At 45.5% G+C, this 288358-nt stretch overlaps 11 protein-coding genes and 2 non-coding genes across 16 annotated transcripts in view; 6 read left to right on the forward strand and 7 right to left on the reverse strand.

Annotated features, from left to right (window-relative positions):
- Window positions 1-666: 666 nt before the first annotated feature.
- LOC129388056 (kelch-like protein 35) lies at window positions 667-24878 on the forward strand. Its single transcript, XM_055078064.2, has 5 exons — window positions 667-752; window positions 9067-9159; window positions 10094-10303; window positions 17273-17511; window positions 23510-24878. The coding sequence occupies exons 1-5, from the start codon at window positions 739-741 to the stop codon at window positions 23725-23727; spliced, it is 774 nt and encodes a 257-aa protein (XP_054934039.1). The 5' UTR covers window positions 667-738; the 3' UTR covers window positions 23728-24878.
- A 3813-nt stretch (window positions 24879-28691) lies between these two features.
- Window positions 28692-84075, reverse strand: Unc-76 (fasciculation and elongation protein Unc-76). Of its 2 annotated transcripts, none has more exons than XM_055078066.2 (10): window positions 83917-84075; window positions 75504-75565; window positions 73422-73835; window positions 49786-49894; window positions 48211-48339; window positions 45515-45620; window positions 43623-43861; window positions 43260-43335; window positions 38180-38245; window positions 28692-36021 (listed from the first exon to the last, which is right to left on the reverse strand). In XM_055078066.2, the coding sequence occupies exons 3-10, from the start codon at window positions 73769-73771 to the stop codon at window positions 36005-36007; spliced, it is 1092 nt and encodes a 363-aa protein (XP_054934041.1). In that variant the 5' UTR covers window positions 73772-73835; window positions 75504-75565; window positions 83917-84075; the 3' UTR covers window positions 28692-36004. The 2 variants fall into 2 exon arrangements, with proteins under 2 accessions (XP_054934041.1, XP_050048559.1); XM_050192602.3 differs by having other exon boundaries at window positions 48181-48339; window positions 83917-84073.
- Window positions 84076-86735: 2660 nt separating this feature from the next.
- TRNAT-AGU (transfer RNA threonine (anticodon AGU)) lies at window positions 86736-86809 on the reverse strand. The gene has a single exon. It is a non-coding gene; the product is annotated as a tRNA-Thr (tRNA).
- Window positions 86810-88630: 1821 nt separating this feature from the next.
- TRNAT-AGU (transfer RNA threonine (anticodon AGU)) lies at window positions 88631-88704 on the reverse strand. Its single transcript has one exon. It is a non-coding gene; the product is annotated as a tRNA-Thr (tRNA).
- Window positions 88705-90485: 1781 nt separating this feature from the next.
- On the forward strand, window positions 90486-93977 carry Naa80 (N-alpha-acetyltransferase 80). Its single transcript, XM_050192605.3, has 5 exons — window positions 90486-90715; window positions 91555-91700; window positions 92159-92234; window positions 92578-92668; window positions 93666-93977. Exons 1-5 carry the CDS (start codon window positions 90624-90626, stop codon window positions 93888-93890), a joined length of 630 nt encoding a protein of 209 aa, XP_050048562.1. The 5' UTR covers window positions 90486-90623; the 3' UTR covers window positions 93891-93977.
- Window positions 93978-99271: 5294 nt separating this feature from the next.
- Window positions 99272-104180, reverse strand: LOC126545006 (putative glutathione-specific gamma-glutamylcyclotransferase 2). The gene is made up of 4 exons (XM_050192607.3): window positions 103867-104180; window positions 103582-103623; window positions 103360-103455; window positions 99272-100766 (listed from the first exon to the last, which is right to left on the reverse strand). Exons 1-4 carry the CDS (start codon window positions 103999-104001, stop codon window positions 100398-100400), a joined length of 642 nt encoding a protein of 213 aa, XP_050048564.1. The 5' UTR covers window positions 104002-104180; the 3' UTR covers window positions 99272-100397.
- Window positions 104181-104370: 190 nt separating this feature from the next.
- LOC126545004 (transcription elongation factor, mitochondrial-like) lies at window positions 104371-117974 on the forward strand. The gene is made up of 6 exons (XM_050192603.3): window positions 104371-104411; window positions 109452-109549; window positions 113620-113940; window positions 114462-114608; window positions 115627-115785; window positions 117605-117974. Exons 2-6 carry the CDS (start codon window positions 109460-109462, stop codon window positions 117827-117829), a joined length of 942 nt encoding a protein of 313 aa, XP_050048560.1. The 5' UTR covers window positions 104371-104411; window positions 109452-109459; the 3' UTR covers window positions 117830-117974.
- Window positions 117975-122428: 4454 nt separating this feature from the next.
- Window positions 122429-129687, reverse strand: LOC126545007 (U11/U12 small nuclear ribonucleoprotein 25 kDa protein-like). Of its 3 annotated transcripts, XM_072285031.1 has the most exons (5): window positions 129596-129687; window positions 128106-128321; window positions 126713-126911; window positions 123111-123189; window positions 122500-122664 (listed from the first exon to the last, which is right to left on the reverse strand). In XM_072285031.1, exons 2-5 carry the CDS (start codon window positions 128246-128248, stop codon window positions 122657-122659), a joined length of 429 nt encoding a protein of 142 aa, XP_072141132.1. In that variant the 5' UTR covers window positions 128249-128321; window positions 129596-129687; the 3' UTR covers window positions 122500-122656. The 3 variants fall into 3 exon arrangements, with proteins under 3 accessions (XP_050048565.1, XP_054934045.1, XP_072141132.1); XM_050192608.3 differs by lacking the exon at window positions 123111-123189 and having other exon boundaries at window positions 122429-122664; XM_055078070.2 differs by lacking the exons at window positions 123111-123189; window positions 129596-129687 and adding an exon at window positions 128881-129015 and having other exon boundaries at window positions 122429-122664.
- A 2149-nt stretch (window positions 129688-131836) lies between these two features.
- On the reverse strand, window positions 131837-134694 carry LOC126545001 (uncharacterized). Its single transcript, XM_050192599.3, has one exon. It carries the CDS (start codon window positions 134204-134206, stop codon window positions 131999-132001), a length of 2208 nt encoding a protein of 735 aa, XP_050048556.1. The 5' UTR covers window positions 134207-134694; the 3' UTR covers window positions 131837-131998.
- A 34095-nt stretch (window positions 134695-168789) lies between these two features.
- LOC126543687 (uncharacterized) lies at window positions 168790-175823 on the reverse strand. The gene is made up of 4 exons (XM_050190794.2): window positions 174182-175823; window positions 172879-172947; window positions 171381-171470; window positions 168790-168852 (listed from the first exon to the last, which is right to left on the reverse strand). Exons 1-4 carry the CDS (start codon window positions 175283-175285, stop codon window positions 168790-168792), a joined length of 1326 nt encoding a protein of 441 aa, XP_050046751.2. The 5' UTR covers window positions 175286-175823.
- A 23413-nt stretch (window positions 175824-199236) lies between these two features.
- On the forward strand, window positions 199237-208720 carry LOC126543688 (lipase member M-like). Its single transcript, XM_055078151.2, has 4 exons — window positions 199237-199350; window positions 201853-202072; window positions 204771-204885; window positions 208537-208720. Exons 1-4 carry the CDS (start codon window positions 199237-199239, stop codon window positions 208718-208720), a joined length of 633 nt encoding a protein of 210 aa, XP_054934126.2.
- A 15716-nt stretch (window positions 208721-224436) lies between these two features.
- Window positions 224437-263725, forward strand: LOC126543689 (lipase member M-like). Its single transcript, XM_050190796.1, has 7 exons — window positions 224437-224550; window positions 236409-236628; window positions 237364-237478; window positions 238727-238894; window positions 252470-252599; window positions 260427-260495; window positions 263471-263725. Exons 1-7 carry the CDS (start codon window positions 224437-224439, stop codon window positions 263723-263725), a joined length of 1071 nt encoding a protein of 356 aa, XP_050046753.1.
- A 13472-nt stretch (window positions 263726-277197) lies between these two features.
- Window positions 277198-288358, forward strand: part of LOC126543690 (lipase member M-like) — an 18977-nt gene continuing 7816 nt past the window's right edge. Inside the window, exons 1-4 of the mRNA XM_072284739.1 lie at window positions 277198-277311; window positions 282797-283016; window positions 283760-283874; window positions 285124-285274. Of these exons, the coding sequence (XP_072140840.1) occupies window positions 277198-277311; window positions 282797-283016; window positions 283760-283874; window positions 285124-285274 (600 nt within the window). The remainder of the gene's footprint in view (window positions 277312-282796; window positions 283017-283759; window positions 283875-285123; window positions 285275-288358) is intronic.

Consider the following 288358-nt stretch of genomic DNA (forward strand, 5'->3'; position numbering starts at 1 on the left):
GGCTGGAATTCATCCGAAACTACGCCCACGACGACGTTTCTCATCACCAGAGTGTTCTGCGATGCTAAACCGTCCGATTTGATTTTATATCTTCTTCTGGCCCTCCGTCAGTGGCTGGCATGACGCCAAGCCTTCGTTATAGCCTGTATTGGAGTCACTGCGATAGTGATTAGAAATGAATAGAATCCACAGAAAATTATCATTGAAAAGAACCCATGCTATAAAATAAAGTGGCAAATTGTGCGAATAGTAATTCAGTGCTTTCACCTTGGCGATTGTACAATATATTGCTGTTAATTTCAATGTTTTGCATATATTCAGTTATGTAAGTATGTATTTATAAGTGTGTACTTGTGAATGTGTGTGGGTGCACATGTATGTATATTTATGTATTTGTATGACTATTCATATCAGTTTGCAGATATGGGAATGTTTCATGAATCAGTACTGTGGACAACACTTTTTGGCTTGTCACTATTGCCGGCTACTGGACCCTTGGCCTCCGTCAAGCTGCATGCTTAGTTTTCTTGCAAAAGGGGGCCTTCAGCACGGCTTTCGTATGCATTGTGAATGAAATGGAAATTTGAATCTACGTTATATATGACCTCACTCAAATGTACGTTACCGCTGGCGCTTTGTTACACTTCCTATTGCACCGCAGGTGGTCTGGACCTCCGCCAGGCCGCGCTCAGGGTGAGGCAGCCATCGAAGTGCTGCTTCGCTCTGGATCTGTCCACCATGCAGTGGAGAAGGTGAGGATGACGAAAAGCTCAGCACGTGACTTAAGCGTCAATATTCAGCTAGAGAAGCACGCGTTTTTGAAGAAGCTGGAGCCGATTATGTAACAATGTTTACTGCTTCGTACCTCGTCCTTTTTTTTTTTTTCCTTCATCAATGGCGGGCAGGAACTCACGACTTTGTGATCACCGGCATCTGCCACGCATACGTAATACAGTCCCAGCGTGGTATCACAGGGAACTCAGTTTCGCGGGAATCCGCCAGATGGTGGACAGAGAAAATTGGCATGCATCCAAAAGTTGCTCCACTTTGCGGATTTGCACAGAACCTAGTTGGCCGATCCTTGGCCGGATCGATGAGGCCACGACTGGTTATTGAAGGAGCGCTTCCTGGAGTAGATTATCTTGCCCTACCAAATCATAGCCGAATTATGAGAGTCACAAATTGACACCTCGTGAGACCGTATCAATGCTTACTAACGGTGTAAATGTGCTCCAAATGCCCTTAATTATTGTGTTGTTTAAAGGGACACTAAAGCGAAACACTAAATCAGTTTAGACTAATGAAGCATTGTTTGAGAACCCTGCAGGCAGTCATTTAAAAAAATTGTTTGATTATTAGATGAGAAAATGAAGGTCCAAGTATCAGTATTTAAAATTCGCGCCGAAACCCCCGCGCCGGTACGTCAGCGTCACGTCAGGGATTCCAAAGTACGTTTTCGCATTTGGGCCGCGTTGGCTGAATAAAGGTTCCCGAAACTTGCCATGTTTAATATTTGGCCCCTTTAGAACACAATGCAGTCAATCTGTACCGCTATATATAGTTAGTAGGCCCTAGAAGATGCCATGAAAATCCATGACGTCACAGTCCCCAGGTGCGGGAACATCAGTAGGCGTCGCCACCCGTATTTCGTTCTTGCGCTTTTTCTGGCTTACCAAACGTCTTATCGTTGTAAGAGTGGTGTTTTTGTTGTTGTAGAGCGGTAATTTACTGATGCAGGAGAAATCATTTTTCACATTAGTGTCGCTTTAAACTTGATAGAAACCTTTCAAATGTAAGCAAGAAATGCTGCCATAATTCGGGTACATTCATGTTACACATGGAACCTGTACTTGCGGTTTCGCAAACACTAGGTGGGGTTGCAACTTCGCTGTACCTTTAAAAAAAAACAACGCTGACATATAATTTTTGCTGCACAATGTTGTGCGATGAATTGAACAATTAATAATAAAAAAGAAATATTTAATGGCGCACTAAACTTCGCCTCATACCTTACAGTGCTCTAAACACTGCAAAGAACAAGCAATCCGGTGTCTCACTGCAAACAAACGAAGAGGCTCCGAAAGCCCCAAGTTGCTTTCGAAAGTACCAGCGTCGCTCCTCACCAATGTCGCTCTCCAGCCCAATACAAAAACACTGAAATAAAATGCTGAAAGCTTTATCCACGAATCCGCGCACAGGCGGACGGGAAGCGCGTGAGATGCCTTCAATGTCTGAGAGGGCGTCAAACATCCACTTGAGAAGGCACTGTGCAGCAGCCGTTCGTACCTTTTTCGTTTAAATTTCCTGTTGCTTCCTAAGCTAGTAATCGCTTTCAAAGAGGCATAAAACACTGCACGGCAGTCCTAAAGCAAACAGAAAAAAACACGCGTCTCTCTTATTCATTTAAGCCTCTACTGTACCAGCGAAGTCAAGTCATTCAGGTTTAATTGTCTGCAATAGCTATCGCGACGCACGGTGTTCGCTTCATCCTGCTCCGAGTGGCGCGACCGGAGTCGGCCTTCCCGTCTTTCAAAATTTGATGCGGCAGAAGTCGTCAGCGGGTTCTTTTCCCACCCCCCATCACTACGAGCTGCATTGCTTAAACTTTCATATGGCAGGGTGGACGTTGTTGGCGCATCCCGTTGTGCCGCTTTATGCCGGTCTAACTCGCTCGGGGATACAGTTATACCAGCTAACTGAGCTGTCCACTTTACGAAGTCAAGGACTTGAGCTGCGTTTTTTTTATTTCTGTTATCTTGCTTTACACTCTCAAGGAAAAACACTCTCACTTTACACTTGTTGCCGCTTCATGCTGTGCTAACTCGCTCTAGGCAACAGTTATGCCAGCTAACTAAACTGTCCATTTCACCAAGTCAAGGACTTAACCTGCGGCTGTTCTTTTTTCTCTTACCTTGCTTTATACTCTCAAGGAAAAACTGCGCGCTTACATGCTAAGACAAATGAACAAATTCTGCTTAAGTGAACAAGGAAGAGGCATCTTTCACGCAAGACAAAAGTGCCGCTTCCTTTAACTGTCGTACAATGCTACAAATGGGTCCATTTAGGTTAGAGCGACTGGAGGAAGTCGAGCATGCTGGCAAGGGTTCGTTAGATTGTCACGATATAAGCGCGCTTCAACATTTGTAGACGGTATAATTCTGTTCAGACATAAGAACGGAGAAGTGCGCCTTATGGTATAGAGGCGTGGAACATCATTAACAGCAGCAAGAACGCACGTGCGTAAATGCCAACCCTCGTTTATGTGCTTAAATAGGTATGCCTGAACGTTTTTCGCGAGTTCCCGCACGTGTCTACGTTTGAGGACTTGGCTCTGCCTTGTTTTGAACATACTGAAATAACTGCAGTTTACAGTTATTTTGATGCGAAAGCATCATATGACCCAATGAGCGAAAAAGCCGGCGTCTAGCTGTAGCGGCGAAACGGCGCCTAAATTCTCATTGGCTGCGACACGACCTCACGTGTGCTTATCGATGGAGCATTGCGGAGGAGCAGACTGGGCGAAAGGGTACGCCTGCTGCCTTGGTAATCGCTATAAATGAATTAACGTATAAAAATATCCGAGAACACCTAAGCAATCCTTATGAGTTGTGAATTCGAAAGCATTAATGTCTAATTGAACACCGCTGAGTGGTCCTTCAAGTTACGAACTGCTCGTGGGCAAGCGAGCGCGTTGAGATGTGTGGCCAACGCCTACCAGATAGCACAAGGATACCTGCCGTGGTTGCTTAGTGGCAGTGGTGTTGGGCTGCTAAGCGTGAGGTCGCGGGATCCAATCCCGGCCACGGCGGCCGCATTTTAAAGTGGAAGAACTGCGAAAATACTCGTGTACTTAGATTTAGGTGCACAATAATTAAAGGGAGGCTGAAGAGTCTGTCGAATTCAATAAGACGCTCACATACGGATGCGGGAACCTTATAAAACATGCAGGTAAAATTTCCGGAGGGGTTTTTCACTTAGGAGCGACGTAATCGTCGGTTAAAATTGCGCTGTCGCTCCGCCCCCCGTCGAGCGCCGCGCGCTGCTGCTGACGCTGACGATGCGAGCGGAGACCGGAAACCGCGGCTTAGCGACGTCAACAATGGTGTTACGCTCCTTCGCATTCTCCGCGACCGTGCCTGACCATGCTTGTTTCTGCGTGCGTGCCGTCATAATATGCTTCGCTCGACCCTACATTCCTTTGTTTGTGTGTGTGTAGAGTGGTAGTTGACGTGCGCAGCATCAATTGAAGTGGTGGGCCGATCATGCCGGCATTCTGTGCAGCCTACGGTTGCACGAACAACAGCGGCCGCCGACGACGTTCCGATGTTCCATTACTTCCCCTAAGACAAGGAGCTTTCAGCTAAGTGGAAGGCTGTTGTGAATCGAAAGAATTTCAAGCGCTCAAGAACAACAGTTCTGTGCTCTAACCACTTACGTGACGACGATTACTACCAGAGTTGATTAATAATGCGTGAAGGAGTGAGAGTACGACTTGCTGCTAGCAGGCTTCCTAGAGGCAGCGCGAAAAGGTCGGGGCAATGAACCCATAAAGACGGGACGGGTGCGGGCGGACGGATAGCAACTGGTCTTGGAAGACCTTGTGAATACACGACCTCGCCCAAACCTGGATTTTGATTTACTGCTAGCTCCTTCGTGTTAGCACGCTGAACGGAAGGTGCATTTTCATCTCCCACCCTTGACGAAGGTTTCCTCGCAAACCACCGTTAATTTTCTATTCGCACGTGTGTTGTGAAACAGCCTACATGCAGCTACCATAACACAGTGTAAGTGTAAAGCCGGCGCACACCAGGACGCTGCGCTCCCCCTCGCGCACAGAGAGAACCAGCGGTCCCAGGTAGCCGACGGAATTCGCCGTCTTTACGACTCCGGTTACGAGCAGCGTGCGGATGACGCGCTGATGAAGGTCACTGCACGTGCTACACGAGCCGAAAAACTTTTTCCCGCATGTAAACGGTCTGTGTAGATTGCCAACAGCTTTGCAGCAGCGCACAAGTGCCGACAATCGCATCCCCGCTTACGTTCCACGAGGAGGCATGCAGGAACATAGCAGTACAGTTGTTTGACCCGAAACTAACTCACTGGATCGCTGAATGCAGCTTTGCAAAAAACATACCAAAGAACATTTCTAACACGAGGATATGCTAACACTTCACTTTCGTTCGCGTCGAAATCACTGCTTGCTACCAGCATCTTTCGCTTCTTCGAGAGGCCGGCTACTCGCAATCGGCTCGTACATGTAGGGAGCAACGCCGAACTCCTCAGAGAAACGCAAGCTCTCGAAATTTACCATTACCATCTCAGCAAAACAGCGCCAAACCACCTTGCTTCATGTGTAGCCGCAGCGGTCGGTCCGGACGAAGACCGTTCTTGACGTCAGGAGACGCCCGACCAATCACAGGCGGAAACGAGGCGCGCGAGCGGCCCCGAGTCTGCTGCTGCACTTTTCGTCGAAATAAAATCTGTTTGCGCTTTCTTTCGCTCAATTTCGATGCGATATTCGATTTCGAGGGGTTGAAAACCATTACGTACAGCTCTTCACTTATTTTTTCTGGAAAAGACTTCAGCTTCCCTTTAAGGAATCCCAGGCGGTCCAGATTATTCCGGAGCCCTCCACTGCGGCGTGTCTCATAATCAGATTGTCGTTCTGGCAAGTGAAACCCCATAATTTCATTTTTAGTAACACAAGCCAGGAGTACTTCGATCCGTGACGTCATTTTAGCTTGCCTGACTACCACAGAATCTAATGGAGACACTCCCGACTAAGCCGCGGCAATTTTGACTTCACCACTTTCATCACGCTGGGAATTTCGGCAATGGGAATTTCGGTCCAAGTAGCATGATGTTATAAAGCAAAGTGCACAGACCTGCTATCTAAGTTTTGAAGAACCAAGTTGCGCATTCAAAAAAGAGAACCACAGGAAAAGGCGACGGCTTCGCCTTTTACTGTGGTTGTCTTTTTTGAAACTTGGTTCTTCAAAGCAAAGCACCAACTAGCCCAGAAAGGAGTTCTTCTAAACTGCCTGCTATCCAAGAGGCGCTGTTTTAAGCCATTGGGTAGGATACTCGGCTTCTGAACGGGGGGCCGTGGGTTCGAAATTCCCTACCACCAACGTTTCTACAGTGAAGCTGTTAAAAGCTAGTTCCCCCAGGATCGTGTACGTGTATAGGCACAAAGCTCCCCATGGGCCGATCCCGAAGATAGTGCAATGCCGGGCCGACCCGCGGCGGTGGTGCAGTTCGCCATTAAGGGGCCCATGTACAGAGCTTCGCTAGTCATCTTTCTTCACGGAGTGGAAGGGCACTGAGTTCTTTTCAAATTTATTCTTTCTTTTATATATTAATTTCTTTATAGCGATTACCGAGGCGAATTTAGAACACTGGCGAGAGCTTGCGCGGACAAGGAACGCGCGGAGAAGGCAGGCTTCCGAGAGAGAGGGTAACAGCTGCTCTTACGCAACATGTGCTGCCGCGCCAGGTGCTGCGTGAGGGGAGAGGGCATCGCCGCGACGCCACGTCACGCTTGCTCTCGGAAGCCGGCGTTATCCACGCGTTCCTTGCCCGCACAAGCTCTCGCCTGCGTTGTAACTTCCCCTTGGTAATCGCTATAAAGACATTAATCTACAAAAAACAGGATATGTCCGAAAGGAAAAGAGTTGGCGGTAAGAAGTTTCGAACCTACGACCCCACACTCAGAAGCCGAGTCTCTCACCCACTGGGCTAAACCAGCGTTTGGCCAAGCGTCTCCACGCGCTCGCCTGCCCGCGAGGAGTTCATAACTCAAAGGACCGCTCAGTGGCGCTCAATTGGACATTAATGTTTTCCCCTTCACAACTCATAAGGACTACGTGCTCAGGTGTCCTCGAATTATTTGTCTTCGTTTTCCACTAGTACTCGACTTTTCAGTTGACCGTTGGCTTTTATGTTGCACTTGTCTCCTTTGGGCCCTTCAACGCCGATGCAAATGTGCTGATGCAAGGGGGGGGGTCTCACGAAACCAAGTAGCAGGCCGCGTTCGACGCCGAACGCCATTATAGCTCCGGAAAGCACGCGCTGCCACGCGAGAGCTTTTTTAACGCATATTTTTTAATGCTAACGGAACTTTCAATTGTCCGTGACATAGAGCACAAGTCTATTTACTGAGCTCAGAGGGTGGGGGGGAGGTTAGTCTGTTTGTGTCCACCTAGTGGACATGTCCATTTCGTCTGCAGCTGAAGTGCAGATTGGCTGGCGCCCGTCTCATACTCACGCATACCCCAGCCCAGCCAATCTGAACTGCAGAAGCAGACGAAGTGGACATGTCTACTTGATGGACACTTACAGAATACCGCCCCTGGATTACTCGACGAGGTGGGCATTACTTCAAGACGTATAATAGAATGATTAGCAATTCTTTACCGATAAGCTTTTACAGCGATCGAAGCTGTATATCGCTAGCCGATTAATCCGCCCGTCTGTCGCCTGTACGCTGATAACTCCTCCGGCGCAACCCCATGCGCACGCGCGACAAAAATGAGATAGGCGCGCGATTGGCTGCGCCAGTAGTGACGTCGTTACTCTCCATCGCAGCCGAACGCGCGCGCAGCAGTTACTCTCCGGCTCTGAAATGGGTAGGCCACGCGTCATACGCACTCCTGCGGAGCAGGCAGCTTTCAATGAGTAACGCCGCGAGCATAACCTGGAACGAGATCGTCTAGGCCGTGCCGGTGATGCAGCCCGGGCACAGGAACAGGCTCGTGCAGCCGAGCGCAAGCAGCAGCTGCGTACGAGGATCTGGCAGCCTCCCAAACCGTCGTTTAATTAACCGTCGGGATTAACCAAGTGATAAAAACCGGGGCTGCACGATTCAGCTTCGCTGGTTAAATCATCTATACGGAGTGCTTGGGCGGTGATTTTTTTTCTTATCCGTTTTAAGGCTCTGATGGGGGCTAAATGCCTATAAGTATACTTTAAGGCCCATGAGCGTGCTTTGTTCTGAAGTAAATAATTTACACGATCATCACATAACTGTATCGCAAGACTTAATTCTCCTGGCTTTCTAAGTGAACATTTAACTTTAACTAAATGTAACCCAACAGGCTTAGTTATATATACAGATTGTCCCACATAACTTGAGCCAAAGAATGAAAGGCACTCAGTACGCGAGTTGAATCAAATGCATAATGTTGGCAGTGGCCTAGAGTTACTGAGGCTATTTTTTTATTTCCCCCTTAACTAACAGATTAGTTATGTTTAATTAAACAACCTTTTATGTATTGGCTGCCGACCCCAAGTGCGATACGCAAAGTTGTAGAGCACCTTGATAAACCTCGCAATATATATATATATATATATATATATATAGCTTGAGAGCAGCACAATAACAGTGCGCAAGCGCCCCGTCACATGCTATTTTTTCATATTTCGCGGTCTTTCTTTGCAACGGGGACAAAAGGACCACCTGAGATATATCGTGTCAGAATATTGAGAGGTCTCTCCAGGTGCTCTACAACTTTGCGTATCACACTTGGTGTCTGCAGCCAATACTTAAAAAGTTGATTAATTAAACCTAACTAATCCATTAGGTAAAGGAAAAATAAAAAAATAGCCTGAGTAACTCTAGGCCAGTGCCAACATTATGAATTCGGTTCAACTCGCGTATGGAGTGCCTTTCATGTTTAAAACTTTGGCTCAAGTTATGTGGGGCAACCTGTACAGCAGGCAATGGTCTCAGTGCCTGCATTCGCAAATAAAAAGAAATAGTACATCTAGGTATGCGTCATGTAATTCAATGTAATACTAAGCCTCATACTTTTATGGTGCAAAATAATACTTAAATATTACACGGAATGCGTTACAGATATCGGCCTATATATGCAGCGGCGCAGGCAAGAGGTCAATTTTCTGACAAACGAGGAGTTGTGTAATAAAGAGGGAAAAGAATAAGAGAAAGCAGAGCGTATGGAGAGAAAAAAAAGTAAGGAGGGATTGTTTAACTACATTGTTTAGGGCACATATTGCAATTTACGAAGTGGTCGTCAATCAATGAAACCTCGTGGTTATGCACAGACTGGCTGACATGTCCCACGGCCGGCTGTTCCACGTCCTGGTAGAGTACCAGGGTAAAATATACGCCATCGGTGGGTTAGGCGACCGCAACAGGTGAGTTCACGTCACCCCATAAGGCTAATCACGTGACCTATGAGGTAGATAGCCTCACAAGGTCCATGTAAGCCTTAACTTAACGACAACCTCACAAAGTGAAGTGTTGGTAGAGGCGGCAGTGGCACACATTCTTTACAAGCAGGAATGAAAATTAGTTGCCAGATCAGCATCGCGTTGTTGTGGTTAGTTCTACTTCGTGGCACGTCAGTTCGTCGCGCTAAAGGTCAAATATGTGCCATTTGTTCACATCGTCTAACCTTTCTGTATTATTGCAAATAGTTTCTTATTCTGCGTTCTCGTACGCAAGCAGAATGAGCCATAAGCAATAAAATAAATGTGCTTGGTGGTATATTCATTCCAAAAACACCATCCGTAAATGAATTCAGTTGCGTCCTTGTGCTTCAACGGCAGGTTGGAATTATCTTATTTTCTTAGAATAGGAAAATAGACAGACGTGTATGTACATACATGTTATCAAAAGAGGCTGACGTGTACACACATAGATGTTTCGTTTTCTGCACTTGTGCGCAAGTTCCTGTCTGATCTTTTCCAACACCCACATTTTGGTCAAGTTCTTTTTTTTTGTGTGAAATTACTTTTCAACTGATGTTAGAATTTTTCGTTTCTGTAGCGCTCACAAGGCGTTATCTTTTCTGTATATATAGAATAAGCTTGTGCTTTGTTTCTTTTACAATATACTAACATCGCGCTTTGTTTGAAAATGAACAGACAGACAGACAGAGATTATATGTCGAGATGTCATGACGCAGAAAGTGTACGCATGAGGGTGGAACGTCGCGACCCTTTGGCACTCTCTACAGTTCGCTAGGTCGTCTGCTACGCTGCTACTTATTGCGCGGCCCGATGGACAGAAATATAGATGACCAAAAATTAACACGACATAAGCCAGTCATTCTGAAATAAACCGCAGAGCGCTGTCGTCTGCCGAGTGCTACGATCCGTCTGGTGGCCGGTGGAGGACGTTGAGCGGACGGCTGTGCTGCTCTCGCATGGCATCAGCCTCCGTGATCCTGGGGTCATGTCGCCTGGTGCTTGCGGGTGGCGCCATGCATCCTGTCAGGGACGACGGAAGCGCGTACCTCGTCGACGACGTGGTCGCGCTGAAGTTGCCGCAACTCACGTAAGAGCCGCCTAAGGAATATTTTCAGCACGCACCAGTCGCCGACATAAGTTTACAGGACACGGGAGTCGCGAAAAACCTGATTTCCCGCGAAACCTCTGCACATCGTCTCAAATTCAAGGTTTCGTTGGGTAGTAATAGGTTGCGTCCAAATTCATGGCCCCAGTGACGGCTGCCTCAGGGTAACAGAAACTGATCTCGAAGGCCGTGCTTTTGCTAACAGCATGCGCCTGAAGCAATTGCAGCGCCGGAAACACGTCATAGACGATATATTTTGAACGTAATCTGTTATCTTAGCAGTCTACATAACAAAGCACTAAATTCGAAGCGCTATGGTGTGAGAGAATACTGATATAACCTATCTGAATTCATTTGTCTGCGTTTATAGAAAGCTCTTATATCTTTATAGAAAGATCGTATATCTTATATCGAAACTCTAAGAAAGGCACGCCACGGAGTGCACCTTTAATAATTTACTTTAATAACTTTTTACGAGCGTGTTTCGGTTTCTGTTCCCATGAGGGTGTATGAGTTGTGATGTCAGAACATAGAAGGTAGTCATGTGGGAACAGACCATCGCGACGTTTTGGCACACGCTCCAGCCAACTCGGTCGTCTGCTATGCTGCTACGTATTGCGTGGACCGACGTAGCAACATTACGGACTCCCGAGTGAGCAGAAGCAAGTACTGGAACGTTGTAATGTGTTGCTACCACGTGACCACTTTTTGTGTCATGACGTCACGACATTGCACCCTTTGAAAACAAAAACAAAACTGGCTTGCAGAAAGCTATTGTCAATTAGGGCGTTCTGAGGCTTGGCAGCGTTTCTTCTATAGGTCCAGCACATGTATTTAAAGCAAGAAAATAAAAACCTAGAAATACCGCATCATACTCAAAACATGGCGCTTCTATTGATACTGAGAGTTGGCCCCTGTGCACGCATTTCCGAGACCACAGCAGGCAACGCTGTGGCGGACCAACGTGATACTGTGTGCATCGCAAAGTTTTTTGTGAAGATGGAGCTGTCCACTACGAGGTTTTGATGGAGAGAAGATTAAAATCAAGATAGGCAAAATGACTCCAGTATATGTGGTAAAACCTCATTGGCTCAATCCGGCTAAATAACTATTTGTCGCCGTCTCGTTTCAAAGGCGATGCCAATAGACATCATCATCGAGTTCACTGCCGCCATAGTAAAGTTCAGAGCCAGAGAAATCGTTGAGGAATCTAACAGTGTAGTAATTCATTAGAAATTTTTGTCAGTGACATAACGTGTGCATTCCGCTTACATTTTATAGCGATTACAAGTATATAGACACTCCAGGCTCATCTTTGTCGTCGGCGTCGCCTAGATGTTCCGTATAAAGTCCAAGGGCGATAACATCGTCGCCGCGTGCCGTATGCTCTATGAGCAAGTGAAAGCGCGCGAAGCGAGCCGACGATCGCAGCTCAATCTGGCGCCCACGAGGGAGGAAAGCTCAAAGGAAGCGCACCGTCTTCCGTCACGCGAAAGGCCGTGGGGGGATGAGAGGGAGGGGGCGGCGTCGTTCTCCGGCAGCAACTGCGTATTTCGCGACCGCGCGCCCCTTTCGCGGCGAACCGACGATCGCGGCTCAATCTGGCGCCCACAAGGGAGGAAAGCTCAGAGGAAGCGCACCGTCTTCCGTCACGCGAAAGGCCGTGGGGGGATGAGAGGGAGGGGGCGGCGTCGTTCTCCGGCAGCAACTGCGTATTTCGCGACCGCGCGCCCCTTTCGCGGCGAACCGACGATCGCGGCTCAATCTGGCGCCCACAAGGGAGGAAAGCTCAGAGGAAGCGCACCGTCTTCCGTCACGCGAAAGGCCGTGGGGGGATGAGAGGGAGGGGGCGGCGTCGTTCTCCGGCAGCAACTGCGTATTTCGCGACCGCGCGCCCCTTTCGCGGCGAACCGACGATCGCGGCTCAATCTGGCGCCCACAAGGGAGGAAAGCTCAGAGGAAGCGCACCGTCTTCCGTCACGCGAAAGGCCGTGGGGGGATGAGAGGGAGGGGGCGGCGTCGTTCTCCGGCAGCAACTGCGTATTTCGCGACCGCGCGCCCCTTTCGCGGCGAACCGACGATCGCGGCTCAATCTGGCGCCCACAAGGGAGGAAAGCTCAGAGGAAGCGCACCGTCTTCCGTCACGCGAAAGGCCGTAGGGGGATGAGAGGGAGGGGGCGGCGTCGTTCTCCGGCAGCAACTGCGTATTTCGCGACCGCGCGCCCCTTTCGCGGCGAACCGACGATCGCGGCTCAATCTCGCGCGCGCAACGGACAGCAGTGAGGAGGCAGGGCCGGAGGGAGGGGTACTTTTCGTACTTCACATGGCCGCGCGCGTCCTATTTTGAAAGCGATGTGCCGACAGCTCATACCTTTGTGCGGGCTGTGTTCTCGACGCTGAGTTTGCCGTGAAGCCATAGACAGCACGAAGGTCACTTCGCTCGCTGCTGCTGCCGCGCTTCCTCACGCCAGCGTTTTGACAGCGAGTGTTCGCGGTCAACGAATGGGATGTGTTCCTGCTTGCCTGTGCGTGTTGATACCACGCTGGTTAATTTACTAGTTAGTAAGCGAATGTTTCCAAGTTTATACGGCCGATAAAACTACTATCTTTACTTCGTATGTCTGTCTATAATTTGCTATCGCAATCGATGCTTCGCCTTTCGGGCGAAACTACGGCGTTTTGACCCACAACTTTGTTTCCAGATAATTCATTCTATTTCAATGATATGGTGGTACTATACACGTTATACCCTACTTGGTGTCTTTCAATTTTTCAGCGTATATACGTGCATGGGAAAAACTGTGAAGGTGACACCACACCAAGCACAAACGAACAGCAAAATATATCGTGAGTTTCGTGCAGCGACAAACAAACAACAAAATCGTAAAAGCAATATTTTGTGGCCCATTTGTGCTTTAAAAGAGGAACACTTAATAGCGTGCAGTCTAATTAGAGAATGGTTGAAGTCTGGGCCAGTTGGTACATACTTGAAGGAAAAAAACCAGTCAAACCAGTCAGCAGTAGACGATGTATTGACTGCTTTTAAAGCTTCTTCACGCACTCTTAATTTCACTCATGAACTTTCATCAAATCATTCCATCAGGTTCCTAGAACTGCAACTAACATTCTTTGATGACGGGCATTTGTGCTGGATGTTTTCACCTAGGGGCAAGAAAGCTCTTTTACCATTTGGATCTGCACATTCAAAGATTGTAAATAGAGGGATTGCAATGAATTGTTTCCGCAATGCACTCGAAAGAAGCTGTCACCACGCTATTAAAAGTAGCTTTGACGCACAATTCCAACGTTTAGAAGCCGCAGGGTTCCCTCCGCTCCTTTTGAAAGCGGTGGCTGAATCGCTGCTTCAGAGGCTAAAGAAGGAACGTACGAAACTGGTAGATGGTGGGGCAACTGAACGTAGGAAACTATGCCATATGTGCCATATGCCATATGTGTTATGTTATGCCATATGTGCATAAAGTGAGCCACAACATCAAGAATGTTGCCGCCAAGCAGGGAGTAAGTGTTGTGTTTTCTGCCCCTTGTAAGCTTTCGGGTCTGTGCTCGCGCATTTCTCGAGGCAGGGCTAGGAAGCACGTTTGTACAGTGCAGCATGAAAACCGTTTTACGGCATGCGCTTCAGGGGTTGTCTGTAGGTTCCCTCTCACATGCGAAAGATTTTACATAGGCCAAACTAGTCGATTTATTAATGACCGCCTGCGTGAGCACCACTCCTGCCTGGGGTCAGATAACGGTGCAAACTTGCCTCGCCATTGCAATGAATGTGGTTGTTACCCTTTGTTCAGCAATGTAACGATTCTTGGTAGGGGCAAGGGCAAAGAAGAGCGAGAAATCCTGGAAGCGTACTACATCAGTTTATTAGGTGATGACTGCGTTAGTACAACCTCGGTGCGCTTACTTGAAAAAGAATTTGCATTTCTAGGTCGGTCACGATAGAAGCGATTCTTGTCTTTTCATGCTCTGTGATTAGCGATGATGCGGGTGCGCATGCTCTGCTGGCCTTGCTGGGACTACACCGATTCTAATAAAGCTCAGTTGATAGTCCAGTCGTTGTGGTGTGAACCTCTCCTCTTGTCCTTTGTGTTTTTTACTGGTTTTTTCCTTCAGTTAATTAGAGAAACTTGCTAACATTATAAGTACTAGTTCATGAACATCGTCTTTTATCACTTGTGAAAACAGCTGTTCATTATTCGAAAAGGATTCGATATTAGATCCGATTCAATTTTGGAAATATTCTGTTCGTGTTCCATTCGGTCTCTAAAATTACTGTATGCACGCCCTTATATTGCAGGTTCACACTTGTGTGAGCTGGCACGGATCCGTGGTGAAATTAGGGTAATTCGAAAAAAAATAAACGACGAAAAAAAAGTCGCCGTAAGCGCTTACCCGCACTAAAAGGTAATTTTAACAAAAGAAGTATTTATGAACGAGAGATACTAACTTCGCAGTTGCCAAATTACATGAAAATCACATGCACTGGTTAAAGGCTGCAAAACAACCAAAAATAGTGCGAATTAATAAATCAAGATTCATTGCACCTGATTCCGGTAAAATCCAAACGGATGTCCTGGTACCTGTACTTGGAGTTGTATTACACTGGCCCTTAGTGTGTAGTCGTGCGAAAGAGAAAAATAAACTAAGACCATCCACTTACAGCACCAGTCAGAGGGAAAGCTCTTTAAGCGTTGTGTCCTGCGAGAGCTCAGTGGTAATAATTGAGCGACTTCCGGGGTCGCCAACGGATTCCGGATGGACCGGATTAGCGAGGTTGCAGCTGAGGCTTCACACGGCTGCACGAGTGAAGTTTCAGTCGAGTCCCCGAACACTTCCTATCCACAGCCTTAGGAGGCAGCGTTTTCATTAGCCAGTGACAGCCATTCGTCTGCGACCAGCAGGGTGGAAATTGTAATTAATTTATACGCATTTCCGCGATACAATCAAAACGGCAGTATGCGCCGCCTAGAATAAACATGATATGCCAGGTGTTGTTGTCAGGCGAACGCGTTGCCGGTCGTACTGAGGGCGTTCTATAATTGCTAAACGCTAAAAGAATTGCTAAAAAGTAATTTTTTCAAGCTTCATAATTATAGTCAGTCGATTTCGATCGATTTCGATTTATAGTACCAGTATTCGCGCAGGACAGTTCAAGGAAAGGAATTGTGCTATTTGTCACAGGCAACATGAAAAACATTTCGTTCGTTTAAAGAAAAAGGCTGAAAGAAATGAAACACCTCACAAATCAAAATGCATCACCAAAGCGTCGAGGTGGTAGCGGAAGGGACTACAATTCGGAGACGTTCTTCTTTTGGCGTGACGCGAGAAATGAAGTCGAAAAAATATCTCCACTCCTACCCTTTACTGTACAACCTCTGAATTGGCAGGCTAGCTGTCTCGCGTCCTATGGCAACCCGTAAAATAGTCCTTACGGCAGCGACGACGACTGCAATTTCTTCATCTGAATGCGCACAGCCATGCGAGCTTCTTCCCGTGCTCACACTCGTTGGTACCTTTGCGCACCGACCATTCTTTTCTCAGTCAGAAATGGTGGCACCCCGATACGTTTTCATCGACTGACAACGCATGACTAGAGCGTGCTGGATAGCACGACGTCAAAATCAGGGCTATATATATATATATATATATATATATATATATATACATATATATATATATATATATATCAATCGAGAGTCCCGTCCGGATTAAGGAGCTCAGGTTTAGCATGTCGCGAAATCGCAACGACGAACTAGAAGAGATCAGGCCAGAAGGCAACAACAGACAACAAGCTAGAAGGACCACACAGGACATGTAGAAAGCTAATATCGCATTAACCACTGAAATTATGTTGCACTTAGCTGCTGACGCAGTGTTTCCTTCGGCGATGTATACGTTAACACGCAGCCTTGTTTTTTGCTTGTTTGTTGTTGTTTTTCCATAGAAAAGTATTATCATGCATGTAACATGAGAACATCTCTAACGTCAGCCAAAGCGTCACAAGATGTTGCTACGAGCGCTGTCGCCGACGTCTCCGGAAAATCGGTATACCGTGAAGGTCAGTCGTAATAGTTCTGCGGAAACCCACAAGGTGGAGAGAAGTAATTAAGGGAAAATGAGGCATCCACCCGATCGTAGCAACTGCTGCAAAGGAAACCCATGCGGGTTCCCTGTAAGAAAAGCCTAGCAGTTGAAGAAAAATTCGTTAATACGTCTACGGACCAGCTAAACTTATCTACTTACAAAATCCGGTATATCAGCTCTAGTTACATTACGCACGCTGCACATAAAAAGCTTGCTGTATACAGTTAACTCTGGCGCAAGGGTCTATGGGAGCCACAGACTTGATGGTTCATCCAGCATGAAAAATAATGGGTTAATAAATGGATTTGACTATATTTCCTCCTTACGAGTTCAGTAGTTACTGTGGCATTGCAGATCAATCGTTTTCAACAGCATATTTTGTAGCAAATGCAATAATTCGCAATGTTTATGCATGTGAGGAGAGACTTCTTGCCTTGCCACGAGCGAGAAGATGATTCAAGAGGCGCAATTTTTTATTAGTTGATAGCCGCATGAAGAACAGAGACAGTGAAGTCGGAAGAAATAAGGAAAAAAATATTTGTGGCGATGCTTTGCCATAGTGGCGAAGCATATAGGATATCGTTTATTATATTTAATTCAAATGCAGAAATTAAAAGAAAAAGAGGGGGGAAATGTAGTTGCTGTTCAGAAAACGGCGATTGGTTGGAAATTTAGAAAGATAAAGCGCGGAATAAGTAACGGCCACGAGAATGTATTGAGCAAGAAGAACGAAAATCAGACAAATCCGTCTACTGCCCCACCCTTCCAGTAGTAGCTTAACGTTCGCAGCGCCCTAGTTCCCCCTAGTTATTCTTGTATGAAACAATGCGCTGCGTGGCCTGAATCACGCAGGCCCGAACACCTCGTCAGCGACCAACGCTTACCGAGGCTCCCATCGGCTCGGCTGTCCTCCTCCATGACGGTGCTGGCCAACGGCAGTCTGCTCGTCGTAGGGGGCGCCACGTACGGCTCCACGGGCTTTCGCAGCCTCGACGACGTGCTCCTGCTCAAGCATCCTGGCGCCGACGTCACGTGGACCAAGCTGTGCCCGACGCCATTCCGGGTTCACTCGGCACTGTTAGTTGCCATCGGTTAGTACAGGACGCAAATAAGTGTCTAAATGGTGCTACAGTCTTTACGTACGTTCATAACACCCTTATAGCACCTCCTTTCCTCGCTTATGGGGGTTCGAAAAAGCGGCGCTTTCTTATTACCTATCGTAGAGTGTGAGTGCGCAAACAGGGTGTGAATATACAGCAGCGCGTTTATGCTCGGCAAACGTGAAATACGACATTTCAGCCAATTAGCAGAATGTGCTACACTGTGAAATACCCAAGTTTATAACCTTGTAAAATCCACACACGCACTGTGCAGGCGTATTGGCACATAGTTCAAAATCAGATGCATACAGATCATTTCGCTGTGCTGAAACGCACGAAGAGAATGCAGCAGCTTGTCGAATCGAACGTGACTAATTTGTCGTCGCGACAGTGCGGTGAGCAAAGAAGTTCGCTACTGGGTGTATGTCTCGCATTTCGTATTTGTCGAAGGAGGTCTATTCTGAAATGCATCCCAACTCCCCACATTCGACGATATATACACTTGCCCACAGAAAACGGAATAATTTTGAAGGTAATAAGAGTGACGAAAAAAAGAACATAAAACAATGAAGCACAGACTGACAATTTAGAGGTTTTGTTGCGGAAACAGCAATAATAAAGAAGGAAAACAGTAAACGTTACGCGACTACAAGAATGATTGTCGCACTATAAAACATATACATTTGCGAGCACCCATCTTCAGCTTTAACCAAAAAAAAAAAAGAAATTGGTCGACCTGTGCATAATGCAATCGGCGCGCAAAACTCTGCACATGTTTTATCATTGTTTTTGCAACTTCATATTGCTCTATTCCCAATAAACCGTCCAATTTCTTAGTCAGCCCCATTGTAGTGTGTTCTCTTTTCTTCTCTAGTCGTTTTTTTTTTTTGTTTAAAAAGCAAATCTTCAAAAGAAGTGTAGTCGCGACAAAAGGATTATTTCAGCGATAGCTGTATATGAAATTTTACTAAAACGTCAAAGAGCAAGTGTCTGCAAGGAGCGGAAAGAAAATTTCCAGTCGCGACCTTTACCACCATTAACTTACTCTTTCTATGATTTCTAGTAAGGTACAGCCGCTGCCACGTCTGTGTAGAGCGCGCGAGCAGACGGCCTTGCTCTGCGGGGCGACACCGTGCGGCAGTTGAGGGATCTGACGCACTGTGCCCAGGAGCATGCGCGGCCTAATAGACATGCAGGTCGGCGCACGCTGCTTTAAACCATAAATTTTGTTGGTAAGCGCACGTGTTTTGCCGGTTGTGCGCACTACCCGAGGGCGCCATGTTACTACGCGCGTTGACAAGGGAATTGCGCACGTGAGTGATAGCTTGTGCGATTCTGTCAGGGCACTTGATATGAAAAACTGTCTTCACCTATCCCAGATAATGTTATCGGCCAATGAAATGACAACATCGCATGCGTGCTGCCTATATTAGACATAGAAGTCAAACCTTATCGCAGAATTTATTCGCAATGGCTCCCCGACTCACAGCGGATGAGCGACACGCAATATCTATTATGGGGCGCACAATGTCCCAAAGAGCGACAGAGTCGGGCGCATGTTATCAGCTGAAACGCGTAATCTTTTGGCATGGCGATACTGAGAGCGCCCTGAGGAAGCGTACATATTCGGTTAAACAACTGCCCGTTTCAACGTTGCCACTCGTGCAATACAGTTCTGCATGTATATTAGGCCGCGCATGCTCCTGGGCACGGTGCGTCAGATCCCGCAACTGCCGCACGGTGTCGCCCCGCAGAGCAAGGCCGTCTGTTCGCGCGCTCTACACAGACGTGGCCGCGGCTGTACGTGTTACGCAAGAGAGGACAAGAAGCATTATCAGAAAAATAACAACGATCACGGGCAGTTGTGTGATTCTTGAGAAACGCCGGCAGTGCACAAAGGTAACAAAATAGCAATAACATCGGTGTAGAAAGCACGGAAATAACCTGCCGGCAACGCTTGTGATTTTCTGCAGAACGGATAACACGAGTACAGCGCTCACACTGTCTGTATATTTTTTTTTGTCTGTCTGTCTGCAATGTACAGAGCTTTGCCGGCGTAGTAACACAGCACCCTTTCTGACTCACCTGCACATGCATGCATTTTCTCTCTTTACCATGTGCCCTAAAGCGCACAAATATGACGTCTTACTTTGCGGCTTTACGCGACATCGTTTTCTACTTGAATTTTACGACGAAGCCGCAGCGAGGGTACGTCGGTGTGACGTCACGGTCTTTCTCCGCCCATGAACGACGAAGACACGCGAAAATACTTTGAAATTCGTGACGCAGCTCTGACGACGTACCGGCGCTTTGCTGTGCGTGCGACATTCAAATTTGGCTCTCATTTTCTCCGGCGGCAGAGAAGTTTCCCGCCACATAACTGAAAACAGCGTCTCGAGGACCAAAAGCGACTTGTAGCGCGTGAATCGGCGATTGGCTGACGGGTAAAGAGGGACGCCCAATAAGTTGCGTCTCGAGCGGCGAGTGCCAACGCAGGCGACGGAAGGGACCGAGAGTTCGGGAACGAGCAGGAGCTGGCGGGAGCTAGATTCACTGGAAGCGGGAGCGGCCAAGTGGCGACGACTCGCGGCGACCGAGGAAATCGCAACAGCGGCGGCGGCGCTGTCGTCGTCTTCACCAGAAGCGGTGGAAGCACGGCGAGCGCGCCCGACGTTCCTTTGGTCGTCGACGGCATTCGCGACAAAATTCATCAGCAACATGTTTGCCTACTCTTGTGACGTGTGCGAACCATTGCTGCCGAAATTGTTTTAGGTGTGACACACCAGTGAGACAAACAAATGGCTAAAATTCCGCTAAATATTGATACAAAGTCGCTAAATTTTCGCTAGAACTTTTGAGTAAATTTTAGGTGGCGTAGGCGCTTTGGAACTTTGTAATATAAGTTAACATGGCGTACGTCTATGGTCCGTGCCGGGTGAGGAATAAACAATGAGTTTGCCAGCAGTGTGCAGGGGGCTCTTACCTTGCTGGTATGCTTGAATAACAACGGACGACGACAGCGGAAATTGGGCGTTTGCACTCAGATTTTCAGTTTAAAAGTTCAGCACGAATCAAAGGAACACGGGTAATCTGATCTTTCTACTAAGAAAAGGCACAATTAAGATCCACATTATACCTGCAAAATGCGCAACATTTATGCCCTGCCAGCGAACGCACGCATTCGCAGAGTTACCGCTAAGCCTAGAAAAGGAAGGTACGTACGCGAACGTGAACTGCCACCCCGCGTGGCACCACGCTTTTGTTCGGCGTGGAGGGCGCCGAGATTACCCGCAACACCTATTCTCGTTTCAAGATTGCACCCGACGTCAACGCAAAAAAAGGGCCGCGCAGCCATCACGCCATGCATTCACATGCTTAATATGACACCTATGTCAACATTTATAGGAAAATTGACCTGTGTTTATGACTATACGCAAATGAGTGGTTCTTTTATTTTCGGCAACAGATTGTCTGTGTATCGGGCGTCTAGAATTTCGCGATAATCGACAATACACGGTTAACATTAAATGCAAATAAAATATTGACATTCTCAGTTTTTACGTGCCAGAGTTAACCCCGTATTGGCGCACTTCATATTGGGGAACTAAATTTGGATCAATTTTCACCCACCTGGCGTTCTTCAATATGCATGCACCTGAATCTAACTGCGCGAGCGTTTTTTTTTTTTTCTTTTCCTCCCCACCGCACGTTGAATGACTCACCTGGAATTGTCGAATCGAAACCGCATTGACGATTGCTCAGGGCTGCATTCTAAATCCGTTGCAATTAATGGTAGACGACATGTAGGACCGGTTCCGAAACATGCACCCCAAAAGTACGGCGGCGTTTATGAATGTTCCAAGTATCATCTTCTTAAATCCCTTTGGTTCAGCAGAGCTGTGCTGTCCGTAATTAAGGTATTTCTGGAACAGTTAGCATAGCTCCGAAAACATACCGTACACATACACTGCGCCTACTTTCAACGATCTCGATTTATTGCCAGGATCGCAATATATAAGTACCGCTGAAAGAAAAAAAGAACGTACGAGAGATAAGGAGCACGATTGCCATGAAAGTGCAAAAAAGGGGGTTCTCATTTTCGCTGCTACACACAGATACGGACAAAGCCTCGTAGATATGGCGCAAAGTGACGTCATCACAGTTGCATCCTTAGGACACCGGACAAAGCCGCCGAAGGCAATAGGCCGAGACAAGGAATTTCGCGCCGCCAGAGTATATGTATATGGCCGGAGCGCAGAGTGCTCATATGGAAGAGGCAACCAACCAGAACTTTTCCGCGGCGGGAATGATAAAAGACACTCGCGACAAATCGCGCAACGGCCACGCTTGCGCATGTCTTTATCGCCGCAGCAAGCACGTGAGAGATATGCTCGCAGCTGATGTCACTGCTGGGATCACTGCGGCACGATGCCGAAAAAAATACGATGTCGTTCTTCGCGGCGTTCGCCACGTCAATGAAACGGCCGCTGCCCATTGGTTCCCCGTGGCGGTGAGCGGCATGCCGCAAAAGTACCTCCGAGAGGCATTGTATGCCGGGCTTTAAAGGGCCCCTCACCAGGTCTGGCCATTTTGAGCTGACAAGCGCAGAGCATACACTGCGCGATAACGATCGTATCTGCAAAGCATTACAACGCTACGCGCCGGGGAAAGATTCTGAAATTTCAAACCGAACGCTGTTTTTCCTTCTCGCGGCCGCCGCGCTCCAAGCCGGAGGATGACGTACTCGCGGCCTTGCGCCGACGTACTCGAGTCCGCAGTGTGACGTCGCTCGTGGTGACACGTTATTTCGAGAATTATTCAAGACATCTGTTATCTGTGTGGTCTGTTGCTTGAATCGACGAATTGAAGTTTAAAGAATAATAAAACACACAAACGGAATGTCTGCGTGTTTTTTTGCTTTACTTCGTACCGAAACAAGAGAGATGTACTTCCGCTTCGTCTGATTATTCCCATGGTCGTGCGGTCACGTGCGCAGGTACCAAAACTATGCCATTTTCTACTGTGTTACAGCGCGTGATCATGCTCTGCGATCCGCTTGTTCTGCCTCAGTATTCGTGTAGCACTGACTTATACTGCTAGTCAGGTGTCCGTGCACAGCGTGCAAAATCGTGCGCGGCGCGAAACGATAACAGCTCGCGCGCAATGCCGCCAGCGGAAGTGCGCATCACCAGAAAAAAGAAGCGAAGAGAAAAAAGAAGTGAATGCGATATCCGTGACGAATGTGTCGCGCGATCCTCGAAGTCCGCCACGGGAGAACGCAGGGAAGTAATTTCGCTTGCGAAGGCTAGACGGGCGAGTGGAGAGGGAGTCTTGTTATGCAGTGGAGCCCGCCTGCTGAAATCATGGGTTCGCAGCGCTGAAAGATTTATTAATGTCTATAATATCTATTAAATATCTATTAATGAGCAGACTTGAAAATTTTCTGCGGCAGAACGCTTCCTAGAGGACACGTAACAACTTCAAGCGTATAACCAAAATTTGCTATGGGGCCTGGTGAGGGGCCCTTTAATTGTACCCACATCACTCCACGGCATGTAAAAGCGTTGCCGCATGCCAGTTCTCGTGGCGCTTTCTGCCGCCTGCGTCCTCCCGACAGTACCACTTGCAACATCAGGAGCATACTGTCGAACGCCTTTATAACGAAGTGTTTATGCCTCCGCAATAATTCATTGCACAGATCACTTCCTTGTATTAGTCGCACAACGCGCAGTATAACCGTAACAGAACTATTCCTTCGTTATATCGGTCATTTCGTTGTAGAGGCGCTCGACGGTAAATATAGCGATGACGATATTTGTACGCACTCGCCAGAGAAATGCAACAATCACAGCTGCATCGTCGGCCCTCGTTCGCACAAACAAAACCTCAGCAGAACAGGAAAAAAGACAATCGAGTTACACCACGTTGCTGGTTTGCGGCTTCGACGTGAGGCTGGAACATCTGGAACATGATGCACCCTCCCTTGCAGGCACGGACGCGTATGCCATAGGCGGCTGTACGGACCACCAGGAAGGTGCCGGCACCCACGCGGACATGCTGGTCATGCGAGCAGGCTGCGCAGGGCACCAACACGAAGACCACGAGCTGTGCTGGGAGCCCTGGGGCACGCTGCCCGGCCGGTTGGTCGGCTTGGAAGCCGTGCTCTTCCGCGCCGAGGACGCCCGGCCCAGCGACCCGAGCGCCTGACGGCGGCCGGGAAGCGCGTTACGGGGGCGATGGCGTAATATTGCGCGCGCACGGCGCGAGATTCGTTCTTCGTATAGAAAAGGAAATATACGCATACATTTCAAGTTTCAGATGAGTCGGAGCGCTGTCTTACGTTTTCCAACGAAGCACTGGGGGCTCCTCTATACGCGAAAAGCATGAGTGTGCCGACGTTGGCCTTTGTAGACAAGAACATCATCATGGTATACTACTAAATTTGAGCGAACGTTTACATAACCAATGATGTATGCAAAATTGCGTTCAGCAATGGGCAACGTTCTCGCTATTTTCTACACGTCGTTGACCTTGAAAAATACATTTGTACAAGCTAGATGACGTGTGTTTATGACTTGCACATGCCAGGAAAACTAATTGCGAACGAAGTGCACTTTGGCATGAAGAATAAGGGTTAAGTACCTAATGTATTGACATGTGAATTATCGTTAAAGTATAGGTCTTAAAGGGACATTAAGGGCAAAATGAAGTAAAGCTAAATTATAGTGCTCGAGGATATCTAAGGCGTGAATATTATCGCAAACAGCCGTAAATGCAGGACATGGTTAGCGACTCGCCCGGGACATTCAAGTACTAGCCCAATAACGAAGGCGATCCTCATTGTGATTGTCACTAGTGCTCATATACGTTTCGCTGTAAGTTTTCGAGGTTGGACAGGGCCACTGAAAAACCGCTGTCGGCTTGCTGGCGTTCTTTCAGAACTGGCTGCTGGCGTTGCGGGTGTCCTTTTGAGGTGGCGCATGCAGTTGTCAAGCGTTATCCAAAGGGACATAATTTTGAGCTCGGTTTCATGATTACTGGGCGCTGTGCAACGGTGAACTGTCGTTGCGGGCTGACTTGGCTGCTGAGCCCGAGGATGGGTTCTATCCCAGCCGCGGCGGTCGCGTTTCGATGGAGGCGAAGCGCAAGGTACCTGTACTGTGCGACGTCAGTGCACGTTAAAGAGGCCCAGGCGGTAGAAATCATTCCAGAGCCCTCCACTGACCCGTCCCTCATAACCAATGTGTTGCCTTCGCCACTTATCCAATGCCCCCAAGATGTCACGAGCTGTGTTTGACGATTTGAGGGGGCTGTGCAATTATTTTATGCCCAAATAAACTGTCCTAGTACAGCCTTGAGCAGAATCATCCTAATACCTGTGTAATCATCTTAATTGCGCAGGTCGAACTTGTGGTGCACTCGTGTAGTACAGAACAGCCGATTGGTTTCGGTAGCCATGAACATTAAATGGTGAATGATTCGTTTCAAATGGCTCGTGTGCATGTCTGATTCATGCACTAGCCAATCATTGCCTTATATTAAGCTCACAAATGATGTTACTTCAGCTGGCAACAGGCACGTACCCAGGATGTTTTTTTTTTGGGGGGGGGGGGGGGGGAAGCAACCCTAGGCAACATTTCTATGCAAATGAGGGGGGGGTACCTTTACTAGCACAAATGTGAATAATGTCCACGATTCGCCATAAAGACGCGTAAACCCGCGAAAGTGAATCGAAATAAAGTGCACCTAGCTCACAGGTACGCCTGTGAGCTACACCTCTCCTTTACTTGGCAAACAAGGAACCACATCAAATGGACTCGCTCGTGACAGAAGCGCGGGAAGAACACTGTCAAGAACAAGTAAACAAGCGAAAGTGTCAAATAAAGATTTCTAGCAGCGTATTTTGAATTAGTTCTACATATATTTGCGGAAAAATCCCAGTTCTTTTGGGTCCCTCGTTTACTGCTCTACCAATTTAAGTGACAAAACCGACTTGTGTTGTTATCCGGGAAGTTTCGTAACGATGCGTGGTCACCAGTCCCTTACAATCGTGTAGAGCACAGAACGCTGTCCTAAACGTACTTCGCCCACCGCGGATGGTTAGAAAAACACCCAAATTAGTACAGCAGAGAAGTGGCTACGTCAGACGGCTTCACTGATAACTGTAGAAGCGTCATTCAGAACAAACGCAATTATTCTTCACTTTCAGCCGCGTTTTCTGTACTTCCTTTATAAAAAAATGTTGATCCATAAATATTTTCACAACAACGGTTAAATTTGCTAATTTTCGCTTTTCCTTCCTGTTTGGCTGTTGCCTTGGCTCTTTCCCTTAGTAGATCGCTTAATTTCTTAACTCCGTGCGACTCTTGTTTGCAGCTGCCAATGTTGCACGAAAAGTGCTGTACAATTAGGGAAAAGCCAGGCGAGGTAACGGGTGACAGACATTCTGCTTATGGATTTAACTGTTATTGCAGGGTCTGATGAGGACGCTGTTTCGCATTATATTATTTTCCACCTTATTTAATCCATATTGCGGGTATATGGTTCCGAGGATCTGCCAGCGTTGCGGCGAGCCGTCACTCGAGGAAATAATGAAGCGAAAGGAAAAGTTAAACGCAACTGGCGTTGTCTCCGGCCGCAACTACCATGCTGCACGCCTCCAAAAGCAGTCACTACCTATTATAGTGCTTTCAAATGCTGTCAAGTAGATAACCAAGGCGCGAAAAACCTCCCCACTTAATCAGAACCGCAGCGCAGCTAGGTGGGACATTAAACTTTCCTTTTCAGTTCGCTTCAGCGCTTCCGAAGCAGTCGACACGGCCGCTGTGTCCACGTGAAACCTCATGCCACGTCACGCCGACAGTGGCGCCAGCTTTTCCAGTGGTGGAGCTCGCCCCCAAAACATGCGCGCTGTACCGCCACACACTTCATAAATGTGAAACAGGGCGATTTAGTTGTTGCCACTGAATGAAACGGAGAACTTCTTTGTAATCTCATGTATCTGAAGTCATACCAAAGGTTTAAGCAGGACTCATGCAGGTATTGTACTGGCAGGACAGAATCTTTATGGCACTCGTAATGAAAAGAGCATTGTATTGCATTACAACACGAAAGAAGATGCTACTTGTCCAGCTCTATTTGATTTTTAGAAAAAAATTCATTGACGTTACTCTTGGCAATGATGCGGGTGGTCGAAAGGTTTCGTTTTTTTCCACTCTGTGCCTACCGCGTTTTCGCGTTTCAGTAATTTTGTGATCACGTAGTGCTGCGTTGTTTATGCTGGCTCGCGAAACGCACACAAACTGCAAGTAGCAGAGAATGCCACGTCCATGTGATGTAACGGGATTCCCGATAGGACCGTGTACGCCTCTTCACCAACAGCAGCCGCAGCGGCAAATCCAACGCTCAAGTCTTGCGTTGGATTGCGCAGAAAACCACAGTGCCATCTGTAGGGTACTGTTTTACTAAAAAGGCGGCAATGGCGTATGCAACGTCACCACTCTCCCCCCCCGTGGTGGGCCATTTGAATTGCGCTAGAAGTATGCAGACTCTTCAGACACAGTTTTCTCGTGAACCGAGTCTTTTCTTGGCCCGAAGCATGCGCTGCAAGGTTTTGGGAATGGTAACTTAACAGTCCACGTCGACTGTAACAATAGCTCAAATGTAAATAACAGATCCAACGGTACAGTCGAACTTGGTTATAACGAACAGGCTTATGTCTACGCGATAAAGACAGTTCAATGGATCAGGTATTCTGATGCATGGGCAAACTCGCCAATATCAAATCCAAATAAGCTTTTGTGATGTATTTGATGCATATGCATTTGTTATATATAGTGGAGAAAGAAAGCAACCAAGAAACCCATTTAATTGATAACGAGACTATACATAATTTTTTGCTGTGCCTTGCACAGTTTCTTAGAGTCATTTAGCATGGCGCACAAGCGTAAATGGACGGCCGGAGTGCTACATATCCAATGTCCCATTTGTTATACAGAGTTCTCTTACATGAGCACCGGACATAATAATAATAATAATATTTGGGGTTTTACGTGCCAAAACCACTTTCTGATTATGAGGCACGCCGTAGTGGAGGACTCCGAAAATTTTGACCACCTGGGGTTCTTTAACGTGCACCTAAATCTAAGCACACGGGTGTTTTCGCATTTCGCCCCCATCGAAATGCGGCCGCCGTGGCCGGGATTCGATCCCGCGACCTCGTGCTCAGCAGCCCAACACCATAGCCACTGAGCAACCACGGCGGGTGAGCACCAGACAGTATGTTTCGAGTGTTCAATATGAAGAATAATTCTCTTTACCCAGGTTTGTTATATTCAGACTAGACTCTGGTCAGTTTTGCTCTGTAGCCATAAGCACAAAATTAAATTATCAGAATACATGCTTATGGCTGCCAAGCCTTTGGTGCTACTTGGGCAACTTTCGAACAGGTGTCGCCAGACTACAGTAGTTGAGACTTCGGGTCACGGCAGAACATGTTTCACACATTTAGTGATATTACAATGGCTCACTGCGTGATGAAAGCCTCTCGTAAGGATCTCCAATTGCTTGCGTCTTCCACCAGCAGAGTCCAAGCCTGCAAATATCCTCATTCCATCATGCTCCCTTGTTCTCTGTACTCTTGCACTTCCCATTCTCTGAACTCATAATAGGCCAGCAGTTTTCTGCCCACTGCATTACATGGCTTGTCCAACTCTATTTCTTTCCCATAACCAACTAAAATATGGGTTACTGCTGCTTAATGTCTAGTATACACCACTCCCTGTCCATCTCTTAACCTTCAACTTGTATAACTTCTAATCTATCGCACATTTCATGGCTCTTAACAACTTCTCGAGCTTGTTTGTTAACCTCCAAGTTTCTGCTTCATACGCTAGTAATGGTAGAATATAGTAATTGTACACTAGGATAGCTAAGCTGCTGGTAATGACTTGGTAATGCACAACATATGCGCTACAACCCATTTTTATTATTCTGCAAGTTTTCTTCTCATAATCGGGATGTTGCGCAACTAATTGGTCTCAATAAACATACTCTTGCAGATTGTACAAGCTGACTGCATCTCACAAATTTCGATTGGCCTTAGTACTCCGCATCTTTATACGCATCTATACTGCAAATGAAAGGATAAAAAGTGAGACAATGCACATAACTCAAGATAGAGTTGATCTTTTATTTATCTCTCAACACAAGAAACCACCTGCTCACACAAATACCTCCAAGGGCATCCAAGTCTTTTCCTAGTTCTCTAACTGTATGCGTAAGGTGGAAAAAAAATTCTCAGCATGACTCAATCACTTACTGCACTCGCTCTCAATGAACCACAGCCACCGCAGTTCGTGCAGCAGTGTAGGGCAATATATCGAGCAAGAGAACACGGCACCATAAACACTATGTAAGTCACCAAAGTCCACAACTCCATGTTTAGCAACAGTGTGCAATCAATGATGGCACAACACAGAGCTACTCTGCAGTGCTGGAGCAGTGCAATTGGAACGAGCTGCAGGAACAAACCATGCATGGTTCATGTACTTCATACACTGTTACAAGTTTGTGACCCTCAAGTGAGCTTTCAGTATATCGCCGACACGACCCAGCAGACGTGATATTCACAAGGAACAAAAGAAAGAAGATTGGACTACTACTTCGCAAAGTCGAGTGCACTTCACAGTGGGTGCTGTACACACAGTTTCAAGTGGTGCTAAGAAGGAAGAGGATTTGCAGAGCAATAAATAATGTACAAGTCATCTCAGCACACAAAGATGTGCCGTCCAAGTTTCCCCTTCGCTTCTACACACAGTGCTGCCTAACTGTACAGCTTCCAGACCGTATCAAGTCTCGCAAAACATTCTATTACATTGATGTCAAAGTGTTTGACACACAAGAACCCAAACGATATTTTGGACACACACAAGGGCAGTCCTCTCTCCCAATCAAGGTAGGGTGAATTGGAACACCTGTACATTAAAAAATAAGAGCAAATGTTTGATAAACTAGCACTAGTGTAAACTGCTAATTTCTAGTGTTGCCCCTTTATACCCAAATGGACTAGCTGGCTTGAGTCAACCACATGACACAGTTTCATGGTAATCAATGAGGGGGTTCAAAGCATCAGCAAAGAGGGAACACATACACCTACGACTACGTTTGGTTTCATTGCTGCCTATGAAGGTTTCTGTGGTGATCTGCACACCACATCATTTAAATGTCAGCCTCTTTCTCTGTCTGCTGCAAACGGTGCTTGAGGATTGCACAAGCTAGCGCACGTCCAACGACTAACGGTTTGGGAGCTGAAATAATCCTGTCACAGAACAGGAGTGCACTCATAGCTGTTCACACTCTCTCACTCACGCAACGAATATTCATGACAAAGACTATTTTGGCAGCTGCACCAGAAACATACGGAAATAACTGAAAGAAACCTGAGTCTAGCACACCATTAAGTGCATCAAAAGACTGCAAAAAAAGGGCACGGCATTCAGGCAACTGCAAGAGGTTAGAGAATACTTGTGACCTGCCAGTCATAAACGATGTGAAAAGTGATATAATTTGGCAACCAAATGATGAAGCAAACAATTTAGCCCTTGAGCCTATTATGAAGCAGTTTTTGACACTGAAAAGCAAATATTATCATGAATCATCAACAATGAGCCCACTCATTGTGTTGCTCTGTTGCCTCTGTATGCAGATGCATCTCAGCACTGTATTCTCTGTATTCAGTGTAGGAGTGAAACGCTTAAGTTTGTCATGAACCCAACACCGCAGATCACCAAATATGAATGAGAATTGAGTTTCCACACACGTCTAGATATCTTGCACACTAAAATTATGCCATACAAGTTCCATTAGTCAGAGAAGTTGGACTGGATGTAAAGACATGGGAAGTACAACATACAACACTGTACGCCATATAGCATTTGCATCTCATCCAAACTTTCGTTATAGTGTGTCAATATAAAAAAAAACTTTCTCTATTGCAAGCTTTTATCAAGTGTGTAGCAAGAACTCAACTAGAACGATGCATGTTTTATCATTTGATACAATTGCTCAATAAAGATATAAAAGCCAGATCTAATAAAACAGGCTCTGCCAATTTTGCTTTTAAATTGCCAGAGCAAATTTTCCTTACCGTGATTCGTCAAACACTAAGCTGTACCCAGAAACAAAATGAGCACAGCAAATGTACCGTACATGTTTCCTTTCACAGATCATGGAACTGCAATGCCAGAAGACAAATAAGCACACACATTTATCTCAATATGCACATTGCTAGACGCTTATAAGTGGTGAGAGTAGCGTTATGTACAAAAAATAGATATGTCACAAAACAACAGATACTTTTATGACATGCATGCGCAGTGCTGAGAACACCACATCACCTTGTGGACTTGGAGGAAGATCATGCCAACATCAACACCACACTTCAAAAGGTTTCGAAGAATAGGTACATTGCTAAGCAGACACTCTACAAGCGGTGAAAAAAATGAACACTGATGGTACAACGAATCTATGGTTGCTAACAAAAAAGAAAACTTTCAGTCAAGGTGAACTGCTGAACAATGGCAGAATATGCTCAAGAAATTCCCTAAGTGATTGCACATGGTACATGCTGTACAAGCTCATGTGCCGCGCGTTATAATCGCGTCACCAGCTGAGCCAAAGCTTCACAAAAGGCGCCTTCGCCAACATGATCGCAAAGCTGCAACAGCAGGAGCGACTTGCTTGAATCGTGAGAAAGTAGTTCAGCGACTTGTGCCTCTGCAGCCGACTCGGATTCGCAAAACAATTGTTTCTATCACTCTAGCAGGCAAAGCACACAGGAACCTTCAGTCAGTATGAATACAAAGGGTGCCAAGATCTTGGGTTCACTAACTAAGAAACTATGGTTAATCATTAAGGGTGTGCTGACAGTCCTGCGCTGCAAGGTTTACCTGCAGCAAGAACTAATTGCAGTGGTTGTTTTAAACACTGTCTCAAAAAAATAGTGCATTTTACAGAAAAAAAAATCCACTAAATCTTCAGTGACAAGCCAAAAATAAAGAGCCTGTACAAACACTAATCTGTGAACATGACGTTTAATTGCGCATGTGAAGTGTATCTGAATTTATGGAATTTCAGCGCATACGTCTTGCATGAAAATAAAGTAATATGCACAATTAATAGCATGTTGTATCGTGACCCAATTGCTGCAATGTGCTCAAAAGGCACATCACACCAGTAGTCTATCAACTTGAGCTTGGCGCCTTCCGCATTCAACCTGTAATCGTATATTTTTTTTCTCTTTCTTTCATTCGCATGAACTTTGGCATGCCTTGTTTATCTGGTAAGCACAGTTCTGGGAGTGAACACTTGACAATGAATAGCAGAACACAAGAACATCGCAACATCCCCTCCCTGCTCCAATTCACTCGCGTCATGAGACATGTTTGAATATACGGCCTTTACAAGAAAGACGCTTGAGGGGGGGGGGGGGGGTTCGCCATGCACTGCGGGCGAGATTAGAAAGATGGTCGCTATCCACTTCGCCTAAGTTGGCTTCCTGAAGAAGCTTTCTATGCAGAACATCGCCAGTAAAGTCAAAAAGTACAACTCTGTTTGTACCACTTCTACAAGACATCCACAGGCTGTGTTATCATAAGCAAATTATTGTAAACGCTTAAAGAGTCTCGTATGACTTAAGCTTTTCGTCAAGAAACTTCATGTTCTGAGTTTTTTTCCCTCAAGTCAGTGTCATTTCTTTTACAGTTTGGGCCCTTCTGTATAAAAAAATTGCACACATTAATTCGAGTGGTAAACTTTATTGAAGCTTTAAGATTCTTAAGTAAATGAAGCATTTGTTTGTCTCTTGAAAATAAGTTTGGCCTTGGATTTACTGGAAAAGAAAAAAGACTTCAGTTTACATACACAAAACAATTTTGTTCTTGCCTCGTAACAAGCAGACATTTCTGGCAAACATAAGTTTCAAACAGATGCAGTGAGTACATAACTGACAAAAAATTGCTCAAGAAACAAGAACATCCGACAATTTAAACACTCCACATTTAAATTTTCCCATGAAGCATGCAAAGATCTGTATGACAAGAAAGTGCAAATACAGATTTGTGCAAAAGCTTGCTTCTTTAAAGGGCTACATTATGGTTGAGAGGCTCAAAATGCAAGACTTGAATGTTGCTATCACACATCGACCAAAATCTAGTCAAGCATTTCTAATGAGAACACACTCCAAAAGTCTTCCAAGCAGAAATTTTGCTTTTACAAAGCATGGTCCATTTAGTAGACGCATACAGGTGGAGAGAGCTTTAAGTTATCTACGAGGTCATTAATGGCGCCTATTTCGCACATACCACGTGGCTATGACCTTATGTACAAGGTTTGAAGCCTACATTGCAATTGAAGGGCATTAATTGCTGAAAAGTGCAACAATGTCTAGACAATCTCAGATACACAAGCCACCTTTCTGACACAGAAGTGAGGCTGGCTGCCTTCCCGTAATTTTAACTGCACCCCAACTGAAGGTTACAACTGCCCTCGGCCTAAAAAGTAAATCTAAAGATTCTTGAGATTTTGTACCCTGTGACGAGTTTTGAAACCAGTGCACTGCGCTAGCTTTAAACTCAGGTGGCTACAGCTGCACGATTCCACTGAGTTTGTACCCTGAAAGTACAATAGCTGAAAATCAAACATCTAAGCTGTGCACGAGGTATCACCAACTTCGGATCAAACTAGACACGAAATATTTTATCCGACATGGGGGTTGTTAATCTTAGCTCAATGTAGCTACCAAAAGACCATGCTGTTGGAGGCTGTGTTCTTCCAATGCACGAAACCCATGCAAGAACTGCAGCCATTGGCTGTAATCAGCATGGATGTACACATTGTCAAGCTCTACAAATGGGTCCATTTGCTTCCTCAAGCAGTTTGTTTGCTCAGTGCCCCATGCCAAAAGAAAAAGGCGAAATCATTCATGTAGAAGATGAAGATTTATAACAAGTTTGTATAACGAGTTGTTTCACTACCCTCACAAAAATCAGGTGTGAATCTTTCGTAGCCTATTATGACGTCAAAACAAACGTGACACGGGGTAAAGCCGAGAAAACAGGTCACAAAAAGAATCAAGTTGTGCATGTGCACAAAACATCAGTAGAAAAAAGACCCTGGTTAAAAACATACAACACCAACTGAACAAAACAGCTGAGTTCACACTGTGCAACGATCACTTCTGGCAGTGCTTTTGTGTACTGCAACATTCAGCATACATATTCGGTGCACTGGTCAACACTCCAAAGACGTCGCCATGTTTACGTTGCCACGTGTCCTCCCGTCATATGCAACGAAGACGTAATGCACAAAACGCATAAAATTCAGATCTCGGCCTCAATAGAGTGCCAGAGTGATTGTGTAGGGGCACACCAGCGAGTGGTGAAACATTACGTCATCGTGGCCCAATGCTGTAGCACGTATAGGACAAGACTCAATGGAGAACACGTAATGGAGACAACAAAAGCACAAGAAATGAATGTGCAGTCGTTTGCGCATGCACTCTTAATTGAAGTCTCGCGTTATGTTGCACTGATTAGCTCAAAATCCCACCTAACGCAGGGTTCAGAGAAAAGTCATTTGGCAACAGAAAAAGATTCCTCAGTTCTCAGGCCCCTGTTAATGCAGTGAGCTCCTTCACAAGAAAGTGGCATGAGCTGACGATGATGCTCCCAGGAATGATCGTTCCACAATGTGGCTCCTGTATTTGTACACTTTAAATAAACTATATAATAAACATCATATAGCTGTCTCTCCACAATATCCACAACATAAAAAAAAGTGCAAGCTCTAAAACAAGCTCAAGCATGAAAGACACTTGAAAGCAAGTGCAAACCTAAGTCCAATGGCTCGAGTGACTATGGCATGGGTCAGAGCTGCTGTGCCACTGTGCCAAGCATTTATCTGGCACTCACAAAATGCAACCACGATTAAAGAGCCACACAGGTCAGCGATGCAGAAGATTGTTGCTGCCTTGCTCAAGTCTGAAATAACTCTCCAATAAGTAAGAGTGGCAGCAGTGATGTTCTCCAATGACTGTCTGGAGACCCTGTGCCATGGAGCCTTAGCAAAATGCAGCTTCGAGCATGACAGATGAGGAGGCATTTCTGTCAAGCCTAGGTACGGCACCTAAAATGTAATAAGGAACATATCTACATGTGCAAGTCTTAGGATTTCTGTTTAGCAGATGTGACTTTACCTGAATCCAAGTGAAAGGGTGCACAATTTCATCTGCTACAGGCAATTTTCTAAAATGACTTTTCAAACAAAGGAAATTAACATTGAAGTCTGGGCTGCCAACTAATTGCGGGAATAACCACTGGCTATGTTCAGCACAAGGGTATGTACGAGGGCGAACCAGAAGGTCTTTGCCCCTATTTTTTATACCTAAATTATGGCTGTGAATGCGAAGTCCACATATAAAATTCTTAGCGGTGGTCTTTTTTTGGACCAGCCCGGCATTATCTGCCAGTAGCTCTGCGACACGGTGCTGCTGTCAGTTGTTGAAGATGGCGGTTGTGCTACACACGTCCACGGCGTAAGAGCAATGATGTGTGATCTATGGAGCAAGGGACGAATGCCCATAGAAATCCACAGGGAAATGCAGCCCACGTACAGGGAAAGGTGTCCCGTTTAGAGAAGTGGGAGGTGGTGGTGTTGTGAGTTTGCAAAATGGCCGTGAAGACTGGCATGACAATGAGCATTCGGGGAGGCTCTGTGCATCACTGACTGATGACAACGTGGCACAGGGGCAATTCAAATTAAGTGCTTGAATGAGACAAATGTCTGAACCAGTGTGGGGACTATGCGGAAGATAGTGCGAGGTTACGTAGCATAGCAGGTATATTTGTAATTACCTGTATGTACCTTATTTTGGCTAATAAAAAATAGGGGCAAAGACTTTCTGATTCGCCCTTGTACCTTATCTCCTCTTAAAATCACAATCACTGACATAAGTGCAGCACTGCCAATTAAAAAAATTAAGCCTTTAATGAATTGGTGGTTTCTATTACTTTCATATAAAAAGACTCACAGAGACTATGAGACACTGATTTTAACATTTCAATGATTTGTCATCTCTATAAGTTTGACAGTTATGGAAAGCAAAGGGTCTCCAAAAAGTCTCACATTCAAGTTTTCATGAAGCAGTAATAAAAAAAAGATCTTTCTGACGAGCGAGCCCAGCACACCTCTCATAATAAATAAGTCTCACACGAGACAAAGCGAGAACAAATAGAACAATGGCGTAACCCTAGCAACCAGTTTTCCCAAGGTTCTGTGGCGCAAGCAATTCGCAGACTTCAGCCTCCGGCCAGCCTTGGACGCCAGCCTTGCGATGCATGGGTCGAGAGCCGAGGGCTGAGGTCGGCACCAGAGCAGGCCGCAAAAATGATCCGGGGCAAGAGTTGCTTCTCGGCAACTCCTCGCTTTACGTTGGACATAAAACTGCAAAATGTAATGTAAGACATGCAGTAAACCCTGCCACTGTACTCGGCTTCAAAATAAGCTCACTCAGCAATCGCAACTAGTGACACCCTTTAATTGGCGACAATGACCGACATAAACAGTTTCTTGCATCGCAGGCAATGTTACGAAGGCTAGAGACAAAGCATACCATATGATGGATAATGCAACTAGATAATGAAATGATAAACACATCACGTCATGGCAGCACAAGCCCAAGCAAAGATAATTGTAATAGCGCAAATGATAAGGTGCTGTGCCACTAACCTTTCCACACAGCATGCCATGTTTTGTACACCCCGTGCACATGCGTTGGATATGAAGAAATGACTGATGCACTCATGCTGTAATTGTGAGTGCATCTTGCCCACAATCTTGCCAGCTAATGAGCATTTTGACTCCTCCCACATCTTTCAGAAAGAATTCACAACATTTTTCCTGCTTTTTTTTTTAAGGTGCCTCATTCCATGCACATCTTGACTCAATTAAAGAAATACATAACTTGTATGGGTAATCATTTTATGCATATTCACCAAGAACTTAAGCATGTCAGCTTATTCCAGAAATGAGACTTGTCTAACTTGGCCTTCAAGACAGATGTAAGTTTTAAATTTCATTTTCTGGAGACATGATAATGGACAGATGTAACATGCAAAATGATGTGGAGGCACGATAATGGACAGATGTATTAAGCCAAATAAAGTGTATGCACACCGAAACTCGTTCCATAAAACAGACTTTCCTTTAAAAACATATCAGTTTTAAGCATAGCTTTCTGGACACATGACAACAGACAGATGTAGCACACAAAATGGAGTGTGTAAGCACAAAAACTCTATTGTGTAGGACTGAAATGAGCAAATGAGAATGGTTCACTTTTGGCAGACAACGTAAAAGAAAGTGTGCCTTGGAAAGCGTGCCTTGTCTCTAGTAATAGTCTTGGTAGGATACCGTAAAAACCGGACTATAGGTCGGACCGGAATATAGGTCGATCCCCCAACTTAGGAATTCTAAATATGAAAAAAATCTTTTTCAATGGCAAAAGTATCGAAAGACACCCTTACCTTGAAAAAAATGTGACTCATGCACAATAGTGACAGTATTTATTTAAATGCTGCTCGCATGTGCACTTGGCCAATTTTTAACAGTATCACACGACCATCGACCTGCGTGCTTGTCGGCACCTTATTAACGGCGCTGAGCAGCAAAACAAACGATACGCGCAGGTGTACACGTGCACTTACTTTCGCTATTTCACCGCTTTGTGCCATGATGATAAGGTGCTGACAAACACGTGGGTCGATGGTCGCGCAATACTGTTAAAAATTGGCCGGGTGTAGTGTACACAGAAGGGCACAAAGTGCACAAGCGCTACTCCGAATCAGAGCAATGCCTTTGATCAGAGTCATCCGAACTAGAGTCGGATGACGAGTGCTTCTCGCTGCCCAGTCCAGAGGCGTGCGCGATCTCTACCGCTTTAAAACGTATGCATTCGGCAGTCACAGGCAGCGATCTTACACGCAGCTCTCGGACGAACTCCACAACCTTGTCTTGCAGTTCTGCGGTCCGCCCAGGGAATGACGTTTTCTGTCGGTTTGCTGCCTCTGCCTCCGCCAGTACCGAATGCTCTTTTCGGATACTCCAAATTCGTGCTGTGCCGCGAGGTTGCCGTGGGCTTCCGCGCACTCAATTGCCTTTTTCTTGAGAAACGGTGAATTGCCGTCGGCTTCCGCTCATTTTGAAACAAAATGTGAAAAAGCATTAACCAATATAACTTTGTGACAATGTAAACGCAAATTGGCGGTGCCACAATGTCACCACGCCACGCTACTGCTGATGGCGATGGCCAAGGCGGCTCTTTACTTCATCCGCCCATTGTTGCAAGACTTCCATAGTTTTTCCGCCAATGTCCGGTATATAAGACGAGGGTTGACTTCTCGCAATGGTTTTTTGAAAAAAAGTTCGACTTATATTCCGGTTTTTACGGTAAGCACAGCATGGGCCTGATAGCTGAAGGTCTATAATGTATGGACAACTTAATTTAAACACACTGCTGAACAGCTACTACCCATGGCTGTGACAACACAAACTTGGGTGGTCAGCTTTAGTAATGCTCTTATCGATATGGTTGGCCACCTACCTTTCAGAATGTAATCTGTCAAGAGTGTCGGCACTGTGGGGCTGTCATCATTGATGGCATGGAGAACTGCAGTTGAAAGTGTAAAAAAGCAAGCGAGTCACTATTCCGAAGAAAGTTACTGATGTCATTCTTGCAGCCAAAAACTCTGTTCAATGAGTTTGATCAAAGAAGAGATGCCAATGAAAAATACTGCAATATCATAAAATAATAGGGGTGCGCAAATAGTAGATTTGGAATTGAATATCCAATCAAATGAAGGAAACAAAGCCAAATATTGAATAAAATGTTGAACACAAAAAGAAAATTTCACAAGATTGAATGCTTACAAATTTTGGGCGAAAAATATGATGCACACATTTGGGTGTCTCCTAGCATTGCATAATAAGAATGCATAGAGCTATCAATAACAAAAGTGCAGAGAAACCAAGAAACCAAGATAGTATGGTCTACTCTTACTAAAGGGAACACCAAATTAGTATGCCAGTACTGAATACAGGTCAGTTCTAGTGCATATATGAAGGTCTGAAAAATACTTTTTATAAATAAAATTTCTGCTGAACAAAGTCAAGTGCTTTTTTTCTCTATGAAACTAATGAATTAGTGACACTCTGTTGCACTGAATACCAATGAGGTTTCTCAATTTAGTAGTGGACCTGTTTGTACTAGTGAACCAATCATTTATTTACTTTGGAGAAAGTTTTGCTTTCCAGTTTTTCTCCAAATCACAGATGGGTCATCCCAACTTTATGGCAGGTGGGTTATTGTGAGGCCAATCTGCATGACAGATGAAAAGACTGTGCATCACGTGACTCGATCACTGCTCCGCGTGTAGCCTTTGCCGACAGTTAAGAGCACACGCCGCCCACGCCATTTCATTCTTAGGCTCGGAGTGATTTGCCACATGTCAAAGATTCTGATATCTGCAAGTAAGCTCGTGCGATGCTTGCTCACCCCACCCCCTCACATTTTTCCTCTTCATCCACCATCTGCGCAAATGCATGTAACTGGCCATGACACTTTCGCACCCACCGTTGTTAAGCCAAAGCGTGTCTGGTGACGGGTAGCTCGAAGGTACAAAAAAGAAGAAGAAAAAAAGATATGCGTTTACAAACGGCGTCGGGAATGAGAGGCCACTGTACTGTATGAGTGCCGCAACAATGGCAGCCGTGGACAACTTTGTTGCCATACCGTGCACTCGCTTTCATTTGCGAGGCAGTTTGTCGGCTTTCCGAATGTGACACGGCTGCTGCAAATAGATCCGCATAAATTCGGCACCAAACTGTAACTTCAACCAGTGATGCCCGTTGATGTTGATTAGGCCTAATGGTGTAGGCAGTGTGGCCACGACGAAAATTCGCCGAAAGCCACCGCGAGACCCCCTACGTCTGGGCCTGCACATGCGCAATACCGTGGCACCTAATTCTTGCATACACAAGCCACTTGCGTGTGCTAATCTAAATCTCTCTAAAGCTTGCTGCCATTATATTTATACAGGTGGCTCATCATGCGATCGCTCACGTGGTCATACGTGCGGGTTAGATTGACGACTGTTGAAGCAGCATGAAGACCGCCACTGCATATCCAGCACAATTGATGTGCCTATCGGCAGCTAATCGACTCGATCGACTTAACGAAATATGCGCCACTTTTGCTGCCATTCACATTTTTGTTTCAATGCATAAGCATTCTTTTGCAAGCTCCCCAGCCCTGTCAAAGTGTAATGCCTTGTACCTGCACAAAAATGCGTAATTTCCAAAAACATATAATTGTTATGACAGTGTAAATGTAGATGATTGATAACCTTTAAGCAAGAAGAAACCATTAAAAGCAAAAAGGAAAAATTGAGAATACCCATAGAGATACATAGGGCTCTTTAGAAAATGCATGGGGAATATTATAATAGGGGTGGGCCAACTGAAATTCGGGGATGGGCCAACTTGAAATTTGTGGGTGGGCCAACTTGAAATTTGGACATGGGCCAAATTAAATGTGGGGGTGGGCCAACTTGAAATTTGAACATAGGTCAATTGAAATTTGGGGAGTTGTCCAAGTTGAAATCTGGGGTTGGGAGTGGGTCAACTGGGCTTGAAATCTGGGGGTGGGCCAAATAAAATTTGGGGGTGGCGCAGCTGAAGTTTGGGAGTGGGCCAACTTAAATTTCGGGGAGGGCCAACATGCAATTTGGACGTGGACTGTGAAATTTGGAAATGAGTCAACTTGAAGTTTTGGGGTGGGTCAACTTCAAATCTGGGGGTGGGCCAACTTGAAATTTGGGAGTGAGCCAACTTAAATTTGGGGGGGGGGGGGGGGGACAACTTGAGATTTTTGGGTGGCCCAATGTCCAAATGAATGCTGCTGAGCATCCTTCGACTAATGAATGCCTCGCAGGCAAGTGAGCACATTCAGACTGTTGGTGCGTTTTCATTGGACCTTACCGAGGCGAAGTCAGAACGAAGGCAAGAGCGTGCGTGGCGAAGGAACGCAGGCATAACAGAGAAGCGGTTGTTTATAAAGAAGGGAAAGGTCGGCACTGTCTTCTGCAGCCCTTGAGGGAGCACAGCTCAGCATCGATAGGCTTGCAAGAGCAACAACGAGGATGACATGACATCACGGTGATGCAGTCTCCCTTCACACAATGCCTCACACGCTACTGTGGCAGCTGGTGTTCCCTTCCGACTGCTCTGCTCCACTGAGGCGCGCTCGTGCCCAGTTTTCCGACTCAATTGGTATGATTGCATTGAAACAGCCAGACGCCGACAATTCTGACAAAATCTTACAATTGTCTACTAAATTCTTAGCATTCTTTGCCACTGGAAAGGCCATGCGCATAAGCTAGGAAAAGCAAGTAAGCAAAATTAAGCATAAACGAAGCCACAGTCGAGACAAACAATGCTTATGCATTAGTAGGCAATTCTCACAATTTCTGTAGCTTTTCGTTGTTTTGTCTGCATCACATTATCATTTCGATCGGTCCTGTCAAACAAACCTTGTACCAACACAGGCGGCGCTGTTCTGTGCTATGTGTACGATCCGTGCCTCAGGCCAACGTCAGGGAGCGCTCGCAGTGATGAAGCCGGCTACCGCATCAGACAGGGTAGCCCGTCTGCGGCACGCTCAGCGCTCCCTTTCGCGTGGCAAATGAAGTGAAACGCCCACTTGGGTGGCATCACGCACGAGGGGCTCCGCAGCACACACAACATGTAGCACTACGCCGTGCCTCTACCTCGAATATATCAAATATATCGAAAAATCAAACAGTAGAGATTCAATTCATGAATCAAATTATTCGAACATTCGCTATTCGATTCTGTTACATTTTATTTTCGCATACCCCTATTAAATAACACAAATCTCCATGCACACTCTGTGGGGTCATGAGAGCAGTATTCAGGAATGTCTGGATGCATGCGTGTGAGCCAGGGAAGCTTAATGACGGCGATACCACATTGGTAAAACATGATATCAGCGAGAGGATTGTCTGACAATTTCAAAACCAGAAAAAGAAAGGCATAACAGAGACAGTGCATGAACACTGGTTCACAAAGGGCTAGTTCGTGTTTCACCATTACTGTTGCTGTGCTGCTTTAGTTTTGGACTTGGACAACAGAAAAACAAGATGCAAACACTTATGCATGTACACACAGGTACATACAGTAATGCTTCACTGTTAAAGGGAATGCCTAATTAGTAATTAAATGAACACAGATTTAACATATATCAACTTTGCAGGAAAAAGACGCTTGATGGCATACTTTAGACAGACCTCAAACAGCAAAAAAATAATACTGCTGAGGCCCTTAAGCCAAAATTGAGCTGTAATCGGTCCCAAAATATGAACTTCATGTTCCCTTTAAACACACGCCTCAGCTCGGGACTAAACCCAATTTCTTGACTTAAACGTACAAAAAAAAATGCACAAACGTTTTCATGAGACCACTGCTGGACTGTTTTTAAGGAAATTTGTCGCATTTGTGCGAGAAAGCTAAGTTCTAGCAACTGTAGGAAACAGAATTTTGATTTACGACATCACACTTCGTATATATATATATATATATATATGTATTATATATATACTGCCGAAAATCAGTATGTTTCAGGAAAAAATTGAAGGACATGTTTACAAACCTATAACTCAGCATCAAAAATGAATATTGCAGTTCTGTAAACTATATCTGTTAAAGCATCTCAAGCAGACACATTTGATATACGAGTTTACACCTTATGTGAAACTGTTACAATGTTTATGAAGGTACAAAAAAAGTGCCACTCACTAATTACTGGTATACATTTCGGAGTGGTGTAGAGCATGTAAGTCTTGCCCACTTTATACATCTCAATAGGTGCACAGCTCACAGAATTTGTGATACCATTTATTGCCAAGTAACACAGTTGTAAATTTGATGCTTCCGTTTTTTTTACACTATACTATGATTTCCACCAATTCTTAAAGAATTTCACGTCCCTAGTGAAAAACCTGCTCTGTACAGTCAGTAGATATAAATTTTTTTTTTATGCAACAAACCTCATCACATTCGGCACAGTGGATGCCAAGGAAAATGATTTCTCCATTTCCATGCACAGTGGACTCTCTTTAAATGGAACCTCAAGGGACCAGGGAAAGTGGTTCCGTTTATCAAGACTTCCATTTACTGAGAGACAATGCTGAGTACAATTGCATGAATACAAAACCAGCCAACCATAAGGATGGTATTCCATTTAAGAGGCAGTTACGTTTAAGCGATGTCTGCTTACCGAGATTCCACTGTATTTGGATAGGCGCTCTGGAGGTAAGGTTATAACCTCCAAACGTTATACCATGCAGTACATACGTTTCTGCATGCATGTTCCTAGGTTCCCGAGTCCTGCGCAATGAACTTTGAAAGCTTCGCAATTGAAATGAATATACGAAGAAAGAAACAAAATTATGCGACACGAAACATGTGAAGAAGTGAGATAGGCGAAGCAAGGCAGCTTCATTAAAATTACACATTTCGTGAACATAATCTTAGGTTGTAATATTGCAATAACTTGTTTATGCAGTCGCTCGTGTGGCAGATATGAACATTGGTGTGATACTCACTTTTGATGAGGATCTGTAGGGAGGCATTGTTTGGAGGGCCCTTGTCAACATTGTAAGGGATCACCGTGGTGAGATACTGCGCAGTGAAGAAGGAGAGGGTCAGAAATTCAATTCCGTAAGCCTGAGGGTGCACAACGGGATTGTTAATCACAAAAGCAATGCAGATATGAAAAATAAATCGTAATCTGAACATGAGTGGATTTAACCGTTTGACTGCCAATGGTTTCTTTTCAACTGCACCTTAGCCCCTGCTTTTATTTTTTCCCTGTGTTGGTTCAGTGGACATTTATGTCATACAAGTGGATATTTCACCGTTGTACTCATCACTTTCTCCAAATGCAAGGAGATAGGCACAGTACGCACCTTGGGTTCGGGCACACCATGGCTGACCGGGCGCCCCTTGCGCCGGTCGATCTGAAAGTGCCGACGCTTGGTCTGCACGCTGAGCAGCAGAGAGATGAAGGTGTTCTTGAGTTCCTTCTCGAACTCGAGCTCGTCCCGCAGCGCCAGCTCCTGGATGAGTGTCTCCGAGTGCTCGCGGATCAGCCGCTCCAGCTCCACCAGCACCTCGTTCAGCTCAGCCGTCGAGAGCGTCTTGAGCCCTGCACAGCGCCAACAAAAATGACATCCAACGCGTCGGCACTGCTCCCATGGAAAGCTTTGCTTCACAGATCAGTTCTGTGAAAATCTGAAATATGGAAGAAGTTTCAAGAAAGGTGAAAACTGTCATCGACCAAATATTAGCACAAACAAAACCCATATGGCTTTCAGAAGAAGAAGGCGTTGCAGCCTAACATTTTGTCCAGTTATGGGGATCAAACGTACAACCAACACATTTCTGAGACGGTTTCTCTACCATCTGAGCTGACTTGAAGGCTAGCAAATTGTAGAGCGAGACTAAATCGACAACTCAGAGTGAAAATTTATGCGAAAGTGGTTTGCTGAATTCAGTGTCTCTGTGCTTCCATCTGTAAATTGATTCGGCTTCACTCTGCAATTTGCTAGCATCCTGGTTAGCTCAAATGGTAGGATGAACTCCTTAAGAAAGGCGTTGGTGTCAGGTCCAGGCCCTGGAACAGGACAAATTTCTTTTTCAAATGGAAAGCTTTCTTTCTCAGGAACCACACAATTTCCTTTGAAGCTTCATAGTAGCACTGAGTGGATGACAACTGGTACTTTAGGCAGACTTTACTGCTTAGGCTGAAAATTGTTGCGTGTCCTGTCAGTCACTCAGCTTCATGCATGCCTGTCTTCTGCTAGGACAATGTAGTCGGGATCATCAACATCATGTCTGCTGCAGAAAAAATTATTTAATTCTGTGGTTTTAAGTGCCAAAACTGCAATATGATTATGAGGCATGCTGTAGCGGGGCCCTCCAGCTTAATTTCGACCATGTGGGGTTCTTTATAGTGCACCTAATGCACAATACATGGGTGTTTTTTCATTTCGCCCCCACTGAAATGTGGCCACCGTGGAAGGGATTTGATACCACAACCTCGGGATAAGCAGCGCAACACCAAAGCTACTATGCTGCCACGGCGGGTGCAGAAAGAAACAATAAAGTGACAGTGATCACGTGAGGAGCATGTGCAATTCAGCGGCTACAAAGTCCGCAAAAGGCACCTTGTGTGATGCAACCAATACTCAAAAGAAAGAATGGAATAGGCTACATGATATATGTAGACTTCATTCAAAGAAAACAAGGTACAAAGGTTGTACTATAAGCAAGCAGCACAAATGCACAAGGGACAGACTGCTCTGCATCACTGTAGGAAGTGCGTATGAGTGCAGCATGTGTCATGCCATGACCAGGGATCATCTTTGAGTGTTTGTCATTGACATACTAGTTTATTCGGAAGTACCTTGGCTAATTTCATGCATTAGGTGTGAATTCCGAGGAATTGGTGTCAAGCTTATTGCTCCTGATTTCATTTCCTGTGCTGCCTTTTCCAGCTTGCAAAGCACTGCTCAAAAACTACTCCAGAAGGCCACGTCATTTCAACGTTCATTTCAACTATGCCAGTGTTTGACAGCTTTGTCAGCAAACTATCATCTCTATAAACTTCCTTAAAAATTTTTTTAGGACCTTCACGATTAAATAATTATGTCTACAAAATGAACATAAGGATCTGACAACAATCAGAAAGGAATCATCTTTTAATTTCCTTCGTGCTTATTTCAAGAGCAAAAGTGTGATAAATGGACGCTTTCTTTTTAGGGTTCCATTTATTACACAAAACAGAATGCAAACTCACTTTCCCCATAGACGAGTGACGAGATAGCGTGTTTGGTCATGGCATCGTTGGCTGTCTTCTCCGGGGAGCCGTCAGGCGATGGAACCCCTTCTGAAGGGCCATTTTCCTGCAGGGGGAAAACAAAAAACAAACACAGGGAGCTTCAGTAGGAGAAAATATTTACCTTGGCCACTGATGACTGAGCTGGCAGACTTTGTTTCTGATGATTATTTTGGGATCGTTTCTTGGCATACACAGCGCAAACATAGTGGGGTATACAAAGTCATCAACTATTTCACAACCTTCCTTAGCTTTTTCTTTTTCTCTTTCTTTCTTTTTGAAGTGTCAGCGTAAAGTTCAGCCTCAGGCCCAACTCCAGTTGTATGTACAAAACCCACGTACAAGGAGTAAGTTCGCTCATCAGGCCGCCAATGAAAGAATTTGAATAAAGCTAGTGTCATTTAAAAGATTTGTGCCACATTCCAGTGATAGACTTAAATGTAACAGCAAGCAGGCATGATAAAATACGAAGCTGGGGACCGAAACTACCTCATCTCACGGGACAGATTCAGCATCACATGAACAAAAATGGGAAATCATATCTTTTGCTCGGTTTGTATTTTGTGAAACCCTCTTCACATTGTGTCCCAGCTCATTCCAGTGTAAGACTCTACTATACAGCCTCAAAATATAGCCAGGCAAGAAGCACAGAATGTTCTACCCAACAAGCCACCACTTTGAAGCAGGCATACATAAAATAATTCAATATTAAGCCATATAATCACTGAAAAATCGGAAAAGAGACACACTACCAATACTCTTTACGTTCTATGGCACTTGATTAACAATAAATGGCAGTGACAGCTTCACAACTTTTTTGTACTCTCAATAATGTCTTCCGAGTAATAGTGATAGTAATATCAACTATTACTTTGGACCAGAACACTTTCATCATCATCATCGTCATCATCATCATCATCAGCCTGGCTACACCCACTGCAGGGCAAAGGGCTCTCCCATACTTCTCCAACTACCCCAGTCATGTGCTAATTGTGGCCTTGTTGTCCCTGCAAACTTCTTAATCTCATCCGCCCACCTAACTTGCTGCTGCCCCCTGCTACACTTCCCTTCTCTTGGAATACAGTCCGTAACCCTTAATGGACCATCGGCAATCTTCCCTCCTCATTACATGCCCTGCCCATGCCCATTTCTTTTTCTTGATTTCAACTAAGATGTCATTAACTCGCGTTTGTTCCCTCACCCAATCTGGTCTCTTCTTATCTCTTAATGCTATACCCATCATTCTTCTTTCCATAGCTTGTTGCATAGTCCTTAATTTTAACTGACCACTTTGGGCAAGCACATAGATGGTGCTTTCAAAACAAGTGCAACATAGTGGCACATCCAGTCTAAAAATATCCAAAAACAAATGGAATGTCCTTCTCCAAAGCATCTAGCCTCTGAAAATGTGGCTAATTTCAATTAAATACACACTCTGTATGTAATTACACATTCATGTGCGTCCAGAGAGATGAGTGAATTTGTTAGATATTCAGAATGAAAGGTGAAAAAATAGTCCTCATCATAGCAGAGTGATTGACATGATTTAACATACCGAATAATAGCATAGCTGTTGGACCTGCCATGTCACGTAAAATCCTACTTCATGCGAATAAAGCTCAGACTTCAAATGCAACACAAGGAATATGAGAGAAACACTAGTAGTGGAGTGCTCCTGATTAATTTTGACCATCGATAGTTCTTTAATGTGCACCAAAAAAGCACTGCACACAATCATTTCGTCTTCTACCTCTATTGAAATGTGGCTGCCATGAAATCAAATATGCAACCTAACCCCTCTGACAAAATTTGCATAATTGAATGGATGTTACAGTGAAAATTCTCTGAAAGCTTCCTAAGAAAGACTCAATTTCATGCATTACAGATGCATAAGTATGCAGAGAGACGTCTGAATTCAGCTGATTTTAATTCAGTTTTATTTCCTTTTGTAGAAAAGAGGAGCCAGAGGCAAAAGCTGAGGAATCAACTTGAAAACGTGTTCTGACTTCCTACAACAACATCTTAAACATATTAAAAATCAGTCATCGTAGTCATCAATGCCATTACTTTGCAGTAAAGAATAATGGTGACAGCTTATGGGTTACTATTATGGCACTTCTGACAAAAGTTTATTGATTGATAGACTTTAACCCCGTAATGTCCAATATTAAGGTATCATGTATGGTATGCTGTTTTGATGCTTCGAAAATTCAAATATGCTGGGGCGAGTTTTCACTTGCACATAGTTCAGCAAATTACTACACTAATTAAGCATTGACTCACATAAAATTTCACTGCTCTTTTTTACAAGTGTACTCTTGATAGTCAGTAATTAAGGCATACAAGTAAATCTAATTTTTCTTGATGTGGAACAGGGTTTGGTCATTACAGGGTTTAACGTCTCTAGGTACAAAGGATTTGTGAACGCAAATCCTTTCATTGGCAGTGAGGGAAATAAGGATGCCAGGATTGACAGATGTTGAGAGAGAGAGAGTGACGACCGAGTGTACTGAGAGATTAGTGCGGTGGTCATCAGTTTAACGAGTTCTGTTCATCTATAGCTTTTTGCTTTTTTTCATAAAAAGAGATGTTCTGTCAAGTGTTCACACCATTGATTCCCTCCCTACCTGCATGATCTCGTCAATCTCCTCAAGCACCTGCTCGGCTGTGAAGATAGGCTCCTGCTGTAGACTGGAGAGGATGAGTGCGTGAAGGTCCAGGTCCTTGGCCAGTTCTTCTTCGTCATCCGAGCCATTGTCAAGTCCCCCATCCAGACGCTCTGATTTCTACAACACACAACCAGGTCGCGATTTTTCACAGAGAACCATTTGCCACTCCATCACGAGTCACCATTAATATGGGAGCCATTTTAGCGGTAATATTTCTTCACTAAGCCAATGTGTTGCCGAGCCTAAGTCAGGTTATGTTTGTTTACACAGAACCATTTACTTCTTGGTTGCTATACAACAAAAATTCAAGGGCTCTTTTAACAATTTTTCTTTGCTAAGCCTAAGTGTTAGCGCCTAAAGAACCACCTGCACAACTCATTTGCTTCCTGAACATCTCGAATGCACATCATTTTTGCATTGTCAGCAATAGTGCCTCCTGTTAATACATGTTTAATTGATTATATATTCGCCCATTGCCTAATCATTTGCATCTAAAGAAACACATGCACAACCCAAATACTCTGTGAACGTCTTGTCAACACAACACTATTTGCCTTGTCATCAAGAGTACTTCTTGTTAATACGACTTGGGTCAGTTAGTAGTACATATTTTGGCAAAGAAACAGTGCTTTGGAACGGGACAAGAGGCAACTGACCAGCACTCATGTCTGTCGTCTCCTCTTGTCTCATTCAAAAGAGCCGTTTCTTTTCCACAAAATCTTTTTATTACATTGCAGTTCATTTTACATTGCTGTTAGTACTTGTTACTACATAAAATGTCTTTCTTGTTGTTGCTGCCATGTTTCATTTCAACTCAGCATGCTGACTTGGAAGTTTCAAAGAATTTTGGCTTTGAGATACCAGATTTTTTACAAATGCTGGTTAGCTGCCCTGATCATGTCCAAGTGATAAACAGTGTAGATCCCATAGCTTCACTAAGAAATATAGACTGAATAGGTTGTGCACAAACTAACAGAAGTAGAATGCCTACAGCACAAAGGGCGGGCGGGCTCAGTGGGACTGAAAGCAAGTGTCCAGTCAAACACAAAAAATGGTGGCAGGGAGTTGATCACGAATACGTTGATCATGAAGACTCTTTTCACTAAAAAGCCATTCACCTGTAAACCACGAAGGCTCCATGAACGTATAGTCTAAAGAAAGCCATTTGCTCTGTCATCAAGAGTACCATATTTTCCTGGCCATAGCCAGCAGAAAAGAATATATAAAGAAAAAGTTTGTTGATCGTCTGCAGCCAGTATTCAATAAGTTCCATCATATAAGTTGCACCAGTATAAAGACATTTTTGCCATGTGGTTTAGTGCTGTAAAATGTTGCAGGCACAGTCAAGCCTTATTTTCTTTTTCTTAGGTGTGCTTTAAAAAAATTAAATGATGCACAGTCTATGTCCAGATTAGTACACTTGAACTTGAACTTTATTTCCATCATCGATGGAGGAGGAGAGACACACCACTTGAAATAAATTTTTAGAGATGTACATGGACAGCAGTCCAGGAAATATGGCATTTGCTTTGCTGATGCAATGAAAGACATTAAGTGTCTCACCGCTCGTTCATTGAGGTTGAGCGCTGGCAGCTGCAGTTTCCTGGCGTAAGACTTGGACCAGTCGATAGGCAGGATGTTGCCAAAGTTGCCAGTGATCGTCCACCAAGTCCTGGTAAGGAAAGAAAGAGGCAATGAAACTGACTGACCCAAACAGTGACAATCTTATATCCCTTATATGTAAACATGTGCACAAGCGTTAATGCCTAAATTGCCCTAAATAACTGCAGGCTACAGGCATGGAACAAGGCAGCTATTTGCCTGGCATCAATTTTATTTAAAGGGCTCCGGAAAACATTAAGGTCACCGTATTCGCTCTTGATCTATTCAAAGCATGTCAAAGAAGTAAGAGCAAAAAGAATTATGATAATGACAGTAAAGCAAAGTCATCAGTCAAGGGAAGTCAAAATGGAAGAGAAATGCGACTCAAATTTTCAGGGCTTCTAAATGTCACACTTCACTCTTCCATGATGTAGAACTGCAGTAGCCGATAGCAGCAGGGCATTAGTGTTACGTATCAAAAGTTGGTGCACCATAGTTGGCAAGCCTGCTCAGTACGTTGATGGCATAATTTCTATGGTGACAAGAACTTCTGCAGAACACAAGTTGGCACGCTATGTGCTTGGCATGTTGATGGCATCATTTCTGTGGTTACATCACCTTTGACATGTCTGTCATTACACTTCGGTGATAATTAATATGGCTGTAGAACCTAATGTTGTAGTTTTGTCACAGTGCTTGCAATATCATGCGTACATATATCACACATTATATTTTTAATATCAATGTCACATCCAATGCACAAAGTGCACACGGCAAATTTTGACAATGCCATCAGCAATCCCAACAAGATTTCTCAGATGTTGTAGGGCAATGTGCTGAAACATTTGGCCTACTTGTGTTACATACATATACTCAAGGCTTGTTTGCTGCAAGATCTGGCAGTGCTGATTGAAGCTTACAATCCATTTTGCTTAGCAATATGTTAGATGTTTAATATTGTATTAGTTACAACCGTGCAATGCATAAAGCAAATAACCAGTGGCCTATTACAGTAATAAAATGGATACCAAGGGATGAGAAATGCAGTTAAGGTCTACAAAGAACTAGCTAGCGGTGCGATGAGATTAGGAAATCTGCAGGCATAGGGTTATTTGAGATTGCTGGCAAAGGACATTCATCCGGCAATGGACATAAATTAGGATGATAATGATGATTATGATATAGTTACCAGGCTATTTTATACAAATTAAACATAACAAGGTTGTGTCATGCTAGAATGGGAAAAATAAATCCAGCCTAACAATAAACCAGCCTTTAGACCACAGGGTAAAATTGGGAAGGCAATCCCGTCTCTGCTTCTGCAAAGCCGACACTTGATTTCGCAAAGATTGTTTGCATGAGACTCGACTTCTAAGCAACACTGCCTTTGTAATTTTTCTACATGAAGCAGAGAGCTAACGTATACTGATGTCAAGAAAAGAGGTAGACATGTTTGACTGACTGCAGCATGGAAAAGCCAGCTGCTCAGGTAAGAAAGCTTCTGAAGACGATGAAAAGAACTCACTGCACGGGGGAGATAAAGTGTAAAATGACAGCCAAAGTAATCATGGTTACGCTGAAAGCAACCTCAAATCAGCACCTTGTTTATACGAGTGCAATGCCACAAAAGCTTTATTGACTGGACATTGTGGGGCCTCATAAAGCCACAAATATCGCTGCTATAGACCTGATCAATGAGGAAGTACGTTTTTCTTTCCGACTATTATTCTGCAGACAACGGCTGGAATTGATTGAAAAAAAAAATAAACAGGGCTAATGGAAGAATGGCACGTATTAATACAATCGCTTCCGCAAGGGGGCGGAACGATCGTTAGGGGGTGCCGCGGCAGTGATCGACTCGCACTCCCGCCGCCGTACCGCAAAACATGAGTATATCAGCGGACAGAGCACAAAGCAGAAAGGAAAAGCGGAGAGCGCACCGCGAACAAAAAAAAACAACAACACAAGCTTCGAAACCGCGCGCGCGGAGCGCGTCTTATTGATTGACCCGACGAACGCGGTCCATAAACAGGGCCGACACCCGACCCGACGCCAATGTATCAGGCCAGACGGCGCCACTGTCCGATGTCGTTACTGTCGCCTACCCTCTCTCCATCTGTCGTCTGGACAGCGCTTCGTGGATTGGGAAGCGGAAAAGTGCACCCCGTCACGCTAATTGCGTGCAGTAGCATATGCAAGCTACAAATGATGCCACCAGTCACTGGGAACAGTACGTGTACGATCACCATCATATACTTAGCCGAACCCCGAGTTTAAGCACCTCTCTGCTAGATCGCTGCATCTGATGTTCGCGCTTTACGTTCCGTGTTTTAAAGGGGCCCTTTACCGCTTTTTATCGAAGTGAAGGAAAGCATTTGATGTGAAAATAGGCTATTTCAGAAATACATTGCAGCAAAAAAGTACTTCAATGCGTTCAGCAGTAGCGGAGTCACTGGCAACACGGCATCCGCGGTGCATCCGCTCATTTTTCAATGCCTTGCATTGAGAAGGCTACGGCGGCGTGGGGCCAGCCCCCACGCTAACTTCTAAATGTCACCGTGGCGCGCATTTCAAATTTCATTTTGGATATCAACGTAGACAACACACGACTACCGAATTTGGTGCCTACGACGCGCTAAACGTAAGCCAAACGCGGTTGTCCTCAGCGAGACACAGTGCGCTTATAACCAGTGGACTCGTGGCGGCACCCCGCGGCGGCCACGGTGCTATCTACGCTACGTAACAGACCGCAGTTACCAATAGCAACCGCGTATGGGAAATCCGCTTTACTACGAAATAAAGTGTCCAGAAGAGTCTGAGGAGCAGGCTTCAGTTGAAAAGAGAGCGCTTGCGAGAACGGTGGCTTTGCGCTCCGCTTGCAAGCTCCACGCACCGCGTGCGACCGCGAAACTTGGCTGCGATGTTCACAGAAGCGTATGCTACCCACAGACTATGTTATATCACCAAGCCTGAGGGGTGGTTCAGGGCCCCTTTAGAGCATGGCCGGACTAGAGTGTACAGGCGCGCACTTCAGAAGAGCGAATGGGAATAAATTTGACGGCGACTGCCCACCTTCGCTCAAATTAAGTAAACGGAGCACGTACGACACTGGCCCGGAAAACTGAATTTTGTAGCCGTTGTCTTTCCACGTCGCCTTTTCGCGAATACATAGCTAAGTGCACAGAACACATGAGCTTGTTTATAACACAGGGGGGCTTGCTTGACGCTTTCTGGCCAGAATTGATCCTTGCAGCATCAAACCTACACGTACATACATCATCAACACAGGAGGGATTGCACCATAGTGACTCGCAAAAAAAAAAAGGAAAAAAAAAGACCACCCGGCTGCAAAGGGAACGGGACAATAGTCACAACGAATACGGTTAACTCTGTTTCTTATTGACCAAGTTCTTCATAACTGGATAAATTCTGCTCACATTATCCACGCGCAATCCACCGCGGTGGCTTAGCGGCTATGGTGTTGCGCTGCTATGCACGAGGTCGCGGGATTAAACCCCGGCCGCGGCGGCCGCATTTCGATGAGGGCGAAATGCAATAACGCCCGTGTCCCGTGCATTGGGGACACGTTAATATTCCTTGGTAGTCAAAAATGTTTCCTGGAAGTCAAAAATTAATCCGGAGTCCCCCACTACTACGGCGTGCCTCATAACCAAACTGTGCTTTTGGCTCGTAAAACCCCATAATTTAGTTCAATTATCCGCGCGCATCAATCAGTAGGGGGGCCACCTATTTTAGTCTACGCTCCAAAACTGCCACATTGAAAAAAGAACAAGTTCAATAACACCACATGAACATAAAGATCATATTAACCTTTTATAAAACACCACATGTTCCCATAATATCGTGTGCAATCGCGATGCGTTTACAAGCCCGATATGATACATATGAGAACAGACGGGTTTTTATACGAGATCCCCACATGTTCATGTGGGATTAGTAGATACGAGGCATATGGGTTTTTCTCAAGTCCTCGCGACGTCACACGCAGATGTTAAATGTCACGTGATAAACTAATTAACGGGAATACGAAACATGAAAAGGCTTCGCCAATGAGTTTCTGGAAGGATCACTTCGTAGACGTCTCTTTCTCTCTCTTTTCATTTATGTTATTAGTATTGTTGGTATATATATAAATATTCCAGTAAAATCCAGGCCTTCTAAAACCTACAGAAATAGTGGCAACCGACTAAGCCGCCGCATCAGTGGCAGCAGTAGCAGCACAACGTATCAGAGAAGGCATGCATATTCTTCAAACACTGATTTTTAAAAAAAAGTTATACGATAACAACTACGCCGCTAATAGCTTGCAAAGTCGAGTAGCACCACACTGTTATCAGTTCGTCACAGCCACCCTGAAACACAAAGTTATCTCGTATGCGAAATAAACCGAAAACGTGCGGCTTTTGCTTTGCCTTCTCCCTCTTGAATGAGATATGCAGTTGCATACAACTACGACTACGTGTAGAAGTGACGCAAGAAAGGGAAACGTTGCACGCCATTTATGGTCATCTACGACACGGCTGGTAAGACTTGCTCATAACTATCTAATAAAGGAAGGAAAAAGAGAACAGGGAAAAAAAGAAACAGTGCGGCACCACACGAATTCTCAATTAACACAGCGGAAGTTCACGGCGCCGTCGTCGGACCCCGTCCGCCTAAGCGGAGAGTGACGTCACCCTGCGTTCAATTAGGAAACGCGCATTAACCGTTCGTTGGAGCAATTACGCACTGTCATTCGGTCGAATGGGTACAAGCCTAAACACGACTATAAGCGCACGATTCGGTGCAAAATATTCTTGAGTTGGCGACATTGGTCTTGCTCTGTGCAGAAACGTCACGTATGCCGTTCTCTTTACAGTGTTCATGTTCAATGTGGCTTGTCGCACTTATCGTAAAGTCTTTTCGTGTTTTTTGCTTCGAAAGTGCGCGCCTTTGGCTATGACACGTGGCCCTCGGTGGCTGTCTAGATCAGCGCAGACGATGCGCTCCTGTTCTTGAACGGCGCTTTTAAATGTGTATACCCCGATTTCCCTATTAAAATACTCTCTAGACAAGCCGCTAAACCGATTTGAATAACAGTTGTCACATTTAAGACATAAAACCGAACTTCTGATTCAAGGCTTCCATCTAGCTTTATAGAAAAATTGACGAAGATCACTCGGAAGAAATAGAAGCATAGCGATTAAAAATCCTCAAATCTGTACGAAAAGCAAGACATAGCAAGTACACACATGCAATAAGCATATGTGTACCATAGCATGGCTTTGGCTGTCTGCCAGACGCTGTTGTACAAACCGTATGAGGCTTGGGCATGCCTGAACCATGTTTTACATGAACAAAAGATGCTGAATACATTGTATCTGTTGTGTGTTCCGTCATCCTGCAATACTTTTTTTCCTGCTTCTCCCCTTTTTCTTTGTATTCTCTCCGTGCACACATTTTATGCTCTGTTAAAATCTGCACTCGCGAAATTATTGATTTTTTTATGTGGGCGCGTGTCTATGTGTGTGAGCTTGCATTGTTCTTCCTGTGCATTGTTTTGCCGAGTGCGCCATCACCAAGACCCTCGAGGTTGTTCATGGGCACTTTAATAAACAGCTGATTGATGAATTGATTATTATTATTATTATCGTAGAAGCTGTGAATCTGTCCTGTAGCGACTTTTCCTTGTTAAGCCAGATAAATATCATCCCCGCTTCACATTTCATTACAATTCGCGATACCTAGTAGCAGGAGATTGAAAGATACAGCAAAACCTCGGTCTTTTAATTTCTCAAGCGGAGTTTACGTGGGTCTTTACTTAATCTTAATAATGCGGACAGGTATTCATTAGTAGAGCTAAGGTATGCTAACCCTTTAATTGGCAGCTGAACAATATTGCTGACCTTACAGAAATATCTGCGAACACTATACAAAACCAAATATTAGTCTGTGCCTGTCAATTTACCTTAATCTATGTACCTGCTCAACAGTGGTAGTCACAAAAATGACGGCCGTTAGCAGCAGCAGATGTTTTGGTGACAAAACTCGAAGACCTCGTCGTTATCGTTTTAGCTGTCATGGTGGTCATATGATCGCTAATGTGATTTTTTTCTTTTAAGAAGGCTATTATTTTTTTCTCCGTTGAAGTGCATCTCAAGAACATACATTTACCTTGTCAAAGCAAGTACCAAACACAAGTTTTGTACCATACATTTGCCTCTACCCAGCTGGTCAACAATATTTTCGACCCCCTGTATTTCATTTTTCAGAGTAACCCTTTCATATTTCATTTGCTATGTACCTGAACAATATCAAGAATAAAGCAATAAAGAAGTTCTAGGTCAGGTCGTTCTTATCTTGCCAGTTAAATGGTTAATCACTAGGTCACGGCATTCACGAATATTATTCATGATGGAACGAACACTAAAAGGTGTATTTTTAACTTCTTTGTATTTGTATAAAACTTGTATTTTTAATTCTTCTTTAAAGAACACATTCCCAAACGCTTGGAAAACAGCACAAGTCGTTCCCGTTTTTAAGTCAGGGGTAAAAACTGCTGCGAGTAACTACATGCATATTTCTCTCATATGCGCAGCATCTAAATTTTCGAGTCAACTCTGCACTCAATAATTCCATCCTCTATTGAAAACACTATCATTCCTCAGCAGTATGGATTCATACCGGGACGCTCCACAACTACAACCTTGTTAGCTTCATGATGCATGCACCTCAAGCAGTGCATAAGGACAGCTGGATGTCATTTATTTTGACTTCAGTAAGGCATATTATGTCGTATGCCACAAAATACTCCTTCAAAATTTGGCAAAACTTGATCTGCACCACCCTGTTACAGTGCTGATAAGAAGCTACCTACGTGATCGGTAGTGTTACGTTAGCGTAAATGGTCAGTCGTCAGAACTTTATGCGGTTACAAGTGGAATTCCTCAAAGGTCTGTCCTAAGCCCTCTTCTTTCCTCGCCGTTTATTAACGACGTTTCGGCAGTAATTCAAAACTCAATTTTGTTATATGCTGATGACGCGAAACTTTTCAAAGCGGTAAAAAATGTTAATGATTGCGCCGCTCTTCAGAAGGGCAGTGCAAATTTTGCGTCATGGTGCACTGAAAACAAGCTAGTCATAAATGTATCAAAAACGACAGTTTTAAGCTTCACGCGGAAGTATAACAGGACTTTATTTCCCTATGGCATTGAAGACGTTCTCCTGCGAACACCTCAGGGAACGAAGGACCTTAAAGTGCACTTCGATAGTTCATTTCAGTTTTTCGCCCCACGCTCAACAGACGACGCAGCATGCACATCGAACGCTCGGCACAGTATGTCGGGTGACGAGAGACTTCAAGCAATCAGGACCATTTGTAACTTTAGGTAAGAGCGTATGCCTTCCAGTTCTTGAGTACGCCTCCGTGGTTTGGGGCGGCACTTGTAGGTCAAATTGTGAACTTCTCGAAAATGTGCAAAAAAAGTTCACACCTATATTTAAACATCGAATCTGTCAAAAGCCTTCTATCTCCATAGAGCTAACACAGACGCTCAGATTGCCTACCCTCACCTGTAGACGCAACAAATCGGATGTTCTTTTTCTGCACAGATTAAAAAAATTACAGGGTCTCTTAAGATCTTTCAAGAGGTGAACGGCGAAAGCCGCCGTTAGACATGTTGGTCATATCACAGTCATTAGTAGTCATTACAAGTAATTTCAGTGATTATTAGTCATTACTAGTCATTACTAAGCCTTTTTAGTCATTTCTAATGAATTGTGGTTGTTACAAGTGGACATTAGACATATTAGTCACTTCGTAGTCATTACTAGTCATTACAAGTCATTTCAGTCATTATTAGTCATTACTGCTCACTAGAAGCATTTTAGTCATATGCGTCAATCAATGTGGTCAATCAATTATGGTCATTAACAGCCGTCGTTAGACATATTGGTCATATCAGTCATCAGAAGTCATTACAAGTCATTTCTAATCAATTGTCATTACAATTCATCGTAAGAAATATAGGTAATTACGAAGTCATTACAAGTCATCACTGGTCATTTCTAATCAATTATTGTTACAAATTTTCGTTAGACATATTGGTAATGTTATAGTCGTTATTAGTCATTACTGCTCACTAGTAAGCATTCTCAGTCATTTGTAATCAATTGTGGTCATTACAAGCTGTCGTTAGACATATTGGTCATTTCGTAGTCATTAGAAGTCATTTTAGTCATTACTACTCATGACTAGACATTTCTAATCATTTCTAATCAATTTTGGTCATTACAAGCCGCCGTTAGACGTATTGGTCATTTCGGAGTCATTAGAAGTCATTAGTAGCCATAATTAGTTATTACTAGTCATTATTAACCTCTACCAATATCTATTACAACATTATCGTTCACTGTCACTATGAATAATTTTTCATTCTTTAATCCGTGTTCATATGGCGTGATGACGCTTCGGCGGACACCCGGCGGTCAGGCTTGCTGACACAAACTTCACCATTAGCCTAGAAAGGCTTTCGCCTTAATACATGACAAATTCCGATGCTGGCACTTGCTTTCTAATGTGCGCTTTTACATTCCACAGAAGGGCACAAGGAAACCAGCTTCAGATTTTTGTGACCCTCTATCTAGAGTGCAGGCGACATATAACGCCCATTCGGAGTGCCTGGATATCTTCATGCCTCATTTCAATATTTTCCTGAAAGGTATTGCAGAGGAATTTCAATAACTGAACAAAAGCTCCTATCTGTTGTGTGTTGCGTAATTCTGTAATCATTCGTTCTGTTTCTTTACTTTGGTTTTGTATTCTCTTCGTGTACACATTTCATGCTCTGTTAAAATCTACATTTGCGAAATTATTCTTTCTTTTTTATACGTGCGCGCGTGTGTATGTGCGTATGTGGGCTTGCATTGTTCTTCCTCTGCATTGTACTGCCGAGTGTGCCAGCACCAAGACCCTCGAGGTTGTTTCTGGGCACTTTAATAAACGCCTTTGATTGATTCATTCATTATTCGAGTACATGTTACAGCAACTCAAGCAGACAAAGGTATTACATTTGCATGTGCATGGGTTAAATAGGTGGGTGTTTCCTGAAAATCAAGTTGTTGAAGTTATCGCATTGTGATGTCGTCTCCCTTCTGTCCTTGTTCACGGGCGCTAAATATGCTTTCCAAGTATTATATTTATTTCGCACGTGAAATTTTTGGCGCTATGTTTACGAAGGTTTTGCAGAATCTTACTCACAAATTAGTAGTATATTTCAAAGCCGTGTATAACGTCCGCTTTGTCTGCTTTAGATGTCTCAATATGTGCTCTTTACGGAATTACGATATCGTCTTTCGTTGCCGAGTTAGAGTTGTAAACTCGATGGTTTCGTTTTTGCTTACATTTTTATGCGATTTTCAACAACCTTTATACCAAAAAGCGAAATTCACAGGCTTAACGAAGAAGTGTGCTTCAAACAGTCGGTAGAGTTTAACTTATTCTTTTAAACGGAACAAGCCGTGTCGAATTCGGTGCCGTGGGCGTCCAGGAAAACCGGTTTACCCGTTCCCATGCCTTCAGAGAGGAGCTCCTCAGCTAAACTTCGAAAAAATTAAATTCTCTTGCTGTCCACGACCCTAATTACGCGCCCGTAGACGAAAGCGACGGCGAACGTCCGAAACATCTCTAGTTCCAATACGACGGAGCAATTAGACACGCAAAACGAAAATACACTCGACGCACCGGTCTTTCCTCATAGAGAGAATGTCCTCAAGGCAAGTTCAGAATGTGAACAGCAATATAACATTTTTACTAATCATCGGACAGACCAGTGCGGCGGGCTTCGGACGTGCAGTGCAACCGATATCGCAAATAACAAAACACGACGCAACCACATCGCCCTGAGGGGGATTCGAACTTGTAATCTCGCAGTCCGCGATACGACGCATTAAACGACTGCGCCACCGTCACACAACCGCGCAAAGCCCGCACAAGGAGGTTTTAAGTTACATTCTCGCTTGTGTCGTCCAATATGTCCAGAATTGCCTTTCACGTGTGACGGATCCCGGTAACTGGGGGCGTGCAAGCACGTATTATAAAAACCACGCTGGTGATAGGCACCTTAGTCAGTTCCCGCCAAAATCTCGTTTGGCGCGAGATTCAAATCCAAACTTGGCAGCCGCGTTTTCGGTGTACGCTCAAGCAACACCGTCGCCCTGTACGACTACATGCACTTACACAAAATGAATTATACGCGCCACCTGGTTGACGCTTTTGAGGCGCTATTTATTTAATCAATTAGCTACTCAATTAATTATTGAATTCAATGAGCACACAGGCTGGATTGTCAGCGGTGCTGAAAGCAGCGACTGCAGCTTGGCTGGGCGTAGACGACTGTTACGGGTATTTACGGCATCAGCGGTGCACAGAACAGCAGCGGAACACGGTTTCACGTGACTGTGTTTAACTCAGAGCAATTAACAAACCATCAATACTGCAATAGTAATATTTACATATTATTTCGATGACTACACAAGTGTCCCTCAAACTACAATCAAACAGCTTTCGAATCATCATTACACTAATTACAGAGAGCATTATTGTCCCCTCGTCCCCCTAAATGCGTACAACTCCCGCCGAAATTCCCTTTTGGCGCGTAATTTGAATTCCAACTCGGCCGCAGCCTTGTTGACGCTGTTTTCGCTATTCTAGCGTGCGTGCGTGCGCGCGTGTGTGTGTGTGTGTGTCGCGCGACTAATTCCCCGGCATTTTTTCGTATTTTGCGGGCTTTCTTTCAGGCTTTCCTTTCAAGTAGCACGTATTGAGCAACAGAAAGCTCGCTCATGAATTTTTCAGCATGGTCTACAATTTTCCGATTGACACTCTTGCCCTGAATATATGAGCAGTTGTATTATTACCAACAATTATGTAATTAGGTGAGATACAAGAAATAGCCCGACATGCTCCAATCGACGGCAAACATTACCTAGGTTGTCCAGTTAAGTGGTATTTGCACATATCCCTTTTTTTTCATTTGGCACAAGTTATATGGGACACATGGCATACCAAACTATAACATCACCTATCCGGAGAACTACTAGTGTTGGTAGTTAAGCGCTGACCGTGTACAACAGCGATGCTTAGCTTCGATGATCTGGCGAGAATTGGTGCATTCAGCATTACATTAGTGTTGGCCTGAACGCCAGAAAAAAAGAAAGAAAGCGAATACCGACTGACCAATGGCACTGCAGACGACGTGCCCCCATCACAGCGGCGCCTTGAAGAAGCCCCACTGCACTACTACAAATATAGTTTTCTTTTATTTATGTTCTCTCCTCTCTCTCTCTCTTTACTTTGAATGACCTCCATGGACGCATCAGCGTAGCGGGCATGCCTTTCAGCACTGAAGGCCAACGCTGCCATCTATCACAGCCAAGGGATCCGCGAAGCAAGCTAGTGAGCCGCTATTGCGCCGTCTGCTTCCATGCAGACGCTTGCTTGCTTATTCATCGTTTCGTGCTCTCGTTTCCCGCTCCTGCTTCTGGCGACTCGTGACGTAAGCGACCCAGACCTCCGCGTTCCAAAATAGTTCCCTCTTGCCTCCACTCGGCCAACGCCTCAAATCGCATGGTGGTAAAATGCGCGCAGCGCTGTGAAAGGCCAGAGCCTGTATGTCAACCATCAAGGGAAGCGAGCGCGCAGACTGCGTTCCTCCGAAGCAATGTCGTCTGCTATGAGAGCGACAGGCAGCACTGTAACATTCCAGTCAACTGATTCGCGGCGATGTGTCCACTGCTGTGTACGTTGGTGTGCTTTTCCACAGCAATGTCGCCTTCTAGCAGAGTGGCGGACTAAACTGCAAGTTGCACGACAGCTGCTTTGTTGCAACGTACATGTGTATTACAGCGATGGGTAGCGAGCTTTGATACAGTACTACTCGCATACCCAGACTTTAAAAATATGATTAAATTATGGGGTGTTACGTGCCAAGACTATCGGGCACGCCGTAGTGGGGGTTGAACTCCGGATTGAAAACCTGGGGTTCTATAACGTGCACCAAATGCACAGTACACGGGCGTTTTCGCATTTTGCCGCCATCAAAATGCGGTCGCCGCGGCAGGGATTTCATCCCGCGCCCTCGGGCTTAGTAGTTATGTCCCTACTCTGCGACAGCTACAGCCCGGATAGAATTTTCCAGAACGTCCAGGAGTTTCAAGGGGGACGAGAAGCTTGGAGTGTCCGCGTCCTCGGTCTGGAGTTTGTGCGACGTACAGGCGCGCGCTGCTGCGCAGCCTTCCTCCGTGGCCTCTTTTTTTTTTTTTTTTTCACCATGGATCGATGCAACAGCCGTGACGTCATTGCCAGCGGATGGGATGCTGCTACGCTACGCTTCTGCAATACAGCTACTGCTTTTCCTTCATCCGCCGTCGTCTGTTTCCTCGATCCATCCCGCGCCTATTCGGAGCAGACCGACTCATCCGTCGGTCGCCTCATTCTGTTCTCTGCCGGTTCGCAGAACGAAAAGCTCTTTCTGCAGTTCGCGGAATAAATGCGCAGTGGCTCTTACGCGGCGGTAACACGACACCTCGCTGTCGCCGTCTGCGTGGTCGTGGCCGGGGGCACGTTTTTCTCAGCCAGCAGGTTTCGTGCGCACTTCGCGGTCCTGCGTGTCGTCTGCGCCGCTATTGTGCAGCAGACGAACGGTAATGTGACAGGGATCCTTTGTCTGCGTTCCATACGTATAGTCACAGGAGAATGATGTTCCTGACGTCACCCAACCGCTCAAAAAATCGTCTGCCAGAACCGTAGCTACAAGGATATATTGAGGGGGGGAGCCCGGTCAGCACAGCCCTTTCAAAGTGAAACCGCCTAGAGGCAGTCTGTTTACTGATTGCGCACGTTTCTCTGCCGACAGGCCTCGTCTGCTCCACAGACACGGGACGATCCAGATGACCTGTGTCGTCTGCACCGCTATTGTGTCGCAGACGAACGAGCGGGGATCGTAAGGAGCGTTCCATACGACTGCTCTCCTTGGTGACACCCAACGCATCGTATACGCAGTTAACAATTCATGCCGATAAACCACTACAGGTGTCTTACGTGCCTTATAACTGCAGCCATTTCATAGTATGAGCACAACACCAACTTCCTCCGCTAGTTCTTTCCGAGTTGTCTTACTTACAGACGGCAATTTACTGCATCTAGGTTACGCAGCGGCAAGTAGAGCGCCTTCTGCGAATCGTCTGCAAGACGTCTGGTCCAACAAAAGCGAGTTAACAACGTAAGTTGCAATAAACTGGTGTATCGAATCAGGCGATGAACACCTGATTCAGTTTAACCATTGGATTAACTTCTTTGAAGGCTTTTTCGCGAAGCTAACAGGGACAGTATCAAATCGCTCATTTAAAAGCTATACAACGCAATCTACAAAGCTACCCGACACTTTTCTGGTCGCGCACAAGAAAGCGATATTTACAAATGGACGACGGGGTTATCACGGCTTGCGATAACATTTTTAACAGTATGTCTACGGTGACAACTCAAGCAGAATTAATTAGTTAATCTTGCGTTGATGATGAAGAACATTAGCGCAACAAAGTGACAACGAACACAGGAAGGAGCGCTTGTTTTTGTCTTCCCTTCGTGTGTGCGTTGTCTATTTGTTGCACCAATTTTTCTCATCAGCAACTGTGACAACTCCTCAGGGAAAACAACCTCAAGAATCGAAGTACCAGAAGCACTTCCATGTATGTTTGAAACAGTTCGAAAGAAACAGATGCTATATAAAGGCAGAAATAGCAGACGACTACTACGCTGTTTTCCCCTTTAAACAAACATCTTCGCAATGCAACTTTTGTAAACTTGGCTACGTTTATTATTAATGATTCACGCTGTAAGCATTCATTCTTATTCCCATACGGAATGTGTTGGCAATGCTACCACACCTTCATGACGTCACACTGTTCTGTTGCACACAAAAATGTGCAGCCACCTACAGGAGACCTTCGTCTTGCCATTAAGTACATGGTATACTGAGACGCGACTCGTGAACTTTCCCAGCCAACGACGTCTGGAAAGCGTCCCCGCTAACAGAAGGCATTGTGCAAACAGACGGAAGGATGACTATTACAGCACGCTTCGCTGGCCACCGAGGCTAACGGGCCGCCCTTTGTCGCGGCAAGCGCTTTGCATGCTCAAGTGCGGCGGACACTCTTCAAGGTTTCACTTCCGTCCTTTGTCTCAGAAGAGAGCACCTATATTTTGCTCTCAACGTGCGCGTTCGTGCAGAAGCGCGAAGTAGCAAGGCCAACCACGCTTAGCTGAAACACGTGATTACATTAAGATTCAAGTGCTGATACGAGCTTAAACACGCGGAACGAAACCATGTAGACGAACATTTCATTTACAAGAATCTATTAACAGCCATGTTGGTCTCTTCTTTTTCTATGACGCCGATATGTCAATTTCTGTTGCCGTGTTTCTCTCACGCCCGATGATTACTGTTATATTCCGCAGTAGTTGCGTTAAATGTGTCATTTTTGCATGTCGTGCCTGTGTGAAATCTACTTGGCGGCTTCTTTGGGCGGTCGGCCTTGCCGCTGGACTGGGGAGGCCTCCTTCCGCTTCTTTTATTCTCCTTACCCCACCCATGTGCAGTGCTGTTGCGATGCCCTCACAGCGAGATTACGGCGCTGTACTCTTCAAATTCCGTCCTTTAAAGGTCACATACCAAATAGACTTGTATTTTGTGTGAATGCTAACCCCTAAAATGCCATGAACAGGTGCGGTACGTAACACTTGCAAATAGGCAAATATAAGAAATGTCGAAATCATACGGACTGAATAATGCAACTACGCACAGACCCCCCCCCCCCCTCCGCTCCCACTCCCTCTCCGTAAAAAAAGAAATAATAATCGGACGATCCTGTAAATCGGTGTGGGGAACGATTCACTCCCATGGCTGCCATATTCTAAAATCCTCTGGAATTATCTCACCTGAAGGAAAAAAGAAACGTAAAGGAAATTCCAGAGGAGGAACGACGGAAACTTAAAGCGGAAAATTCAGATAGACAGTCACCTTATTGTGGAAGTAAATTTGCACAGCCGAGAGGCAGAGGCTTCTTTGTTGGCATGTCTCAAAGGCCGCCCTACTTCCAAGCACAAGACTATCATGCTTAAAAGAACAATGCAGAAGGAGCTTTCGCGAACAGAAGAAACAAGACAAAAACAGAAGTTTCGCCTGCGGCTCATTCTCGTTAGCAGGCACAAGAGCCGAAGTGAACCAGAACATTCCGGCCGCGCTGGCTCCCATACGAGGATATTTCGAAGTATTTCTTCACGAAGGCAAGCTCTGCATGTCGACGCTAAGAAAAATTGCGGCAAGCGCTTCTCCTGAGAAAATAAAGTAGAGAAAAGTCGTCTGCTCTATAGCTGGTCCTGTAAGCAGACGACACGAATGGCGGCCGTCGGCGCTGGCAGCCTGCCCGGAGTCTGCGGATCCCCGGAAGGAAGCAGGCGACAAGCTACTATCCCACCCGGGAAAAACGGTGCAGCAAGCAGAGCTTTTACAAGCCAGGGCTGGGACCAGCTAATCTGGCACCCGTATTTACACAAAACTGTAGCCGCATTTAAAAACTTCAGTCTCTGGCGCTTAGTCATTATTATCTGACACACGAGCGCACGGATACAGGTCTTTAGAGAATAGTTCTCAATTTCCAAAGAACTCCGCGAATTCGGCCCTGGCTGCTGGCTTTTTAGAAGCGCTGCACCGTTTCCGCAAGACGGACGACCCCCTACGCCTTGTCGTCTGCTCGCTCCAATGCGCGCGCCTACGACAACCAAGGTCGTTTGCACAAAGGCGCAACGAACGATCTAACAAGCCGAGGCGAAACAAGAATTCAAGAGCGAAACACACACACACACACACAGAGAGAGAGAGACGCCAAGCGATCCGCCGGCGCACACGCTAAGGGGAAAGTACGTGCAGAGGCATCAAAATGCCTGCAGCGTCTGCTGGCTTTGATTAAAGCTTCTTTAGCGGCTTTGGCCTCGATATACAAAACAGCCAGCAGATTCGATAAGGTGCCCGCTCGCTCCAAACTGCCGCGCGCAAGATGCCGATCAAAAAGGCCTCTCATGCGGTTCCGGAGGTGGCTTTGATACCATGGCAGCGCTTTAATCAACATATATGCGCATTCAGCCAAAAAATAAAGCGCGACCTCTGCGCATTCAATAGCTGAAACGTTGATCAGTCATTCACATGCTGTAGCAGTTTGCCGACCGACCGGCCAACGTTTATATTTAATGATGCCCCAGAATAGCAGTGGTCACATACAGTGTTGATCACCTTTTGTATTTTGTTTCGCTGACTGTACCGCTAATGCAGTTTTGTCTGAAAGAATTAACGATGACATCCTTAATGCATAGAGTGACAGTAACATGCTCAGTAAAGGTATCATGAGATCTGACGAGACAATCTCATCGACAAAGCTGATGCTATAACTTCACATGGGGCACCACAATACAGCACAAAAATATGTGCCCACTTATAGCAGATCCTGCTGGTAAATTCACAGTGGCAACCTCTATACACTCTGATATGAAGCACAAAAAGAGCATGCCTAAAGAGACACTAAAGTGAAAAATGATTTCTTCTGCATCAGTAAATTACCGTTCTACAACACCAAAAACACCACTCTTACAACGATAAGACATTTGGTAAGCCAAAAAAAGGCGCAAGAACGAAATACGGGTGGCGACACCTACTTAAGTTCCTGCATCTGGTGGCTGCGACGTCTTGGATTTTGATGGCATCTTCTGGGGCCTACTAAATTATATAGCAGTACAGATTGACTACATTGTGTTCTAAGGGAACCAAATATTAAACATGGCAAGTTTCGGGAACCTTTACTCAGGCAACGTGGCCCAAATGCGAAAACATACTTTGGAATCCCTGACGTCACACTGACGTCGCAGCGTCAGGGTTTCGGCGCGAAATTAAAATACTGATACTTGGACCTTCATTTTCTCATCTAATAATCAAACAATTTTTTTTAAATGACTGCCTGCAGGGTTCTCAAACAATGCTTCATTAATCTAAACTGATTTATTGTTTCACTTTAGTGTCCCTTTAAGTGATTTATTCATCATGTGAAATGGCGTTAATAAACAATTAAAGAATTTTAGCTTGTCCAAATACACACAGCCTTTATGCGATACCAAAGATGTAGACTTGAGCAGCTGCACTAGTAGCAACATCTTATGACACTGAGCTCAACAGGAGTGTACAAAACTATTATTTTAACGGCAAGTAATGCGCTAGTCATTTATTGGTGTAAAGGTGCTTGCAACAAAACAATGATAAACATTTGGTAGCTTTTTTTTATTGTTCTTTGACAAGAACAGCATGAAACAAAGAAGTGTTTCCGATGCTTTTGGCTGAACAGCCACAAGGTGACGCTATCAGCACAGTTGCTGCCGTCCACACCTCCACTATTATGGTATGCTGTAAACTGTCGGCGGACACCCTACAGCCTCTCCGATTCTTCTCACACCAAACTCACCAAAGAAACTAACCAAAAAACGAATTCTCATGCACAAAACAAGACTTATAGAAGGAGGCTTCTAACAAACCAGTAAAATTCATTACAAGATGCACAACCTAGTACAATGAACCCTCTTTATAATGAAATCATTAGGATAAGACATGGTTTTCTCTATAACTGACATTTTCTTAAAGGCAGAGGTGCTTTAATGGAGCAGTAGTAAAACGGCATGTGCATTCCAGCAGCACAGGAGCTTGTAGAATGTTTGTCAAAACAAAGCAGCACTCAAAGGAAACTCTGCCATGTGGCAGTACCTTCTTTGGACTAAGTGCATCACATGATGATAGTAAACAGGCAAGGTAGCTGTACACAGGCACCAATACAATTTTGCTACTAACATGTCACCACATTTCCTGGCAGAGTTTCCTTAGTGGTGCTTTTTGCTTCTCCAGCTTAATACAAAGAAAAGCAAAGGTTTATCATATATGCTGAACGAATCAGTCCCTACATTTCCTGTTTCATATTAAGTGGAGTTCGACACACCACTACATTTGGAATAATCTGGGACAAAATGCATGAACTGCAGTCCGAACAACAAAAAAATTTGGAATTAAGTAATATTTTCATATTAAGTAATTTCATCATGACGAGGGTTTACTGCACTCTGCTCAGCCAAGCGATACAAAAGTCTTTTGATTAGTAGCAAACTTATACCCGTGTCACACGGGCGTTTGGAAGGCCTTCCAACCGATAGTCAGTTGACTCAAAGGTCAAGTTCGAGCTGCTACACGGGCGGTTTCGAAGGCCGCCGAGTCAATAGTCTATCGACTCAACGGAGCACCCTACAACTCTATCGAAATCTCAATGGCCTTTGAGCAACGGAAGCGGAAACAGCGCGAACATGCCCGCGCGTTCACAATGTGCTCGTACTCACGGTTAGAAAGAACAAATGAAACCAAATGCTCTAAAAATACTATATATGAGTGTTATTCATTATTCAATAAAGTGTTTTTGCCACTTGACATGTGCGAACACACACCAAAACGGCAGCCGCATCGAGAGGCGCAAACGTTGCCGCAGTTTTGCTACTCAACAACTTAAAAACTAAACATATATGTATGGCAATGTATAAACAAATTTTTTTAATGTAAAAACAAACATAAAAGAAATTATAGTGTTTTTAAATGGTTTTAATGTTGTTTAACTTTTCGTGATATGAAAACGAAAATAAAGATCCGCAGCGCCACACAATTTTGCGAGAAACGCCTGAACCACTCAACGGCCTTTCAAAAGTGCCGTGTAGCAGCGCGACAACTGCTTTGAGTCGATAGAGTTGTGGCGTTTCAAAGGCCGTTGACTGGAAGGCCTTCCAAATGTGCCCGTGTGACACAGGTATTATTCAAGGTGAAAGTGGCATGCTAGAGAGATGCAACAGGGGCAAACTGCGAGGAAATGGCAACATTTTATTACTAGCACCAGCTCTTCAAAGCAGACAAAACGTCAAAAGCTGCAACAAGCAACAAAGCCAACATGAAACAAAATAATGTAAACTATTACTTGCCAGAAAGAACAGGGAAAATGTTGCAAGCAATAATTCATGCACATTTCTAAATCAATTACACCCGTGCCACACGGGTACAAATAAAATGACAGTAAATGCACAATGCATTAAAGTTTGACGCTATTTATGTGGTGTCGCACAGAGACGCTTAATGGTGTTAAAACACTAACTTGCAATGTAGTGTGTTCTCATAGCTAATTAGGCAGTAGAATGCATAAGCTCAATCCAATGTTAGCTGCTATGCCTGCATGTAAAAAACATGTTCCTGAAGTAAACTGAAATAATTCTACATAAAATATACTTAATAACCTTGTACCATTTCTTTTTGATGGCTAACCATTTCTTTTTGATGGCGAAATCCATTTTTTTTTTCAATAATATGACCATTGAAAAACAAGCTTACTGCATCACTGCTGCTATCAATGTGATATTTCAAGTCATTAAAAATGTGCCCTTGCAGCAGCAACTTTGGGTGCAATGGCATTAAAAACCTTAAGCCTTGGACAATTGGCTTCAACCATGTGGCATGGGTATTAGCTTCCAACATAAATGTAAAATTAGAATAGTACGTGCAATCGACGATGTGAACCTAAGAACAAAAATTGTAATTGCGTGCAAGTCACAGACAGAAGAAACTAGACTGGACACATTGAAACAGAAAACAATATTAATGTATGGGGGGACAAATGTGAAAAAGAAGCTCACAGGGTACATTGCTGCAAGACAGAAACAAACAAGTTAATGTTTCAGATATATAGCATCGACATCAAGGCACCAAAGCAGGCTAAAAGTAAGAGGCAAAAAAATTTCAAATAAAAATCCAGCATTCCAAATGGCTTGTCAATGCATATGGAAACACTAAAGGGCAACTCTGAATAAAACAAAGATATATGTAATAATACACCAACACAATAACAATCAAGGAAGAATGCATCAGGCAAAGAGGTATGTTTGCGCACTTCAATATGGCAATTACACGTCAAACATTCTGTCTCAAAGCTGCAATTTCACTTACACTACAGTGCAATCTAAATGTCACAAATCATTGTGACCAGAGAAATTTCTCGCTTGACGCTGCCACTTTAAATCGATACAATTTATATGGTTAATCATTAAAACAAAGTCACAAAACACCTATTTTACAGAGGTGAAAACTAAGCATGATAAAAAGTACAATTCCCACAACCTAAAATTCACTGAGCTCACAAATTTAATTTTTATGAACAAGCCCTGTGCAAATATATGACAATTAATTGCTGCGTTCCCTAAGGTAACGATGGTTTTCCTGAGGTTTTGACAGAGGCATAGTTATGAAAACCATAACACTTGCTTTCTGCATGTTTCAAGTGCTATGTATGGCATAGAACCAGCAATGATACACCAATTCTAAAGGTAGCGTCGACATTGACTATATATAGAACGCCTCATAGATTCACAAAGCTTCCATAACAAAATGACACAAGTGAAACACATTTATCCTCCGAGTTTTGATAAGTTTGGCGCAAATATGTATCACACTGCACAAGATGTAGCAGTAAATCAAAAGACTCTTCAAAAGTTTAATTCGCAGAGAGGTGCCCCCAAGTAGCTGCCAACTAAATGCATGACTAAGACTGAAAAAAAAAAAGAAAAACTCAAAGCCTTTATAGCCTCCACAATTCTAATACACTACAGTGACCATCACAATAGCTGATCTTTTTTTCTTTCTACCAGTCATGACAGCCCTCATAAAACAGCACCAGGAGTTGCTGCATTAAAAAGCATGTTACCAACCTCAAATCCCACCCTTATATCGGCTTCTAAAAGCAATTCTTCAAGGCACATGCCACTTTCCGTATAATGTGCTATTGTACACAAAAATTATGCAAATAACCTTTCCTTCAGTACAATATTCTTTTTTGCATTACACATGCCTGTTTTGCAAATGTTACTATAGTGAACCAATGGTTTGACATCGAAAGTTGTAAATGCTGCAACTGACACATCACAAACGTCTGGCTTGACAAACAAGAACTGAAGTTACACACATTAAGCGAGTACTATATTCTCTGATTTGCTTAGGAGTTAAAGTGAGCATGTCATTATAATGGCATATCCCACTGAGCCCATCTACTTGTCAGGTTTTAAGAGTAGCATACATACATTCTATGTGCTTCCAGTACACCATTCAAACTGAAGCCACCAAAGTTATCGAGACACAATAGCTGCCGCCCATTGTTAAAAACATTGTTAAAAAGAATCGAGACACTTTCCAAACCAGATAATGATAGTTTCAGTTTTGCTTATGTTACTTCTTTCATAGATAAGATTATGTTCACTAATACCACAGTACTTGACAAGTAGACATGATGAAGTATTCTTGCACAAGCTTCATTTCTCAGTAAAATTCTTCAATGCTGTAACATCTCTGGGTGTACTTGGTAGCTCATTTACTGATTAAGGTAAGTATGAGATAACGCTCATTAGCTATTATTTTCTCTTTCCTAGAATGACAGCATCACCTTGAGTCAACTTTGATGTTCAAAACAATCCTGACATGCTAGTATGGTTTGAAGCAGAGAATAAACTACGAGTTCACACATCAAACATTTGCTGAGAACGACACAGGCTTGTCATAAATGTTCCTTCTTTATTAGCCTTCTGGGGCATAAGTAGTGCCAAATCATGCACAATTACGTTGTTGAAACATATACCACTACCCAATTTGCCAAAGTGATCTGTCTGGTGGCTCTAGTACAACCACAGTACACTATTTAAGAGATCAAAGCCAGCCGTAAGCACACTCTAGTGCAAGATTGGATTGATATTTCGGATTTGCGGGATTTTGCTCAACTCAAATGTTCTAGATGTCCCAAAACACAATTCTATATTCCTTTAATAACACAACACCTAAGGATCAGAATTTACAAAAGGAAATGCAGAGGAAACAGGAGTAACTACTTTGTTTTTTTCGCTCGGTTCCAATACGTTCCAATGATCTCCGATAACACCGGCAACACGATTCAATGAGGAAATGCCCGCTTATACGATCCGTGAGAGACCCGACACGACCGAGGCAGCGGGAGGTGCTATATTAAGCGGGGCCCTCCCGTCGGTGCTCTCGCCTATACAAACGCGACCCCATCGTGGCCTAGATTTACAAAACGGTAGTACCACCCCGACACTCTACACCCGACGTGCACCCCCCCCCCCCCCTCATACACATACCATCCCCGCTCTCGCCTATCAGAGAGCGAGAAGAACTGCTACAGATAAAGACAACTAAAATTAAGCAAGTAGTTTCGATACAAGTCGAGCACGCCGCGAGCACGTGAGGCACGAAATCGCCTCTGCGCGACCTGTGCTTCACCTATCCTCCTCACCAAATCCACGAACCCCAGTCATCTATAGATTACAACCTTCGATGAAGCATACGGGACCAGGCAAAAAAATACGCGGTGGGCAGGTGAAGGAACTTAAAAAGCCAGCAGACGAAAAAAAGTGTAGCAGACGTCGTGGGTCATGTGATGAACCGGCTAGCATACGAAACGTTTTGCAGACGTCGTGGCTTATGTGATGAAGCGGATAGCAGACAAAACGTTTTGCGGACGTCCTGTGTATGTGATGAAGCGGCTAGCAGCTGCTACAGCAGGTGATACGAAAACGTTAGCATGCGATAAGCAAGCAGCACAACCTGAAAGACCCATTAGCACGAGAAAAGAAACCTCGAGCAGCGAGCATACGAAGCGGATAAAACAAACCAAACAAAAAAATCCGCGGAAGGGAGAAGATAAGATACAATGCTTTCGGATAACAAGTACACAGGTATCTCGCGTTTCACCGGTGAAGAAACGGGTCATAATCTCGCCAAGAAATACTGGTATAATTACGTAAACATGCCGTTAAAGAATTTGTCTTTTAGATCCGGAGTGTATCACGATGGCAGAACGTTGATACGCCTTCGTTCCACCGTCCTCTGACATTTTCTTATTCTTTAAAGGTGTTTGTTTTCCAGAATAGTTATATTTACACAACGCCAAAGAGTAAGAAACGAGCCTGTTTGTGACAAAGAAAGAAACTCTTATGTATACTGCAACTGCATAAAAGACCCACGTGTTCTGCTCTTGACGTAAATCACGGCGGCAAAACGGTAGTTCACATTATGGTGCTGCACCACACGCGTACGGGAAGCATGCGTTTTCCCTTTAAGTGAAGTCTGTTAAAGGAAATAAACGAAAATAATGGCATACGGAGAATTTTTTTTTAGGCCAAGAGCGACAAAAGAACATGCGAAGCGCGTTTTCCTTTAAAGCAAAGCAGCTAGGACATGCGTACGACTGAACTGCGTCGGGCGCTTGCGCTCGCTTGGGAAATACAGCTGATTTCGGAGAGCATCCAGCGGAGTGGGAGTTGCTCCCACGGCAACATCCTCCGTACGTCACGCTCAACCCCGCTCCGTCAATTCAAGCAAGCCATCAAAGAAACGAATGAGAATGCCGCCGCTCCTACTTACTGACACTCGTTCAAAATCTCCTCCTGCGTTCGGATTTGCACGGGCGCTAGCTTCTCCACGTTCTCGTCATAGTCGCAGAAGCACTTTGTGATCTTGTCGTCGAAGGTGTTCACCAGATCCTCAAGCGAGTTGGAGAACGTCTCGCTGAAGTTGCAGTCCGCGAAGGAGTTGTCGTTGGCTGCGACACCGTTGTTGCCGCCGCTGCTGCAGTCGGTGGTCGGCGTCGACTTCGTGGACGCGTTCGAGTTCTCCACGTCCTCGGAGCTCTGGAAGTCGCTGAAGTCGGACCATTCTTCGGTCCGCGCCAGCGGTGCCTCCACCTTCAGTTCCGCCATCTTGACATCTCTCATGGCGCCGCTCTCGTCTCGTCTCGCCGGCGACGGCGCCTCGCGAGATGCTGCAGCAGACGACGCTCTGAAAAGGAGAGGGCAGGGGGAGGAGGGGGCAGAAAGCGCAGCAGCGCTACTTCACTTTCAGTTTCGGTTACGAACGGAGTTCTGGCGCATTTTCCCGATAGCAATGCGCTTAGAAGCGAAGCGTTTCCTTGTTCTCACTGATTCTGCGGCTGTTGCCAGAGGCGATAGAGAGAAAAATTAGGCATCGAGCTACCATCTAAAAGGCATCAGTACTGATGTAGTTCTGCGTTTTAATTAAAATTATTCTGCTTATCTAACTTTCTAAGGTCGAAAAGAAACCTGGGAAAGCTTTAGCTCGGTGCCTCCTATGTGAGTGCATGGGAAAGGAAAATTCGTTTTTCTCAGCGACCACTTCACCGAATTTGATTAGACTTTTGCAGTAAAAAGAAGAAGTCAAGATCTAGTGACTGCAACAAGCTGATTTTTTTTATTTTGACTGTCAATGTGTTTATAAATAATTGTTGGAAATAACTCATTTTAAGAAACGAGACCATCACGTTTACAACTCTTAACTCCACAATGAAAAATGATATTCGAATTCTGTGAATTGCACCTAATTGTACATTTAAAGCGGACAAAATTTATGTATTATGCGTGGCTCTCAAGTACAGCACTATTATGTGAATAGGACCTATTCAAAACCGTCGTAATCATAGCAACAAAATCACTTAATATAAAAATTAATTTATTAAATGTGTCTGCTTTTATTGTTGTAAGGGATGCAATTTACAAAGCTGCGATATCCGTTTTTGGTGCAGAGTTACGGAATGGTAAACTTCGTGCTTCGGTTTTCTTAAACATAATTTTCTACTGTCCTTGTAAAAAAGATTCAGGCCCTATATAAAAAATTTTCTTCCAACAGTTACTATAATTTAGCTTTCTATCTCAAATGGCACAAATTTCATTAATATCGGCTCAAGGGTTATCTCAGAAAAAGCATTTCTGTATTTTTCATGTATCTGAATGTGCAATCAGTGCAAATCCTCCTACCTTCTGTTTAGCAGCAAGTATTCTAGGACTTTCTCTGGGTAAAAAGAAAACAAAACATAGTTTGATGTTTTCAGGAATGGGCAAACAAAAAGGACAAACAAGGAAGTAAGCTTTTGTACAATACTTGTTTACAACGCCCAATGTTCGTATGGCTGAAAACATGAGCTAGCCGATCCTTGGCTCAGAAAACCGTAATACAAGGCCACCTTTTTCGTAACCGCAGCACCAATGACAGCTCAAAGTTGCGGTTGTCGCGGTATTTTTGCGAATTTGGGCAGTTTCTTTTTCCTTTTCATAAAGGCTACAACAATTAAATCAAAGTTCATATATTATCAACAACCAGAACTAAGTGGTTTGCAGTGGATTGTGACGTCACATGACGTCACAGGAAACTGATTTGGCAATTAGAAGGCGGCGTCACAACCCGCCTTTCGCTTTGGCTCCGTTTTATGCCAGTTGAATTCAGTTGAGTATATCTGCGACTGCCAGGGGTACAGGCTATTCGTGCTACTTCTGTTTCGGTTGTTATTCTTTCTTACCAATCTGTCTTTTTTCCTAGCGTCGCTTAAAGAAAAACAAGGACCAGATAAGTAACAATTCCAGTTTTCTTCGTTATATCCTAATCTTCGTTATAGCAAATGCGGAGAGGAAGTCAGGGAGACCACATTTGTCTCACCTCTTAGCGGTTCCTTTCCTTGACAGCGCCGTGGCCTCGCACCAGCGCCTGGACTTGTCTACCTGAAGAATTAGAATAAGAGAGAAGAGCAAGGAACGGTCACGCATCGTTGAATAAGATCAGACTAATCAAATGCGACCACAGCCCGGGAACGACGAGAGCTGATGACATCACATCTCTGCCACGAAATAGTTCAGATGTCGCCCTACCTCCGAACCTCCAAAGCAAGCACTGTCTTTGGGAACCAACGATCAAACGATGCACCCTACAATCGACTTCCGGACCAGAGATATTACTCACCCGTCCAGGCATTTTCGCTGGAACATTTGCAGGTGATAGCTCGAAGCAGGAGTGTCTCCTTCTTCCTCAACTCTCAGTGATAGTCGGCTCAGTCACAGACGATCCAGATTTACGACAAAACGCAAGCCGTTTGTAACAAACAGACCTTTGAGACAACAGCAACCTTCGCCGGACCCGCGCAAGAGTGGCGAATCGGTCTGGTCCAGCAGACGGATTTGACTGAAGCGATGGAAGGCCAACCGAAGTCAAAGTCAAGAACGGTCTCTCGAACCCTGTCCAAGGACGGCCTGCGCTGGGCTATGCAGTCTCGAGCAGCGGTCTATGTGCCCGTCCTCTGTGTGGTCAGCGGTGTTCTGCGCCTCTTTCAGTCCCAGGTGTGACCCTTTAAGAGGACGGTTGCGGCGCCGGCAAGAGGTCAGCCGCCAAGGTCAAGCGCGACAAATCGGATATCGTGCCGCGATGTGATGTGGTCGTGACAAAGAGAGTGAATCCGGGACCTTTTTCCGTTCTTTTCTCTCTGTATTTTTTTTCTTTTCTTGTACTTCTGCTTTTGGTGGGCCGGACTAGATGCGCGCAGTTGTCGACTTTTATTGTTGCATGGTATTGTTTGTTCGAAGGGATTGCGTTGTGCGGTGTATAACAACGGTCTCCCCTTTATCGGCCGTATCAAAAGCGTACGCGCATGCGTGCATCTTGATGGACAGGTCAAAGAAAGAAAGGAAGCCTTCAGTTCTGCGTCCGTGTAGAGTACGCAAACTCGCTCATTCTCGCATTAGCGACGTGTTGGATGCAGGAACTGACCCGGTTATTTCACATTATATATATATAACGCACGGAAGCGATACGATCGAAAGAGCGCCCGCTGAACAACGTCAAGGTGGGGTTTGCTAGGTCACGTGGCTTTATTGTGATGAGCGGAGCTCATGACGTTTTCAGTGCACTTCGACTCTATCCCCAGCTGACAGAGGTAGTGTTTTGCAAATGCTATAGACCGTTTTTTCGTAGGCGCCGCCATATTGTGAACGCAGTGGCGCCGCCTATGAGCAGCGCCATACTGGCTTGGGTGAAAGCGGTCTTTTGCATGGCAGGTATACGCTCGGCGGCAGGTTCTGGCGTTTGTTTTCGCGGTCGTGCGGTCTGTTTAGTATGACGTGCGTCTTCTACGTGGTAAACGGTTCTGTGAGGCGTGCTAAAGTGGTTAAAGGCGTCATGGCCGGAATTTCTGCTGGCGTTGAGGTGTACGGAACACGCAGCGCGATGGTGTGCTCGCATATTTGAGCCTACAATCAGCCTCGGAGATCAATTGTGTATTTCTAAATGTTCCAATCACTAATGTGACCTTATTGCAGTATTATCCTCTATTTCTAAGCTGCGGTTTAGGAGCCATAAAACATACGCGACGATCGTAACAGCATGGGTACTGTTCTGCTACGATAGGAGCTGTGCTGTTTGACAAGCGTTCAAACTGTTCACTGCAGGTTACATTGCGTGACTACTTGGTTGGATGGATGAGGTTTCCACCCATTAATAAAATAGTTTTGGCTAGTAATAGCAGCATACCTTACAGTCTGAATTAAGCTTGTCCAGCAAAGCGACCGTTTACGAACTGCGCGAGCGTCCTAAGCAGTAGTAGGTGCTGGATTACAGATATCTTTGTTCTGTATAGCGCATGGTCCAAGCATGCGGCATCAGCGGTTATATATTTACAAACGTTGTGCGGCGTTAGCCCGTTTTCTCTTGCTTTTTAGAGAAAGAGGATGATAACCGAATTTTTTTTTTCGGTTGTGTTCGTTCAGTTCTCTACTACGCACTCACACGTATTACGGAAATTTTGCGCTCAAAAATAGCCATGGCATTCTTTTTATGCGAACTCTCTCATATATTATGGCTGTATACAGGCCAAAAAGGCAATGCCGAAGCACACAGCTTATATGTGTATCGTGCTGGCTCACCAACCGCAGTGGTCGCTGTGTTGAGCAGCGCCATGGGCCTCATGCAGCAAGGCTAGCGTAGACATATGGTAATTTCAAGCATACTAGACTTGAAATGCGTGAGAACGATGCCAGTGTATCAAAAATATTTGATAGCGCCTGCCGCTCAGATGTTTCGTGGTTGCCTTAGGTTGGCCGTGCACGAGCATGCGCTCTTATGTTTTATGTTTTACTGCCTACGCCAATCCATCAGACAGTGAGCTGATTTACCATTTAATGTTGGTAATACAGAGACGCCGGTTTTCTTTGTTGAATTAAAATCGATATAAGCAAAATAGTAAACAACACATACACGCACCGCGACTGATAATGCTCGTACACCGCGGCTGATTATGCGTGTCACATTTTTGCGCCCCCAAGACATATTTCTGCCTACAGTAGTTACCGATGCACCGAAAGGCTTCCCTGACGACCTTGTATCAACGAACATGGCGTAAATTTCACAAAGTAAGATCTAAAACATCTGGAAATCGTTCCGCAGCACGCGACAGCAATACTTTCAAGCAGCGCCGCGCCGGATCGCCCAAGCCAGAGAGGAGGAAAGGCTCTCCGCGCGCCCTTTCCTCCTCGCCCGATGAAACGGTCTATATCGTGCTGCGTTTAGATATACCGTATTAATAAAGCGAAAGAGAAAACAATTGAGAAACAGATTTATTCGAAATGGCTTTTTTTTTCCAGGCATGAAAGAACACTGCCACTATAAGTCCAGTGGCATATTTGCTGTCCTTTTGATGCTGAGTTTTCGATACATACTTGTTACACTACTCCGTAATTATGCACTTGTTTCGTTACTTGCGGTCGATAACTTCAATTAACTAATAAAAAAGGGAAAATGAGACATCCACCCAGTCGAAGTCGGGTTTCCGCAGAACTATTACGTCAAATTCTTGCCTTTGCTTCGAGTTGTTGACAAATTCGACTTCGCCCTGCCATCTGCTAGCCGCCTGGTTAGCTCAGACGGTAGAGCGGCTACCCCGGAAAGGCAATGGTCCCGGGTTCGAGTCCCGGAACAGGACGAATTTCAACTGCGAGGCTTTTCTTTCGAGGAATCCGTATGCGTTTCCTTTGTAGCAATTGCTACGATTGGGTGGATACCTCATTTTTCCTTTATTAATTACTTCCGTCCACCTTGCGGGTTACCGCAGAACTATTATGTCAAACATCAATTGTACATTTTATCAACCTTACCCCCTCACGAAAACACATTGCGATGCCATCATTCAGAGCTGATGTACACATGATAAATAGATAACCCCTTGGCACACATTTGGAGCTAGTTTGTTTTCGGATACGGCACTCCAGATCACGTTGAAGCGTCCCTTGTGCGTTTTTATGCGCATACATCTACAGAGACAGCGTGGTCCAACTTGGCTGCTTTGCGGCTAGCATTGCATACAGGGCTCATATCTTGAGTTAGGCCACGAGAAACGTCACAGGTGGGTTCAAGTTAATCACGGCGCCGGCTTGCACGGTGGGTTGTTTCCCGTTTTAGTGTGTAGTTCTAAAGCAAAACAGAACAAGAAAACAAGACTTACGTAAATCCGAGCAGCTCGCACATCAAGGACAGCAAAGCTGTAAAAGGACTGCTCTTCGGAGGTCCTGTAGGGTCTAACAATACTAAATCTACTTCAGCCTTTGCAAACGGATCCTTTTTTAAGTTTCCCAGAATTAAAAAAAAATCGCCTGTTGCAGATAACATAATTCTAGTTCCATGGCTAGAATATTCAGATAAGTGGACATTAGTTGCACAAGAAATCGGAACGCATGTTCAACTAATTAAACATGTACTGATTAACTTAATTACGTTACGGTACATATTGAACTTTAGGAATTGTAGCTGGTACGTTTGCAAGGCATATCAACTTGGAATGAATTTCCAGACTAATACCAGTTTTGAGATATGAGCCATTGAACCCACCGTAATAATCCACTTTCCCGCTTATTTTTTTCTTTGTAACTAAACGATCTTTTATGCATTGAAGTAGAAAAACAACTGGAACACCCATGTCCTTCGCATGCTAAGCACGAGGTCGCGGGATAGAATCCCAGCCACGGCGGCCGCATTTCGATGGGGACGAATTGCGAAAAACACCCGTGTGTACTTAGATTTAGGTGCCTCTTAAAGAAACCCAGGTGGTCCAAATCATTGCGGAGTCCACAACTACGCCGTGCCTCAGAATCAGATCGTGGTTTTGCCCCGTAATACCCCATAAGCAGTGGCGTAGCAACAGGGGGGGCCGGGGGGCCGTGGGCCCCGGGTGCAAGGGGCTAATGGGGGGGGGGGTCATATACGTCTGAAGACACCCCTCTCTCCGCCGGCTACACACGGGGGGGGTGACAGAAGACCTAGCTACGCCACTGCCCATAAGTTCTTTATCTTTCGTCCCACACTTTGGGAAAGAATATCTTGAAACTGCTATCATCCTGTAGATTCATTTCAAGTGGATACGTCTTGCAGACTGATCGGCTACAATTCGTAAATTGCAATATATGCCGTAAAGTAATTAATTAAGAAGTGAATCCTTTATGTTTGTTAATTAGTTGAATATGTTTCGATTTCTCTTGCTAGCAATGTCGGCCTCTTCTAATAATCCTACTCAAGAACAAAACTGACGCTATTTGCCCCAGACGATTTCTTTTTTCAAAAATTCCGGAAAAGCTAAAGATTAACACTCCGTATATCTGGAATCCGCCGTCTCCGCAACCTGCTCCGCTCTACACCCAATGATCCCGTGCACCTCTTAGCGCCATACGCCTCCTTTGCACGAAAAGAATTGTGGAACTCGCATATATACCATAAAGTTTCCTACAAAAATTACTGGGGGAATCCTGGCGCTCAGCGCCAGGGGCACGACCCCCCTCCCCCCCCGTTATTTCTGTGTACCAGGGAAACCTGGCATTAAACGACGCGCGAAAACACCCGTTTCTGTCCCACCCCCCGCCCTCCAGTCGAGTGCGTAGGGTTTGTAGGACGCTCTAGTAGTGTTTGAACACTCCTGAAACAGTTGCACCCTTTGGAGCGCACATATTTCCCGCAACCATTGTCGTCATCTGCCTTCCTTCTTATTCATTTATTGAAAACGCTGCGCTCGCTACTTTCCTGTCAAGAATGCCATGTCACGCTGATAGCACGCCTGCTGCTCGATCGTGACTTGGAAGTACCGGGCTTGCAGCGTTAAAGAAAGGAAATGCGATCAAGGCGGATGACGATTATTGCTGTGTGGCAAATATACACCCCAAAGGGTGCAACTGTTTTTAGAGTGTAAAAATTACACCCTTTGGGTTGTATCTTGCCACACAACAATAAACGTCATCTGTCTTGTCCGCATTTCCTTTCTTTAACGCTGGGAGCCCGGTACTTCCCACTAACGAACGGCATGCGCGTTATCAGCATGACATAGCATTCCCGACAGGAAAGTAGCGGGCGCGGCGTTTTCAGGAAAGGAAACGCAAGCAAGGCAGATGTACACTCCGAAAGGTGTACCTTTGTCTAAAAGGTGTAATGGGAGATACGAAACAGAGTCAAATAAGAGACGTACACAAGCATTACTCCAGCAAATTTAAAGCAGCTTCGAGCCCCACCTGCCCTTTGGATGTGCCAGCGATTTGGTGCCGCTTATTCATTGTTCCTTGAACCGCCAGTCCTTTCCACCAGGCTTGTAACTCGGCCGGGGCGGGCCTTGTTTATTCGCCCGTAAGCACTCACGTTTTCGCTCTTTGTCGCGCTCGCAGAACGTAATCACGCGCGCGTGCCTGGATTCAAAGGCTGCACACCACACCTTCGTGCGCAGATGATATACGCTGCTGGCTTTATGCGCGGACGCAGTTCTTTCTTCCAGCAGCACAAAAGAAGCCTTTGTTCGAGGGTGCTTGTGTAAGCCGTGATCGTCGCGACCTCCACGGAATCGCTCGCGCTTCTCGTGAACGCGCGCGCAGCGCGTGGTTTTACGTGTACGCGCGTTTTTGTCAACACGTGTCTGCCGCAGTCTTCTTCGTTAGGGAGCTGATGGAGATGCTGAAAGTATACGATGATGTGCGATACTATTACCATATATGAGGGTTATATATGCACTATATAAGGGCTTTCTACACTACCTACACGAGTGTAGGTGTAGTGTAGGAAGTCGCTATGTTCTTTTTTTTACTTAGTAGAAAAGTGTAGCTCCGCTCACCTACACCAAGCCATTTTTTGCATATCTGTAGTGCTGCATGAAAAGTGCACTTTCTACACTGGTTTCGGTGAGTATAGACAGCAGACGACAAACAAGCATGGCTGGCGTTGCAAACACGTGGCGCCATTTTGTCTACGAATGTCAGCGCTGATGTAGCGACGATAGTGAATATTCGCTGCAAGGACGGTAGGGAAGTGCTGGCGTGACCACGTGTCACAGAGGAAGGTGAGCTAATCTTCCAAGAAGATAAAATTATCTTACTTACGGATGGTGTGGGCTGTTTCAGACTCCGCGATATTATATTATATACGCCTTGGGGAGTCGTCCTCGTGCCGTAGCATTCGCAATGTGTTTAGCTGTGGTTTGTCTAGATTTGTTTATCAAAGGAAACTCGTACATTGGCGTTTAGTTTCAGGCAAGAGCATATACACAGCCTATAATAGCGAAGTCAGGCGAACTGCGAAGACGGCGCGCTGTCGGCTCTGATTGGCTACAGCCCAGCGAGCCAAGTGCAGCACATGACGTCATAGCCTCTGCAAGGCACTATACACTCGTCTGTACGAAGTTAAGGTATTAAAAAATAGCCCTATAGGCTATTACCAAATGACTTCACCAGGTTCGTTATCTCTATCAAAGCCGCATTGTATCACGTGGTCGAGCATTCAGTGCCTGCTATGCAGTAGAGAGTCTGGTCCGATTTCTTTGCTGTTACGCAGCAGCTCGACTGAGTGAATTAGTGAGTGCGCCCATCTTCAATTATTGCGTGAGTGACTGCATGTTTTTACTCAGCACACACACACTGAGCTTATACGCATGTGCGCGTGTGTGGCTGTTGGTGCATTGCAATCACTAAATTAGTGTCCGTGAATGTATCAAGTTTGCTGGTGATTAAGTTTCTTAGAGTGGATTTTAAAGCAGTTTGCTGTAGCTGGTGTTCTGAAACTCTGTCTTCGTTTTTGCTGTTTCAACAAAAGGAGGTCATACAGCCTAATAAATACAATGACAAATAAAGAAGTGACATACCGCCTAGCGACTGCATGCTCTTCGACACGTTCAAAATTATTATGAAGCACAACATCGGATGGCTAGGACTAAATCGCCGATGAGCACTTAAAACGCCCAAGAGGGCCAGTCGCATTACCATGATACCAACGTTACAGTGTAGCCGTTTTAAGCAATAATTCAAAACTGCATACAACCAAAAAAAGAATTTTAAGTGGCGAATACAGAAATCGCGGCGAGCATTCGTTTCAGTCGCCAAAGGAAATATTGGTTTCCGACAGAACACTTTCACAAAGACATAAGGCCGGTTCAAGGCTGATCGCTCATTAGCGTTGCGCAGCAATGGATTCGCATACATGCGTCGATCCATTCCGACATCCGGTATGCACTTAGGCAAATGCACGTTCAATGCATCTCGCCCATTAATTATGCTATAGACCCGTGTCGAGCCATAAGTAGTCGTAGCGGTTACAAACAAAACTGTCCTTACGAACAGCAGCACCAAGCTGCGAGGACGACAATGACCGCACCCATGATATCATTACTCTTTCAGAAGCGGCACTGGAAACGTCGGCTGAATACTAAACTGCGCTGCTGTACGTCAGGTTTGCATAGCTAACTGCGACGTTGTTTATCGACGAAAGTGCGTGAATAGAGTACGTGCTCCGTCTGCGACGTGCTTCATGTAGCAGACGGACCATCGCAGCGAGCGTTTACTTTCAAGGTCATTTGCCTCCGGCGCCGTTCAGAAGCTGTCGTCTGCTATGAGAGGCAAACAAGACAACCGTTAGGCCTAACTCGGTGGCTCAACCCGGAGTCCTCGCATCGACACCGAAGCGTAGCGCAGCGCCTAGCGGTTTCTGCGAGTGCTGTTCCGAGGCCCGCGGAGTGCTCTAATGCGAGAGGAAGGTTCTCCGGATATTCTTTCACCGAGTTCGCGCACCTTACCTCGAATGTTTCCGGCGGGGTCCGGGTGGGGCGGAGGCGCACTCAGGCCTCCCGGTCTGAACCCCGGCTCCTCCTCGTCGACGCTTGCACCGCCGACAAACGGTCGGAGCAGGTGCCCGCGGGCGCCGCACTGTCGGGTCCGCGGCCTCTCGTTCTCCGGGTTACCGAGTCAGCGCCATTATCGAACCGTGAAGCGATCGATATGCGCGCGGCGTCCGAGACTGCCGACGCCGTCTGGCGCATTCACTCCGACAATCACGGAGGCTATACTCTGCCCCACAAGAATTATCTTCATCTGCATTGGGTTTCCTTTCTTGAAAACTTGGCGCTCGCTACTTTCATCTCGAGAATGCTATGTCGAGCGCTGATAACGCGCATGCCGTTCGTGACCTGTGGAAGTACCGGGCACGCACCGTTAACGGAATAAATGCGGGCAACACACATGGCGATTATTCACTCTTAAAAATGTTTACACCCTTTTGGGCTTATTTTGTCCCACGACAATACACTCTTAAACAAGTGTACACCATTTGGGGTGTTTATTTGCCACACAGCAATAATCGTCATCTGTCCTTTGCGTTCCCTTTCTTAAAAAATCAGCGCTCGCTACTTTCCTGTCGAGAATGGTGTGTCACGCTGATAACGCGCAAGCCGTTCGTGCCTTGGAAGTACCGGGCTCACAGCATTAAAGAAAGCAAATACGGGCAAGACAGATGATTAGCGTTGTGAGGCAAGATAAACCCCAAAGGGTGCAAACTTTTTTTTAAGAATGAAGAGGGCTCATCGGCTCCCCCATAGATGTCACCAATCTTGCGTACACTTCCACCATTTATTTAACACCCTGCGTTAGTTATTCATTTCTGCCACTCATGGGAACACTGTGTAAATTTGATACACGCATGCTGTCAATGTCGAATTATTAGGAGCGCAGTGTTAAAGAATAAATATGCACGCAAGATAGATTAAGGTTATTGTTAGGGGCTAAGATAAGCACTCAGAGCTTAGGCACTATTTAAAAAATCGGGATAAATATTGCGTAGTTCAGTGTGCACCACTCTGTGCGTGGTCCAGGGTGACAGTGTCTGGAGTTCCAGTGTCTCGAGGTCATTGACATCAATCCTTGCTGCGTAGTGGGCCTCTTTTCTCACCACCTCGCAAGTCACCGAACGTCAGGGGAAAACACTCACGCTCGTTGGGGCACATGGCCCATTCGCGGTATGCTTCGGCAGGCGTGCAGTCAAGAGGCTTCAAAGCAACTTCAAACTTGACTTCAAAGCAACGGCACTGCTTCAGCGAAACGAATGGCGGAAGTCCCGCCTCAGAGCCTTCCACGCCGTATACGCACTCATCGTAAACCATGGCTCCTCCGCGGGCTGTAACTCCCCGCAGCGGGGCTTGGTGACGGGCCGCGTGTCTCCTTTGACAACCGCCGCTCCTCTGTGTAGCCGCCCGCACAAACAACGCTGAAACTCCGCTATAGCCCCAACAGACTTCCTTTGCTTTTCATATACACCTTAAAGCTAGCTAGTATGCATAAATGTAAACACTGTATAGTTTCTGTGTGTATAACCTCTGCTTTCACCGGAGTGCATATATATATATATATATATATATATATAGTTGTTGTAGACTACACTGGGAACTGTACATCGTACTAGTTGCCTCATTATTTCTCATTTATTGTTTTTGAAGAGCATTATCATAAAACTGACCATTGTATATATACATATATGTATATATAGCATAAGGTTTCACGCCAGACCCGAAGGTATAACATTCAAATTAAAAAGAAAAAAAAAGAGGAACGTTATGGCATGTTTTTGCTGACGTTTCGGCTGGAGGACCGGTCGACACTCCCTAGGGAACCCCCTATGTGTGTGTGTGCGTGTGTGTGAGTGTAATTAATCGTCGGCTTTCGTAACTAAGTGTGGACAGACTAGCTCTCACGAAACACTTTCTTACAAAAATGAGAAGAGAGGAGTTGACCAAGGGCCCCGATTTTAATTAGCCATATCATCAAAAGCCAACAAACAAGCAGGCCAAGGAAAACATAGGGGAAATTACTTCTACTTACTAATTGAATTAAAGAAATGACAAAAAATGGCAATGAAAGTGGATGAAAAATCAACTCGCCGCAGGTGGGGAACGATCCAACGTCTTCGCATTAGCATATCGCACGCGTAATGCCAAGACGTGGGATTGTCCCGCACCTGCGGCATTCCATGAAAAAAAAATATTTTAGCGCAGAAAATTATTAATAACACATTTTTTTTCAAAACGACAACAGAGGCGCGAACTATAACAACTAAGTTTATTTTCCGGTATCGACATATGCACGTGCAAAATGTTATAACAGAATTATTGAACGCGGACTCTTCCAAAGATAAGTCCCCGGTAAGGTATTCCTCCGAAACTCTATTTTCGTTAATTTCGCAGAAGGCGGTTGATTGACAGGAGAGAAAATGCGACTCTTTGATTTGCACGCCGAAACCACAGCGCCGTTATTCGTCACCGTGACGTCACGGATGTGAAAATATGATCTCGTACCAGAGCTATTCCGATTAAAAAAATTATCGAAACCCGCTGGATCGAGCCCAGTCGAGTTTGCGACGTAGCCATCCCTAGCTTCTTTATACTACAGTTCCGAGCAGACGCTTTCAAAATCCTTGACGTCACACGCCTGGTGGTGCGTCATCGCCACGCGCCGTTCGTTATCGCAGCCCTTTCTTATCTTGCCTTTTCTCGTAGTAAGGGCATATTTTTGTGCGTGTTTGTCTCAGCTTCAGTTGTTTTCAGTGTCGCTTTAAAAAGAAAGCAAAAGGCACCGGTGGGATTCGAACCCACGATCTCCTGTTTACTAGACAGGCGCTTTAACCAACTAAGCCACGGCGCCACGTGTTTCGCCGTTTTATCATTGCCCCGGAAACAACGCGTGAAGAAGGGACCGGTTCTTGAACACTCGATCTGCTTTCACACGCGCGCGCGCACACACACACACACACACACACACACACACACACACACACACACACACACGCGCACACACACACACACACACACACACGCGCGCGCGCGCGCGCGCGCACACACACACACACACACACACACACACACACACACACACAAAAGAGCCAAAACAAAACGAAAAATCAGTGGTGATTTAGCAGTAAATGAGAGAAAAATGCGGTTGCATTAGGTCGCTTCTCTTTGAGTTCCCGGATCCGTGGTTTAGACCGCGTCCAACACATTGCAAAGTGTTCAGCAGACCTCGAGCTCATTCGACCCGTGTCCTGCCTCTTCGAGGAGAGAAGTGCCGACCACGTAGATTGACAGAACTGATGTAATAAGTTGTTTACCGTGGCTTAGAGATAATCAGAGTACTATGTTTTGTATTTCGCATAATCACATATCTGCACAAATGCCGTTATCAGATCAAAACTGTCAATGGTAAATTTATAGACCCATTTATATTTAAAAATTGCCGAGCCATCTCAACACGTGCGCTATATAATTTTTCCCCCAAGCATTAAAGAAAGCCCGCAAAGCACGAAAAAGTGCCACTAATGGCGTTGCAATTTTTGAGTGATATTGGGGGATTCTTTAATTCAGGCTTGGAAAACACGTGTTGCACGTGTTGAGAAACAGAAAGGTGGGTCAGGAATCTTTACTTTTATCGAGTTGTGCATACACATTTGGTTGCATGCGGAATGTCTTGATCAACGGGGTTCAACGAGTAGAAGGGGGACCAAGCAACATTTTCTTCTTACTCACAATCATATGAAGTCTACAGATGATTGGTCGATTATCAACGTACAGTTACCAATTAATTATTCCTCAGCCTGGAGCCAATCTTTCCACAAGAGGACTTGTAAAAGAAACACTAAATGCGTCTAAAGTGATGACGCATTTTTTTTTTCAAAACTCTTATCGTTAATTTCGCGGCAACAGGTTGATTACTAAAAAAAAAATTAAGGTCAAACTTTTTATTTTAAAAAAAATCGCGCTGAAACCTCAGCACCAGTACATCAGCATGACGTCACGTGTTTCAAATGACTTTTTTTTACAGAAGTTCTCGGAACTTGCTAACTTGCATCTTTGGCTCTTTGAGAATGCAACGTAGCACATACCCTTACCAATAAAAAAAATGACCAGGCGCTAGCAGAAGCCGTGAAAATGCATGACGTCACGACGAGATAGCACGTGAACTTCTAGGCGTCGTTTGTTAATACAGCTGATATAACTTTTCTATTTAGTGTAACTCCAGACGGAGGCTTCTGTGAATCATTTATGTTGCTGTTAACCTGCAGAGGGGCCAAACGTTTCGCCGAAGCTTCGGGACGCGTGTTCAGCGGATGCTTTCGGAACATCCCCCCCCCCCCCCACCGGCTTTGTTTCTGGAAAGAATGTGCAACTCAGAAACAACGCGAGGACGTGAATTTGAGCATCTACGCACAGCCATCTCGGGTGCACCAGGTACAAGAAGGTTTGACTCGTAAGCGGGCAACGTGACTTGCGACTACGTGACTTGTACATGCCAACAGAAGAATGTTCGACCGTTGCCATCGCAAATGCCATCCATCGCAAATGCATCCAGAGAATGGCTCTAATTTTTGAAAATGCAAATGAAGTTCAAATGCGACAAAAAAATAACACCGTGAGAGTAAGGGAGGAAAGTGAGCAATAATAAAATAAGAAGGTCACAAAGATCGGCAAAAGGCACCGGTGGGATTCGAACCCACGATCTCCTGTTTACTAGACAGGCGCTTTAACCAACTAAGCCACGGCGCCGACGAATGCGGCCGTGCGAGAGTGGCAAGAGCATCGTGGAGAGGGCGAGTAATGTCTGAAGCAAAGATTCCTTCCGCTCGATTCCATTCCATTCTGATCAGCTTCACGGCCGGTCAATCCCACAGATAATGTAGGCGGAGCGCCGCTAGGACCACTGAGGAAACACGAAGAGGCGTATGCCATATTGGAAGAGAATTGTCACATTACCCTAGCCTAGCTGTTGGAGGGATATCAGCGGTAGCGAAAACGAAAACAGCAAACGCAGAGTGCGCGGCAAAGCATCCGTATCGTGTGTCCTAGAAACGACGATTACCAGACACGCGCGGCCGCTGTACGCTTGCAGCGCGCAATTACATCATTACTTTCTTGTTTGGGGGCGCCGCACTTTCAGCTTCTGGCCGTCGGTGCGAAAGCCGTAGAATACACGAAGGAGATCGAGCTGTCGAGCCTTGGGGGTTGGCCATTACATAGAGCGATTAACGTGTACGATATATGGTACTTTAGCATCACATTACACTCACATCAACGAAGGAAGGGGACTCCTTCCTCTATGCTCACATCACGTGAGAACTTGTGAAGTTTTGGAGCTTGACTGAGTGAATTTAGAATGTTGAAGCGGCTTCGACATTTCGGAGATATCATCGCGCACAGAAAAAAAAAAAGGAGGAGTAAAATTGCTTCGCACTTTGTGCGACGCATAAGTGTGGTAGCAATAGGCGAAATAGGCGTCCAAGCGACTTTTGGTGGTGCTCGTCGCACTGCATTCCTTCGTGTTACCATGGTGTTACGTTATTGCGAGCGTGATGCAGGAACATGTACGAATATTAGAGAGTTTTAGAATAGGGGCCCCAAACGTTTTGGGGCCCCAAAGAAATAGCGTCGAAGCCACTGCGCATGCGCGAGACGCAAACTGCGTTTGGGTTTTGCGTTGGGAACGCTATTTCACCGATTTAGCGGGAGCTCAAATAGCGTTCCCAAAAGCTTTGCGTCAACAAACATGGCGGCACCCATCGAAGCGACGGCTCTAACCTAGCACCAAACTGGGTTCGATTCGCGGTAATGCGTGAAGTTCGCAAGCTAGGAGAAGTGACTGCAGTTATCGCTTTCTCTCAACTAGCGTGTGTTATCAAGATTGATTCATTAGACGCCGCTGATTCCGAATTCGAGTGTGGATTTTATGGCTCGTAGGCCTAACACGGCTAAGCTTGGCTGGTGAAGGCACGTAAAGGTGGTTTTGTTGCTGCAAACTAAGCACAACTAATTGTTTGCTGCTTGAAGAATAACCTCTAAATTGTAATTAAACGCGAATACACGCAAGTCAAAATCACTATTCATATCATAAGATGGTATATTTTATTTTATTATTTTTAATCGTTTTTTTTAGACGCCGTAGTGGCGCTGTCAGCGCAAGACGCTATCTGCAAACGCAAAGCCCTATTCTAAAACTCTTCACTCCTGCGTGCCCCAATGCTAACACCCGCAAAGCTCTTTGGGGCCCCAAAATATTGGGGCCCCTATTCTAAAACTCCTTATTATCACAGAAAGGAACACCTATGCAAGCATAGAGTATGCAAGATATTCCTACAGTGTGGTTGCGACAGCAATGCCATCTTTCGAACCATGCAGAAAGTTCAGAGCAGCTCAAACACTCACCAGTAATAATTAGAGCTAGAAAATATCTTCTGACCTGTAATTTAACATTACGTTAAACTATTTATTGAAAGAAAGTAGGGCTTTTGTTATTTTTGACGAAAACTATTATCACGTTTGAAGCCAGTGTGAATCAAGCCAAGCCCAGAACGAAACGTAACCCGCGTCGTCTGTTTATGTCGCTGTTTCAGAAGTCGTATTGGTTTACCGACCGATCCGAGTTTGTCGACGCGATGTTATTTAGTTTGTGAGTTCGTTATGAAGGCACAATGGAACTTGTTGAGCTTCACAATCATCCTGAATACATAAACGCCTGCTGCAACATCTTGAACAACGAATGGAAACGCAGTCACGCAGCTCGGTACGTAGATCCCAACCTACGGTAAAGAAAAGTATTTTCCACGACATGATCGGTCCTCATTGAAGCCAGTAAACTGACTGAGAGTTTCTCGCCTTGTCGGTACTGTGACAAAACACTGCATGTTTATGTTTTGTGAAAGTAAACGTTTTCCGTTAATGCAATGCTGTAATGAACGACAGGAGTCTCATGGCACTGCATACCGTTCTACCGTTACCGCCTACTTCCCAGCTACGCACACACAGCCAACCGCACACATGCACATTCGCCGGCTAGCGGTCGGCATCAGTGGGGCGGTTATACTATGCTAAAAGCTATGCTATTTAACTTCTATTAGATGCAGCGAGTTATGCCCGACAAAGCTGAATTCCGGCAACGTTTGCTGCATATAATATGGTCACAAAAGCACTAGTTTATATTTTGTGCACTTGACGCAATAGTCGATTATATATGTGCACATATATTAACGTAGAAGCTTGTTTCAAATCGTCGCTTACTTATTTGGCAACATTTCTAATAAGCTAGCTCTGCTGCTGTTTGTCAAAGCCACATTAGTATAGCGTTCTGCAATATTAAAGAAATTGAGTTAGCAGCAACGAGCAATTAAGCTTGAAATGTTTATCGCCAAACCATACAGTTTCGTTTTGGAAGAATGGCTATATGTTCACTTAGCACCTTAGATTGTTCGAAAAATAATGCATCAGGAGTTCTCGGGTAGTGTCGCCAAGCAAAGATCAAATTAAAGCCCACTTAAACAATGGAGATAAGCCGCATCTATAGTAGGTTAAACTGTGAAGAAAACTAAGTACGATAAAATGCTGTGATTGGCTGTATTTATGCAGGTACCACAGCCTCAGCAAGTCCAGCAGCAATTTACCCGTCTCGCTGGCATTGGTCAGATGCCAAGAGGGCTTGGACGGTCAAGTGGTTGGCCATGCCAAGCTCTGCCGTGTGCTGCACGATGATAAAGCGTGCTTTGTCGAGTCTGGTGAGCGATTTGTTGCTGAATGCTGACGATAGCAAATTGGATCCTGCAGAATACGTATATAAGCCTCATGCTGCACAGAAATGGCACGTGCGTGTGACTCGCAGTCAACACTCATTATACAGCTCTATTCATTTATTCCCATTATTGTTGCTTCTATAGAGTTTTGCCATTTCAAGTGTTAGGTTATATCTCATATAAGAAAAAAAGCCTCTTGCTACTTGGAAACGTCACATATATACGTTGCTCAAGTTACACTGAACACCTAAAACATCACTTTATTCAAATTATCACATTGTTCGAATTTTTTCATTGCAAGTGGCATGTGTCTTACACATTTATTCTCCTAGGAGAAACAAAAAGTGCACGATGCACTGGCTAAAACATATCAACTCAAGCTGCAACTTTAAAACATTCTGTTATAATAATGACAATTGGTAATAAAAAATCTTTCTCTTCAGTTATAGTTATCCCTGAGGAGAGAGGAAAAGGTTTCGGAAAGCTAGTCATGAAGCTGACTGAAGAGTATGCTCGCAAGTAAGTGTTTCAGCTTTCACATGCGCTTACTGATTACCCGTTATGGTCATTAATTACCTGTCATGGTTACTAATTACCCATCTGGCTATGGTGTTCTGCTGCGAACGAGGTCAAGGGTTCAATTCCTGACCACTGCGGCTGCATTTGAATGGAGATAAAATGCAAAACACTCACGTTATTTTATTAAAGTGGAAGTAAAATAATTGAAGTTATCAAAATTGATCTGGAATGCTTCACTACAGCGCCTCTCATAGCCTCAGAGTTGCTTTGGGATATTAAACCCCTCAAAACAATCAATCAGTCACTCAATCTGCATACTGATTGTCTTGCACTTCTCTTTAAGGAAAGGCTTTACAAGATGCTACCTGTCGACACACGACAAGGAACAGTTCTACGCGGCCATTGGATACACAATCTGCGCTCCTGTTTGTGGGGTGAGGCCTTTTAGACATCAAGCCTGTTACGTCTTGCAGCTGTTGCGAGCCAATGCATTTGTTCTGTTGATATTAAAAATACCAGTTTAACAAAACTAGTCAGTGGGCTAGTTGATTATATCTGATGGTTAATGTATTCCTATAACAAAGGGGTGTTTCTTATTTACATGACCATGCTTGACCCATTCTTACCTGAAGCACCGAGTCTATGTAAATTATGTAACTAGAAGTGCTGGCTCTCTTAAGTCCCAAGTTAGTTTTGGCTTTTGTCTTTGCTTTCTTGCATCAGATGTTCCTTGCAAAGCATCACTATTCTTACGGGCATCATATGACCAGAAAGAGTTGATGCAATTCCAGTGTAATCGCAACCTCAGTACGTAAGGCCTTCTTCAGTGAAATCTAGCTAATTAACAGCAGTATCTAACTGCAGGTAAACAGTGAAACAAATTAAAAGAAAAGGGTTACAGGGGATGACCACTGTTGTAACTATGACAGTGCTCATGACACAGGATGACTACTATCAATACTGTGACAGTCGCACAGCCGCTACAGTTGTGCCATATGACATGACTGTGACAGGGTAGTGCTCGTGACACTTGTGACACAGGTTGAGCACTGTCGCCAACTATGGCCAACTATGACTAACTATGAGTGTGGCACTATATGACGGTGCTCATTATCTGCAATATATTGATCTTAGTCTGTTACTTATTACACTGATCAGCCACAATAAACGGACTACAACTTCCCCCACTCAGCTTCTCAGTTCTACCACGATAGGTTAATTGTAACCAACATATTTTCAGTTCATCGATCCTTTGTGGCTTAAACCTTGAAAGTTATCGAACCGAAGCCTTCTTCAATTCTGCTATGTGCCTTTGTTGATTAACAGTGGGATGGAGCTGTGTGCATTAAAAATTTGTTAGTAGTTTCATTGAAGTCAGCCAGTATGCTAAAAATAAATGTAAACCTTCTGATTTTCCTTTTCACTTCTCAGATTTCAGGCACAATGGACCACATGGACAGGTTTCTCAGGCTTTTCGACAGCAAACCAAATGAATCGCTTACTGAAGACAAACTGTGCAATGATGGGCATTCACAAAAAGTTGTCAGCTCAGTGCAGGAAAACCAGCCACCACCTCCTCCGCCTCCCCCTTTTCCACATTCATCGCCGCTGCAAATTACGGCAGCTAAGCAGGTGTGGATGACAAAACAACTCTGAAGTGCTTTAGTGGAGCACTTGGAATTTGTTATATCAAAGTGCTCTCAATCAATTTTGTTACAATAAATTATTAAATTAACACAAAAATCAAGTGTGGTGTCTTTTACAAGAAAGAATGTGCAAACAGGTTTAAACAACACTGTTTGGCTAGAGTATCTGTCGCATGCTTGATGTTTGCAATCTTGGGGTTTACGCAGATTCATGGTTGGATTTTCAGCTTCACGCGTCTTCTATTGTCAGCCATGCCATGAAGCATTAGGCTTAATGTCATGACATAAAAAAAGTTTTGCTACCCTAAATGTTAAAAAACACTCTTTTGAACACTAATTAGACTACAACTGAAATTTACATCTACTGTCATGAATTCTATTAGCATCCACTAAGTAACTTAATGGAAGTCGTCCAATGTCAATTCCTTCGCATTTACTTGGACAAACATATTTATCTATGCCGATGCTATGATAACGCAAGTTTGTTAAGTATGCATTTTTTGCATGACAGAAGACTTGTGCATGATTGTTGAAGTTCTTATGACAAGTCACACGTAGGCTGATTGACTGCTCCGAGTGGCAAGCATCGCTACAGTTTTGGGTTCCATCACTGTAACCCCGCAGCTGTTCCGACATCTTTCAACCTATGCCTACCTTGCCCCACGAAATAACTGCAAGTGTACGATGCCACTTCATCTGACATCAATACTTTCAATTGAGCATTTCTGTAATGTCGGTAGACAAAGTACTGTTAAATTTGTTTAATTTCTTACTTGAAATGATGCTCTGTGCATTTACTCTAGTATGTTTATACTCCTTGCGCACACTAGTGCATAACTGCCAAGGCCCTCCAGCTGTTGGCAGGTACTGATATAAGCAATAATACCTGCCAACCTGAAAACTTTAAAATTTGAAAAAATTCCTGACACAATGGGGTGGGGGATAGCTTGCATTATCCTAAAGCTTGCCTTGAGTGCGCATCTTTTCTTTGTGGGATACATATACACTTTTTAACCATGTATAATGCCCAATGTAACGGGTATTTCACTCAACTTGACCCAAACTCTAAACATAAAGTAGTGCACCATAAGAGGACGAGACCCACCGTGGTGGTGTAGTGGCTTTGGCCTTGTGCTGCTAAGCATGAAGGTGCAGCGACAAATCCTGGATGCCGCACTTCGATGGGGATGAAACAGAAAAACACCCATGCACCGTGCATTCAGTGCACATTAAATAACCCTTGGTGGTCAAAATTAATCGGCAATCCCCCACTACGGGGTGCCTCATAATCACATATTGGTTTTGGCAAGTAAAAACACAGAATTTTATTTAATAGAAGAAAGACCAATGCACACTTTCCGCAGTCGTCTCGAGTTACAATATTCTTTAGAAGTGCAGTCAGCTAATTGAGTACGTTTAATTATGCAAAATTTTAAATATTTGTTTTAGGACATACGTTTGAGTGTAAAAGTTGTAGAGCATGCTTAAAAACACACAATGAATTTATTTCCGTGATGTTATCTCTAACATAGCTTTTTTTTCGGCCTCTGAAGAAAGCCCGTGAAATAGGAGAAAAAAAAAAACGAAACTTATGAAAACATGTCGCTGCGCGCTCGTACAAATGTATTGTAGTGCCCTCAACTGTGGATCTGAAGAACAGGGCCTGCATGCCCATCATAAAAATAAAAGGCCATCGAGAGCATTTGCATCCATGTTCAACGCTGGCTTATTTTTATTTAGGGACAAGGTAGATTTAGATTCTCATAATGAAGGTGCTAACACACACTGGACTCTGTGCTAGATTGCTCTTTCATGTTTTGTGATGGGCCTATGGTCCTTGCTTCTTCACAACACGGCTGGGAGCATTGCCATCCAGACATGCAAGAGTGTAACAATGTGAATGTTTTTATATCTCCCGGGCCGTTTTCAGTGTCTGGAAAAGAGGTATGTAAAAGGTAACGTCATGGAAACAACTTCATAGGGTCTTTTTAACCATTTGAAGCCCAAACCCGAACTATACTTGTCCTGCCAATTTGTACGAATATTGCCAAGGACTAGTTCTACTTGACCGCACCATGGTTTCCACTGCTTTAATCGCTGTGAATGATTCACGCGCATCTGCTCATTCGAACCGCCTACTGCTGAATTTGAGTACCTGTGCATATTGCATTCTAAATTTGTTTTGCTGTCATGTGTTGGGAGAATATTATTAAGGAAGTGTATGTACTGCAAGAAAAACTGGCTTTGTGAAAACAGTTTGCTAGTCAATGTCTTCATTGAGTACAAGGAATGGAGCATATATTTAACATTTTTTTAAATGAGCGTGCTGCGTGCAAGCCCTCTGGGAAGTAGAGGGTTAAACACTTTTACCATCAAAGCTGCGCCCTAAAATGAATGCAGTCGACTCTCATTAAAAGGGACCCTGATAATCTGACAAAAAACATCCGTATTATCCGAAGTCCATGATATCCGATGCGCCTCACTTCCGAAACTTTCGTCGGGATGCCCAACAACTTTATTGCAAAGAGTGAGTGAACGTGCAAAGTAAAAAAAAAAAAAAAAAAAAACAAATAAGTCGCACTTTCGCCCGAAAGCCGGAGCGCTGATTGCGATAGTAGAAATTAATGCAAGTGCGGCAGCAGCAGCCATCGAATTGGACTTCGTGCTTTATCTCGCTTCAACGCGAACTAAATGTTGAAAGCACAGCGCATGCGAAGCTGCCGGCAATGGACGCACTTTGTCTCCATCGCAGATCGCTTTCAAGATACGGCACCTGTGCCGTAAGCAGCATCCGCCAGAGTACAATCCTCTCTTTCGCCTCCCCCCTCCCCTCCCGTGCCTTGCACGCAAAAGAGACTGCGCGTTTCCGCTCTACCTTCCTCCCTTGGAAGTCAGTTGTCAGCCCGTGTCGAAACGATAAAAGTATGTTTTATATGTTCGATCATTAAAAAAAATTGCTGCTAATTTCGTCCACTGTAGCCAATAGTCCGTTGTAGTTCGGTCCGGCTGCTATGAGCGAACTTCGTCGTATTAATAGGTAGAACAAATTAAGGATGAAATGTGGTCTGTTATATCCGAAAGTCTGTTAAAAGCGGGTCCATTGTAACGAGCGTGAACTGTATATGAAGTGTTGCTTAATTAAACATAACTATCATAATTAGCTAACTGATTGCAACCAAGGATAGTGTGAAAACCTTAAGATGACTTCAAATCATATGCTGTTGGTCTCGTTCGTCTAAGGTGCATCACTATTTTAAAAATTTAATTTCAATTAAATGAAAATGGTGTTCTATGGTTTCATGCCACAAAATGCCAATCAAAGAATGGGAAACTTAACATAAAGTCCATGTTTGCTTTTTGATTTTCTGCACAGATGTTTCAGTTCTGGATAACTTAAAAACTAATTACAAAGTAATATACTAATTAAGCTTTATCTCAAATAACATTTAATAGGTATTTTGTACAAATGTACCCTCCACAGCCAGAAATAAAGGCCGACAAGTTCCAATTTTCATTGATGTGGTTCTGTTAGGGCATTACAGGGCTAACAATAAATTGCCTTTAGATGCCACAGACAAACTTTAGAACAGCAGTGACTGACAAGCAACACTGTTTTACAGCGAAGTTGTGTATGGCTAGGGTTCCATGCGTTTTTGTTCTTCGTGAACAAAGACTATCTTCAACAATGGCTCATACCCCCACAAGCATTCATGCTCCAGTAAGCAAGCAAAATATGCAATGGCTCATAGCCCTGTAAGGCAGAGGCTACACGCACTTGGCAAAATGAAGTGAAGAGTGATTAAATTCTTTTTAATCACGCATGGAACATACAGAACAGCATGTCAAAAACTGTCATCGTCAATGGTACCTACCCCCGTAAGCAAGCAGAAAAAGCAATGACTCGTAGTCCCGTAAGGATCGTGGCTACTCACTTTGCGTGCATTAGCTGCGATGACAATACTCCTATTGTCGTTGGCATTTTCAATGTGGATGCGTCGGTACCGAAAAGAGAGCAGTTGACACGTTCTGTGTTGCAGACATATCCCTTGCGATGCCACACCGATCTGGCCCAACCGAACACCCAGCAGCATATGTACATAGATTTGACATTATCAAAGAATGGGATTGCAGTTGCGAGCTAAATAACGACCATGAATCAAAACAATGAGTTTGTACCTTTGTTCAAAATTATGCGTCACCTCCGCGTTGTGTGCTAAACAGCTTTGCTGGTCAACCACTTCACAGAGTGGAATGGCTCACGATTAGTTATGTCACATCGAGTTTTTGAGTGATTCTGCTGATGCCAACTTGACATGCTTCAAGAACTTGTCCGAATGAACTAGCTCGAAACACATACTACCCGACCCCACTGTTATATGGTGCCTTGTGCCTTCACAAGAGGGCAGCACAGATGCCATTGTAATTTCCTTTTGCAAGCATATTTTGTGACCTTGAGCTACCCAACCTTTCAGCAGCTTTAAACTTTCAGGTGAGCAGTACAAAATGTTTTTGCAAAAATTGATGACATATGAAAAATTGTTGAGCGAACTCTGACTCAAACATCAAGAAATATTCAGGTGAGTTTGCACATATATGCATTTGCATTTGTGGCACCAGTGAAGTCTTGTGATAAAGGGAATCACAAGCGCCTGCGTTGGATAACATGCACAAGATCAAGCATGGTGAGAGGAGGTCATGAAGGAATTGGCAAAAATAAAATCGGGAGCTTTGTCTGTATACTGCATGCAATCTTAAAAAGATTGAACAGCTTTTCCATATGCACTGGGGATACTGGAAGTGCTAGGAATCAAATTCATGGCCCCATGCTGTGCAGAGTGCCAATGGAAATATGAGAAGTGACCAAGCTGCTAGGCATTCATGTTGTAGTTTGTGCAGCGCTTGTAGAAGAATTACGTGCAGTGCACAAGACATGTGTTCCAATTTACAATAAAGGAATACGCAGTACAGCACAAAGCCTGTTTTGTTTTTTTTTACTAGCTTGACCTTGGCCTTCTGCCAGTGCTGCACAGACAAGTAGAGATCTTGCAGAGCACACTTTGCCAATGCCAAAGCGTGCAGATGACAGTGGTTTTTCACATTCAACAGGCAAGTCGCGGAAGTGCTGATGCTGCAATTTTTTGCTTAGTGATATGGACTACAGTAAGCAATCTTGGTGCAAAATATCAGCATCACTAGCCCAGCATTATACAGAGAACGTTAGAAATAAAGCTGTGCTAAATACACAAAGATAAGTATACATGCTCCTGCTGTGTGCATCATAGCAGCCACTTCTGCACACACTGCAAGCTTGTGCATCCAATCAGTGACATTACAATGTCGCCAGTTTTGCTTGGTACTAAACTCTGGAAAAAGACTACCACACTGCAAAGAAAAGCTTGTTACTTTTCTTTTATTGTACATTTGTGGATTCCACACAGCAACTCTGTAACAGGCACATGCATGCATGGCACCTCAAAGAACAAGGTGCAATGAAAAATTTGATGATTCACTCTCCATCTTCATGTTTGCTGTGAATACTTGCCACTCAATTTTTGTTTCTTTGGCCGAGAACCCAAAACTACACACAAAACAGGCATACTGTCATCACGACAAAAATAATGCCCAACTAGGACCTTGACTACGAAAGTGGATTCCATCACATTACACTGACAGATGTGTGCACAAAAGTATCTTGAACTTGAGTCCAAAACATACAGGCTGAAGCTACACTAATAAATTCACTAGTGGTAACCAAGCCCCTGTCAGTTTTAAGTAGTTGCACCGATATTTACCAAATTCTATTGCATACACTGACAGGATGGATGCTGAACTATAAACCTGAAAGACGAATGCCGTTGCTATGCTCACCGCTTTCCTAGCGAAATCTGAGCTTGAGCCAGCATTATGTACAGATGCATAGAGGTTCACCAATACAATGAGCAGTCTAATTCCTGTGGCAGTCCTGCTGCAATTTTCTCTAAATTAATCAGTGTGCCCTTCCTGAATACCCAAATATGTAGAAAGCTTTGTAAGCAAATTCTATCACATGCACCGACGGATGCGTGTGCAAAAAGATATTGAATTTTAAAGCAACCAATGTGGGCTCACACTATGCTAATTGCTTCACGAGTGGAAACCGACCCGGTGCAAGCATTAATATTTCAAGGAAAATTATTTTTAACGGCCGTCGTTATAGTAATACAAGCCACAGAGTGCACAGATCAAAGTAGTAGCACAGATTTTCATCAAAACAATTTGCTGAGCAATTTTGTGCCAGTCTTGCAGAAATTTTCTTGGAACCTTGTGGCACACTTTACTCTTCTTGAATGTAAGTACTACAGCCTTTTACAGACAAGCACTTGTCCAACAGATAATCACGAGAGAGCTGCCAGGGTTTAGCACCAACTCAGTCTTTTTTGACCAATGCCCTTGCTTAAGACAAAGTCAATACTTTTGATAAATGAGTTCACATTCTTCAGTGGGTGACCCCCTTCCCCCCTCTCACTCAACACAGGCGTCAGGCAACCTCTGCGCGCCGGCTGTCTTCATGCTGCACTCTTCGGCTCTCTTCGTGGCTCGTAGGCTGGTGATGGTGCGATGGCGTCTTTTTTTTTTCTGCCACTACAGTTTCCAGGTTGAGCAGGTTTTGCTCGATGTCCAACAGGTGCTGGTCGCGAACGTGCGGTGCGATGTTGCGCATGCACTCGATGAGAGAGAGGAGGTACTCGCGGTTGGAGCCGCTTGGCCCCTCGGCGTCGTGGATCTGCCGGGCAATGTCCAGTGCATTGGCAGGTCCCAGGTAGAAGGGGTTCTCCTTCTGCGCTACGTAAATGGTGAGCGAGAAGGGCTTCTCCTCGGATTTGCCAGGGTAGAACAACACCTGCACCTAAATTGTTTCCACATGGAGTTAGCCAATGTCCGAGAGAATAACTTGCAATACTACGGCTCTAAATGACTATGCCTGTGTACAAAACCATTCTGTCGAGTCTGGCACTGAACATGCAGATAATAGGTAGTAGTAGAAGGTGTACACTAATTCAAAATAAAACATATAGTCATGCTTTGGAAAATGTACGGGCGCCTTAATCACAAAACAATGCATAGCAACAGCCTGTTGTTATGACCTTCCCTTGCTAGGAAATCTTTTGCTAGATCCTTGACTACAGGTGACATGTGACAAAACTTTTCACTACAGGCTACCCTGTGCAAGCCAGGGGTGCTTTGAAACTTTGAATGATTTTGGTGGGATTTGCTGCAAGCATCGATTGGAAAGGTTTGACATCCTAAAGTTACACCTGGGCTGTGACAAACATTGTGTCGGAGAGGTCCAAATTGATGTACGGTTATCAGGGGTTTTAAATCTAATTGCACAGGAGAAAGCATGGACTGCTTCTCAGACGCCTTAGCAGCATTTTGGTTTGTGACAGGCAAATGTGTGGTGTATTGTCTTGGAAGAAATTGACCAAAAACGTGTTCATGTTGCGGAGGCATGAGTACTTTTCTTCTATAGTAAATATAAGAAGACAAAGGTGCAAACAGTGTACTTGCTGTATCTGCCAAGTGAAGACAGCACAAGCTAAATGTTTCTACGTGCTTTTACTCAGTTCTTCCGGCAAATGTAGTTTTTGTTTCATACAAATAAACCAGGTAACATTACAATATAGTGATAAAAGAAAATAACACTTTCTGATATTATTGGAGTCGTTGCAAGAAAATTAACTGCAAATTCAATGCACTGAGATTAGGCACTGCTATTCACGTACTTGTGTATTCTACATGAGCTCATGTATGGTCAGCCGTACTGATATGTTCAAAACAAAATCCATAGTTCTTTGCAGCTGTGTTCAATAACTCCTTAATGATTCTTCTATGGAAAGATATTTATCAAAATGTTGCTTTTATTCGTTTAGGGAAAGAGCTCCAGCTTTATAACTTTTCTTTATAATGCGAAAGCGTTATATGCCCCATTACGCGAAAATGCGGCAGCGGCTTGACCGAAAGATGGTATGAAATTTGGCCAACGGCACAAAGAGTAAAAACACGTAAAAAATGCTTGGACTGACTGAATTTGGTAAATTTTGGACTGGGTGGGAATGGAACCAGGGCCTTCGGGGTGTGAGATGAGCATGCTTCCCTGACGCTATCACAGTTCTCGATGACTAAATGTGTGCCTAGTACTTGCGTCATTGCATACATGATGGCGCAGCCAAATAAAAAGCATTAATGTCTGGTTGAACGGCGCTGAACAGTCTTCCGAATTATGAACACCTTGCAGGCAAGCGAGCATATTAAGATACTGGGTGCGTTTTGTTTTGGCCTTACTGTGTCGCAGTGAGAACGCAGGTGAGACCTTGCACGAACAAGGAACACACGAAAAAAAAAAAAGCTTTTTTTCACTAACCGGACTATAATGCTTTCGCATTCCCACACGTAAGCAGCCTTAAGTGCCTCTGCCGAATTTTTTTTTGGCCTTCAACGATTACTTTAAATATGTACGTGGGGGCAACGAATACCTTTATAATGAAGTGCTTCGGGTCTCCGAAATCACTCGTTATACAGGCCATTTCGTTGTAGAGGACAATGAGTGTGACACAGATAAATGCTGCGACCAGTCTCCAAGCCACTGCCTAGGTAATCACTTAAGTGATTTAGGTATAGCAAATAAATTTTTAAACAAACTTTTTGAGTGCAAAACAAACAGGGACAAAGAAAAGGAGCAACACAAGGATGAGCGCTTTCTAACAACTGGTTTTATTTTCGAAGAACCACCTGCTTAAATACCCACAGATCTGCGCGATCCAGTCAACAGAACATGCCAATAGCGCATATAACAGCACTTGTGATAAAATGCCTCGGATCAGCGCTACCCAGTCAACATCGGAGGGCACATTTACTTACACCTTCAAACGTACACACATCCTGTAAAGGTCTGAGGGTTCTGAACAAGTTTACATGATTGAAATACTGCACAGGGCATCGCAACCTCATAAAAACACAATAGTAACTTCATTAACGAAAGCTAAAAATAAATAAAAAGGTCTGCAAGCAAAAGTACCAGACAAACTATCAAAGCATAGTAGCAGACGAGGGTGGAGGGCATAGCGCTGATCCGAGGCATTTTATCACTAGTGTTGTTATATGCGCTATTGGCCTGTTCTGTTGACTGGATTGTGCAGATCTGTGGGTATTTAAGCAGGTGGTTCTTCGAAAATAAAACCAGTTGTTAGAAAGCGCTCGTCCTTGTGTTGCTCCTTTTCTTTGTCCCTGTTTGTTTCGCACTCAAAAAGTTTGTTTAAAAATGAATCTGTTCCAACTAGGCTGACTTGCAGTCATGCTTTAGCACATGTATAAATATGTATGTATGTATGTATGTATGTATGTATATGTATGTATGTAGTATGTATATGTATGCATGTATATGTATGTATGTATGTAGTATGTATGTATGTATGCATGTATGTATAATGTATGTACTTTACCCTGTCGTAGCCGTCTTTCTCGCGGAAGTCGAGGCGGCCGATGACTTCATCTCTTTCAGCCTCGGGTATTTCGTAAGCGACGCCCCAAACGCAATCCTGTAAACAAGGTCGAAAAGAGGAGACGCGGCATTTATAACTCGCGCGGTCTCGCAAACACACCAACGGGAGGTAACCTCCCAAGAATAGGCGTGAAAAAAAAGAAAGAAAATGCGCGTTGCTTACGTTTGGGTCCGACGACGGTACCAAGGTCACCACACGTCCCGGCTGCAATCGGACGCACGATAATTGAAATGACCAGAAGTTAAACAGCGACGACACAAAAGTGCAAAGGCACACGAACCACGCTCGAAAGTCATGCATGTCAAAGCGAAACCACGCAGACTGCTTTCAAGCGTGAGCTATGTTACGCAACACTGCGTCGAACTGTCAGTTTAAACCAAAATTTCAAGCTTTACGTTTAGTCGGCGGAGGCGCGTTAGGCTCACGGGAAATCGTAACTAAGCTTACTTTGCCGGGGACTCCACGGTGGTCTTCGCTGGCCTGCCAAAACCGACGCACGTATCCCTTGACATAACCGACAAGCTTGCGGTTGTATGGGAAATCCGCTTTCCACATAAGCGAGCCATACCCGAAGACCCACATACTTTACGGGCTCGAAATGATTTAAACTATCTGGCTACCGTTTAACTAGCTCTCTCAACGACAATCATCCGCGGTTTCCGCCACCTGCGAAGGTCGCGAAAACAGCTGTGCACTCGCGAAAACCACCGGAAAAGCAGCAAAAGACGTCGGTCGCTGGCGCGCATCACGCGCCCGATGACGACACAAGGCACGTGCCTTACGCAGGCCAATGGCGATCCATGCAGCAAGTATATATAGATTATAGAGCAACAATGTAACATGCCTCGAAGGCACCTGCATAAACGGCAGCACAATACAGCTTCCTCTACTACTATACTTTGATATTTTCTCTAGCACTTTTGCTAAGAGCCCCCCTCCCCCCTTTAGTTCCCCCTTTTTCTTTCGTAGCTTTTGTTAACAAAATTGCTATAGTGGTACCAGGGCCCGCACACTCTCAAGTTCAACAAATGGCCACAGAGGGCGAAAAAATCGACCGCGCGGCGCTGCTAAAGAAACAGGCATAGTACACCAATTAAAAAGGTTCCCCGTTGAGCACATTATCTCCCGCTAGAGGCGCCGTAGTAAGCGCAATTTTAACCTACAAACTTTCTTCAACAGTAAATAAAGCGTTCTTATTGCATGATAAAGACTACAAAATTATAATTCCTAATTTTACATTGTACTTTTTATTACCAACTTTGTTGTTTTTTGTCATTTTAAACGCAAAATAGCGTTCAGCATCATCGACCTCCCACGTGACCTCTGGCCTGGATTTAGAATTTTTACCGGTATTTTCGTGTGCGCGGCAGGTACGGATTCCTTGGTTCGTACATTGGTTGGTTATTTTGTGCTAACACCAGTTTACTGCGCTTCGATGTCTCGCGTTATTTAATTTGAGGTGTAAGCCTGAAAGCTAGGTTTCAGTCGTGAGCCATGTGGAACACGTCTGCATCGAAATGGGAGCCGGGTCCTGCTGCAACTGGGGACAGCAATACCGGTGAGTCGTTTAACATCACTGCTTCAATCGCTATGTCATTTATTCGTCTCGTTAACTTAACGAACTAGATGCTGCATTGTATAAGGGCAGTCAGGACCCTCCGTTACTGTTTCCGAAATAAACTTTCAGTTGCGAGGCCATCATTATATACACATTCACGGAAGAGAAACGATATCGGAACGCGCGTCACATTTTTCATCTCGTTGTAGCCGTAGCCATAAGTGACTGAGTTGCCTTATCAATATATTTTTTTTTTCGAGTCCACCGGCAACTTCTTTCGTTCACAGAACCGAATAACCTTTTGATAAACTGAAGCTAAAGTACTGAATTTAATGTATTAAACAGTTGCACACATGATAATTCACCCATATTTCGTACCTGTTGGTTCCAAATGTTCTTGCTGTTCAGTTTGACTTACTTCAGGACATCTATTTTTGCAGTAGTGAAGCGGTGCATCACGTTCATGCACAAAAAGAATGCATCATTTCTAATAGCTTCATGTCTTTCATCTATTTGCTTGTGAAATCAGCAGTGTGATCTCTTCTAGTGTATAAACGAGCGCACAAATGTACTTATTTGTGATCTTAATAATACTTAAGCTGTTGACATGCATTGTAGTTACGCAGACATCAATTTTACGGAGAGTAACCATATTTATTTACCATGCTGCTTAAGCACCCTAGAACAAACAGTGTACATTTGCATGTGTTTTGTAGTCACAAACCATTGCAATGTATATGTCGCACCTTTACGCATTTTATATTGCAAAATTGTGCTTATTCAATTTCTGATGCAGTCAAAATTTCTGTTCCAGACATGCAGTAATGAGGATGGCACCAGTATAAAGCAACACACTCCATGCACTAAACAGAAGCTGCTGCCTGCTACAACAAGGTCATTGTGTGGACTTTGGCTGCTACTACAAGGTAAACAACACCTGGTTCAGAAATAAATATGCTTGATATATGCTGTATTGGCTTGCTAGTCTTGAGATACATGTCAGTTGTTTGTAGCAGATAATATGAACATTTGTTCATGTTTACAGTTCAGCATAATTAGTTCGAACATAAAAGAAAACACTACATGAGTTTGGATAATCTCTGCTGTATCTCATGTGCCATTGTTCTGCCCCAACAGAGTCTGTGCCAAGTACATCTTGGTCATCACGGGAGCCCCCATCTACACCAACAGGAAGGGGCTGGAGCTGAATTCACAAGACCACAAACAAAGAAGCCATTCCAGAATTATTTGGATGAGATATCAAGTCTACGGACGACTGTTTCAAGAGTGAAAAGAGCCTACGCCATCATTCCACCAGCATGGATATTGGCAGAGTCATCCAGGTACCTCAACAACAAAAATTATTTGTCTTCAGATGTACCTGCAACCTCTGAACAAGCACAGATGACGCTGGCTAAGAGTGTTCTGTCAGCTTGCCCTTCCTTAGTGAGCTTCCTGGCCTTGCCAGTTCTTGCCAAGTATAATTTTGTTTCAATGAATGCAAGCTTTTTCATTCCACACTTTTGTTAGAGATCATTCCTATTCCTCATACAAACAATAAAGGTCAACCGATTCTTTGCTCATACTTAATGCCAGTCACTGTATAGTAGCATAACATATGTGTAGCAGTTCTTTCTAGTGTATGTTGCCATGTGCAATTCCTCTCCTGAAATAGCTGATGCAGCATTGGCGTGTGTCTTGCATTAACCTTTACACTGTGTGCTATGTAGCTTTTAACTTTTGTTAATGTTTTTGGCTTTCAATGCTTGCAAGGTAGATTGGCTTCTTTCTTGAATGCAAGCTTTCTCATTCCCATATTGAATTCCTAGTCTCATTCAGGATTGCTATTCTTGCTCGACAGCCTGTGTTTTTGTGCAAGCTACATTGAAGTGATTGATTGCAGAATCTGGTTTCGGCGCTGTCCAACTTGGTACTTGTCACCGTGTTACGTTTCTCATATGTGGGAGCCTGGTCAGTTGCATTGGGAAACAGTCTCTCGAGGCAAGCACCTGCTCCTACAGTCCGCACAGTGACATAGACTGCGAATTTACACGCACACCGTGGTTGGTGCTCCCCGTTCCGTCCTTTCCTGCTGCTGCCGTGTGCAAATTTTGCTTGTGGTCTTCCTCGGCCATGATTTGGTGTCAACGGAGACTCTCATACATAATTACATGGTTCTAAGTGCATGAAGTTGATATCCACATGTGTGGAAAGGCCTGCAAAAGTGACTGCAAAATAGTGATGTTCACAAAACCGACCATGCCCATATATAGAGAATGTGGGGGACCAAGTGTGAGTTACACATTAGTGGCATGCAAAAGAACAAAACGAAACATGCAGGTTGGAAAGGCGGTAACGCTAAAATGCCGGGCACTCCATGTCACTGTTGGCTGTGGCAGCAGATGCTTGCGTCACCCGATTGCTTCGCAATGCAAGCTGCTCATATTCAACGCCGACTGTCAGTGCAAACATGTGGGACACACTGTCCAATCTGCTTGCGCTGCTGGTTGTTGCTCGTTACCAGACTGCAGTGTGCGACGAAGGCAAGCACTATGCCTACAGTCGGACGGTTGAATGTGCCACAAGCAACCCATGTGCGTGTATGCTCACTGTTGTCATGTAGATCGTAGCCAATGCATAGTGCCAATGTATAGATTGAGCATTATGTTAGAGTATGCTGAAGTGATTTGATTGCATAATCTTGTTTCAATGTTGTCCCACTTGGTCATGGTTGCCGTGTTACATTTCTGGGATGTGGCAGCCTGTTCAGTTGCATTGGCCAACGGCCTCTCGAGGTAAGCACCTGCTCCTGCAGTCCGCACAGTGACACAAACTCCCTGTTTACATGTACTGCTATTGGTGCTCCCTGTTTGTCCTTTTCTGCTGCAGCCATGGCTAAAGTGTGCTTGTGGCCTTCTTTGGCCGTGATTTGGCGTGAACAGAGACTATCATACATGATTACATGGTTTGAAGTGTATGAAGTTGATATCCACATGGGTGTAAAGGCCTGTAAAAGTGGCTGCGAAATGGCGATTCCCACAAAACAGACCACATCCATATTGAGAGCAGGTGGGGCACCAAGTGTGAGCAACACATTAGTGGCCACCGAAAGAACAAAAAGAAACGTGCATGTAGGAAAGGAGGTAACACTAGGATGCCGGGCAGTTCATGTCGCTGTGTTGGCTATGGCAGCAGGTGCCTGCATCACCCGATTGATTCGCAGTACAAGTTACGGTGACTGTCAGTGTAAACAGGTGGGGCACTGACCAATCTGCTTGTGCTGCTGGTTGTCACTCGTTACTAGACCACCATGTGCGACGTAGGCAAGCACTGTGCCTGAAGTCGTATAGCTGAATAAGCTGTATGCAATTTGTAGTGCGTGAATGCCCACTGTTGTCATATGGATCTTAGCCAATGTACGGTGTATTGTCTGAACCTTATGCGGTGATTGAATGCAGAGTCTAATTTGATAATGGTCGCCGTGTTATGTTTCTTCGATGTGGCGACCTGGTTAGCTGCATGGGCAACAGTCTCCCGAGGTAACCATCTGCTCCTGCAGTGCACACAGCGACAAAGACTCCCAATTTACATGCACCGTAATTGGTGCTCTCTCCATTCGACATTTCTTGCTGCAGCCGCCGGCAAATTATGCTTGTGGGCCTTCATCGGCCGTGATGTGGCGTGAGCGGAGACAGCACACGTTATTACGTGGTCCGAAGTTGATAGCCACATAGGTGGGAAGGCCTGCAAAAGTGGCTGCAAAATGGTGATGCCCACATTGATAGAATGTGGGGCACCAACTATGAGTTACACATTAGCGGCCCCCGAAAGAACAAAAAGAAACGTGCAGGTTGGAAAGGCGGGAACGCTAAAATGCCGTTTAGTCCATGTCGCTGTGTTGGTCGCGGTAGCAGATGCCTTGCGTCACCTGATTGCTTCGCAATGTAAGTTACGGCGACTGTTAATGCAAACAGGTGGTGCACTGCCCAATTTGCTTGCGCTACTGATTGTCGCTCGTTACCAGATCGCCATGTGCGGCGACGAAAGTGAGCAGTTTACGAGCTCGCGTTAATGGTTTCAGCGCATCTCGACATGCAAATTTTATTTCTGATCTTGTATGAGAAGGTGCACTGCTTTTCTTCTGCCAATAAAGTCGCACGTCCTGTTCACTCACTTGTGGCTTGTTTGTATGGGCGTCAGTAGAGGCTCTTTAGTCTCCTGGCCATTAAAACGCGGCAGCTGAGGCATGCCGCAAAGCCAGCGAGGCGAGCACGGCGCGTACCCAGCGTACGGCACCGGTATAAAGCGGCCATATTGAATATTGTACTTAAAAAAAAAAAAAACATTTCCGCTTCCTGTTTAAGTAGCGCCATCTGTCGGGCCCCCCACTAAGTTCCATGCGCTGCCGCTTCTTATTTTCGAACCACTGTGGAAGGTACAGTTTCCCTTCTCTAATGTTGTTCTTTATTCTATGGTGGTACCATGAGGTTACGATGCCCGGTGCAGTATTTTAATCGTGTGAACTTGTTCAGAGCCCTCGGACCTTTTCAGGATGCGTGTACCTTTGAAGTTGTAAGTGAATGTGCCCTCCGATGTTCGTGTCTGCTTAATTATCAAACGTTTTGCCCGTCTGTGCAACCACTTTCGTTTGTCGATCGGGCTCACGATCGCGACCTTGGGCCTCCCTACCGGTGAAGGCTAGTTCAGCGTTGGAAGTCACTTAATGTTCTTAACGGCCAGCACCGAACTGGTGTCGGTAATAAATTATTGCACGTGCAGTTACCGACTTGCTCTCTGATCACTACTCCATTCTTACCAGCAGCACCGCTGTCTGTTTCAACTGCAGCTGTATCCGCCAGTAATCATCGCTTGCCAGCGGGTTCAGAATTGTGTTAAGTGGGAGGCTCAAAGCGTTTGCGGAGGCTGTAACTGTGGAGGGGGAGACCACATGTTGCTGAAGCCTCTGTCGTTGCTGTATTAAATAAAAAAGAAAATGCACGCAGCTTCGCTTTAAATATCCTCATGCGTTTTGAATGCTAGATCGCGTAACAAGCGGCTGGCTGGAGTACTGCTGTAAGAGGCGCGCCATACGGAACAATATTTTTTCCTCCTAACGTATTATGCACATTTTGACTGACGTGTAGAAAAGATTAGTAGCATTGACGTGACTGTGATTGGCACGAACTTCTCTTACGGCACACAAGGTTGACTAGCAGACCTGTGACAATAATGACTGGGAGTATCGCTATACTAGCTGTTGGGTGACTAAATATTAGGCGGGCCCATTTGACCGTCATCTAGCATGTCAAAGACATGAGAGGATCGAGTGCTTGGTTTGCTCCTTGCTGATTGATGAAACTGCTATTTGAATGTTCATATTTGGATATGATTCGAAGTGCTGCTTAATTCAAACGAGTCTCAAATGTTTTATGGCCAACCGGTTTGTAGCACTTTTGGTTAATCTAAACTTACAGCTCCCATACTGGCAAACACCACAAAAACATGGAAGCGGCTTAGAAGCATCGATGTGCTCTGGATTATAAATACATATTCAAATACACAGTACATGTAGAAAACTGAGTCTAAATGTCGCATCGTGACAATTTATGCAAACTGGCTTTGTGTTCGCGTGTACACCTGTGTGCAAAAGTATACGGACCACAGGCTCGCCAGAAAAACTGAATTCTTTCTTAACTCGGGTACACAAACCAAAATTGACAAGTGCAGTGGAAACCTTGCAATCTCATGTTTATACTGCAGTCCTCAATTTATAGATACATATATAGGTAGCGAAGAAAATTGTGTTTATCGTGCAATCCCTGGTACGTATACTTCTGCTCATGGGTGTACTACATAAACATGGCTTGAATGTTTGAGGCCATATGGGGTTTTGTGTGTGTACGTTTTTCTGCTTACTTTGTTATGTACTGTTTGTGTTTCTTTTCGAGGTGTGCTATTTCTTTTCCTTGTTGCCTTGCATTTAATGTGATTTCCTGGGAAAAAGTCAGTTGATAGAATCACTTTAATCTGTTCCAATTTCCTTAGTCTGCATGGTCCATAAGCATTTTATCTATAAAGCGCTGCACAGCTGCAGATATGTGCGCATTTGTGAATCGTGTACATCTGTGCATTGTGTGTATGCCACTTTGTATACTAAGTCACAACCTTTCTTGTGGACTACATATAGTCCACCTTTCTGATGACTCAAACTTCTGATCATCACCAGAAACAGCAGGAATCCTGTTTTAATTAAGGTCATTGCAAAACAATGACACCTCCCAGAAAGCCCAGTTGCCCTTTTCCTGTATCACCTGAGCCTTAAAATTTCTTTGTATCGTCACATCATCTTTGCCTCTGCGGTTCTCAGCTGCATTTTCTTTCCCTTGGCGCTCATTTTGTCACTCAGATAGACCATTGTCATACTTACCAACAAACACAATTTCATCTAAAATGCCCACTTTTCAGTGCTTGATTACAGTTGTCATAACGCCACAAGTAATTTAAAATATTTCTTTATTTGTGTCGACATTGATTTCAAGAGAATACAGAACAATTCCCGACTGTTCTTCTTTTTTTCGAGCCTGATATTTTTGGGGGTACAGGCATGATTATGCTGATCTACCTCGAGCACCATCACTCTGTTCACAGAGCCAATGTACAGTCTTAAGCAGAAGTTTCGAGACCACAGAATGAGTAAAAAATATAAATTCCGTTTACCGTAGATATGCAATGTGGAATTCCATCACTACATTACATTGGTCTAACACACGCATGTAGACTGTGCCACTTGATTTCAGCTGGCATACCCAGGCTGTGAATATAAAATATTTCGCACTCCCATTGGTCTTCAAACTTTTGGTTACAACTGTGCAGTCGGGAGCAAAAGTTTGGAGACCAATAGTGCTATGAGATTTTTTTCTTTTCTTCAAAGCCTGGGTGTGCCGGCTGAAATCAAGTGGCACAACAATCTGTGCACGCCCGTTTGACCAGTGCGATGCACTGAGAGACTTCCACATTGCACGGCTCTGTTCGAAGAAATGTGACGCTTTTTTTGCTGGTGTCGTTGTCTCTATAGTCGGGTGCAACTTTAGAAAAAAGGGCAGGCCACGCAGCGGAAATTTCAGCTAACAATACGCTAAGATTTTGGGAATAAATTTCGTCACTATTTCTTCCTGTCTGGCACACGTCATTCTAGCTGCAGCTGTAAAGCCGAGTGCCTGTTTTTACAGCGTCGCTACAGTACGATGCCTATGGAGTTTCGATAAACATTCAGCATTCAATGAAGAGTACGCAACAAAACTATCATGAATATTGTTCACCAAATTTTAGTATATACAGCCTTTGGCTGCAGTATTTTTCAAATGTTATAAGGACATTGAAGAGATAAACAAGTTCAGCTACGTTAGTGAATTACCCGTCTGGTACAGTACCAAAAGAGACACTCTTATTGTGATAGCATGCTTGGTAAGCCAGAAAAGCCTCAATTTTACCAGTCTTGAAGTTATCACACCGGCTTGCTGTGATATCAGGATTTTGAAGAGCCTGGTTAATTTTTTGACAGTACATACGAGCTACATTGTATTCTAAAAAAGAAAGATGCTGAACTTAGCATGTTTCCGCAACTTTTACCATGCCACAACGTCCTACAATATGAGAAGGTACATTGGAATGTGTGATGTCGTAGTTGTAAACGGGCGCTGTGGTTTTTGCACGCAATAAAAAAGAATAAAACTGTAACCTTTATTGCTTTTCTAATAATTGACCTATTGCCATAGTAGTAACGAAAAAAAAGTATTGAAAGAATGTTTTATCAGTCTGAACAGAGCTGTTGTTTTACTTTTGTATCTGCTATAAAGGGGCCTGAAACACTTTTGAATGCAAGAAAACATTCTTGATCTGTCGTAGAGGCTCCTGTGAACCATGTGAGCTTAATATTACTGCACTGCATGCAGCAAGGAATTTACAATCTCGCGTCAAGAACGACAAAAAATCGCTTCCTCTCTATTCCACAATGTCGGAATGCAGCGTCATCGCAAGCAGCTGAGCTCAGCAACGCTACTGGCCGATGTCGTGATCAAGAGAACATGCTCAGTAATATATTAACTGCTAATTTTGAGTTAAATAAACGTATATATGTCTGAGATCTCAAAAAGACAAAAATAATTTCGTCTTTGCACTGCCAGTCTGCACACGACAAATGTGTACAGCTGCGTCTGCTGCGTGTGGCCTCTGAGGTAGTGGTGGCATGCTGCATGGTGTAGCCTACCGCAGCCACCATGGGGTCCTGCGATGAGTCCTTTCGTTGCCGAGACACTAAACTTTTGGCCGGGGCTTGCCCTCTTGGCTTATCCTTCTGTAGCTTCCAGCACGCCAGCGGGGATGAAATGAGAAAGCTGTGTATTGGTGCTTGAAAGATTAATAAATACATTAACACTTGAAAAATTTTTGTAGCAATAGATTTGGAAATGACGTCCTTTAATATTGAGGCCATCTTATGATTAATTAGAAAAGTGTTTCAGGGCCCCTTTTTGGTTGGCAGCACTGCACTAGTTATCCACAGAAATTTCTTGCAGTTCAAATGGAAACGCCCAAGGGTGTCGAATTAATGCGAAGCCTGCCGTATTCCTCCATTCTGCGTACAGGGCAGTGTCCGGTCGATATCCTTTGGCCAGCAGTACACCCGTGAGCAGCAGGACCAGATCCTGAGGGTCCTGAACAACTCGTCGGAAAAGGAGCTGCGCAAGCTGTCCATCAGCCCGCTGAACATCATGCGCATCCTGCACCACCGCGAGGAGAACAGCGGCTTTGCCAGCATGGAGCACGTGGGCGCCATCGACGGCATGCAGACGCGCGGCCTGGCCAGGATCTGTGAGACCATCCTGTACGGAAAGAAGCCACAGGAGAAAAGGCTGCCCGACAGGGGGAATAGCATCATCCCTCAACTAACACTGGAGAGGATTGAGGTGAGCGGCTATTCGTCATGGTTGTAACATTGTATGCTTCTAAGGCTTGTAAGCTAGATTCTATTCCTGCCAGTAGGAAATAAATGAATCATTCCATATATATTGTTACCTGGTTTGGGGAAAAATGACTGCTTCAGAAATGTGGATCAGTACTAACCGAAGAAAACTGAACTCTGGTCATACAAAGCCAATAGACAATGAAGCAAGGGTCTCAACTCCAGTAACCCACAAAAATGTATGGGAAAATGACGCTGCAGTATCTAAATTTTAGGTAAGAGCATTGCACATGTAATACGAGACTTGTGGGTTCGATGCCCTTTGTTGCCTTTTTTATTGTCCACTTTCATTTCTCTTTATCGTTTATACTCATCAGTTAAAGCAAGTAATTTCCCATATGCTTTCCTTGACTTGATTTGTCTATTGCCCTCGTATAGACTAACATAAACTGGGCCCCTTGTTACCCCTCCTCTTTCACCTCTGGTCATGCAGTTCACCATTATTCTTTTCCTTCATTCTTTCAGAGCGTCAACGACATAGTGGCCATAGATGTGAGTCCTCCATTCATGACGTGGGCCCACGTGACGTGGGACCACTTTGTGCTCGCCCTCGAACGAGTGCAGTTCCTCGAAGACAAGGTGCAGCCTCACCTGTATAACTACTACAATGCAGTGAGTATAGTCACACGTTGTTATACCAGGTGATTTTAAAAATGCAAACCTACTCATTGAGGATCTCCTGAGCGATTGGCATAATTCTGTCATGTTAGCTGGGTTACTCGACGAGGCGGACAATGCTTGCATGACAAATGCAGCTAAACTACAATTTAACAAAGTTGGCGGGACCTGTGAATTATATTGTTAAATCGAAAACACTTAAAACATTCGAGCAAATAAACATCATTTATTAACCCTGCAATGCATAAACAGAGTTCCATATCTGTAGCACGGCCGCTGGCCTGGCTATAACATCAAAGAAAATTAGAACAGCTTGTTCACCTTTAGCTCCGACCATGTGGAGTACATTTTTCTACAAAAGAAGCAATGAAATGTTGAATTAGGACTCGATTAGTACCGCAGTTATTAGTCATTGGTTTGCTATGCTATTTATGAGAACTTCCTCCAGCATATGAAGAATGCCATATAGGCTATGTGTTAATTTTATTATACGTAAAACAAAATTTTGAGCTATCTAGCATAGAGTGTGGCAAACAACTCAATGGCATTCATCTCCTGAACTGAAAAATGGCATATAGGCATATTATCACAATGATTTCTTGATAATAATAGTAAAAAGAAAACAAAAGAAAGAAAACTTCATTAAAATTTGAGGCTCACTTCATCGTTTGAAGGTTTTCACTGCGTCATGCTCATGAAAGTGTGTTGTGATATCAAAAGCAGTTCTTTAAATCAAGAAGTTTGTAAAATAGGGTTGGACTGTATTAGTGTGATGCGAGCTAATTAACAGTTACACTAATTAACTTTGTAATAATTCACGCTTGATACTCATGTCCCCATTGCGAAATTTGCAGGAATTTAATTTGCATGAATGTTGCTAAGCAAGCTTTGCCTGTTTGATGTAGAGCACAATTTGCTGCACTCCGTTTCATATATAATCAGGTTTGACTGGGTGTTGATTGCCTGCTCGTCTGTGTGCTCCTGCATGTTTTAAGTTGTGTGCCCGCTTCAGGTGCAGCAGGTGCTGAGGCAGCTGCCGCCCGCGAGCCTCTACGTGGTCGAGCAGAAGGCGCAGCGGCACAAGGGCGAACTCGCCCAGAGCCAAAGCCAACTGACCGTGCAGGCCATGCTGGTGGCGCTGCTGAGCCATGGCAAGCAGCTGCAGCCACAGGTCAGTTTCATGTCGAAAGACAAATTGCGCACCAAGGTGTGGCGACACAAGGGGAGAGGCAAGATGCAAATACGCCACCTCTCTTCTGTTGCGTCTCCTCACAGTGCTTAAAGGGGCCTTGAAACACTTCCATAACCAATCATGTAATGGCCTCACTATTAAAATACATCATCTCACTAATCTTGTATTGCAAAATTGTTCTAATCCGTCAAGTGTAAATAGAGTTATTGTGCTGATATGTGGCCTTCCCTCACTTTCCAACTCCGCTAGCCCACTGAAAGCTACACAGGCGTGAAGTCAAGGGGGCAATGCTCCGCCCAAAAGTTGAGTGTTGGGGCGCTGCAGCACCCTGTGGCGGCTGCGGTAGACTACGCTGCGGGGCATCCTGCTCCTATCTTGGAGGCCTTGCACAATTGTTCTGCATAGACTGGCAGTACAAAGATGAAACAATTTTTCTGTATTCTTGAGGTTGCCGACATATTTGTTTACCTAAAAAAATTAGCAGTTATTACTGAGAATGTTCTCGCAATCACGAAATCAGCCAACAGCTATTTCTGGGTCCAGCTGTTTGCGATAATGCTGCATGACATTGCAGAAGAAATAGCAAGCAATTGGTTTGTGATTTTCAAAAATGGATCGTTATTTCCTTGGTGCATGCAATGGAGTAATATCTGGCTCACATGTTCACAGGAGCCTTTTGTACAGACAGTCTTGCGTTTTCTTACTATGTTCACAGGAGCCTTTTGTACAGACAGTCTTGCGTTTTCTTACTATGTTCAAGAAGTGTTCCAGGGCCCCTTAATGGCTGTACTGACACTATCTCTCTTCTGTTTAGTCTTCCTACAATGTTTAACCCTTTCCATACCCCAGGAAATAAGAAAAATGGTACCAAGTTTCCCAGAGGTGTGGTGTACAGGCAAGCATTCGCGCAGTCAAAAATAGAGGGAAACACTACACACAGGCCATTAGTGTCAGAAACTGCAACTATGGAAGCAAATTGAAGATGATGTATGCACGATCTGTTCACACTGCAAGGCACTTTTCCTCATGATGACTATGTACTCATCAGTGGTACAGAAAAGGTTAAAGGGAGTACTATTACTGACATGCCACTATTTTGCATTAAATGCACCATTACCGCACATACCCACTTTAGAAGCACTGACCCACACAATTTTGATGAAGCCCTTGGTTATGAGTGATGTATATGGCATCGGGTGGCGTTACCGTAGCAATAATGCTTTTGCCTTTCCGAGATCTCAAAACGTCAGCCCCAGCATGATGTTCATGTATATAATGCATTTAGTATTGTCACCTTTATGAACGGGAACATGTAAGCACGTCAAAAAAGCCGCATGTCATGCGACACTGCTGCAATGTGCGAAAACAAAAAGAGAGTATGTTGCAGTTCCTTCTACGGCCCAACTGCTGCATGTTTCCTTCTTTCGTTGCTATACTGCTTGCGAGCTCAGAATACAAGAATCTGATAAGGCGATCATGCTACCTGCCACACTGTTTACTTTGATTGCTAAGCCTCAATAGATGATGTGCATTCATATCAAATTCATATGAAAAAGTTCTTGTTCACGGGAGTGCCAAAGGAAAGATTTAAAGAAAAAATGTTCACGATAGGGATGCAGGCAGAAGGAGTAACAGTGCCCTTCGCTTCTTCTGCTTTGCCATCTCGCCACACAACATGTGACCGGTGACCGGTTTGCCGAGCGCTCATATGTTTTTTTTCATAGAGACTACGACAATGCAGGACAGAATAAAAAGCGAAAATATATTCTTATGCTTTCCATATTGGGTTTCATTGCAGGTGATTTCCATAAAGTCGTCCGCTATCACAAACCTCTTCGACCTGAATGTCGGCAACGAGAGAGTGTCTGGCCAGGGCACACTCAAGAAGCTGGTGGATGCTGGCATAATCAGCTTCCAAGGAAACTTGAGGAGCATCTACTTTAAAGAAACATCCGTCAACAGAGAACACTTTTGTGGAGTCCTTCTACTGGCCAGGGCGTTCTACATGCTCGCCAAGACTTGAAACTATGTTGATGTTACAGATGTGGGAGGACGTTGCCTATCCCCATGTACATAACTCTAGGAGCTGTACAGTGCGAGGATCACTGCGCTTACCGGGCACATGTAGGAATGTATATTGTTACAATAAATTGTGTTTTAAAGGAATACTGACACATTGTTTACAATAGGTCACTTTTTGTTTCAAATGAATGTTAAAGCGTTCTAAACCCTAGAAAAGGTACTGACAAACGTCAGTGTGCTAATGAACCAGTTTCTATTTCGGTGCCAAAGAAATGGATTAATCATGACGTCATGACATACTGCTGCGGCTGCCACATGCGAGCACAGTCAGGAGCAACGTTACTTTACGTAGCCTTAATGCTACGCAACATAACCAAATACAGTAAAACCTTGTTAATACAAGCACGTAGTCGGCGGGGACCATGGATCAGGTACACACTAAGCGATGTATTAATTAACCGACAATGTCAGATGAGCGGCTATAGACTTATCGGCCAAAAAAGTCTTAATTCTCAGTCAAATACACATGCAGACAATTTTCATTTGCAAGTAGGCAGCAAAAGAACCTGCGATTTTCATGTGCCACCATGACGGCCTTCCAGTGAGGATGGCATCCTCATATTCAGCAAGGCCACGAGCCAGTTTCTCCATCAGGCCCCACTTATTTTCGAACGCCTTCTTGACCAGCATTACTAGAATCAACTGTTTCACAGCTCCGCTGAAAACACGGGCCCTGCGGTGGTCGTGAGAACTAACGGCGCTGTGGTCGAGTCATGCTACTGGCGGCGCTTCCGGCTGCATGCCTTTTTCGCTGTGGCTGCATCCCATGTGGTTGTTTTGTTGCTGGGCTTTAGTTGCATCGTGCAGACGTTCGTTTGGTGCTCGCGCTGGTCTGCGGAGGTGTGAAGCCTGGCACGTGTCAAGCATGCAACATGGCGATGTGTTTTGCTCCGGGTTGTAAAAGCTGCTACAACTCGTCAGCTAAGCGCCACTTTTAGAGTGTAAGCATTCTTTGGTGAGTACCACAGGTCTGCCATGCCATGTCATGCCTTGTATCTGCAGAAAAATGCATAATTTGCAAATTTAAGACATTTAATCATTATAATACTATAAATGTAGATAGATAATTGGCAGCTTTATATGCAATAAGGAACAATTTAAACAAATAAAATTTATCAGAGAGAATACCCATAGGGATACACAAGGTTCCGCAGAAAATGCATGGGAGAGCTTATAGGTGGGCTAACTTGAAATTCGGGGGTGGACCATGAACCAACCTAAATTTGGCAGTGAGCCCACTTGAAATTTGGAGGTGGGCCAACATGAAATTTTGGGGCACGTAACTTGAAATTTGGGGTGGGGGTGAAGTTTGGGGGTGGGCTAGCATGCAATATGACTAACTTTCTAAAAAAAATGCATATCTTATATAGGATGCAAGGGAGCTCTCCATTTGCAGATGGCCCGATAAACAATAATTTTTAATCTTTTTCACGCTGTCCGGCACTTTTTTCTTGCTTCTTCCCTCTTACCTATCCTTATTTTATGCCCCTCCCGCACAATCGATTATGAACTGCCTTATCTGGCAGACACATCCAGTCAGAATTGATGTTGGAGTAGCTTCACAGTATAGCATAGCCATTGAAATCGAAGATTACACGTCACCATTAGGATTCGTACTGGGCTTGCAAAGCTGTCACTCGTAGGGAAAATCATGAACTACAATTATGAAGGCAGTACAGCTTTTCAGTGGTATAACTGACGTGGACTAGCGAACATGAGTGCAATAACAAGCTGTCGCACCGTTGCAGCAGCAGCCAACACGACCAACCAGTAGCCGGACTCAACTGCAGCGCTGTTCTTGCAACCACCATGTGGGCTACGTGCTTGTGCTGGCCAATACGCAGAGCTGTGAAACTCAGCTGGTTCTAGTAATGTTGCTCATGACGGACAATGCACAGACACTGTGTCGGATATGGAAGGGTCGTCGTCCATATTGTCATCAGTGACGACGATGTAGAAGCGCTGGAAGCTATGGCAGCAGGAAACATGTCATGGCTACCATGTTTTGACATTACTAGCGGTGGCAACTGAAGTTCAGGAAAGGTCTGTACGCTGCAATTTCACTATATATGGTCTCTGCGCACAATGTTTCGCCGATTCTGCGCTTGTTGTATACGTGCCAAAAAATAAAGTAACACTACGCACTAGCCATTTGGCATTCAACTACAGTTTAAGCGGTTAACCAATACAGTAGGTTCAATGTTGACAGGGCAGGCAATTTGTCGTGACTACTATAGTTAAACCGGAATTACTTATTGAGTGGGTACATATTAAGGTTTTTCTGTATAGTTCAGTGCCATGACATTACAATAACGTGGACGATGCCTGGTACGACAATTTCGAGCCCAACTATAATATCAACTTAAAATATCTAGTTTCCCAACTTTTGCACTTTCCAAGTGTCATCCCTTTATGTGCGAGATGCGTGCGGTAGAGTTTCTGCAACCTCAAAAATACGAGTACATACTTGTGAACATGCAGGTGAATGTTTGAGACCAAGTTTCCACGAATTCTCTGTCATATTTTTATGTGACTCTTCCTTGTCCTCAGCGATATTCCCACCTAAAAATGAATAAGCAATTAGTCGAAGCTTTCACATTAATGGTATTCTGTTGGCAGCTTCCAGTGTGCACACTTTTAGGAGCTGTAATAGATACAGCTACCTATTTTTTGGCGTTACGGCAGATACAGTGTAATGTTGCTGCAATAAACAAATTTCTGCAGTCATTGAATGCCTATACGTAGATGTGTATGTGTGCTTAGATTACTGTGATATTTAGGAGAGGGCAGGGTGCTCTCAGAAATTTTTGAGGGTTGGACATCTTGTGACCGGCCGACTTGGGGGAGGTTACACATGCACTTAAGTCATTTTATTTCTGATACAGCTATTTCACCATTTTGAATTGTAAATTCACCAATTTTGCATTTTGGATGCATTAACGAAACTAATGCAAGCCAGCGACGCATTCTACTACAGTCACCAAACTTTGCCCTGACAAAGAAATGCAGTGCTCGCCGTGATCGAAATGCGTGTGCAATACGCGCCGGTGATTTAAACTTGTGTCAGACAACAGGAGTGCTTCACTCCGCGTGGCAGTAGTAAATCAGGACGCAAGTTTTTGTTTACTTTTTTGTTAATTTCTATAGCTTTTATTTCTGCATGACTAATACGGCACTGTGGCTATCTCGCATTTTTTCTTTCTTGGGTTGTGAGGAGTTTGTGGTGTGCCACTCCGAACTTTGGAGTGGTTTGTTTTCGGGGTTGCACTGGAACACCCATGATTCATTTCCTGTTATTATGCCGTTTAAAAAGCCCTGTTCACTTTACAATGCACCAAGTTCACTTTACAATGCACCAACATCTCACGGAAAACGTCAACTCGTCACTGTTGTTCATCACTCAACACTTCTGGCACCAATTTCAAACAAACCTTCCACATGTTCAAATTTTCAGAAATAATTTTGTGAACCATTGTTTTGTACACGTTGAGGTCGGCAATTAATCTGACACTCAAATGATGGTCGAAGTCCAGGAGATTTCTTACTTTGGCCACATTTTCGTCCAAACCATTCATTAGGGGTGTACAGATCGCTCCAAGCCTTCAACGGTCTCTCATCCGTTCTTTAACTCGCTAAACCACCAGAAAACCTGGGCACTTGACAAGGCGTCGTCTTTGTAAGTCGCCTTAACCACGGCAAGCATCTTGGAAGCGGTTCTGTCCAGGTGAAAGCAAAATTTAATCACGTGCCACTGCTCCAGCGAATGCTCCATTTTGACATTTTGATTCTGCCATGACAACTTGAAAACAGCTTTTGCACCCGAGTAGAACTAGTTGCTGGGCAAGTTAGTTGAGATCTGATCTTTTGCACCACTTCAGATCCTGAATGCATCAGAGCTCAGACATGACTGCCACCCGGTGCATTACTTCGAACCCCCGCCACAAATCCCCACCTCCGGGGAGCATGCTAATGGCAATTGCAAGCGGCCTCATTACTTTATGGACAAATCCTGTATGTTGTCTAAGTAAATGTGGCAATGCCATGCCCTGCACTCGGATCTCTCCAAGGAGCTGTAAGATCTATACTCGCGGACAACTTTTTGTGGCTACGAAGGGAAAGCTGTGGGCGCGTGCCTGCTGCACATGATGTACCGCGCCAAGTAGTCCAGCAGTGTCTGACAGTGATTTTGCTTGCTCGGAACAGACGCTGAATCGATGCAGCTTCCATGTGCGGTGGTTTCGGGAAAAGCCGTAAAATAAGTAAACCTTTACACTCGGTGGTGTGTTCTGTCTTATTTAACTGTTGCTAATAAGGTGTTTATGTTTCTCTTCCCCAGCCTAAACTAACGTGGAGTAAAACACGGGATTCTTTTCAGAAGTGCTCTCACTTGCATGCGCTTTGCCTTCGTAGCTTTCCCTTCATAGCCACAGAAAGTTGTCCACGAGTATAGCACCCGTGGTCATAGCAACATCAACAGTACCCATTGTTCAACAAGGCTCATTCACTATTATCTTGGGGATTAAACACGCCAACATCAAAATGAGAAACAATAAATGTTTATGCTTGTGCACACATACATGCTTCCTAAAGTGACTACAGTTCGTTCGGCACCTATTTCTCCCGCAGTCTCTTGACAAATGACAGCTGCGAGTTGTTGCGAATTCCAAAGTCTCGCAGGAGCGCCTTGTCCTCCTTTAAGAGCTCGCCATCGAAGGAGAGCCAGTAAGTCTTCCAAACGTACCTCCAGCTTAGGATGCGCTTCACTCCCTTACGTGCCTGCAGAAAAGAATAATGCAAATGTGAAGTAGCCTTTTAACCCTTTACGCCGAAATTATAAGAGGCACAGCAGGAAAAATTACTGCAGGGGATTTTAACTTCATTTAGGCTAATTGAATGCCACCAGTATTTTGTGTGAAGACTGAATTTTTTATTAACTTTCAGGTATGTCTTGAATTCGTGACATCCAACACTTGGCCAAGAAATGCTACACACACATCACAAGAAAAAAAAAAATTGTTCGAGGCAGTCCCCAGCTTACCCTGGGGAAAACATTATATTACACTTAAGGTGACCACATATTTAATGTATGGGTGACACAACTTTTTCTGGTAATATATGATGGTTGAAAATACTAAAAACAGTTGACACTTTTGTTCAGACATAGGTGCACATTGCACTTTGTGCATATAAGATACTGCGTCTCTTGCACCCTGGTCGCTTACATTGTTGGCATGTGCTGTTGATGGCTGGCCAGTGTTCAGTGTTGTCAGCGCTAGCGCAGGCTACAGGAAGGTGGCGTAGCTGGGAGGGAAGAGTCACATCAGGCACATGCCCTCCCCCTCCCTCCATACCTCCTACCCCTGAAATTTATTCGTACTAGGGATGCCTGGCACAATATGAAGTGTGACAACACCTGCCTGCCCAGCTCTCCTACCCTGGTCAAGTGCATACCCAGAGAAGAAATTCCTCGCTACAGGCATCGACTTCCCACATCTCTTTCTCTTACGACAGCTGTCGTCGCTTATATCCTCTCACAGAAGGTGTGCGTGAAGCCCCTCCTTAACCTAAAAGTACTTAACATCCATTCCCTGCCGAAAAACAAGACACTTTCACGTTTCTTGGAGAACATGTTGCTACAACCAGGATGTAGGAACGAGATGTTTCTCGTTCTATATTTAGTTTCGTTCCACTGAAAAAGTTCTGTTCCGGTTCTGCTCCAGAACTAAAAAAAAAAAGTTATCTGTTACGGTTCATAACGGTTTTGGTCTGCATGCAAAAATTTTAGAAGCAAAGTAACAATAAAAGCATAGTATTTATTTTTCTCAGTAAGTGAATTCTGAGATCATGCTCAGCGCCTTGAAAGAATAATGAACTTTATTTTTATAAAGCTTGACATAGCAATCGCAAAATCGCAAAACAAGACCAAGCTCGTAACTTAAAAAAAAAATTCGGGAGTGTTGGCACATACAATTTTGCCTTGAACTTAAGTACAGTGTGGAAGCACCTAAGACTAGTGTCGTCATGGTGCCAGCAATGCGTTTGTTCATAGGTCAATCTAATGATGGCTTGCACCGATGTCATCCTAGGCCGAGGTAATGTACCAACTCTATGCCAATCCCATTTTTTTTTTTTTCACTTCTTCAGTGATCCACCTGTGTTATGATAAAACTGGTAAGAATTGCTACAACACAGCAGCCCTACACAGTGAAAAGCTGCATCTATCTGCTGGCACTTCGCACAGTGGTTCCGGCACAGATGGCAGCGGCATTTTGACTGCATCTTCATGACTATAAAGCAGGTTACTCGTGGCTATGGGTATGACACAGTGGTGTCATCCTAGTTTCTATTGGTCCAGTCGCGAGCACTACTCGCTGAAGCTAAAGTGCTCTTACAAGGTTAAAACACGTTGGCGGACTAGTTGGTTAGAATCCATGATAGAGTGTATAAGCATGACTGAGCGAGGACATAGAAAGAAACAGACACACTGTCTAATACGCTGTCTCTGTGTATCTGTTTCTTTCTATGTCCTCGTTCAGTCACGCTTATACACTCTATCATAGCTCTTACAAGCATTTATAAATTTTTTTTCAATGGTTGAGCAGAAGCGGGAACGCCATGATTCGGTGGCTTAACAGGCACACTTGCAGCACCACAAGCACTCAAGAGCAGCTTCCACTGCTCTCATATCAACAGCAAGGTGCAAATGAATTTGCATAACTTGTGATGTAACTGCTCTACCCCCCTTCCCCATTCGTCAAGGAAGAGCCAAGCAAAGGGAGCAGAAGATGGCGTGTGCTAGGCCTGTATAATGTAATGGCACATTTAACTTGATTCTATTCCTTCTATATCGTACACCCCTCATTACCTTCCAACCCTGGTGATAACACAGGCGGAGCACCGCTTTGTTGACTGACCACCTTGCCCACCATAAGGGCGCAAACATTGGAGGAAAGATGACAAGGTCTGTGCTTGTCATGTGTCAGTTGTAATCATAAGTTCTTGTTTATTTCACTTGCTTGTAGTACATGCGAGTGAACTTTATTAAAATATGAAACATAGGTAAACTAAAACTGTTGCGAAGATTTAAGAAAGCTTTATTTGTGCCACCATGAGCATGTTTTAGGCCAAGCCACATTTAAAACAAGCCAAATCACCCACATTTTGGCATTTGAATATTTTTATTGTGACACAGCACCTGTTAGAAAACTCACATAGGCAGCGGTGCTCAATTTCCCTCAAGGCAACAGTCTAATACGTGATAAGTAAAAGTTCGGTATAACAAGCACATATATAATCAATCATCAGATATAAAAAAGGAAATCTCAAATTTTGTTCAGCAATATCGGCATGTACAATATATGTGCCTATGATGAATATTGGTTATAATGATGGTATTTTCGTTTCAGATCATTATAGAAATGTTGAACTGTATGTAAGAAACTCTGTCGTGCACAAGATGCAATACACGTCACTGCTAGTAAAGCTAGAAGAATAAATCGATTCAAGGCATGCAACTTCTTTTGTTGGTCCCAATCATACAAAGAAATGGGTCATGAAGCTGGAGAAGCAAGTTGTTGCATTTAATTTAAATGTAAGAATTTCTGGATTTCAATGATTATTGCTATATTCCAATTAAACATAATTAATTTCCCCTATGCTCACTCTGTCTTCATTGCTAGGGAAGTTGCAAATGGGGCCAGATGGCTACATGTACATTGTTTCGTGCAAAACAGAGCGCTTATCTAAAAGCAAGGAGGTTATAGATAAACTTCTAGAGTTGGAATTATGTTCCGAATGTGAAGCCAGACTGCCGCCATCTTAGGAGGGATACATTAAACCATTAGTTTCTAATTAAGAAAATGAAGTGCTTTCGTCACACTCCCTACAAGTTTAATTAAGATAGCCAATTTTGCCTAATAGGCCCTGCTCTACATGAATCTTCGTGTCACTGGTTTTAGGATGAGGCCTGAACGTTTTGACAAATTTTACTGCATTATGATATCAGCACTCAGCCAACGGCAATACATACTTTTGCTGGGAACAAGTAGCTTTAATTTTCTGATTAGCCTATATTTACTTAATTTCAAGACCAACTGCAATAAAATTTCAGACCATGCAGAAAGCCTAGCTTCAGAGAGTGTAGATATAGAGTATTCTTTGTGAAAGATTTTACACTTGAAATATGTATGGATGCATAAAAAAAATGCTTTTAAAAACATCCTTTTGATACTGAAAATGAATACAAAATGCTGCCATTACTGCTAGCAGGAAGTATCAAGTATGACTTAGAACATCGAACATCAATGCAGCACCCCGGTATTTCCTCTGAAATTAGGTGTTGCCCATGGTTGCCCGTGGCATAGTGAAAACTTGGAGGCAACGTGCTGGGACTTGCGTCATATCTGCTAACCACCAGGTGCATACGTCGTCCGATTAGGTGCGATTTGGAGGCCACTATTAAGAAAACTAGACAATTACCAGCCCTGCAGCTTTGTCAAAAGATGGTTTTAATAGCGCGTTTACTTATTCCTACTTAGTTATTACTACTTATTCATTTACTACTTACTACTAATTATTTCCAACCAATTTAGCCAATGTGAAATTTCACTGCAATAGCTTTACCATAGAAAAAGCACTTGTGCTGTGAGAAGACTCCATTTGAAAAGGCTCTTTTTCAGAGGCGAATTAGAGGCAAATGCTGGTTTCACCTTTGTTGGTTAAGAAGCTGCAGAAGCATGCACTCCAGGAAATGTTATTTTAAATCTCCCTGTCCAAAACACGTCATGTCACATGACCGCCATTACGCCTGGTCTTGAGACATTACCATGCGCAGGGTGACATGTCGTCGTATGGCATTCTTCAGGTCCAGCACCGTGGCCTTTTGCTCGACGACTACAGTGTAGTAGTCGCCGTCGGCTTTGTGCACCACCAGGGACATGGCCTGGCCATGCTCCAGCGCCAGGTACGACTTGAGCTCATCAGTGGTCACCTCGGGGTGCAGGTTGTTGAGCAGCGGGTCATTGCTACGAGCAACGCAGAGTCGCAGCGGCAAATAGAGTCAGCACATTGCTGCGTGCCATTTCACATTTTGCTGGCATTTGTTTTCACGAAATTATCGCTGTAATTAAGAGGAAGCTTTAGCTTGAAAGCACCATTCTAAGTACACGGGAAAGGAGAAATAATTTTTCTCAACAACCCCTGCGCTGATTTCGGAGAGATTCGTTGCATTTAGGAGAAGCTACACTCTTAAACAAATGCACACCCTTGAAGTCGTATCTTGCCACACAACAATAATCGTCATCTGCCTTGCTTGCGTTTCCTTTCCTGAAAACGCTGCGCTCACTACTTTCCTGTCGAGAATGCTCTTTCATGCTGATAACGCGCATGCCGTGCGTGACTTGGAAGTACCGGGCTCGCAGCGTTAAAGAAAGGAAATGCGGACAAGATAGATGGCGTTTATTGTTGTGAGGCAAGATAAAACCCAAAGGGTGCAATTTTGTTCAACAGTGTAGAACCTAGTAATTGTAGAAAGCAGATTTCTTTAATAGGCCATGAGCTTTCTTGAAATTTTTTTTAAACATAGCAAAATTTCATAAAAGCCCAAGTACCAACTTTACAACTCTGTAACCCAGCAATAAAAAAAGCTGTACCACTATTTTATAAACTGCATCTAATAAATCTAAGGCAGACAGAATTGCTGTATTACGTGAAACTCCGGAATATACCACTAATTTGTGTATAGGAATTTTGCAAAGTACTGCAAGCATTGTGACAATTTCATATAAATTGTAAATTCATAAGAATCAGATTTGTCCATTTCAGATGTGATGCAGTTTACAGAACTGCTACATCTGCTTTTGGTGCAGGGTTACAATTTCTTAACTTTGTGCTTCTATTTCTTTCAACTTACTAATTTTCAGTAATTGTTCTGCATTCCAAAATGTGTTCCTTGGGTTATGTAAGAGCTATTGATACCCAGTTTAGTGAAATCTGAGGAACTCATATTTTGCTAATCTTAGCAGGAAACTAATGAAAGAGAACATGTGTAAAATTAGAACCAAACGAGAGTCAAAAATGTAGCTCATATTCAAATAAGCGCCGTTGCTCAAAGAATAGAGGTTTACAAAAACTATTGGTATAAGACCCGACTCCCCACTTATAGAATTTAGTGCCAAAACTACACAGTACTGCACAGTACTGAAAACTACAGTGCTTACCTAATCAGGGCATGGATCTTTTTGTCGGCAATGGCCATTGCTTCCTGAAATGACAGGACTTTCTCGGCTTCTTCATCGCTGGGAAGCGGGATGCTGCTGTCCTCCGTCTTGATAGCTGCCGCTGCTGCCTCTGCATCGCCCATGGTTTAGTTTGACGTAACTTTTGGCGTCTCTTTGAAGCCCAGCTTCGACCATTCCTCTTTGGCCATCAAGTTTCTGTTGAGAAGAGACGATGGAAATTTCTTAGACAAAAGCAGGCTTGTAACATGCATGCAGGAAGCTATCAGTGGTATGCAATAAGTCTGGTTTGTGAAGGATACCTCCAAATAATCTTTGATATTATTCGTTTGCAGAAGATTAATATTATTTCATCACATACATGATAATGAGACCAGCATTAATGACACTGTGTCTTGAGCCAATCTGTCAACATAATGCAAGATCATTGCACTTTGCAAATTCATTCCTTATAATGGCAATCAATGACTGGAATAAGTTTCCAGAGGAACTGGTAAATTTAATTACAACTGTGATATTTTTTTTTGCAACAAACAATGCACTGCTTTCTGAGGAACTGGTAAGTGCAAATATAACAGTGATATTTTTTTTATAACAAGCAATACACTGCTTTATGTTTGCCAGCTTTGATTTTGCATTCTTTCTGAATTCTGATGCTCTACTTCACTGTTATACAAGTTACCTAGATATGCAAATTCTTTGCTCAAATAAAAAGAAAAGAAAGAAAGAGGTCCTTTAAATGTGTAACACAACATACCTTTCCTTAGAAGCTTGTTTCTTTTTCTAGTTTCAGCACATTGGTTTGTTTCAATTCTTACATTTGCTTCATTTCTTTTCTGAACACCACCTGCCTCTTCCTATAACTTTTGTTTACATGCCAAATTGCCAGCTTCCATCAATGCTGATGTGCTCGTTATGCCATCTTTCTGTATTCTGCGATTCAGAGAAGTAGAAGCAGAATTTCTTAGCTGACGTTTTCATGTATGAGACCACCAAAGGAAAGCATTTTTGGAAATAACTGGGCCCTACTGCTGTGAACTAAGTGCGCAATTAAAGCACTCATCTATGAAAATTATTGCCAAAGAGGATTTTGTTGCATACCTAAGAGCCCAAAAAACAGCAAAGGGTATGGTGAATGCTAATTTGGTCTCATACTCGCTTCATATGGTCACTTTTGAGCATTTGAGGCCATTTTTTGCTGCATTTCAAGCACGCTTTGCCTCACTTGCATCAAAGCCTACGAAGTTCAATGCAGATCGAGTTCAATTTAGACCCCCACTGCTTTTGTGACAGGGTTATCAAACATGAGCCACGCCAACAATAAACAAAGCACAAAATAGTTGTACAAGTAAACCTAATTCAAGATTATAGGCCTCAGCCCAAAAGATAGGCATGAATATTGTGACTGGAGTATACACAGCTGCCATGAAAGCAACATTTTTATTTTGTTAACCAACTCTGCTCACTCGCACCTGTTCATTCGACACTCCAGGTAATCCTTGGCAAGGTGTCTGCAGGACTCCGCACTGCCGTTGTTGTCTTTAAGGCACAGCAGGTACTTCAAGACTCCTTGCTTGCATTCACCTTGAATGTAAACGCACAAGTAAAACAATCAAAAATAGTATTTGCATATGCATACAGATTTGATCAACGTACATCAAAGATGGTGAAACTGCATAAGGTGAGTACTTATTCGATTTACTTCAATATATCCGATAATTTGTTATATATCAGTGTTCGAGATAAACTGTATACTATCCAGTAAATTCGACAACTTTTCCTGTATGCTACTTAGGCGCTATGGGGGCCGGTACAGCCAGCGTTTGACATCCCAACTTTTGACTACCTTGCATGTCTAGTCTGGGCTTTTGAGCCTAGTATGGCCTGGTCATAGCCTCCTATATTTTTCAATGCCTGCCCAGACGCTCCGCAATACATGGGAGCCACTGGTACACTGCGGTGATACCACATATGCAGTCATTAAATCCCTGTTGTTGCTAGAGCATGGACAACCTTAGCTGGGCGTTGCTGCCGCTCTGTACCCGGTCACGGTGCATTCTTCCACCGTGGTCCGATCCTTTGCGTCTGTATGACGTGCAATCATGTGCCAGTTAAGATAGTTGACGTGACTCTAACCAAGTCCCCATAAACAGCAACCAACTACTGGGAAAGTGGCGCCCTTTCAGAGACTCCCGGTTTAGGCTGTCACTGGGCTGGCATATTAACGCACAGTAGCCTGGTAGAACTGCGTTGGGCGTTTGTCACAGACGCCGGGGACCGCCTACGCGTTCTCACCGACATCCCTAGCAATACGGCCGCTTCGAGGCTCCGACGCAAGCTCCGCTGCTGGCTTTCTCTGGCACACATTCGACCCTGACCACGCCAACAAATGAAAAACACTGCTGAACTCTCCTTATTCGCTGTAAAAAGCATCTTGTTAACTGAACGATAATCCGAGCTTGTCATTTTAAGACGCGATGCATGTGTTGCTCAGAAAGCATGCTGCGCACAGATGAAGTCGTGAAAGTCTTACCTTCGTGGTCGAGCGGGAAACTGCCCTTGTCTGGAGGCTTTGGGGTGAATACTTTCTGGCCAAATGTTACCGATGACATTTCGCAATCATTACGAGGTGTTGTTACGATGCACTAAGAGCTGAAACGCCAGCAATGCAATCAATGCTTGTCGAGCACTGCACCACCGCCACAACAACATGCAACCACCAAGTCATGTTGATGATACTCATGCCCTTCTAGTGACTGTCCTGCGCTTTCGGTTTCGGTTCTCGTTTTTGAGGATTTTGAATGCCCGCTGGGCCAACGCAGAGCAATTACGATTGATTACATTTATTTTAAAGTCTCACTTTTGTGTTTACTTTCGTAGAGGAGCGAAAAGACACTCTCTATTGCAAAAGTGCGCGTAAGTAAAAGACAGTAATCCGCCTGTAGGAGTTATCCTACACTCTAGCTTAATGAGGAGGTAATGAGAAACCACCTTTATGTTTTCAAAAGTACTCAATATCAACTCGATTATTGCGCGTTAATATCCGGTATGTCACCCCCTCATGAAGCCAACAGAAAATGCTTCCCGTGAGAACTAAAATATCGTGCGCCCCGTGTGCTTGATCAAATTGTATGCCGAGATCGGGTTGGTCATTCGCTACAGTCGCTACCGACTTGCAAAATTGTGCGCGTCCTCTTCCGTGCAGCGCCAGTACTACAACATTTGGTTGGAAAACGAGGCTCGAAGTTCGAATTAAGATCGAGCACTTGCATAGATTAAGTGATTTTGCTTTGTTTTTGTAAACACTAGACTTCCTACAATATAAAACCTGCATGTTCCCGACGAAAGTGTTACCTTTTGGTGAGCATTGATGACGTGATCTACAATAAATTTTGCTAATACGTTAAGATTTCATCCTAAAACCAGTAACGCAAAGGCGCACGTCGACCATGTATATGTGAGGCTAAATCAGCCGTCTTAAGCAACTCTGGTTGGCCGTCTTCCTCATGCGCAGCATATTTCTGCAAAGGGTTGGTTCATTGTCATCTTGCCCTCTGAGCGTTGACCGTCACAGAAAGTTCCGCGTGTTAAGTTTCATACATAAAGCACAATACATTCTAAGCTTTGTACTGCTCCAAAGTTCAATTATCGTAACGCGAAATTTTATCGGCATCAGCCCGGTATAGCTGTGTTTTCCAGAACTGGGTGATAAGAACGCTTGTCAATGCTTTTATTGTTCTTTGACAGCCACTTGTGCACCTAAGCGAATGAAACAGTTGTCCATTTGTAAAAACAAAGAACAAGAAAGGTTTAATTTAACAGAAACACGCACTTGCAAAAAAAAAAAAGGACACCCAGGTGTGTGTGCCACCAGATCAACGCTGCACATCGGAGACACGAAGGTAGGACAACAATTCCCGTAAGCAGTAGTCGTTCAGGCAGTCGAACATCGTCATCCGTTTTTTGTTCCTCGTCCTTCTGACGCAGACGAGTGATTCCTTGACGACTCCCGTGATTTGGAAATAGTTGTCCTCTATGAAGCGCTCCGCTTCCTTTATGAGCAACGTCGCCGCTTGTCGGCCCTGGTTCCTGTTGGCCTTGGCGAGCTCCTGGTTGAAGAACGTGCTGTCCTTGTACAGCTCGAAGGCCTCCGCCAGCGCCTTGCTGGCATTCTTGGTGAGCGCGAATTCAATGGCTTGCATCATCATGCCCATGTTGCGCCGGAGTCGCTCCCTGATCTTCAACGCGGGTGCGCTGCTCGTCGTGTAGCTCATGCACATCATCTGTAGCGTGCAGTTGCGTTCCAGTGCCGAGCTCACTATCCTCAAGTTGGAGTCTTCCGCCGTGGCCCGGCCCAGTGTCATGCAGGCGAGCGTCCTGTTACTCTCCAAAGCGGTCGCAATGGCCGAGCACGCGGTCGACGTCAGACTGCCGCCCTGAACACTGAACCACCAGATGCTGTTGTTTTTGGCCAGACCGTGAAAGAGCCGGATGAGACAGGTGTTCTTTACTCTCTTGGTGATGGTCACCGCCTGGATGGTAGTGGTCGTTTCGAACAGGCGTCCTAGCGCCGAGCCGTCCTCGAGGTTGAGAAAGCAGTTGATCTCGACCTCCTGGATGGACCGATTGTGCGCCAAGGCAGCGCACAGCTGCTCAATTTCGGGCCCGCACGTGCAAACGCAGAGGTACTGGAGCGTCTGCGTGAGCGGCAGCATGTGCGACAGCTGCTTCATGGCGGGCGTGCCCCACACGAACAGCTGGACGCCTCGCATGGCAGTGTTGGCGGCGAGCGCTTCGGCGAACGCGTCCAGGTGTCTCCGCGGAGCGCCGTAGCTGGACTCTAGGGTGGCGTTCAACCTCACAAGCGTTCTGTTGCTGGCCACGAGCTTGCCCAGCGCGGCCACGCCTTCCTCGCCGAAGCCATTGGCGAAGAGCGAGAGCACCTTGAGCGACGTGTTGTGCGCCACGGCCTCGGCGATCGCCACGATGCCGTCCTCGGATATCACGTTCCCGCACACGTGAAGTTCTTCGAGCTTCGTGTTCACCTTCAGCGTGGCCGCGAAGGCCATCGCGCCGCTGGTGCCGATGGCATTGTCCCGCAGGTCGAGCACCGTGAGCGTCGTGTTCGTCCTGAGAGTTTCCGCGAGCGCTCGCGCGCCGGTGGGACCGATGGAGTTGCTCGCGATTCGCAGGCAGCCCAGCGTGTTGTTGTCGGCCAGCGCGGCCGCTATGGCAACGGCGCCTTTGGCCTGCAACTTGACCCGCTGTAGCGTGACCGACCGCAGCGTGGTGTTTCGCCGCAGCAGCGTGGCGAACTGCTTGGCGCCTCGGATGCCGACGGTGTTCATCTCGAGCCGGACGTACTCGACCGTCTTGCTCACCTCGAGCGCCTTGAAGAGCGCGATGGCATCGGCCACCTTCAAGCCGGTCTCGACCAGCGCCAGCTCCTTGAGCGCAGAGGTCGCCTCCACGTAGATGGACATGGAGAGCACGTCCGACCTGCGGAGTGGTATGTTGCACACTTGCACGCTGAGCGGCTTCGCGCGCCACACGGCCCTGAGGAACGTGAACGCCTCGTCGCGGTCCATCGTCTGGCCGTCGACGTGGAACTGCTCGATCGACGAGTTCGGCAACAGGCGCTGGATCACGCTGGCTTTCATCCCGAACAGCCTGCCGGAGTAGCCGAAGTGCACGAAGTAGATGCACCGGTGCGTGGCCAGCAGCTCGGCGAGCAACGTCACGCACACGGAACCGTAGTCGTTTAGGCTCGGGTCGCAGCGAGCGAAGGTGTAGAGGGAGAGGCGTCCCGGGCGGTTCTCGCGCAGCTCCATGCCAATGTTCTCGAGGAAGCTGTTCCAGACGCCGATATTCCTGACCAGCCAGCACAGCTCGCGCATGGCAATCGGCGAACACGCGTCGGGAGCGGCGTCGGTGCAAGGTGCTCGCATGTCCAGGGAGTATCGTCTGAAGTAGGCCTTCAGGCCGCGAGTGTAGGTGGGTTTCTTCATGTCTTGCGGCTGCTTCTGGGGCCTTTTCCGTTTCATGGTTGCTGACATGGTAACTCCGTCGCGAGCCGTCCTCATCAGGCGCCGCTGGGCGACGCAGTCATCAGATTTGTCGAGCACCGTTGCAAGTTCGACGAAGATGGGCGTCCTGTTCCTATCGTACTGGCCACTGCGTCCGCAAAGAAGAGGGACGCCAGAAGAACGCGTGCCCGTGCGAGCCACTGGATCGGCGCGACCCCAGTCGACTAGGCCAACGTTGTCTTCTTTCAGAGCTCGATTCGACGGGCACCGCCTCGAAGGGGCATCACATGCCTCCTCTTTTCACCGACGCCGGCGAAACAAAGAGCAAACTTCCACTCCTACAGCCGCTGAACGCTGCCAGCAGCGCGCGTGAAGCGCGTCTTGACGCGCCAATCTTCGTTCTTGTCGTCGTCTTCGAACTACCTGACCGACTCGCAGTATGCTATGCAGCGGCGATCACACGCTTCGAAATCGGGCTCGAGTCGTGCAGTCGCCACTGCGCTCTCAGAACGAGTGTGAAAGACTGGAGCTAGAACGGCAGCGCCACTCCTTTGTTTTTTTGTTCCTTTTTCCTGTATTTTCATCGAAGGGTCTCACTGCGCATGAACCGCCGCTATCTGATTGTGCTGCGATCGAGCTGCTTTGCCGTGCGATAAGGTCGAGCTCGTTTCAAATCCTGACCGCAGAAACGGCGGCGCGAGGACGCCCGCACTCTTGTTTGCACGAACTGTGTAGCCCGGCGGAATCTGTACAGCGAGGTCCCTTCGCTCGCGCTGTAGCTGCAAGGGCTGGCCGAAGCCATACGTCGATGCTCTGCGCATGCGTGCACATAGGTGTCAGCGTCACAAGCAACACGCACAACCATGTACAGGGTGCCCACGCTAACTTTAACTGGAGTTCAAAATTATGCGAATGCCACGTATAGCTGGACAGAACAAAGGTTATGTTTGCCGTCGCTTGGAGACACATTGCTTTTTCATTCCACCTAATTAGATAATTAATCTTAATTAGGTATTGAACTTCTCAAGTATTATGATTAGATGAAAAGTGTCAGTGAGAAAATTGTAGAGCGTTTTTGAACTCTCGTTAAAAAGTTAGCTGGGACACCCTGTATATAAGCACAATTCCCATTTGCATATTTTCGAACTCTGGATAAAAAGTTAGCTGGGACACCCTGTATATAGGCACGATTTTCGGTCACGGCGCGGCCGCATTTCGATGAAGGCGAAATGCAAAAGCACTCGTGTACCGCGCCTTAGCCGCGCCCTAAAAAAAAAGAAAAGAAAAAAAAGCACCAGCTAATTGGTCCGAAGTCCACCCGCTACGGCGTGTCTCGTTATCAGATTGTGGTTTTGGCATCCTAACACACCAGAATTTAAGACATTTGCTGCAAGGCCGCGCGGTTTTACACGTACACTTGCCAGAGATCGCTTACGCTCACGTGCCCCCTTCAGCGGCGGACCTCGTGTGTATCACTGGTGCGCGCACCCAACAGCGGGTGCTGTTTGGACCGCGCCGAGCCACAGAGGCTTCTGCTGCTCTTCGTCCATTGAAAACCGATGCAGCCAAAAATAGTTCAAAATGCGTACACATCTGTAGTTTTACGGCGAAGATGTTAGCCTCTAGTTGGTCGGGATTTTTCGTGGCATGCTCACCCAAGAAACGGCAGCTGGAAAAAGGGTTTGTGTTTGAGTTTCCGCGCAACAGAATTATGTTTTCTCGTATATTTCAATAACAATTCGAAGCTTTCATGTCTGCAGTCTGTGTGTAAGTCGCAATTTACGCATTTTATGGCGTAATTTACTCCGAAACATTAATTTAGTTCAGTAAGTCACTTGCGCTTGGCGGATGGCCTAGAAGGATGAGGACATATGCTGCACCAAGTCGGGCTTTTGGTGGTGGCGCCTGTATAGCACAAAACGATATTTTCACCCTAGGTCTCCCCCCCCCCCCCCCCCCCCATCCGCATTGCCAAAGGTACCATCTGTTCATCCACAGTCCAAACTGGAAGCTATGCGAGCTACGTTTATGTACCGCCTGGCGCGAGGGTGCCTGCCGTTGAGTTACAGGCCCTTCAATTGTGGAGTCTGCCCCTTTTGTGGCGGTCGTGAGGACTCGGTTCATATCTTTACGCAGTGTTTGCTCCCTGCAGCTCTTCTCCAAAGGATTGCTTGTCTCTTTAAGCTCCCAGGTGTTCCATATCAGACGGTTCCATTTTTGCACCCTTTGCCTAATCAGGCGATCAACTAGTTTGTGCTTCTCGCCGAGTGCTCATACCAAGCTCGGTTGGCACGCTGTGGTGCAATTTTCGGGGAGCGGGCGCCGGGCATTCACGAAGTGCTTGTGAAAGCACGGAAGGAAGTCTGGTTCCATCTCACCCAGGAGCGGCATCGCTTGGGCGACAAGAAGTTTCTCGAAGTGTGGGCTCGTCCTGCCGTTATTTTTGACGAGTCAGGTGGAAAGTTCTCCATTAAGTTATGATGCATGCTCCTAAGGTCGCTCGACTCGGCCGCGGGTGCCAGTCGATCTACGGGGTTTTGTTTGGCTCAGTGGAACCCAGAGCCGGAACCAGTCGTGGCGCACCCTCGTGTGGTCGCGCTGCTCCGCGGATGGCTTTGGTGGTCTCCACGGTTGTATTCCTTGACCTCTTTTGCGTCAAGGCAGTCCGAGGGTCAGTCAGGCTTGTGTCCTGTAAGACCGACATGACTGTTTGTGTGTTGAGTGCAGCAACTCAGTTGTGCTGCACCCAGCACCCCCCTTATACGGCAAGGACCGTTGGCTAGAATAGCAGCTTGGGCTTGTTGGTTTTCCATCCTGCTGTTAACAGCGCAAAATGTAGACAAGAGACGAGACAAGAAGACACCACAAGCGCCGTTGAGTTACAGTTACCGTTGGCCCGAACCAAAGCCCCCCGCCCAGTAAGCCCGGGTAGAGGGAGAGTACCGGGGTCAATGTATCGGGTGGTGTTGGGTTGATGAGTACATGTAAGCTCTGGGACGCGGCACCTCCGGGTGCCAAGTCCTCTTCCCATCTGACAACGGCATTATCATCATCGGTGTCGTCACGCTCGCGCCATTGCTCCCGCGTTCGTAGTCGTCATTAAATAATTAATTAATTAGTGCATCCGTGACGTACGTCGCTTGTGGTGGTGGTGCCTTTGTAGACACAAAACTATCATCATCATCAGGAATGCCTCCAGCGTCGTCGTCTTCTTCCGCACCTGGCTCGTTGGCGCTACCACGCGCTCGCGCCACTGCTCCCGCGTTCGTGGTCGTCATTAATGAATTAATTAAGAAACACGAAGACGTAACCAATTTTACAGTGAAGTTGTGAAGTTGAAGGGCTGGTTACAGTGAAGTTACAATGAAGTTGAAGGGCTGGTTCCCCTAGATCGCGTCCGTGTGTAGTCACAAAACTCCCCATACGTGGGCCGATCCGGAAGATAGTGCAACACCGGGCCAACCCGCAGCATAGGCGCGTTTCGCCTTTAAAGGGCCCCTCATCAGTTCTGGCCATATTGAGCTGACAAGCGCAGAGCATACAATGCGAGCCAACGATCTCGTTCGCAAAGAATTACATCACTACGCACTGCCAAAAAGGCCTGATATTTCAATCAGAACGCCGTTTCCCTCTTCACTCGCGGCGAATCCGTCCGGAGAGGGACGGTGACGTTGTCGGGCTCCTGCGCCTATGTAATCGTGTCCGCAGTGTGACGTCAGTCGTGGTGACACGTGACTTCGAGAATTATTCAAGACAACATCTGTTATCTGTGCGATCTGTTGCTTCAATTGACGAATTGAAGTTTAGAGAAATAATAAAACACACAAACGGAATGTCTGCGTATATTTTGTTTTACTTCGCACCGAAGCAAGAGAGATGTACTTCCGCTTCGTCTGCTTGTTCCCACGGTCGTGCGGTCGCGTGTGCAGGTACCGAAACTATGCCATTTTCTACCGTGTTCCAGCGCGTGATCACGCTCTGCGATCCGCTTGTTCTGCCTCAGTATTCGTGTAGCACTGAATTACACCGCCAGTCAGGTTTCCTTGTGCACAGCGCGCAAAATCGTGCGCTGCGCGAACTAGACAACAGCTCGCGCGCGGCGCGGTCAGCGGAAATACGTAACGCGGAAAAAAAAAGAAGGCGGGGCCTGTGACGTATGCGTCATACGATCCTCGAGGTCTGGCATAGGAGAACGCAGGGAAGGAATTTCGCTTGCGAAGGCTAGATGGGGCGAGTGGATAGAGCGCCTTGCTTGGCAGTGGAGCCCGCCTGCTGAAATCATGGGTTCGCGGCACTGAAAAATATTTCTATCTTAGCTGTTAATGAGCCGATTTGCAAAATTTTTGCGGCAGAATGCTCCCTAGAGGAGACGCAACAACTTCCAGCGTATAACCAAAATTTGCTTGAGGGGCCCTTTAAGGGACTTACGTACACAGCATCGCTGGTCATCCTGCTGCACAGAGTAGAATTAAGGGCACTGATTTTTTCAATGCACCCACATTAGGAGCGTCAAAGCGGAAAAGGAGCATGCATATATATATATATATATATATATATATATATATATATATATATATATATATATATATAAGGAATAAAAAGCGCTTTGCAGCTTTGTGGGTCTCAGTCTCATAATATATATATATATATATATATATATATATATATTATGAGACTGAGACCCACCAAGCTGCAAAGCGCTTTTTATTCCTTTTATTCCAGAAAGAAAACGCGCCAGCTCAAGCGCTAAGAAGCAGATCAGGGATGATGATGCCTGTGTACATTAATAGTGCATGCTTACAATATACAAGGTGTTTTAGCGAACACTTAAAAAAATTTTTGAGGGTTGCCTGTGGCAGACAGCTCAATTCTAGTTCATGAGCTGGTGTACTGGAAGTGGCGGACACTACATGCACAAAATATTGAGAAGCAAGATCGATTAATTATTAAACATTCACTAATTAAGTTTCTAACTAATCACGTTATGGCCCATATGGATATATATATATATATATATATATATATATATATATATATATATATATATATATATATAAGACAACCGTCCTTGACCACACCGTCACCGAACTTTTTGTTCCATTCGGAACGTCCCAAACTGGAAGGTTGGGTGCCACAGCATGCGTTTGCAAAGTCAGGTCACACTCTCTAATCCATGTATAAGAACTTTATTTGATTTGACAGGAAACAATTTATTAAGCGTAGCCTTTCTTCTTCAAAACAATCGCAGCCGGTGTTCCAGAATTTCCGACACAATTACCCCTACGGAACTGTCGAGCTTCTATAGGGATGCGAGTACTAATTAATGAAAGAAAAGATAGTTCAGAGATTTGTAGGCGTGGCTAAGCGTTCGCGACTAGTAGGCAATTTGCAAAAAATAAATTCTCTTGGACATTAGCCTCGAAGTAGTTATTGTGTGCTGAAAGTTCTTTTCGTCTTTTTGATCGGTGAACATAATTTTACGAGATAAATGCTGCCTCCAAGAGCACGCTAGTACGATTCTTCAGCTCGAATGGACCGTCCTAAAATAGAGCTAAAACGTGATAGCGTTTTCTGAGTATATTCGAGGCAAGAAACATACTCGACATATTATTTAATTACATTGTTCCATAAAAACGACGCACGTATGGAGGAGTTTTTATTGTCTGCATCTCAGAAGACATTAGTGATCTACTGTGTAATATCATAGTGGAATTCATGGCTTGCACTGTAAAAAAACATACTTGTATGAAAATATTATTCGCCGTACAGGACACACGTAAACAAGCAAAGAGTAAAAAGTATCACGCTTCCATGGCTTCCCAAACGCTATACACAAAAGGTATGAAGGGAAACGAGACACATATTTATTTGGGTGAACACCGAGTCACACCCGCAACATTTAAAAAATATATATGGTTTCAAATTGATGCGGACGAGAGAAAAAAACACACTGCATCATGACGAGAACGGTTCGAAAAAGAAAAAAAGTGACAGGTTTTACACGCGCTAAACGCACAGTGCACTGCTGCACTATGATGAATTTAACAAATAGTCTGGCTTGCAAAAATGATTAATATTTTCGTGCAACTTTGCCTACAAGTAATAAAAGAAGCATAGTACTTGCATCGCAAAGAACCGCGTGTTTCGAAAGTGCGAAATCTTTTCTTCCGATGTTGTGTAGCTATTGTTTCCGCCGCACGACGTCTCGTTTACATTGGGGGATTGCAAATAACGATAGTCTTTTTCCCGCCTGCTGCTGCATTGAAAAGCGCAGCAGCCAGGCATTCTTCCGGCAAACGGAGCTCGCCTAACTAGCAAAACGCGCGTGCACCGTGACAGCGCTATCAACACGTGACCCGGGAATGGCGGCCGGATAAAAAAATAGCTAAAGCAAGTTTCATGACTTCTCCTTGACGTGGGCCAGCTGATAGGGCGGTTTCGTGTTCCGCAGCCAATCAGCGCGCGGGAAGCGTCGGCGCGGCGACAGCGAGGACGAAAGAGAGAAGGACAACGGCGCGGGTGAGGGAGCAGTAGCAAAGATCTAAGAGTGTCACTACTTTCCAGAATGATGGCGTTCTACGCATCTGCGGCAGCGGCGGCGCCGGCCATGCGAGGGAAAGAAAAAGAACCAGAAAGCTCGCCTTCAGGCATAGCGTTCGCTGCAAGAGTTTCCCGGTAACCATTACGGTTGCATAAGCGGCTGTTGCTGGGAAGCCGCAAGTGTAGCATACACTCTTAAAAACAGGCCGTCATATTGACTAACTAAATACTAACACGTCACTTGTCCCCAAAAGCACTACCTTCTTAGTAAGTCCAGGTAGTAAAATGATGGTCAGTACTTTTCACTACCTGCTGAAACTAGAAAAATAAATACTAATTTAGGACCGTGATTCAAATCCCGGTGCCGCGCTATTCTCCACCGGAAAATACAAAAAAAAAACCGTGTGTTGAGAAAATTGCACAAACAGGCCTGGAGTGCGGCCTGATCCCGGTGACCAGAACCGGTAACGCACTCTCTCACCAGAGCAGGATTGGCCACCCTGGTGCAGTACTTGGCCACAACCTCCTATATGAATACAACAATCGAACCCCGGCCCTCAGTCCCCAGCAGCCGCGAAGCAACTGACCACGGCGGCGGTCAGATCTGTGACGCTGCAGAGGGTGCTAAGAATACCTGGCTCCGGACAGGCCGCCATTGGAATCTGAACCTGGCAACGTTTAACGTTAGAACGCTATCTAGTGATGCGAGTCTAGCAGTGTTATTGGAGGAATTAGAGGGTAGTAAATGGGATATAATAGGGCTCAGTGAAGTTAGGAGGACAAAAGAAGCATATACAGTGCTAAAAAGCGGGCATGTACTGTGTTACCGGGGCTTAGCGGAGAGACGAGAACTAGGAGTCGGATTCCTGATTAATAAGGAAATAGCTGGTAACATACAGGAATTCTATAGCATTAACGAGAGGGTGGCATGTGTTGTTGTGAAACTTAATAAGAGGTACAAAATGAAGGTTGTACAGGTCTACGCTCCTACATCTAGTCATGATGACCAGGAAGTCGAAAGCTTTTATGAAGACGTAGAATCGGCGATGGGTAAAGTCAAAACAAAATACACTATACTGATGGGCGACTTCAATGCCAGGGTAGGCAAGAAGCAGGCTGGAGACAAGTCAGTGGGGGAATATGGCATAGGCTCTAGGAATAGCAGATGAGAATTATTAGCAGAGTTTGCAGAACAGAATAATATGCGGATAATGAATACCTTTTTCCGCAAGCGGGTTAGCCGAAAGTGGACGTGGAGGAGCCCGAATGGTGAGACTAGAAATGAAATCGACTTCATACTCTGCGCGAACCCTGGCATCATTCAAGATGTAGACGTGCTCGGCAAGGTACGCTGCAGTGACCACAGGATGGTAAGAACTCGAATTAGCCTAGACTTGAGGAGGGAACGAAAGAAACTGGTACACAAGAAGCCAATCAATGAGTTAGCGGTAAGAGGGAAACTAGAGGAATTCCGGATCAAACTACAGAACAGGTATTCGGCTTTAACTCAGGAAGAGGACCTTAGTGTTGAAGCAATGAACGACAATCTCATGGGCATCATTAAGGAGTGCGCAATAGAAGTCGGTGGTAACGCCGTTAGACAGGAAACCAGTAAGCTATCGCAGGAGACGAAAGATCTGATCAAGAAACGCCAATGTATGAAAGCCTCTAATCCTACAGCTAGAATAGAACTGGCAGAACTTTCTAAGTTAATCAACAAGCGTAAGACAGCGGACATCAGGAACTATAATATGGATAGAATTGAACAGGCTCTCAGGAACGGAGGAAGCCTAAAAACAGTGAAGAAGAAACTAGGAATAGGCAAGAATCAGATGTGTGCGTTAAGAGACAAAGCCGGCAATATCGTTACTAATATGGACGAGATAGTTCAAGTGGCTGAGGAGTTCTATAGAGATTTATACAGTACCAGTGGCACCCACGACGATAGTGGAAGAGAGAATAGCCTAGAGGAATTCGAAGTCCCACAGGTAACGCCAGAAGAAGTAAAGAAAGCCTTAGGAGCTATGCAAAGGGGGAAGGCAGCTGGGGAGGATCAGGTAACAGCAGATTTGTTGAAGGATGGTGGTCAGATTGTTCTAGAGAAACTGGCCACCCTGTATACGCAATGCCTCATAACCTCGAGCGTACCGGAATCTTGGAAGAACGCTAACATAATCCTAATCCATAAGAAAGGGGACGCCAAAGACTTGAAAAATTATAGACCGATCAGCTTACTGTCCGTTGCCTACAAAGTATTTACTAAGGTAATCGCAAATAGAATCAGGAACACCTTAGACTTCTGTCAACCAAAGGACCAGGCAGGATTCCGTAAAGGCTACTCAACAATAGACCATATTCACACTATCAATCAAGTGATAGAGAAATGTACAGAATATAACCAACCCTTATATATAGCTTTCATTGATTACGAGAAAGCGTTTGATTCAGTCGAAACCTCAGCAGTCATGGAGGCATTACGGAATCAGGGTGTAGATGAGCCATATGTAAAAATACTGGAAGATATCTATAGCGGCTCCACAGCCACCGTAGTCCTCCACAAAGAAAGCAACAAAATCCCTATAAATAAAGGCGTCAGACAGGGAGATACGATATCTCCAATGCTATTCACAGCATGTTTACAGGAGGTATTCAGAGGCCTGGAGTGGGAAGAATTGGGGATAAAAGTTGATGGAGAATACCTTAGCAACTTGCGATTCGCTGATGATATTGCCTTGCTTAGTAACTCAGGAGACCAATTGCAATGCATGCTCACTGACCTGGAGAGGCAAAGCAGAAGGGTGGGTCTGAAAATTAATCTGCAGAAAACTAAAGTACTGTTTAACAGTCTCGGAAGAGAACAGCAGTTTACGATAGGTAGCGAAACACTGGAAGTGGTAAGGGAATACATCTACTTAGGGCAGGTAGTGACCACGGATCCGGATCATGAGACTGAAATAACCAGAAGAATAAGAATGGGTTGGGGTGCGTTTGGCAGGCATTCTCAAATCATGAACAGTAGGTTGCCACTATCCCTCAAAAGGAAAGTGTACAACAGCTGTGTGTTACCAGTACTCACATATGGGGCAGAAACCTGGAGGCTTACGAAAAGGGTTCTGCTGAAATTGAGAACGACGCAACGAGCTATGGAAAGAAGAATGATGGGTGTAACGTTAAGGGATAAGAAAAGAGCAGATTGGGTGAGGCAACAAACGCGGGTAAACGACATCTTAGTTGAAATCAAGAAAAAGAAATGGGCATGGGCCGGACATGTAATGAGGAGGGAAGATAACCGATGGTCACTAAGAGCTACGGACTGGATTCCAAGAGAAGGGAAGCGTAGCAGGGGGCGGCAGAAAGTTAGGTGGGCAGATGACATTAAGACGTTTGCAGGGACAACATGGCCACAATTAGTACATGACCGGGGTAGTTGGAGAAGTATGGGAGAGGCCTTTGCCCTGCAGTGGGCGTAACTAGGCTGATGATGATGATGATGAATACTACTGGTAGTGCAGTTACTAATGAAACTGAAATTACCAAGAATACAATAGGGCCTATTCGATTTATTTGCATTTTAATATGAAGTCGAGTGTGCTGTAAAACCACAAGAAAGTAAAATAACAAATGTATATGTATTTATAGGCCTAGTTTGAGGGATCACATGTTGCACCGGTGAGTACCCATGTATTTGGTCAGATAATCAAAGCTTTGTGCACAAATGTCTGAAGCCTACTACAGCACATATGTATGCTACGACGTCGCACATAACTGTTAGTCTAACATAATGAACAACACTACAGTTTATCTCAATTTTGCGTAACAGTGTCAGAATCACAGCATAATAGGCCACGGCTAGACGAAGCGGCTCGGTAGGCACTTAGTAAAAAAAAAATTACAATGACATTTCACTTCGCGAACGTGGTTTAGGTGCAAGCGTATGGATACCGCGAGTATGCACTGCAGGCACGTACCCAGGGGGGGCCCGGGGGGGCCCGGGCCCCCCCCGAAATCAAGTAGCATACCCCCCCGCCCCACCCACGCCCCCACTCCTCACACATTCCTAAAGTGCCGCCAGATCAATGTTGAGACTTGGCAGCTGTTCGTCGGTCAGCATTATGCTGCCTTTTTACTCCTTTTAGATGGCGGTAGTTATCGGCATCTCTTGTAATGTGAAGGACAGTTTTCTCATAGATTCCGCACCCGCGCGATTAACTAGAGATGCGTTCAGTTGTCACCATCTATTCAACCGTCACGCGTATAGCTGTTGCTTTTGTTAGTTCAACCTTCTTTGTTTAGGCTGATCCTGGGACCAGGAGAGAGATGCGGCTGTTACTCAGCTGGTCTGTACTCTCATGGAAAGAGTTGCTGCCGGAGAAAACGCCAATTGCGTTTAACTTTTCCCTTTGCTTCCTTATTTCCTTGAGTTACGGCTCGCCGCGACGCTGGCAGGTGCCCGGGACCATATATACGTGATAGGGTTAGATAAGGTGGGAAATAAAATAATGTGAAAGAGCGTCCATCATGAAACCCTGCAATGACCCTTAAACCCATAAGCAAGATGACTGTCGCCCGTTACCTCGTCTGTTTTTCCCTAATTGTATAGCAATTTCGTGCAAAATTGGCAACTGGAAACAAAAATCGCAAGGAGTTGAGAAATGAAGCGATCTACTAAGGGAGAGAGCCAAGGCCACAACCAAACTGCAAGCAAAAGCGAATAATAAAAAAGTTAACCGTTGTTTATGAGAATATTTATGGATCAACATCTTTTTATTTAAAAAGGGAAGTAGAGAAAACGCCGCCGGAAGTGGAGAACAATTACTTGTTTTGAATGATGCTTCTACAGTTATCGGTCGAACCGCCTCACGTAGCCACTTCTCTGCTCTGCTTATGTGGGTGTTTTTCTAACCTTTCGCGGTGAGCGCAGTACGCTTAGAATCGCAGAGTCCTGCGCTCTACGCGGTTGTATGGGACTGGCGGCCGCACAGCGTTACGCAATTCGCGCAACTGTCAAAACTGATCAACAAGGCGAAAATAACTGATATTCAAAAATATAACATGGGAAAGACTGAAGAAGCCGTAAAAAATGAACGCAGCCTGAAATCAGTAAAAAAGAAACCTGGCATAGGACAAACCATGATGTATGCACTAAAGGAAAAGAAGGATAACATCATCAGCAATCTCGAAGATATAGTAAAAGCAGCGGAAAAATTCTAAGCTGACCTGTATACAGTACCCAGAGGAGTCAGGATACCTCACTTAGAAACAGTAATGAACAGTATACAGAAACTCCTCTTGTAACGAGCGATGAGGTCAGAAGGGCATAACGAGCGATGAGGTCAGAAGGGCCCTGCAAGACATGAAACGATGAAGAGCGGGAGGAGAAGGTGGAATAGCAGTCGATTTAATCAAAGATGGAGGAGACATAATGCTTGGAAAACTGGCGGCTATTTATACGAAGTGTCTATCGACTGCAAGGGTCCCAGAAAACTGGAAGAATGCAGACATTATACTAATCCACAAAAAAGGAGACGTTAAAGAATTGAAAAATTATAGGCCCATTAGCTTGCTCCCAGTATTATATAACATATTTACCAAAATAATATCCAATAGAATAAGGGCAACACTGGATTTTGTCAACCAAGGGGACAGGCTGGCTTTAGGAAGAGATGCATTACAATGGATCACATCCATGTCATCAATCAGGTTATCGCGAAATCTGCAGAGTACAATAAGCCTCTCCATGTGGCTTATATAGATTACGAAAATGCATTTGATTCAGTAGAGATACCAGCAGTCATAGATGCACTACGTAATCAAGGAGTACAGAACGCTTACGTAAAAAGCTTGGAAAATATTGCTACATGCGTGTGGTATTTGTTTGTTTGAACGAGGCGCGTGGGCGCCATCACTCCAGAAAAGAGGAGGAAGAACGAACTGGGCTCGCGCTGTGAATCTAACCGGTCAGCGCTGCAACCGTTGTTGTAAATATAATCTGTAACTAGTTTCTCGTCTTACTGACTCGTCCTTCGCGTAAGAATATCTACAGAGGTTCTACAGCTACCTTAATTCTACACAAGAAAAGCAGGGAGATACCTATAGAGAAAGGGGTCAGACAGGGAGACACAATTTCTCCAAAGTTATTCACTGCGTGCTTAGAAGAATTCAAGCTATTAAACTGGGAAGGCTTAGGAGTAAAGATCGACGGCAAATATCTAAGCAACCTTCGGTTTGCCGATGACATTGTTCTATTCAACAACAATGCAGACGAGTTCAAACAAAATGATTGGAGACCCTAACAGAGAGAGTGTAAGAGTGGGATTGAATATTAATATGCAGGAGATGAAGATAATGATAAATAGCCGGACAAAGGAACAAGAGATCAGGATCGCCAGTTGGCCACTAGAGACTGTGAAGGAGTACGTTCACCTTGGTCAATTAATCCCAGGGAACCCTGATCATGAGAAGGAAATTCACAGAAGAACAAAAATAGGTTGGATCGCATACGGCAGACATTGCCAGCTCCTGACTGGAAGCTTACCATTATTATTGAAAAGTAAGGTGTGCAATCAGTGCATTTTGCCAGTGCTGACATATGGGGCAGAGATTTGAGAGCAAGTTAAGGACCGCGCAGAGAGCGATCGAACGAAGATTGCTAGGCATAACGTTAAGAGAGAGAAAGAGAGCGGTTTGGATCAGAGAGCGAACGGGTATAGACGATATTCTAATTGACATCAAGAGGAAAAAAATGTAGCTGGGCAGGTCATGTAATGCGCCGGTTAGATAACCGTTGGACCATTAGGGTTACAGAATGGGTACCAAGAGAAGGGAAACGCAGTCGAGGACGACAAAACACTAGGTGGAGCGATGAAATTAGGAAATTCGCGGGCGCTAGTTGGAATCGGTTGGCGCAGGACAGGGGTAATTGGAGATCGCAGGGAGAGGCCTTCGTCCTGCAGTGGACATAAAACAGGCTGATGATGATGATGATGATGATGATGATGATGATGATGGTGGTGGTGGAGGTGGTGCCCCCCCCCCGAAAAAAAATCCTGGGTACGTGCCTGATGCACTGTGAGCACCACGGCGTCGAAGCACAATCTGAAAGCGCTGACGCGGTCGCTACATTGATCTCAGCGGTGCGACGCCTGTTGTGCCACAGGGAAAGCACAAGTGCTACACATGCAAAGAAACGCCGCGAACACGCACAGAGAGCACCACGACGTCGAAGCACAAACTGAAATGGCGCGGTCGTGGTCACTACATTGATCTCGAAGGTGCGACGCCTATTGTGCCACAGGGAAATCGCAAGTGCTAGACATGCAAAGAAACGAAACGCCGCGAACATGTATGTTCATGTGAGCATCGTGGCGTCTAAGCAAAACGCCTGCACGAAGGCGAGCTTTATGGTACAAAAGCGGCCTCTTGCGTGGGTCGATCTTTTGTTATTAAGGCGGAAGCTTTAATGGCTCATTGTTAAGGTCATCTGCCGTTAGCAGAAACTGTCACAGCTTTCCGGCCTCCTGATTGGTCTCCTCTGTGTCGTGACGTCACTGTCGCTAGGCGCAGGTGTGCGCCTCCTGATTGGCTCGAGTGCGTGACGTCGCTGTCGTCAAGTGCGGGTGTCGGGGTGGTTCGGCGAAGCGCGGGTTGACTTATCATATCGGCACGCGTGGCGGCCGTGTTTTCGACGGTAACAGTAGCATCAACATGCACAACAGCGTCGTGCTCAGGCTCGGCAGGACAAAGTTCAAGGCTAAGTCACATTGGTCTATCGGATCGCGTGGTTCCACAGCTTCGCTTGCCAAGCACCTTCAATGCCTGTACTGGAGACCATTTTTTCACGCGGAAGCGTAACTGGCCATCTCGTGAAATTGGCGGTGTCTGAAGCAGCGAAGCAGGGTGAAGGGAACCGCGCGCCGGGGAGAGTACGAAGGAGCGGGCAGCGAAGTAACGCCACCTACTGGAATGTTTAGGTAACGTTGAGAGAGAAGGAGATTCTTGATGATGGGGAGGAAAGGTTGGGGTAAAGTGCAGCGCAGTAACTGTCTCTCAGCAGAGGACACCTCAACCGCGCTGCACAGGGGGTAGGGAATGAAAGTAGGGGGAGAGAAAGAAGTGAGGATGGAGAAACGAAGCATCGCGGAGGAGGAAGGTAGGCCGAGACGCGCTGGCTTCAAGTGCTCTGGAAGTTGCTATGTGTATGTTCTGTGGTTGCTACAGGTTTTCGTAGCGATGCATACGTACCGGGTTCGTGTGTGATAACATCGTCCTCGTGCGCCGTACGCTATGTGTGCCAGTGAATGCGTGCGACAGTGAGCCGAGGATGGCGGCTCAATCTCGCATGCGCAAGGGTAGGAAGCGCCGTATTCCGTCGCGTGCATGGCACCGTGGGCGTTGTACTTGGGCTGCGCACGGTCGCGCGGGCTTTATCTTGAAAGCGATCTGCTTTTGGGGCCACTATCTAAGTGGGCCGACGGCTCGTAGGTTTGCGTGTGCTGCGTTCTCTTTTTCAAGTTTTTCTTGAGCACCTCTCCGACCTTTATTTCCTCTTCCTAGATCAGAGAGCCACCCTGTCAAATAGTTTGATATACTGGCTCGCTCACAGCGGCTGGTGATGCACGTCACACGTACTTGGCTTTAGAAGAAGTGCCCACAAATGTGGAGACTGGTGGCGAACAGGAAGGTTAGTGAGAATGCTCGCAGCCATCTTTTTTTTAAGGGTCGCTTCAATCAAGATTTGACTTCCTCTTTTGGAAGTTGAGTAAACCATGGTACAGGCAAAGAAATTCATGCAATTTCAATGTCTCGCAACTTTTCGCTCAGGAGTACTTGGCTTCGGAAAAAGTGTCCGCTAATCTGGACACAGGTAGCGAGGAGGATAGACAACTTATTGCCATCTGCTGTCTGTTCTCGTGAAGACTGGGTTTGTGCCATTGGGCATGTGGGGGGGGGGGGGGAGGGGGGGGAATAAACTTTATTGTAGGTCCGGCGAGGACGCGAACTCGTCGCGCACCCGGCTAGTCCCACGTCGGGACCGGCAGGTCTAGCCCACCGGCCCGGTCGCAGGCACGCCGGACGGCCAGGATTTGCTTTTCTAGAGCGGGGCTACGCAAAAGCGAGTCCCACTCCTCCTTGATGAACTTGGGGTATGTCGACCCGCACTCCCAGAGCATGTGAGGTAGAGTGGAGGTCTGGCCGCAGGACGGGCAGGCGTCGTCGCGATACACGTCGGGGTAAGCCTCATGGAGAGCGGACAGACACGGATATGTGCTGGTCTGTAGGAGCCTAAGTGAAACGGCTTGCGCCCTATTCAACTTGGGGTGAGGGGGTGGAAAGACCCTTCTGGACATGTAGAAATATTTAATAATCTCATTGTGAGTAGCGGGAGCGTCCCTGTGACCGTAGAGAGGAGGGGAGTCAGGGCTCCTTATAGAGGAAGCGCGGTCGGTGAGGTCACGCGCAGCCTCGTGGGCAGACTCATTGAGGTTCGGGGGAGCACCCTCGACCGATCCTACGTGAGCGGGAAACCAGTGAATTGAATGGTTTGTGAGAGCATGTGGACTCGAGCCGCTAAGAAGACGAACAGCTTCCTTGGCGATGCAACCCTTTTGAAAAGCCCTAACTGCCGTTTTGGAATCACTATAAATTTCGGACGCACGACCGTCTAGCAGGGCGAGGGCGATGGCGACTTGCTCGGCGACTCCGGGGTCTGAAGTGCGAATTGAGGCGCTATTGGAAATGTTGCCGCCCGAGTCGACCACAACGACGGCAAAGGTCTTCCCGTCACTGTACTCCGCAGCGTCGACGAAGCTTGCGCTAATGTCGTGTCGCTTGATCTGTTTGAGGATGGCGGCTGCTCTGGCCTTGCGTCTGCCCTCGTTGTGGACGGGATGGACGTTTCGGGGCACAGGGGCGACTTCGAACTTGTCTCGAATGCACCTAGGGATCGGGGTACTGACCATCGGGAATCCCGCAGGGTGGTAACCCAGCTCTTCGAGGATGCGTTTACCTGCTGCTGTGGTGCCCAGGCGAGTGAGTTGCGCGCGTTCTTGGGCTTCGGCAATCTCCTCGGCGGTGTTATGTACCCCCAGCTTCAAGAGATCCTCGGTATGGGTCCTGATGGGTAGCCCGAGAGCCCTCTTGACTATTTTGCGGATAAGAACATTGAGCTTGTCTCGCTCCGCTCTGAGCCAGTTGTGCATAGAAATCGTGTACGTGAGGTGGCAGAGTACGAAGGCATTGATCAGCCTGAGAAGATTGCTTTCCTTCATGCCTCGATGCCGGTTTGCGATTCTGCGAACGAGGCGGAAAGCGTTGTCCGTCTTCGCGATAATCTTGCGGAGAGCAGTTCCGTTTCCGCCGTTGTATTCGACAAACATGCCCAGGACCCGAATAACGTCGACCCTGGGTATCACCCCCCCGTCACAAGTGCGAAGTCTGATGCTGCTTTCAGAGACTGGCTTCCAATCTTTGGGTCTGCCTCCCTTCTCTTTTCTGTAAAATAGCAGCTCCGACTTGGCGGGGGAGCATCGAAGTCCGGTGGGGCGGAGATACTCCTCGATCACGTCAATCGCCTCCTGCATGGCTTCTTCGACTCTGCCCTCGCAGCCGCGGGAGCACCATATGGTGATGTCATCGGCGTAAATGGTGTGCTTGACGTTCTCGACGCGCGCCAACCTCTCGGAAAGACCAATGATACAGATGTTAAACAATGTTGGGGAGATGACGGCGCCCTGAGGAGTGCCCCGCCCTCCGAGGGGCACATCTTCGGAGCGGAAGTCTCCAATGCGAAGCTTGGCCTTCCTGTCAGTCAGAAAAGAGCTGACGTAGTTGTGGAATCTGGAACCGAGACCCAGGTCTGAAATGGTCTTGACGATGAAGGTGTGGAGCACGTTGTCGAAAGCCTTCTCGAGGTCCAGACCCAGCAGAGCCTTGACGTCTCTGGAACGGCCATCCACAATCTGATGCTTGATTAGTTTCATGGCATCCTGCGTTGAGAGTCCGGCGCGGAAGCCGATCATGTTGTACGTGTAAACCTCGTTGTCTTCGAGGTACCCGTTAAGCCTGTTGAGGACGACGCGCTCCATGACCTTGCCGACGCAGGAGGTTAGAGAAATCGGCCTGAGGTTCTCGATGTTCGGGGCCTTGCCGGGCTTGGGAATGAGCACCGTGCAGGCCATCTTCCATTCTTCCTGACCGACAAAATCAACGAGTCCTGGAATAGCGGGCATGTGGCCCGAACAGACAATTTCAGTACTGCATTTGTACCATGCGATATGTACCCACTCTTGGCCCATTACCCAGAATAGATGGGCCATGATACACAAGGGGTATGATATATATATACGCGTCATATTTCTCTGTGCCACACGCCTATCGCCAAGGAGGAGGAGGAGGAGGAGAAAACTTTATTGATTAATCAAGGGAGAGGAAAAAGGGAATAAGGAAAAGGGTAGGTTGGGAGGGAGCGGATGGGTGGGTCCTTATGCCAGGACACCAGTGATCCTGGCTACCCTCTCCGCCTGGTCCTAGAGGCCCCTTTGGGCTCCCAGGCCCGGCCGGGCGAGGAGGATCCCCCAGGGCTCCCTACTGTAGGCAAGCACCTCAGGCGAGTTTGCTTCTTGCGGTCCTTTCGCGCATTCCCACGTCACATGTGGTATTGACGGCCATGCACCACACCATGGACAAGCGCCGACATGTAGCGTGCGATTCATGTGGTGTGCTCTTCCCAAGTGGGGATTGGTGTATGCTTGTATTCTTCTGTATGCGCGGGCTTCTTGTTCCCCCACCAACACTCTTCCCTCGGCAAGCATCATACAACGTCCTCGTGACGTGGAAAGCTAACAGCTACAGGCGACGAGGTTGGGCTGGTGTCATCCGCTACTGCTGCTATCTCGCAATCTGAAACAAGCTTTGCGTCCTTTACATTCCGAAACTGCGTTGCATCTGCGGGTTTTTCATTATTTTCGCCTCTCTTTCGTAGTTCGGACGCCCGTAACATCAAATCTTCACCTCACTGAAAGAATTCCGCCAGAAAAAGGTTAAATTACACAAACGACCACGCAATAAGAAGAAATTATCGATATTGGCAGCTTATATACGACAACACGATCTAACCAAGCGGACTTCAGTTCCTCATGTACGTCAGAAATTTCTACGCAAAGAGAACAGGAGCTGTCGATACACAGACAAATTTATAGATTTATTCATCGATCTATTAAATGGCCAAGCGGCACATAAGACATTAACTATTTGAGACTGTATTAAGCTGCACGCCAACCTGAGCCATGAACTGAAAGAACAGGGAACGAAGATTTACTGGCTGAACAAACGACTCGCAATATTTTCTATAAGCTCTCGATTAATTTTATTCACAGAGGGTCGAGCTTCAACTGTCGACGAGACATACAGAGCTGGTGTGGTATTCTTTTCAGTCGCGGTGCTCGACTCTTGTCAGTGTTTATCATTCGCTGTGCTTTCTTTCGTTTTCGGGGTTGGAATGCACGTACGTTTATTTGAATCTACATGGCCAGGAGATGAAGCGAAATACTCTCAATAGGGAAAAAATATGGCAGGACTAATCTCACGACGACTGCCGATGGTAATTCGAACAGCAGTCGAGCAATTTAGCGACAGACCGTATTCCTGAAGTCATGTACGTTTATTTAACACGTGTAGCGGTTTTCTGAGACTTTCGTTGCTTCAGCTATATGCCACATACTCCAGTATCGTCCCCACTTTTCTATGGCACTCGCTGGCCAAGGTTGACCGTAAGCATGGAGGCATGGCGATGACAGTATGACGTCGACTTAGGGACGACGGAATGACGAAGGAACGATATTATACGGTTTAATGCAATTCACATTAAACCGTATAACCACGATGGCACGATGGCCATGAGATTTCATTCTTTAAGAATATGATGATGGTATAACAGTAATAACGTGACGACGGCGGCTGTATGATGGTGATAGCGTGAGAACAACGGCATGACGATAACCGGATGAAGAAGCGGGAATGACGACGATGGTACGACAACGGATGCATGGTAAAGTCTGTGTGATGGCATAACGACGGTGATGGCATGACAACAGCAGCATATTCGCGACTGAATGACGAGAGCCTGATTCAACAGAATGACGAACAAGTAATGACGTCGATGGATTGACGAAAGTGGTATGACGACGACGGCAAGACGGCAATAGGACGACGATATTGAAGTAGTGACAATAGTGAAATGACGGCATGACGACGTTGGCATGACGACAACAATATGACGACGACGGCATGACGAAAGTTGCATGTCGAACTTAAAATTATGAGAATGAAACGACGCCGACAGCATCCCGACGACGGTATATAAGGAATGCATGATGACGATGAGTTGACGACGATGGCATGGCAACGGAATGTGGGCAATGAGATGACGAGTGTATTATGACAATGGCGCGACAATGACTGTAACAGAAAACCTGCATGACAACGATAGCATGACGAGAGTCAGATGAGGAAGCTGCAGTGACGATGATGGCACGACCGCGACGACATTGCGACGACGGTATGACAGTGGAGACATGATGGCGACTGTCTGACGATGACTGCATAAGCACAGTTGAATGACGACAGTATGATTACAATAGAATGATGAAGAAAGATTGATGTCGTGAAACGACGGAGGCGGTATGACGACGATGCCATGATGAAAACAGGATGACATTGTTAACGTGATGACAATGATAAAGCAACAACTGGACGACGACGGCATGACGAATGTCGGGTGACGAAGCTGCAACGAGGGCGACGAAACGACCACGAAGGCATCACGACATTTAACACGACCCTTAAGCTAGGTGGCATTATGCAACTTGGACCACTGGTTCGGAATTGAAGGCGTGACGATGAGAGCATTGCGACAGCCAGATCACGAAGCTGGAATGATGGCGATTGAACCACCACAACGTCATGCATCACTGTGGTTGCGTGGCGACGAATTGCATGGCGACTATATGGCGGCCATAGCGTGACAACGGTATGGTGAACGTCGGATACCAAAGCTGGAATGACGGCGTTGCATCGAACGTCACCGCATCACGACTACGAGTCCATATCCGGTGCCCCAAGCATGTATACAACTTGGGGCACAGGGTCGGCGTAAGGGTCACTATAGATAGATAGATAGATAGAGATAGATAGATAGATAGATAGATAGATAGATAGATAGATAGATAGATAGATAGATAGATAGATAGATAGATAGATAGATAGATAGATAGATAGATAGATAGATAGATAGATAGATAGGCTCAAAATGGTTGATGTAGGCAAACAATGCTATTCGCATTAAAATACAGAAGCATGCTGTATTCAGCTGCTTTAGTGAATCCCGAACCAGTGCCCAAAGAGCAATACGTAGAGCACAAGTCCCAATTCATAAGGCGAGTGCTGCTGGAGGAGGAGGCGCTGTCGTCTTTCTCAGACAATTTCGTTATGATCAGTGCACTCCTAATCAGTACCGCTCCTTTCGTATCAGTAACACTTTAATGCTTATCCTTGCTCCGCCCACTGACGCACGTATGAGATAAATTTCATTTATGTGGGCTTGCTTCTACGCTCTGTTAAATGGAAATGAAAGCGATGCCATTCTTAACTCAAATTCTGCTGCTACCGCGATAAAGCATGGTTCAACAGATAAATCAATTTAGAACCCAAGTAGCCTCAAGGTTTTATTCCGTTGGCGAAGTTTATTACTTGTACTAAGCTTTCCAGTTGATATCAGCAAGAAGTCATCGACATACTGACGAACATCGAACCTCTTGCAGCAAGTGACTCATACAAGTATCTAATAAGCCAGTAGTCAGAAAAGTTTTGGGGACACTGCCGCGCATAATTATCCATATCGAGGTCGTATAGGAGGGCACAGCGCGCGGGATTGCTCGCGGGCAAGTCGCGGTAAAAAATTTGCCGCAACGTCACATCGCTGTGGAACATGTGGATCAGGAGATGGCCAGGGCTTGCCGAACCGCCCACTGCAAGACAGTTTTCTTGGTTATGTGGCACTGGTTTAGGCACTTCACACGGTTTCGGTGGTCCGCACATCCTTACAGCACTGCTCACTCCAGGATCCCCTCCCAATTGCGACGTGGGGCTCAGTCTGGTTAGCGTTGGCATCGTGCTGCCCGATAATCCAGGCGTGGCTTCCACCAGCCATGGAGCGACGCTGAGCACAGGGCAGAACTTGGACTCGTTTCCAATGTAACCCGGAAGGTTCACAATTTTCGCTACTATCTCTAATGCTAGTGGTCCGCAGAATGCGTACGTGGGAAGTGATGGGGGTCTCAGCTGTCGCACGTCCAAAAACATGTAGTCGACAACGTCGACAACCTTACCGACGATGGCGTTCGTGCTGGACACCTCCGTCGGCACGATGGCGGAGAGTAGTCCGGGAAAGCCGTTCAGCTGGAAGACTCGGCGGAGGGCCAAGAACACAGCGTTCAGTGCCGAAGCGTCTTCATCTGCCTGGATTTGGCACCCGCGTTCAGGTTCCCGCCAGTGGATGACTACCCCGTCGAGGGTGTGGGACTTGACGAGCTCCATCGTGCCGTGCACGAAGCGAGACAGAACTCTGTTATCTCGGCCCATAAGCGAGAACTGAGGGTGGTCCGAGCTGTATCCACCAAGGGCCAGTACAATCTTCACGCCCGGTACGCCTAAGCTGTTCACGGTGTACCTAAGCTTGCTGAGGCCATACGTTTGGTCGAATTGCGGTGTCCGACTGAACGGAACGCCGTTGCTGATCCCGAATGACCAGTAGATGACGTACTTGCACAACGTCAAGGGCAAGTTCTGAGGTAAGAAAGTAACGTTTGTGCCCCTGAAGAACCTGGTGTTGTTGTACAGGCAGAAGAAATCGCGACGTCGCAAGTGTGGCACCGCTGGCGGGGTCTGCGGCGACACAGATCGGACGTCGTCGCCGATTTGCGGTCCCCGTCTGCAGCTGACCGGAACACCCGCCCACGGGTCTGCAGTGGGCAGGGGCAGCCCTGCCGGCAAGGTGAGCGAGGGTGCAGCATTTGTCCTTGTGTTGTTAGATCCCGGGGTTGGAGGCGTTAGAGGGCGGGGACTGACGCTGCTTACGTCCGAGTTCGGCGTGGCCAGGTAGGAAAGGATGAGCATTCCTAGGGGTATGGCTAGCGTTGCCGCCGCCACAATGCAGAACGCCCAGACATGTAGGCAAGTTACACGGCCAGTCGGGTTCTGCACAGTCGTCCTCGACTGGTTTGGCGCTTCCAACACAGGCAAGGAGAGGGGTCCTTCGGCGACATCGGGCGCTGACGTCGAGTGAGTTGCCGAGTAGTGGGGCCTTTCCTCTTCTGCGATTGGAAAGTGGTTCGCTTGTAATGGAATCAATTGCGCTCGAGGAATGCCCGGGAATTCGCCGTCGATTGGTGGAGCTGCCATTAAGTACGACGGCTGATGCTTGGAGACCACCGCCTGTCGTTCACGCCAGCTGATGTTGCCAGTGGTGGCTGCGGTAAGGGTCGCAGGTGGCCCGGTGGTCCACAATGTCACGTCGCCGTCGTGGTTGAGATGCTGGCTTTGCGTGTTGCGTCGGCGTAATGCAGACGGCGAAGACGCCAGCTCGTATTCTCCTTTCTTCAAAGGCTGCGTTAGCAATGGTGCTTGTCGTCCCGGGAACATGGAGAGTGCATCAGAGGTGATGTCATTCTTCGCCTTCCTTAGGGCCACAGAGCCTTGTTCCAAACTGAGATGGCTGCGAAGGGCGCTTTGACTTGCGTTGACGCCTTCGGCATTTTTTCCAGAACGATTACGTGGCTTCCGGTGAAGGGGAATCGAAGAAGCGTCGGGAGTTGAGTAGCTGTGGTCCTTGGTTGCGGTTCTGAAGCCGGTCTTGCTGCTCAGACTTCGCTGGTGAATCGCTGCGGGCAGCCAGGTCAACTCCGGTGACAGCGGGGTGCCCGCTTCACTGTCGGGCTTCTCGGTATTCCGGAAAAGCCTTGTAGAAAGGTCTCCGTGAGGATTACCCTGCCCTGCGTGACTCATTGCAGTCAAAGCAGCTTTCTTCTTCTTTGCCTCGCACTCTTGCACGTGACCTCGAGGAATCGGGAACTTCAACTTTGTCAACTAAGTGGCAAGCCTAGCGTCGCCGTTATTTGAATGACGTCCAGCGTACCAGGGTGAAGCCGCTGTTTTGATTAGACTCATTTTGTCATTTGTCACTTGTGATCTGCTGGCACCGATATAATTTCGCGAGGCTATACACACTTCCAGGTCGACTTCGCTTTTGTTCGACCAAGGCCATAATGATCACCGTTCTTGATTGATCCGGTTCCGGAGCGCACTTTACAGTGACTTTCACAATCAATCAATCAATCAATCAATCAATCAATCAATCAATCAATCAATCAATCAATCAATCAATCAATCAATCAATCAATCAATCAATCAATCAATCAATCAATCAATCAATCAATCAGGCTGCGACCACAGGACATTCCTTATACGATGGAATCCCCTACAGTTCCATTGCCAGATATTAATTACCCTGTGATGTGCCGCCATGGTGGGACGTAGCAGTTAGCTTGTATTATAAGATGCAGCGGAGTGCAGCCGCTGCCGACCTTTCAGTGTCGGTGTTATTTACTTTGTCTAACGATGTAGTTGTAACCATAGTAGGCACGTGGCGCTCCAGATTGTCGCATCTGATTCCTAGTGATCTGACCGCCTCCGCGAGTTTGTCAACAACAATACAAATAAAGGCAATTCAAATTCAACTTGGGATACGGAAAAGGAGGCTTGAACAGTTTGTATTCGGAGTTTGAACCTTATTCATCCTAAAAGAAAATCTTGGATGACAGCGCTAATATTCAATCTTTGTCGTCGTTAAATAACAGTAAAATAGGTTTCTTGCAGCCAGCTTCGGTTTCATTTCCCAGAAGGTAACTGTGTCGTGACGTCACGGTGCATGAGACGGTCACGTGGGAGCAAGCCACCTGTATGTTTTGATACTCGCTGCGATTCGCTCGTTCCCCTCCTATACGCTGCTACTCACTGCGACGTTTGACGAAGCAGCATAACTGACACGTGTGGTGCTTCAAAAGCACCGCGTACGTATCCAGGTGATGTGGGTTCGGTCCGCGTCCGTAGCGAGTTGTCTTTCTCTTACACTTGGATTTCCCTTTCTTCTTATCATTTCGGCGTTTCAATTAAACATGACAATTCCCCTATGTTTTATCTGGCTTCGTTATCTGTTACTTCTATTGGTAAATAAAAATCATCATCGTTATAGTGGTAAATATTATCGTCATCATCATCATTATCAGTCCTGCAGTGGACATAACAGGCTGATGATGTTGATGATAGTGGTAGGAGTGCACGACAGATCGTAATGTACTAACCAGTATTAGACTTGCGAAAGGCAGCAGAAGAGACAGCGATGGTCCTATTTGCGTTTTGTTCACTGCAGGATTGAAACCTACCACCAGCGTGACCTTTAGAAAACCAAAGATAGCGAAACTTCTTTCGCCAAATAAATGCAAGGACGGTGTAAAAAATGCTTCACCGGAAGAAAAGGATTTCAGGCATGTCGGGGCCTACGAATAATAAATGGCCACTCTTTCTGTCCAATCGAGTCACGGAATAAAACCATCCCACCAGACAGCACTCGTCGTCAGTGTTTTTCTTCCCAACTGGCGTGAGCGTTGAGAAGAAGAAAGTCTGGAAGTTTTTGTCTGCCATGAATGCATTCATTACAGACAAAGAAACGGAGAAATACAGCTCAGAGGCATCGATTGGCTCTCCTGCTGCTCACCTACTTGGAGACAAAACGGACCTCACTTTCAAAATAACCATGACTTGGATATTAAAAAAATTAAATTATGGAGTTTTACGTGCCAAAACCACTTTCTGATTATGAGGCACGCCGTAGTGGGGGACTCCGGAAATTTCGACCACCTGGGGTTCTTTAACGTGCACCTAAATCTAAGTACACGGGTGTTTTCGCATTTCGCCCCCATCGAAATGCGGCCGCCGTGGCCGGGATTCGATCCCGCGACCTCGTGCTCAGCAGCCTAAGACTTGGATATTCAACAGGTGCCACCGATAAGCCATATGCGACTGTCATATGCGATATGAACACACGAACTCGCAAGTACAGAGAGTATCAGGTTTGTTTATAGGCATATCAGGATAAAAATCTAAGCATTTCAAATTGGTTCATATTGAAAATGTCCTGAACACAAGAATTAAGTATCTCCTATATTTTTATGCACTTTATCGTAATGTTTTTTCTCGCATTTACAGGAAGTAAATCCTTCCATAGCCTTTTTCAGGGCAGCAAGCAGAAAACGTTTTCCAAGGCAGCAAAGAGCGTGCGAACATAACGAAAGTAAGCTTCCTACAGTGCCTGCGCGCCGCGTCTTTCTGTCTCGCAGGAGCTACATCATCACGCAGTACCTTTGAACTTTTCGCAGGCGCTTCAAGCAACACATGCGCACATATAAATGTAAATAAACGCGACATTTTTTTTAGACACGTGCGTTACTTCGCGATTACTCATCCAATGCTCCTACAGCAACTTTATTGCTCACACGTGAAAGACGCAGTCGAGCAGGCTCAGCACATTGCGAAACGTGCTTGTTGTATCGGCGTAGGACAAACAAAATACCGAAACTAGAAATGAGCTCGCGATACAACGATGCTCTAGAACAGGATTTCGAATTCATAAGCGAACCAAAATGTTCGGTTAAACTGCAGAGCCAAATCTCTCCGTTCCACTTGTTGATTCAAGCGGAGACGGACGTCTGTTAACAGGTGGAATATTGATGGCACATACACAGGATGGTTCGCAACGTTGTTTTTTTTTTCTGTTGCCAACGAAGTGGCGGCTGCATATTCTTGAGTTTTCGCTTGGTTGCCGCGGTCCTCCGTCACGGCTACGTAGCGCAATTACAGCAGAACAACATTATCGCACTTTCTCATGCAAGCCGCAGTGTTGTGGGGAATGCAAGTAATTCGATTACCCAACACGTTGAACGGCCCGTATCCAGCGCTCTCGCCTTCCCGTTTCATACGATCGCGAGGGAAATCGGTAAAGCTGAACGTTGTTATTCAGCCCTTCACGTTGATGGCAATTTACAGCACAACAGTAGCGTCGATTGCGGCGTTTCTTCGTAGCGCGCGGAGCTATCGAGGTTGCTGCAGTTTCCTCCATCAGCCAGCAAGCGCTTGGCAGTTCGGCCGTTCGGCCACAGAACACACATTCGACGGCGCGACCGAGAAGCGGAGAAATTCATAGCTCTCTGTCTGGGTGTTAAATGCGCAAAACACTCGCAATGTGGACCAAAATCTAATTAAATCGTCGTTTCGCCGTCGCTAGCTGCATAGGCAACTTAGCAAGGGAGTCGGGCTTCGCACTACTCAATTACTGACTCTTCGCACCGGCAGGTGGCGCTACGCGTCTTGCAAAGCTCCAGAGTCTGGCGTCCATTGGAGATCACCGGGAGAAGCCTTCGTCCTGCAGTGGACATAAAGAAATAGGCTAGTGATGAGTGCCGTAGACGTTTAGACCATTTTACAGACGTGCCACATATATGAATGGGACCCGCATAAGCGTCGACGGCTCATAATCATGTTCTTGATGTTCTTTGGGCGCAACTGGCCATCATGTCATTAAATTTGACTCATCATCATCATCATCATCATGGGGAGGTTGACAGCAACTTTAAACATAAAGTAATCCCATACTTTTTACAGATCTCCAAAACAGAAAAATGAATAATATAACAAACAGAAAAGCAAACCAATTGCAAAAAAAGAAAAGATAAAATCACCTTCTAAAATCTCTCCGCAGTTTGCCTAGGGAAAGAGAAAATTTGGTTACGCTGCGTCGCTGATGAATAATAAATGTATGCATATTTAGCGCATTGTGGTGTCGTCTCCCTTCCGTCCTTGTTTGCTGGCGCTAAATATACTTTCAGTTTACCAACATGCCCAACAAATGGCAATAAATGTATGCCGTTAAATGCGCACACGCTTCGAAGTTGTGGCTAACGCTTTCTCTTAAAGAACGAAATGTCAACGGGTGATATAGCTATAAACCGAGAAAGTTATGAGCACAAAGTACCTCAAGATATCTTCTGGACACTTTTAAAATTATGGGTCTTTACGTGCCAAAACCACTTTCTGATTATGCGGCACGCCGTAGTGGAGGACTCCGGAAATTTCGACCACCTAGGGTTCTTTAAAGGGACACTAAAGGGAAAAATGATTTCTTCTGCATCAGTAAATTACCGTTTTACAACACCAAAAACACCACTCTTACAACGATAAGACGTTTGGTAAGCCAAAAAAGGCGCAAGAACGAAATACGGGTGGCGACACCTACTTAAGTTCCCGCACCTGGGGGCTGTGACGTCTTGAATTTTGATGGCATCTTCTAGGGCCTACTAATTATATATAGCGGTACAGATCGACTACATTGTGTTCTAAAGAAACCAAATATTAAACATGGCAAGTTTCGGGAACCTTTATTCAGCCAACGCGGCCCAAATGCCAAAACATACTCTGGAATCCCTGACGTAACGCTGACGTACCGGCGCTGGGGTTTCGGCGCGAAATTCAAATACTGATACTTGGACCTTCATTTTTTCATCTAATAATCAAATTATTTTTTTTTTCAAATGACTGCCTGCAGGGTTCTCAAACAATGCTTCATTAGTCTAAACTGATTTATCGTTTCGCTTTAGTGTCTCTTTAACCTGCACCTAAATCTAAGTAGACGAGTGTTTTCGCAATTTCGCCCCCATCGAAATGCGGCCGCCGTGGCCGGGATTCGATCCCGCGACCTCGTGCTCAGCAGCCCAACACCATAGCCACTGAGCAACCACGGCGGGTATCTTCTGGACACTAAAAACAGTTTTTTTTTGTGTGTGCATGCTCATTGCAGGCTCAGAACATATAGCAATCTGCTCAGGCTGCGCCCACGCTCTGGGCAGACTATTTGTGCAGTCGGCAGGTGAGTCGTCTGCATTGAATATCACGCGTGCTCTCGTAGTTTCACGTCTTTAACGTGTAGGTGCAGTTACTGCCCCAGAGCATCGATCCGGAAGAGATGTGCCTCAGCGGTGGAGGCTTCTTTAAAGGGAAGCTGAAAGCTTTTCCAGAAAAAATGAGTGAAGAGCAGATCGCCGTGGTTTTCAACCCTCTGAATTCGAATATCGCATCGAAATTGAGCGAAAGAAAGCGCAAACATATTTTATTTATTAGCTGTCGGCAATTTACAGAGACGGTTTAAACGCGGGAAATGTTTACTGGCTGTTGTAGCCCGTGTTGTATAGAACCTTCATCAGCGCGCCATCCGCACGCTACTCGTAACCGGCGAATTCCGTCGGCTACGTGAGATGGTCGGTTTCTTATGTGTGCATGCGAGAGAAGGGGGAGTGCAGCGTCTTGGCGTGAGCAGGCTTTCCAACACATGCAAACTTTACGCTTGCACTGCGTTATGGTAGCTGCATGCAGGCTGTTTCACAACACACGTGCGAATAGAAAATTCGCGGCGCTTGGCGATGAAACCTGCGTCAAGGGTGGGCGATAAACATGCACCTTCCATTCAGCGTGCTAACTATTTTTTTTAGGAGAACCCAAAGCACGCATTATTGATAAACTCCCGTAGTAATCGTCACGGAAGTGGTTAGAGCACAACACTTGTTCTTGAGCGCTTGAAGTCTTTCGCTTCACAGCAGCCTCCCACTTAGATGAAAGCTTCTTGCCTTGCAGGAACTAATGGAACATCGGAACATCGTCGCGGCCGCTGGTGTTCGTGCAAGCGTAGGCTGCACAGAACGCCGGCATGATCGGCCTACAAGTTCAATTGATGCTGCGCACGTCAACTACCACCCCTATATACACACAAATAAAGGAATGTAGGGTCGAGCGAAGCAGATTAGGACGGCACGCACGCAGAAATAAGCCCGGTCAGGCACGGTCGCAGAGACTGCGAAGGAGCGGAACACCAGTGTTGACGTCACTAAGCCGCGGTTTCCGGTCTCTGCTCGCATCGTCAGCGTCAGCAGCAGCGCGCGGCGCTCGACGGGGGCGGAGCTACAGCGCAATTTTAACCGACGATTGCGTCGCTCCTAATTGAAAAATCCCCCCCAAAATTTTACCTTTATGGTTTATAAGGTTCCCGCATCCGCATATGAGCGTCTTATTGAATTCGACACTCTTCAGCTTCCCTTTAAGCTCGGTCGACCGCCTATGGTATCAGTAGGTCAGAAACTGTAGTTAACCACCAACATTACCATGTTCATAGTTGTTATTTCAAGTGAGCTGCACTTACAAAATGAACACCCAGAGGTTTTAAATTACCTACCTTTGGCTTTGGCCAGTGCAATGGCAAAAAAAAAAAAGACATACTCAGCAGCTCCCAATCAATGATTGATCTAAGCAGCTCCGTTGCAACGTACTTGTTCATATAACTCAGCAACCCCGGCAAGGGCCTTATATGCGTTCCATAATGGTGGATTTGCTTTAGTAAGTTTTACCACAATACAGATATGGATTGCGGTGAGGTCATATAGCATAAGAAAATAAAATCATTCTGACAAACGGAGGTCCAAGGAGAGCTAGCATCTGAGATAACAACGAAGTGGTGGCGCAGGAACTTCACGGTGCCTAAGGGGAAGCGGTATGTCAAGGCTGGAACCAAGTTGGTTGGGGCCGCTGAACCCTGAGCACGCCGCGCCGACGTATTGGCACACAATGATTGGCTGTCTCACGGCGAGCCCCCCAAATCACGGTGATGTCTGTGTTCCAGCTTTGGTACATCCGTTGCCCCATTGGTATCCCGGAGGCGGTACCAAAGGTTACTACATCATGATACGTTGTGTACACTTGCGCCAATTGTCACTTACCTTCACCGTAATACTTGTATATGTATATTTTACCACACTGCTAAGCGTATTGTGGTGAAGCCATTATAAAGCGCATATAAGATTCGTGTCACAAGCCTAGTCATACAACCGAATGAATGTTTATATGGCAATCCTCAAGATCGGTATTCATTTGAGGCACTGTGTACTATTCCCACCTTGTGCTCCTGCGAGCCGGCAAATTCGCCGTAATCTTTATTTTCGTTCCCAAAGCTTCGCGAGCTTGGCTCTACAAGGAGCCGCAAAGTTATAACCAGCCGTACGTTACAAATAACCGTATAACCGTGATGTTACAAAGAACCGCCATCTTGCACAGATATGCCGATAACATAGCTCATGATGGCTTAGCGATGCCTCGCGAAAGGCAGCGCTGACAAATATAAACTGGAACACCAGTGGCGCCGATGTCGCCTCGGATTATGAGGACGTGTTTCTCGAAACCGTGATTCAGCAAAAAAAAAAACATCTAGTAAAATGCGCATGGGTTCATTACTGCTCGGCCTCAACCGCAAGCTCAGCAACGTGCTCACCCGCGAACGGGGCGCACTCATGAGTCGGGCGCAGACTGGAGTACTGCCTACACCAACCCGAGAGCACCATCTCCGCGGGCCCATGCCCGAGTACCTCCCACCCCCCCCCACCACTTGCGACTGTGGCGAGCATCTGAATTCAACCCATGTCCTCTGGTCCTGGAGAACATACCCTCGTCATCCTCTCTACCCATTCCCGTGCTGCGAGTGGCTTGGGCTTGTTGGCGCAACATCATTGTTGTCATATTTATAATTTATTATACTCTTAAAGCTCCCTTGCGGGGAATTTATAAGCGTTCCACCGTCTTTGAGGAACGAAAAAAAATAACGCGCACACGGAAAACAGGAACTCAGGCAATGACGATACCACAGCGCTGAACTTACAACTTTATTGGCGTGATGTACATGCACAAGTTTACGGCATCTTTGTATTTATTAGGTAGTATCTTTATTAGATAGTAGGTAGTCGTGTCGGTGTTTGCCTCAGTCCCCGTTTCCCGAGTGCACGATGTATTTTTCCCCCTCGAAGTTGGTGGAAGTCATATAGGAAATATTCCTCTGCCCCCACACACGCACGCGCACATCGGCTGATGTAAATAATAAATATGTTCATAACAGCTACAAGAAATGCAGCCTGCACTCTCTTACCGTCGTTGTTCAAGCAAGTCTTTAACCCAAAAATGTTCGCATTAGGCAACAACGGAACCAATGTCAAAGAAGTTTATTTAATTTCTTTTCATATTTAGCGAATTTCGTCTAATGCGAATGGAAGCATCTCTGCGTCTTACCAGTATATGAATATGAAGGATAACAGATAAGCTTTAGCGTGTGGCGGGCACTGGGCAAACAAGCTTAAGGCTGATACTTTCGTCTTTCATTGCAACTGCCTATATTTCTCTCTCATTCTGCACTTCCCAGATGACGGGCTCCCTCATCACGTGCACCGTCATCTTGGCGCAGACTGGCCAGCGCCTCAACCAGCGCCACGTCCGCGACACAATGCATGCACGTTGGAGCCTCGACTGCCAACCACGAAGGACAAGAGCGGCCGTTGGCAGAAGCAATCCAAGAGATCTACAGCATTCATTGTAGCGCCCCCCCCTCTCTCTCTCTTAATGAAAATCTTTAGTACATTGCGCTTGTGTTTTATATGCTCGAACAGCTGCATCGAGCCGTGTGTCACAAAGACCTAGTACTTCCACTTCAAACCTTGTAGGTGCCGTTTTTGTTTAAACTCACGCCGTTTGGGACGAATATATTTACTGGTAAGATTGTTTATTTTATGATTTGTAGAAGCTCACAGCAAGAAGACTAGGATGATGTTGTTGGCTGTCGGTGGATCTAGTTTAGCAAGACATGCTGGCAATTGGCTCGCCTGGGCACCGCCTTTAAAAAAATGTAGGGAAGTTCGTCACCGTTCAAAAGCGTAGCACGGTGCAGATGAACAAAACGACGTGCCACAGCGAGGCGGAACAAGACACAAACCCGGGCAGCCTGTGATCCGACACACTTGTTAGAATCCAATAAAACGAACTTTTTTGAACTGTTTCAATGAAGTGTTATGCAAAGACTGGCATGATGCGTGTACTTCCATTTTACATCCAACTAATGTAACTGTTTCACATTCTGCTTAAATGCAAACACAAGTTCAGATGACATCATAAAAATTATGGCTCTCCCGTAATCGACAGTAAATGCAAGCATGAAATGGATACCGGCAAAGCAGATTGGTTGGAGATGGTACTAGCTACAATTTTAAAATTGTTATAGGGCATGTTCGCAACGGCACAGCCCACCACGCCACACTACCCCACAACGCACGAACACCTGTTTTGAGCTGGACCTCATCGCAAGTGTTGTGGCGGCCAAATAGGAATCCACGGCGCGCCGGACACTGCCGGCTTGGTCACGCACCGTGGCGCCATCTGTCGAGCGGAACTCACGTACGCAGCGTCACGCTGCGGAACTCACGTACCGCTGGCGTTGAACAGGCAACCCTGTCTCGGCGCCAAAAGGTTATAATACAGTGGCTCTAGTTATAATAAAGTGTATGGTGCCCAGCATCTGCTTTTTGAACGTCGCTATTGGAAATAACAAATAAAGCTCCAGTGTACTAGAAGTTACAGCTTGAGCGATATCGCGAACAAACATTAGGAAGAACTCGAAAGCAATATGTTTTTGTAACTTGCTTGGGCAGTAGCTAGCGCATGTAATGCGGCCTAGTACTAAAGGTTGGGGGCCAGGGACTATATTTTCTTCAGTTTTGATCGGGTGCCTGGATGTCCTCATTTGAGGGCCCGGATAAGCGCTCTGGCTTTTGGCTCAAGGTCACTTGAAGGTCGCCGACGAGGGGAGCTAAAAGCAGTTCATGCTTAATAAAGGACGAGGAAGCAGCGACTACTTGCTGGCCAAGACATTTTGTGAGTGGTGAAGGAAGTATTGCGAGGCAGAAATGTATGTGCATAGAAGTATGCAACAGCATTCGCTGAAACACCGACGCCAAACTCGGAGAAAGAGCTGAGGGAGGTAGTGCACATGCTACATCTGAGCGACCATAACGCGATTACATATTGAGGATTATCCCGATTGAAATGCCTGCTGGATCGGATCCCTCTACAACCCCCATTCAAACTCTTTCAAGGACACATATGGTGCACTGATGTGATGATCAGCCCATAAAGCTACCAGCTTCGACTATACAGCCACCGGGACCGGCCAAGTTATGATTACAGGATCTTCAGGATCACAAAGTCTACTGTTACACTGCCTCTATGATCGACCCGTTTTACTGGGCTGGAAACCGACCGACGGAAAAACAGGAAATCCGCGAGAAGATGGGGGGGGGTAAAGATGGGCTAGGTAAAGAAACTTTGCTTTAATATTGTCATGATGTGTGAAGAACCAGTCACGCCAGACCATGAGTTACGAACCTAACTTTTTAGTAGGCGAATTTGTGCCCAGCAAAAAAGTAACACCGAGAGCACAACGATAGTGGAGAGCAAAATCGTCAGTCGTCGAAATCTGATATGCGTCGGCAGTTCATACGTGATTCATCGTGCATTCCAGCGTAAACGATTGTGCTCGTGTATGTTAAAGAATGTGCGTCACTATTCCTGTCGCGCACGCAGTTTGATTAGACAAGAAGCCTTCACTATAGAATCGGTGACATCATTCGAGAAAGTTCTAATACACGAAGATTGATTGTGTCGCTTGAGGCTGCATGTGGCATTCACAGAGACCAACTGATTTCGCATTAGGATCGGTGACACACCTTCATGTGAATGTTCTGGGTGTGAGATGTATCGAACATCTCATCGTCATCTGTCTCTGCTGCACCGACCAGTGCCTTTTACTGCACGTCTTGTCATAGCACGTCTTGTGCTGAGCGATAACATTGTAACCATTGTTAACCAGTGAAGCACGGTCACCGGGAAAAGATAAACAATGTAAGCGTGTGAACATTTTGCCTGAGGAAACTCAATAAGTGTGCGTAGGCAGTTTATTGAGAGGCGCATGGTGTGCTGACTAACTACAAGGTCTTCTTTTAAGAAGCCGCACCATGTTTGTTGTTTCTGAGAGAGACTACTCTTCAGGGTGCAGTGGATGTGCCGTTTTCGTTGGCGTGTTAGGTGAAATGTTGCCCTGTCTGAGTTAAGATGACCGTGTAGGTGATGACGGCGCCCATCATCTGAAAAAGTTCGAAAGAAAGGAAGAGGGAGAGAGAAAGATAGATAGATAGATAGATAAATAGAGAGAGAGAGGGAGAGAGAGAGAGAGAAGGTTTTACAAACATGAACTAACGGCACGAGAAAACCGATGGTTGGGCAACTACGATTACGTGCATTGTGGTTTAACAGCACGACATACTGCAGGACACAGGACAGCGGTCGTCTTGTGTAATCCATTGATCAGCGTCTGTCGCGCTGTTTAGACTCAAAGAACGGCGCAAGGACGTTCGGCACGGTGGATGGTAAAAAAAAGCTTTGTCGGCTATTTTCGCAGTTCACAAATGTGGCAGGGCCTTGAACAACTGTTGATGATGTTTTGTAAATATTAGGTGTTTGAAAAGGCGGCAGCGCTAGAAAGGAAGGCACGGACGGAGACAGGACAAGGACGAGCGCTGATCTTCCAACAACATGATTCTAACAGTAGCTACCTTCTGCCTACGCACAGCGTAGGCAGAAGGTAGTTGTGATGCCTTACATTCACAAGCTATCGCAGTCTGAAAAAGGTGGCCTAGCGTTACGATGTGCAAGTCGTGTTCTCTGCCCCCTACAAGCTGTCAAAGCTTTGCAGGCTAACTGGCTCGGAGGCAACTCAGCAGCGTTCTTGTGGCACAAATCACAGGCGGTCTTTTGTTGAACGCGCAGAGAGAGAGAGAGAGAGAGATAAAAAAAGAGAGAGAGAAAGAGAGAGAGAGAGAGAGAGAGAGAGAGAGAGAGAGAGAGAGAGAGAGAGAGAGAGAGAGAGAGAGAGAGAGAGAGAGAGAGAGAGAGAGAGAGAATCAATTTTTATTGAGCCCTTAGTAAAGGTTAGTGCGCGCTGGCACCAGACGTGGTGGAACCTTCTTCTCAGGTCCCATATGCGTCCAGCAGTTCTGTCCCCTAGCCGCCAGCGCGAGCTGGGTCGGTAGGTCGGGGCTGGACAACAAGGTCTCTCATCGTTCGGGGGGGTTGGGGCTGGGGAGGGTAGGGGTCTATGAAATTCCTTTAAGGCGCAGAAAAGAGCACGTTGGCCAAACTGGGAGATGTATTAATTAAGGGAGCACGCAAACAACGTAAAACATGCGCGAGAAGCAAAAGATTTTGAAGGTTTGCTGGCAATTCATTGTCTGACTTGCAAGGACAGTTCGCCCAACCTTCAAAACGCTTCCGTTATCAAGAGGATTAAAACGCGTCTGATACGGGAAGTCGCAGAATCTGAACCGATCTTTATACTTGGGGAGGCATGTATCAGCATGGCCTCCATTACCCTGGCCAGCAAAGAGCTGGCATACTTACGCATACGCAGATGATAACCGCTGGCTCGGACAGCACATATATTTTAGTGAACCTTTCACAATAATGTTGTTAGAAGTTGTGCCGTCCTGTCTCCGTCCGTCTCTTTCTTTTTAGCGCTGCTGCCTTTTCAAATATGTACCAACACGTCCAATATGACACATTAAATAGTAGTTTTTATGTAAATATTTGTGCACAACAAAACTTTCTTTGTCGTAGCCTGTTTGCAAGCGCATTAAAGTTTGCAGAATACTGGAGACGCCGACAGCAGCGGAAGCTCTCGTAACGTTACTTGTAGTGCGTACATACGTGACTTACTCGAGAGGACACACTAACGGAGCAAACCCGTGGCAGAGAACTTAAAAGGAGACAGCTGGCTCTTGTCCGCTTTAGTGTGGCCAAAGAACCCACAGGGACACCGAACCATCACTGTACGTTTAATCATTGACTTGATCAGCAAATGCAATTTCAGCTTCAAGGTGGCGCCCAATTCGCACTGCAATCTTCATGCCTCCCCCCTCACTTTGATTGTGTCGCTTGAGGCTTGCTGTGGCATTCACAGAGACCAACTGATTTTGCATTAGGATCGGTGACACATCTTCATGCGACAGTTCTGGTTGTGAGATGTATCGAGCATCTCCTCGTCATCTGTCTCTGCTACACAGACCAGTGCCTTCTACTGCACACCACGTCATAGCACCTACGGAGGCATTCTGTAAGAGTCTACCTAGTGTACATGTCCATTATTTCGTCTGTTGTTGAAGTTCTGATTGGCTGCGCTGGGTTGCGCATCCGCGACAGCGAGGCGCCACAGCCAATCAGCACTTCAGCAGCAGACGAAATGGACATGCCCACTAGGTGGACACTCACAAAATACTTCCCCTGGACTTGAGATCACTTACGGATGACAAACGTACTTGGATCGCGGCCACATGAGCCGCAAGACCAGAAAATGATACCTGCATTACTGTGGTTGCTGAAGTCGACATGCCTCAGTGAGCGACTATAGCTTTTATGGGCATCTCCGTGCGAAGCGAAACCCTCAGTGTTTTGTCTTTGTTTGTCGCAATCCCTTAACCATCTTCTCCTAATGTAGATGCTAGCAAACCGGTCGGGGGCCTGGTAGACCTTAAGTTTCTTTTTTTTAAATGTCTCTCTCTCTCTCTCTCCCATCCCTCTTTTCAAAAGCGCCGCACTGATTCAAAGTGCTTTGGCTTACCGAAATTATGAGAGGTTTACCAAGCCGAAAGAAGGCCGCGCCACTGAGGCACATCTCGTCCGGATCGATGCTGTCTTGCAAGAAAAGTACCTGCGAGAAGCATACGCATACTATGTTCCAAACGTTTCCAGGACCACGTCCTGGAAACTCTGCTCGAGCATTTTGCTCGAGCAGAGTTCCCGCATATCACCATCTGACTGCGCTGCACTCGGCAGAGATGGGGTGTGGGTGGCGTAAAGGTAGGGAACACAGGGTGAAATCTAATTTTATATTGAGGCGATAATGGTATTTGAACATCGGTGGTTCCAGAACATGAACCACAGATCTTAAGGACCGGTAATATACGCAGGTAGAAAGTAAATCAAGCCACAAGGCCATTTTAAAGGAGATGTTGATAAGATACATCCATCGACCCCATGGTTTTGATACGTAGTGCCTATTCTGGACACTGAAATTCTGCTATATTGTCAAAATCTGCAAAGGCCGCATTTCGGACCAATATTAGAGGCCCAGAGGGCTGTTACGACCTCTTTAGTTGGCTCAAAGTGCATGCATTACAATATTGAACATTGTGGTGGAATTTCCCAATGTCCAGAACAGCACCCCCGGGCGTGTAGAGGAGTGTCCTGGATACATGGCTGCTTCTCGAAAAAGGGACTACTTTGAGGCCTGCTAGTTAGAAAACACGAATCACCCCTTTTCCTTGGCTGTATCTTAGGAACTTGGAAAACTGATATCAGGCATCAGCCCCGGCAGCTTCGTAAATTTCCGACAGTTATAAGCGGACTTCGCGTAATCGGTTATGCGCTGCAAGAATAACATGCACTCACCTGCACTCCACGTCTAAAAATTAAAACTACAGGGTTTCACGTCCCAAAGCAACCGACGGGTTCTGTCAGACGTCGTAGTGCAGGGGCTCCGTAATAATTGCAACCACGTGTAGGTTCTGTAACGTGCGCGTAAATCAAAGCACACGAGCGTTCTCGCAGTCGGCCACCACCGGAATGTGACTTCCGCGGTTACGAATCAAACTCGCGATGCCGGGCTCAGCAGCAGAGCGCAAGCGGCACTGCACCTCCTCGGTGGCGGCACTCCACGTTTCCCTCCTCTCGCAACGGTACAATGCGAGACCCATCAAGTCATCGTTCGGGCATTTCTACGTTGAGTCACGCTGAGCGCAATGTTCCGGTGGCGATGTTTATAGTCGCTTTGTTGGCTACTTTGCTGATACGTGCCCTAGATTGCCTATAGCGTTGATAACGCGTTAGAGGCGATACCGTGGCTACGTACATCTGTTCTCAATTCGGGTTCTGGAAACTCTGCTAGTCTCTACAGCCTGAAATCAGCCCAGCGCCAGCAACAGCAGCATTGCCACAGGCCAGTATATGTGAGAAATGAGATTGAGCCTTTGGTTGAGATGTTGACGACAGATGATACAGTACGTCGCACTGAATAAGAAGGCTTGACTTGCAGCAGGTTTAGTATGCAGAAGTCTCACCTGCTTGCTGTACGAATCATCGGCTTCTAGCATGGCCGCAGCCTTGGCAGATTCCTTTAAGTCGTTAGCCTAGAATGAATGAAGGAATTATTAATTCACATATTTATAAGTTCCGATTTTATATACAACTTGAGCATTTCATCTGAGTCTTTAGCATGACTGCTAGTCACGGGCTTATGCTACGCTTACACAAGTACTAACTCGAGGGTATGTTCCGATTTTATATACAACTTGAGCATTTCATCTGAGTCTTTAGCATGACTGCTAGTCACGGGCTTATGCTACGCTTACACAAGTACTAACTCGAGGGTATGTTCCGATTTTATATACAACTTGAGCATTTCATCTGAGTCTTTAGCACGACTGCTAGTCACGGGCTTATGCTACGCTTACACAAGTACTAACTCGAGGGTATCGAAATTCTTTAGTACAGAATATAAGTTAGATGCAGATAAAAATCAACATGAAATTGAATAACATAACAGTGCACGTTGCGAAATAAGAGTGTCGTTCCGTGATGTAGAACACTGCATATTCTTTCAGGCCTACTTGCATGGATGGTGTGAAAGACAATGAACACACTAGAAGGCCTCTTTTCTAGAAATTCGCTGCCAATATTGGCTCGTAAAATAAACTCAAAATAATCGAACATTAGAGCTTGTAGCAGCATTTGCTAAACATGTCATGCCAGTCCGGAATACTGAATAACAGAGATCTCTTTGAAACGGGCATAATTTTGTGACTTTTATGACGGAGGAATATCTCCAGTATGAATTTTTCGTCAGATTTATGCTTGAAGAGAATTAAAGGGCTACATTCAGCTGTTCGGCGATCGTAATTGTATTATGGCAATTTTAGATGAGAATGGCATATTATTCAAATAAGACAATCCGAAAACCTGTGCAATGTATTGTATGAACTATCTATTAAAAAGCTGACGAGTTTCACAATATACATATGCCCAGCGTTTCCACATGATTACGTGGATCGCGTTTTATGTTCAATTTCACATGATCATGGGCGCTGCGGGTCACGTGGGTTCTCGTTTTTATTAAAGCAGAAATATTTGCTGTACACCCCCTTAATACCTTAAAGACCCCTTGATATGAGTATTAGATAAAGAATGCACCGAAACACTTCAATGGTAATGTTAGCCTGCAACTGAAAATACATGATAATGTTTAACAAATCGAAGCATTCCGGATGGTTAATTTTCACCATACGGAGAAAACATCACCGGAAGTACACTTGGAATATCACGGGCTTAAGCGTTGCCGGGGATCGCGGCGAATGAACAACTCACTTCGTCACGCAAGGACTGGCTGATGAAGGCGAGCTCGTAGAACCTCGTCGCGCTGTGTATCGCCTGGAGGGACATCAGGAGCGCGGCAACGCCGTGGCCACCCGTATTGATGAGTTGATGCAGAGCGGAGCATTTCGCGAGCAGCGAGGTCACCGCACTGAAGGCGAGTGCCACGCCCCAGATGTCGTTGATGGATGTCTTAAGCTCTCTTATACGGGTCAAGTTGACGCGTACCGATTCCACCATCCACGAGGGTGACGGTCTGGGACCGGTCGTCGCCGCCTCGACGACAGTCCCGGAAGAGGCGGTGGCGTCCTCGTGGCGGCTCTCCTCGAAGACTGCCCTCTGGTCGCGTGCGTACAGTGCGAGGACCTCGCAGGTGGAACTCAGCGTGAGGTACACGATCCACTCGTAGAACATGCTCACCGCCAGCGACGCCACGCCAACGGCCTTGCTGAACGCGCTCCACTGAGCTCGAGTTCCTCGAGGCCCGTAATACGCCGCTAATATGGTGCCGTACGCCGTGACGACAGCCGTAAGACTGACGGTCCTGATTAGCCTGATGTGATAGCGTGGCCTCCGGGATCCGCGCGATGCCGGGGACGGAAATTTCGCGGACTTCTCATACCTTGCGCAGTTGCGGAAGAACTCCAGCAGACGCCTGGTGCCGAGCGTCATGGAGGCGATGTTGATGAAGACGTTCGTCACCACGGACATCTTTAGAAATGCCACGACGGACTGGACGAACTCGCCGGCCATGATAGCGTAGACGGCTGCTGCTATATACTCGCTTTCTATATAGACCATCGACGAAAACCACGCCAGAGAATAGAGAGTGTAAGATGTCCACCACGTTACACGGGCCCTCGGGTAGGCATCTTCGGTGAGGCCCTGTATGAAGAAGCAACCGAAGAAGCGCAACAAGCGGCGGTACGGCTTGAAGTTTCTTATCATGAAACAGTCAGTTGCTTCCTTCAGGTGCGGCGCCACTTGTCGGTGAGAAGTGGAGAGGCTGAAACGGTTCTGGACCGTCGTGCCACAGCAACCTGCAATGTCATCCGTGTGTTTAGACAAAAGGCAAAGCTCGAAAGACTTTATTAGCATATTTCATACCCTGGTCCACAGACGTAAAGGACAGTGTTAAGCAAATTAGTTATTCGAAAGTGCGTCAAATAATGAAGTTTTATGAGATGAAACATTGGCATTCACTTGAACACAGTGCGGTTCTACCAAGAGATATATCGAACGGGCTCCTCGAAAAGAAAGCTTCGCAGTTGAGAAAAAAAAAAAAAACAGAATGCGGAAATAAAAAAAATTATTTGCAGAAACATGCTAGCTTAAGGTGCGTGTTAGTTTTCCTTCTCATAAACAGTTCTACACACAAAGAGCTAAGTTCGCAGTCAGCAGCTCCCTCCAATTGTAATTTCACCGAACAGACTTTTCTCACCGTAAAATATGTTACACCAGCAAGAAAACAAAGCTACGTTAACTTCAAAGTTAGAGGCGGATCTGTATACCTCTGCTGTATGTTGCTTAGTGAGGGACGAGGATATAAAAATGCAGCCTTCAGTAAACGTTGCCGTGCTAATAATGTGCACCGACGCCGATCTTTACCAAGCCCAGCTCGTCAACGGCATCGCAAGTGCTTAGCATCGAAATGGTGATGGTGTTTACGTCTATCTCACAGTTGAGGAATACTGTTTACAAGAACATCAACGAGTCACTTGACTCAATAAACTGCAGTTAGCACGTTCTAGAAGAATCGGTTTAACGTGTACTGAACTACGCTGAGGTGGTTGCTTTTCACTGAGACGTTGCGGCGCAGATCCGGGAGTCGTTGCTCATAAACTGACATTGCCAGCACAACGCGAAGAGGGGGCAAGACATTATAAGATGTATCGAGAATGTCTGATCGGTGAAATCGATGGCTCAAGTAAGTTCAGATCTCAGGGTAATATCCCTGAACAGAGATCACCCAACCCAATTCCAGAATTCTTGTTCGTACTATACGAACATCCATATATTCCTCATTGCGGGGAGTCAAGGCACACTGACTTTGGTTTCGAGCAGAGGAGGTGGTTTCGAGCAGAGGAGGTGGTGTTGCACCTTTCGCTGAGTGCATGCACTTTTAAGTAATATTGGAAGAACTTCAGCCTAATATACTTTTGGCTTAGTGTGTTTGACATTGCTACTAGAGTGCTCAATTGAGAAACGGACTGATGAAAAATGTAGATAGACGTGCATGAAGCGCGTCATCGAGATCCGTTATATATTTTAATGACACGGTCTCAATCGAGAACTTGCCACCTTCGAGTGGCACCGGCTGCTTTTCTTCACCTGATAGAAATAAGAAAATCACAAAGAGCTCCGATGAAACACAGAATGCATTGAAAGAGCAAGGACAGATACAAAGTTTCGTACACGTGTACGGGAACTCACCAACGATAGTACAGGAACACGCAAAGACATATACAAACGTATAAACATGCAGTTCCGTAAGTAAAAGAAAACTAACTGGTATTGTCTGAGAACACGCACGCAAGTTTACAGTATCGCAGACCGGGAGCAATGCAAGTACACGTTTACACTACGTGCTACGTAAATACCAAGATGTAAGAAACGTAATGGTAATGTAATGGTAAATACCATTAATGTAAGAAACGCAAACGTGTACGAGGGACAAATAATCAGTATTGAAACTTTAGCCGTGCCTTCTATGTGTGTCCGTCTCAAGAGTAGCACGAATCCTACTGGAGAACCTCGTTTTCTTTAACCACCCGTATTGTGGGTTTCTGTAAAATAATTCGTGAAGTGTTGCTCAGTGCTTTAAAATGGCATTTGACATGATGGCAATGACTTATGATAAATGAGACAAATGACAATGTGACAAATGAGACAAATGACAATGACATGACAAAGGCCGGAAACGGCAACGTACGTGGTAGTACTCACTTTTCAGCAGCACTGCTATTCGACCGTAGAAGTGCTCCATAGGTTAGATTTTCTGCCGGCGTTTTCTGACGTCGGTCCGTGATGCAGACCAGTGGACTCTAGGTGGCGGTAAAATCGGCGACAATGCGCCCCATAACTACAGGAACTGCCTAATAGTCACGTGTGCGCTGGTATATTCTGAATATTTGAGGTCTCGGCTGCAGCGACCTCACGAACGTTGCCGGTAACCTTATGCTTGGCTGATACCTACCTGTAGCGTCGTCCAGCCAATGGCGACATTGCGAGCCACGCACGTGATCGCATCGTGCCAGCACGATGGAGACGGGAAAGAAAAAGTGCCAGTGAGCGAGTCAATTTCCCTCACACATTGTCTTCTCGTACTGCTCGAGGCTTGAGATTTTAACGACAAAGAGTAAGTCCACCGACCACATAACGACATAAGTCTACCGAAATTTCCCAGTGCAAGACCTGAACGCAAGCGCTCGTCATGACGCTTGCAGGAAGGTCTCTTGGGTCTCTTGGATGCATATAAATTTCGCAGCCATCCAAACTATCAATTTACAGTCACTACTAAATTTGAGCGTAGTAATCGGTAACGTACTGGTCCCGACACCCGAGTCCATAGGTTTCGGTACACAGGAGTGTTGTCTGCAGAGTTCATAAACGCATAGAATGGGAAGCCCAAAATTAAACTGTTGCAGACGATATAAGCGCACCAATAGGCGCCAAATCATGTTCCGCAAAGCCTATAAACAGGAACTATTTTAGGAGTGCGGTTGTTTCTTGCTATGCGCTTATGTATTAAGCATTCGTTATTATATATATATATATATATATATATATATATATATACGAAAAAGAGAAAACCAACACACACATACATATATATATATATATATATATATATATATATATATATATATATATATACATACATATATATGTGTTGGTTTTCTGTTTTTCGTTATTTAGATTATTTGCATTAATACTACTACGTCGTTCGTATGCTGCGTGTTGGGGCGTAAGCCTCACAGAATGTTTTAACAGGGCATTTTGGTTATATTGCTGGGTCCCGAGAGCTGTATTCTTTTTCTATTTGAATACACTTAAGAATAATAAGCATATCAAGAAAACTTCGAAAAGACTCAACCAGAAGAAGCTCCCCCTGTTAATTTATACTTACACGGATGAAAGGTGACGTTGGCGCAGGCTTAATTGCTCCTTTTCCAATAAACAAAAATACAGTACGACGTAGTTAGGCGCGATTCCTTCGCCTTTCTTCAACAGAATGTTATGACTATCAGTGCTTTGTGTGGCCGTGACTATGGAAACGGTGGCACGCTGCAGATGACAGCGGCTTTTTTTTTTCTAATTTGACTGTGCTTATGACTTGTGACCTGCTCGAACGTGCACAAAGCACTCGCGCTCAACGTGAGGGAAGAGCGGTGAGCAGACCTCCCGTTTGGCATCCCCAGTTGCTTGAGCGTGAAAGGTGTGTCTGCCGATCTAAGACGTCACTAGAAAAGAGAAATCAGAGGCATCGTCTGTCGTCGATCCGTGCGCGAAGCGACAATCGCGTGACTCCACGGTGGAGAAGAGGATCATCATTTATTCACAGATATCTCTCGCTCGCGAGACCTCGATTTGAACACATCGCTAGAAAAGAAGAAATAAACATGTAAACTGCAAACAATCCATAAATGTCACGCTATAATAGAACCGTAGTTTTTGAATGTGTCCCAGAATTATAGTCTGAATGCCTTTAGGAGCACTTTAGAAAAAATAAACGTAGGGCATTAACGTCAAGAGCTAACCAAGAGTGATTGAGAAATATGGCGCTATAGCTCACAAAAGTTCTTTTTTTTTCTCGAAGCTGGTGCCTATCTCTATAACAGGCAAAAGTGATCACTGCGCCTACCAAGCAACAAGAGCGATAAAATTGGACAAAATTTTGAACAAAGATTTTGGTGCATTGCAAGCTTGAAAATTTGGCCCAAACTTATGCCACACGTGCGTCAATACACTTAGAAATACTATATTCTTTTTAGTTTACAAGAAAGTTGTTGCAGTGAGCCTAACACACTTTGCGCCTCTAATAATGTAACTTTGTAATCAGTTTACATTTACGATTTTCACAGCCGTCGAACGCACATAGCTCACAACTGTAATCACCGAAGTGCGGAGCATGTAGCCTTAAAGCTCAGTTTGAATATCAGGTTAATTATCCTGCTTTCGACCACCCTGCATACTTACGCAACAAATCGCATCCGTGCTTAATCTATCTGCGCCGTTTCTTATCTCTTTGTGTTTTAACTTTGCTCCTTGCTGGTGTGTCATCACATCCAGTACTTATTCTACTTATTGATTACCTGGGTCCTGCCTAAATAAGCTACTGACCATGCCAGGAATGTATCCCACCCCCGCAAAAAAGAAAGCGCCGTCGCGGTCTGCTCGGTGCACATCACGGGTTATGTCAACGGCTGTTAAATTCGTTGCTTTAGCTAGTGTCCAAATATTCATGTTTACTGCAAGCACTGCCCTTTCAATTTCCGGTTCCGCCTTTCCACCACTGGCACCTTGCACACTACTCCTATCGTGTGGGAATGGCCGAGAGCCCGGTGTGCGACTCCTGCGGGTGCGAGGAAACCATCGAGCACCCATTGTGTACCTGCCTTCGCTACGATGTACAACGCCTCTCTCTGCGGGCAACCTTAAACCGACTGGATTCAAGACCGTTCTCCGAGTTAAAGATACTCGGGCCGTGGCCACACCCGACACTGGCACGAAAGGCGATTTGTGCACTAGTACAATACTTGAAGTGCACCGAAGGGATCCTTTATAGTGTCCCTGTGAATCCTCCCACACTCACTCAGTGCTTACACTCTCCATTCTTTCCTCTTTGTATTCCCCTTTCACCCACCCCCAGTGTGGGGTAGCAAACCGGGTGATCTTCTGATTGACCTCCCTGGCTTTGCTGTCCTTGCTTTCTTCACTCTCTCTCTCTCTCTTGCCCACTGCGATCACGCGTCCGCGGGAACTTGCCTGATCTTTCCTGACAGCTTTTGCTGTTCACGTCGCGATCCCTGCACCCCGTCCATGATGCAGGCCAATTACTCCCCTCAATAACATCACTACGTTCCGTTCCTGCACTGTGTTCCACACGTGTTCCTTGGCTTTCATCATCACTGCCCCGATCGGTTTTCCCTGAACCACGCTAATCTGGACTCTCTAGTCTGCACCTACTCTATCCCTTATAACCGGTTCCACGCTACGCATCTTCGCATGCCCAACAGAGGCAACTCGGTGCCGTTTCTCTCTTTCGCCCTCGGAATCTGTGCTCGAAGCCTCGATGCTCACAACTTCAACCCCTAATAATTTGCTATTGCTATCAATGCTTCACTTCGCAGGTGATGCTGCCACTTTTTTATTAGGATATTTGTTAACCTCATACTGCATTTTTATTCACTTGGCATTCGTTGTCTTATACACAAGCAGACGGCCAGTTATCTAAGCTCCGCAATACATTACCTTCGCAACTTCCTTTAATCCTGTTTATATAAAGTTGAATGCGAAATACACCTGTTTCCTGTGTAATTCAAAGCACCGTATTCCTGTCTCATGACGTTACTGGCACTATAATTTGTTCCATCACTGCTTGAACGTTGCTTGCTTGTCAAACTTTTTTGTTATCCTATCGCACAAGCTACAGTTGCTGGGAAAGAATAAAAAAAAATATTAAGCTGTGCTCTTAGATTACGTTCTTCCTGCGGGTTGAGGCTTGTGAAGGACGAATTTATGCACAAACCAAAAACGGTTGACGATGTGGCCTCAATACTGCTTTACCAGTTTCCCGTGACGTCATAAATTTTGACGTTTGGTCAGGGCTTGTTAAATAGTTATTATAAAAAAAAGACAATTGGAGATTGTACTGCGTTCCTCAGCACCATGGCCAGAGATGCATGGGGAAATTTGGTATGTTCTAAATGAAAAGTCACAGTAGTGACGCAAATGAAGTATATTTATGTCGTCATACAGACACGATCGAAGTGGGGTGGGTAATTAGAAACGGGTGGGTAATTAAGAAACGGAACTTGGCCCAATATTTTGGGCGCTAATAATAAACTCTCTTGAAGTGGGGAAGGGTCAGAGAAATGCTAATAGATTTTTTAAAGAATACCTTAAGAACAAAATTAGGATGTCTCATTAGAGTTCCCCTAACAGTACTTTAAAATGACGCAATGAACTCACCGGGGTAGCTTAATGGCTATAGCATTGCACCGCTGAGCTCGAGGTCACGGATTCGACTCTCCGACCACGGCGGTCACATTTGGACGGGCGTGAAATGCAAAAAAAAGCGCTCGTGTACTTCGGCATAGGTGGTAAAATACCCCATGTGTACAAGATTATTCCGATGCCCCCCCCCCCCCCCCCCCGCTCCCCTACGGCGTGCTTCGCAATCGTATCGAGGTTCTGGCACGTAAAACGCCAGAGCTATTTTTAAAAGTTATCGCAGAATGCAAAAGTGCAATGGCACTGAGCAAAATGTGGTTACTGCAATGTGCGCACCTAGCACACAGCTGGCGTGAAGTGACAACCACCTGTTTCGTTCACAGAGGTAAAAAGCCAAATGTATCATGTAGGACTACGGTGCCGATAAAAACCGAAAGCGCTACAACCACGTGGCTACACTTTCCAATGAACCCCCCCCTCTCTTTCCACACACACACTCTCGTTTATCTTTTTCTTGAAGTCAACGTACCAAACAAGGTCGTCCTGAGAGGGTGACGGCAACTCCTCTTCACATACAGTAAGAAGTAAAGAAAGGAAAAAAAGAAAACAACCATTCTATGAAATACGAAGAAACGTCGAAAGTGTTGAAAATCAAGTAGAGATGGAATTAGGGATATGAGACGAATGTCCCGACGATTATGTCCAAGAGGTAGCAAGGAGTCTGAGATATACAGGAACATATATGAGAAAGAAAAGGCGAGAACATTTAGGCTGCGCTATGCATCATACAAAGTCCCGAAGAGATAAAGAGGTCCAGCTGCTTATAATGTCATTCGCAATGTACAGATAAATGGTGAATTTATTCATTTATTTTGGATAAGCTTTACAGAAATAACTGTACTGAGTTTCTGCAGAATGAGAAGTTACTCGGGATTCCAGAAATGTATCGTAACAATTTCCTGTTTCAGAATACCTGTCCTATGCTGGCGTGTTTTTGTAAAGCAAAGACAGCAGCAGGGCTGAGCAAAGATACCTTGCAAATATATCATGATACGATACAAGATACTCGGGCAACAAGTATTTGAGATACAGACACAAGATACTACTGCAATTATTGTATCCAGTATGATACTGACGATTTGTACCTTAAGATACCTCGGAACATTCGCAAATTTCTTATTATAGATATATATATGATGTACCAGCAAACGCGTATGCATAAAAATGTTTGCTTGGAAATTTATTAACCCCCTTTCCTCAAGCAATTAATATCTTGTGAGGAGCAGTAGAAGGCTGCCTTGCGCAGCTCGAGGCCCGACCTTCAGGAGGCCATCCTGGAGTGGGCTGAAAGGGTAGAGGAGGCCTACTTCAAGTAGTTCCTCCCCCCCACCCTCTATTCCGTTGCCCCTTTCCCTTTAATGAGGGATAAATAAAGTTTTTCATCGTCATCAACTCCGATCAACATCGTTTGATTTGAATGAAATGTCTGTTAGTATTTCATAAGTTTTGTTTTTCTTGCTCAAAGTACATTTTAATTACGAAACAACGTGTGAAAGCCACAAGACGCAAGGCGACCCCATTCTTACATTCTTCAGACTTCGTAACAAAGCACCACTCAATAGAAACTTTGATAAGGACACTATAGAGGCATCAGAATTTGCGCGAAAGACGCCGCACGCATTGGCGTACGCAGCACAGTACGGTGGCTACGAGCAAGTGTCGTGGCAGCGACGCAACTGAAGACAGAAAAAAAGAAGAAAAAGCCAAGTAAACAGAAGGTCGGCTGCGCGCAGACGTTCGCGCGCTTGTTTTTGCTGAGACGGCGCGAGCGCCACCACGTGACTCTATTCCACCAATAGGGACGCGCAGACCCCATCGCCTACCCTGGCTGGAGGGTTCTAGCGGAAAGATAAAGAATGTCGAAGAATGTCGAAGACTTCAGTTTTATTCAGGTGGCTTAGTTGCAGCAGTATCGGCTTGAGAAGCGGAGTTGAGCGAATATTTATGTATTGGGCCGAGATGGCAAACGAGAGATCTGTTGGGAACGGGGAGAATAATAATAACACAGGGATCGTGCTTAGGTTACGCTCATGTCTGTCGTGGAGTGTTACATTGACGCAGTCTATGACAGGATAGAGGCCTCTATTACGTTGATAACGCTGAGTATAGCCAGAAACGCAAACCATCAGACTTATTTTTGAACGTGTGAAGTGAATGAAGGCGTCAAGCATGATTTACCCGAAAGCATCACGGCTCCCAAGCTTCGTGAGTTCGCCGCCCAAAAGGCTGGGAAGACGCTGCAGGAGATTGATGTTCAAGCATCAGTGAAGACAAGAATGAAGCACTCCGAATTTCAAGAACACATCATGACGCCGCTAGTGCAGCTGACGGCGAGAACTCCACCGAGCAAGACCGACTTTTCAATGGACTCGTGTCTGCTAGAAATGCTTTGCCTGCAGCAGCAACACGCCGAGCGACAGCAGCAACTCATGGAAAATCTTCTGCTATTCAAGCCCTACAATGACAAAACAAGCAGATGGTAAAGCCCGACTTCTTTGATGGAGAGATCAAGCCCAGAGACTTGGATCCAGTTCTAGGAACAGGCGTGTGAGGAGAACTCCTGGGACGAACCCTGCGATCGCATCAGGAACATCCGTTGGTTTCTCAGCGGACTTCCCAAGAAGTGGTATGACACCCATTACGCTGGACATATGACGGATACATGGAAGTAGTGGAGAACGAGCTTTTTGGCAGCTTTTGCCGAAAACCCGGTTGAAAGGTGGGACCGAGCGATTTTTTTAAATATCGCGCAGGACAGCTCCTAGAATATTTTTACGAGAAAAGGAGGCTTCTTCACATGGCAAATGCAGAACTACCAGAGTCCGCAGTAGTGCCACTGATTCTTCATGGCTTACCCAAGCAACTTCAGAGGCAGGTACAAGTAAAGTGGCCTAAAACTAGCGAAGAACTGCTGGGATGTTTCAGAAACATCTGCATCGATTTTACACCATAAAATATGCGTCGGACAGATCAGACTTTCGAAAGGGCTCCATGGAGGTCTCGCGAGCTCGAAAATCCTCACTGCCGAAATCGAGTCGTCTACTTAATGTCTCCTAACAACAATGACGCAGAACAAGTAGCCTCTTATTAAGAGCAAGTGCAACGAAAAACTAATAAAAGAGAGTGTCCAGCCCCAACTGTCGACAAAAATTGAAGAATATTTCTAACCTCCTATAGCCCTGTCTATATTAAACTCAATGTCAATGGAGACGATGTTGATGGATTGGTTGATAGTGGTGCATCTGTATCTGTTATAAATGAGGCTCTTGTTAATAGTGACGAAATATTTAGAGGAAGGCCGGCGCAGGTACAGAGCATTGATGGGACGAGACAAATATATGATTAATGGGCGAAAGCAAACGTCTCTTATCAAGGCCGGAGGGCTAATATCGACGCCCTCGTCGTGCAGGGATGTGACTATAAATTCTTACTTTCGAGACCATATATGAAGACACTGAAGACACACCTTTATTGGAATGATGAAGTAACTGTGGCGCAAAAGACGTACGCGTCCTTGAACGTCGCGGACCGCCTTGTTAAGTGTGAAAAAGATGTTCGTGAAAGAGTCCCCTGAACTTATCTGTCAAGGCAACTATCCACCGGCTACAACAAAATTTACACTTTTCCCTTTAAGCTGACAGATGTTACGCCGGTCAGAAAAAGCCGTACAGTATGTCACGTGAAAAGAAACTTTGGTTGAAAAATGAGATCGAAAATATATTAGATGCGGAAATAATACGGCCATCGGCGTCGACGTTAGCCTCGCCTATTACTCTGGCTCCGAAAGAAGACGTATCTCTGCAACTGTGTGCGGATTACCGGATCTTGAATAGCCAAAAGGACATTTTTCCTTTTCCAATGCCAAAGATTGACGATATACTTGAAGAAACCGGAGGCTGCAAAATATTTTCCCGTGTAGGCCTTTGCAAATGATTTTGACAGATTCTGCTTGAACATTAATATAAAATGTACACGGCCTTTGTCACTCCATTTGACGTGTACGAATATTATCATTTTCATTTTGGATGGGAAAACAGTGCAGCATGGTTCCAAAAGACGGTGAATAGTGTTCTCAAGCTATCTCTCGGATTATTCTGTAATGTGCATGTAGATGACATTATAATCTAATGCGAGGTTGAAACATCACACGCTGAACACTTGACATCTGTTTTGATGACATTAAGTGACGCCTAACTTAAAGTGAATTTAAGAAAAGATAAATTTTTAAACACGAAATTACATTTCTTGGTCGCATTTTGGACGGATTCACAAAGAGCATAAAACAAGAGTCCGTGTAACGTGTACAATAGATATGAAAAAGCCAGACAGTGTGCACGCAGTCAGACTTTTTCTAGGCCTCGCAGGACATTTTAGAAACATACATAAAGGATTTTGCAGCACGAGCTAAACCGTTGAACGACCTACTCCGTAAAAACACAGATTTCATTCGGACTGAAGAATGTGATAAGGCGTACAGAGATTCGGTATTACCTATATCATCAGACCCGGTCCTGACAATACCGGACTTCACTGTTCCATTTGAACTTTCAACGGATGTACGAACTACGGCGTAGGCGGTGTACTGTACGAACGAAGAGGCACAAGTGGTAGCGAAAGAGGAAGACAAGTGGTTGGATATTACTCTTATACTTTCACAAAATCGGAACAATACTACAGCACAACTGAAAAGGAGGCATTGGCTGTTATGCTAGCGATTAGGTATTTGCGATCGTACCTAGAAGGCATGAAATTCAAACTGTTCACTGACCACCAGGTGCTTACTCATATGCTGAATGGCTCTCAACCGAAAGGGCGGGTTTCTCGCTGAATCGCTGAAACTCAGCAGTTTGATTTTGAGGTGGCACACAGGAGCGGACAAGATTTGTCAGACGCTGATGCACTTTCTCGACTTCCCATTCTTAGTAACTGTAGAAGTTAGGAAAGCGTGAACTCACTTAAAATATGGGAAGGCACAGAACAGATGATGTATTTAGACGGAAAGTTTCACGTAACGGATAGATGGACGAATGGATAACACTTTATTGAACGTCCGGAAAGGTTTAACGCGACCCGGGCTTAGGTCTCCCACGGGGGAGCGTCAAGACCCTGCCTCAACGGCGCCTCACGGGCTTGCTGGACTGCTCACGTCTGGATGTCGAGGTCTGAGCTGCACAGAGCGGCGGCCCCCCTCGACGACAGGGTCTCCGGAGCAACTGCCATCCTTCCTATAACTACATTGCACTTCCACAACATGTGTTTGAGTGTTGCTGGTCCTCCCTGGCACAATTTGCACGTGTCGTCCTGATGCTTATCTGGGAAGATACGTTTCCACGTAACACACTGAAAACAAAAGTTCTCGACCTCCATCACGACATTCCAGAGTCAGGTGGGTATGGCGGCTTCTTGCGAACGTACTAAAAAATAAGGAGATTTTCATGGCCAAGCATGAAGAAATATATTAGCGATTACATTAGCTCTTGTCAACAATGTCAACTAAACAAAGTACAATATAAGCAGATGAGAGACAGCATGATTTTTCCACCTCATTCAAAGGTGCCATTTGAAACCGTACATGCTGCTTTCGCTCAATTAAAGAAAAGAAGCGTAGTAAAGAAAATGCAGTTCTTTTTTAGTGTGCATTGATGAATGCTCAAGGATGCTAGCTGATAAGCCAGGGAAGAAGATGCTGATACTGTCATATGTCTCTTGAATAGAGACATGTTTAAAGGATTGAAATGTGCTGTATCCGTCAATGGCGCTGCATTCAAGAGCCAAACATTTGCAAGGTGGGCAAAAGACGGAAACATTACCCTGAAGTTCACAGCACCATACCATCCATCAGCTAATGAACTAGCAGAAAGAGTTATCAGACATATAAAACAATATATAAGTATGTACCCAGGATTCCCAGGAGGGTGGAAGTGTTTGCTAAAAGCATCTGTCTCGCACCACAATAGATCTCATACGAACGCTCTGGGATGCAGTTCTCAATATGCCACTTTTCGAGAGCCTGCATATTTGCCTGTGGACGACATACTTGGCATAACAGAGAATTTTCACTTGAAGGAAACTAAGAAAAGTTCAGAAAGGCAAAGGAAGCACAGAAAAGCAATGAAGGGAACATTTGACAAATGTCATAACACAAATTTTTCCGCAATTGCATTAGGCGATATGGTTCTGGTGCGGAAAGGATATGGTGGTCCTAACACAAAACTTGTAGATAAGTTTAAAGTGGTAAAACTAGCTACAAAAGACGGAGTACCCAATACCGTAGGCTACACGACGGAAAACGGTACTAGAGAAGTAGAAGCCATTGACAACGTCAAATCTTATTTGCACTGGATGAATAAAACAAAGCCCGGGAAAGTGTAGTGGACCGAGATGACAAAGGACAGATCTGGTCGGAACGGGGAGAAGATGTTAGTTAATTCGGGTTTATTGACGCAAAAGGGACGCCAGCCACAAGATATTAAGATATCAAATGTAAAAGCAGCGAAAGCTGCGTTACTTTATAGTCCGTGCAAAAAACCAGTTTCATCTAAAAAGTTCAACAAGTCAGTGAAAGGCACTAGCGGATCATCTCCCAGTATTGAGGCGGGGTGTAAAGGTATGTTAAGTTATAGACATTCTGTAAAAGCTTCCGTCTCTGTATTTCAGTATGTGGACATGTCATAATGCGCATTATTGTAAGTAGTTCATGGCACTTCTCGCAAGTTGGCGGGTTTTCGTCTCGAAGTAGAAAATTGTGTCAGGTGTGTATGCCCAATTCAAAGTCTACATAGCGCCACCTCATAGAAGCGTTGCTGGTGACTGCACTACTTCCACTGGTCAAGCAGGGGTTTTGTTTCGTGTAACTTACTTATGCAAGAGTCCCATTCTAGTTGCCACTTTGATGCCAGGGACTCACGAATCCCTCGTATACTGTCTTTGTATGGAAGTGTTTGTTGTGTGGGTTACGCCTTTTCTCCATCCTCTGCTGTTTCATTCCCTGGTATCCCAATATGACTTTGGACCCATCAGAATCGTATGGCCCTTCCGTATTTATTATATGCCACCATGTTTAGGATATTGCCAAGCAGAAAAAGAAAACCGCGAGACAGTGTTGTTTGTGTAGAAACGCGTCACGTATTTCATGTTCTGGTCGGACGAGGTGGTCAGTGGTGGAGCAGCCCTTTTCGTACCCGCACTGGTGCATGTCTATTGGCTTCTTGATTCAAGGATGAATATGAGTCTTATGTTTATGATGCTCTCATAGAATTTGGATAGATAACTTGTTAGTGCAATGGGTATGTAGCTGCTCCGGGATGTTGTGGGTTTACGAGATTTTTGAAAAGGCACTAATACTGCATTTTTCCAAACTGTAGGCGTTACCCCAGACTCTCATTTCTTGTTGAAAAATTTAAGTGCCTCTACCGATGCTTGAGATAGATGTGCCATCGTTGTGTAGTGGACACGGTCAAGACCTATTACAGCTTTTTTTTTTACCGGCAGAAAGAACTCTGTTCACTTCATGTATTGTGAGGGGGTTAATGTACAGTTCAACAGAAGTCCCAGTGGTGGGCAATCCCTGCTTCTCCGCCGACTCTTTATATTTTAGGAATGTATTTGAACAGTTTGCTGAGCTTGAGAGATCCTAAAATTGTTCGCCTAATGTGTTGGCCTGTTCCTGTAGTGTTGTTTGTGTCGCTGGACACGTAACTTGTGTAAATTTTTGTGAACTGAAGATACGTATTTTTGTTACAATGATTTCTCCACCTTTCTTGAAATAAATTGCTCTTTGACTTTGGCCTGTGTGAAAATAAAAGGTTGCTATAGGTCGGGTATCTCCGTAGGAGTCCCCAGGCCTCATTTTGTTCTTATTTAGCTTCAGTATAGTCGTTTGTCCACCAGGAATTTGGTTTCTGCGCACAATACCGGATGACTGGAGTATTGCCTTTTCCCCCACTGAGGCTGCGACCTCAGTGAATGTTTTGTCAAGTTCATGAACGCCTAGTACTGGCGAAACGACAACTTCCAGTTTCGCATTCTCCACCAAATTGGCTAGTCAGCGAACTGCAATTTCCACCGGCGTGGCCTAGTGACTAATGTTGGTGGGGATGATACGAGTTTGATGATTGCGGGTAAGTGACCATGACCATATGACATGTCGAGGGCTTCCCATTTAAAATAATTAAAAAGAGATGGCGAGCAAAAAGCTAAATCCAAACAGCTAAAAGGGCGGGAAGTCGGTGAAAAGTAGGTCGGTGCACCTAAATTTAAAAGGTAGACATCATTGGGCAGAATAAAATCTTCAACGAGTTGCCCTCTTTGGCCGGTTTTGACACTGCCCCAAAGAGTACAGGGAGCATTAAAATCTCCTACCAAAACAAACGGCTCCGATAATTGATCTGCTACATTTTCTATGTGTTTATTAGAGAACTAGGTGTGGGGTGGTATATCTGGTTTGTGAGACGGAATGGTGACGGCTTCGGTCTCGAAAGATGTATTCAACTGAACATTTCGGGTAGTAGTGCCACCCTGCACGGCTATAGGCTGTTTAACATGGCGCGATTTTGAGACAGCGACACAGCGAATTCCCTCGCTCAGCGACCGCCGCGACGTCGTGGGCTCTCCGCGACTGGATTCCAACAAGTTGGTCGCGCCGCCGCTCAGTCGCAGAGGTCGGCGCGATGTGAGAGGGGCAATGGGTGACGAAACAGAGCGCCGTCAAAATAGGCACTTTCCTGTTTTACCGAGCGTTGGTAGCCCTGTGGAGTAATGTCATGCGCCGGTTTTATGTTTTAATATGGCGAACCCACCAGCGCCTGCGCCTTAGGAGCTTCATAAACATCTTTTTTCTTCTGCTTACACAATTCGTTTAAAAGGAGAACCTGCAAGCTATCCAGGTCGGGAGAAGGACGCCTCTTCAACATACGGCACGTACACACTTGATCGCCACCGTCGTCAATCTCTTCATCGCTACAAAATGTGCCAGCTGCTTATACGTGCACACTCAATAGTAGCTTGTTCTTCTGAAAAAGCAAATACTCATACAGGAAAGAAGTTGTGGCTTCCATAGTCACAATGAAACTAGAGTGTACTAAACGGAACCACTCCACCGGTGCCTCACAAGCCGCATGCTCATACTTGCGGTGTTGTGCAGCGTCTCACTCACCGCATCTACAAGCTGTCGTAAAGCCTCAACACATTTAAACGTTAAAAAAATGGTGTACTTATTCTGTTATCGAATAATAATAGAAAAATTCGAATGTTTGACTAGTTTCCATGTTGTTTTTATTTAAAGATGCAGGCATGGACACTTCGTAAGCAGGGGGTTAAGCTTGCGCATCGCTGCGACGGAAATCGCACTGCCCCAAACGCATGTGAAAGCTGTCAGCGAAAATCGCTTTGCAAATTTTTTTTTTTGGACCGAGATTCGTTTCCTGGAGACACACACACTTCAACTGGCGAAAAATGATGATGTCTTTGATGTCACCTATATTTTGTATCAGACCTCTGCAATTACAGTGTACAATGAAAGCCATGGTTGTAAAATGAGAACTGTACTGATGTGTGTGAACTTAATTAAAAATTAAAGGTGACATGCGTGGGGGAAGAATACTCGTTTGATGAACGGTAACTATTCAGGTTACTTGCCCCTTTTTCGGCGCAGTTACAAGGAGCTTGGCCTTCTTAGAGTACTCAAAAGAACGCTGTTCCTTTGGCGTCTGTGACACTGACACCGGGGTTTTGGCGTCAACCTCCATTGCCTTCTCTGAGGCGCTGGATGAACGAGAGCCAGGCGCCGAGATACGCGTCTCGGGCCTTTGCGTTTGGTTTAGTCTTGGGACCTGTGGAACAGCTGTCTACAGGGCCGTCTTGATTGATGGTTTAGCAGCACTAGCTGATGCTACCGAGGGGGCGGATGGAGTTGCTACGGGACCACTGACTGACTCCTGTAGACTCCTGAGACCGATGTGGGTGCTGCCCCCTGCCAGGTCACATTGACATAGCTTATTTGAGGTAAGAGTGAAAGCCTCTTTCTAGCTTCGAAAGATGAACTCTTATCTTTTAGTGTGAGGGCAGTCACCTCCTTCTCCTTCTTCCAACAGGGACATGATCGTGAATATACTGGGTGACCTCCTTTGTAGTTTACACAACGTGAGGGAGCGTTACAGTTTTCAGATGGGTGGTCGTTGGCACTGCATTTCGCGCATTTTTCTTTACCTCTACATGATTGTGATGCGTGGCTGAACCTTTGGCGCTTGGAGCACCGCCTTGGGTTCGGTATGCATGGTCTGACATTGATCATTAGATATCTTGCGTCGAGAAAGGTGGGGAGAACGCTAGTACCAAATGCAAGAATCGCATGTTTGATGGGGAGTTGTTTATCGTTTCTTGGGATTGTAATTCTTTGAGCTTTGATCACATTTTGTTCTTGGAACACCTCAACGAGTTTCTCTTCACTCAAGCTGAGAAAATCTTGCTCTGAGATAATGCCCCTGCAGGTGTTTACGGCTCTATGGGGAGAAGTCGTGAATTTGATTTCACCAATACTGGCGAGTTCAGACAGCTTTTGCACTTATTCTTTGTTTCTGATTCACATTATTGGGTCTCCGCTGGTCATTTTAGAGACTTCGTATTCGTTACCAATTTTTTCTACGAGGCATTTAGCCACCAAGAAAGGGGATAGCTGATGCATACTTGTTGTTCTTCACTATGCAAAACGTGGTATCGTGGGAAGTTGTCTAGGTCGGTTCGGAGGGTAGATTGAAAAGGTGCATCGGTGCGACCTCTTTTCAAAGGCCGATGTGGAAGTCGACGGAATGATTCTGCCATAACATGGCTTCGAAATTCGGCGGCGGTGGTAGCCGCCAGCCACCGAGCCCAACAAGGGTACGCTACACTATCCAAGAAACCTGCAGATGCCAGCTATGCACCGCCACTATAACCTAATGTATATACCCAAGATTGGATATATTACACATGGTTAACTTTTACCGCCAGGAAATTCGGAAGTAAGAAGAAGTGAAAAGAAGATAGGAAAGATGAAAAGGCGAGAGAGAAAGACGACGATTGGAGACAAGGGCAGGAAAAGACGATTGCAGCTTTCCTCCAGATGGGTCAGTCTGGAGGTGCCGTCTACATGGAGCAGAGGCCAAAGATGTGTGTTGCTTTCGCCAGGGTGCCTTAAAGGTCCGAACACCCGGCATCGGTTCAACCCCTACGATCTCCCTTTCCCGAGACACGGCTGAGCCGGGCACAGCTACACGCGGGAGGGTCCAACCCTCATATGCTCGGGTAAGTGGTGTCGCAACGCACCAAACGCCTGCTGATGCAGATGCCCCTACGGAGGGGGGGGGGGGGGGGGCGGATAATAATAATAAAGAGATCGTGCTTTGGTTCTTTGCACATTTTTCGTGGAATGTTACAAATTATAGTTTCGCACGGTGGTTTTGCGATAGCCACTGTCTTGTGTCTTAAGATATAGGATGCGTTTTTTCATGTATCGAAAATACAAATGCTGCTAAACGTCTTTCCAGACGTGTGATGATACAGATACCAGATACCCAAAGAGTATCTATTAGTATCTAAGATACACGTACCTTCGACGCCGCCCAGCACTGGACAGCAGTCAATCCATCAAATTCAGCTACGCAACAATGCATTTACGCATAGAGCGAGTTGTTTAAGTTTAGTTAGGTAGTCTATGGTTACTCATGCCTCCAACTACCGCCTGCTGCTGTATTTAATCCAGTCGAAGAAGCAAGCTTGCCCTGACTATATCAAGAGATATTATAAAATATACGTTAGACATAACGAAAGCACAAAGTGTCAACAATGCCTTCTTTTTGCTTAGTGTAACCCACATACAGATAAAGCTACCGGCCTATCGGCTAGAGCGCATTACTTCTCCAGTGGCCTTGTTGTCGTCGAATGGCGAAACTTTTGCCGACCCACATGACGTGGCAGACCTGCTGACCAGACTCGGGAAGGCAGTTACCCTGCAAATAGTGCTTCCACAGAAAACGTTTCGACACACGGACTTTGTAACCGGATACAGGGCCAATGACTTTTTGCACTACGTCTCTATCAACTTCGTCAACGAACCAGTGGAGCAGAGGCCGTAAATGACATGGGCTGGTGTTTCCTGCACATTCACAAAGAGAAACAGCTGCAATGAGTGGTGGTTGGCAGAATAAACAACTCGTCAGCCCTTTCACTCTGTGAAGGAAGACGAGCAGCGAAGCTGTGGTGTTTTCTACCTCAATCGACGGACCTATACATATATATAGGTATTATTATTATTATTATTATTATTATTATTATTATTACGAACATGGGGCTGTCAATTTCCCTCCCGTAGAAGCCCATGTAATGATATCAGACGGGAATTTCATAATATTCACAATGTCACTGTGAAATACGTAACTAGGAAAAGTAGATGAAACCCGGCCTAATGTTAGGGTCGTCTTGGCGGCTAATTGTCACATAATTTCTTTTCGGAATAGTTGTGACAAAACAAGAGTTACAGCCGTTTTCTGTAACCATAGTCGCTCCGTAGACGGCCATATATTGACACAAGATGGGAACTCTGTAACGTTTACAACTTTACTGCGAACTAATAACGAGAAGTAAATGAAACTCTGCGTAATGATAGAGTCGTCCTAGCGGCCAATTTAAGCATGATTTTTCCCAAGATCCCTACATTAGATTGAGAGCCACAGAGCATTCACGACAAACTGGAGACGAAAATTTTAACGTGCCCACGCGACGCGTTCACAGACGAACATCGACCACCGCCGGAGGGTAGCTATATATGGCTTCGTTGTGAAAAGCATGTTTCGTGGAATGAGTGCCTTTCTTTCTGCAGGGTTATAGGTCGGCTGCAAAGATCAGGTTTGTACTCACCTGCGGGGCAGGAACGTGGAGGCTTATGAAAAGGGTTCTACTTAAATTGAGGACGAGGCAATGAGCTATGGAAAGAAGAATGATGAGTGTAACGTTAAGGTGGAATAAGTAGAGAGCAGATTGGGTGAGGGAACAAACGCGAGTTAATGACATCTTAGTTCAAATCAAGAAAAAGAAATGGGCGTGGGCAGGGCATGTAATGAGGAGGGAAGATAACCGATGGTCATTAAGGGTTAGGGACTGGGTTCCAAGAGGAGGGAATCGTAGCAGGAGGCGGCAGAAAGGTAGGTGGGCGGATGAGATCAAGAAGTTTGCAGAGACAACATGGCCACAATTAGCACATGACCGCGGTAGTTGGAGAAGTATGTGAGAGGCCTTTGCCCAGCAGTGGGTGTAGCCAGGCTGATGGTGATGATGATGATGGTGATGATGATGATATTGCGAAAAAGTGAGGACATGCAAAGGAGTGCAAATCACTGCTGAAATGAGTAGATAGACGCAATGTGCCGTTTGTGTACCGTCGGTTGTGGCTGGGAGTTGCCGTCACGAAAGCTTGTTCAGTACTAGTTGGAATGACAAAGTCCCACATGCGATTTTTGTGTACGCGAGGAGAACATTGACCACTTTTCGCGCCTCTCTCTTTTACGTACCGTAAACTGGTGGACCATGTTCCGTTCCTTGCTTCATGTCATTGTTTTATCAGTTGTAATACTCGCCTGGAGCCACAAGATATTGGTCACTGGCACAGGCTTTCTAGCTGACTGCCCCTCACAGGCTGGTCAAGTCAGTTAAGGTCGAGGCGCTCTTATGCGTTATTTTGAAGCGCTACGTCGTGCCCATTCTAGGTACCATGAAACCTGGCCTGCAAGAGGTCCGTCTTAGGAGAGCCATCTGCAAAAGTATGCTCAGTACATCGGTACATTTGAGTAATGTAGCATTATATCAGCAGCTGGAGTAAAGCAGGCAGTGCATTCGGTTTTTCCGCATTACGTTAGGGATGGCAAGTCGGACTATCGGTTCTGCCAACTGTACAGTCCTAAGACAGCCAATCTTCTTGGGAAGAATGGTTTAGCATAGCACCTCTACCGGCTTCCAGGGCTGCATATGCACGCAGTTTACTGGGTTCTTCGTGTTTGCCACGACCATCCGGGAAGTTTACCAAGGATTCCATTCTACCAAACTCCGCAATTTTGTTCAATTCTGCAACGGCGACCAGAAATGCTGGCACAGCTGTGTAAGAGAATCAGAGCTGACAACATAGTAACTTCGACGATGCCTAGAATAGCACTCGGGGGCGGCGTGCGTTAAACTGAGCAGCACGGTCCGGTGAACCACTACATAAGACGAGACAAATCATAGACAAATCAACGCTAAATGTTATGGCGTCGTCTCGCGTGTAGAAATGAAAGCATTTTCGCGGATCGGCGCCGTCGGTTCTTGAGTTGAATAGCGTCAAAAGAAACAGATCATCTCAGTAATAATACAGATAGGGCAGAGGTTAGAAATAAAACGTACAGCGACTGAGCATTCACATATATGGCTACACTAAAATTATCAGTGGAACTGGTCTAATATATTTTTTAATTAAATCTTGTAAGTTTACCTTATGGCCCTGAATATACCCTGAAAAAAAAACTGTGCTGTCTCAATTAACCCCTTTTATGACGGTCTTGTACAAAAGTCTGTACCGAAGGATAAATAACCGCTTGAGTGAAGAACGGCAAATGTAGTCGCTATTTCACAAGAGTGGCAACGAAGCGAGCTCGGCGAGCTGTCGACCTCAGGAGGCTGAACCAAACTAGAACTGAACCGAGTATCAGAGCTAACCCGGCATATTCAGATGAACCGGAACTGAGCCAAGCCGTTATTCTTCCATCTAGGAATCTAGCCAGAAACAGAAGTTATTGGCGAGACCGTTCCAAATGGTTTTAAGACATGGTTCAGACAGCTTTCTTGACTTTGTCGACCATCTGCCAAGCGCCACGTCAAGGCGCCCTCCGGATGTTGAGCTGAAGCGTGCGCCGCATACGCAATAGAAAATTGCTTCTGCATCTTGTTACGTCTCAGCACGGCAAAAGATGTTAATTAGACGTTTACACCGAGGCAACCAACTCATTCATCAGCGCCTATCCAGAAATCGACGACTTTGGTTGGCCGCGATGCAGTCATCAGATTCCCTAGTCCAGTCACCTAGGGAAGACGATGGTAATAAAATCGGAGTCTTCTGGTGCAGTGAGAGGGGCCCTGACGTGTCCTGATGTAAGCCCAGACGTTTAATATGCTCTATAAATGGAGTGAGCTTCCGTATCTGGAGCCAGTGTGAGTAATGTAAAACGAACCTCTTTTCCTTCATTCCTCGTACGGGACGCACTCAGTGGGCTTGGTGGATTCCTGGCCCAAACGCCACCTCGAGCCGCAACAATTTGAAATACCGGAGTGGTCTTTGCGCATATGCGGGTCCACCTTACTTCATTGCGATTAGCGTGTTTGGCAACAAGCAGGGGCAGGTTTGCGCCGTGTGAGGGATGTATACGCGGTACTCTGCGGCAAAAACCACGCATCGATAAGTACTGTTCTAGCTGCCACACGTTGGATACTGCGTGTGGCAAAACGATGCCACAAGCCGACACGGTGTGCGAGCTCTGCATAATCTGCGTAGGCTGTTTTTAACAATTCGCTCCAGCAGCAAAGTCGTCTAACCTGAGAGGTGTTAGAGTACAGCTTCTACTGTGCACCAGTCTCCGCGACTTGAACGTGAACACGCATATAGATGTTTCGCCACCTGGCGTTAAAAATTCTGACGCAAAGGGAGATCGTGCAGGTAATGTGAGTGATGTTATTCAGAAATTGTACTAAAACTGATGGAATCAATATTTTTACGTGTAATTATTTGATGACGGTGAAAAATATCGTTGTGTGCTCATAAAACGCGCTCATCTCCTCGCGATGGCTTGTACATGAGATCTACTTAACGATGCTGTATCCCGTTTACTGAAGCATGCGCTTGTGGTCTAGTGATTAGAGGATCGAGCTGTTCGGCTAGGGACACTATGTTTGAATCCTGCCGGCGTACAACTTTATGTATGTTTATTAATCAAAGAAGACGTCTTTCTTAGCGACTTTACTACCACTTTTCGGTATCGGGTATGTTTCAAACCTCTTTCGTGGGCCGAACACATCGATAGTGTAGCATGCCGCACCAGTAAAGCTGCATTACTTTCGGGTTTGGACATTGATATGGCTTCACACCTTTAATACTTATTAAACCGACAAGATATAATATACCTTGTTTGTGAGGTGCCGTTCTCAAAACTCTAAGGAATAATTTTGTCAAGGACGTAACACCTGGTATGAGCAACTTTAGTGATACAACAGTGTGGCAATATAAGCGGCATATCCAGCATGTGATACAGCCCGGCATGGCATATCGTACACACATACCTTAATATATGTTGATCCTCACGGCGACGCCGACGGCGAAAATTCGCTTGGAGTATCCACATAATTGCTATCGCCATAAAATGGACGCGAGAGTAAAAATTAGTGGTTGTCGGAGAGCTTAAGTATGAGGGTTAGTGGGCGCCGTTAAGTTTGAACGGAAGCAACTATGAACGCGAAGTGCGAGTGCAGACGAGTGTAAGTGTGAACATATTGCTCAAAAATATTACTGAAAAGATGGTCGAACGAGCGTGGGTATCCCTTCGTTCTACTGATTAATGCGTAGCGCAATCAAAGCTGAGAAATGATTAGCTGGGACTGGTAACACGGTTCCGCTGTAAAGCACCCTGTCCACTGGGATATCGTACCAACCTTGGCATGATAGCCCTGTCGTGCTAAACGGTGGGCTAACATAATAACCGGTGTCGGGCTTGCCCAGCCTTGCCATGCATTTGGCATGAGAGGGTTATTGCGTGAATATGCGACTAATATACTACTACAGGGTTGTTGGCATGTAGCGGTTTTTATTCGACATGACAGGGTTTGCATGACAGGGTCATCATATGACAACAACAGCTATACAGTGTCGTGCCTTTGCCATGGATATAACTACGGCGTAGCAACCTAGGTTTGTGGATGTCCAGAACGGAACGGGGGGGGGGGGGGGGCGCCATTGTCGGAAGAATAAAAAGGTAACAGAATCGGGAGTATTCGATAATATGGATCTAAGCTATAACATCACAATGGCACGGCGGAATACGAAATATATACGCGAACAATAAAAGGAACGAGTTGCTAGGGCCGAACGAAACGTGTTTAAAATAGCCGCAGCTGTGTCTCCATATTTTGCTGTCAAATACGCGGGAACAAGCACTGCTGTCCCCCCTTTTTAGGCGAAACGCCATTATAGGCAGTGCGGGGTAAATATATCTGCAGAGAACCATTGTGTTTCGTTACACATTGCTTCGCTAAGAGAAATTGAGCCTCTGGATGACGCTATGGTAGGCGGTAAATTGAGAGAGGTGTAGAGTCGTTTCCATTCAAAAATTGAAGTAGAGCACAGGCATCCGCAAGCGTCGGAAACGGCTGAGTGACACAGCGTTTGAAAGCTTTAGAGCGGTTATTTCAGCGCAATATGCAATCGATTTTCGCAAGAAATTGCGGCACTGAACACCGATCGGGGGATCAAAGCACTAATACAATTAATGAGGTGGTTTCGATGTGCGCAGATTTTCACGCAATGGGGCATATAACGCTTTCGCATTAAAACACAAGTTATTCCCGGCGTATCAGCTGTAGATGTCGAGAAGAACCGTGTGTGGTACGGCATAGTAGTCGGCTGCATTTCCAGAGGAGCGCAGATCCGGACGCATTCGCCATGTGAGTGGCGCCCACATGTGCGCATTATTGGAAAGGGTCACTGCGTCGTATACGTGAGGGCCTATAAATCCTGTTGCAGAATCTTCTGGACAGGAGATTCGACCATGGCTGCTACTCCGCGCCTAGCATTCATCTTGGCGGCATTCTTCGTCTTGGCTTCGACTTTGACCTGCTGCAATGCAGAAGACGAACTGGATCTACAGGCCCGGATGACTCCCGTAAGAGGGCGTTGATTGAACTACCTAATTCGCCAGTTTCGGCGGGAATTTCTTACGGCGAATGCTTTTTTTAGGAGCAGAGCGCATTCTTTCGCATCTGACCGAAGGCGCGCGGCCTCGCGCATTCCCTTTTGTGTGTGGCGGGCTGGACACGTAGTTTTACGAGAGGCTTCCAGGAGCTTTCGCTCACTTGCAGGAGCCTCTGCGATTGGTGCGTGCCATGCGATTGGTGCGTGCGGATGGCTCATCGCCGGGGAACGAAGACGATAGCATTTCTTCTTTCGTCCAGTATCCAATGTTGCCTGTGCTCGCGACGCGTCATGTGTTTACAATTAGTTAGATCGGCGTTGTGTGCTTTCCGCGATAGTGAAAAAAAAAAAACGGAGTACTACACTGCAAGCATGTTTATATTGTTAACAACAAAAGCTCAACCAAAGAAAGGTATCTATATTTCTTTAATCAAAATGTATAACTTGCTAGAAATGCCTGCCTTTATTCGTTCGAAAGCATTACACACCCCATCACGCTTTAGAAATCAGAACACTATTCTTTAGCATGCCATAGTCATAGTCTTGCTGGTTCGTCCGATGCACTTCAGTGATTAACAAAGTTGAAATTCATGATTATATTGCGCTTAGTGTTACACAGACGAACGATAGGAGCAGCACGCGGACATAGCGCAAGCTACCAACTGTTTAATACTGTTAAAGAACGCGCTTATATACGAAGAGTCGGGGCGCGGCGTGGGGGGGGGGGGAGGGGATGATATAGAAGGATAGGACATGGTGACGACATGTGATGACACTTTGGGCCGGAAATACATCATTCACTTGCAACCACCTCCCCCCCCCCCCCCTTCGCGCCACACCTCAATGTACATAAGCACGTTCTTTAACAGTATTAAACAGCTGGTAGTTTGCGCTATGTACGTCCGCGTGCAGTCCCTATCGTTCATCTGTGTAACACTAAGCGCAATATAATCATGAACGTCCATCAACTAGCCCCGTTGATTGCTTTACTAAAAAGTTGAAATACAGCATAAATGTTTCATTTGCTGTTGCCTGCGCGCTGCACTCCGAAGAAACCCGAGTACTAATTCAGTCAACAACTTAAAGGGATACTAAAGAGAAAAACGATTTCTTCTTCATCAGTAAATTACCTTTATACAACACCAAAAACACCACTCTTACCACGATAAGATGCTTGGTAGGCCAGAAAAAGCGCAAGAACTAATGACGGGTGGCGACGCCTCCTTGAAGTTCCCGCACCTGGTCGCTGTGACGTCATGCACTTTGATGGCATCTTCTAGAACCTACCTAATTATATAGCGGTACTGGTTAATCACATTTTGTTCTAAGGGAGCCAAATATTAAACATGGCAAGTTTCGGGAACCCTAACTCAGCCAACGCGGCCCAAATGCGAGAACGTACTTTGAAACCCCTGACGTCACACAGACTTACCGGCGCCGGGGTTTCGACGCGAAATTCAAACACTGATACTTCGAACTTCATTTTCTCATCTAATAATCAAACTATTATTTTGAAATGACGGCGTGCAGGGTTCCGAAAGAATGCCTTATTAATCGAAACTGGTTTATTGTTTCGCTTTAGAGTCCCTTTAAGAACTGGTCTCAGCAACTTATATTATAATTACATGAAAGGTGTCAGTGAGAAGATTATAGAGAAACATGAAAAACTCCCGATACAGCTTTCTGTTCATCGATACCTGCTACATAAATGTGTTTTTCCGAGCATGAAAGAAGCCCGCAAATGTGCGCAAAATTTCCGCGCGACTGGCCGCTCCAATTAAGGTGAATTAGAGTTAGAACAAGGTAGAGTAAGGGGACTTAAGGAGGAGTAAAGTGAAATACGGTGAAGTAAATAAATTGAAGGTGTATTAAAGTGAATTAGCGTTGGTCTAAATTAGAGCAAGGTTGCTTAAAGTGCATTCGAACGGAGTAAGGTGGATAAAGGTTGGTACAAATTAGAGCAAGATGGATTAAGGTGGAATAAAGTGGATTAAGATTGGTAAAAACTAAAGCAAAGTGGATTAAGTTAGACTGGTGAAGGACACGTGACAATGTTTGACGTCACGTATAATGAACGTAACCAACTAATTAGAGAAGTCATAATTGTCCGGCATTCAAATCACACAAAGATACTTAAGTGGCTGTCAATTTTTTCCCAAGCTCTATAACTTCGTCAACACAGACAGGTGCACAGACGCGGCCATTGTTTTCTATATATGTATTTCTTAAACGAAGCCTTCTTTAGCTCTTTCGGCCATTTTCGTGGTTGGCAGTCTATGCTCGATGGTCGGTGTTCTGATTCGGAAGGAAAAGCGCCCGTTCGTTCGCTTTCTCTCACTCTCTCTCTCTACCTGGCTCTCTCTAGCCCTCTCGTTCACTCTCTGACTCGTTCATTCGCTCCTACTGTTGCTTACAATGAGAGTCGTCGTAGATGGTTGCTGCACGATTTCCTCTCCTCCAATCCTCATCGCAGTGCGAGCTGATCAGGTACTTCGACTATCCCTGCGAAATCAGCTACGTCACCACGGACGACGGTTACATCCTGGAAGTGGACAGGGTGCCGCGTGGACGCCAGGGCGACGCAGCGGCTGCGGAGGAGCACAACGGGACCCGTCGCCACCCCGTGCTGTTTGTGCCGGCGCTCCTAACCGGTTCGGACATATGGTTTCTAAACTACCCATCGCAGTCTCCAGGCAAGTGCTCGACCTCTTCAGCCACCTTGTGTACAATCTTATGTGTCATGATCAGCATCAAAAGCAACAGGACTTAACTTGATTATGAAATAGTGATGCTTAAAGCGTGCCGCACGCAATTTGACGCTTGTGATTGACCCTTTGCTGCAAGGTTGAAAACCATATGCAAATGTGTTTAACGACTTTTATTGGAAGAATTCGTAGGCTAGACGTCTATATGTTTGCTCTTTTTGACATAGCGGGTTCACTTCTTTTAGTGCTTCCGAATGCGTTTTACAAAAGGCACGTATTCATCAACTGGATGCATATGTGCTTTCCAAGTTCGCAGACATGTACCGAGGTACCATTAGAGATTCTCGCATGAAGTACACGCGTTTTAATGCGATAGCGTTGAGGGCCCCGTGTCGCAGAAAATCCGGCGTCGGCGGCGTTGTCCGTTAGAAAAAAAAATGCCGAACGACGCATCCCGAACCGCGCAGGCCCTCCGCGTGGCGCATTGGTGTTACTGTGCTGACCTAGTTGAATTTCTCAAAGTAAAATGCACCAGAACATTCGTAAAGCACTGTTTGCACACAACCTACAGACACGATAGCGTTGGATTGTAATTAGAACATACCAGAATACATATTGTGTTACGCGGAAACTCAAACGAAAACCCCCAAATCCAGCAGCCGTTCGAGGTCTAAGTAGGAGCGGGGCAACCCTCTGGGTTCTTTGCAACTCCATCCAGATGGCACTCGCCTCGGCGCATCCGCGGCGGCCGCCGTGGAGGGGGGAGGAAGAAAAAAACCCCCAAAAAGCACGCCTTCGTGCATAGCGTTCGACGCCAGCGTTTCCAGGAAACGGTTACATAAGCTGCAGTTGCCAGGAAGCGTGAGAAGCAGTCAGGGATCTTTGAATGCTATCGCGTTCCACTCTGAAAGGTGAACCTTAAGCGCCATTCAAGTTTTTGTGTAAACTTCAACAAACTCATTGAAGAATGAAAAAAAAAAGAACATTCTATCTTGCGGCTTTTTAAGTTCTTGGATGTTAAAAAATGTGGCTCAACTAAATTCCCAATGTAGCAGAAATAACTGGCGGCAGAATGGGTTAAACAAGCCCTGCACTGACATACTTTTAGGTACAGTGATTACACAGACGCAGTTATCACACACGTTACGTTACTACTCTCGCGCGAGACGTACTGCCTGCATCCGAAATTTTGTGAACGCTGTCGCATCCATTCTACAGCGAGACAGAGGTATCTGACAGTAGAAGTCAGAACTTACTGAGGTAATAAATTATGGGGACACTCAAGCGAGGCACGTTCGCGCCGTCGGCACCGTCGTCGTTGTGCTGTCCCGGTACTGACGACGCAAGCGCGACCTGCGCTTGGAGGGTTCAATGACCTTCAGAGACGCGCAGTGCGTTAGGCTGCGAAAGCGACGCACCATCGCACTCGGTTCAGCCACCCCTGCCGAAGCCAGGGCAGCATTCCCGCTTCCGCTGCTGCCATGAGCGTTGCGAGAAAAAAAATACATTGGTGCTCTTGCTGAGGAGCTGTGTGTACCATAGTGCAAATATTGATCTGAGTGAAACGGATAGCAATCGGCAAGCGAAGTCAATTCACCCCTTTTATCGGGCGCCGGGAAACACCCACGGTTTTCCGCGTAGCATGGAGGTACGAAAGCTGTAATCGCGTTGCGGGCGTTCCACATTGCGCCAGCGTTGTGAGATGCCTGGTATCTGTCAGGGTGATTTTCCTGCTGCGCCGCGGCAGCTGTCCCGCTTGCTGCGTGGTTATCTTTTGCTCCATATAGTTGTCTACACGTAGGTATAGTCGTCTATACCTAGGTACATTCGTCTATAGCTGCATATAGTCGCCTATAGGCTCATATAATTGTCTATACCTGCTTATAGTTGTCTATACCAACTTACAGTCGTCTATAGCCACATGTAGTCATCTATAGCTGCTCATATCCGTCAATACCTGCATATATTCATATATAGCTGCAAATATTCGTCTATAGCTCCATATAGTCGTCTGTAGCTGCACATAGTCATCTATAGCTGCAGATACTCATGTATATGTGCCTATAGTCGTCTATAGCTGCATATAGTATTCTATATCTGCAGGTAGTTGTCTTTAGCTGCATATAGTCGTCTATAGCTGCTTACAGCCGTCTATGGGTGCTTATAGCCGTCTATATCTGCATGTAGTCTTCTTTAGCTGTAGGTAGTCGTCAACAGCTGCAGATAGTCGTCTACACCTGCATAAAGACGTCTATATCTACATATAGTCGTTTTCAGCTGCAGATAGTAGTCTATAGCTGCAGATAGTCGTCTATAGCTGCATAAAGTTGTTTATAGCTGCAGATAATCGTCTATAGCTTCATGTAGTCGTCTACAGCTACTTACAGCCGTCTTTAGCTGCAGGTAGTAGTCTATAGCTGCAGATAGTCGTCTATAGATGCATAAAGTCATTTATAGCTGCAAATAGTCGTTTATCGCCGCAAATAGTCATCTATAGCTGCATATAGTCATCTACTGCTTTCTAGCTTGCCGCATGTTGCGCATAGCGTTTTGGTAGAAGACTACACGAGGACATTGAGGGCAACACTGAATTTTTTTATCGCATTCAATGCTTCATCTTCGGGCGAAACTGCCAATTAAAAAGAAATAATACTTTATTAATGGACGAAGAAATGTTAATTTGCAGGCTTCCTGTTCGCCGACGCTGGCTTCGACGTATGGTCGATGAACTCGAGGGAGTCGGAGCGGTACTCTAACCACCTGACCCTGACCAAGAACGACCCTGAGTACTGGAAGTTCAGGCAAGGCGCGGTGTGGTTGTACGATCCATAATGGGGACGAGGCTAGGATTAATTAAGGGAAAATCAGACATCCACCCGTTCGTAGCAATTGCTACAAAGGAAACTCATACGGGTTGCTCGAAAGGAAAGCCCTGCAGTTGAAAAAAATATTGCTACGAATGGGCGGATGTCTGATTTTCCCTTAATTAATTACTACTCTCTACATTGCGGGTTTCCGCAGATTACGTCAAACTCTTGCCCTTCCTTCGAGTTGTTGACAAATTCGACTTCGCCCTGCCATCTGGTAGCCGGCATGGTTAGCTCAGATGGTAGAGTGGCTGCCCCGGAAAGGTGGTGGTCCCGGGTTCGAGTCCCGGACTAGGACGAATTTTTCAACTACGGGGCTTTCCTTTCGAAGAACCCGCATGGGTTTCCTTTATGGTAATTGCTACGAACGGGTGGATGTCTGATTTTCCCTTAATAAATTACGAGTCTCCACCTTGCGGCTTTCCGCAGAACTATTACATCAGAGGCTACGATTATTACTACGGGATTAGACTACGACGCGGATTGAGCTAATCACACCGAATGCAACTACGAGGCAATTCACTCTGACGAAAAATAGCGCAGTACCCAAGGGTCAAGACAAAATGACGACACGAGCATAGAACGAAAAACTGAGACTTGCTGACAGAAGCTCCAATATACCGGGTGCTTCTGCGAAGATTTTAGGCTACTTTTAAAACTCCCCTGTGGCGAATGGCCCAACTCTAGTCCGTGAGCTGGTCTACTCGAAGAGGAGGACATTACTTGCACCCTAAATCGTAATGCGTACCGCAATAATAAAAAAAACATCACTAATTATGTTTTCTTGCGATAGCATTTACATGGACATTCCCAGTGTATTTCCGCCGTCGCCGTGAGGTTCCGCATAAAGTCGAAGGGCGATAAAACCGTCCCCGCGCGCCCTACGCTATACGTTGAACTGAAGGCGTGTGATGGGAGCCGACGATCGTGGCTAAATCTCGCCCGCGCGAAATAGGCAACAGCGGGGAGGAAGAGGAGGAGGAGGAGGAAAAACGTTTATTTAGCTCTAGAAAATTCTATGAATTTCGCGGAGTCAGATGGTGTCTTCCATCTTCTTGGCAATGGCCGTCTGCCCCTAGTCCAGGGCTCCGCTGGATGCCGCTGCCAGCTGGGCCCGTCGGATCAGCCCTAGTTGGACGTCCTGACGGTCGCTGGAGAGCATTCCTTCCCATTGCTCCGCACTCGGGGAGGAAGAGAGCCGTCTTCCGTCGTGCGCGAAGCACCCAATGTTGCCAGGCACCAGGGGCAGGGGGGACGGCGTTCTGCTTCGGCTGCAAAGGCGCATGTGGAGGCTGCGCGTGGTCGCGCGGCCATGTCTTGAGAGCGGCCTGGGTTAGGACCAGGGTCTAGGCGCATTGACGGCTCGTAGCGTTGTGCGTGCTGCGTGCTCTCGGCGCTCACTTTGCGTTGGAGCGATAGACAGCACGAGTGTCACTTCGCTCGTTACTGCTGCCGCGTTTCCTCACGCCGTCGTTTCGACAGCGTGACAGCGAGTTGCCGCGGTCATCGAACCAGATGTGTTGATGTTTGTTTGTGTGCGCGTGACACCATGCCCGTTAATTTAGTTGGTGTGCCTGTGTTCCCAAGCTTATAAGGCCAATGAAACTGCTATCCTTATTTCGAATAGAAGTCCACTAATTTGATATCGTAATCCATGCTTCGCCTTTCGGGAGAAACTGCGGCTTTAACTAATAACCTTACGGCACACATTTGAATTTGCAAATTGTAGCCGGCAGGATTGCAAGGCACATCCCCTTGAAAAAAACTCTGTCCATGACACCATTTTCGAGAAATGCACCATCGAACTTGCGTTCAAAATGCACCTACGTTCCACTAACTTTCTTAACCGAACACCGTTTTGTGCACTGAAGCTCGAAAGTAACTGGACCACCAGTGTGTTTCTTCGCGCACTGCAGGAATTAATATCTAGAAACTTGTGTCATGCTGTAAATCATATTCGGAAGGATTCACCTGCGATTTGTAAAGTGCAATATGCGCTGCAGCGTAATTATCCAAAAACTTCATTAGCGAATTTTTGTCTATTAGCCACTTATGCATTTCGATTTTTTCATGTTAATAATGTCCGCGGGTTCGAGAAATCCAACTCAAGGATTAGAAGTGTGTTCTACCACAGGTACTTCTTAAAAATTGGTCAAGTCTTGGCGGAAACACCTTGTATGTTACATTGCACATACACACGCGTGCACACACACACAAAAACACAAACACACACACACACACGCACGTACACACACACACACACACACACGCGCGCGCGCGCACACACACGCACACACAAGCATGCACACACACGCACGCGCGCACATGCACACACACACGCACGCACGCGTGCGCGCGCAAACAGTGCATACACCTGAAGATTAGCGTCCAAGTAAGCAATCTTTAACCACAGTAGCTCTCTGCGCTCGAGTCGTCATTATTTACCATCGCGTATGTATCACACCATTCTTCGTAAGATGACGACACGAGCATAGAAAGAGAAAGAGGTTCGTGGAAACAAACTCGGATATACCGGGTGGTTCTCAGGAGACCTCAAGCTATTTATAAAAATCGCCTGTCGCAAATAACAGTTATAATCCTTGAACAGCCTTGAACAGGCCCACTCGAAGAGGCGGACATTACCTGCACTCTAAATCGAAATGCGTGTTGGAATAATTAACAAGAAACTTCATTAATTAGCTTTCTACCTAATTAGCTTACGGCACACATTGGAATTTACAAATTGCAGCTGGTGTGATTCTAATGCATATACCATTGAAAAGAATTCTGTGGACGACGCCATTTTTTGAGAAATGCACCCTCAAATGTGCGATCAAATGCACTCCTTAACTCGACTTGCTAGCTCTGCGCTCGCGTCGTCATTATTTATCGTCAACTGTGTATTATGCAGTTCTTCATCAGCATGGAATACCAACTCACCGCACATATTTTTTTTTACTTCCGTAACCGTTGACGCTGCGATAATGCGGATGACGGTAGGGCTGCTATGCTGAAGCAAGCTTTCGTATTAAATTGAAATACCTGGCAAGTGTTTCTCGACCTTCATATTAGCCAAGTGCTGTCCTTTCGTTTGCAAAGAGCGCCTAACACAGTTTCTTCAACTTTCTAAACACGTGCCATTGCTCCTTTAACCGCAAGAAACACAAACACTGTTTCCTAATGAAGGAAGATTGTACCTGTTCACTTTATTTCTGACGATGTAGATACGATAGCAAAAAAAGCAATGAAAGGTTGCTTGAGATAGAACGTAATTAGTAAATAAAGTAATTAATTACTAATTAGCTTACTGAACTATTTAATTCTTAAACATCACTCCAGCACATCAAGAACGCTACTGTATAGACATTGCCCTAAGCTTGCCGTACCTAAATCAGAATTAGGACCCGGATACAAGCGCTATCAACTGATTTATTGAAGAAACGTAAAAGGAGGGGGTTGTCATAGAAAACATGCAAGAGACAACTTCTCATGGCGCAATGCTCTTTAGTTATGGGTAATGCCAGGGGCTACCTTGTCAAGGGCGGCGTAACTGTGTCCATGTTATTCTCAAATTTCGAAGCGCAGTTTCGACGAGATCGGACGCTATGACGTTGCTGCCGGAGTCGATCACGTGCTCAACGCTACCGGTGCGGAGAGGCTGACGGTCGTCAGCTTGTCGCAGGGCGTCACCATTGCTCTGGTTTTGCTGTCCACGCGGCCGGAGTACAACGACAAGGTGACCACGTGCGAGCTGTGCGACAGATTGTAAAGAAATTGTGCAGATCTCACACGCATGCGAAATCTTTATGAGCAGCGAATTTTTCGTGAAGCGCTTAATTAAATGCCATAGAAATGTCCACCTTCTGCACAGCGTATTGCAGCGTAGCGACCACCCGCATGCCCCGTAAGACGCGGGGACCCTCACTACGTGACCAACACGACCATGAATTACACAGTCTCCGGGAAGGGCCAACTTTCCTATGACGCTGTGTTCAGAGTCGGCCCACTTCTTCAGCTGCACTATTCGCTATCAGATAAGGCCTCTTCATTTCACGGGAAACTAACCGAGAAGTCGCGCCAAACCGCGGCAACGAAGAAATATAGCAGCTGTGGTAAGTGTACACGCGAGCAGATCAGTGGTTCATTGCAATCGTAATAACCACAATGGTCATTGTTGCCAACGACAGCCAGGGCCCGAGCGCAGGAACTCTGGAACGGCCAGCTTCGCTTGTAGCCCTCTGAAGGTTCGCGGACCTCAATAAATATCCGCTCAATCCTCCCCATCCCTCGGTTACGCGACAGGAAGTTTGAACGATTGGGAAAGCAGCGCTCAAAAACGCAGGGACAGAGAACACGTGACGGGCGCCCGTCGTCTGCATTATGCGTGGCTCTGTCCCAGCGTTTCTGAGCACAGCTTTCCCCATCGTTAGACCATAAAACAACTCGTACTAATCAAAGTTCTGCTTGAACAGGAAGGTTCCCTTTCATAAAGAAGTTGCCCGCTTGAAGGCGTACACTTGATGTAGCGAGGCTATTCGCTTACCGTATGTTGTTATGCTTCGTAATTCCATAGAGAGGAGACCCGGCCCCCGGCACATCTGTAAGGAAAGTGCATATGAGGCACATATCAGCCGATTCGCGGCGTGAGTGTCGCCGTGTGGGTGAGCTATTCGGCGAGGCAGAAGCAGCAGTAAAGCAGCAGTGAAGCAGCAGCAGCCACCGTCGGCAAAGCCTGAGAGGGTTCGCCAAGAAAACATCGCATTAAGAAACTACCCCATAAAGAGTGCCACGAACCTAAACGTGTGAAAAACGTAGGAAGTACTTCGTTCTCGCGATGTATCCCGTTATACTACTACCATTCCTGCTGCTACTACTGCTACTACTCAACTAGAAGTGCTGCCGCTACTATTACTGAACTACAACTAATTCTACTACCATAGCTGGCAGTTACTATGGACTTTATGACGGCTGCGATTGCTACGAAAGCTACCGAATACTGCTCCCTTTGCTGAACGTTCAGTGGAGAAGTGTCTAGCCAACGTTTCGACAAGGAGACGTAACTTCGTCAGGGCGTAGACTCGTGCTTATGTGACAACGCTGGCTCTAAATACATCCTTTGTTTTCTACCACTGTTAAACCACTACTGCTAAGTATATAGTGTAATAGCTACCACTGCAATTTGAAAACGCCCATAATACTAAAAAAGAAAGGGGGTTAACCTAGGGGCACGATTTTTGTTACTCATGTCATGAGAAGCCAACAAAGACACCAAGGACAACATAGGGGAAATTACTTGAACTTGCTAATTGAATTAAAGAAATGACAAATTAATGGAAATGAAAGTGGATGAAAAAAGCTTGCCGCAGGTGGGGAACAATCCCACGTCTTCGCATTACGCGTGCGATGCTCTAACCAATTGAGCTACCGCGACGCCGTTTCCCTATGCACTTTCTTTTGCATTCATGTGTTACTACTAGAACTAGCCTTGGGAGTGTTAGCCAGCGCCACCACTCACAAACCTTGGCGGCGGATGCGTGCGATGCTTTCGCACGCGTAATGAGAATACGGGGCATCGTTCCCAACCTGCGGCAAGTTGTTTTTTAGTCCACTTTCATTGGCATTAATTTATTATTTCTTTAATTCAATTGGTAAATACAAGTAATATTTCTCATTTTGTCTTTGGTGTCTTTGTTTCTTGGCTTCTCGTGATATAAAGTACTCGCAGAAATTCATGCCACGGGTAGCTGAGCGCGGTCATGGAGAAGCAAGCTACGTTTTCTCAAATGACACGCTGCTGATATTTTCAAATTCAGTGCTATTTCATTTTGCTCATGCTTCGCACATTGTACTCAAAGTGTTGTTCGTCGTGTATGTAACCACTCCTGCTTTTAAGACCTTTAATCAGAGGGTGGCAGTAATCTTGAAATAAATAAAATAAATAAATACACGATAAGTTTTGTTGCACTTACAGGTCGACCTGGTTGTCGCATACGGCCCTGTTGCTAACGTCTCCCACCTGGGGCCTCCTTTGTCGCTTCTGATACCCTTCACACCTTTACTTCCCGTAAGTGCTTTGAGGAGTGCAGTGCAGCCATCGGACGACTTGCACGTAACGATTATCTGGAGTGACAATCAATGTCATGACGTCAGGACATTTAGCCTAATAATGATATAAATACACTCGGGAATTGTTGTTCTTTGTTGTTCTTATTTTCAGATATAGCTCTAGCGGGCGGCTGCCTGGGTGTAAATGATGTATGTACAGCATTATAAACGTGCCTGAGTTTACGATGAAATAAAGAAGGAAAAAAAAAAAACAGTCCACGCTAGAGTTCAGACTGGCATCCGGTTTCATGCGGATGAACTTTTATTCTGAATATGCTAAATGATGAAATGAGGAATACATCCCAGCGCATATATTCACAAAGGATCAGCTCCTGGCTCGACATTTTCAGAAACCACTAAAACGTTGATATCAAAAACACGTTTGCGAAATCGAGCGCCGAAGAATCGACGTGACCTATTTCATGAGGATGCATGTTTGCTTCGGCCATAGCCAAACGGATTGAAGAACCCTAATCTGAGATTTCTTTCTCCTTTTCTCGATTTAAATTTCCTTATACGTTGTTTCGCTCCCGGTACATTGCTTATTAAGCACTTTTCGGATGTGGGAACCCAAGCTTAATGGTCACCTCTAGCGAATAGCGTTTCTAACGCGCATTCGCGAAACGTGAACTTCTTGCATGGGTTCGAGTGCACTTGCATCCCAACCCAAGAGAGAGAGAGAGAGAGAGAGAGAGAAGGAGATGAAGAGGAAAGCTAGGGTCTCAAACGTGCAGCTAGTACAGGTATTGTAATAATTCATGATTTTCTTTGTGGAGCAGTATTTCTATAGTTTCCTTCTGATGCCGCAAATGCCGTGCAAGCACGTGATGCTAACACGCGCCGCGAATCACGTGTACTAAAAGACGTTTGCACCACAGTACACCGGGAAAGACGAAGCGGTCGCTGGATGGAAGACCTACAGCATGGGTTTTCTAGTCGGAAACTACCTATTATTAGCCTTACCTTATCAATCATTGCTAATTACCTGTACTGGTTTGTTCTTTTCGAGTCAGTACGCCAGTCTACGTCACGGCAGAACATACTTCATTTAAAGACCACCGCGGCGCTGCGTGGCAGTGGTCAGGAGGGTTAGTTGGGCGAGTATGTTATGCATATTGAGACAATTATTGTCTACTTCAAGCCGTCTGAGCTTCGCAAGTTCAGATTAGGCTTTAGCTCAGCAGCTCCTATCTAAATACAAAGAAAAGAAAACGACGCTTTGATTTTGATTCTTCCTTATGCTGCTAGCCATGGTACCTAGACATACGTTTTTGCATGTCACTCAAGCAACTGCCGCTGTAACGTTGTCGTCGAAGTGAAATACATTCGCTACCGCATCTGACTTTGGCGCAGACCTTGCTCTACCCCTTCACCAAGGCCGGCTTCCTGGGGCTATCTGAGGGCCTCTCAGTTCTTCTTGCGAAATTGTGCGAGATTTTGAGTGGCGAAGTGTGCTCATTGGCCGTCACTGTGACGCTCTTTAGCAGCCCTTATCAATTGAACGAGGTAAGCGGAACACATGTGGTCAGACGAGTACCATTCGGATTGATTGTGAAAATTATTGGCGTTCACTTTTGTTTTGTTTCTTCCAGTTACCTGTAGAAGCCTGTAATAATTATATTATTACGCCAATAATCACTATCATGTTTGTGTCATACGCTAGTACTCGATCTAACGAGGGGCGGTATGACAACCATGTGCTACGCTCCTAACTACATTGAAAACTATTCGCATTTACGATTCTTTTCTAGGTTTCTTTGTATAAGCCTGCAGAAATTATTCGGCTACGCTAATTTCTTCGGTTAGAATTGCGCGGTATACTAGTGGTAAAACTAAAGCCTTCACTCTTATGTAAAACAAGAATATTTTGCACTAATAAATAGTTTATATGTCGCGATGTGTTACATATATGCGTCCTGTGAAGCCCATGATGTACATTGATTCAGAGTGTTGTATGGCATCTAATCGTGAATACAGCTATGGTATAGCCGAATGTGGAAGAATAATAAAATTGCACTTGCCGCAAAAGTGGGAACGGGGTGCGGAGGAGGTTGCGTTCCAGTTCGAATACTCTATGAACGTGTATACTTGAGTGGCCAGCACCTGCCTGTTTCGTTTAAAGGATTAACCTATGACATGCCGCAGCACATACAACATGCGTACATGAGTAGGGGGCTCTGTGCACCGTCGCTATTCACCCGTCTTAAGTATCACCGGGAATAACATGACGGGGAGAAAGCAGGCACATGGCATGGGAGAAGAGCATGTGCATTCCGCCGGAGGAAATTGTGCTATCTCTTCGTCCTTATCATCGTCAGCCTATTTTATAGTGGAAATCAGGGCACTTCGCTGACGAAGTCATCATCCAGCGATCTCCTATTACTCACGCCCTGCGTCAACCAAATCTCTGCTACGCCTTCCCGTTCTCTAAACGTATCACACCATCTATATTCCTCTTCGGCCTCCGACAACGCTTCCCTTCCCTTTCTGTTGGCACGCGTAGTTTTGCTCTAATAAATCTTAACCTCAACCATAACATAGGCTGCACACATCTGCTCTCTCTTACATACAGCCGCTTTCATGCCTTTTTACATCTGTCATGATAACTGCTAAGGGTAATTCAAGTGGTAAACCTATACCATGAATAATCATCGTGTTTCCGTGACAGAGGAACTCCCCGGAATAAAGAACTACACGCATTAACTGTGTTTCAAGTTGAGGTCTGTATTGCACACGGTACCGCCGACGTACAAGGCAGGGTTTAGACGAATTGCGGGTCTGCAAACACTGTGGCAAATAAACTGCCTTCTTGCGCCATCTGACAAAAAAAAAGGGCGAAATGTCGAGGCATGTTATTGCACATCCACATCCTTTTGTTCGCATGTGCCTGTCAATGAGCAATACCAGGCGCTTGCTTCAGGTGCACTTCGACTAACTTGCACTATAGCAAATTGTACATAGGCACAATGGGGAAGTCAGTATGTGCTGTGTCATCTAGCATGCTCTTGACGAATGACGGATGTGACTCTGTAATACATATTTCTTCCTTCTTTTCGTTGTCTTGCGTGATTATACATACGACATGCTAGTTTGTTCTGACGAGTTAACACAAACATTTGATAACAGTAGGTATAACTTGCAATCGCAGGTAAAACGTCAGCTGAGTGCATATCTCGCAGGCACATATGACACACAACGGGCTTCTGACAACACATTTCATGAACAATTTTCCGTAACCCTAAGCTTAGCTTGTTATCTCAAGTGAAAGTAGGACATACTGTATTTTTCCCATCCATTATACGATCCAAAGGTCCACGACGTTTCAGTATGCCTCGTCATTCTCCTCGCGATGGCTGTTATTGTCGTGATCGCTGGCACCGTCGTAACAACTCACATCGTTGTTGTAGCGCCATCACCCTCTGTTTTGCATGGCACTTAAGAGGAAGCTTCAGCACGTGTCCAATAGTGAATTCTGTATTCAAGTACGTGTGAAACGCAGGAATGCTCCCATAGACAAACGTCATTCCGATTTGAATTAAATTGGTTGCATCTGCGATATAAAAATGAGTTGCAACTCTTGAAAGCGCAATTTTTATATTTGAGTTGCTTAACTGAGTGCGAAAACTAAAAAAAAAAACATTGCTGGCTCTCCTGTATACGGAAGTAGATGTACGCATGAAGCGGCCACCGGCAAAGCAGATTGGTTGGAGTTGATACTAGCCAGGAACTTAAAATGGGTGTAGTGCACGTTCGCAACGGAACACCCCACCACACCTCACCACGCCATACTGTGCACTGGTCCATATGGACGCTGCTGAGCTAGAAGAAAGCCGTCTGTAGGCGGCACCACTGGCAGCGAAGGACGCCAAGGAGTCAAGCACACTGCACTGCTGGAAAAGAAAATCGCCTAAAGGCGCCGCGACGTGTGGCACCATCTCTCGAGGCGACGCGAATTCGCGCCGTGGAACTCACGGACCACAGGCCTTCAAAAGAGCACAGGCAACCCTGTACCGGCGCTAAAATATGAGAATGAAGTGTATGTTGTATCTATATGTGCCTTTTGAACGTCGCTATCGGAGATGACAAAAACTCCAGCTTACTGGAAGTTACAGCTTGATCGAACGAAAAAGCTGGCCTTTTTACCGCACCTAAATTTCGTTTCGCTGCGACGTCACGTCACGTGCCCACCTCGATGGAGCAGGACGGCAATCGTCGGTCTGTAAGAATCGTCAGTCAGTCCATAAGAATAGTTGGTTTTAGGGAGCCTATATGGGAACTTGTTCAGATTTGTTATTTGGGCAGTCCCATACTGTTTTCATTAAAGAAAAAACAATGTGTAACGCTGTAGCATCCCACATCTTTTCCTCATCGAACACCATCTGGTGCATGCATCGCATGCATCTGGAAATAGGGGGCTCCTTCATTTCACTGCTGCCACCGTCATGGTGTCACAAATAACTTTAACTGGTTTTTTATCATTAAAAACTAGTAGAGTGCCTGGACGTCGTATTGCCAACGCGAAGATATGCATGTGTCAGTGTATATAAGCCCGATTTCTTCTTTTTTCTATTTTTTACCAAATGAACTCGTTGGAAACTATATTTCATGATGCTTTAGAAGTGGAACAATTGTTCAATATAGGATTCAATTTTCGGGGGTCGTCTTTTTTAAATAGTTGCATTAAATTAGATTGATAAGTTTCGCCATTAGAACAGCCACAGTGAAAACGTTTGCAAGGAATTTTCTTCTACTGACGTTTGATTAGGGCAAGTTACCGTGTGCTCGAACTCAAAATGAATTAATCTGTCATTTGTTCAGACAAGAGTCCCCATGTACCTAGGCCACTATCCCATCGGAACTACTATACAAAACTTCATGCATTACTATCAGGTAAGCCGCTTTGCAGTAGACCACATCGGCAGCTAGCATTAGATTGAAATGCTTTTTTTTATAGCCTTAGCTATTTTTCCAATGAAATAACGCACAACTTGTGTTCAGTGCCCTGTAAGAGCTCCTAGTGTGCCATTTGTTTCGAAGAGGAGCTTTTCTACAGTTGCTGAAAGCTTTCTGTAAGAAATACTTTATTTTCATTTATATAACTAATAACGCGTAGTGTCGCGTCCATCGGCTGGTCAGTATCTCGCCGGATCTATGCGCGAGACTTCGTGACAATTTTCAGAATGGCATTGGTGTCGACATTTTCATTCCCAAAGCGCAGGTAGGGCATCGAATTATATTTTTGGAATAATAGATAAAAAGGCGTTCTGTAAAGAAAATGATAATTAGCACAACAGTGCATCTTTTTTTTTTGCAAGTTTGACGGCGCTTATCTTGAAGTTGGTTCCATCCTCAGAATCCGTTCGAAGTGGATGCGCGTGGCAAACACACCGGCTACAATTCGTACACTGCAACACGTGGCTTGAAGTTTCTGTAAGCATATGCATTTCCGCTGTTTGTGCAAGTGATGTGCGCTGCTTCGAGCAATCCACTTTAAGGACTATAATTGTGCTATCTACGACATGCAATATTTTAAAAAAAGATGTTTGTTCTAAAAAGAAAGAAACATACGGTATATCACATCGGTTGCCCCAGCTGCTGTTGCTGCAGACTTCGCTGTGCGACATGCTCATCTGTCATAATTAGAAGAGTGTCCTAGATGCCGCGCCCACACAGTTTTTAACACGCGGCCTAATTTTAAAGCAAAGCGAGAACAAGGTGAAAGCAGGAGCCAATGTTTCGATAAGCGCACTTGTCTTATTCAAAGTCCAGTAATCGAAACGTTGGCTCCTGCTTTCACCTTGCTTTCGTTTTGCACATTGTCTTGAATATCCATCTTCCACATCCCCCGTGTTTTCCTTCTTCTAGTTTTCATTAAAGATATTCTTTTTTAAATTACCATTTCCAGTTGCCCAGTCTCGCTATTTCTGGTGCTATTACTGGGACAGCTCACAATTTAGCGCTACAGGATTACTACTGTTCGAATATTCACCATTTTAATTTATCCACTTCAGAGTGCGTGCTGCAAATACGGAATTGAAGCCGCGGTCAGTTTCGAAGTCACAATTTTCGGGCAGAAATTCCAAGACCCGTAAAAGCCTACTTGCTAGCACATTGGGAAAGCAGATATGCGAAAACACGCGTTAATCTCATGATTTGTTTTTAGTGGACGTCGCTTGACCGCTCTCCGCGGCTCCAGTTCTCCATTTACAACGCGCGCTTCGATGTACTCAACTGAAAAGCTAATATAATTGGTGGACATTTGTTAAGGAACTATCTAACTTATCCACCAGAGTAAGCGGAATTTATTATCTGCCCCGCGGGCGAACATCGATTCCTTTCCTTAACTTCGTTCCTTTAGTGTTAGCGTTTTGTTCAGAAGATGAACGCACGCCAACCTGCCCAGGTTGGTGTGCATTGCAGAATGTAGCATATCTGGTTGATATACCATTGGATGTCACTTTACAGGTGTACAAGGCCAAGGACTTCGTCATGTACGATCATGGTGCAAAGGAGAACCGCGAGCTGTACAATCAGGTAAACGAAGCAATTCATATTTTTTTTTAGTCCTTGAGAAGAGAGAGACGGGCTGTCAGAGGTTCTTGCGCATATGCTCGTCTACGAGGAACGGACGCTAAGAAGGGTTAGTTTTCCAGATCTCCACAACACAACGCGAACAAATTGCCGAGAGAAGATCGACACGCGAATATTGAGTACACGAGCGCTCGTGTTATCGGTTTTTCTATGTTTTCGCAGTGTCATTGTTCGCCAATTCCGCGAATTCAATATGCATAACATTGTATTTATGCATAAAGTAAATTGGTTAAGTTTAGTTGGCTGCGGAGCCATGGTGATTCCTCATGCAGCGAACTGTCGTCTGCTCCTTTTTGTAATCCATCCGAAGAAGCGAACTTGCGCTGACTACACAAGCATATTTAATAAAATATGCGTTCCGAATGAAGAAAGCGCAAGGTGGCCGCAATCTATTCTTTTTTATTTTGTATAACCCACACACAGATAAAGCCACCGGCCTATCCACTAGAGCGCATCACTTCTCCCTTGGCCCTGTTCTCGTCAGAGGGCGACACTGTTGCCGACCCACGTGACGTGGCAGACCTGGTGGCCAGACTCGGAGAGACGGTTATCCTGCACAGAGTGGTTCCGGAGAAAGCGTTTGGTCACCTGGACTTCGCGATCGCATACAGAGCCAATGACTTCTTGCACAACGTCGCTATCGACATTGTCAAAAAACATGTAGAGCAGAACATGTTGAGCATGTAAAATACACAGGCTTGCGTTTCCTGCATGGGGACGAAGGGAAACATATGCGACGAGTGGTGATTGCCAAAATAAAAAAATAAACCATCTTTCGCAGAATCAGTACTTTTTTTTCCTACAGGGTTATAGGTTGGCTGCAAACATGTTTGTTCAGATGACCTCATCTAAAAAAGCGAGGATATGCAAATGAGTGTGTATCATTGCTGAACTGGGTAAGTAGACACGATGTGCCGTTTGCATACCGTAAACCAATGGACCATGTTCCGCTCCTTGCTTCATGTCATTGTTTTATCTGTTGTAATGCTCACCTGGAGTCACAAAATATTGATCACTGACACAGGCTTTGTAGCGGACTGCCTCTCACAGGCTGGTCAAGTCAGTTACGCTAGAGGCGTTCCTATGGGTTATGTTGAAGTGCTGCGTCATGCCCATTCTGGGTACCGTGAGTGGCCTGGAAGAGGTCCGCCTTAGGAGAGCCATGTGCAAAAGTATGCTCAGTACATCTGTACATTTGAGTAACGTAGAATTATGCCAGCAACTGGAGTAAAGTAGGCACTACATTCGATTTCTTCGTGCTACGCTAGGGATGGAAAGTCGGACAATCGGTTCTGCCAACCGTACAGTCCTAAGACGGCCAATCTTGTTGCGAAAATTAGCTTAGCATAGCGTCTCCATCCTTTACTGTTGTCAACGCAGGCTTCCAGGGCTGCATATGCACGGAGTTTACCGGGTTCTTCGCATCTGCCGCCATCGTCCGGCAAGGCTACCGAAGATGCCGGTTTACCAAGCTTCGCAATTTTGTTCAGTTCTGCAACGGCGGCGTTTCGAGTCGACCAGAAAAGCTGTAACAGCCGTGCAAAGTAATCAGAGCTGACAAGATAGCGAATTCGCCAATGTATGGAATACCGCTTTCGGGCGGCGTGTGTTAGACTGAGCAGCACGGTCCGGTGAACCACTAGCCAAGAGGAGACAAATAATATACAAACCAACGCGAAATGTGGCGTCGTCTGGTGTGTAAAGATCAAATCAATTTACCAGCTCGTTGCCGTCTGCTCCTGGGATGGATAGTGCCTTAACAGATGATTTCAGTAATGTTACAGATAAAACAAAGGTTACAAATTGAACCTACAAGGATTTAGCATTCTCAGAGATGACTATAAGAAACTTATCAGTGCAACTGGTCGTCTTACTTAAGATGAATTATTGTATGTTTAGCTTCTTGCCCTGAATATATTTCTGGCTTCCCTTTGAAAACTGTGCTGTTTCAATTAACCATTTTTGACGGCTGTGTTAAAAAGTCTGTATCGAAGGGAGAATAACCGCTTGAATGAAAAACGGTAAATGCAGTCCTAATCCACAAGAGTGGCAATGCAGCGAGCTCCTCGAAATTTCGAGCTCTGCAGGTCGAAGCAAACTAGAACTGAACTGGTCATATTCAGCTGAATATGAACTAAACCGAACCGTTATTCTTCCGCCATCTTGGAACCAAACCTAAGACAGAAGTTATTGGAGGCACCGTTTGGAATGGGTTTCAAAAACAGTTCATCAGGCCCTGTCGACCCTCTGCTAATCATGTCAGAGGGAAAACGCTGGAGAAAAGCTCAAAGACTCCGATAGTCAACAAATAATTTTCACCATACAGGCAAGACTCAGATAACTTTAAACACCAACCACTCAGTTTTGACACTCATAATGTGGTTATTTTTTGTACAACCAAGGCTCCCCTTTAGGAGAGAGGCGGGATGAATGGGAAAGAGCAAGATAGAGCAAGGTAGCAAGGTGGGTGAGTTGTTTAGGGTTCATCGTACGTTTGGTAACCACGCAAAAGCAAAGACGGACTAAAGGAAGAAAAAAAAAGCGCCGTGTTGTGTTTTACAGCGCAGATCTTAGGCTCCCGCTCCTGCGTTGAATGCCGGCGTCCTCTGCGTAACAGAGCAAACGAGCACAGCGAAGGATGAAAGAGCGAACGCGGAGCGAAGCGGGGAATGAAAGAAGGCGATAGCGAAAAGAGCGCAAGGAGGAACGGGGAAGAGGAGTGTGCAGCGGAACCATGAGGGGGGAAGCAGAGAAGGAGGGTATGGCAAAAGCGCGAGAAGAAAAATGTAGCGCAGCGCAAGACGGGCTCTGGGGTGACGACCTCCGCGAGACGGCGCAAGAGTAGCCCGCCGTCGTCTGTTCACAAACCGGAACTCTTTCTTTTGGGATGTCCCGGAAGCTTTGGAGAAACGCAAACAATGAAATCAGTCCGACTCCAACTTTTTTATTGGGAGAATTGTATGGTGGTCCACACGACCGAATCCGGGGGAACATTGGCGCCTGTCTTTTATTCCCTCCGTTGGTGAGGGCTGCTCTTCCCGAAGCGCAGAGGGAGCGTAGCCGCTGAAGGCCTTCGTGTGCTTGGCCACGCACGTCCCTAAACTGTCCGTATTTCACGGGTTGGAGACTGAGCATATCGTGCGTGTCCATGGGATCGTGGGTCACGTGCCTACTTCAAAAGCATTACGTTTTGGAGGAGTTGGTTGTACATGGTTCTTATTAGACTTATATATAGTACATATTAGTACATGGTATTATTAGACTTTTATATATATATATATATATATTTATATATATACGCTTTTAGAATCAGGAAAAAAACCGGAAGGTAAGAAAACAAACAAAAACACGTGCGAAAACTGCATAGCCACATGTGACGGAGAAACCAAAACTTGTCACTGTCATACCTTTTCACCATCCAGAAACCTCACATTCTTATCACTCAATGCTACCGACGGGGCACTCCCACAACTCTGATCAAACCGAAGAATATCTCTGGCCTCGCCTATCTTCCTCGTTAACCGCTTTATGTGAGAAAATAATATCGTGCATCTGTTAAAGATAACTCTGATCATGCCGAAGAATATCTCTGGCCTCGACTATCTCCCTCGTTAACCGCTTTATGTGAGAAAATAATATCGTGCATCTGTTAAAGATAAGAAACATTGGTTGCGCTTTCTTGACAATCACATGTAAGAAGACAGGACAGGCGCAATCCTGTCTTCTTACATGTGATTGTCTAGAAAGCGCAACCAATGTTTCCTATTACAATGAACCAACTTGTCCAACAACGCATCCTGTTAAAGATAACTCTGATCATGCCGAAGAATATCTCTGGACGCGACTATCTCCCTCGTTAACCGCTTTATGTGAGAAAATAATATCGTGCATCTGTTAAAGATAACTCTGATAATGCCGAAGAATATCTCTGGCCTCGACTATCTCCCTCGTTAACCGCTTTATGGGAGCAAATAATATCGTGCATCTGTTAAAGATAACTCTGATCATGCCGAAGAATACCTCTGGCCTCGCGTATCTCCCTCGTTAACCGCTTTATGTGAGAAAATAATATCATGCATCTGTTAAAGATAACTCTGATAATGCCGAAGAATATCTCTGGCCTCGACTATCTCCCTCGTTAACCGCTTTATGGGAGCAAATAATATCGTGCATCTGTTAAAGATAACTCTGATCATGCCGAAGAATACCTCTGGCCTCGCGTATCTCCCTCGTTAACCGCTTTATGTGAGAAAATAATATCGTGCATCTGTTAAAGATAACTCTGATCATGCCGAAGAATATCTCTGGCCTCGACTATCTCCCTCGTTAACCGCTTTATGTGATAAAATAATATCGTGCATCTGTTAAAGATAACTCTGATCATGCCGAAGAATATCTCTGGCCTCGACTATCTCCCTCGTTAACCGCTTTATGTGAGAAAATAATATCGTGCACCTGTTAAAGATAACTCTGATCATGCCGAAGAATATCTCTGGCCGCGACTATCTCCCTCGTTAACCGCTTTATGTGAGAAAATAATATCGTGCATCTGTTAAAGATAAGATAACCATGTTTGCAATTATGTATGTCAAAAGCGCTTGAAAAGTCATGTCATCACCTAATGAAGCAACGTTTTCACTCGCAGGTATTGCGGTTGAAAGAGGCAGGTTTCCTGAAACAGGTTGTTGTAGCAGTCGCTGAAAACATGTACCACAAGAAGAAAAATGAGGCAAGGTTGGAAAGACAACAACGCTCCGCAGCAATAGCAAAGAAGACTGAAGCCAGAAGAAAAGATAAAATGGTCATTTCATAATTCCGTAAATTTTCACATCATCTAAAAAAGATAGGATCTCGCTCTGACGTCAAAGTCATGTTCTCGGCTCCCCCAAAACTTGAAAGACTTTGCAGGAAAGCTGCCCAATTAAGAATGAGACACCAAAATACATGATAAAGCATCAAAACAAGTTCGTTGCATGCAAGGCGTAGTATATCGGTTTCCCTTCTCGTGCGGCAAGTGTTATATCAGCCAAACCAGCCCATGCGTAAACGACAGGCTAGCAGAACATCGCTGCAAGGTAAAACAAGGCAACGAAGGCCACATGGCAGAACACTGCAAGTCATGCAATGGCTCTTATCCTATCTTTAACAGATGCGCACGATGTTATTTTCTCACATAAATCGGTTAACCATGGGAGATAGTCGAAGCCAGATAACTTCATCGGCATGGTCAGAGCTGTGTGAGTGCCCCGTTTGTAGCATTGAGTGATAAGGAAGTGAGGTTTCTGGATGGTGAAAAGGTATAACAGTGATGAGTTTTGGTTTCTCCGGCACATGTGGCTATGCAGTTTTCGCACGTGTTTTTGTTTGTTTTCTTGCCTCCCTGTATTTTTACTGATTGTGGAAACGTATACATATGTCGCTGTCACAATAATAGCCAGTTGAAGTTTGCGCATGTTGTGTGTCCCTTCTTCGTTCGACGTACTGTCTTTGTGCGCGCAAAAGTCTAATAAGAACTATGTACCTACTTTGTCGGTTACGTGCGGTTAAAATACTGACTCCCACGTTCCACGCTAATTAGTGGCCGCCAGAAGTGCGCAGCATCGACCGCCTGGCGCCATAGGTGGGCATCCTCATTCACGAGTACACTAACCCAAACTGGTTCCACGCTCATTTCACAGGTGTGGGATACATAGTGAGTGCAGACGGTTGTGACTGGGCACCATTGACCGGGCTGCCTTGAGTACTTGTTTTTTAATGTGTTAAGCACCAGCGCTTCAATGTATTTATGAGTTATTTACTTTGTCACCTTATCAAACTTAATGAATTCCGAGTTTATCACGTATAATGCATAGGCTGATATGTTCTGTACATGTGCTGCTCGTTGCTTTACTCCATGTGTAGAACGCATGAGGTCGGGGACTGTAGTGGAACAGGGGTTATCGTCATTGTAGGAAGAATAATATAGTAATAGAATATGAACTATTCGATAGCATGCGTCTAAGCTATAACATCAGAATGGCACGGCGGAAGACGAAAGATATACGCCAACAATAAGATGAACGAGTTGCCAGGGCCAAACGAAGCGTGTTTAAAGTAGCCGCAGCTGTGTCTGCATATTTTGCTGTCAAATACGCGGGAAGATGCACAGCTGTCCCCCACTTTTTAGTATAAACGCCATCCCAGGCAGTGAGGGGGTAAATATATCAGCAGAAAAGCATTGCGTTTTGTTGCACATTGCTTCGCTAAGAGCAGTTCAGCCTCCGGATGACACTGTGGTAGGTGGTGAATTGAGAGAGGTGTAGGTAGAGTAGTTTACGTTCACAAAATTGAAGCAGAGCACAGGTATCTGCAGGAGTCGGAAACTACTGCGTGACACAGTGTTCGAAAGCTTTAAAACGGTTATTTCAGAGCAAATTCAGCAGTTTTCCATAACAGATTGCGGCGCCGAACGCTGATCGGGGGCCAAAGCACCAGTGAATGTATGCGTGCGGATGTAGTGAATGGCACCAACGCATGAGGTGGTTACGGCGTGAACACATAGAGTGCAGACAGAATTCGTAATACAAGCGTAAAACACAAATTTTTCACTGCGTATCAGCTGTAGATGTCGAGAAGAGCCGTGTGTGGTACGGCATAGTAGTCGGATGCATTTCCACAAGAGCGCAGAACTGGATGCATTTTACATGTGAGTGGCGCCCACATGTGCGCGTTATTGGAAAGGGCCATGCCGTCGTATACGTGAGTGCCTATAAATCCTGTTGCAGAAACTTGTGTACAGGAGCTTCGACCATGGCTGCTATTCGGCGTCCTGCATCCATCTTGGCGGCGTTCCTCGTCCTGGCTTCGACTTCGACCTGCGACACCGCCGAAGATGAGCTGGCTCTACAGGCCCGGTTGACTTCCGTAAGACGGCGTTGATTGAACTACATAACTCGCCAGTTTCGACGGGAACTAATTGAACCAAAAAGCTTTTTATTGCGATAGCAATTATGTGCAGGGTTGACACATTGGGCTACTGATAGCCAAATTTGGCTACTTTTTATACGGGTTGGCGCCGAAAATTCCGAGTTGGCTACATGGCTGCATTTGGGCTATTTTTGTGTTAAGGACTTCCGAGTCCCGAGGACACGTAAACATTGACGAAATTCGGGAACGCCGGTTTACGAAAACAAACACAAAGCTCATTGCTGCTACAAAGATATGTAGACAATCTCGAAGGCCATGCTTTTAGGTAATGTTGGCGCTGGGAGGATGGCGTAAAGTCATGGCTGCCATCTTTATAAGTCCAGTGCAGTGCTAACTCTCCTCCTTATCCTTTTTTTTTGTTGTTTAGGCGCCATGTGCTGCCGGTTCACGCGTGGTTCATTAAAAAAAACACGGCGAGGCTGACGCTGCGGAGTACGTGTTCCGTCCCGGCTGCTATACAGCTTACACAAAAGCTCAAGTATTCCCACTGCAGGTCGTAGCGAGTCATTTTCGCCCGTGGTCCTTCAATGTTTATGAATGATTCCTGGAAGCCTGTTGCTTGGTTTTGCCGCAAATCACCGCGTTATTTATATACTCAGTAACCTTACGAAAAAAAAATAAACCCGCCAGTCACTTTAAACGAGAAACGCGACGGTTCGAGTCTTTATGTACGTGCTCAGGGAAGCGCAGTATTCTCGACTGTCCATCAAGACGAAACATTCGGTTCTAGTATCGCCAAGCAACACCAAGCAACACCAAGCATCAGTAATGGAAATAACAGTGCCGGAAATCCAATGTTCCCCCTGCTGTCTGAGCTCGCTTCGTCCCTACTTGAGCTGCCTCTTTCGAACGCAGCCGTCGAGCGCGAGTTCAGCCAGGTTTCGTTGAGAATCATCTGACAAACCGCATGTAGAATGAGACACTGCATGCTCTCCTTCGCTTTAAGTTTGGTCTCGCAGAGAGTGGGGACTGCTGCAAAGATTTTCAGCTAGCTTCTGTCGCATTTCAGCTCTGCAATTAGAGCTATATGATCCAAGTGGCAGTGGAAAATAATTCAAATTGTGCTAGATTGTACATTTAATCCATTAGCGGAAATCATTTAATCCATTAGCGGAAATTCTAAGTGTGAGAATTATCAACTAGGACTCTACGCAATGTTTCTTTTTTTCGTTCTTTGCTTTAGTCAAGCAGCTGCATATCACGTGAAAGTTGAGATTGTTTCATTGTACTTCTTGAGCGTTGCATATTATTACAATGACAGGCTCTGTAAATATATGAAAAACGATCTTCCTCCACTGTGAAGACGGCAAAGCAATTGCTCACCAAAGGTCGGTTGGTATTCGGCTTGCCAACGTCAATGTGATAACTCGTCGGTTTTCATACCGTACGCCTGAGAAAATTTTTTCCTTTTAAACTGTGTGCGTACGAGTAATCGCGGTTATGGCTTTCTTTTTATACACAAGTACTTTACCATCACCGTAATTCCTCTTTGTTCGTCTTACCAGTAATTACGTTGCACTTTGCTGACGCGTATTTTCCTGCAGTGATGAGAAAAAAAAATGCGTTAGATATGCGTAATAGGTGCTTGTGGTACTGCTACGTCCATACCTTATCATTTTTGCACACATCGTAGTGCTGGATGGGCAAAGACTTCTTGCCAGATTGTTAAGGTACACATAGTGTTCTAATAACTGATTTGTTAGATGAAGGTGTTTAATTTGTACTTAATTTCATGACAGCCGTGCACGGTCCCATACAAATCGGTTTCGTGTGTACCCTAGTCGAATTGAATTTCTTTATTTTTTGTAAAGTCGCACTGAAAGTACGGTACACAGCCCCTCTCAGAAATATGGCAACACACGCGCTTGAGGTGCCTGCATTCACAGAAACTTACATACACATATCCATATTGTACGAATCTTACCAGCGAATTTCTGTTTAAATGTTGCGCAGTTACACTCTTTTCGATACTAATACCACCTGGATTATTGCCCGCGCCGTAATGCAGGTGGAATACATTTTAATTCACCTCTTCTGTAATGGGCCAGCAGGTCGTTCTGTTTGTTCCCACTCAAAGGTGAATTGCAGTCCCAACTGCCGCTTCTTCGCACGAGAAAAATGCGAGATGGTTTCAAGTTTTCTCCTGAGTCCAGTGTGCCTCCAAGCAGCAGCATTAGCTAACATCATCGAGCTGCTTTCGAGTAAACTGGAAAAGAAAGAGAGAGAGAGGGAGAGAAATAACATGTTTATTATATGAGTCAAGCTTAGGAAAGGCATCCCTATATTAATGCCTTGAGCTCGGGCCGCCTCTTGGGCACACGATCATGAAAAGCTGAAGCTGATCCTCGAGGTTGGAGCTGGCAATAGTTTGCCAGACTGTTATAGCAAAATTCTTCGGGTACAGTGAGGCGCAAACTAAAGTTAGCTCAAAATGTGGTTAAGTAAATACGAATAACATCATGAGTAAATCGGAAGAGAAATCAGTCGGTTCATTGCAACAATAAGTGGTGTCCAAATCCACGTGTGAGTGATAGCTCTCACTAGAATTCTTTACGCTGATCTTGTGGTCATTGCTGTGGTGGGTGCATGCGGCGGAACTAATTTTGGAGCCGGAAATATGTGGCGATATTTCGACGGCATCTACACCATCTATAAGACACCTGCAGAACATGATCAAACGTTTTGGCTACATTTTTGGCTTTTCTTCGCTCACAAAAAAATTTGTGTCTGGCTATTTTCGGGGTACATTTTGAGATCATCTGGTTATATCTTGTTGGGGCCATCTGGCAACCCTGACTATATGGACACTCTAGGCGTATTTCTGTCATTGCCGTCACCGTGACGTTCTATATAAACTGCCATGGCGATAACTTCGTCGCCGCGCGCCGTGTGCTGAGTGTGCGAGTGAAAGCGTGCGAGGGTGAGCCGACGATGGTGGCTCAGTCTCGCGCGCGCAATGGAGGAAAGTGGGAAGGAAGCGCGCCGTCTTCCGACGCATGCAACGTACCGGGAGGAGTGGCGCTCTACTCCGGCGGCGGCTGCGTATGGCGCGCCTGCACGGGCCCTCTTTTGAAAGCGATCTGCGATGGTGACGGAGTTCGCCGAGGGCTGATAGCTTCGTGTGCGCTGTGTTCTCGCCGCTTAGTTCGCGTTGAAGCAAGACGTAGCACGAAGGTCAATTCGCTTGCTGCTGGTGCCGCGTTTTCTCACTCGAGCGTTTTGACAGCGAGTGTGCGCGGTCATCGAGTTGTGTTGACGTTTGCTGATGCGCGCGTGGCACTAAGCTTGTTAATTAAGTTAGCGAATGTTTACAAGGTGATGCGGCCGATAAAACTACTCTTTACTTCGCACAGCTGTCTACTAATTTGCTATCGCTATCGATGCTTCGCCTTTCGGGCGAAACTGCGACTTAGGAGCGAAACGCATTCTTTCGTATCTGACCGAATGCACGCGCTAGGGAATTCCCGTTTGTGGGTGACGGGCTGGCAGCGCAGTTTTACGAGAGGCTTCCAGGAGCCTCTTCGATTGGTGCGTGTCCGTCGGATGCTTCGTTGCCGGGGAACAAAAACAATAGCATTGCTTCTCGCGTCCGGTATGCAACGTTACCAGTGCTCGCGTCGTGTCATGTGCAGAAATAGGCGCTGTGTGTTTTAAGGAGAAAGCCTTTCTAGGCTCATGGTGAAGTTTGTGTCAGCGGACCTGACCGCCGGAGTGTCCGCCGAAGCGTCATTACGCCATATGAAGACAGATTAAAGACAGATCAAAGAGTGAAAAATAATTGATATTGGCAGTTAGTGAATAATAACGTTATAATAGAGATTGGTAGAGGTTAATAATGACTAGTAATGACTAACAATGAGTACTAATGGCTCCAAAATGACGAATATGTCTAACGACGGCTTGTAATGACCACAACTGATTAGAAATGACTCAAAATGCTTAGTCATGACCAGAAATGACTAATAATCACTGAGATGACTTGCAAAATTAGGGAAATTGTTAACTCTTTCTTAAATAGGGCAAGTAATCGCGAAACTATAACAGAAATTGCTTATCAGGGTAAGGTGTACAAGACCGCCAAAGAAATTGCTGATGCGTTTGCTTATTTCTTCGTTAGCAGTGAACTACAGAGACCTGCGCATGACGATCCCGTGCCCAAGCGCCTGCCACAGTCTTTTTTTTATTTCCAACTACAACCCAGGAAGTTCTAAACAATATAAACAACATGAAAATAACCGACGCCGGCATCAATAAATTACACCCTTTCTATATAAAATTAATTGCACCCTTAATACCTGATGTCCTTGCAGACTTAATCAACATCACGTTTAAATCGGGCAGTTTCCCACAGGAACTAAAACAAGGCAAGATCACCCGAATTTTTATAAAAGGGGACCGCTCTTTAACTTGCAATTATCGCCCCATCTGTATGCTACCTTTTTTTAGCAAGGTAATTGAAAAGCTCATAGAAAAACGTTTAACTAATTGCCTTACAAAATTTAACATTCTCTCACCATTTCAATATGAGTTTCGCTCGGGTTACTCGACGGAACTTGCTCTTGTTGCTCTAACCGATCAACTAAAACTCGCTATCGATGAAGGGAATTATGTAGCTTCAGTATATGTAGATTTAAGCAAAGCGTTTGCGAAAATTAATCATCACATCTTATTTCGTAAGCTTGAATCATTAGGAATTACTGGCGCAGCACTTTTGTTACTACAAAATTACTTAACAGACAGGATGCAGGTAGTAACTATTTCAGGCGTTCATTCTAAAACCATGTTCACTAATACTGACGTGCCCCAGGGTTCCATATTGGGTCCGCTTTTATTTTTAATATACGTCAGTGATCTGCCTAACTGCCTCTCTTCTTCGAAATGTACAATTTATGCAGATGATACTACTATCATTACCTTCCATAAATGTCTCACAACCTTAGTATCTAACTTTAATGACGATTTGCACAGCCTGCTGGAGTGGTGCCATACTAACCAGCTACAGAAAAACCCGTCGAAGACAAAATTTGTTGTATTCACTTCGCACCAACGAACACTTCACTCCCTTCCTCCTATTTTTCTGGGCGCAAGTCCTATCTCTGCAAGTTTTTCATGTAATTATCTTGGCATAGAAGTAAACACAAATCTTAAATTTATTGAACACTTAACCAAAGTAAACCAGAAGATTACCTACGGGATTAGGGTACTTCTGAAAGCACGAAACATATTTAACCATCAAATATTACTATCATTATACTTTTCATTTATTCATTCCCACATTAACTATTGCGTTACTTGCTGGGGAAACACTTACGTAACACATTTACACTCATTGCAAATCCCACAGAATCAGGCTATTAGGATAATTACATTTAGCTCATATAACAACAACGCCTCATACCTTCTACGACCTAATCACATTCTTTCAGTCACGCAACTCGTTAAATATAACCTAGGTACTATTTTGTTCCGTCAAATCAATTACACACGATGCGATAGCTTGATACCACAATCTTCTCTAATAAATACTATAATACTACCAGGTTTGGAATAAATAGGAACTTCATTTTACCCAAAATACATACTAATTATGGCAAGCAGAGCGTCCATTTTTCATCTATCGCATTCTGGAACACACTACCATTATATATAAGAACACTTAAAATTCATGAATTTAAGAACCAACTAAAAGAGTACATTCTGTCGAATGCTGATGCCTAGTCCATACTCGCAACCATTCTTTCAGGGTGCCTTCATTTCATTGTCATTGCCATACCATTAGGTTTCTGTCTCTGCCTTAAATATACATTCGAGTTAGCAAATTATACTGTGTTTGTCACGTCAGCTTTACTCATTGTCAACGAGATTATGTTACAGTGCTTTTTTTTTCTTGACATTCATGCACATGTAATTCTTCAATCATGCTGTTCATACTAAAACCTGTAATTCTTCCATGTTAAGAATTTGTTGAAACTGCTGTAATTTTTTGTTTTATTACGTTTACTTTGTAAAGAGGTCCCATTGCAGTCTTTGACTTCGGGACCTCCTTCTGTATATTAACATCTTGTAATCTTTCTAATCATCTGAATAAAACCGATTCACATTCTGATTCTAATGACTACTAATCGCTATGATGTAACCAGCATGTCTAACGGCGGCTTGTAATGACCACAATTGATTACAAATGACCTAAAATGCGTAGTATGATTAGAGGAGGCAGAGGAGGCTTTCGCTGTTCACCTCTTAAGAGAGATCTTAAGAGACCTTGTAATTTTTTTTGTATTTTTCTCACGACAAGATAATAACCAAATAATGGCATCTATATTTCATTAACTGAAATGTTTGACTTGTTAGAGATGTCTACCCTTACACGTTAGAAAGCCTTACACACCTGTCATGCTTTAGACATCAGAACACAATCCTTAAGCATGTCATCTTCATAGTCTTGCTGGTTCGCCCGATGCACTTCAGTGATTCAAGAAGTTGAAACCTCGAAGAAACGTTTCATGACTGCGCGCGGCACACTGAAGAAAGCTGAGGACTAATTCAGCCAAGAACTTAAGATCTCATCTCAACCACTCTTGTGGTCGAATTGTTCAGCATCTGTCTTGGACATATTGCATAAATAAACTCATAGCATACATATACCTAAGAATACACGGAACATCACGCGACGCCGAAAGCTCACCTGGAATGCCGCAGAATTGCTACAGGGATAAAGATTGGCAATTCCAAAGAAAGCGATCGAAATGTTTATCATTACACAGAAGGAATTTTAGATTTTACCGCGATAAGACTGCGGCCAGCGGCGTATACATAGCAAACAGGAGAGGAGGCCGAGTGAAAACTGCTGACAATAATGAGCGCCACAGTAAAGTATTATATCGATTTAGCTTCACGTTAATCTTCCACTGATACGAGTGTATGCACCACGGCCCTGTACCGACACCGCTGCTCAGTAAGAACGCTAATGTGTTGGCGCACAAGGCTCATATCATGCAGCGGCGGAAGCCAGAACGCTGTCCTGGATCCAACAAAGGCGATTGAGTGCGAAGTGACGGCACTTGGCGTCGTTGCTTTCGCAGCGAAACGTACTGCGCGGCTGTGGACACCTAATCCTCCACGCGTGGGCCACACATGCTCGTAGATGTCAGCTCGACGTTGCCAACGGTGATCTCATGAACGGCAATCACAATGACAAACGCAAACATAGCTGGAAATGTGCACTGTACCCAACGCTAAAGAACAACGTGCGATGTGTCCCATTAGTGCACCCTGAAAAATGCAATGCACTTTTTAATGGTATTGTGTAATGCAGCACTGTGTAATCCAGGAACCTCTACCAAATTTAATGGGATTTAATTACTAAAGAGATAATCCGTCACGGACTGTTCGCAAACTGCCTACGGGTTCCGGTCTGACTAGCCCTGACAGAAGAGCGCGTCACGTCACGCCATCCAGCGGTTGTATAAAAAATATAAAAAGAGTGCTCTGTAGGTTTCGTTAGAAAGCAGCGTGACCGGAAGTCACACTCCTGGCTTCCGTCGTCTGCTTAGGTACTCGTAGATAGCCCACAACCCTGTGAATTCATTGGTGTGGCCTCCGAAGTGGTGCAGTCTTCGAGACCCCGTCGCCGATGCAAGCATAAATCTTGCATAGTGGAGTCGCACAGAGCGCATAGAACGTATTCGCAAAGCGTAGTTTACGTCGCACTCTCGCTCTTCGTGCACTTTGACCGCTGTATTTACGCTAGCTCATTGCCTGCAACATTTAAGCGGAATTCCCAGCACGGACATAGTGAGAGAGAGAGAGAGAGAGAGAGAGAGAAGGGAAGACGGAAAGGCAGGGAGGTTAACCAGACTAAGTCCAGTTTGCTACCCTACACGTGGGGAGGGGAATAGGGAGTGAAAGAGGGAGAGAGAGAACTTAGGTGTGGGATGTCTATAGTCGGGCACTCAAGTCTGTTGCCCTCAGGTAGCGAAAAAGCGCTCGAACTGCTTTCTGGGCTAATGAACTGTGAGGCCAGGCTCCCAAGATCTTCGCTTCTGTAAATGGCCTGTCATCCAGTGTATACTGGAGAGTCTCACGTTATTGTCGGAGCGAGAACAGTGGCACAGAAGGTGACTGATGGTCTCTTCGCACTTGCACTTAGAGCACATTGGTGAATCCGCCATTCCAATACGATAGCTGTAGGAGTTGGTGAATGCTACTCCTACCCACAGCTGACACAGCAGTGTTGCGTCACGTCGTGGTAGGTTCGCTGGTAATTTAAGTTTCAGTAATGGGTCGAGGCTGTATAAACGACACTTAGAGTTCTGTGGTGTGTGCCAGCAACCTCACGTGATGATACGAGCGAGACTGCGAAGCTCTCTTGCAGCGTCGACTCTGGATAAAGGTATAAGGAGTGTCGGTGAGCCAGCCTAGGCACGTCGGGCAGCGTCATCGGCGAGGTGATTACCAACGATGCCACAATGTCCCGGCAGCCACTGAAATATGATATCATGTCCCCGTTCAGAAGCGCAATGGCAAGTTTCGTTGATTTGTGACACCAGCTGTTCATAATTGCCACGTCGTAAAGTTCGCAAGCTCTGGAGGGCTGCTTTCGAGTCACAAAATATTGCCCATTTGTTGGGCCGTTCTTTTTCAATGTATTCGACAGCAGCGCGAAGAGCGGCCAGTTGGGTACCTTTGGATGTCGTTACGTGTGAAGTCTTAAACTTGATGACGACCGATTGAGATGGTAGAACAACGGCACCCGTAGAATTTTCCGAGACGGAACCGTCCGTGTAAACATGAATCCGGTTAGAGTATGAACAATGCAGAAGTTCCAATGTGATCTGCTTGAGAGCCGCGGTGGTCAGGCTGGCTTTCTTCAATATTCCTGGAACAGCAAGGTACACAGGAGGCTTCTTCAAGCACCACATAGGGGATAGCGTTCTTGTTGCGGGTGAGTGCCTCAAAGACAAAGAGTGCCGGTTAGCCGCAATTGATCTGGAGAACGCTGCCTTGGGTCTTTTCTCAGGCAAGTGAGCGAGATGGTGGTCAGGGACTCTGGATATATGGCGAACATGCGCCCGGAGTGCTTCGATATCTATATAGGTCCTTATTGGGTGGTCTCTCGCGGTGGCAATTGTTGCCACGGTTGAAGCAACACGAGGTAGCCCCAGACATGTTCGAAGGGCTTGGCCTTGAATGCTCTGTAGGACATGGATGTTAGTTTTGCTAGCATTGGACAGCACTGGTGTGCTGTATCGCAAGTATCCTAGGAAGAGCGTCTTGTATAGTTGAAGCATAGATGCCACGGATGTGCCCCACGTTTTACCGGCAAGAAACCTTAGTATATGGGAGATAGAAGTAAGCCTCTTTTTCAAGTATGAGATGTGGGGGCTCCATGAAAGGTCTCTGTCTATAATAACGCCTAGGAATCGGTGAGTTTTTGCGTAGGAAATTAGTTGGTGGTCAATAGAAATGGGGTACCAGGTCATGGGCTTGTGGGTAAAAGCGACTAAGGCGCACTTCTCGGACGAAATGCTGAGGCCTTGCGCACGCAGGTACGATGATGTTATGGTCACTGCTTTTTGGAGCCGTGCATGCACCTGGAGACGTGTAACTGCCGCGGCCCATATGCATATGTCGTCAGCATATATGGAAAGGTTTACTGTATGTGGTAGAACGTCGGCAAGTCTAAGGATTGCAAGGTTGAACAAAGTGGGGCTAAGAACCCCACCCTGAGGGACGCCACAGCAAGTGTAATGGTCAGCAGTTCGGCCATCTGCACTGTGCACAAAGAAGGATCTTTTAAACAGATAGCTCCGAATCTACCGAAACATGCGTCCATCAATTCCATTATTTTCCAGGGCATCAAGGATGGCTTCACGCGTCACATTATCATAGGCGCTTTTCACGTCGAGGAATAGTGCAACCGACATACGCTTGTGGTGTTTTTCTTGTTGTATAGACGTGACTAGGTCGATGACGTTGTCAATAGAGGAACGGCCTCTTCTAAAACCAGCCATGGCCTCGGGGTATACGTTGTGGCGCTCAAGATACCATTCTAGGCTGGTGAGAATCATTCTTTCCATGACCTTCCCAACACAGCTGGACAGCGCACTGGGTCGGTAGGACGCTAGGTCAAGTGGCCACTTTCCAGGCTTCAGCAGTGGTATCAAGCGGCTGGACTTCCACCGCTCAGGAACGACGCCATCATTCCATGACTGGTTATAACATTCCAGAAGTTTGCTTCGGCCATCTTCACCTAGGTGGCATAAAGCAGCGTAGGTGATGCCGTCTGGTCCTGGCGACGATGAGCGCCTGCATGTGGCCAGAGCAGCGTCCAATTCCTCAAGTGAGAAGGACACATTCAATTCTGGGAAGCGTGTCGCAGGAACCACACTCAGAATTTCGCTATTGATGTTGACCACACTGCCCGCAATCTTCACACAGAAATCTTCGGCTATATCGACCTGTGAGCGGCCTTGATGGAGGGCTAGGGCTGAGAATGGGTGTCGTTGCTGTGGAGACGAGCCAAGGCCGCGCACCGTCCTCCATATGATAGACAGTGGCTTGCGGGGGTCAAGTGATTCGCAGAACGTCTTCCACCGTTGTTCCTCCAGCCTGTCCATACGACATTGGATTTTCTTCTGTATACGTCGAGCGACTCTGAGGTCATGAATTGACTTCGTGCGCCTGTATCGCCTCTCGGCTCTTCTGCGAATCGTTCGAAGTCGCTCAAGTTCCACGTCAAAATCCGTACGTTTTTTAGCGGATGTAAATGTGTACTTAGACGGTTCCAGTACACTTGTAATGAGGTTCTCAATGGTGCCGGTAAATCCTTCTTTGCATGCCTCTTCCACCTTTGTTTTATACGTTGACCACCTTATATATACTTGTCGGGAAGTACAAAAGGAGAAGCTTCCAAATCCAGTGATACTTAAGTAGGTGGGAAGCGCAGATCTAACATGCACAGTTTGCACAAGCTACCCTGGCAATTTTAGATGCAGAGTTGCGGATTTGCGAACGTTAGGCTTCACTCTCAACGATTTTCGATATTTTTCATTTTTAGTGGGGCCATAAATCAAGACTTTGTTTTGTACAGCCAAGACAATTTTGCTTTCTCTCCCAATAACCAAATTGCATGCAAGTGGGGCAAATGGTAGTGTAATTATAGCCTTTCCGCGTTTCGCATGCACTTGAACAGGTAATCGGAGTTGGAAATAAACTATAAGCCTTTCTTTTGAGGGTTCCTTCATTACGAGTTGGCTGGCTTGATAGCTGGCCTGGCCTCCCGGCAAGCTAGCCGCTTTGCGTAACTCGGAATGGCTTGACGTTGGGCTAGTCGGTTCAAAATAGGAACAAATTCTTGTGCTGCAAATATTCAAAAATAACGGAAAAACATCACAAAGCAGCGAAACGTCATCAAGTGCATCAAGCGCATCAAGTGCGAGCTGCATTGCCTTCGTGTAAGTCCTGGCACAGCAGTTATTTTCCAAATTGTATAACTCTGTGAGAACAAACAGGTGCACAAATCCACGTATTGTTTTACACATATTTTAAAACGAAGCGTTTTTATTTGGGCTCTTTCGGCCTTTCTCGTGGTTGGTGGCCGATGCCCGAAGGTCGGTGTTCTGTCTCGGCACGAAAAGCGCTCATTCCTTCGCTTTCTCTCACTCCCTCTCTACCTGGCTATCTCGCCTTTTCGTTCAATCTCCCACTCGTGCGTTGACTCCTGCTGTTGCTTACAATGATAGTGATCGTAGATGGTTGCTGCACGACTTCCTCTCCCCCAATCCTCATCGCAGTGCGAGCTGATCAGATACTTCCACTATCCCTGCGAAATCAGTTACGCCACTACGAACGACGGTTACGTCCTGGAAGTGAACAGGGTGCCGCGTGGGCGCCAGGGCAACGCAGCAGCTGAGCAGGAGCAGAACGGGACCCGTCGCCACCCCGTGCTGTTTGTGCCGCCGCTCCTTAGCGGCTCGGACGTATGGTTTCTAAACTACCCTTCGCAGGCCGCAGGCAAGTGCTCGACCTCTCCATGCCCCCTTCGTAGTATAATGATAGGCATCAAAAGCAACAGGACTTAATTTAATTATGAAAGAGTGATGCTTGAAACTTGCTGCAAGCAATTTGACACTTGTGATTGACGCTTAGCTGCAAGTTCGGAAAATATGATCAAGGTTCTTTGAAATACTTCTAATGGAAGATTTCGTAGGCTGGACGACTGGGAGTTTGTTCTTTTCGACATAGCGACTTCACTTCTTTTACTGCTTCCGATTTTATCTTATAAAAGGCACGTGCTCTTAAACAGGCTGCACATATGTCTCCCTAGTTCGGAGACATGTCATATAGTTGCCGTTTTCCTATCCGAGGTACTGTTAGAAAGCCGCGAACGGAGTAAACATTTGTTATAAATGCAACAAAACTCAGTAAAGAATTGAAAAATATAGGTATTCTATTTTGATGCCTTTAAAGTTTCTAAATGTTCGAAAAATGTAGCGGAACTAAATTACCAATAGAGTAGAAATGATTGGCAGCAGAAGTGGTTAAGTAAGCACTGAACCGACATACTGTCGGTTCACTGCAGCAAGCGAAGAAAAATGATGTTGCTTAAAGCGTTTCGGCAGAACACTGCACGAGGAGGTTGAGCCTAACGCTTAATCTTGCTATCGCATTCAATGCTTCGGCTTGGGGCGAAACTGGCAATTGAAGTATTGTTACTTGATTAATGGACGAATAAATGAAAATTTGCAGGCTTCCTGTTCGCCGACGCTGGCTTCGACGTATGGTCGATGAACTTCAGGGATTCTGGACGGTACTCTAACCACACGACCCTGTCCAAGAACGACCCTGAATACTGGAAGCTCAGGCAAGGCCCGGTGTGTTTGTACAATCCATAATAGGGAGGAGGCTATGGTAGTATCATTACGGGGTTAGACTACGACGCGGATTGACCTAATGGCACCGAACCCAATGACGAGGCAGTTCACTCTGACGAAAAATAGCGCAGTATCCAAGGGACAACAGAAAATGACAACATGAGCATATAGAAGGAATAATAGTTCGTGGAAACAAACTCCAATATACCGGGTGCTTCTCAGAGGACCTTAAGCTATTTTTAAGAATACCCTGTGGAAAATAGCACTATTCTAGTCCTTGAACTAGTCCCCTAGAAGAGGCGGTCATTACTTACACACTAAATCGAAATGCGTGCTGAAATAATTAACAAGAAGATTCACAAATAATCGTTTTAGCTAATTAGTTTACGGCGCACGTTGGAATTCACAAATTCCAGCTGGTGAGCTTCTAATGCATATACACTTAAATGAATTCTGTGGAAGACACCATTTTTCGAGGAATGCACCATCAAACTTGCCATCAAATGCGCTCCCTAACCCCAGTTTCTAGCTCCGCGCTCGCGTCGTCATTATTTATCATCGCTTGTGTATTAGGCAATTCTTCGTCAGCATGGAATACCAACTCGCCGCACAATTTTTTTTTTTACTTCCGAGGCCATTCACGCTGCAATAATGCGGATGACGATAGGGCTGCTATTCTTTAGAAAGATTTCGTATTAATTTGAAATATCTTGCAAGTGTCTCTCGACCATCATATTAGCCAAGTGCCGTCCTTTCGCTTGCAAAGAGCGTGTGGCACCGTTTATTCAATTTCGAAAACACGCGTCATTGTTCCTTTAACCCCAAGAAACCCAAACACCGTTCCTAAAAAGGAAGATTGTACCTGTTCACTTTATTTGTGACCACGCAGAGTACAATCGTAAAAGAAAGCAATGAAATATTGCTTGGGATAAAACGTAACTAGTAAATCGATTAATTAATTACAAGTTAGCTTATTGGACTACAAAATTTTTATACATCAAATTTTTATACATCATAGACATTGCCTTATGCATACCGGGCTTCAATCAGAATTAGGTCCCGGATGCAAGCGCTATCAACTGTTTTATTGAAGAAACATCCTAAAGGGGGGGGGGTTACAGAGAACCTGCAGAGAACAATTGCTCATTGCACAATGTTACGTTGGTATGGGTATAGGCTGGCTACCTTGTAAAGAGCGGCGTGACTGTGTTCACGATATTCCCAATTCTGACGCGCAGTTTCGACGAGATCGGACGCTACGACGCTGCTGCCGGAGTCGACCACGTGCTCAACGCTACCGGTGCGGAGAGGCTGACACTCCTCGCTTTGTCGCAGGGTGTCACCAGTGTTCTGGTTTTGCTGTCCACGCGGCCGGAGTACAACGACAAGGTGACCATGCGTGAGATGTGCGAGGAGGAAAAGAGATAAGAAGAAGGCAGGGAGGTTAACCAGAATCATGTCCGGTTGGCTACCCTACACCGGGGGAAAGGGAAAGGGGGAAAACAAAGATAACAGGGAAAGAGAGGGGGGAAGGAAAGAAGGAAATTGCAGTGAGTTCGCTGACGTGTGTGGCCTTACAGAAATTGCATTAATAGTCACAGTTGGTCGCACAAGCCCGTCGTCCTTAAGAAGCACAAAAGTGCCTTCACCGCTTTATGGGCCGACGGGCGATGGGGGCGGTGTTCCAGCAGCACCTGCACAGAAAGCGGCCGATTGTCCAGTTTATGAAAAGCTTTGGCAAGTTCTTGTCTCTCAGGGGTGTATCGTGGACAGTGGCACAGCAGGTGGTCGATGTTTTCTTCCGTGCCACAGACCTCGCATGCTCCACTGTCAGTCTGTCCAATTAATGTAGAGTATGCCTTTGTGAAGGCAACTCCTAACCAAAGGCGACAGAGAAGCGTAGCTTCACGTCGAGGAAGTCCGAGTGGAGGCCGGAGTTGCAGGGAGGGGTTTAGTCGATGCAGTCATGTGAGTCGTAAGTTTGGTGAGTTCCACTCGGTCAGTGTGAGACTGCGTGCCAGGTATCGAAGCTGCCTAGCGGCGTCTGTCCTCGAAAGCGGAATTGGAACGCTCTGCTCTTCCTGATGTGCTGTGCGAGCAGCGTTATCGGCGGAATCATTGCCACTGATTCCACAATGGCCAGGTACCCATTGAAAAACGACCTCGTGACCTTTTTGTTGGACATGATGGTAAAGTTTCGCGATTTCGTATGTCAGTTGGTCATGGCATCCGTGTCGGAGAACTGACTGCGTGCACTGTAATGCCGGTTTTGAATCACAGAACACAGCCCATTTTCTAGCTCTTTCAGATTCAATGAATTCCAGCGCTCGACGCAGGGCCGTTAGTTCTGCCGCCGTTGAGGTCGTGACATGCGATGTCTTGAAGCGCAGTGTCGAGATGTGCGACAATTTGCAAAGAAATTATGCAGGTCCAACGCAAATATTAGATCTTTATGTGAAGTAAATTTTTTCGTAAGACGGTTAATTAAATGCCATACAAATGTCCACCTTCTACACAGCGTTTTACAGCAGTCACCGCATGCAAGCCCCGCAAGAGGCAGGGACCTTCACCACGTGACCAACACGACCATGGAGTCTCCGGGAACGAATAATTTCGCTATGATGCTGTTATCAGAGTCGGCCCACTTTTCCATTGGAGTATTCTCTATAGCATCTGGCCAATGCATTCCGCGAGAAAATGACGAGCGGACGCGCCAAAGCCCGGGAAAGTAGGCATAGCAGGTGTGTCAGTGGTCAATTATCATCGTAACCACTACAATGGCCACTATTGTCAATAGCAGCTAGGGCTGGAGCGCAGCAGCACTAGTACTGCCACCTTGGCTTGTAGCACTGAGAAGAAGAGCAGGTTCTAAGACCTAAATAAATCTCCGTCCAGTCCTTCCCATCCCTCGATTACGCGACAGGAGGCTTGAACGGTTGAGAAAGCAGCGCACGCTAAACAACATAGGGACAGATACACATATTATACATGACGGGCGCCCGCAATGTGTGCCATGTGTCTCTGTCTCTGTGATTTTGGGCACTTCTTTTCCAACCGTTCGACATGAAATAACTCGTCGAAATCAAAGTCATGACGGGCACCCGTCACTTTTACTATGTGTCTTTGTCACTGAGCTTTTGAGCGCTGCTTTCCCAACCATTCACCATGAAAGAACTCGTCCAAATCAAAGTCATACGGAGCGTCCATTAAGTGTACTATGTGTCTCTGTCACTGTGACTTTGATCGCTGCTTTCTCAACCATTCACCATGAAGCAACTCGTCCAAATCAGTCATGACGGGCGCCCGTCATTGATAGGCGCCCTGTGCTTTTGAGCGCCGCTTTCCTAACCGTTAGCCATGAAGTAACTTGTCCAAATCAAGGTCATGACGGTGCCCGTCATGTGTACTATATGTCTCTGTCCCTGTGCTTTGAGCGCTTCTTTCCCAACCGTTCACCATGAAGAAACTCGTCCAAATGAAATCAGAAGGGGCGCCCGTTATGTGTTCTATGTGTCTATGTCCCTGTGATTTCGAGAGCTGCTTTCCTGACCGTTCACCATGAAGAAACTCGTCCAAATCAAAGTCATGACGGGCGCCCGTCATGTGCACTATGTGTATCCTTCCCTGTGCTTTTGAGTGCTGCTTTCCCAACCGTTCACAATGAAGAAACTCGTCCAAACCAAAATCATAATGGGCACCCGTCATTGATGGATGCCCTGTACTTTTGAGAACTGATTTCCCAACCAATCTCCATGTAGAATCTCGTCCAAATCAAAGTCATGACGGGCGCCCGTCATGTGTACTATGGGTGTCTGTCCTTCTGTATTTGAGCGCTGCTTTCCCAACCAATCGCCATGAAGAATCTCGTCCAAATCAAAGTCATGACGGGCGCCCGTCATGTGTACTATGGGTCTCTGTCCTTGTGCATTTGAGCGCGTCTTTCCCAACCATTCACCATGAAGAAACTCGTCCAAATCAAAGCCATGACGGGCGCCCGTCATGTTTACTATGGGTGACTGTCCCTGTGCTTTTGACCGCTGTTTTGTCAACCATTCACCATGAAGAAACTCGTCCAAATCAAAGTCATGTGTGTACTATGGGTCTCTGTCCTTGTACATTTGAGCGCTGCTTTCCCAACCGTTCTCAATGAAAGAACTCGTCCAAATCAAAGTCACGACGGGCACCCGTCATGTGTACTATGTTTCTCTGTTCAGGTGCTTTTGAGCGCTGTTTTCTCAACCGTTCATCACGAAGCAATTCGTCCAAATCAAAGTCATGACTGGCACCCGTCATTTTAACCATAGGTCTCTGTGCCTGTGTTTTTGAGCGCTACTTTCTCTACATTTCGTCCATGAAACGACTCGCTCTAATCAAAGTTCTGCTTGAACACAAAGCTTCCCTTTCATAAAGAAGTTATCCGCTTGAAGGCGTATGCTTGCTGTATATAGCCTATTTCCTTTACGTATGTTGTTTTGCTTCGTAATTCATAGAAAGCCGACCTGGCCCCTGGCACATCTGTAAGGAAACTGCAGATGAGGCACATATCAGGCGTTTTGCTACGTGAGTGTCGCCGTGTTCGTGAGCTATTCGGCGAGGCCAAGCAGCAGTAAAGCCGCAGAAGCAACGCCTCGCAGCACCAGCCACCATCAGGAAAGTCTGGACATTGTGAACAAGGCACCCGTATGCGAGCCGAAATGTCTTGGATTCTTTTCTTTTAATGTTTTCGTTCGGCGTCTGATTTACCCTTCACCATGAGCCATCCCGACCAGACGAGGTTTCGTCGAAGTTTTGATTTCAAAGTATAGGGGGATTCACCGAATAGCTTCGCATTATGAAGGCATCACCTAAAGAGCGCCGCGAATCTAAACGTGTAAAAAACGTAACAGGCACTAGGTTCTCATGATGTATCCCGTTATCATACTACCTATCCTGCTGCAACTACTACTGCTACTGCTACTATTGAACTAAAATTGCTTCCGCTATTAATACTGAACTATAATTAATTCTTCTACTACCACAGCTGCCAGCTGCTATTGATTCAATGACGGCTGCATTGCTGGTGAAGCTACCAAATACTGCTGTGTTTGCTGAAAGTTCAGTGGAGAAATATCTAGCCAACATTTCGACAAGGCGACGTAACTTCGTCAGGGCGTAGGCACGTGCTTATGTGACAACGCTGGCTCTAGATACTTCCTTTGTTTTCTACAGCTGTTAACCACTACTGCTAACTAGTGTTATAGCTGCCGCTGCAATGTGAAAACGCCCATAACGCCAAAATACTCGCAGAAATTCATACCACGGGTAACTTGAGCGCGGTGTGGGAGAAGGAAGCGGCTTTCAATACATACAATATTGGTTTTTGCTGCGCGCACAGGTCGACCTGGTTGTCGCATACGGCCCTGTTGCTAACCTCTCCCACGTGCGGCCTCCACTGTCACTTGTGATACCCTTCACACCTTTACTTGCGGTGAGTGCTTTGAGGAGTGGAGTGCAGCTATCGCACGGCCTGCATGTGCCGATTATGAGAAGTGATAACTAATGTCACAACGTACCGACATTTAGTCTAATAATGAATCAAATATACTCTGGAATCGCGGTTTTTTTTTGTTTATAACGCCGTACATAATTTACATCCATGGAGAGCTCTAGTAAGCTGTTCCCTTCATGTAAATGATCGATGGAGTTATGAACGGACCTGGGCTTACGACAAAAAAAAAAAAGAAGGAAAACACTCCACGCTTGTCTTTAGACCGGCATCCGGTTTTAAGCCAGAGAACTTTCATTCGGGACATGCTCAACGATGAATTGGAGAATATGTCCCAGCGCACATATCCGCGAAGAATCACCTTCTAGGTCGATGTTTGCGGAAACCGCTAAAACGTCGATACGAATGTGCAGTGTAAGAAAACACCTTTGCGAAATCGAGCGCCGAAGAATCGACGTGACCTACTACACGAGGATGTACGTTTGCTTCGTCCTTGGCCAGACGGATTGAAGAACCCTAATCTGAGACTTCTTTCTATTTTTCTTTTCGATTTGAACTTCTGTATTAGCTGTTTCGATCCCGGAATTTGGCTTATTATGCGCTTTTGTGAAAGGGAAACCCCAAGGGCCGCATTTAGCGAATAAAATTTCTAACACGCATTTGCCGAACGTGAACACCTTTTTTTTTAATTATACGTGATTTAGGAGATGTCGCCTTTAACTGGCGCCGGCTACTCCTTTTCACATAGAGATTTAAGAAAAATGAATAAATCCTAACAAAAATAGTGAAGTCATAACACAAATTCCAGTAACATTAGCACAATAATGTCACAATATAACTGAAAGACCACTCCAAGGGCCATATAACGTAAAACTATTCCGATATGTACCCGCCGTGGTTGCTCAGTGGCTATGGTGTTAGGCTGCTCAGCACAAGGTCGCGGGATAGAATCCTGGCCACGGCGGCCGCATTTCGATGGGGGCGAAATGCGAAAACACCCGTGTATTTAGATTTAAGTGCATGTTAAAGAATCCCAGGTGGTCTAAATTTTCGGAGTCCTCCACTACAGCGTGCCTCAGAAACTGGTTTTGGCACGTAAAACCCCATAATTCAATTTTTAATTCCAATATGTTTTTATTCCAATCTCCTGACGTCAAATTTGTGTAACCGCCGACGCAAGAATCGGGCGGTCACCCGCAGGTTCGTCTGAACAGACCAATCAAACGCTCTGCTCGTTCATAGGAGGTCAATTTTGTTTGCTTGAAAAACGAATAACATTGCCTATAGTGAGCCGCTCGTCTTATCTAATTGGCTGACAAGAGGCGAGGAGCATGCTCAAATGGAGAGGGATTCCATGGGGCCGAGCCACTGCACTGAAAATCGATAAGCGGATGAAGAGGGTGGTGCTTCCGTCTGCGATTGTTACGCTTTCCCGTACTTAGCTTGCGGTGGCTGGTCGAAAATCGCCGCGGCATGCAACGGAAGCCTAAGAATGACGCTAAAACGGATCCTCAGCAAAGAAGAGTTGGTAGAACGTGGTCGTAAACGTGCCGAAAGTTCTCCAAAACGTTACGCGGCCACTCAAAAAGTTTTATTACACGCAAATAAACCCATGCTCTCCGGCAGGTGAGAGTAGCCAGTGCCTGAGCGATCGGCGGCAGCCATCTTCTATTCCTTTCGGAACGGGGCAGCCTGCGGCTATTCAGAAGAAAATTCGGTTTTGTTCTGCATATTAATGCATCTTTAACGCGTACACGTCACTTTGACGCGGTGAGTTTTTGCTGTTTTGTGACGTCGCGTGACAGGCAGGTGAAGTGGGTGCAGCCCGAAATTGTTGACCAATAGCCGAGGGCTAATGGCAAAAAGCCGTCGAATCAGAAATAACTTTTTTTTGGTTAAATCATGGATCATCAGTGTGTACACGTCATATCATCAGATGGGGAGCTTTCGCTGTTTTCGTGACCTCGCGTGACAGACATGGGAAGTGGGGGTGGTCCAACAAAGTTTTTGACCAATCGCGGAGGGCTGATTGCAGAATAGGAATAGAAAAGTGTTGAATAGTTTTACGTGATAGCGCATCAAATCATATAAACACAAAGTCCAGTCACGTAAGTTGACTAATGCCACACTAAAACTGAAAGACAACGCAGAAACACAGCTACACAAAGTAAAGTCACATATGTGCACTAAAGTTAACACAAATTCCGGTGACTTAGCGAATAAGAAATCACGGATTTAATTTTTATGAAGTTACAAAAAAACCAGGTATTGAATTGGCCAAAGTCCGGTAAATGAAAAACATAAAATGAGCTATCGCATGTAAACACTCTACTCAATACTTCCCGAGAATACTGCTCGCTTCTAGAAATCTTTGAAGGGCCAGTAACGCTCGCCTTTGCAATGAGTATGTTGGCCAAGGACCTAAGATCTTCCTGAGAATGAACGGCCTGCGATCTAATGCCACTAAATCATGTGCTATGCGTTGTCTGTGTGTCCTGTCGCGGATATTTTAGCAGAAGATGCGGTACATCTTCATCAGTGTCGCCACAAGTGCATTCCGCAGTATCAGCTCTTGAAACTTATTGCAGAAAGTGTTTTGTGTAAGCGCTACCGAGCCGCAGACGGTGAATCAGCGTTTCAAAGGCTCTGGTTGTATTTAATGTAGACGGGATTTTAAGTTGAAGTGATGAGTCAATGCGACATAAACCTGAAGATTTCGAGTTCGGATCAAACCATGTCACTTTGCAGCCACGGGCTGATATATGTCTTAGTATGCGGCTCAATTCGCCTTGTGTTAGATGGAGACCATGTGTGGCGTTATTTACATGCACTTGTCCAGCTGCCGTATCGGCTGCACGGACTAGTGTTATAGCTGCCGCTGCAATGTGAAAACGTCCATAACGCCAAAATACTCGCAGAAATTCATACCACGTCAGTACGTCGTATGTCAGTATGTACGTCAGTACGATGAGTCAATGCGACATAAACCTGAAGATTTCGAGTTCGGATCAAACCATGTCACTTTGCAGCCACGGGCTGATATATGTCTTAGTATGCGGCTCAATTCGCCTTGTGTTAGATGGAGACCATGTGTGGCGTTATTTACATGCACTTGTCCAGCTGCCTTATCGGCTGCAACATCCCCAGTGATATTGCAGTGGCCAGATATCCATTGAAACATTACTGTGCAGTTTTCTTCACTTGCTTTTGGGAGTTAAGTATCTCGTTATCTAAAACGTGAACCTCTTGCATGGGTTCGAGTACACTTGCATCCCTAACCCAAATTTTGATATGTAGTGTGGGTGCCCTTAGATTTCGCATAAACAAACATGGCGGCCCCCAACGAAGTGGGGAAAGGTTCTTTGCAGTATAATAGAGTAGAGCCTTGGGCGAGTTGGTCGTGGTTCATAAGGTCGGAGAATGCGTAGCGCACGAAAGTAGAAAAGGCAGGATAGAGACCAGTAAATATCGCAGGTAAAGAGCGCGAGTGAAGAGAAGTGTTTAGTCGCATTTAAGCCAAGAAATAATAGAAGCGGAGTACATTCACAAACTAGGTAACAGCTGCGTAACCATTCCTTTCTTTGCTCTGACACAACCTTAGTGAGATTTCCTGGCCGAACGCAGGGCAATCGTGGGCACGTGAAGTGATTTGACATATTAATAATGTGCAGGTTCTGCATATATTCCCCTTTTCTGTGTGTTTTCCTGTTCCCGTGCACATATAGTATCATCATCATCATCATCAGCCTAGTTACGCCCACTGCAGGGCAAAGGCCTCTCCCATACATCTCCAACTACCCCGGTCATGTACTAATTGTGGCCATGTTGTCCCTGCAAACGTCTTAATGTCATCCGCCCACCTAACTTTCTGCCGCCCCCTGCTACGCTTCCCTTCCCTTGGAATCCAGTCCGTAACTCTTAGTGACCATCGGTTATCTTCCCTCCTCATTACATGTCCGGCCCATGCCCATTTCTTTTTCTTGATTTCAACTAAGATGTCGTTTACCCGCGTTTGATGCCTCACCCAATCTGCTCTTTTCTTATCCCTTAACGTTACACCCATCATTCTTCTTTCCATAGCTCGTTGCGTCGTCCTCAATTTCAGCAGAACCCTTTTCGTAAGCCTCCAGGTTTCTGCCCAATATGTGAGTACTGGTAACACACAGCTGTTGTACACTTTCCTTTTGAGGGATAGTGGCAACCTGCTGTTCATGATTTGAGAATGCCTGCCAAACGCACCCCAACCCATTTTTATTCTTCTGGTTATTTCAGTCTCATGATCCGGATCCGTGGTCACTACCTGCCCTAAGTAGATGTATTCCCTTACCACTTCCAGTGCTTCGCTACCTATCGTAAACTGCTGTTCTCTTCCGAGACTGTTAAACAATACTTTAGTTTTCTGCAGATTAATTTTCAAACCCACCCTTCTGCTTTGCCTCTCCAGGTCAGTGAGCATGCATTGCAATTGGTCTCCTGAGTTACTAAGCAAGGCAATATCATCAGCGAATCGCAAGTTGCTAAGGTATTCTCCATCAACTTTTATCCCCAATTCTTCCCACTCCAGGCCTCTGAATACCTCCTGTAAACATGCTGTGAATAGCATTGGAGATATCGTATCTCCCTGTCTGACGCCTTTCTTTATAGGGATTTTGTTGCTTTCTTTGTGGAGGACTACGGTGGCTGTGGAGCCGCTATAGATATCTTCCAGTATTTTTACATATGGCTCATCTACACCCTGATTCCGTAATGCCTCCATGACTGCTGAGGTTTCGACTGAATCAAACGCTTTCTCGTAATCAATGAAAGCTATATATAAGGGTTGGTTATATTCTGCACATTTCTCTATCACTTGATTGATAGTGTGAATATGATCTATTGTTGAGTAGCCTTTACGGAATCCTGCCTGGTCCTTTGGTTGACAGAAGTCTAAGGTGTTCCTGATTCTATTTGCGATTACCTTAGTAAATACTTTGTAGGCAACGGACAGTAAGCTGATCGGTCTATAATTTTTCAAGTCTTTGGCGTCCCCTTTCTTATGGATTAGGATTATGTTAGCGTTCTTCCAAGATTCCGGTACGCTCGAGGTTATGAGGCATCGCGTATACAGGGTGGCCAGTTTCTCTAGAACAATCTGACCACCATCCTTCAACAAATCTGCTGTTACCTGATCCTCCCCAGCTGCCTTCCCCCTTTGCATAGCTCCTAAGGCTAACTTTACTTCTTCTGGCGTTACCTGTGGGATTTCGAATTCCTCTAGGCTATTCTCTCTTCCACTATCGTCGTGGGTGCCACTGGTACTGTATAAATCTCTATAGAACTCCTCAGCCACTTGAACTATCTCATCCATATTAGTAACGATATTGCCGGCTTTGTCTCTTAACGCACACATCTGATTCTTGCCTATTTCTAGTTTCTTCTTCACTGTTTTTAGGCTTCCTCCGTTCCTGAGAGCCTGTTCAATTCTATCCATATTATAGTTCCTGATGTCCGCTGTCTTACGCTTGTTGATTAACTTAGAAAGTTCTGCCAGTTCTATTCTAGCTGTAGGATTAGAGGCTTTCATACATTGGCGTTTCTTGATCAGATCTTTCGTCTCCTGCGATATCTTACTGGTTTCCTGTCTAACGGCGTTACCACCGACTTCTATTGCGCACTCCTTAATGATGCCCATGAGATTGTCGTTCATTGCTTCAACACTAAGGTCCTCTTCCTGAGTTAAAGCCGAATACCTGTTCTGTAGTTTGATCCGGAATTCCTCTAGTTTCCCTCTTACCGCTAACTCATTGATTGGCTTCTTGTGTATCAGTTTCTTTCGTTCCCTCCTCAAGTCTAGGCTAATTCGAGTTCTTACCATCCTGTGGTCACTGCAGCGTACCTTGCCGAGCACGTCTACATCTTGAATGATGCCAGGGTTCGCGCAGAGTATGAAGTCGATTTCATTTCTAGTCTCACCATTCGGGCTCCTCCACGTCCACTTTCGACTAACCCGCTTGCGGAAAAAGGTATTCATTATCCGCATATTATTCTGTTCTGCAAACTCTACTAATAATTCTCCTCTGCTATTCCTAGAGCCTATGCCATATTCCCCCACTGACTTGTCTCCAGCCTGCTTCTTGCCTACCCTGGCATTGAAGTCGCCCATCAGTATAGTGTATTTTGTTTTGACTTTACCCATCGCCGATTCTACGTCTTCATAAAAGCTTTCGACTTCCTGGTCATCATGACTAGATGTAGGAGCGTAGACCTGTACAACCTTCATTTTGTACCTCTTATTAAGTTTCACAACAAGACATGCCACCCTCTCGTTAATGCTATAGAATTCCTGTATGTTACCAGCTATGTCCTTATTAATCAGGAATCGGACTCCTAGTTCTCGTCTCTCCGCTAAGCCCCGGTAACACAGTACATGCCCGCTTTTTAGCACTGTATATGCTTCTTTTGTCCTCCTAACCTCACTGAGCCCTATTATATCCCATTTACTACCCTCTAATTCCTCCAATAACACTGCTAGACTCGCCTCACTAGATAGCGTTCTAACGTTAAACGTTGCCAGGTTCAGATTCCAATGGCGGCCTGTCCGGAGCCAGGTATTCTTAGCACCCTCTGCAGCGTCACAGATCTGACCGCCGCCGTGGTCAGTTGCTTCGCGGCTGCTGGGGACTGAGGGCCGGGGTTCGATTGTTGTATTCATATAGGAGGTTGTGGCCAAGTACTGCACCAGGGTGGCCAATCCTACTCTGGTGAGAGAGTGCGTTACCGGTTCTGGTCACCGGGATCAGGCCGCACTCCAGGCCTGTTTGTGCAATTTTCTCAACACACGGTTTTTTTGTATTTTCCGGTGGAGAATTGCGCGGCACCGGGATTTGGATCACGGTCCTCTTGCACTGGAGACGGATACTCTACCGACCCCGTAGGAGTTAAATTAAATATTAATTTATGGGGTTTTACGTGACAAAACCACTTTTTGATTATGCACGCCGTAGTGGAGGACTCCGAAAATTTCGACCACCTGGGGTTCTTTAACGTGCACCTAATTCTAAGTACACGGGTGTTTTCGCATTTCGCCCCCATCGAAATGCGGCCGCCGTGGTCGGGGTCCGATCCCGCGACTTCGTGCTCAGCAGTCTAACACCGTAACTACTGAGCAACCACGGCGGGTCCCGCAGGAGTTGTACGCCTCATTTAACCTACAGTGGTGCCCTATTTGATCAGTCAAGGTGGACCAATCTGAGCTCGGTTATACCGCATGGATGGCACTCGGCTAGAGAACCTGGTATTTATGACCTGCACATGTGAGGCCATACATATTTGAAGATGTATATCTTTCTTTTTTTTTTTAGGAGGGTTCCCGTACAGTGATAAAATAAAGGAAAAGACATTAAAAGAAAAAAAAAAGGAAGAGGGGCGAAAAAAAGGAACATAACAGGTGATTTGAACTCGTGACCCTTCGATGTTGCCCGGAAATATAGCTCAGTCGGTTGGTTCGTCAGGCCCCAGGCTACTTTCAAGCGCCACAGCTCCTGCTCCGAGCCTCACACTTACGTGGAAGGAGACTCTTGTTGTCCGCATACTTTGGAAGGCATACTTTCTAGGAAAAATGGCCGCTCGAGGAGAAGAGCGAACTCGAGCGGCTTTAGAGGCTAGGAAAACTGCCTTAAAATATTTAGACTTGAGGGAAAGCTTCGTTAACAAACTATAACACGGCAATCAGCACTCGAATACGACGAGAGAAATTACTGAGACGTGGAAAATTCCCTTGAAAAAAAATCTGGTTTGCGAGACAAATGCTTGTATGTATTGAACCTCTTAAAAGATGAGGGGGGAAATATGCGCTCACCGAGAGGGCATCTTCAGCACGAGACCACCACAAGGCGCCTTACAGAGATGTGGAGAGCTTCGCGGCCGGAACGAAGCATCCCCTCTCCGCCGGCCAAGAGGGGAAAACGCGCTTTCCGATCGCTGAAGGTTGCGCGGACAAAGCATAACTCTAGCGTCTAGGAAAATCTTAACCAGGTGCGATGGCGGCACGCATAGCGTGGGAAGCTAGCCGCCAGAATAACTATACCAAGGACTGCTGCTGACGAGGGCGAAATACCTTCGTGTAATTATAATAACCCTAATAGGACTACTTTCGAAAGGGAAAAAAAAAGGAAACGGCCCAGGGGGCTATACTACGAGAGCTATGACTGATAGTTTTCTATATATATATATATATATATATATATATATATATATTCATCTCATCTATGGGATCGCATGCGCGCGCTGTTGCTCGTCCGCAAATAAGGATCAGTTGGAAGTTGGCCCTCTTTACTCGTCTCTGTCCTTCCTTTACTACTTTCGTGCGCTACGCAAACTCCGCCGTTGTGAACATTGCAGTGCGTTTAGGGAGGGCCCGTATTTCGTATGCTCGGCCGAGACAAGCCTCTCCGGTATATCCGTAAATCATATGACTTCATCTCATCTCACGTAAATAGCAAAGATTGAGCGAGATCGGTTGTCGATGCAAGAGCTCAGCCCTAAAGCAGGAAGATTTGGGCTGGCGTGTCCTTATCTGGATTGCCTTGGCTCGTGAAGGCAATGATTGCTTTGGCTCGTGACAGCATGTGCTTCGCGTCGGTTTCGCTTCGGCCTCGTTGGCAATTATTCCACCTTAACAAAAAACTGCTCGAAAAAGACGCGCACGAGCTAAAGAGAAAGAACAAACACTAGCTAACACGAACGCTAGCTCGTCTACGTCTTTATCGAGCAATTTTTTGTTTGTTCTGATGGAACCACACCAACTCGCCCAACCCTCAGTTTTCATGAGTTGGCAGTTATTGTCTTTTAGCTGGGGGCAGAAGCATGGAGTACAAGTATTGTAATATTTCATAATTTTCCTCGTCAGGCAGTAGTTCTCAAATTTCGTTTTGATGTAGCGAATGCAGTGCATAAACACGCTGTCAACGCGCGCCGGGAATCACACGTAAAAAAAAAAGAGAAAGGCGACCGCACCATGGTACGCCCGGAATGGCGAGGCGGTCGCTGGACGGAACACCTCCAGTTTGGGTTTCCTAGTCCGAAACTATCTATTATTGTCCTCCCTTATCGATCATTGCTATTTTCCTGCATTGGCTTGTTCCTTTCGAGTCAGTACTTCAGTCTGCGTCACTGCAGAAAATACTTAGTTTAAGAGCCACCGCGGCGCTGCGTAGCTGTGGTCAGGAGGGTTAGTTGGGCAAGTCTTTTAAGCTTGTGGAGACAATTACTGCCCCCTTCAAGCCGTTTGAGCTCTGCAAGTTTAGTGTAACCTTTAACTCAGCAGCTCCTATCTAAATACAATGAAAGGAAAATGACCTTGTGATTTTGATTATTCCTTATGCTCTAAGCCATGGCACCTAGCCATACGTTTTTGCATGTCACTTAAGCAACTGCGCCTGTAACATTGTCGCCGAAGTGAAATATATTCGCTACCGTATCTGACTTTGGCGCAGACCTTGCTCTACCCCTTCTCCAGGGCTGGCTACCTGGGGGCGTCTGAGGGCCTCTCAGTTCTTCTTGCGCAATTGTGTGAGATATTGAGTGGCGAAGCGTGCTCATTGGCCATCACTATAACGCTCTTCAGCAGCTCTTATCAACTGAACGAGGTAAGCGGAACACATGTGGTCAAACAAGTACCATTCGCATTGATTGTGAAAACTTTTGGCGTTCGCTTGTTTTCTTTTTCTAGATGCCTGTAGAAGCCTTTAACAATTATATTATTACGCCAGTTGTCACTATCATGTTTGTGTCATACGCTAGTATACTAGAGCTAACGAGGGGTGGTATGCCAACCATGTGCTACGCTTCAACGACGTTGAAAAGTATTCACATTTACCCTTCTTTCCTCGGTTTCTTCGTAGACGCATGCAAAAATTATTCGGCTGCGCCAATTTCTCGGTTAGAATTGCGCGGTATACCAGTGGTCAACTTAAAGCTTTCACTGTTTTGTAAAACAAGAATCTTTGTACTAATAAGTAGTTTATACGCCACAATGTGTTCAATATATGTGTCCCGTGAAACATGTGATTTGCACTGATTCAAAGTAAGTTGTATGGGATCTAATCGTGAATACAGCGATAGTATAGCCGACTGTGGCAGTATAATAATATTGCGCTTGCCGGAAAAGCGGGAAGGAGATGGGGGGGGGGGGGGGGGGTTGCTTTCCAGTTCTAATAATCTATGAGCGTATATACTTAAGCGGTCAGCACCTGGTTGTCTCGTTGAAAGGATAAACCTGTGACCTGCCGCACGACATAGCACGTGCGTACATGAGTAGGGGGCTCCATGCCCCGTCGCCATGTCACCCTTCTTAAGGGTCACCGGGATTAACATGACGGGGAAGGAGCAGGCACATTGTATATAGGACAAGAACGCATGTATTCCGTCGTAGGAAATCATAAAGTGTTAGTCTTCGTCCTTATTATCGTCAGCCTGTTTTATAGTGGAGATCAGGGCAGCTCACTGATGAACTCATGATCGGGCGATCTCCTATTGCTCCCGTCCTGCATCAGCCAAATTTCTGCTACGCTATCAGGTTCTCTAAACGCGTCCTCCATCTATATTCCCCTGCGACCTCCGACTAGGCTTCCTTTCCATTTCTTATGGCACCCGTTGTTTTGCTCTAATAAACCATTTATTTGCTGCGCCTTTTCACGACTCGACCAATTTTACTAAATCTCAGCAATAACATAGGCTACTCACATCTGGGGTGCTATAACGTAACCCCCACTTCACCTGTCTGTCACGCGACATCACTAAACCCGCGAGAGCTCCCCATTTGATATGACGTATACACACTGATTATGCATAATTTGACCGAACAAAAGAAAAAAAAGTTATTTCTCATTCGACTACTTTTCGCCATTAGCCCTCGGCTATTCGTCAAAATTTTTGGGCTGCACCCACTTAATCTGCCTGCAATGCGACGTCACAAAACCGCAAGAACTCATGGCGTCAAAGTGACGTGTACGCGTTGAAGATGCATTAATATGCCGAACAAAACTGAATTTTCTTCTGAATAGCCGCAGGCTGCCCCGTTTCGAAAGGGATAAAAGATGGCTGCCGCCGATCGCTAAGGCACCGGCTACTCGCACCTGCCGGAGAGCATGGGTTTATTTGCGTGTAATAAAACTTTTTAAGTGGCCGTGTAACGTTTCGGAGAGCTTTCGGCACGTTTACAACCTCGTTCTGCCAACTCTTCTTTGCTGAGGATTTGTTTTAGCGTCATTCTTAAGCTTCCGTTGCATGCCACTGCGATTTTCGACCCGCCACCGCAAGCTAAGTAAGAGAAAGCGGACCAATCGCAGACGGCGGCCCCTCCCTCCTCATCCAGTTATCGACTTTCTGTGCAGTGGCTCGGCCCCACCGAATCCCTCTCCACTTGAGCGTGCTCCTCGCCTCTTGTCAGCCCCCTAGATAAGACAAGCCGCTCAGTGTAGGCAATATTACTCGTTTTTCAAACAAACAAAAGCGACCTATGAACTAGGAGAGCGTTTGATTGGTCTGTTCAGACAAGCCTCCGGGTCACCGCCCGATGCTTCGTCAGCGGTTACGCAAAGTTGACGTCAGGAGATTGGAATGAAACAAACATATTGGAATAGTTTTACGTTATACGGCCCCTGCTCTCTCTTCCATACAGCCGTCTTCCTACCTCTTGACATCTGTCATGATAACAGCTAAGGGAAATTCCTGCGGCATGTGTGTAGCATGCATAATCACGGTGTTTCCTTGGCGAAGGAACAGCCGCAATAAAGAATTAGAGGAATCAACCACTTTTTAAGTTCAGGCGTATCTTGCACACGGTACCACCGAAGTAGAGGAAGGGTCGTATGCAGGTATGTGAGCAATGTATCAAATTAACTGCGTTCTTGTGCCCTCTGACGAAAAAAGGGAAAAATGTCGAGGCAGGTTACTGCCCATGCACATCCTTCCGTTCTCATTTGCCTATCAATGAGCAATAGTATGTAAGCCGATTTCTTTTTTTTTTTGCTTATTTCTTCTACCAAATGAACTCCATAGAAACTACATACGTCGTGATGCTTTACAACCGACAAGATATTCAATATGTGATTAAATTTTCGGGGGTCGTGTTTTTGAAATATTTGTATTCAATTCGATTCATAAGTTTCGCTATTAGAACAACCAAAGGGAAAATGTTTCATAGGGGATATTCGTCTATTTATGTCTGATTAAGGTAATATACCGTGTGCTCCAATTTTAAATGAATTAATCTGTCATTTGTCCAGACACGACTGCCCATGTACTTAGGCCACGTTCCCATCGGAACAACTATACAAAACATCATGCACTTCTATCAGGTAAGCCGCTTGGCAGTTGAACACATCGACAGCAAGCATTACCTCGAAAGGTTTGTTTTATAGCCTCAAGAAAATATCTTGCTCTTACCCCTGCTTTTTCAATCAAGCATCGCAAAAGTTGTGTTTGGTGTGCTGCAAAAGCTCATAGTGTGTTATTTGTCTCGAATAGCTTTTCTTCAGTTGCTATAATTCTTCTGCGAGAGATAGAGTATTTTAATTTGTTTTACGAACGTAGTTTCACTTCATTGGTGGGACAGTATCTTGCCGCATATATGCACGATACTTTCGTGGTAATTTTAAGGATGGACCCAGTTCCGAGATATTCATTCCCAAAGCGTACGTTGTACATCGATATATCTTTGTGTGCGTCAATACATAAAACAGTGTTTTGTGCATTTTTCCAGCAAGTTTGACAGTGCTTGTCTTGCAATTGCTTGCACGCTCAGAACCCGCTGGAAGTGGATACATGCACAGCGAACTCACCGGCTACTGTATTCGCAAACCGCAACACGTGGCGTAAAGTAATTAGTGGAAAGCTTAGATTAAAGAAAATGCTTATTGAAATATAAAAAAGTTCGTTTATTGCCACAAGGGATTTATTATGTCACAACTATTATGTCAAACTCTTGCCTTTGCTTCGAGTTCACAAATTCGACTTCTCCCTGCCATCTGCTAGCCGGCTGGTTAGCCCAGATGGTGGAGCGGCTGCCCCGCAAAGGCGGTGGTCCCGAGTTCGAGTCGCGGACTAGGACGAATTTTTCTTCAGCTGCGAGGATTTTCATTCGAGGAGCCTCTTTGCGTTTCCTTTGTAGTAATGGCTACGAACGGGTGGATGTCTGATTTCCCCTCCATCAATTACTTCTCTCCACCTTGCGGGTCTCCGCCGAACTATTATGTCAAGGGGTTTTTATAATATTTATTTTAAGAAAGCAAACACGTGTTATATCACCCCAGCTGCTTTTGCTGCAGACTTCGCTGTGCGACCACGTTCACCCGCCATAATTGGAGAAGTGTACCGGTTCACCGCGCTCCTGCCGCGCATGCTAGCTGTACAAAACAGCTGGTGTCATATCATGAGTATGGAATTATTTAGAACACAAGTGAACAGGTCATGTGGCTGTGCGGCATTCCGACGCCGCGAGTATACAATTTTGCAAACAGTGCACCAGTCTTCATCGACTGCCGATAGAGTTTTTCACATGTTGTACATGTACAATGGCGGCCGGACAGGCCGCCATTGGAATATGAACCTGGCAACGTTTAACGCTAGAACGTTATCTAGTGAGGCGAGTCTAGCAGTGCTACTGGAGGAATTAGAGGGCAGTAAATGGGATATAATAGGGCTCAGTGAAGTTAGGAGGCCAAAAGAAGCATATACAGTGCTAAAAAACGGGCACGTCCTGTGCTACCGGGGCTTAGCAGAGAGACGAGAACTAGGAGTCGGATTCCTGATTAATAAGAACATAGCTGGTAACATACAGGAATTCTATAGCATTAACGAGAGGGTGGCATGTCTTGTTGTGAAACTTAATAAGAGGTACAAAATGAAGGTTGTACAGGTCTACGCCCCTACATCTAGCCATGATGACCAGGAAGTCGAAAGCTTCTATGAAGACGTGGAATCGGCGATGGGTAAAGTCAAAACAACATACAGTATACTGATGGGCGATTTCAATGCCAGGGTAGGCAAGAAGCAGGCCGGAGACAAGGCAGTGGGGGAATATGGCATAGGCTCTAGGAATAGCAGAGGAGAGTTATTAGTAGAGTTTGCAGAACAGAATAATATGCGGATAATGAATACCTTTTTCCGCAAGCGGGTTAGCCGAAAGTGGACGTGGAGGAGCCCGAATGGTGAGACTAGAAATGAAATCGACTTTATACTCTGCGTGAACCCTGGCATCATACAAGATGTAGACGTGCTCGGCAAGGTGCGCTGCAGTGACCATAGGATGGTAAGAACTCGAATTAGCCTTGACTTGAGGAGGGAACGGAAGAAACTGGTACATAAGAAACCAATCAACGAGTTAGCGGTAAGAGGGAAACTAGAGGAATTCCGGATCAAGCTACAGAACAGGTATTCGGCTTTAACCCAGGAAGAAGACCATAGTGTTGAAGCAATGAACGACAATCTTATGGGCATCATTAAGGAGTGCGCAATAGAAGTCGGTGGTAACGCCGTTAAACAGGAAACCAGTAAGCTATCGCAGGAGACGAAAGACCTGATCAAGAAACGCCAATGTATGAAAGCCTCTAACCCTACAGCTAGAATAGAACTGGCAGAACTTTCCAAGTTAATCAACAAGCGTAAGACAGCGGACATAAGGAACTATAATATGGATAGAATTGAACAGGCTCTCAGGAACGGAGGAAACCTAAAAGCAGTAAAGAAGAAATTAGGAATAGGCAAGAATCAGATGTGTGCGTTAAGAGACAAAGCCTGCAATATCGTTACTAATATGGATGAGATAGTTCAAGTGGCTGAAGAGTTCTATAGAGATTTATACAGTACCAGTAACACCTACGACGATAAGGTGAGAGAGAATAGTCTAGACGAACTTGAAATCCCACAAGTAACACCGGAAGAGGTAAAGAACGCCTTGGGAGCTATGCAAAGGCGGAAGGCAGCTGGGGAGGATCAGGTAACAGCAGATTTGTTGAAGGATGGTGGGAACACTGTCCTAGAAAGGTTGGCCGCCCTATATACACAATGCCTCATGACCTCGAACGTACCGGAATCTTGGAAGAACGCTAACATAATCCTAATCCATAAGAAAGGGGACGCCAAAGACTTGAAAAATTATAGACCGATCAGCTTACTGTCCATTGCCTACAAAGTATTTACTAAGGTAATCGCAAATAGAATCAGGAATACCTTAGACTTTTGTCAACCAAAGGACCAGGCAGGATTCCGTAAAGGCTACTCAACAATAGACCATATTCACACTATCAATCAGGTGATAGAGAAATGTGCGGAATATAACCAACCCTTATATATAGCCTTCATTGATTACGAAAAAGCATTTGATTCAGTCGAAACCTCAGCAGTCATGAAGGTACTACGGAATCAGGGTGTAGATGAGCCATATGTAAAGATACTGGAAGCTATGTATAGCGGTTCCACAGCCACCGTAATCCTCCACAAAGAAAGCAACAAAATCCCAATAAAGAAAGGCGTTAGACAGGGAGATACGATATCTCCAATGCTATTCACAGCATGTTTACAGGAGGTATTCAGAGACCTGGAGTGGGAAGAATTGGGGATAAAAGTTGATGGAGAATACCTTAGCAACTTGCGATTCGCTGATGATATTGCCTTGCTTAGTAACTCAGGAGACCAATTGCAATGCATGCTCACTGACCTGGAGAGGCAAAGTAGATGGGTGGGTCTGAAAATTAATCTACAGAAAACTAAAGTAATGTTTAACAGTCTCGGGAGAGAACAGCAGTTTACGATAGGTAGCGAGGCACTGGAAGTGGTAAGGGAATACATCTACTTAGGGCAGGTAGTGATCCGGATCATGAGTCTGAAATAACCAGAAGAATAAGAATGGGCTGGGGTGTGTTTGGCAGGCATTGTCAGATCATGAACAGCAGGTTGCCACTATCCCTCAAGAGGAAAGTGTATAACAGCTGTGTCTTACCAGTACTCACCTACGGGGCAGAAACCTGGAGGCTTACGAAAAGGGTTCTGCTGAAATTGAGGACGACGCAACGAGCTATGGAAAGAAGAATGATAGGTGTAACGTTAAGGGATAAGAAAAGAGCAGATTGGGTGAGGGAACAAACGCGGGTAAATGACATCTTAGTTGAAATCAAGAAAAAGAAATGGGCATGGGCCGGACATGTAATGAGGAGGGAAGATAACCGATGGTCATTAAGGGTTACGGACTGGATTCCAAGGGAAGGGAAGCGTAGTAGGGGGCGACAGAAAGTTAGGTGGGCGGATGACATTAAGACGTTTGCAGGGACAACATGGCCACAATTAGTACATGACCGGGGCAGTTGGAGAAGTATGGGAGAGGCCTTTGCCTTGCAGTGGCCGTAACTAGGCTGATGATGATGATGATGATGATGATGATGATGATGATGATGACATTTTCACAGGTATCATTGCACACACAAAGCGAGCTAACTCCTGTCCCAGTCTCTATAGTGTCCTTATGGTATTTACACGACTCGGATAACGACACATAGGCCCGCTTAAAGCGGATGCTTGCGCTTATCACAGCTTTATAACACAGGTTCAAGTTTTCGTTATTCTAAAGATATTCATTTTAACTACGGGTGGTAGCTGGTGCAGTTTCGATTTTTCAGGTGGTACTATTAGCATAACTCACAATTTCCAGCTGCAAGATTACCACTGTTTGATTAGTTGAAAGTTCATTCACTCTAGGGCACGTGCTGCAACTGCCGAATTGAAGCCAGTCAATCTCGAAGTCACATTTTTCAGGCAAAAATTTCGGGCCCAGCAAAAATAAATTTCGTAGCACAGTCTTAAGAAAGATATATCGAAACAGGCGTTAATATCGGGATTTGTTTTAAATGGACGTGACTTAACTGTTCTGCGCGGCTACAGTTCTCCATTTACAACGTGGTTCCGATGCTCTGAACTGAAAAGCTAGTTGGTGGAAATTTGTTGATGAGCTATCTGAAAAAATTATGCGATACTTCATGTAATTGATGTTCGCCTTTTTTAAGTAACCTACTCACCAGAGTAAGCGGAATCTAGCTATCTGGCAAGGCGAATTTTTTTAGGAAGTAGAAGGGGAGTTATTTACTACGCAGTCGAACATCGGTACCTTTCCTTCACTTCGTCCCTTGACCGGTAGCGTTTTGTGCTCAAGATGAATGCACACCAATCTTGGCCATGTTTCGGTTCTCTTGACGGATGCTACAACTAGAACGTGGGACTTTAAATGTTGCAAAAAACGTACATGTGTGACATCGGCTGATGTGTGATCAAGCAAGTAGATGCCAATGTATTTGCCGCGTAAACAAACTAATGAGAAACGAGAAAAAGTATTGAAAGTGAAGATATCGAATATCGTCCACGCCAACGAAGCATGTAGCATTTCCGGTTGATATGTCACTTGACATCACTTGCTGCATTTACAGGTGTACAAGGCCAAAGACTTTGTCATGTACAATCATGGCGTCAAGGAGAACTGCGAGCGGTACAATCAGGTAAACGAGGCAATGTTTTCTCTTAGTGCTTCAGAAAATAGAGACGAGTTGCTAAAGATTCTTGTGCTAATCTGCGTTAAACGAACACTAGCTATTGCTAGTCTTCCTGATCTTCCCAACACACCGCGAACGAACAGCATAGAGAAGATCGACAATACGAGTGTTTGTACTATCTGTGTTCGTGTGTCCTGTCTGTGGCGTTGTTTGTCCGTGCAGTGATACGGCAATGAACCCCTACCAACTAGTTCAATGCAACGTACCTCTAGGTCAAATTTATGGTTTTTTCCCCGCGAACTGTACGGTTTAATGCTCGGCGATGATTTGCAGGTTCTTCTGGCGCAAGGGCCAAGCTTGACGAAAGACCACCACAACGGGCCAATGTTAAAGGAAACACTAGATCAGTACTTCTGGACTCATTACGGGCACACTTTTGACAACGCCACAAATATTTTTTTTACTAATATGTGCCTACCTAGGTGACACGTCAACCTTCTTTTTTCCTACGAAGTTGACGATGAGTTCAAGTCATGTTAGGCTGAACGCGAATTGGATGTCCTCCTTAAAAAGATGGGAGGTACTGTTTCTTGACATTTTGCATTACGCACATAGCGTATATTGTAGTCTGTATGACGCGTATGCTACAGGTATTTGACCTGCCAACTTTTTCTTTAGAAATAATGTTGGTATCGTCGTTTCTGGTATCGTTGTATTCAACTACGCACTCTTAAATGTTGTATATGCGAGTGGTAGAAATTAGTGTTCACATTCCAGGAATGTAATGATTCTATGCACGATACCGAACGTTGATTGGCTAAAGGCTATCACTAAATAAAGCTTGAATGGGCAGACTGCATTGAGGCGCGGAACCATGCCATGGGATGTCGAAACAGTAGGAGTGTACTTCGTGATATTGCGCCTAACCACGCAATCATAACTGTCTCTTGTGTTTCTCTAGCTGGGCGGGAACTAAGTATAAAAATATCGAAACAGCGATGCCTACTAATAAAACGAAGTCTTAATCGATGCAAAATTTTATTCGTGTAGTACTTAAAAGAACACTCGAGAATCGACCCCACAGATTCTTCCATGCTACACGCAGTGCATATAGGTAGGTTCAACTTTGGCGCGACGTTTATTTTTTTATGTATGTCATGGCACAGTCGCTTCGTGGCCTGCCTGCCCTTCCTCGCTTCGTCTGCACAGTTGTATATCCCTAAAGGCTGAATATGTGCACCGGATGAACTACGCCTGCTGAAAAATTCCAAGCGGAATTCTTGTGAACTGAGTGTCGCATCGATTACAGATTTCGCCTTCGTTACAGTAGACATACCCAGCAATAATAAAGACTGAAAAACAGAATTTTACTTTACGTTATTGTATACAGGGCGTCCCAGCTAAATTTAGTCAGAGTTTAAAAATATGCGAATGCCACGCAGCTGGAGAGAACCAAGGTAATGTTGTTTGCCGTCGCTTGGAGATACTCAAACTCTTTCTTTCATTCCGCCTAATTAGGTAATTTGTCTTAATTAATCAACTTCTCAAATATTATAATTTCATAAAAAATGTAAATGAGAAAATTGTAAAGCGGCACGAAAAACTCCCGATACAGCTTTTTCTTGCTGAATACGTGCTACACAAATGTGTTTTCCCGAGCGCGACAGAAGCCCGCAAATACACGCATAATTGCGGCCCGACTGACCGTTACAGGCATTTTGCGTGTATTTGAGGGCGTCTTTCGCGCTCGGAAACGCTGTTATGTAGCACGTATCGAGCAATAGAAAGCTGCATCGGCAGCTTTTCATGTCGCTCTACAATTTTTTTCATTGACACGTTAAATTTAATAATATTTGAGAAATTGATTAATTAAGACAAATCATCTAATTAGTCGGAACGAAAAATATAATCTGAGTATCTCCAAGCGACGGCAAACAACATTACCTCGCTTCTTTCCAGCTACATGTCAGTCGCATATTTTTAAACTTCAGCTAGACTTGGCTGGCACACCCTGTATACGCCACATCGTTATATGAGTGTTCGTTAAATTGAGAAACGTTGCATGTTGCTTAGTTTCAGTGGCACGGAATAATACTTACGGGCGCGCACGCACGCACGCACGCACGCACACACACACACACACACACACACACACACACACACACACACACACACACACACACACACACACACACACACACACACACACACACACACACACACACACACACACGCGCGCGCGCGCGCGCACAACACACAACACACACACACACACACACGCACGCACACACACTCGCTGCTAACTTCCAATTAACAGAGTCCATCATTGTTGAAACTCAGCGTCATGTGTGTCTGTGTCACCTTCGTGTCCTTCGCAGGGAGCGCTACATCTAAGCCCTCTGCACTCCGTGTAGTTCAATGCAGCAAAATCAGTTGAAGACAAGAGACGGAAAAAAAGCGCGTCACATATGAAAGGAAGATATCATTATCTGTTACATAATTCAATATAACATTGTCACACATTTGTGCCGCAAAATGTGACGTTATTATTACATTGAAGATGTCGCAGACCTCAATCTATTTTTACCACACTGCGAGCGGAGTGACCCGTTTCTGCGACCAGCGGCCGCCGCGCACCGCTCGCGATCGCCACCAAAAAGTAGTACATCACATACTGAAAGAACGAAAGTGCTCAAACAATACGAGACTTGACTTACGCCACGTTCACAAGTTGTAATATATGAATTAGTTATTCCGTGAAAAGTGTCACGGGGTCAAGAACAACTGCACTGCAAAACGCGCGGAGTAACACATTTTTGACCGCACTACTTGCGTGCAGCTCCTGCGGCGTTGTCTTCTATATAAGTGTGAAAGGGGGCACAGCTATGTCGAATGCAGACGGTAAACATGAAATCGCCTTTAAAGATACACTAGTGCACTTGCTGATGTCGCCATGTCTTATTTTGCACACACATGCGCAGACGAAACCGCTGGCCTATCCGTTGCACCGCATCACAACTCCATGGGCGATCTTCTCGTCAGAGGGCGACCAGGTCGCCGACTCACGTGACACCGAAGAACTGGTTGCCAGACTCGGATCGAGGGTTATCCTGCATCGGGTGCTTCCACAGAAAACCTTTGGTCACGTAGACTTTGCAATTGGATACAAGTGCACCGACTTTTTGCACAATGTCGCCATCGACGTTGTGAAGCAGCAGATCGGTCTGAGTGAATGAGGGATCCCTATTTCCAGGTGCAAGAACAAGGACTGCCGCTCACGAGAAACGCTGTTTTATTGGAGTCCCAAAGGAGATCTTTTATTCGGAGTGCTTAACACAGAAAGCTTACATATGAAATTTCAGTACTTCAGGGTACTTGAGTATATTGCCGCTTGACTTACGACAGGATGTAATTTTAAATGCTAGTAAAAGTGTTTGACGACCAGCGTCCTTCATGTCCTGCCGTGTTTCCTGTGTTCTTCTACGGCGCTTCTTTTTCCTCTGAGGCGCGGGAAATGCCTCAGATATGCGGTGTACGTTTTCTTCTTTTACCTTTGTTTTTACTGTGACAGCCATTACACGGAAGCTTGTGATGCATTCACGCAGCAAACGCCGCCGCCGCACTCACGCTATCCCGCTACCAAAGGCGCGTATACGCTGAGGGTTAAAGGGTTCTTAGAGTTTCGCAGTACGCTTGACTGCAAACGAGACAAAGCCAAGTGGACGCGCCGTGAAGGCTTTGCTCAGTCGGCGGGGTGTGCAGCCAGACCACGGAGCGAACGTTCCGCCTTCCGCCCATGGTATAAGCGTTGTGCGCAAGCAAACCTGGTTCGGCTTGCATAACCTCTCTGCAATCTCTTATCACTTCTCTTTCTCTCTCTGACCCACCTACTCCTCCCCACTCGCCCACGCACACATTCAGCGGCGATTTATCGATTAATGCGAGATAAATGCGTCAGCACTACGTCGCACTTCTTTGAAGTACCGGATCTATTATTTAAACCGCGTTCACCACATTGCAAAGCAAAGTGTTCAGGACCTCACTCGACACACACCCTGATTCATCGGTGAGCGAAGTGCAAATGGCGGTACTCCGGAGAATGCCAACGTGAGTTGTACTACACATATCCCCTATATACTCTAACACGGACCGGCTACCCCCCCCCCCCCCCCCACACACACTTCTTTCCACTTTGATACTTTTAATGTGAACGCATTAACACACACCCACCCACCCACCCACCCACACACCCACACCCACACCCACACCCACACCCACACACACACACACACACACACACACACACACACACACACACACACACACACACACACTTTCCCATTGCACTCTTCTTTGTAGAATCAGGTCACCTAATTCCATGAGAAAATACCAAGGAGACGCACCAAATCGTGGTAAAGAAGACCTACAGCAACTGTCGTAAGTGTACATACGAGCAGACCAGTGGTTCATTATAATCGTAATCACCACGACGGTCATTGTGGCCAATGTCAGCCAGTACCCGAGCGCAGGAGCTCTGGAACGGCCAGCTTGGCTTGTATCACTGTGAAGGTTCACGAACCTCAATAAATGTCCGACCAGTCCTTCCCATCTCTCGGTTACACGACAGAAAGCTTGAAAGTTTGGGAAAGCAGCAGCTCTTAAAAACACAGGGACAGATACACATAGTACACGTGACGGTCGCCCGTCGCGTGTACTGTGTGTGTCTGTCCCAGTAGTTTTGAGCATTGCTTTCTCCACCGTTCGACCATGAAACATCTCGTCCTAATCAAAGTTCTACGTAAACAGAAAGCTTCCCCTCCACCAAGAAGTTATCCGCTTGAAGGCGTATACTTGCTGTAGTGAGGCTATTCGCCTACCGTATGTTGTTTTGCTTCGCAATTCCATAGAGTGCAGACCCGGCCCCGGGCACATTTGTAAGGAAAGTGCAGATGAGGAACATATCAGCCGATTCGCTAGGTGAGTGTCACCGTGTGGATGAGCTATTACTAAATGCAGCAGCAGCAGTGAAGCAGCAGCAGCCACCGGCGGCAAAGTCTGAGAGGGTCGGCCAAAAAAATATCGCATTAAAAGGCACCTCCTGAAGTGTGCCGCGAATCTAAGCTTGTAAAAAACGTAACAGGCACTAGGTTCTCGCGATGTATCCCGTTATGCTACTACTATTCTTGGTGCTACTACTACTACTACTGAACAGGAATTGATGCCGCTACTACTACTGAACTACAAGTAATTCTACTACCACGGCTGGCAGTTGATACGGATTCTATGGCCGTTGCAATTGCTTCTGAAGCTACCAAATACTGCTTGCCTTGTTGAACGTTCAGTGGGGAAGTACCTAGCCAATTTTTCGACAAGGGGACTTAACTTCGTCAGGCCGTAGACAAGCGCTTATGTGACAACGCCGGCTCTAGATACATCCTTTGTTTGCTACCACTGTTAACTATTGCTAACTAGTGTTGCAGATACCGCTGCAATTTGAAAACGCCCATGATACTAAATTATTCGCATAAATCCATGCCACGGGTAACGGAGCATGGTCACGGGGGAGGAAGCGGCTTTTAATAAATATAAGGTCGGCTTTGTTGCGATTACAAGGTCGACCAGGTTGTGGCATATGGTCCTGTTGCTAAGGTATACGCATATCGCATACGGTCCTGTTTCGCACTTTCAATATATAAGTCTGAGAAGATTTAACGTAAAACGTCTGTGCTGTCCGCGTTGTTTCATGACATTTGTTTGTGGGCTGTCATTCTCAGATTTCCGAACAATAACTTTGTCAAGAATGTAAAATGAGGTATGAGCAATGTTGCGATAGAATGTTGGGGCAATATAACCCGCATATACAGCATGTCATATAGCAAGGCGTGGCATATAGATATAACTTAATACATACGGAAATTTTCTCTCACGAGCAGCTACGCCGGTGCCGACACCGACACAGGCTTTTCTGCGGCAACTTCAACTGCTTTAAATATACATCCGGTAATTCGGCTACAACACAGAAACTCTTTCTTTCGGGACGTTCCGGAAGCTTTGGAGAAAAGCATGTGCAAATAATGAAATCAGTGCTACTCCAACTTCTTTATTTATCCCTATTCAAGAGCACACTCACCCAAACTGGTTCCAGACTCATTTCACAGGTGTGCGATACGTAGTGAGTGAAGAAGGCTGTGACTGGGCATCACTGGCTGGACTGCCTTGAGTACTTTCTTTTTCATGTGTTAAACACCAGCGCTTTAATGTCTTCGATGAATTCTTTACTTTATCTCCTGTTCCAACCTAATGAATTCTGAGTTTATCATGTATAATCCATAGGCTGAAATGTTCTGGACATGTGCTGCTTGTTGCTGTACTCCATGAATAGAACGCATGATGTCAGGGACTGTGGTGGAAGAGGGGTGACCGCCATTGTAGGAAGATTAATGTAGTAATTGAACATGAACTATTAGACAGCATGGGTTTACCCCCGACTCATCATGGCACCGCCACATTGAAAAAAATACAGTCAAAGCATGCCGGACATGGAGGTTTCCTTCGTCGAAATATCAAGCGGTTTCCTTCAGAAATTAAACAGCTATTGTTCTCGTCACATACTAGTTCGACACTTGAGTACGCCCGTACCGCAGTGAGATCACTGGCTCAAAAATGACATTCAGCGAATAGAAAACGCGCATCATTTAAGGGTTCGATATGTTTACGAAAATTACGTAAGGCACTTGAGTGTAACGCGTGCTAAGAAGAACTTTGCCTGGATTTCATTAGGTAAACGTAGGAAAATGCTAAGACTGAAATTTCTGCGTAACATTTTTCATTCTCAAGCAGGTATACGGCACTAAACGTACTTACTTCCTCCTGATTATATTTCTTTACGACGAGACCCTCCCAACAAATTTAAAGAGATAAGGCGCCAAAACTGTAAGATTTAACGTCATTTTTCCCCGGACAATTTCGGATTGGAACCAAATTGCCACGAGAAGTTGCCAATTCCACCGGGAATGATAACTTTTTCTTGCTACTTTAGTTGTGAATTTACGTGGACAATGTAATTAATGTGAAAGTGAATTCTATCGAACACAAAGAATGTATACTATGCCCTGTAATTACTACGTAATTACTAGGGCCTGTGACGAATGTTTAAGTTTATGCAAAAATTATTGCTTTCTATTCCTATGATTTATTCTTGCAGTGTTTGCTTTTATGTGTGCCTATTATCGCAATGTTTTATGCACATGACAATTCATCTGCATTTTTCCCTTCATTGTACTATGCCCACAGTAACGTCATTCCTGGCGTTGTGGGTGAAGTGATAAAATCAATCAATAAATCAATAAATAAATAAACCATAACATCACAATGGCACGGCGGAAGACGAAAGATATACGCGAGCAATAAAAAGAACAGATTGCGAGGGCCGAACGAAGCGTGTTTAATGTAGCCGCAGCTGTGTCTGCATATTTTGCTGTCAAATAAGCGGGAAGGTGCCCTGCTGTCCCCCACTTTTCAAGATAAACGCCATCCCAGGCAATGAGGGGCAAATATTTCTGCAGAACACAATTGCGTTTCGTTGCACATTGCTTCGATAAGAGCACTTCAGCCTCCGGATGACGCTGTGGTAGGCGGTGAACTGAGAGAGGTGCAGAGTCGTTTCCGTTCAAAAACTGAAGCAGAGCACAAAATCTGCATATGTGCCGGAAACGGCTGAGCGACACAGCGTTCGAAAGCTTTAAAGCGATTATTATAGAGCAAAATGAAAGAGATTTGCACAACAGATCTCGGCACCGAACGCCGGTCAGGGTCCGAAACACCAGTGAATTAGCGCATGGGGCGGTTGTGGATGTTTAATGGCGCAAGGGCCAGGTATCGCAAAAGAGCACCATGCTAGTGTTAATGGGTTCGCAGTGGACTGATGGGTTCTGTAAAGTTAATGTGACGTGGCTGTAAAGGGGCCTAAAAGAGTTTGTGTAAATTCCTTGAAATCTACGTCTATTAAAACTATGGGAATGACTATTGAGGTGTACCATGATCATTAATATGCATTGAGAAGGAATGATGCAATATATAAAATATGTGAGATGCTAAAATTGTCTAGAGCACTACTGCCTCACCAGAGCCCTTGAAACCCAAGGGCCCAGAGGCATGTGCTATACAAAGAAAAGTATCGTAGCGGCATCCTCTGAAAAGAGCTTGCGATACGAAATTAATGGGCTTGTAACATGTAGCACATCTTTCAAGAAAGCGAGGATTGCTTTGGTCTTAAAAAGCGGTTCTTCACCAAGAAACATAGCCGGATGCAGAGGGACGCAATGACGGTATGCAAAAGGAAAATGTTTCCTCCTTTCTCTTTCAGCTTCCTGACACTCCAGGAAGATGTGGAGGAAGGTCAGCCTGTCACCACATCTACTACAGGTCAGGGGCTCGTTACCGGTCAAGAGAAAGTTATGAGTGCCAAATGTGTGTCCTATATTTAGCCTAGTGAATAGGACATCTTCGCGTTTTCGTGGTTGGGTGCCAGAAACCTAACTTCGGCTTAGTTACCTGAAGCTTATTACTCGTGTCAGCGTCCCGCAAGCGTTAACACTGGCTTCGCAGTTTCTTTCTTAGGAAAGGCTTCATATCTGTGGCAGGGACTGCAGCAGAACGAATACCCTGCGATGCTATTGATTTGGCGATCACGTCGGCAAGCACATTTCTCTCGATTCCTCTATAGCCAGGAACCCAGCATATCACTACATGTCTATGTGATAAATAGATCTTGCATAACAGTGAGCAGAGTTCATTGAAGACAGGATTTGTATGCTTTTGTAAAGAAATGAGTGCTTTTATAAGACTTAACGAGTCTGTGAATATGATTGCTCTGTCAAGCTTTAGTTTCTTTATATGTTTTACTGCAGACAGTACTGCATAAGCTTCTGCAGTGAAGATACTTCCTAGGGGGTTCAACACGTCAGATTCAGAAAAAGAGGGACCAACAGCAGCGTAGGATACGCCAGCATGTGATTTTGACGCGTCTGCGTAGAATTCGGGGCAGGAGTACTTCGATTGAAGCTCACGGAAATGCATAGCGATTTCAAGCTCAGGAGCGTGCTTTGTGTCTTCTACAAAGGATACGTCACAATCTATCACCTGCCACTCCCAGGGTGGTAATAGCTTAGCTGCAGGCATTAGGCTATAATCGAGCTTTGGGACATTCATTTCTTCGCTAAGTTCTCTTACACGCAGTGACAAAGGAAGTCCCATAGAGTGTCTGTTACGAAAAAGTGTTTCACACGTCAAGTCGTTAACTGTTGTGAAAAATGGATGTTCCTTATTAGAGCGCACTTTGAGAAAATAGGTGACGATGCTGTATGTTCTCTGAAAATGGAGTGACCACTCATCTGACTCTACGTATAGACTTTCGAAGGGCTTGTTCTGAATGCGCCAATGGCCAGGCGCATACCCAGGTGTTGGGCGGGATCTAACATCTTTAGCGCTCTCGGGGCGGCAGAGTGATCAACCACGGCACCATAGTCCAGTCGTGAACGAACTAGGCTACTGTAAAGATTGAATAAACCCTTTCTCTTGCTACCCCATGTTGTGTGGGATAGGATTTTAAGTAAGTTAATTGTATTTAGACATATTGCTTTAAGATATTTTATGTGAGAAATGAAAGGAAGCCTGGAGTCAACTATATTACCTAGGAATTTGTGTTCCTTACTCACAGGCATTTGTTGCCCATACATTTCCACAGTGGGATCTGCAGCAAGCGCTTTCTTCCTGGTGAAAAGAACGCAAGAACTATTGTTGGGGTTCACTTTGAACCCGTTTTCGTCTCCCCACTTGGAAACTTTGTTGAAGCACTGTTGTACTTGTCTCTCACAGACTGTTAGGTTGCAGATTTGAAACCTACTTGTAAGTCGTCTACGTAGACGGAATAAAATATAGATGGCGGTAAGGCTTTACGAAGCGTGGTCATTTTAACTACAAAGAGCGTGCAGCTCAGTACGCCTCCCTGGGGTACCCCAGTTTCCTGTACGAATGCACGCGACAGCGCATTACCTATTTTCACCCGGAATGTAGGGTTGTGCAGGCAGCTTTCTGTAATGTTTAACATAGTGCCGCGGATGCCCAGCGTCGATCGGTCGCGCAGGATTCCGTAGCGCCAAGTTGTATTGTACGCCTTTTCCATGTCGAGAAACACGGATAAGAAGGATTGTTTATGCACAAAGGGGTCACTAATGTTTGCTTCGATGCGCACTAGATGGTCGACTGTAGATCGTCCTGCTCTAAAACCACACTGATATGGATCAAGAAATTTATTTAGTTCAAGGAAGTGTAAAAGTCGATGGTTTATAATTTTTTCAAAAAGTTTGCATATACAACTTGTGAGGGTAACTGGGCGGTAACTTGTTACTAATGCGGGGTTTTCGCCCTGTTTCAGAATCGGAACGACAAGGACTTCTTTTCATGCGGTAGGGAGGTACCCCGCAGCCCATATAGCATTAAAAAGTGCTAGCAGAGTAATTTGAGTATCACTGGGGAGGTGTTTAATCATGTCGCACATGATCCTATCCGGTGCAGGTGCCGAGCCGTGACATGCAGTCAGGGAGGTTCTAAACGCGGCAATGTTGAAAGGCACGTTAAAGGGTTCGTTCTGTCGGCATATGCGGTCGATAGCTTTGGGTTCTGCTACTCGTTTGTGTTTTAAGAAAACCTTGGAATAATGATCAGAACTGGAAACGCGCTGGAAGTGTTCGCCAACGGCGTCAGCTTGGTTTTCCAAGCGGTTCGCTCCGCCGTTCACTAGGGGTAACGGACCAATTTCTTGTCCCTTTAGCCCTTCAGCCCATCCCATACTTTAGCTTCTTGAGTATACGAATTTCTACTTGGGAGAAACCTCAGCCAGCCTGCCCTCTTTGCCTGTCGTCGCGTCCTTCTTCCTTGTGATTTAACCTGTTTAAATTCTATTAAATTTTCGGCTGTTGGATTTTCACGTAGGTTGCTCTAAGCTTTATTATGTCTCTTCCGTGCCTCTCTACAATCATCATTCCACCAGGGGACCTGTCTTTCCGATGAAGTGCCTCTTGTTTGAGGAACCAAGTTTTCAGCAGCATCAATGATAAAACGGTGAACTATGAAACAGCATGATATATAGTAAAATCATCTATAAAATCCCGTGATGTGTGGGTGGATCCCCTAAAACGTTCCCAGTCAGCTGAGGCCAGTTTCCTGCGAGGGAAGTGTGGAGGAAAGTCATGTTTGTTTACGAAGTTCAGCGTTACTGGGAAGTGATCACTTCCGAATGTGTTTTTAATTGCACACCATATTAAATCAGGAAAGATTGAAGCGGAGCCGATCGACAGGTCTATTGATGAGTACGAGTTATGATGTGAATTATAATACATTGGTCCTTTCTTCTTAAATAGGCACGCACCGGAGGTTAAAAGGAAATTTTCAATGCGTTGACCTCTCGCGTCGCATCGAGAGTCTCCCCACATCATATTATGAGTGTTAAAATCTCCCACGAGTATATAAGGCTCGGGAGGCTGGTCAATGAGATTATAGAATACTGTCTTTTCGAGATGATGACTCGGGGGTATATAATTGGTACATACAGTGACCAACTTATTAAATAGAATGGCCCGAACTGACTCAACGCAAGGGGTGTCTGAAGGGCGACGTGTCGGCAAGCTACCGCCTTGTCGGCTACTATTGCTACAGCGCCGGAGGTATTTGCCTCGTCACGGTCTTTTCGGAGGATGGCGTAGTTTCGAAGAAAATTTGTGTTGCTAGGTATGAGATGTGTCTCTTGTGTGTTTGTGTATTAGTTCTTTAATGTCGTCGGGGTTCTTTAATGTTGAATGTTTAATGTTTAATGTATTAGTTCTTTAATGTCGTCGTAGAAGTCCTCGTACATTCCACTCTGGCATTTGTGTTTCCATTATGACAAATGTATTTCGTGCTGTGTGTTTAAGAGAATGAGATTAGTTCACGGGCCTTTTGGAGGCGCCGTGACGCGGGTTTTGTCTTTTTTGGAACGATCGAGAGAGGCTCGCCGCTCCTTTGGCGTTGGTGGCGCCGTATGGTTGGTCGATGTGTCCGTCGCTTCTTGCGAGGCGCTGGACACGTGCTCTTCCGAGCGCTTTGTTTGACGGGAAGGCCTCGGCACGTTGGACGAGACCTTAGAGGCTACCTGCCCGGAGGTGAATGGCCCCTTCCACTGGTGAAGCTGAGCAGCGCTAGCTGCAGCCGCCGTGGGGGCAAATGGCGTAGCTGCCGACTCACGACTTGTGGGTCGGACAGCCGCCGGAAGCCGTTCTGTCGCTGCCCCCTGACGCGTCACATAGACAAAGGTGTTCGTGGGCAGGTATGAAACCCGCCTACATGCCTCCTAGAAACTTATGTTTTCTTTTACTTTAATTGTAACAATTACCGTTTTTTTTCCAGGATGGGCACGACCGCAAGTACGTGGCGTGCTCCCCGTCACAGTTTACACAGTGGAGAGCGTTCTCGCAAGATTGGGAGGTGTGTTCATGGGCACTGCATTTCGCGCAAGCTTGGCGGCCTCGACAGCTCGGCGAACTGTGGCCGAAACGCTGGCATTTGCAAATCCCTTCCGAAACATCGGAGGGGATTTGGCACGTATGGCTTAACACGGAGCTTGATGTAGCCGGCCTCGATTGACTCGGACAGGACACTTGAACCAAAGGTGATTATTAGGTGCTTGGTTTGGATTTCTTTGCCATCTCGCCTCATCTTAATTTTTCTGACACTGATCAGATTTTGTTCATTCAAGCCTGCAAGGAGTTCCGCTTCAGTTAGCTGCAACATATCATCATCTGAAACTACGCCACGTGTGGTGTTCACAGTTCGGTGCGGGGTTACTGTTCCTTGGGTCTCCCCAAATGACACTAGTTTCGGCATTTTCTCATATTGCTTCTGATCGCGGAGCTCCAGGAGGAGATCACCGATTGCCATACTCGTCACCTCATAATCGGGACCTAAAACATCAGTCAAAGACTTTCATACAAGGAACGATGAACTGGTTTGTCGGATTTTTCCGAGTGAACTATTTGTTAACGTGGGAAGTTGTGGACTTGGCGTCCGAAAAATTGAAACACATCTTCGGTGCGCCCTCGTTTCTGAGGGCGATTAGGGAGCTTAAGGAGAAGCATTTTCTCTCGCCTCGCGTGCAAGAGAACCGTGGTTCGAATCCCGGTGCCGCGCAACCTTCCGTCAAATGTAAAAAAAATCCGCGTGTTGGTAAAATTGCATAAGCAAGCCTGGAGTGCAGCCTGATCCCGGTGACCAGAACCGGTAACGCACTCCCTCACCAGAGCAGGATTGGCCACCTTCGTGCAGTGTTTGACCACAACCTCATATATGAATACAACAATCAAACTCCGGCCCTCAGTCCCCAGCAGCTGCGAAGTAACTGACCACGGAGGCCGTCAGACCTGTGACGCAACAGAGGGCGCTAAGAATATCTGGCTCTGGACAGGCCGCCATTGGAATCTGAACCTGGCAACGTTTAACGCTAGAACGTTATCTAGTGAGGCGAGTCTAGAAGTGCTATTGCAAGAATTAGCGGGCAGTAAATGGGATATAATAGGGCTCAGTGAGGTTAGGAGAAAAAAAGAAGCATGTACTGTGCTAAAAAGTGGGCACGTCCTGTGCTACCGGGGCTTAGCGGAGAGACGAGAACTAGAAGTCGGATTCCTGATTAATAAGGCTATATCTGGGGACATACAGGAATTCTATAGCATTAACGAGAGGGTGGCAGGTCTTGTGAAACTTAATAAGAGGTACAAATTGAAGCTAGTACAGGTCTACGCCCCTACATCTAGTCATGATGACCAGGAAGTCGAAAGCTTCTATGAAGACGTGGAATCGGCTACGGGTAAAGTCAAGACAACATATGCTATACTGATGGGCGACTTCAATGCCTGGGTAGGCAAGAAGCAGGCTGGAGACAAGTCAGTGGGGGAATATGGCATAGGGTCTAGGAATAGCAGGAGATAGTTAATAGTAGAGTTTGCAGAACGGAATAATATGGGGATAATGAATACTTTCTTCCGCAAGCGGGATAGCCGAAAGTGGACGTGGAGGAGCCCGAATGGCGTGACTAGAAATGAAATAGATTTCATATCTTGCACTAACCCTGGCATCAAGCAAGATTTGGACGTGCTCGGCAAGGTGCGCTGCAGTGACTATAGGATGGTAAGAACTCGAATTAGCCTAGACTTGAGAAGGGAACGGAATAAACTGGTACATAAGAAACCGATCAATGAGTTAGCGGTAAGAGGGGAAATAGAGGAATTCCGGATCAAGCTACGGAACAGGTATTCGGCTTTAACTCAGAAAGAGGACCTTAGTGTTGAAGCAATGAACGACAGTCTTATGGGCATCATTAAGGAGTGTGCAATAGAAGTCGGTGGTAACTGTGTTAGACAGTATATCAGTAAGATATCGCAGGAGACGAAAGATCTGATTAAGAAACGCCAATGTATGAAAGCCTCAAAACCTACAGCTACAACAGAACTGACACAAATTTCCATGTTAATCAACAAGCGTAAGACAACTGATATAAGTAAGTATAATATGGATAGGATTGAACATGCTCAGGAACGGAGGAAGCCTAAAAGCAGTGAAGAAGAAACTAGGCATAGGCAAAAATCAGATGTATGTATTTAGAGGCAAAGCCGGCAATATCATTACTAATAAGGATGAGATTCACTGATTCACAGGATTCCGTAAAGGCTACTCAACAATAGACAATATTCACACGATCAATCAGGTGATATAGAATTGTGCAGAATATAACCAAACCTTATATTTAGCTTTCATTGGTTACGAGAAAGCGTTTGATTCAGTCGAAACCTCAGCAGTCATGGAGGCATTACGGAATCAGGGTGTAGACGAGCCGTATGTAAAAGTACTGAAAGATATCATTATCGGCTCCACAGCCACCGTAGTCCTCCATAAAGAAAGCAACAATATCCCAATAAAGAAAGGCATTCCGGCAGGAAGATACGATCTTTCCCATGCTATTCACAGCGTGTTTACAGGAGGTATTCAGAGACCTGGATTGGGAAGACTTGGGGATAAAAGTTAATGGAGAATACCTTAGTAACTTGCGATTCGCTGATGATATTGCCTTGCTTAGTAACTCAGGGGAGCAATTACAATGCATGCTGACTGACCTGGAGAGGCAAAGCAGAAGAGTGGGTCTAAAAATTAATCTGCAGAAAACTAAAGTAATGTTTAACAGTCTCGGAAGAGAACAGCAATTTAAAATAGGTAGCGAGGCACTGGAAGTGGCAAGGGAACACATCTTCTTAGGACAGGTAGCGACCACGGCTCGGGATCATGAGACTGAAATAATCAGAAGAATAAGAATGGGCAGGGGAGCGCTTGGCAGGCATTCTCAGATCATGAACAGCAGTTTGCCACTATCCCTCAAAAAAAAGTGTATAACAGCTGTGTCTTACCAGTACTATCCTACGGGGCAGAAACCTGGAGGCTTACGAAAAGGGCTCTACTTAAATTGGGAACGACGCAACGAGCTATGGAAAGAATGATGGGTGTAACGTTAAGGGTTAAGAAGAGAGCAGGTTGGGCGAGGGAACAAACGCGAATTAATGACATCTTAGTCGAAGTAAAGAAACATAAATGGGCATGGGCAGGACATGTAACGAGGAGGGAAGTTAACCGATGGTTATTATGGGTTACGGACAGGATTCCAAGAGTAGGCAAGCGCAGCAGGGGGCGGCAGAAAGTTAGGTGGGCGGATGAGATTAAGAAGTTTGTAGGGACCACATGGCCACAATTAGTACATGACCGGGGTAGTTGGAGAAGTATGGGAGAGGCCTTTCACGTGCAGTGGGCGTAGCCAGGCTTATGATGATGATGATGACGACGATGATTTTAAATAAGTATTGTTGGGCTCTTGGCAGCGATGCAAACCACCCACCATGGAGCCCAACATGGGGACCTGACATAAGTTCCTTCAAGGGAAGCTCTGCCTACGCCAGCCGTACATCGCTCCAATAACCAAATATAGCATAACCAAGACTGGCTAGCCGCACAAGGTTAACCCTTGGCACCGAGAAACAAGGAAGTGATAAGTGAGGAGAGGACAGAAAAGATCAAAAGTCAGAGAGAGAGACAAAGATTGAAGAGGACAGGAAAAGGCGACTGCCGATTTCCTCCAGGTGGGTCAATCTGGAGGTGCCGCCTATGGGAAGCAGAGGCCAAAGAGGTGTGTTGCCTCCGCCGGGGGGCCTTAAAGGTCCAAACACCCAGCATCGGCTCAACCCCCAGGATCCCCCTTTTCCCAGACACGGCTACGCCGCGCACGGCTACACGCGGGAGGCTCCAACCCTCGTGAGCTCGGGTACGCGGTGTCGCAAAGCACCAAACGCCTGCTGACGTATACACTCCTCCGGGGGTGCACACATAGAGTGCAGACAGAATGCGTAAATACCTACGTAAAACCACAAATTATTCGCTGCGTACCAGCTGTAAATGTCGAGAACTGTCATGTGTGGTACGGCATAGTAGTCGGCTGCATTTCCAGAAGAGCGCGAAACCGGACGCATTTGACATATGAGTGACGGCCACATGTGTGCATTTTTGGAAAGCGTCACTGGGTCGTTTACGTGAGTGCCTATAAATCCTGTTGCAGAAACTTCTGGACGGGAGCTCTTCGACCATGGCTGCTGTTCGGCGCCTTGCATCCATCTTGGCGGCTTTCTTCGTCTGGGCTTCGACTTTGACCTGGTGCACCGCCGAAGATGAACTGGCTCTACAGGCCCGGTTGACTACCGTAAGACGGCGTTGATTGAACTTCCTAATTTGCCACTTTCGACGGGAACTTATTAAACCGAAAAGCTTTTTATTGCGATAGCAAGTATTTTGGTGGTGATGAGTTACGGAGTCGCCATCTGTCGGAAGCGCCTCCCTTGCGCAGTATGAGGGCTCCCGCGGCGTGCTCCTCTTTGGTTTCGCTGACGGCGCTCAATAAAAACACCACGCGGCAGCCCTCCTGGACATTTGTCTAGGTACTCTCGAAACGAGGGAAGTTTTTGATTGTCGATATATTAATCTTGGGCAAACTGAAAGCACAGAATCGTTTACAGACGTTATCTCTATACCGGATGGATGGATGGATGGATGGATGGATGGATGGATGGATGGATGGATGGATGGATGGATGGATGCATGGATGGATGGATGGATGGATGGATGGATGTTATGAGCGCCCCTTTGGAACGGCGTGGTAGGTTGCGCCACCAAGCTCTTGCTATTATACTCCCTAATGTCCTACCTAGGTTAAACAAAAAGAAAACGCTATGAACTACCACACCAAAATTTTCTGATCCCCTAGAGCGAGCTTTGCTTTTGTACGTCTGCGTCTTTTGCCGTTTCCCCACTTTTCTTCCACCAATCCTCTAATCGCCTCTTACTAAATGCCTATTGCGAACATGTTTACTTTACCACTGCTCCCGCTGAACCCAAGGGCTTCAAGGAGGGCAGTGGTGCCTAAATTGACCGCTGGGCAAATGTCTTCACATTCTAATAAAACATGCACCATAGTTTCCCTATCTTTACCGCAGCACGCGCATGCTTCTTCTTCCTTCTTATATCATGATTTATAGGTGCGTGTTTTAAGGCATCCCGATCTTGCTTCGAAAGTAATGAGCTTCCCTTTCAGTTATAATGGTTTCTTTCCTGATTTTGTTTTTTCCTCTTAAGTAGCTACTCATGGCAGGTTTCTTTTCCATTGCCGACACCCATAAGAATAATTCAGCCTCTGACTTTCCGCTTGACCTTCTTTGTTGCTGTGTTGCCCACCCTACAGGCCGCATACTTGCTGGTAAGCTTCCTAGTTCTTTTCCTCCACTGTGAATCAATGTTCATCCTGTACAGATACCTGAACACTCTTCCAACTCATTTAGTTTCTTCCATATTTCTCAGCCGTTCTTCATACTCTATTTTATTGCGAGCTTCCCTCACTTCAAAACTAGTCCAGCCCATATCACCCTGCACAGCTTCATTTGTAGTCTTCCCGTGAGCGCCCAATGCGAGACGACCCGCTGACCTTTGGATCCCGTGGAGTCCTGATTGTACCCCTGATTTAAAGCAAACAACCGCATTTCCAAAAGGAAGTCCTGGAACCATCACACCTTTCCACATACCTCGGAGGACCTCCTACCTATTGTATCCCCATAGCGCTCTTTGCTTCATTATGGCTCAATTTCTCTTCCCCTTCACTGTTATTGTTTTTTGCTGTGTTTCCAAATATCTATTGCCTTCGTTTATCTATCATCATCATCATCAGCCTGGTAACGCCCACTGCAGGGCAAAGGCCTCTCCCATACTTCTCCAACAACCCCGGTCATGTACTAATTGCGGCCATGTTGTCCCTGCAAACTTCTTAATCTCATCCGCCCACCTTACTTTCTGCCGCCCTCTGCTACGCTTTCCTTCCCTTGGAAGTTTATCTATATACCAAGGTATTTATATTATGTTACCCGAGGTATTTCCTGGCCCTGTATCTCCAATGTCTGTTCACTGTTTTCATTGAGTACCATAACACCTGATTTCCTAACATTAAATTTCAAACCTAAATTGTCGCCTTCCCGTCCACAGATATTAGCCAGACGTTACAAATCACTTTGCTTGTTAGCTAGCAACACAATGTCGCCCGCATAAAATAAACCTGGGAGTTGCTGCTCTATTACTGTACCCGCCTGTTTGTATGAGAGATTAAACCCGATATTGCTTCCTTCTAGCGCCCTCTCCATCCTCACCATGTACATCATAAACAGCAGCGGGGATAAAGGGCACCCCTGCCTCAGTCCCTTCTTGATATGAACTTTCTCCTCGCTCCTCCTCCCTTCCCATTCAACGCAAACGGTATTTTCTAGGTAAATCTCTCTCAAAAGCTGTAGACAATAGTTACCTAAGCCTTCCCCTTCCAGAATATCCCACAAAATGTTGCGGTCTACGTTGTCGTAGGCACCTGTAATGTCTAAAAAGGCCACATACAACGGCCTGCTTTCTGCTTTTGATATTTCAATACAACAACTGAGTAAGAACAAACAAGTTATCATCCAAACGCCTACCTACTCTGAAGCCATTCTGAAGCTCTCCCAAAATGCCATTATTCTCTGCCCATGCTTGAAGCTTTAATTTGATTGCCTGCATTGCTAGCCTGTATATTAGCGATGTAATGGTAAATGGTCTATACGAGTGAATTCTGTCTTTCTCCCCCTTAAGGAAAATACGATCTCCCCAATGCTATTCACAGCGTGTTTACAGGAGGTATTCAGAGACCTGGATTCGGAAGAATTGGGGATAAGCGTTAATGGAGAATACCTTAGTAACTTGCGATTCGCTGATGATATTGCGTTGCTTAGTAACTCAGGGACCAATTGCAATGCATGCTCATCAATGAATCTCTTTGACGCATACTTGGGTACCGGTGGATATGTTCCACTAGGTAGGTGACGCTTATCAACGAACCTTTTTGACGCGTACTTGGGTACCACAGGGTATCTGCCGCTGGGTATGTGCCTCTTGGTATGCACGTGCCACTCGTCAATGCACCCTTGGGTAACTACGTATGTGCGTAGAGGTATGCGTCACCGGCTGTGTGCCACTAGGTTTGTGGAACTTAGCATATACCGCTCTTCAACGAACATTCTTTTTAATATGGGGTTTTACGTGGCATAACCACTTTCTGATCATGAGGCACGCCGTAGTGGAGGACTCCGGAAATTTCGACCACCTGGGGTTCTGCAACGTGCACCTAAATCTAAGTAAACGTGTGTGTTCGCATTTCGCCTTCATCGAAATGCGGCCGCCGTGGCCGGGATTCGATCCCGCGACCTCGTGCTCAGCGGCCCAACACCATAGCTACTGAGCAACTACGGCGGGTCCAATGACCCTTTTGTCTTCAACTGAGGTCACTGAACGTGTGCCACTGCTTATGCGCCGATCTCCATAATAATAACACGTGAAACACATCAGCAATTGCACACCCATCATAAGATAGATTTCGAATCGCATGAACGTCGATGTACATCTCCAAACGATGCATGTGCCGTCACTGTTTTGAGTATTGCATAAGCGTAATATGATGATACAACTCAAATTACGTCTCGTTATATTGTTTTGAAGGAAGCCTTTATTCAGGAGCTTCTATCGTTTTCCCTGGCATCCACTGTGCAGTCTTTCCCTTTACGTTATTTTACCTCTTTTCTAATAAATTTTCCGTACACAAACATTGCAGATAACTTGATAAGTTCTTTCTTTTTTCATTACAAAGAAAAAGTTAAGCTAGCAACTCTATGGAGTTAAATTCTGATTAAGGCCGTCCATTTTCTTACAAAGGTTGATGAAGATTGTGAAGTTTAAAATAGTCGCAGTTCCGCCCGAAAAGCGCAACATCGATTGCGACAGTAAATTATTAGGCAGCTATACGAAGTAACGATAGGAGTTTTATCGGCTGTATGAAGTAGTAAACATTCACTTACTCTCTAACTTAGCAAGCATGGTCACGCGCGCACAAGCCAACATGAACATGTCTGTGAAAAACGGGCGAGTTGATATAGAAGTATAGGTAAATTGAGAGCGCTAACTACTGGAACAAAAGCGCAGTGTCCTGTCTTTTCTAGTGCCTTAGCCTGTGAGCCAGTAGTTCGCGCTCTGAACTTAGCCATGAACACATCTCACTCGATGACTGCGGAAACTCGCTGTCAAATTGCTGGAGTGAGGAAGCATGGCACCAGCAGCGATCGAATTGACCTTCGTGCTGCCTCCTGCTTCAACAGGAACTAAGCGGCCAAAACACAGCGCACACGAAGCTATCAGCATTCGAGGCACTCTGTCCGCATCGCAGATCGCTCTCAAGATATGGCTGCGCGCAGATGCGCTTCGCCGCGTCATACATTGCCGCCGCCGGCGTAGAACGCAACCCTCCCCCTCCGGCAGTGTCTTGCGCGCGACGGAAGACCGCGCGCTTCCTCCCCGCCTAGCTTCTTTACGCGTGCTAAATACAACCACCATCCTCGGTCCAGCCTCGCACGGTATCACTTGCACCCACAGCACAGGACGGTGCGGCCACGGTATCATCGCAGTTGTAGTTCAGACTGAACGTCACAGTGATGCCGAAGACGACGGCGGCAATGCGCCTGGAGTGTCCATGTAATTGCTCTACCATTAAACCAAACTAAAGCAACAAATAACTCCTTTACTAAGTAATCAATTTCAGTGTCGAAATTTTCTAAACTGCACCTATAGGGGCATCAAAATGGACAGTACTGGTATGTAACACACGGCTCTGAAACATCCCAATAGTTGTAACGCAGGAGCTTTGCGAAACACTCGTAAACATTGTGACACTTTCACGTATGCTGCAAACTCAGATTACATCCATGCTCTTCCGTTGATCTAACATGGACAGCTTACACAGCTACCCTGTCAATTTTAGATGAATAGTTACAGATTTGCAAACGTTGTGCTTGAGTCTCAACGATTTTCGACATTTTTCATTTTTCGTGGGGTCATAAATCAAAACTTTGCTTCCTACAGTCAATAAAATTCGGCTTTCTCTCCTAATAAACTAATTGCATGCAAGTGGGGAAAGTGGTCCTGTAATGAAAGCGTTTCCGCGTTTCTCATACGTTTGAACAAGTAATCTGAGTTGGCCGCAAACTAAACCTTTCTTTTAAGAGTTACTTCATTACGAGTTAGCTGGTTTTCTGGGCTTAATTAGTTGAATACTGGCCTGGCCTCCCGGCATGCTGGCCACCTTGCGCTACTCGGAATGGTTTGGCGTTGGGCTAGTCGGTTCAAAATACTGACAAATGCTTGCACTCAAATATTCAGAAATATAGTAAAAACATCACAAAGCACCGAAACGTCGTAAAGTGCATTTTGATCATACGCGACTTTTGATTACTGTGCGAGCTGCATTGCCTTTGTGCAAGTCCTGGCACAGCAGTTATTTTCCAAGCTGTATAACTCAATGAGCACAAAGAGGTCACAAATCGAGGTATTGTGCTACATATATTTTAAAACGAAGCGTTTTTATTTGAGCTCTGTCAGCGGTTCTCGTGGTTGGCGGCCTATGCCCACTGGTCGGTGTTCTGTCTCGGGAGAAAAAGCACTCGTTCGTTCGCTTTCTCTCATTCTCTCTCTACTTGGCTCTCTCTAGCCCTCTCGCTCCCTCTCTCACTTGTTCGTTCGCTCCGGCTGTTGCTTACAATGGCAATCGTCGTCGATGGTTGCTGCACAATTCGCAGTGCGAGTTGATCAGATACTTCGACTATCCCTGCGAAATCAGCTACGTCACCACGGACGACGGTTACGTCCTGGAAGTGAACAGGGTGCCGCATGGATTCCAGGGCAACGCAACAGCTGAGCAGGAGCAGAACGGGACCCGTCGCCACCCCGTGCTGTTTGTGCCGCCGCTCCTTAGCGGCTCGGACGTATGGTTTTTAAACTACCCTTCGCAGGCCCCAGGCAAGTGCTCGACCTCTTCATGCACCCTTCGTAGAATCACGATAGGCATCAAAAGCAACAGGATTTAATTTATATATGAAATAGAGATGCTTGAAACTTGCTGCACGCCATTTGACACTTGTAATTGACCCTTCGCTGGAAGTTTGAAAATTATGAACTAATTCTTTAAAAGACAGTTAATGGACGAATTCGTAGTCTCGAGGCCTGGCAGTTCGCTTTTTCCGACATAGCGGGTTCAGTTCTTTTAGCGCTTCCGATTTTATCTTGCATCAGGCCCGCACTCTTAGAGTGCCTGTACATGCGCATCCCTAGTTTGTAGACATGTCATATAGTTGACGTTTTCATATACGAGGTACTGTTAGAGAGCCGCGCATGGAGTACACGTTTGTCAAAAACGCGACCAAGCTCATTGAAGAAATATATATATATATATATATATATATATATATCGCTGCTTTTTAAGTTTGTGAACGATCAAAAAAATGTGGAGGTACTAAATTCTCAATAGAGTAGAAATGATTGGCAGCAGAAGTAGTTAAGTGGGCACTGAACCAACACACTGTCGGTTCACCGCAGCAAGCGAAGAAAAATGATGTTGCCTAGAGCGTTTCGGCAGAACACTGCACGAGGAAGTCGAGTCCAACGCTCAGTCTTGATATCGCATTCAATGCTTCGCCTTGGGGCGAAACAGCCAATTAAAAAAAAAATATTACTTGTTTAATAGATGAAATGAAAATTTGCAGGCTTCCTGTTCGTCGACGCTGGCTTCGACGTATGGTCGATGAACTCCAGGGATGCGGAACGCTACTCTAACCACACGACCTTGTCCAAGAACAACCCCGAATATTGGAAGTACAGGCAAGGCGCGGTGTTTTTGTGCTATCCATAATAGGGAGGAGGCTATGGTATTATCATTACGGGGTTAGACTACGACGCGGATTGAGCTAATTGCACCGAACTCAACGATGAGGCAGCACTCTGACGAAAAATAGCCCAGTACCCAAGGGACAAGAGAAAATGACGACACGAGCATAGAACGAAAAAGAGGTTCGTGGAAACAAACTTCAATATACCGGGTGTTTCTCAGAAGACCTTAAGTTATTTATAAAAATCGCTTGGGGTGAATAACAGTATTCTATTCCTTATACTGGTTCATTCGCTGAGGCGGACATTACTTGTATGCTAAATTTAAATACGTACTGGAATAATTAGGAAGAAAATTTACAAATGATCTTTTTACCTAATTACCTTACGGAACACATTGGAATTTACAAATTGCAGTCGATGAGATTCTAATACATATACTCTTGAAAAGAATTCTGTGGACGACACCATTTTTCGAGAAAGGCACCACCAAACTTGCGATCAAATGCACTCCCTAACTCCACTAACTATCTCTGCGCTTGCGGCGTCATTATTTATCATCGCTTGTGTATTACACAATTCTTCGTCAGCATGGAATACCAACTCACAGCGCATTTTTTTTAAATTCCGAGGCCGTACACGCTGCGACAATGCCGATAACGATAGGGCTGCTATCCTGAAACAAGTTTTCGTATTAAATTGAAATATCTTGCAACTGTTTCTCGACCTTTATATCAGCCAAGTGCCATCCTCTCGCTTGCAAAGAGCGTGTGTACAGTTTCTTCAACTTCTAAAACACACGTCATTGCTCCTTTAAACCCAAGAAACCCTAACACTGTTCCTAATGAAGGAAGATTGTACCTGTTCACTTTATTTCTGACCATGGAGAGTACAATCGTAAAAGAAAGCAATAAAATGTATGAGATAAACTGTAATTATAAAATCAATTATTTATTAGACATTACCTTACTCAACTACAAAATTATTAAACATCACTCCAGCACATCAAGAACGCTACTGTATAGGCATTGCCTTATGTTTGCCACGCTTGAATCAGAATTAGGGCCCGGATAGAAACGCTCTCAACTGTGTTATTGAAGAAACATCATAAAAGGGGCTATAGAAAACCTGCAAGGGAAAACTGCAACTCATCGCGCAATGATACGTAGATATGGATATATCCTGGCAACATTGTAAACAGTGGCGTGACTATGTTCACGTTATTCCCAATTCTGACGAGCAGTTTCAACGAGATGGGACGCTACGACGTTGCTGCTGGAGTCGATCACGTCCTCAACGCTACCGGTGCGGAGAGGCTGACAATCGTCACCTTCTCGCAGGGGGTCGCCACTGTTCTGGTTTTGCTGTCCACGCGACCGGAGTACAACGACAAGGTAACCACGTGCTTGAGTGCGACAAATTGTAAAGAAATTATGCAGATCCAACACGCATGTGAGATCTTTAGGTGAAGCGAAATTTTCATGAAGCCGCTAATTAAATGCCGTACAAATGTCCACCTTCTGCACGGCGTTATGTAGTAGTAAACACGTGCCTGCCCCGTCAGAGGCGGAGACCTTCACCACGTGACCAACACGACCATGGATTCGCAGTCTACGGGAACGGATAACGGAACGGATGCTGTCTTCTGAGTCAGCACACTTTTTCATTGTACTATTCCCTATAGGATCAGGCCACTTCATTCTGGGAGAAATGACGAGCAGACGCGCCAAAGCCGGGAAAGTAGACATAGCAGGTGTGTCAGTTACCATCGTAACCAGTACGATGGCCACTATTGCCAATGGCAGCTAGGGCTGCAGCTCACCAGCTCTAGAACTGTCAGCTTCGCTCGTAGGACTATGAAGAAGAGCACGTTCTCAGACCTCAAAAAATATTGGTCCAGACCTTCTTATTCCTCGATTATGCGACAGGAGGCTTGAAAGGTTGAGAAAGCAACGCCAAAGAACACACGGACAGATACCCATAGTACACATGACGGGCACCCTTCATGTGTATTATGTGTCTCTGTCCCTCTGCTTTTCAGAGCCGCTTTCTCAACCATTCGCCATGAAAGAACTCGTCCATATAAAAGTCATAAGGGGCGCCCGTCATGTATAATATGTCTCTCTGTCCCTGTGCTTTTGAGCGCTGCTTTCCCAGCCGTTCACTAAAAAGGAACTCGTCCAAATCAAATTCATGACGGGTGCCTTTTAAGTGCACTACGTGCGTCAGTTACTGTGCTTTTGAGCGCTGCTTACCCAACCATTCGCCATCAACAATCTCGTCAAATGAAAGTCATAGGGGCGCCTTTTAACTCTACTATATGTCTCTGTCCCTGACCATGACACAACTCGTCCAAATCAAAGTCATCACGGGCACCCATCATGTGTACTATCTGTCTCTGTCCCGGTGCTTTTTATAGCTGCTTTCCCAACCGTTTGCCATGAAACAACTCGTGCAAAGCAAAGTCATAAGGGGCGCCAGTCATGTGTGCTATGTGTCTCGGTCCCTGTGCTTTTGAGCGCTGTTTTCCCAATCATTCACCATGAACAAACTTGTCCAATTCAAAGCCACGACGGGCGCCCACCATGTGTACTATGTGTCTCTCTAACTGTGGTTTTGAGCGCTGCTTTTCCAACCGTTCACTAAGAAACTCGTCCAAATCAAGGTCATGACGGGCGCCTGTTATGTGTGTATTGTGTCTCTGTCCCTACGCCTTTGATCGCTGCTTTCCCAAATATTCACCATGGAGCAACTCGTCCAAGTCAAAGTCATAAGGGGCGCCAGTCAAGGGTACTAGTTCTCTCTGTCCCTATGCTTTTGATCGCTGCTTTCTCAACCGTTTGTCATAAAGCAACTCGTCCCAATAAAAGTCATAACGGGCGCCCACCATGTGTACTATCTGTCTCTGTCTATGTGCTTTTCATAGCTGCTTTCCCAACCGTTCGCGATGAAACAACTCGTGCAAATTAAAGTCATAAGGGGCGCACGTCATGTGTACTACAACATGTGTGTCTGCCTCTGTGCTTTTGAGTGCTGCTTTCCCAACCGCTCGCCATGAAGGAACTCCTTCAAATAAAGTAATACAGGGCGCCCGTCATGTGTGTTTTGTGTCTGTGTCCCTCTGCTTTTGAACGCTGCTTTCCCTACCGTTCACAATGAAGAAACTCGTCCAAATCAATGTCATGACGGGCGCCAGTCATTTGTACTATGGATCTGTGCCCCTGTGGATTTGAGCGCTGCTTTCCAAACAGCTCACACAGAAGCAACTCATCCAAATCAAAGTCATGACGGGCACCCATCATGTGTGCTGGGTGTCTCTGTCCCTGGGCTTTTGTGCCCTGCTTTCCCAACCATTCCCAAATGAAAGTCATGACGGGCGCCCGTCATATGTACTCTATGTCCCCGTCACTGTGATTTGAGGGCTGCTTTCCCAACCGTTCGCCGTGAAAGACCTCGTCCAAATCAAAGTGATAAGCGGCGCCTGTCATGTGTACTATGTGTGTGTATGACTGTGCTTTTGAGCGCTGCTTAACAACCGTTAACCATGAAGAAGTCGTCCAAGCCATAGTCATGACGGGCACCCATCATGTTTACTATGTGTCTCTGTTCATTTGCTTTTGAGCGCTGCTATCCCAAGCATTAGCAATGAAGCCACTCGTCCAAATCCAATATTGACGGTCGCCCGTCAGGTGCACTATGTGTCTCTGTCCCTGTGCTTTTGAGCGCTGCTTACCAAATCGTTCACAATGAAGAAAATCGTCCAAATCAAACTCATGACGGGCGCCCTTAGGGTGTAGTATTTGTCTGTCCCAGTGCCTTCGATCGCTGCTTTCCCAACTTCTCCATGGAACAACTCGTCCAAATCAAAGTCGTAAGGGGCGCCCGCCATGCCTACTATGTGTATTTCTCCCTGTGCTTTTGAGCGCACCTTTCCCAACCAATCGCCATTAAGAAACTCGTCCAAACCAAAGTCACGACGGACGCCAATGATGTGTACTATGTGTCTCTGTCCCTGTGCTCGTGATAGCTGCTTACCAAACCGTTCGCCATGAGAGAACACGTCCAAATCAAAGTCATAAGGGGCGCCCGTCATATGTGCTGTGTCTCTGTGTCTGTGCTTTTGAGTGCTGCTTTCCCAACCGTTCACGATGAAGAAACTCGTCCAAATCAAAGTCAGTGCGGGCGCCCGTCATGTGTACTATGTTTCTCTTCTCCCTGTGATTTTGAGCGCTGCTTTCCGAACCGTTCACCATGAAGAACGTCATCCCAATCAAAGTCATGACTTGCGCCTGTCATGTATAATATGTGTCTCTGTTCCTGATCATTTGAGCGCTGCTTTCCCAACCGTTCACCATGAAAAAACTCGTCCAAGCCAGAGCCATGACGGGCGCCCGTCATGTGTAATATGCGTCTCAGTCCCTGTGCGTTTGAGCATTCACCATGAAGCATTCACCCGAGCATTCACCATGAAGGAATTC

Source organism: Dermacentor andersoni, chromosome 10 (assembly GCF_023375885.2).
Source record: "Dermacentor andersoni chromosome 10, qqDerAnde1_hic_scaffold, whole genome shotgun sequence".
Lineage (NCBI taxonomy): Eukaryota > Metazoa > Arthropoda > Arachnida > Ixodida > Ixodidae > Dermacentor > Dermacentor andersoni.

Coding starts and splice junctions, on each gene's coding strand:
- LOC129388056 (XM_055078064.2), top strand. Junction 10,304..17,272: donor CTGAAGTTGCCGCAACTCAC/GTAAGAGCCGCC, acceptor TGAATCACGCAG/GCCCGAACACCTCGTCAGCG. Junction 17,512..23,509: donor GGCACTGTTAGTTGCCATCG/GTTAGTACAGGA, acceptor CCTCCCTTGCAG/GCACGGACGCGTATGCCATA.
- Unc-76 (XM_050192602.3), bottom strand. CDS start 73,771: ATGAGAGATGTCAAGATGGCGGAACTGAAGGTGGAGGCACCGCTGGCG. Junction 49,895..73,421: donor GAGATTTTGAACGAGTGTCA/GTAAGTAGGAGC, acceptor TTTCCTTACCAG/GACTTGGTGGACGATCACTG. Junction 48,340..49,785: donor TCAACCTCAATGAACGAGCG/GTGAGACACTTA, acceptor TGTGTGTTGTAG/AAATCAGAGCGTCTGGATGG.
- Naa80 (XM_050192605.3), top strand. CDS start 90,624: ATGGAACTTGTTGAGCTTCACAATCATCCTGAATACATAAACGCCTGC. Junction 91,701..92,158: donor AGCGTGCTTTGTCGAGTCTG/GTGAGCGATTTG, acceptor CTTTCTCTTCAG/TTATAGTTATCCCTGAGGAG. Junction 92,235..92,577: donor ACTGAAGAGTATGCTCGCAA/GTAAGTGTTTCA, acceptor CTTCTCTTTAAG/GAAAGGCTTTACAAGATGCT.
- LOC126545006 (XM_050192607.3), bottom strand. CDS start 104,001: ATGTGGGTCTTCGGGTATGGCTCGCTTATGTGGAAAGCGGATTTCCCA. Junction 103,624..103,866: donor ACCGTGGAGTCCCCGGCAAA/GTAAGCTTAGTT, acceptor GTCCGATTGCAG/CCGGGACGTGTGGTGACCTT. Junction 103,456..103,581: donor TACCGTCGTCGGACCCAAAC/GTAAGCAACGCG, acceptor CCTTGTTTACAG/GATTGCGTTTGGGGCGTCGC.
- LOC126545004 (XM_050192603.3), top strand. CDS start 109,460: ATGAGGTTACGATGCCCGGTGCAGTATTTTAATCGTGTGAACTTGTTC. Junction 114,609..115,626: donor TGTATAACTACTACAATGCA/GTGAGTATAGTC, acceptor TGCCCGCTTCAG/GTGCAGCAGGTGCTGAGGCA. Junction 115,786..117,604: donor GCAAGCAGCTGCAGCCACAG/GTCAGTTTCATG, acceptor GTTTCATTGCAG/GTGATTTCCATAAAGTCGTC.
- LOC126545007 (XM_050192608.3), bottom strand. CDS start 128,248: ATGGGCGATGCAGAGGCAGCAGCGGCAGCTATCAAGACGGAGGACAGC. Junction 126,912..128,105: donor AAGATCCATGCCCTGATTAG/GTAAGCACTGTA, acceptor CGTTGCTCGTAG/CAATGACCCGCTGCTCAACA. Junction 122,665..126,712: donor GACATGTCACCCTGCGCATG/GTAATGTCTCAA, acceptor TCTTTTCTGCAG/GCACGTAAGGGAGTGAAGCG.
- LOC126545001 (XM_050192599.3), bottom strand. CDS start 134,206: ATGAGGACGGCTCGCGACGGAGTTACCATGTCAGCAACCATGAAACGG.
- LOC126543687 (XM_050190794.2), bottom strand. CDS start 175,285: ATGCTAATAAAGTCTTTCGAGCTTTGCCTTTTGTCTAAACACACGGAT. Junction 172,948..174,181: donor GCCAGTCCTTGCGTGACGAA/GTGAGTTGTTCA, acceptor CATTCATTCTAG/GCTAACGACTTAAAGGAATC. Junction 171,471..172,878: donor ATGATTCGTACAGCAAGCAG/GTGAGACTTCTG, acceptor TGCTTCTCGCAG/GTACTTTTCTTGCAAGACAG.
- LOC126543688 (XM_055078151.2), top strand. CDS start 199,237: ATGGCTGCTACTCCGCGCCTAGCATTCATCTTGGCGGCATTCTTCGTC. Junction 202,073..204,770: donor CTACCCATCGCAGTCTCCAG/GCAAGTGCTCGA, acceptor GTTAATTTGCAG/GCTTCCTGTTCGCCGACGCT. Junction 204,886..208,536: donor CCTGAGTACTGGAAGTTCAG/GCAAGGCGCGGT, acceptor TTCGAAGCGCAG/TTTCGACGAGATCGGACGCT.
- LOC126543689 (XM_050190796.1), top strand. CDS start 224,437: ATGGCTGCTATTCGGCGTCCTGCATCCATCTTGGCGGCGTTCCTCGTC. Junction 238,895..252,469: donor AAGGTGACCATGCGTGAGAT/GTGCGAGGAGGA, acceptor CCCCTTCTCCAG/GGCTGGCTACCTGGGGGCGT. Junction 260,496..263,470: donor ACTGCGAGCGGTACAATCAG/GTAAACGAGGCA, acceptor ACACATGCGCAG/ACGAAACCGCTGGCCTATCC.